A 288,358-nucleotide genomic window follows, 5' to 3' on the forward strand; every position below is an offset into this window, starting at 1 on the left:
TGTTTGGTCCCAAAAAAAGATGCAGTAGTGATGGGAAAAAAATATGTATTTAACAAAATTTGTATTTTTATAACGAAATTGTAATTAATTTTTAATAAAGTGTGTGTTTCACTTTTTTCCCTCTATTTTTTTAAATTTTTTAGGCAGTACTACTACTCTGCAGACTGTTCCATGATGGGAGTAGTAGTACCTGTACTACTCTCAGTGGTGACACCCGATGCGATTGTCCATAATATAGCAGAGATGCGGAGCGGCTCTATACAGCGATCGCATCTCTGCATTATACTTCGGGCCGACCAGTGATGTAAATAGAACATCACTCATTCATATTTTCCGCCCAGAGTGGTGATTGGCCGGATGGTTGCAGCCAATCACAGCTCTCAGAGGGAAATATGAATGAGTGATGTTCTATTCATATCACTGGCCATAGTATAGTGCAGAGATTTGAGCACTGTATAGAGCCGCTCCATCTCTGCAATAGATAGGACGATCACATCAGGTGTCAGGAGTGATTCGTTCTTAACTGCAGGTACTACTACTCCCAACATGGAGCACACTCTGCTCCATGCTGGGAGCTGTAATACCGGCATTAATTGAACTGACAACTGTTGCGATCTGTCTATTAATGCAGGTACTACAGCTCCCAGCATTGAGCAGAGTGTGCTCCATGTTGGGAGCAGTAGTACCTGCAGTTAAGGACATATCACAGCGGATAATCCTGACACCCGCTGTGATCCTCCAGTATAATGTATAGATGAAGCCGGCGGCTGTTCTATGGTCCCCTGCACTGATGTATATATACACCTATTCATATTTCCCACGGAGAGCTGTGATTGGCTGGAACCATTTTTATAGGTGTATATATACGGCAGTGCAAGAGACCATAGAAGAGCGGCCGACTGCATCTATACATTATACAGGAAGATCGCAACAGACTTGGGGCGATCTGTCAATTAGTACAGGTACTCCCATCATGGAAGAGTGTGTTCCATGCTGGGAGTAGTAGTACTACCTAAAAAAATGTATAAAAAAAAAAAAAAAGTGAAAAACACGCACACACTACATTTTTTATTATTGTCGGCTACATTTTTAGTGCCCTGCCCGCACACATAACCTGATCCCTGTTATAAAAATTAATAGAAATTTCGTTATAAAAAAAGATACATTTCGTTGTCTTTTTTTTTTTTTTTTTTTTAATGGTACCCTACAAAATTTGATTAAAAAAGGTATATCCATCTTTTTTGGATTGCTAAAGTCCAAAAAAGAATAAAAACCGCCAAAGTTAAAAACCATGTGTCGTCTTTCTTGGCGTTTTTTTTTTTTTACTCCCATAGACTTCTATGGGAGAAAAACACCAGTGAAAAACCGCCAAAAGGATTAAAAAAAAAACACCAAGAGGAAAAATTATTTTGCAATTTCTCATTGATTTACAGCTAACATCTGTCTGAAGCGTTTTTTTGGCCGAAAAAACGCCATGCGGCAGATTTGCAGTTTTTCTCTGCATTTTTCCCCCCAAAAAACAAGTGGAAACTTCGCATAAGTGTTGACTTCCAGGTGGTAAAAATGTGCCCTTGTGACGATCACACAAATGTAGGGTACGTTACAATTATCACAGATCTCTCTTGTAAGGAGCAATGCACCAGTGTGCCCATCATATGACCTGGACAATTTTTTGCCATTAAAAGTAAACACTGACCGCAAGAATAACTATGAAACCATGAAAAATTCCTACAGAATGTATAATGCAAAATTATTAAAGGGGTACTCCAGTGGAAATTATTATTATTATTTTTTTTTTAAATCAACTGGTGCAAGAAAGTTAAACAGATTTGTAAATTACTTCTATTAAAAATTCTTAATCCTTCCAGTACTTACTAGCGTCTGTATATTCTTTTCTTTTTGGATTTCTTTTCTGTCAGGAACACAGTGCTCTCTGCTGACATCTCTGTCCATTTTAGGAACTGTCAAGAGCAGGAGAAAATCCCCATAGCAAACATATGCTACTCTGGACAGTTCCCAAAATGAACAGAGGTGTCAGCAGAGAGCACTGTGTTGGTGACAAAAGAAATCCAAAAAGAAAAGAATTTCCTCCTACAGACACTAATAAGTACTGGAAAGAATAAGATTTTTTTAATAGAAGAAATTTACAAATCTGTTTAACTTTCTGGCACCAGTTGATTTAAAAAATAAATAAATAAATAAATATATAAAAAAAAGGCTTCCACCGGAATACCCCTTTCATCTTTTCATAATACAATGACTAAGCTTTATTTTCAGAAGCTGGAATAACTCTTTAATGCACTTTTAGGCCATTAATTTTATATCAGAGGGGGTCCAACTTTCTGCAACCACGGTGATCAACTGTACGAAGCCTTGTCTTTGTTTACCTTGGTTAAAACTGTGTTTTGCTGTCATTTTTAGTATTGGCTGTGTTTGGTATCATTACGGCTATTATGAAAAATATTGCATGTTTTAGTAAAAACCACAGTAAAATCTGATGTTAACAATGGCCTCCTCAAACACAAGGTCACACCCTCAACAATATAATATTGATGGCCTATCCTGAGGAAAGGGAATAACTAAACAAATCCTACATAACCCATTTAAATATATGCATCTCTGTGTTGGTATGTAGCAAGTTTGGCTTTGGTAATGTTTTTACTTTCCTGTATATCCATCTTAGAGAAAATTTTAGCTGCTTTAGTGTTTTATGCCTCTTTGTTCCTCCTTCATATGTAGACAATATAGTTATTCATAAAAGTGCAAATATATTAAAAGACATTTATCAAATATTCTGACTTGTTCCAAGTAAATATTGCATTGTTTATGAACTCACCTTTGTGCAAAGGAAAAGAAAATAATGTTTTAAGATTTCAGCTCACTTTAGTGTATTTATAAACACATATAAAAACAAATAAATAGCAAGGACCTTAAGATGACTGTATATTAATGAACACCTGTAAGTAACTTATGTCCCTAAAGCACTACCATTGCCTTTTACAGTAGTCTTCTAGCTTTTTTTTTTAAACATCTCCCTACATATAGTAGGCTTTTAGCTTTCTAAACATGTCCCTACATATAGCATGTTATTAGTTGATGCATTATCTAGAAGAATAACTGTGACCACACGCTGGATGTAATTTACCTTGTCTCAGTCATGGAGGTGAAGTCGATTGGCTGAAAAGTCACATTTCTAAACATACCCATTCTGGCTTGTTTGGTGGCCCTAAGGGAAAGAATACATCATCACATCCTCTAAGTCCCAAACGTGTGCAGTTGCATTCTAATTCTTTGCCACATGTGTTAGATTTAGAGCAGGCTTGTGATAATAATGCCTGGTCTCAGGGACATTAATCAAGCCAAAATAGCTGTTCCTAGGGAAAGCGCCATGCAGCATGATTTCCACGACTGCTATTAGCCGATTTACATACAGCACATGTGATCAAAGAATGCAACAACTAATAATATATTAGAGGCACATGCTTAGAACACTAATCAACTACAGTATAAGACAGTGGTGCTATAGGCATAAAAGCAATTGACAGGTAACCTTTAAAATAATCACAGAAACATTACACATACATGTAACACTCAAACAGATTTGGAAATGATGTGGCAACACATAGTATAATGCTGCTAACATCTCAAATTATAATATTTTGCAAATACGTGGTTTGCCTTGGATGACCTACTAAAAATGAGCCTGAGAAACGTTATTAAAAAGGCAGCTCCTTGTAAACATCTTCATTAAAGGAACAGTAGCCAGTGGGAGTGCATCCACCATCAATATAACACTTTTATCCAGTCTCTTAGAGTCACTCTGTTGTAGCTGTTCATTTTAATGAGTCCTTAGAAATCAACTAGGTTTTTTGCTCTGCTGTTGTGGCAGCTTGTAAGGGAGCTTCTGGCTTCACAATCTGGTATGTGATGAGATATTCTGGGTAAGCCTGTAGAATAAAATACAGTAGAAAGTCATGGCTATATACTTCTCAATCCACTATTTATATACTGGCTTGTATTTTCCATACACTTAATGGTAGCCTGTTATATTTCCATGTGCACATGCTTAGCATTCAACCCCCCCCCCTTTTTTTTTTATTAATATGCCACTTAATGTATAAGCAACATGTTAAGGAGTACCTGTCACCAAACTAAACTTTTAAAATATTGTTATAGTGTTCCTTATGTAATTATAAAATGCGGCCCGCCAGATTTCATTTTTTTATTTTAATAAAATAAATGCGGCTCTAGCTGCCTACTACACCCCCCCCCCCTTTTCCTACCTAGGGGGTTTAGCAGAAAAGTGTAAAGGAGCATGACCAAGGGGGTGCCAGAAAGGTGTGAAGGAGCATGACTTAATTGGGGTGTAGAGAAGAAAGGGGCTGGGGGGGCACAGAGGAGTCTGGGGGGACTTGGGGGTCTAAAGGAGGAGGGGAAAGATGGGTCTGTTCACACTGGGGACATTCTGTCGGCATAACTCCGTTTGCAGCAGAATCTCATTGTTTTCAGAAGGATTCTGCTGCTCTGTGCATAGTGCTGAATCGCCTCAGCAGAACGGATGGCTGCCGAGCTGATTTCCACCGGACTGCATTGCCATCTATGAGGTTTTAACGCCGATTACTTTGGCAGTATCTGCTGCAAGCGGTCATTCAGTCTGCAGTGAGGACAAGCCCTTAAAGGGGTACTCTGGTGCTTACACATCTTATTCCCTATCCAAAGGATAGGGGATAAGATGCCTGATCGCGGGAGTCCTGCAGCTGGGGACCCTTGGGATCTTGCATGCAGCACCCCGTTTGTAATCAGTTCCCGAAGAGTGTTCGCTCCGGGTCCGATTACCGGCGACCACACGGCCGGCGGCGTGTGACGTCACGCCTCTGCCCCCGTGTGACGTCACGCTCCGCCCCTCAATGCAAGCCTACGGGAGGGGGCGTGACAGCACAGGTCAGACTTGTAGTCAATACCCCAGTAAAACCAATGTGTTTCCTTTTTGGCCCGTTGAAAGTGGAATCGGTGTATACAATATAGGTGTATCCCAGAAATTTGTTACCTCTCTTCTCTAAGGCCCTTTACACTGCTGTTGCTCCTCGTCGACAACGGCCATCAAAGTCTTTTTTTTTTTCTTCCTGAACTTAATGGCTGTTCTCATGACAGGGAACAACAGCAAAAGCAAACCAAGGGTCTCGGTGCTCCCATTTACTATTATGGGTGCCGCTGGGTGCAGTTATGAATAGTGGGAGAAAAAGACGGCACAAGCAGTAATTTTTCTCCCGCTCGCTATTCTACCTGGCTCTTCCGGCGGCCGTCACACTGCCGTGTACTAACGGCAGTGTGAAAGAAGCCTTACAGCAATAAAATCAACTTGTCCCCACTCTGAAGGGTTAATCTAACAAATCCAGTCAGGTTTTTAAAAATCTCATCTACCATTTACCTTAGAATGCACCTACTAACATGCACCTACAGGGCACAGCCGGAACTGGTGTTTTCAAATTTTGGTCAATACACCAGAAGGCTTACTCTCTTGTATCTGCTGGGGATGAAGTGGGTACAGATCCTCTGCCCCCACAACACACTGCTGCACATTTCTAGCACAGTCTGCTATACATTTTATGACACTAGAAGACATCAAATGTTTGAAACAGGTTCCTCTACATCTTCATATTAGTAATCACTTTCAGTGCAGTTTAATGAATGTGACATGCATAGGCTAGTGTTGATAGGTACCAGCATGTTCCCATCCCAATATCTACACCTATCCATAAAATAAATGTATATATATATATATATATATATATATATATATATATATATATATACACACACACACACACACACACACACACACGCGCACACCCGCACACACAGAGAAAACAAAACGAATTGCAGCACTCAAGGCAAGGTTTCAAAGTGAAAAAAGGCTAATATTTATTCTATCCAAAGTGCAAGTTTGGATGGAATAAATGTTAGCCTTTTTTCACCTTGAAACCTTGCATCGAGTGCTGCAATTCATTTTATTTTCTGTATTTAAGTACCTACACATCTACACCATTGGTTGTGCTGCTTCTCCTGGTTCTCTCATTATATACATAAAAGTTAAATTACGCCAAGTACATGTAACTTATATTTTTATTCCTCAAGAATAAACTTAGTTGTGCTGTTCACCCAAAATAAACCTTCTACACAGGTGAACCTGAGTAAAAAAAATGTGAGACATGAAAGTAAACATGAAGGAGTGGCACATACGCCCTGCCATAAGAGCAGAGCCCTCACATGGGCTCAGGCTCTCACATCACTAGGATGTGAAAGTCAAGAAGCTCAGCAAGACTATTGCCTCCATTGGGGAGGAGGTACTTTGCATACTATTAACAGGGGCTATATCTCAAAGATGGCTGGACTATTTTATTAAGTAAAACATCTTTCTACACAGGTTCACCCACACTATAACCCAGTGTACTGGGTTTAACAGGCTGTCAGTTTCCCTTTAAAGGCTCTCATGACAGCAAGTAATTGTGTATAACTAGGATATGCCATTACTTTCTGATTCATGGATATCCGACAAAATGTAAAGCTAAATCCTCTTTTAAAGGTTTTCATTTAGTTGCACAGTGAGTAGCCAGCAGTCCTAGCAGCAGACCTAGACCAACCATAAATGCATAGCATAACAGAGATATACAATCACTTTTATTTCTTATTGTACATACCTGTTCTCCTCTGTAGATTACATATTCTGCATATGCTAGTCCATTTACACTAGGCCTGCCAATAACAGAATGATGACCTGGAGGGGCATGTGCCATCTTCATAGTGCTAAATTGCAGGAAAGATTTTCCAAGTGTCACTCTACAAAACAACATTTGTCTAAAAGACAAAAAAATAATAGATTAGATTTGAAAATGCATGTAAACTACATTTGCTCTATGTAGTTTATTTTTTGTGGAGAACTATGAGATATGTTATGGATAATACCTGGACAAGCGATTTACCATTGCTATCAATTGCTATCAATGAGCTGGCTAATGAGAAATAATCTTTGCTACTGTTAGACACTGAAACCGCATTTCATTTCCATAATGTTTTATTTGTTTGTTTTTTTACACTTAAAGGGTTTATAATTTCAAAGTGGTTAAAGTTAGCTAAAAACTAAATTATATATATATATATATATATATATATATATATATATATATATATATATATATATATATATATTGTACAAGCGCTGCTTAGTCTACCTAAACCTTGTGGGAGAGAAAAAGCAACAATGACGCTTTAGTCCTCATGTCCCCTACCCTGCTCTGCACCTACCTGCTGGACAATTTGCAGGGTGTTTAAAAACCCCAGGAAAACTTTGCAGCCCAAGAGAAATATGATCATAAGATATACCGGAAGTCCAATAGACTTGCATGGGACTTCAGACAAAACCTCCACCCTTGCATAAGGGGATGGGTTAGGGTTGATTTAAAGGGAAACTGACAAAAATGCAAATAGCATCTGTTATCAAATGCATCATTCTATTCATAAAAAAAAAAAAAGAAAAGAAAAGTCTACTAATTAATTCAGTTAATTACATCTAAAAATAAAATACCACATCAAGCGGTATACAAATACAGAACAAGGAGCGTTCCCCTGTGTGGGATCCAACGGTACCGATGGTAGTTTCTCAATAGAGATAAACACACTCACCTGGTGGTGTTGTGCAGATTAGAGGCCAGTAAAACAGACCCATGGATGGCTGCTGCAGCTCCCCATGCTGACCAGCAAGCGTGTCAGATATCAGAAATGGAGGAGAGAAGGAAAAGGCGGGAGTTTGTTTGCGCTGCCACAGATAAACAGCCATTCACAGGATTTCTCCTTCCAGGAAGGTTTATTATTTCAATAACGGCTTTGAAACACGTTGCTTGTGCTTTTATGGCTTTTTCCTCAGGAGTGATAAACCAAACACAAAATAAAGTTTCTTTTGTGTTTGGTTTATCACGCCTGATGAAAAAGCCATAAATGCTTTGAAACGCATTGCATGTGCTTTTATTTATTTAAATAATAAACCTTCCTGGAAGGAGAAATCCTGTGAATGGCTGTTTATCTTTGGCAGCGCAATCAAACTCCCGCCTTTCCTTCTCTCCTCTTCATTTCTGACATCAAGCGGTATGCAAGTTTTACCGGACTGAACTGGATGCTGGACTTTTTTTTTTTTGCATTGTTATACTCTTAGGCTGGGTTCACACCACGTTTTTCAAATACGGATACCGTATACGGTTTTCCGCTAAAAAACGTATGGCAAAAACCGTATGCAACCTTATACAACCGTATGACTCCAAATTAAAACGTATACGGTTTTTCCCCATACGGTTCTATCCGTTTGCATCAGTTTTTGCCAACGGTTTTGCTATTTTGTTGGAATTAGTTTTCCAGCAATTTAATAAAGTTACTATTGTTCTATTGAAATTCCAATCTGCGCATGTGTCAACTCCAAAAACGGATTAGAAAAAACGTGTGCAACCGTATTCTGAAATTCTGTGTACGGTTCCCATAGACAACAATGTTAAAAGAATCGCATACGGTTCACATACGGTTTTCCAAAACGTGGTCGACAGCGTTTTTGCCTACGGTTGAAAAATCGGCAAAACCGTATCCGAGGCAAAACGGATGCAACCGTACACAACATTTGGAATACGGTTTACAATGCATTCTGTATGCATACGGTTTCGGATACGGTCGTATACGTTTTTTTGCGGAAAACCGTATACGGTTACCATATTTGAAAAACGTGGTGTGGACCCAGCCTTATCTGGTCAACAAGTGTTCTGGTGCAACCATCAGATAGTATGAGGTGTTTGAGTTACTTATTATACAGTGAGTAAGTGCTATTCTACTTTTTTCTTCGATTCAATCTATTAAGTTAAATTATAGTCATTGTGTGGGATTTAAAATAAATAAACCATTACTTACTTCCAGTGCTCCTGTAATGCACCTGGCGTCCTGCTCTGGTCCCCCCCGATGCGACAGACTTCCTGAGCGGCAGCGCAACGTGTTGTCCCTGGGAAGCACCCAAGCCCAATGTGTCAATCTGCTGCTCAGCGAATTGCTGGATGCCACAATGTCCCACCAGGGTCAGTGATTCTCTGAGTGGCAGTATGACACATTGTCCCAGGCGCTTCCCAGGGAGGACACACGTTTCAGCTCAGAAAGATGATTGCATTAGGGGCAGGACACCGGATGCATCGCTGAAGCACAGAGAGTAAAGGATTATTTTTTTTGTATCCCTCACAAAGGCCATTGTTTTTATATTAAAAAAAAAAAAAACTCTCCCGCTGGATAACACCTTTAAAAACAGTCGCTAGAAACACATCCCCTTGATTGGCTGTGCACCCTTTTGAGATTAATTTGAAATATAAATAGTTTGCCAGGTATGGGGGACTTTTCAATTAGAAAACATTCAGCAAACTCACATGGAAAACAGACCTAAAGATCTGGTAACATTTGAGGCTACTGGAAGGTAACTAACACCTAAATTGGAAATACTCTAAGATTTAGTAAGTTTGGGAGCAAGTGGTTGATAATATTACTATATGATTCATCAAATAAGAGTTTAATTGGATTCCAAAATCTGCATTCTAACACTAGTGGTTAACCTAATAAACAGAGCACCATTATAAATTAAAAAAAAAATAAAGAATAAAGCAACAGGATGTATCACCACCAATCCATTCAGACTCCTCATTGCATAACCACTTAAAGGGGTACTCCCATGGAAAACTTTTTATTATTTTTTTAAAAGTTAAACAGATTTGTAAATTACTTCTATCAAAAAATCTTAATCCTGCTGTATACTACAGAGGAAATTCTTTTCTTTTTGGAACAAAGTGCTCTCTGCTGACATCATGACCACAGTGCTCTCTGCTGACATCTCTGTCCATTTTAGGAACTGTCCAGAGCAGAATATGTTTGCTATGGGGATTTTCTCCTACTCTGGACAGTTCTTGAAATGGACAGATATGTCAGCATAGAGCACTGTGGTCATGATGTCAGCAGACAGCTCTGTGTTCCAAAAAGAAAACCATTTCCTCTGTAGTATTCAGCAGTTAATAAGTACTGGAAGGATTAAGATTTTTTAATAGAAGTAATTTACAAATCTGTTTAACTTTCTGGCACTAGTTGATTTCAAACAAAAAAAGTTTTCCCTGGGAGTACCCCTTTAAAACCGAATTCTCGGCATTGGTGGGGTTCCCAATGACAATACAGTCATCAAATGTACTGTGGCCCTTTAAAGCAGCGCACAATTTTCTTTTGTCAAGAATTAAGAGCTATATAAAAGCTATTTTATAAAAGACAAATCACTGATAGATAAATAGTCTCCTGATGCCGATGACCTGATGACCACATCCCTCAGCATCAGGAGCGGTGGTCATGTGCTTAAATGGTTGCTGTATTAAGCTTAGGTGACGACTAGCAGCGGGAATAGATATGGAGGATTTTGCTAACTGAGTGTGGCTGGTTGATAACATATACCGCTGAATTTGTATCAATTGGATGGCTGTATCTTTATGTATCTACATGACTGTAGTGGCATCCCTGGAGGATATATTCTGAGTACACTCTATATATCTTTGAGAGCAGCTATAGAGAGAAACATACCTTGACTACTGTGACTGTATTGAGACAATAATGAAGGTCTGAGGATGCATCACTGCAATCTGCAGCTCCAAAACCTGAACAGACCATTTGATTATCTCAGAGTCTAATAATGTTTTTTTATGTATTTGCCTTATCTGTTGTTTATATGTTCTATATGCTGCTCACATATAAGTTTGTGCTTTAAAGCAACCACAACCATCTTTTTACCCCTGATGAACCGTATGTTACTGTAAATTACCCAGTTACGGGGAAACGCGTCGGGTTAGGATGTAATATTGGGGATTGTCCCTATAAATATTGCACCTTGTGTATTAATGTGAATTACTGTTTTTATGGGGATTTATATATACTGTATTCTGTAATATTCTATTTGTAATAAAGGAAGATATTTTTTTAGCTATTTGAGATTTTGATTTGCTATTTTATAAAAGCAAACCTTAGAAGATGTGTTTTATACAGGGTTTCCTTTTACCAAAATCTAGGCAGGCTGCATATCATACTTATTGCCATAAACTTAAGAATAACCAAGGTCACATATAAATCACAAGCAGAAAGTCCTAGCATGTCCTCCAAATGATTAGATTTGATAGCATTGTGAGGAAAATACAATAAATCTAGCCACTGGCATTTAAAACCTTGCTCTGTCAGCATGAAAAAATATATGCAGTACAAAGAATGATTGTCCAGAACACTGAACACCCTAATGTCTTGACTTCTTTTACCACAGAGGCTTTTTCCGTATTAAAAAGAATATGACATTAATATTAGCATATGCAAGAAGCGTATATCTTTAAGCAATGATTTTCATCCACATGTATTGTACAGTAAATTGTAACTCCTTTTTGGAATGAAATTTGCACCAAAAATCTGCAACAATTCTGCTATGTCTAACGTCCCCTGTATTTTATACACGCTGTAAAAGTATAGTAATGTATTCTTATAAAGTTACTGAACATTTTACGGAGATTATGCAAACTAAGGTTCAAAGTGGTCATGCAAATCAGCAGCATATGTTCTGCACAAAGGAATGCACACAAAATATCTGCCTTGTCTGAACTCACCCCTAGAAATGAGAACTCCATTCAGTATTTGCTGGTTGTCATTAGAAACAATCAGCCACCTTGTCCATTAGACCCGCCACTAACAGCTCCTCCCAGATTATCTAATGCATTGGAGCAGCTATTTTTACCTATTTTTTTTTTTTTTTTGCTACAATTAATTATATTACTGTACTGTGTGTGTAGTAAAGATATCAATTCCCAAGATACAAGCTCTATGCAGACATTAACAAATCTGCACAATTTCTATTATAAAGCCTGAGGAATTCTAAATGCAGTCCTGGACTACAGATTGTATTTTAGGATCTGTAGACGATGTGAAAGACAATATACTGACAAAATTACTCCACCTTATGTAGATTACATTTGTATAAGGCATGTAGGTATTAGTAAAGATAGCAAATCTCCAGCTCACCTCGTGATTCGCCCACCGCTCGGACCGTGCTGTGGCAAGCAACAAACTGATTAGAAGAAAAATGGAAAATGTCCAGCGTAGGTGATGGGCAAAAATCTTTATTACTTAAATGCCAGCATGCAGGATAAAAGTGACGCGTTTCAGGTGTCGGTCTGCACCCTTAGTCATACATAGTATAAAATGAGACACAATACACATATATAAGGGGAAGTGTGGGGTCAGCCCCCTCCAGGTGAACTGGATTAGGCCGGACTCCACGCTTTAACCCCTTACATGATGAAACCCATAAACCTGCTATAGCAATACAATAATATGTTTCTATCTATAGTAAGCAGGATAGTGCATCCATATACATGTTGAGTAATGGTATACAAAATCCACCATGAAATACCTAAATGTTATACTGTATGAGAATCATATGTATGTAAAATATGCAGATATATGGTACAGATGGACACAAAAAAAATATGTATGTATCATGTTAATCAATAAGCCTTAAGAGAAATATGAATTTAACTCTAAAACATGAATATCCATTGTTGAAGTGAACCATAAGCACCCTAACAAAACTTAAATATAAAAATTAATTCTTATACAAAAATACAACACAGCAACAGAAAAAAAACATTATATTCACAGCCTTCCCATAATCAATAATGCAAAATGACATCTTGGCGTCCAATTGGACCACGCGGTACTCGAGTAGCTAATTTAAGAATCCAAAACACTTCTCTATTTCTAAGTATTTGTGTGTGACCACCTCCCCGATACGGCAGATTCACTTTTTCTATAACAATCAGTTGGATGGTGGATGTGTCCCCTGTATGTCGTTTTGCGCATTGTTGGGAAACTGCTGACACATGTCTGGAAATGAAATGCTTAATGTAAGATAGGTGTTTACTGACACAGACTTTCAGGGGATTAGGCGTGCATCCCACGTACTGAACCTTGCAGGATGTACAAGAAATTAAATATATAACAAAAGAGGTATTGCAGTTAATGTATTGTTTGATACCAATGTCATGTTCTTTGTTTTCTGTTGTTGTGTTGTATTTTTGTATAAGAATTTATTTTTATTTTTGTTTAAGTTTTGTTAGGGTGCTTATGGTTCACTTCAACAATGGATATTCATGTTTTAGGCATGCTTCATAACTTCATATTTCTCTTAAGGCTTATTGATTAACATGATACATACAGATTTTTTGTGTGTCCATCTGTACCATATATCTGCATATTTTACATACATATGATTCTCATACAGTATAACATTTAGGTATTTCATGGTGGATTTTGTATACTATTACTCAACATGTATATGGATGCACTATCCTGCTTACTATAGATAGAAACATATTATTGTATTGCTATAGCAGGTTTATGGTTTTATCATGTAAGGGGATAAAGCATGGAGTCCGCCCTAATCCAGTTCACCTGGAGGGGGCTGACCCCACACTTCCCCTTATATATGTGTATTGTGTCACATTTTATGCTATGTATGACTAAGGGTGCAGACCGACACCTGAAACGCGTCACTTATCCTGCATGCTGGCATTTAAGTAATAAAGAAGAAGATTTTTGCACATCACCTACGCTGGACATTTTCCATTTTCTCCTATACAGTATGTAATGTGGTATTTTAAAGGAATTTGCAAAGCATTCCAACCCTTGAAGTGAGTAACTTACACATACTGATATGTTATTGTGACCATTTTTGTCCAATTGCGCAGCTCTGCTCCCCTCTGGGCAGGAGGACAGCTGCTCATCCAAAATGTGATTTCCTATGAAGGAGCAGGTGACATAAACATCACTCTGTGTACAAATAGCGGCAAGCTATCTCGGCACTAAAGAGGTGTCACTAGGGTAAACTGGATACAGCAGGATAAATCACTATGGTCAGATGTGGAGGTGCTCCCGTGTAGAAACCAAAACTTTACAAGCAGGTATGTAGAATAAACGTAGCACTCACCTGATAACCGATGCAAACATGGAGGTTTTATTACAAAATTGCGGTGCAGGACCTCAATACACCAGGACAGTGAGGACAAAACAAAAAGCGCTCAGAAAGAGTGTGGGGAGCGACGGCTCTGTTTTGTGAACAAGCGGTTTTGCCACGAAACGGAGCCGTCACGGGTGGTGGAATCTTTAGTACAGTAGGGTTCCCTCTTGTGCTGTAGAGGCACGTACATGGGACTATAGTACGGGGCAGAGTTGGTGTATCCTATCTTTAGCAAGAGGCTATGTGGGTGGCTCTGTTCAAAGTTGGATTGTTAAAACGGGTATTCTGGAAAAAATATATATTTTTCAAATCAACTGGTATAAGAAAATTATACAGATTTGCAAATTACCTCCTCACAAATAACAAATATGTATAGCTTTCTGGCACCTGTTGAATTGATTTTTATTCCTTAGGATATCTTTTAATACCTAGTTCTGTTATAATCTGTGTGTTGTGTGGTATTTATATGTGGATGTATTTATCCTAATATCATGCAACAGCTGGACTAAAAACCATAAGAGGGACATTTTTAAATGTTACTATTGTGAATTTAAAGGGGTACTTTGGTGGAAAACAATTTTTATTTTTAAATCCGCTGGTGCCAGAAAGTTAAATAGATTTGTAAATTACTTTTATTTAAAAATCTTAATCTTTCCAGTACTTATCAGCTGCTGTATACTACAGAGAAAGTTGTATAATTCTTTTCAGTCTACTACAGTTCCTGACACAGACAGAGGTGTCAGCAGAGAACACTGTGGTCAGACTGGATAGAACTACATAACTTCCTCTGTAGCATACAGCAGCTGATAAGTACTGGAAGAAATTCTATTTTACATAGAAGTAATTTACAAATCTGTTTAACTTTTTGGCACCAGTTGGTTTGAAAACATTTTTATTCTTTCAGCGTACCCAGGAAGTGGGTAACTGATTCAACACTGGTGTCTGGCTGTGTCACTAACCTATGTTGACTGCATGTTTCTGGTATATTACAGGAAGTATTGACCCCTGGCACCAAATATATATTTCTTAGTGTAGACAAAATAGTGTTCATCACCACAAGCTCAGTGACAAGTGATGAATGTCTAATGCATCTTCCTTCGAGAACACTATACACACATGAAAACATTAGATTCCAACAGGACACAAACCTGTGACAAATATAACAGGATCTATCCTTGTGTGTCGGGCACCCAGTTCCTCCCCCTATGCCATAGACATACTGATTGCTTTTTGAAGAATTTTCAGCAAAATAGATGCCAGCACCAAACATGCCTCCAATGTAAGCATGTCGTTCATCAAAGCCTTTGTGAATGATTGCATTGATAAAGGGAGAACCTGTAAGGAAAGTAAAAAGAAAACTTAGGTCTAATTTTATATTGTAGTTTAGGCAGAGAAAATAACATTTTTGGAACATACAGTCTTCTCTGAATTGTAAGGGGACTGAAGGGGAAGTTCCAAATTAATCCCTTAACCCCTTGGGGACCAAGCCCATTTTGACCTTAAGGACCAGGCCAATTTTCATTTTTGCACTTTTGTTTTTTCCTCCTTCCCTTCTAAAAATCATAACACTTTCAATGCACCTACAGACCCATATAAAGCCTTGTTTTCTGCATCACCAATTTTCCTTTGTAATTACATCACTTATATTATAACATAATCTGCGGCAAAAAAATAAAATAAAAATTATTTGTTGGGTGAAATAAAAAAAAACAACAACACCATTTTATAACTTTTTAGGGCTTCCGTTTCTACACAGTGCACTTTTCGGTAAGAATGACACTTTACCTTTATTCTGTATGTCCATACGGTTACAAGGATAGCCAATTTATAATTTATGTTTTTTTTTTTACTACTTAAAAAAAAATAAGATAACTACATGCACTAAAATTAGTATGTTTAAAACTGTCATCTTCTGACCACTATAACTTTATTTTTCCACATACAGGGCTATATGAGGGCTTTATGACATATGAAGTGCCCAAAATTGCACAGTTTTGGACTTTGGTATTCTTTTATGTGTACGCCATCGACCGAGCAGTTTAGCTAACCTTATTTCCTTACTCGAGAGAAATTAGATTACAAATTTTAAAATCCAAAAACTGGGTCTACAAGAACATGCGAGTGTAAAAAATGAAGATTTTGAATTTTCTCCTTCACTTTGCTGCTATTCCTGTGAAACACCTAAAGTGTTAACACACTTACTGAATGTCATTTTGAATACTTTGGGGGGTGCAGATTTTATAATGGGGTCATTTATTAGGTATTTCTAATAAGAAGGCCCTTCAAATCCACTTCAAAACTGAACTGGTCCCTGAAAAAAAATCAGATTTGGAAAATTTTGTGAAAAATTGGAAAATTGCTGCTGAACTTTGAAGCCCTCTGATGTCTTCCAAAAGTAAAAACACGTCACCTTTATTATGCCAATGATAAAGTAAACTTGGCACACCAATAGATGCAAAATTGAGTATTTTATTAGGAATCCAAAAATAAATGTAACGTTTCGATCCAATTAGGATCTTCCTCAGACCTATGAGGAATTAGAAATACAGAACATATAATAAATAAAATGTAGAGAAAGGATAATGGTATCTGGAAGTGCAGCATATAGCTGCTAGTGTTGTAACACAGCTATATGCTGCACTTCCAGATATCATTATCCTTACTAATTTTACTAACCACTGCCTCTACAGCAATCCGGTAAGCCCAGAATAGGAGTTCGGATATCCTCTCACGTATGCCTTTATTGCTTTATGTATATTTTTTTTCTCTTCTAACATACGGTAGTTTGTGATGTCATGATTTCTCTGTACCAACAGTAGTTTGATGTCCATATACCATTCATTTAGTTGTACTAACATTCTGTACTTCCTATGTCTTTTTTCATTGTTATGTTTCCCCACTGTATACATACCTTGTGTTGTATCATACATAATTTTGTTGTGGTTATTTTTTCCTTTTTTGTTTTATTACTTTCGAGTATGAATATCATATAATTCCTAACATGTGTCTCTACATTTTATTTATTATATGTTCTGTATTTGTTATTCCTCATAGGTCTGAGGAAGATCCTAATTGGATCGAAACATTACATTTATTTTTGGATTGCTAATAAAATACTCAATTTTGCATCTATTGGTGTGCCAAGTTTACTTTATCATTGATACTAAGGATTGGGATTTCTACTTAGAGCACCCAGATCATTGGAGTGTGACGTAATTGTCATCAACTTTATGATGCCAACATAAAGTAGACATATTGTATATGTGAATCAGTATATCATTTATTTTGAATATCCATTTTCCTTATAAGCAGAGAGCTTCAAAGTAAAAAAAAAAATCCAAAATTTTCAATTTTCTCAAATTTTTAAATTTTTCACCAAGAAATGATGCAAGTATCGACAAAATTTTACCACTAACATAAAGTAGAATATGTTACGAAAAACAAATCTCTGAACCAGAATGAAAAGTAAAAGCATCCCAGAGTTATTAATGCTTAAAGTGACAGTGGTCAGATGTGCAAAAAAATGGCTGGGGTCCTTAAGGTATAAATGGGCTGGGTCCTTTAGGGGTTAAGGACCAAGGCCCATTTTTCAAATGTGACCTTTCTCACTTTATGTGATATTAGGTTTTTTACTTATTGAAGTTATTCTGAAATTTTTTATTGTGACACATTGTACTTTATACTAGTGGTAAATTCTGGTCAATACCAGATAAATATTCAGTTTATTGTGTATAGTGTTCAGTATTTTGTGAAAATATAGCATTTTTCTAAATCTAAAAATGTGATATTCCTGCCATATAATTGAGTTATTAATTCATATTAGCATTATATGTCAACTGTCTCTAATTTTTTAGAACGTTAGAGTGCTTAGAAGTATAGTATTTTTGGTACCAGTTCTATTTTGATGTAGATTTAAGTGGTCTGTATGTTAAAAAGTCCAATAACCTCATTTTTTTCATTCTACTTGTCCCCCTTGGGGTATTTAAAATAACATTTAGGAAGTTCATTAACCACCTTAGGTGTTTCACAGAAATTAAAGAGGTACTTTGGAGGGCAAAAATTTTTTCAAATCATCTGGTACAAGAAAATTATACAGATTTGTAAATTAAGTTTATGTAATAAAAATCTTAAGCCTTCCATTACTTAACAGCTGCTGTATACTACAGAGAAAGTTGTGTAGTCCTTTCTTGTCTGACCACAGTGCTTGCTCTTTGCTGACACCTTTGTCCTTGTCAAAACTGTCCAGAGTAGGAGCAAATCCCCATAGCAAACCTCTCCTGCTCTGGACAGTTCCTGATATGGACAGAGGTGTCAGCAGAGAGTACTGTGGACAGACACGTATACAGCAGCTGATAAGTACTGGAAGGTTTAAGATTTTTAAATGGACTTAATTCCCAAATCTCTATAACTTTCTGGCACACATTTTAATTTATTGATTATTTCCACTTATTCTATTTCATTATATCGATTTCTTTTCCTTATTTTTACTTTCATTTTATTGTCCCACCAGGGAACTAAACTTTGGAATCTCCTGATTGCTGGTAAAATACCCTGCAGTTCGACTCAACAGGTGACACAGGCATCACTCCTAAGAGTAGGGTCACACGTGTAGTGTTTTGCTGCTGCATATTTACCTACCCACAGAAGTCAATGGGTTGCAAAATCAGCAGAGTATTTTGCAACCCATTGACTTCAGTTGGTAAGAAAATATGCAGCAGAAAATATGCATAACTTCGTTAATTACACTAAGACAAAGTTTATAAATGGCTAAAAAAAAAAAATGTTATCACCCTCCACAGGAACAGGACAAATACTAAAGGAAAAGCATCATACCGTGGAACAACATTCGTTCATTGTGGTGATTATGGTTTTCTTCAGATACTTCCTTTTGGCGGTGACAGAATCTTTCTCTGAGTTTTTTATTTACAACCTTCTGAATCTGTGATAAAACAAAATACAATGTTCACATGCCAAACTAAGATTGAAAAATGACAATTTCAATGTGTCTTCTGCTCCTGCCATCACCAGACAGCGATAACGCGAGGTGGAATGATATGGTGTAAAATGTAAAGTGTTTGTCACTTAAAAAAAAATGTTCATGTCCGAAGAACATTCAAAAGTTTTGAATGGCCAAGGTCACAGTGTTGAGACCCCTACGATCATTTGTTATAAAAGGGGGATCCGCACAGCTGAGCACTTCTCTCCCCGGCTTGCAGAGATCTTTTTTTCACTGCAGGAGAATGGCTCCATAGACTTATAAATGGAGACTGTCTCCTGCAGCAAGCTGGGGAGTGAAGTGCTTAGCTGCGCTCTTCTCATGGCTGTGTCTAAAGATTGTGGGAGCACAAATCAAAACTTTTGACGTGTCTTTAGGAAGTGACAGTGCTAACTATGTTTTATTACTTTCTTATTTTCTATATCTTCCAAAATGGTTTGGCCTGGGGGAAGCATGAAAAAAATATTTTATTACAATTTTACATGTATTCAAATAAATAATAAGGCTGGATTCACACAGTTTTGTGTTTTATTACATTTAATTTTTCTGTATACAAAAGTGTAGTTAACTATGCCATTGTATACAGCATTAAAGTATACTTTGCAATCCTTTATTTTTTAGGGCTGTCAAAATTTTTTATTCTTGTTTTGTATGAAGTTCAGCACACATAGTACTAGGTCTAAAGTTAATATAGATTTATAGGTAGTAACAACCCTGCATCCATTAATGAAGTAGATGTTTTTATCTATTTCTAGTGTATAAAACTTGTATTTTGTACGTAAAAAAACCTCCCCAAAAAAACAGCAGTGTACACCTAGTCTAACAGAAAGCAATAAAATAATAAAAATAAAACAAAAAACAACTAAAACAACTCTGACACTTTATAACATACCCTGATCACATTGTAGCGGTTGAAAACCCCACCAGCATTGCCCCCATCTCTGTGTTCACGGATAGAGTTTTGCATCTGTGAAAGGAGAAGTATTTTTATTTTATTTTTGCTGTACAATAATGACTGGATGAATAACATGCAGAAATTTCATCCGAATTGCTGTGGAAAGAACTCAATTATGAACACACAATTCCATGCATGTGCTGTAGGAACAACTTCATTTAAATGCATTCAGTTTTTAAGTTGCAGAGATTTCTGCAACAAATCTTGTAAAAAGATAACCTGAAAAAAGGAATAAAATACGACTGAAGTGGTCTTATACCAACATGTGTATGGGCAGAAAAATATAAAAAATTAAGCTGTTCCTAAATAAAGTGGGTATTCTAAGCTACACAAACACAGTTTGTCAGGCACTCCTCTTCAATGACAGCAAGTAAAGGACTTAACTAAGAAATGATATGTCAATTGCATAACTGTTTATACTGACTAATATAATAACTAAGGTCAATTGTTTGTTTCACACAAGGTATTTTTCTGGGAAAACACTGGAAAAATGCCATGGGGGGACACAACATTTTCCATTTTGATTAAAAATAAATAAAAAACGGTGGCCGGCTGTAAGATAGGAGAGAATCTAAAAGAAAATGGTGTAAACTAATTATATATATCCCTCATTGTGCATAAAAGGACTCTTCCCCTTCTGAGTGGCTTGTTTTGTTGTTGTCGTCCAGGAAAATGGTTTTATTCAATGTGCAAATTAGCTCTTTGGTGCACTGGAGGGGTCACTGTATCTTTCGGTGCAAAGGCATTCCTGCCTTGACCGCTCCCATAGCCATGTCTGACACAGAATGAGAAGCACGGGATTGGAGGGGTCTAGACGGGCATAGTGATACTCCTAAGCTCATTTGCGTAATATATACGAATGGTTTTCCTGGACAACGTTGCAGTGCATCAATATAGTAATGGTGGCATTCATTGCACAATAATGTTCATTATTCAGAAATACTATTTTGCAAAAAACTTGTAGTAGACTCAAAAAAAAAAAAAGATCAAAGAATCACATGACATGTAAGGAGCATTTACTAATACACAAAACTGCACATGAAGGACATAAAAACAACAAGCAGTCTTTTGTGGCTTTTTTTTTTTTTTTCCTGGTCAAAAAACTATGCTAAAAATAGGTGTGAAGGAAGGCTTATGAAATATAATAATATCTGAAATATTTTCCAAGCTCTTTGTGATTCACATAACGGAAAGCTAAACTCTATTCTGTATGTTCACACCATGGGAATGCTTTATATAATGCTGCCTGATGTGTCATGTTGTCTGCCTGACCCTTAGATGGTTGCTCTCCGTGCAGAAGCCAACAACAAATTACAGTTATAGTAGATAAAAAGGATCAATTTCATGCACTTCCAGACATAAAAATGAGAAAATTCATCCCAACTCTGGAGCACTGTGTGACACCTCTTTTAGGATATTACACAGTAAAACTAGTAATGGCATTAAACATGTTCTATTTTTAAGTTACTCTACAGTGTACGTGTGTTTTTGAATATTTCAAAGCAGCTGTATTGACCCTGGAGAAATGAAGACATTTGTTGATCAGTTAGCAGACAAACATGGAAATAGGTAACTATAAAGTCTTCTATTGTATGGACCGAATGTCTGCTCATTTCCTGGCAATGCTGATTCACACATTTATTTTATTATATGGCATGCACAGTAACAATGTAAAAACACAAGCTTCAAACAAAGCCAGCTATGTATCAAGACCTCCTAAAAAAAAAAAAAACATACTCCATTAACATGACTTTTTTTATGGTGCAAGCTCCCATCCATCTGCAGGACTGTTATGGGAAACCGCCAGCCTTGAGTGTTATTAAACAATGCACAATTATATACCATTTTTGTACAGGTTTGGGGCTTTCGTTTGAGAATATATGGAGAGCTTACAATCCATTGTATTTGAAAGAATTATTAGAGATGAGCGAACTTACAGTAAATTCGATTAGTCACGAACTTCTCGGCTCGGCAGTTGATAACTTATCCTGCATAAATTAGTTCAGCCTTCAGGTGCTCGGGTGGGCTGGAAAAGGTGGATACATTCCTAGGAAAGAGTCTCCTAGGACTGTATCCACCTTTTCCAGCCCACAGGAGCACCTGAAAGCTGAACTAATTTATGCAGGATAAGTCATCAACTGCCGAGCCGAGAAGTTTGTGACGAATCAAATTTACAGAAAATTCGCTCATCTCTAAGAATTATACAAACAAAAATTGACGACTATGAAAGATCCTACGCATGTGACATAAAGCAAAAATAGAACAACAAGCGTATATAGATCACAAAAATAGCTACATTTTATTAAACATAAATGCAAAAAACATGACATTTAAAATCACTAAAAGGAGTAGTTGTAACAGGTAAGACAGAGACTGCTCTAACAGGTACAGAGTCGGTGCACTGCCGTAGATTGTGATTTGTCATAGATTGTGATGGAGTGACTCAGCAGTTTTCCCTGCTAGAGCGCTCCGCCTCCATTACAATCTATAGGCTGACACTCGCACACCACCCCCCAACCATTGGTTACTGCGGGGGCTGGGGGTGTGCGAGTGTCACGTGACATATTTAATCATCAGGCATCGCAGCTCACGGCAGTCTCACTTGGGCTATCACAGGGAGAGGATCTCTCCCTGTGATAGCCCGAAGCTGCACGGAGCTCTCATGGCCTTTGTGGCCCGATTCAGAGAGCGGTAATGGGCCACAGAAGCTAATACTTTTACTGTTTTATTGTCACCCACCAGCGAGCTTGTTTGCCACCCCTATCGGGATCCCTATGCCCGATAGCAGCGTTATCAGCTTGTCACCCGCCAGCACGATCGCTCGACAGTGCTATCGGGATTCCCTATGCCCGATAGCGCTGACAACCGCTTGCCTCCCCGCTCTGCTCCCCGTCCCCTGTTAACTCTCAGGGAACGGGGAACAGAAAGTAGAGCAGCGGGTGCAGCTAAAGTAGTACTGCGCATGCGCAGCACTACGCAAATAGCGTAGGTAGGTAGCGTAGCCGTAGATTAGTGTAGGTTGTGATTTAGCATAGTTTAGTATTAAAAGTGAAAGGGGGTTAGGCACCACAACTCCCAGCATGGGAGTTGTAGTTTAGGACAACAACTCCCAGCATGCCCATACAGCTAAAGGCTGCCAGGTCATGCTGGGAGTTGTAGTTTAGCTTAGACAGCAAAGGGACCACAACTCCCAACATGCCCAGACAGTTGAAGGCTGCCCGGGCATGCCGAGAGTTGTAGTGCAGTGATGGGACCACAAATCCCAGCATGCCCAGACAGGTGAAGGCTGCCAGGGCATGCTGGGAGTTGTAGTCCTTTTGCTGTCTAATCTAAGCTAAACTACAACTCCCAGCATGCCCTGGCAGCCTTTAGCTGTATGGGCATGCTGGGAGTTGTTGTCCTAAACTACAACTCCCATGCTGGGAGTTGTGGTGCCTAACCCCCTTTCACTTTTAATACTAAACTATGCTAAATTACAACCTACACTAATCTACGGCTACGCTACCTACCTACCTACGCTATTTGCGTAGTGCTTCGCATGCGCAGTACTACTTTAGCTGCGCCCGCTGCTCTACTTTCTGTTCCCCGTTCCCTGAGAGTTAACAGGGGACGGGGAGCAGAGCAGGGGGCGTTGAGGCAAGCGTTTGTCAGCGCTATCAGGCATAGGGATCCCGATAGCGCTGTCGAGCGATCGCGCTGGCGGGTGACAAGCTGATAACGCCGTTATCGGGCATAGGGATCCCGATAGCGGTGGCGAACAAGCGCAGCTGATAATGCCGCTATTGGGCATAGTGATCCCGATAGGGGTGGCGAACGAGCGCGCTGGCGGGTGACAATAAAACAGTAAAAGTATTAGCTTCTGTGGCCCGATACCGCTCTCTGAATCGGGCCACAAAGGCCATGAGAGCTCCGTGCAGCTTCGGGCTATCACAGGGAGACATCCTCTCCCTGTGATAGCCCAAGTGAGACTGCCGTGAGCTGCGATGCCTGATGATTAAATATGTCACGTGACACTCGCACCCCCCCCCCCCCCCCCAAGCCCCCGCAGTAACCAATGGTTGGGGGGTGGTGTGCGAGTGTCAGCCAATAGATAGTAATGGAGGCGGAGCGCTCGAGCAGGGAAAACTGCTGAGTCACTCCATCACAATCTATGACAAATCACAATCTATGACAAATCACAATCTATGGCAGTGCACCGGAGGTCTAAAAACATGTATGGCATGTATAGGTTAAACAAAGCATACCAAGAAAAAACAAATGGAAAATGGACCCTAAACACTGCCAGTGACTAAATAATCAATAGTATAATAATAGCAGCAATAAAGGTAAGCACAAGTATCACCTAGTGGGAGCACAGTGAGACCTCCAGCATCACCCCACGTTTCGCTTAATCTGCTTCGCCCCGGATGAAGCAGATTAAGCGAAAAGTCTCTGTCTTACCTGTTACAACTACTCCTTTTAGTGATTTTAAATGTCATGTTTTTTGCATTTACGTTTAATAAAATTTAACTATTTTTGTGATCTATATACGCTTGTTGTTCTCTTTTTGCTGTATTTGAAAGAAGCAAGAGCAATTACCTCTTCCTCGACGGACTGATATTCTTTATCATCTGAAGCAAGATCCAAGAGAACAGTGCCTTGGCTTACACAGTGAAAAGTCAAATAAGGATTGGTTCCTAAAATGGAAAAGAATCACAGGGTAAAAAAATCATAAAGAAAATTCAAAAAGCCCTGGGCTGTTGTGATAGTAGAAAAAAAAGGAGTATTGATGAGAAATTTCTGCACAGACCAAAAGCAGAACGTGAAGCACAGCCAAGCAATTATTGTGACGGTACCTGTATGCCTCAGAGCTACCAGGTCCTTGAAAAGAAAAGTCTTGAAGATTAATTGCACAAAGTGCTCTGTGCTACGAAATAATGGAAGATCAAATCCACTGTGGTGCTCGGGAGATGTCTCTTTCCAAAAGAGTCTTTCAAGGCCAAACAGTAGTTCAGTCTTATTTAAGATTGTTGATGTATCTTAACTTGCAGGAAAGTACTTTAACCTAAAGTGATTATTGGTTTTCTTAGTTTTCCCTGGTTTGGTTTCCACTTTTCTATGACTGAAATGGTTGAGTACAGTTCCAACTGTGACACTATTTTTTGCACTTTTAACTTCACTTTACTGATCTGGAATTACTTTTATTATTATTACTGATTGTCTCTCATACACACAGTCTTCTATATTCCATTGTTGATTTTTTTCCCCATTTTATTTATTATTCTAAGTATTTGTTGCATATGCTGGAAAAGGCCTCAGATGTTAGAGAGCATTACTAAATGAACAGCAGAGTAAAGATCAAGGTGCTAACAAACAGGTCAGGGATAAAGTTGTTGAGAAGTTAAAATGGCCCAGTCAAAGCCCAGTTCAGAATCCAATTAAGAATCTACGGCGAGACCCGAAAATGGTGGTCCACAGACCATCTTCATCCAATCTGACTGAGCATAAGTTTTTTTTTTTTTTTTTTTTTAAACAAATAGGAATAAACAAACATTTCAATCTCTAGATGTACAAAGGATCTGAAGCTGTAATAGCTGCAAAAAGGTGGTTCTATCAAGTATTGACTCATTGTTTGTATCACAATAAAAAGGGGGAGCTGGGGGAATTAAATTGGTGGGGGGAGGGGTTATGGGGAATACTTATGCAAAGCACTGTATGTGCCAGGCGAGCCTATACTGGTGGTTCTGTAGCACTAATGTCATCAAAAATACTGGAATCCAGACAGACCCCTATTAATGTAAATTCCTTAATTTTCATCTATTTCCCCCGTCTATTACAAGGATAATGAGAAATAACAAAGAAGCACTTAGGTAAATGGAAAGAACTATATCATGTGAAGAATGTAATTTTTTTTATACGTTTACCTTGTTGGCCCCCCAAAAGTCTCTCAACCCCTTTGATTAACTTGTGCCGATGACCATAAGCATTAATTCCAATCTCCTTCAGCTCTTCATGTCCCATGTCTGCCAGCACATCTAATGTGATCTGAAGAGAGACAAGAACACATCACTGTAGTCTGTGGTTTCTATTGTTATACTTTATTACAATATATTCTTTGCCGCTTGGATTTGAAGAGCAGGGAAGAATAATAACAGCGAGAAGGATTGAAGCAAGACTAACTGCTAATTGCTTCTGGAAATAACTGCAATCTCCGCATTTCACATCCCTTCTGTAGTGTCATTAGCATCTCCTAAATACATTTGTGACATCAGGAAGCCGCATTTTGTTGGTATTATTAGAATTAAGTTACTCTAAAAACCAAATATTGCCTCTAATGTTTTGTGGTAAAATGGTACATCTTTACTTTTATTTGTTCATTGCAAAATTATGAAGCACAAATTTAAAAAAATAAGTAAATCAGAAAGAAAATTAAAAAAATAAGGAAATCTAAACTATGAAAATCATATTTCTGAATGCTGCAAAAGTAAAAAAAAGTGAAAGTACTTTATTAGAGGTCAGGCAAGCATACATCTAACCCTGCAGTCTCCTATCATAGAGGCTTTGTACAGCTTGTGCTGAGTTCACACTACGTTTTGTCCCATACGGGAGCGCATACGGCAGGGGGAGCTGAAAACTTGCGCTCCCGTATGCCTTCGTAAGCGGGCCCGTATGTAATTCATTTCAATGAGGTGACCGGAGTGAAACGCGGACTCCGGTCGCCTCATTTTTGCCCCGTATGCGGTTTTCCACCTGACCTAAAATCGTAGTCGACCACGATTTTAGGTGCGGTGGGAAAACTGGTTAAATGATCTTTTTCACTTTTTTTTTGCAATGTTATAGCTCCCATAGGGGGCTATAACACTATACACACTGATCTTTTACATTGATCTTTGTTATCCCATAGGATATGATTTTGCCGCTTGCCTCTCATGCCTGGATCTCAGGCATTGAGCAGTCATTCGGCAACCGGACAAAAGAAGGCAGGTAAGGGAACCCTCCTCATTTCCTACAGCTGTTCGGGACGCCGAGCCCCCTGAGCTAACCGGCAGCAGTTTAGTTTAATTTTAGATGCGGCAATCAACTTTGAACGCTGCATCTAAAGGGTTAATAGCGTGTGGCACCGCGATCAGTGTCGTGCGCTGTTAGCCACGGGTCCCAGGCCGTTGTTAGAGGCTATGATGCGTGGCCCGCGTTATAGAAAGGGAGCGGACACAGGGCGTACGGGTACGCCCTGCGTCCTTAACCCCTTGAGGACTCAGCCCATTTGGACCTTAAAGACAAATTTTATTTTTACGCTTTAGTTTTTTCCTCCTCCCCTTCAAAAAATCATAACTCTTTTATATTTTCATCCACAGACTAGTATGAGGGCTTGTTTTTTGCGCGACCAGTTGTCCGTTGTAATGCCATCACTCACTCTACCATAAAATGTATGGCGCAACCAAAAAAATACTATTTGTGTGGAGAAATTAAAAAGAAAACCGCAATTTAGCAAATTTTGGAAAGTTTTGTTTTCACGCCGTACAATTTATGGTAAAAATGACATGTGTTCTTTATTCTCTGGGTCAGTACGATTAAAATAATACCCATGATTATACACTTTTCTATTACTGTTGCGCTTAAAAAAAATGCAAACTTTTTAACCAAATTAGTACATTTAAAAACCCCTATTTTGAAGACCTATAACTTTTTCATTTTTCCGTATAAGCAATGATATGAGGGCTCATTTTTTGCGCCGTGATCTGTACTTTTTATTAATACCATATTTGCTTATACAAAAACTTTTATTACATTTTTTATAAATTTTTTTGGGAATAAAATGTTATAAAAAAAAGCAGCTATTTTTTTTTAATTAATTTTTTTACGTTCACGCCGTTCACCATACGGGATCATTTACATTTTATTTTAATAGTACGGATATTTACGCACGCGGCGATACCAAATATGTATATAAAATAATTTTTTTTACACTTTTTGGGGGTAAAATAGGGAAAATGGGACCATTTACGTTGGGAGAGGGGGTTTTTCAAATTTTTTTAACTTTTATTTTTACACTCTTATAGTCCCCATAGGGGACTATTTATAGCAACCATTCGATAGCTTATCCTGTTCAGTGCTATGTATAGGACACAGCACTGATCAGGGTTATCGGTGATCTTCTGCTCTGGTCTGGTCTGCGGGAAGGCAGATCAGAGCAGAAGACTCCCGGAAGACAGCGGAGGCAGGTGAGGGGACCTCCGTCTCCTGTGCAGGATGATCAGATCGCCGCGGCAGCGCTGCGGGTGATTGGATCATCCTGTTAAGTGACCGCGATGCTGCAGGTGCCGTGATCTGTATTGATCACGGCATCTGAGGGGTTAATGGCGGACATCCGCAGGATCGCGGGTGTCCGCCATTACCGGCGGGTCCCTGGCTGCGATCAACAGCCAGGACCTGCCGCGCATGATGCCGATGCGCATGATGCCGATGCCCGCGGTTATGCTCAGGGCGTAAATGTCCGTCCAGGTGCGTTAAGTACCACATCACCAGGACGTACATTTACGTCCTGCGTCGGTAAGGGGTTAAAGGGGTACTCCGGTGGAAAACTTTTTTTTTTTTAAATCAACTGGTGCCAGAAAGTTAAACAGATTTGTAAATTACTTCTATTAAGAAATCCTAATCCTTCCAGTATTTATTGGCTGCTGAATACTACAGAAAAAATTATTTTCTTTTTGGAACACAGTGCTCTCTGCTGACATCTCTGTCCATTTTAGGAACTGGCCAGAGCAGCATATGTTTGCTATGGGGATTTTCTCCTACTCTGCTGACATCTCTGTCTGTTTTAAGAACTGTCCAGAGAGCACTGTGCGCTCCTTATCCAGCAGAGAGCTCTGTGTTCCAAAAAGAAAATAATTTCCTCAGCAGCTAATAAGTACTGGAAGGATTAAGATTTTTTTTAATCGAAGTAAATTTACAAATCGGTTTAACTTTCTGGCAGCAGTTGATTTAAAAAATAAATAAATAAATAAAGTTTTCCACCAGAGTACCCCTTTAAGGAGTTAAAGGGGTTATCCAGGAAATTTTTTTTTTTTTCTTCTTCTATACATCAACTGGCTTCTAAAATCCACACTTATTTATCTGGTGCAGGATGCCATTGTGGTACTTGTTTTCGTTTGCAGGCATCCTCCATTGTATGCATTTTATGCTGGGGATTGCCCATAGCAACAGACCACAAGCGCAGGCTCTGCCCCCCAGAATCTATGCACATCTGCATTCAGGGGTTGAGCACCGTCTGCCATCTGATACCATATCAATGTATTTGTTCAAAGTTTATACTAATGCGCCTTTATTATCATTTTAGGTAGCATTAAAGGGGTACTCCACTGGAAAACATTTTTTTTTATCAACTGGTGCCAAAAAGTTAAACAGATTTGTAAATTACTTCTATAAAAAAAATGTAACCCTTCCAGTACTTATCAGCTGCTGTTATGATCCACGGGAAGTTATTTTCTTTTTGAATTTCCTTCCTGCTTGACCACAGTGCTCTCTGCTGACACCTTTGTCCATTTTAGGAACTGTCCAGAGCAGGTTTTCTATGGGGATTTGCTCCTACTCTGGACAGTTCCTAAAATGGACAGAGGTGTCAGCAGAGAGCACTGTGGTCAAAAAGAAAAGAACTTCCTGTGGATCATAACAGCAACTGATAAGTACTGGAAGGATTAAGATATTTTTAATAGAAGTAATTTACAAATCTGTTTAACTTTGTGGCACCAGTTGATTAAAATATATATATATATATATGTTTTCATCCAGAGTACCCCTTTAAGGTTCACCTGTGAGGCTGGCAACATATCAGCCAGCTTGGGTGGGGCTTATAGCCTGTCTCCCTCCTCCCATTGTATGTGTGCCCAGCCACACTGGAGGTAACCTGGGAGCAGGCTGTGAGTTGGACCTAATACTGCTGTAAGTTCCCACTGGCCCCTGGTTTTGCTCATCATGCACAGGTAGGTTAGTGTTAGGTCTTGTGCCACTTGAGAAACCTTGGCGTGGTGTGCGGGCTCAGGTATGTCCTTCATATAAGGATACACTGGCTAATGTCTCAATTTTAAATATCAGTTGGCCATGTCTGGCAATAGCTGTGGGTCCAGGTTGCTGATCTCCTCATTTTAGGATAAATGCATGCATAAAAGCACTAGGGAGCTCAGCAGTATTGAATAGTAAACTGAAAAACATATGTAGAGCTGAGTGTTACCTAAAATTCAATTCCAAAGGCCTTCTGCAGAAAATAATGTTGCTGAACTATACCATTTAACTGAATAAGGCAAGCAGGAAGTCATGAACTAGGTGACCATGCACGTATACTGGGAAAAATAAGATTTTGTTGCATACATTTCTAAAAAAAAACTATGGGGGACATGTATCATTATTTGTGTATGGTAGAAGCAGTTTACCCCTTTTGCCAAATTATTAATTATGTGCAGAAGCGCTAAATTTATCAGTCAAGCACAATGAGTTTCATAAATTGCGGCAAATATAGTAATCTCCTCAATCCACTCTTTGAAAAATGAAATTGATGATGATTTTTAGAGCATCTTGCTACGTGCAGTCCAAGATGGCTTATATTTGCATTCAAAATATGGTCATTGCGCAAGAATTCTGTGGGTAAATGAAATATACGCAGTTAATAAATTCATGCCTACTAAATATGTCACTCCAAGGTACACTGAAACCTACACATCTGGAGGAACTGATCCACCAGAATGTACGCAAAAAAAAAAAAAACCCGCTTCTGCAAAATTTTGTGCAAAAATGTAAACACAAAACAGGGGTAAAATCTTTGATACATGTCCCCCCTTCTAATTCTTCTCATTATTTCATATAAATGTAAACCTCAATCTAAATCCATTCCTTTCTTACATCAATCTTTTCTTGTATAGTATTTCATCATGTTCTTTTTTAAAGGGTGTCTGTCACATTTGTTTATGCAGTGTTATTTGCATGCAGAATGTTAAAGACCAGAAGGTGCTGAGCAGATACATAAGTTTGTGGTAAAAAGATTCAGTTAAAGGGGTATTCCGGGAATTTTTTTTATTTGACTATGCTACAGGGTCTGTAAAGTTGGTGTAGTTCATGATATAGGGTCTGTACCTGTGTGTGACGGTGGTCTTGCAAGTCTTATGTGATTTTATGTGTATCTTATGTTATGTTGCAGTGCGTTGAGAGATGACATCACATGTCAGTTGTGCAAAATGAGCCAGTCCTGCTTTAATGGGTGGAGCGACGGCTGGGTGGGAGAGAGATAATTTAGCAACAGTTGTAGGCACCCTGATTAGAAAACACTGATCATTTGAGCTTATTTGTGCTGTAATGGGTGGGGTGGCTGATGTGTGGAAGGGAGGAATGTAACTTTACACTTACAAACATGGAACTATGGGATGTGTAGTTTAAGAGACCGAATTCCAACAGGAAATACCCAGTTCACAAAAAGATAGCCTGGCAGGTATGTACTAAAATCATGAACCTTATGGTGGCTAACCCCTTTAAGTTATTTTATTTATTTAAATTCCTGCTCATGCTGGGATTTTACATATAGATCGCTGTCAATTATCAAGAGAGCTGCCCACTGGACTGCTAAGCATAAAAAAGCAGGGAGATAAAATATAATTTTATAATGAATCTTTCAACTTGCTCAGCTTTTTGCTCTATAACATGCTGCTTGCAGCAAAAGCAGATAAGAAAAATATATAACCTGTACTGAGCTAAAAGATAGAAACCTGAAAATCTATTTTGCCAGTGGGAAATGTTTTGGAGTTTTAAATTAAATACACTGGGTCCATGATAGATTAAATAAAACAATAAAAATCACCCTTTACTTTGCATTACTTTGCCTTTCATACATATAATTAAATAGATTTTTTTATCAACTTTAAGAGTGGCTTGAAACAATAGAAAACAACTTTAAGCATAGTGTGATTTATTTAGACTTTTCATTTATATCTACCGGTATATACATTTTTTTTAATCTATCTTCTTACAGGCCATTTGTACATACACATACTAGATCGAATATATATTGAGGTCACTGATGTTATATTTAGATTTCTTAATGCATAAATGGATCCAGTTTTTATTTATTCAGGTTTCTATTCAATGTGGATAGCTTCTATTAAATCAAATCCATTTTAAATATACATAATCTGACAGCTTTATAGCTATCAGTAAATAAAAATTTAAGTATATATTAGGGCTGGGCGGTATACCGGTTCATACCGAATACCGATTTTTTTCCCCCTCACAATATGAATTTTGCCCATACCGCAATAACGGTTGGGCCCCTCCCGCACGCGAATGAGTGAATTATCCGCCGCAGCGCGCTGTCCCCACATCGGGGAACTAATCATATTTGACCTGCGAGCGCTATTCTGCTTCCCCACCGCATATGAATTATCAGCTGCGCTGTCCCACATCTGTTCCCACGTCATGTCACCCGCGTGCGCTCCTCTGCTCATCCTCATACGATTTGCGGGCCGCTGGCGCTAGAAATCTGTACTACAAATAACGCTGCAAAAATAAACAAAAACTTTAACTTACCTTCCGATGTGGTCCCTCCTCAAGGTCCCTCCGCTGCAGTCCTGGGGATGGTAACGTCACAGAGCCGTCAGCCTATCACCGGCCGCAGCAATGTCCCGCCCCGGCCGATGATAGGCTGAGCCCACTGTCATGTAATGAGCATACATGACAGCGCGCTCAGCCTATCACCGGCCGCAGCAATGTCCCGCCCCCGCCGATGATAGGCTGGCGGCTCTGTGACTTTCCTGTCCCAAGGAAACTGCAAGAGGACCACAGCACAGGACAAAGAAGACAGTGGCAGAGCAGCGGAGGAACGTAGGCAGGTTAGTTAAAGTTTATTTTGTTTATTTTTGCAGCCTGGGAAACGTTACTTGTAGTACAGATTTCTAGCGCTGCGGCCCCCAACTCATAGGAGGATGAGCAGAGGAGCGCACGCGGGTGACATGATGTGGGGACAGCGCAGCTGATAATTAATTGTGAGGGGGGGGGGGAGAGAAGCGGCGCCCAGGTCACATGGGGGGGTCGGAGGAAATACCGTTAAATACCGTAAGGCCGCCATCACTTCAAAAAATACCGTGATACACGTTTTTGCTCATACCGCCCAACCCTAGTATATATCCCACTTAACAGGGGTACTCCGATGCTCAGCGTTTGGAACTGTTACAAATGCTGGAGTCGGCGCCGGGAGCTCATGACATCATAGCCCCGCCCATCCATGCAAATGTATGGGAGGGGTATGACAGTCATGAGGGGGCGGGGCTATGACATCACGAGCTCCTGGCGCCGGCTCCAGCATTCGGAACAGTTTGTTCCAAACGCTGAGCAGCGGAGTACCCCTTTAAGGAGTTTTTATAGTCCAAATATATTTGAGCTGTAATAGGTGCCAAATCAAGAAGGGGACAAAGCATTACTTCAGCAAATCTCTTCCCCCCCCCCCACTGATGACTGTCTCTGGCCACATTGAATGCTGGGAAAGGTAAGAGACAACAGTAAAATAAAAACTTGCACTACTGCCCTTCCCGGTGTGGGCTCTGTGCATAAAAACAGGACAAAGCGGGCGCGGAGGTAATAGAAGCATATTACAAAATAAAACACTTGGCATCATAGGCTCAGAGGCTGAATCTTTACTTGTACTTTTACTCTACTAGGCACCCCATGGTAATGACCTAGTATAAGAATCTTGAGATACATCATCTGCATTCTGCACAGCGTTAATAGATAAAGAAAGTAGGGCTGGGCGGTATACCGGTTCATATCAAATACCAAAACTTTTGTGCTGCACAATATGAATTTTCCCATACCGCAATACCAGTTGGGCCCCTCCCCCTTGAGAATGAATGAATAATCAGCCCGCTGCGCTGTCCCCACATCGGGGAACTAATCATATGTGACCGACCCGCCAGCGCTGTTCTGCTCCCCGCCTCCCCCCCAAATCATGTTACCCGCCAGCGCTTTTCTGCCCCCCCCCCCCCCAAATAAATTATCAGCCTAGCGGGGTACTACTCACATGTCACCCGCAAGCACTGTCCTCCTCCTCTTTGTTGCGGGCCGCTGGCGCTGGAACTCTATACTGTACACCAGTGTTCTCCAACCTGCGGACCTCCAGCTGTTGCAAAACTACAACTCCCAGCATGCCCGGACAGTTTTGCAACAGCTGGAGGTCCGCAGGTTGGAGACCAATGCTGTACGCTGTATCCCTATGCCCGGGCTGCAAAAGATAAAGAAAATAAACTTTAACTTACCTACGTCGGCCTTACGCTGTTCCTTGGGACTGGAACGTCGGACAGCCGTCAGCCTATCACCGGCCGCAGCGATGTCCCGCCCCGGCCATTGATAGGTTAAACGCACTGTCATGTAAGAAGCCGGCCAGAGCTCCTTACATGACAGTGGGCTCAGTCTATCACTGGCCGGGGCGGGACGGCTGTCCGACGTTCCCGTCCCTAGCGTAAGGCCGACATAGGTAAGTTTAAGTTTATTTTCTTTATCTTTTGCAGCCCGGGCATAGGGATACAGCGTACAGCATTGGTCTCCAACCTGCGGACCTCCAGCGGTTGCAAAACTGTCCGGGCATGCTGGGAGTTGTAGTTTTGCAACAGCTGGAGGTCAGCAGGTTGGAGACCACTGGCGTACAGTATAGAGTTCCAGCGCCAGCGGCCCGCAACAAAGAGGAGGAGGGCAGTGCTTGCAGGTGACATATGTGAGTAGTACCCCACTGGGCTGATAATTTATTGGGGGGAGCAGAACAGCGCTGGCGGGTAACATGATTTGGGGGGGGGAGCAGAACAGCGCTGGAGGGTAACATGATTTGGGGGGGGGGGGAGCAGAACAGCGCTGGCGGGTCACATGACGGTAAATACCGTTATATACCGTGGAACCGCCATAAGTTACAAAAATACCGTTATACACATATTTGGTCATACCGCCCAGCTCTAAAAGAAAGCAGTAGTTAAAAAAATAAAAATTTTAATTAAAAAGTGCTTTTGCCTATAATTCAAGGGGTAGGATTATTGCACTAGTATAAAGTCTAGGCCCATGAGTTGTACATTTACTGTGATTTAACATCAACTGGAAACATACAGCTGGGCTAAATCTGAGAACACTTACAGTAAAACTTGTTTGAGCTCTGAATAATTCAGCATATCAGGTCCCTCAACAATAGATATATTTTTGGATATCTGCTCCTTCAGAAACAGAACAGACATGCAACAGGATGATGATTGGTTTAAATACGATAACTCAATACTACAAACTGACAATGTAGACTTGTGTTAAAGGACAAACTAAAGAATAGAATGAGCATTTTAACATTTGAAAGAAAACAAGGAAAAAAGAAAAGAAAAAAAAAAAAAAAAGAGAAAAATATCTCCCTTTATCTCCCTTTCTTTCTAAACAAATATTTCCTCCTAAGATATTCCATAAAGTATTCACATGCATCATAACTTTTTGATTTTAAATTATCTTATTGGAACAGGCCCAGGTTTGCAGGATATATTCGCATATGCCTGCTGGGAGTATCTAGCCTCATTGTTATTCAGGAACATGTGGAGTTTAGCCTCAACTGTTCTAGAACCAAATTAATTCTATTTTTCAGCATGCAGTCAACAGATAGTAAATGAAAATAAACTGAAACTGCAGAGTTAACAGAGAGAAAACATGGAATGCAAATAATATGAAATCATAGGAGAACAGTATTCTCCAAAATAAGGCACCACTGATATGAAGCTGTAAGGGTAGGATCACACGTAAAGGATCTGCAGCGTATTTTATGCTGTAGATCTGCCGGTGACCCAACAAAATATTGTGCCCTCCTCCCCAGCCCCCTGGCCTGTTTGCAGTGGAAATCCGCCACTCCGAGCAACCATACCGGGGTCCTGAGAGTCGCCGAGTGCACTCAGACATCGCAACATAGCTGCGATGTCTGCTTATACTGTGCATGCATATGTGCATGTACTCAGACATCACGGCTACATTGCGATGTCTGAGTGCACTTGGCGAATCGCAGGCCTCCAGTGTGGCTGCTCGGAGCAGCGGATTGCCGCTGCAAGCAGGCCAGAGGGCTGGGCAAAGGGGGCCGGGTTTGTTTTCGGCAGCAGCAGGAGACACAATATAGGTCGGGTCACTGGTGGATCCGCAGGGTAAAATACGCTGCGGATCTGTTACATGTGACCCTACCCTAAAAGTGTAATGCTTACTTTCTAATGACAGTACATAGGGGGAAATTTAACAAAACCTGTCCAGAGGAAACAAAGAAAGTTGACCACTTGCCCATAGCAACCAATCAGATTGCTTCTTTCAATTCTTAAAAGGCCTGTGAAAAATGAAAGCAGCAATCTGATTGGTTGCTATGGGCAACTTTTCCTCTGGACAGGTTTCGATAAATCTCCTCCATAGTGTCTGTCAGCATGAAGACAAAAGCAATTTGGTGGTATACTGCCTGTACCTGCAAAATATTGTATCATTTTACTAGTAAATAATTGCAGTTTGTATGACAGAAGAAATACAACAAGCACTAAAGGAGTAAACATAAAAAAATGCAACATTTTAAACATTTGTGTCACCACTGCAAAACTGGTATCTTAAAGTAAGTTCCAATGCGTGGTTGAGCTGGCAGAAATAAAGCCTGTGAAGATAAATGGTTAGAATTATCACATCAGTTTCTAATGAGATCTCCACAAAAATGTCCTTGTCCAAGTAACACAATCTATAAAATAAAAAGCAAGGAAACAGTAGGTGTTGCCCAAAAGAAAAAATAACACTCCAAATAATGCCCACATGCCTCATCGTGATGCAAGCTTGTGGTGTGGCTTCTTGAATTGAGATGAAGAGTCATTACCTAAAAACATCCCATAGCCTTAGCCAGGGCAGGCGTTAGGGCGGGGCAAACCAGGCAATTGCCTAGGGCCCCCATCCCACAGGGGGCCCCCTGCCGGCTGCTCAGTAAGGGGGGGGGGGGGGGCGCAACTGTTTTGAAGTGGCCGCAGCGTTGGCTGCTTATTAAAGATTAGCAGCCCGGCCGCGGCCACTTTAAAACAGTGACCAGCTCGAAGGGGGCCGCGTCACATTCGGGACATGCCTGTGTCCCGAAAAATCTTTTCAGGACACAAGGATGCCCCGTTTACCTCATAGCGGCCCCCGCTTCAACTTTAAAAATGCAGGGGCCGCTGGGAGGAAGCGCACGCAGGGACGTCACTGACGTCCTGTGCGTGCGCCCATAGCAACAGTACAGCGGAGCAGTGAGAAGGATGCGCGGGTATGGCAAGTGACCAGCGGTCATCTTCAGTGTTCCGATCACCGCTCTAGCAGTAGATCGTGACCCCGGAGCGGTGGTCAGAACACTGAAGTGGGGCAGTAAACAGGCATACAGCCTCCAGCCATACACTGTATATGGCTGAAGGATGTCTGTGGGGGAACATACTGCACCTAATGTGGGGGACTACTGTATACTGTACCTAATGTGGGGAACTACTTTATACTGCACCTAATGTGGGGAACTACTTTATACTGCACCTAATGTGGGGGGGACTACTGTATACTGCACCTAATGTGGAAGGACTACTGTATACTGCACCTAATGTGGAAGGACTACTGTATACTGCACCTAATGTGGAAGGACTACTGTATACTGCACCTAATGTGGAAGGACTACTGTATACTGCACCTAATGTGGAAGGACTACTGTATACTGCACCTAATAGGGGGAACTACTGTATACTGCACCTAATGGGGGGGACGACGACTACTGTATACTGCACTTAATTGGGGGGGGGGGGGGACTACTGTATACTGCACCTAATGGGGGGGGGGACTACTGTATACTGCACCTAATGTGGGGGACTACTGTATACTGTACCTAATGTGGGGGACTACTGTATACCGCACCTAATGTGGGGAACTATACTGCACCTAATGTGGGGGACTACTGTATACTGCACCTAATGTGGGGAACTATACTGCACCTAATGTGGGGGACTACTGTATACTGCACCTAATGTGGGGGACTACTGCATACTGAAGCTAATAATGGGAACTATACTGCACCTAATGTGGGGGACTACTGTATACTGTACCTAATGTGGGGGACTATACTGCACCTAATGTGGGGAACTATACTGCACCTAATGTGGGGGACTACTGTATACTGTACCTAATGTGGGGGAACTATACTGCCAACCTATTGTGGGGGAGCTATCCTCTTTACCTAATGTGGGGGGTACTATACTGTCTACCTAATGTGGGGGATCATACTGCCTACCTAATGTGGGGGACTATACAAAAATATAAAATTGTACTATTCTGATCTCTATAACTCTTATCTTTCTGTATATGGGCATGTGAGGGTAATTTTTTGCCCTGTGATTTGTAGTTTTTATCGGTACCATTTTTGTTTTGATGGGAATTTTCAATTGCTTTTTAGATATTTTTCATGGTATTTGAAGTGACCAAAAATGTTCAAATCTGGTTAGTGCACTATTACGACTTTTGGGGCCCCACTTTTGATTTTGCCTAGGGCCACGCTAAGCCTAAAACCGGCCCTGGTCTTAGCTACTCATTTCTTATTTGGACTCTTACTCAATAAATCAGGTCATGAAGTCAGAAAAATGGATGCTCCTCTCTAGATCTGCTGGCATTTCAATTGAGCTCCTAAAAAAAGGTCTAGCAATACAAGTTACAGAAAATGGCAAAAAATTGCATTACTTTGCAAATAACTTAAATTTACCTTTGGCAGTGCAAAAGACAACACATACAATCTATGAGGTCCATCATGGTTTGCCTAGATTAATTTTATTTTTTAAATGTGAAAAACATTTCCAATTACACCATAACTTGGTAGAAACTTAAAACGAGAAAAGCAAAACTGTTAAAATACCTGGAAGCTATGGACAGAACTATTGGAGGCCAGCCTGTTTGTAGTATATAGGGATGTGATTCCCATCATACCATTGCAATTATCATTCCATCTCCTTCAAAGCAACACATTGCCCTCCTTTACAACACATTACCCTCCTCGGTTAATGAGACAGCCATACTGTTTCTGAAGGCAGAGATGCAGAGCATCAGCACAGATAACACATTTGGCTTGCATCCTACCTGTTCAGTTTCAAAGATATCCCGAAGGTGTTCTAGACCCAGGCTTTTCAGAAACTGATTGATGTTCATGTCAAGACCTGCGACTGCAAAAGGAAAATATATATATAAATATATTTCTTACAGAGGACTCACACAATATCTTAAGGCTTAATATCTGAAATATATCAGGAGACACACATTTATTGCAAAGCAGAAAAAAAAAAATAAGTGGAAAGAAAAAAAAAAAAAAGAATCGGCAAACACAAATGTACCAAAAAATAAGCAACACCCAAAAGTCAAAGATAAAATTAAATATGTACATCAGATAATACTCCCAATGGGCTTCTCAGCTACTGTTAAATGTATTTCTGTTTTCTTAAAGGGGTTTTCTCATCCGTAAAAAAAAAAAAAAAAATTTTATGTGACAACTGACTGTCCTGTGTCCCGCTTCAAGCTGATTTTACCAAGAGAAACCAAGGCTGGCATTCCCTTTCAATGGTCACCAAAAGGGGAAACATAGTATTTGTAAGTATGGCTTAAAAGGAGAACTCCGGTATGAGTGGGGAAAAAACAACTTATCCCCTATCCTAAGCATAGGGGATAAGTGTTAGATCGCGTGGGGTCCGACAGCTGGGGCCCCCTGCGATCTCCTGCTCAATGCAGGAGCAGAGCGTTTTCGACCACAGCCGAAGCTGCGGCCGACACGCCCCCTCCATACACTTCTATGGCAGGGCCGGAGTGCTGCCTTCGGCAATCTCCGGCCCTGCCATAGAAGTGAATGGAGGGGGCGTGTCGGCCGCAGCTTCGGCTGTGGTCGAAAACGCTCGGCTACTGCATTGAGCAGGAGCGAGCCGGGTCCCTGTACATGAGATCACAGGGGGCCCCAGCTGTCGGGGCCCCCACGATCTAACACTTATCCCCTATGCTTAGGATAGGGGATACGGGTTCCCCCCCCCCCCCCCCATACCAGAGTTCTCCTTTAAAGCGTACCTGTCAGATCACTCAAAAAAAAAAAATGTTATATGTTACTCAGTATCTCATCCTGATCATGTACATGCATGTACTTTTTTTTATGTGTCCGTGACCTACATTTCTCTCAGAATTAGCTCTATTTCTGAAATACCTTAATTTTGTCCACCAGAAGCAGGGGGGCGGGTACCCACTGTGATAACCACTCCCCCTCCCTCACTCCAGTGCTTCCCAACCAGGGTGCCTCCAGCTGGTGCAAAACTACAGCTCCCAGCATGCCCAAACATCATTTGGCTGTGCAGGCATGCCAGGAGTTTAAGTTTTGCAACAGCTGGAGGCATATGATTGCAGTCCCCCTCTATTACACACACACACAGGCTTTATATATTTTTACACATACACATTAGATAGACACACTGATATACACACATACATACATGCAGGGATACTTATTTTTAAGCAAATAAATCCTCTATTCACCGTCTGCAATGTGTTTCTACCTCTCTCCCCCTTCTCTTCACACGAGCCGATCTGCAGTGTGTCCTGCCCCTCTCCCTCCCCTTCTATTCACACGGCAGCTAGGAGCAGAGCAGTTTGCTGTCAATCATGAAGTACGACCCGAAAGTTAGGACGAAGCAGTGTACACAGCAGGGCTGAATGCATCCCAGGAGGCAGTTGTTCGACTTTTTCAATAGTTCAATTTTCTAATGAAAGCAATTGCAAAACCTATTGGTTTTGCATGCTTTACAACATATCAAAAGTTTTTATATCTGCCCATTTAAGTAGTCTAGTGCAGACTATTCCTCCTCTGTTGTGCCCGGGCTGTAAAAAAAAAAAATAGGAAACACACTTTCACTCCCCCGGAGTGCTGCTACAACTGATCGGTCCTACGGTCCAGTCTTCTGCCTTCTTCCTGTGCACGGATCGTCACACGGCGCTAAGCCTATCACCGGCTGCAGTGATGTCCCACCACGGCCGGTGTGAAGATCCGTGCACAGGAAGAAGGCAGAAGACGGGACTGAAGGATCGATCAGCTGTAGCAGCACTCCGGGGGAATGCAGGAAGGTGAGTGAAAGTTTGTTTTCTATTTTTTTTTTACAGCCTGGGCACAACGAAGGAGAAATATTCTGCACTAGAGTACTTCTTTAAGCCTGTCAGTCCAAAAAAGAAGCAGTTCATACAATGTGTCCCTCTGTTCTGGCTTATATAGTGTAGGTTCCGGGACCCTTCAACCCTTTATGTTGATGTAACCTTACAGGGAATATAAACAAGGGTTGTCTAAGGAAAATCCCTTTAATTTATTTCCCTTACTGGAAAAAAAAAAGCATTAAAATGTTTGCACTAACTACAAACATCAACAGTTTCAGATCCCAATACACAAAACAACACTTTCCTGGTCATGAAAACTGTTTTTTTGGGGGGGGGGGGGGGGGGGGGTTTCCAGTGAAAAACAATTTTCTTCACCTGTCTGTCTGTCTCAGGAGCTGTTCAGAGTAGGAACAAATCCCCATAGCAAACCTCTCCTGCTCTGGACAGTTCCTGACACAGACATGGGTGTCGGTAGAGAACACTGTTGTCAGAGAGAAAAGAACTCCTCAACTTCAGCAGCTGATAAGTACTGGTAGGATTAAGATTTTATTAATAGAAGTAATTTACAGATCTGTTTAACTTTCTGGAGGCAATTGATTTTATTGATTCTGGAGGCAATTCCTTTAAAGGAAAACGGTCACCTGATCACCCACACTAAACCCAATACACCAGGTTATAGTGTGAGCGAACAGGAGACCAATGCAGGCTCTCTGACTCCTATATACCTGCAGTTTGGTGCCCGGTCCCTCTAAAGAACGGCTTCTTTCTGCTGTGAACTGTGTGCTGGAGGCGGGCTTGTGCCTACTAAGTGCTCACGTGACCAGCGACCGACCATGAATATTCAAATCCAGCCGGCGGGCCCGCCTCCAGTGCGCAATTCACAGAAAAAAGAAGCCAGTCTTCAGGGGGACTGGGAGCCAGACTGCAGGTACAGATATGAGTCAGAGACCCCGCATCAGTCTCCTCTTCACCCGCACTATAACCAAGTGTATTGGGTTTAGTGTGTGAAAGGGTGACAGTTTTCCTTCAAATATTTTCTTTTGAGGGGTTATTAGCCAGCAACACTTTTTCCAATCCAAGACTGCAGCATAAATAGTACCAATATATTAAATAGTAAACAATCACAAAACATTGTTTTACCTTCACCTTCTTTTCTTTCTGTCCCTGCAGCTCCATCACCAGCATTTGAAGATCCTCCTGCAGCAAGATCAGCCAAGGGACCAGTTAGATTATCAATGCTGCTGGCAGCGGACAGACAGGAGGGTGTAGATGCTGGTGAAATTATTGAGGCACTGACGACTGTAGCTTGAGGTTTAAAGCAGCTGGGTAAAGCCTCAGGAGGCATTGCATCTATTAGCAGAGCTCGAATATCATCAGCCTAAAAAAGCAAAACAATGGAAAAAACTTAGGGGTTCAAAATTAGGGGTTCAAAATAACAGTTTTAGAGGGGTTCTACAGCCTTATTGTCTGGATTGGCAGTCAATATTAGATCAGTGGATCAACCACCCCCAGTCTAATACTAATAGCATAACCAGATTATACGCCATAAATTTTTACAGCCTGGATAAGCTCTTTAACCCCTTAAGGACTCAGCCCATTTTGGCCTTAAGGACTCAGACAATTTAATTTTTACGTTTTCATTTTTTCCTCCTCGCCTTCTAAAAATCATAACTTTTATATTTTCATCCACAGACTAGTATGAGGGCTTGTTTTTTGCGCGACCAGTTGTCCTTTGTAATGACATCACTCATTATATCATAAAATGTATAGCGCAACCAAAAAACACTATTTTTGTGGGGAAATTAAAACGAAAAACGCAATTTTGCTAATTTTGGAAGGTTTCGTTTTCACGCCGTACAATTTATGGTAAAAATGACATGTGTTCTTTATTCTGAGGGTCAATACGATTAAAATGATACCCATTATTATATACTTTTATATTATTGTTGCGCTTAAAAAAAATCACAAGCTTTTTAACCAAATTAGTACGTTTATAATCCCTTTATTTTGATGACCTCTAACTTTTTTATTTTTTCGTATAAGCGGCGGTATGGGGGCTCATTTTTTGCGCCATGATCTGTACTTTTTTTTGATACCACATTTGCATATAAAAAACTTTTAATACATTTTTTATAATTTTTTTTTTAATAAAATGTATTTAAAAAGTAGGAATTTTGGATTTTTTTTTTTCGTTCACGCCGTTCACCGTACGGGATCATTAACATTTTATTTTAATAGTTCGGACATTTACGCACGCGGCAATACCAAATATGTCTATAAAAATGTTTTTTACGCTTTTTGGGGGTAAAAAAGGAAAAAACGGACGTTTTACTTTTTTATTGGGGGAGGGGATTTTTCACTTTTTTTTTACTTTCACATTTTTTTTTTTACACTTGAATAGTCCCCATAGGGGACTATTCATAGCAATACCATGATTGCTAATACTGATCTGTTCTATGTATAGGACATAGAACAGATCAGTGTTATCGGTTATCTTCTGTTCTGGTCTGCTCGATCTCAGACCAGAGCAGAAGACGCCGGGAGCCGGACGGAGGCAGGAGAGGGGACCTCCGTGCGGCGCTATGAATGATCGGATCCCCGCAGCAGCGCTGCGGGCGATCCGATCATTCATTCAAATCGCGCACTGCCGCAGATGCCGGGATCTGTATTGATCCCGGCACCTGAGGGGTTGATCGCGGGCGTCGGCCATTGCCGGCGGGTCCCTGGCTGCGATCAGCAGCCGGGATCAGCCGCGCATGACACGGGCATCGCTCCGATGCCCGCGGTTATGCACAGGACGTAAATGTACGTGCTGGTGCGTTAAGTACCACCTCACAGGACGTACATTTACGTCCTGCGTCCTTAAGGGGTTAACACTGGAAATGCACATTCAGCTTTTGTGGAAATGTTTACAGTTTCTGCGGCTGTCCTTGTATGCAGATTTTAAAGCCTAAACCAGGATCTGAAACAAAAGAGCAGGTAAGACCTTCCGAACTCGCACTAGGTTCATGTGCCTTTTAGTTTATGCGTTAGGCAGTTGAATACTTCCTGAGGATAGTATCTACTTTTCTGTATTTAGTCATGACTTTCTTCCTATCCTACGAAGAGACCTACATGGATGGAGATATCTTATGTATTATGTAAGTAATGAGCACCTAGTTTTTTGTGTTCTGATGGTTCTATTCTGGTTTTTGTGAGCTGGAATCCCGAGGGAATTTTTGTGTATGAAACCAGTGGCATGGACGAAGAAGACTGACGCGACGTAAGCCTATGAAATTATATGCCATCTGCTTAAATGACTTGCTTTGTACATCCCTACAGATGTTGTTTACAACTATTGTTATTTTAAAAAAACAAAAATAGTTTTTATTAAAAAATAAATAAAGTAAAAAAAGAAAAAAAAACAGGTAAAATATGACTCTATCCTTCATACCTTATGGATACACTACTGACTTAGGCTCATGAAACTGCACCAAAAACGGTCACACAAACTTCATGTAGGATTGCTATAATATTATTTTGTCCTTTATACATCCCCATGTTATAGAGAAGAAGGAACTTACCTGACTGAGGACATCCAAATTATAACTTATTTCAGTCCCTGCTCATTTGTTAGTTTGGTGGCTGGTCTCACTCAGATACTCAAAGCCTCCATATGCCTGCTCATACAGCGACTGAGCAGAGCTATAACATGCTTCCTGCAGCGCAACAAGCTTTGTGAATCTCGTGTACACCAAAGCACTTTGTATAGAGTATAGTTGCTGTGTATGAATTATAGTTAAATGACTTAAGCCTGAAAAATAAAAAGTCTTTTGCTCTGTATCTCCACTATAAGATTTAGTGCTATACACTTATAAAGCTGATCTCTGAAGAGGGAAGAAAAAGAAGCACAGGCTATGCAATCCCAACCTGTGGAAGTAAGAAGTTTATGGTACTTTGTACCACTCACCACCCGATGATCTGCACTTCAGCTCTGAAGCCGAAGTTCAGAATTTGAAAGGCTCAAGCTTGAGGACGTGGTTGCTTATGGCAACAGTGCACAATGGAGACTATTGGCCATGTAAAGTGGCTTGTTAGTGACTGATCCAGCGGTGAATGGTATCAGGCTCCCTAGTAGTCAGCGGCTTTTGGTGAAAGTTGTCCAATTGTACAGAGAATGCGCTCTGATTGCGATATAAGTTCCCAGTAAAAGTCCAGAACTGTGCGGTATTTGTCTCAACCTGAATATAACTAGTAGGTAGTGCGTTTTTTTTAGTTTAACACGTTTCGGGTACAAATGATAATATTGACTACCCCCTTCCTCAGTAGCCATATCTTGCGTCATTTGTCTATTCTTCATATAAAACGACTATACTCCATAAAATGTGCTTCTGTGTACGAGATCTTTGACACACACACACATATATATATATATATATATATATATATATATATATATATATATATATATATATATATATATATATATGTATGAGATATGTGACGCTCAGGAAGAGCTTGTTTGTGGCGAGTAGCTCAGTGGAGACAATTGCAGGACTTTATTATTGTTCTAACATGGATACTTTTGGTTTAGTGGCTGCTAATTATATGACATCATTTATAACCAGAGGTGTAGGGCTACTACATTGTATTTTAACCTTTTATTCAACCACAAGGACCATGTGGATTTAGACAATATTATTTTGTAATTTTATATTTTGTTTAATTTTTGTGCAGAAATAAATATATAATTTTACTATATAATAGTCTTGCAGTAGGTATATATAATTCAATCCTATTTGAAAGTACCATTTCAAACAGTGCTGGTTTACTCCTTGCTCTTAAGTATTATTCTGACCAAATTATCATTATGCACCAAGTCACATGTGACCAGGTGATTTTCTGAGGACTGGCATTTTTTCCGTTTATTCTCTAGGTTTTTATATACACTTTTGGGTATAGGTGTTGTTTCAGTTAACATTGTTTATTTAATTTCGAGCTGCACTTATTTATTTTTATTTTTTTCTAGTATAAATTATTTTAACCCCTTGGGACCATCTCCTGTTGATTTACGATGGAAGGTTTTCAGGAACTGAGCTCACTCCATACACAGTGGATGTCAGCCATTTAGCACAGATAACTCTGATTCTGGGCATTTAACCACTTAGATGCCACAGTCACTATTGCAGTAAGGCAGTGAGAAAGATCCTGCAATGGATTTAGGGGGTGCCAGGGTTCTGAGTTATAGGACTCAGAACATGCTGACATAATACAGACATAAAAAAAAAATAATAATAATGATAAAACACCTTTTAGTAAAGAAAGAAAGAAAACATTTCGTTAAAGTAGTAAAACATGACAAAACCTAACTTAGTATTACTTTGTTTGCACTCCCATGCTCTGTCAAGTGCCCAAAGTGTTTTTTTTTCTTCTTTAGTCCACCCCAATTTTTCAATACATTATATTTTACAACAAATGATGCCTATTAAAAAATAATAGGCTGTCATATAGCTTGACCAAAAGTTATGGCACTTTGAAGGTGAATGAAAAGGCAAAGGGGTAAAAGTGCCATTATAATTGTAAAAGTTAAATATTAAATATAACAAATCGGACATTCAAGAAATAAATCCCCCCAAAATAAATAACAACTAGACCAAACCATAAAAAAAAAAAAAAAAAAACATAAAACTTACTGTAGCTAAATCTAGCGGCGTTTGGCTTTCCTGGTTCTTCATTGTGGGATCTGCACCATGAGCTAATAGCAGAGCACACAACTGTGTTCTTCCTTTCTGGGCTGCCTCATGTAGGGGGGTGAATGCCCATTTATCAGTGGCATTCACACAAGTGTTGTACTTTATCAATAATGCTGCAATGTCAACATGCTAGAAAGAAACACATTTATAAATTAATGAAACTAACAAGCACAGTTTTTAAAGGGCGTCAATAACTATGACAGATCCCCTTAAATTAAAAGTTACAATGCCATTGAAGAAATGATCTATCATTTTATAATCTGACTTGTGTGAAATACACACCAAAAAGACCACTTTATATTATTTAAACCATGTATAGTCCAATGCCTTTTCAAGATTCGTCCAGGCATACAAAGGATAACTTGATCAGATAATGGTTCATCAGTTAATGAGAGGCCATAGCTGGAATAACCACCACTTCATAAGTATACAGAGTTAGAAGATCCCTACCACGCCTGCTTCCGCATGGGTACTTTGAATATACCCTTGGCATTGCATTTTCTCAAACGTTTAGGGTGCTTTTGCACGCAGTTCCATGAAACAATCCTTAATTGTAGATGGGTACCTGGAGTTGCTGCTTTAAGCAATGGTAAGTCCAAGAGCAGCCCGCAAGCATCAAGGAATTGCAAGCACTACAGGTTAGCTGCAGCCACTAGTGCCTGCAACTCTTATATAACTACAGGCTGCACATGGACTTGCTTATGTTTAAAAGTAGCTTGTACAGGTGCCGCCAGTATTTAAGGATTACATGCACAGAAGTGGCCGGTAGGGCCACATGTAAGCACTCTTTAAGAAAAATTTCTACTCCGCCCTGTCACAAGTGATGGTGGTGTAGTAGCATTAAAGGCCTACTAAAATAATGTATCACCTATCCACAGTATAGGTTATTAATATACAATCATGGGCCTCCACCCGCGAAGATCCCAATCATTCTCAATAATTTATGTCCCCAAGTGCCTGTGGACAGGTGAAAAAATAATTTCAGCAGGTTAACCTCTTTATAGTTTTCAGGAAAAATAGCATTCATGCAGACGACCGGAACAACACTGCTACAGAGTAGAAATCAATTTTTAACAAAAATTCACCTATGGCAAGCCTAAACATGGCTTTATTCTTACCCCATATGATGCTGCATTGTGTAAGGGAATAAGACCTCCTTTATCCTGTGCATTTACATCGGCACCATGCTCTAGGAGATATTCAGCCACCTCAAGGTTGTTGTAACCAGCTGAGAAAAGTGAACAAAAGCACTTCAGAAATGGAGAACAAAGTTACATAGTTCATAAGGTTGAAAAAAGACAAGAATCCCCCCAAGTTCAACCTAAAACCCTACTGTGTTTATCCAGAGGAAGGCAACAAAAAACCCCATGAGGCTGATGCCAACTGCCCCATAACAGAGAAAAAAATCCCTTCCAATATGGTGATCAGAATACATCCCTGGATCAACATTCTATCCACATAAATCTAGCCAAATCTATCCATAACTTGTAATATTATATTTTTTGTAGAAAAACATCCAGTGCGCCCTTCCCCCCTTGAGTCAGCCATCATAACATCATGTGGCAGAGAGTTCCATAGTTTTATTGCTCTTCCAGTAAAGAATCCCCATCTGTGATGGTGAAACCTCCTAGAGGATACCCCCTTGTCATTGTTACCGGACTAGGTAGAAAAGAACTCTGTACTGTCCATTCATACATTGCGATCAAATTGCCCCTAAGACGCCTTTTCTCAGAACTATCCAAATAATCCAAAATTTGATAACCTGTCTTGGTACTGTAATTTATCTCTAATGACAGAAAAGATCTAAAGAGATGAACAAAACTAGGGATGCACCTAAAAGGGAAATTTTAGGCCGAAACCAAAACTGAAAATTTAGGCTGTGCTTGGCCAAAAAATGAAAATGCATTGCCCCACCCACTTTAAAAAAAAAATATATAGTTTTTATATAAAAATGTATGGTGGCTTATTTTTGGCACCATGATCTGTAGTTTTTATTAGTACCATTCTGGTTCTGATTTTTTATTTACAGCATTTTTTTTTTTTTATACTTTTAATAATTTTTTTCTGATAAAAAATCATATTTTTGGACTTGGATTTTTTTATTTATTTATTTTTAATGTTTATGCCGTTACTCTAGCACTGTTATAAGCCATATACTGTTAAGGGGGTACTTTATCACTGTTATAAGCCATATACTGTTAAGGGGGTACTTTATCACTGTTATAAGCCATATACTGTTAAGGGGGTACTTTATCACTGTTACAAGTCATATACCCCTATAACAAGTACTCCTATAACAGTACATGGCTTATAACAGTGATAAAGTACCTCCATAACAGTATATGGCTTATAGCAGTGATAAAGTACCCCCATAACAGTGAGAGTACCCCCATAAAAGTATATGGCTTATAACAGTGATAAGGTACCCCCATAACAGTATAAGCCATATACTGTATTGGGGGGGGGGGGGGGGGTTACTCTATCCAGGACAATCCTACTAGATCAGTGTTTCCCAACCAGGGTGCCCCCAGCTGTTGCAAAACTACAACTTCAAGCATGTCTCGACAGCCTTTGGCTGCACTAGATATTCCAGGGCTCCCTCGTATGAAGATGGCCGCTGGGTATGATCTGGAGCAGCTGCCGCACTTTGGCGGATAACTCACGAGTCACAGCGCGCCCCCTGCAACCTCCTCCACTCAGACCCCATGGACACCGCCTTGGCCAGCTCATCAACAATCATGGTCCCGTAGCTCAGCAGCAGACAGCTCCCTGTCGGCCCAGGTTACCACGGCTACCAGAAGGGATTCAAGCGGTGCAGCTCATGACGTCATCAGTGTGACAACATCAGCCGCCTACAATTTCTACCGTTACCCACCTGCTATGATGCGAGCACAGCTCCTGCACTCGTGTCATAGCCGCGGCGGGACTCAGGGTGTACAGGTGCATTCTGGTGCGCTAAGACCCTGGCGTCCAAGGCGTACCTGTACGCCCGGTTTCATTTAGGCCACGCCTCCCGAAATTTTTGGCATCAAAATGCATAAGCCGAAAACTCTAAAAGGGGCATTTTTGCCCGATAATATTCGGCGGCCGAAATTTCGCTGCATACCTTCATAAAACCATTTCTTCTTGATAATCAATCTATTACAAATGAAGAGGAAAATATTATTTTCATACTCCTTTGCCATAAAGCACACAGTACGGTGTAAAAGTCTGCTAAATAATACAGTTAAGGTGTATTCACACATACAGTATCCTGTACAATTTAATGTGCAGGATTTGAAGATGCAGATTTTATGCTGCAGATATAAATTTAAACTAGGTCTATTCACACTGCAGAATTTCCACTGGCGGAATTCCGCAACAATTCCGCGCAAGCCAAAAACCACCCAAGAATGTGGAATTGGTGTGGAAATTCTGCTGTGTGAATAGACCCTAAATGATCAAACACAGCGTCAAATCTGCAGCTTTAAATTCTGTGCATGAAATATGCACAGGATACTGTACCTGTGAAGAGACCCTAAGGGTGTATTCAAACATACAGTATCCTGCGCATATTTAATGTGTAGGATTTGAAGCTGCGGATTTCAATGTAAACTAATTGAATGAATACAGCATTAAATCTGCAGCTTCAAATCCTGCGCATCAGATATGCACAGAATACTGTAACAAATACTGCAGACAGCTCACATTAGCCAGCGTTCAACAAGATTGAACTCTCTGGCCTTAATTTCTAACAGAAACTGAGGGGGGTGCTGCTCTGGATCTCAGACTGGGTCGATAATTCACCTTCTAACAAGACAATGACAGTCATTACCCAACCTGAGAGCATCTGCAGAGGAGTATGGCAGAAATCCCCAAATCCAAGTGCGCAAACCTTGTGGTGTTATATCTAAGAAGACTGGAGGCTGTAATCACTGGCAATGGTGCTTCAACTAAGTATTTTTGACAATGCAATATTTGAGCTTTTCCTTTTTAATAAATTAGCAAAGATTTGGAATATTCTAATTTCACTTTGTCATTATGGGGTATTAAGTTTAGGATGATGGGGGGGAACGTCGCACACATAACAATAATAATAATGTAAGACCTTTTTGAAGACCTTCTGAATGCATTATATGTGAAACAATGGTTTCACAACACACTTCCAAAGAATTTTACAATATTCTTAGACTTATTGTGACCAAGTAACCGAAGCACTCTGAATTCCTATATTTTACCCTGAAATCTGAATGTATTTAACATTACCAATGTGAGTTATGAAAGTAATTCCATAAATTAGCAATTTCATATTTTATTTGTAAAAATAATGAATTTCTTTAGTGGAAGTAGTAGTAGTATACCCTCAGTATAAAAAGAGTAATGGATGAGTAGTTCAAGGAGTAATTCCAGATGTTTTCTCTCTCTTAAGATATGGCTCATAAGCTCTTGTTTACTGAAAAAAGGTATCATCAGGTGTGGAGAAAACCATTCAAATGTTTTTTCCAAATAAGTTAACTGGTACCTGCCATTTGTATAATTTTTTTATATGTTAACTTCTTAATGTACTTGTTCATGAAATGGTTTAACTTTATATGTTAAAATCACTCCTAAAAGTTTGTCCACCAGGGTTCCTCCTTCTGGATCTTCCAGCAATCCTGACCCCCCGATGCTGCAGAATTGTCTCCTGCATCGGCCTGGCCGAAACAAAAATCAGGAAATACAGGTGGGACCTGCTCAGCTCAGTGCTCAATCTGTCTGTCAATCAAACAGGCAAAAGCAAGCGCTATGTTCCTGTCTTTTGAGAGCGAGCATCAGCTGGCAGCATGGACTGATACATCCTCATTGGAGACACACGTTTCCTCCAGGAGGAGGAACCCTGGGGGTTTTCTATGCGTGTTCCCGACTCCACTCCGAGCGCTGCATAGAACCGGTAGTATTCTCCGACAGGGCTTTAGCTGACATAGTGCCTGCTGTCGAACACCCTTTCCTGAACTGTGGAGCTCACAGAGTGAGAAGCATAAATAGAAAACAAATACTATTTAAAAAAAAAAAAAATATATATATATATATATATATATATATATAGAGAGAGAGAGAGAGAGAGAGAGAGAGAGAGAGAGAGAGAGAGAGAGAGAGAGAGAGAGAGAGAGAGAGAGAGAGAGAGAGAGAGAGAGAGAAAAAAGGAAAATCGGAAATATTTTATTATAGCAGATAACAGGTACTAAATACAACCTGCTATGAATCAAGAACAACAAAATAATGCATTTTCACTTCACCCAGTCCATGCTACGGTCCTGCCATTTACTTCATTTGATTACGCACTGTCCTGGCTCTCCTGATGATGTTCCACACACACACACTGCAGCCTTAGTGATTGGCTGCAGTGGGTTTCGGAACATCAACGGAAGAAAAGGAACAAAAGGTCATCGGGGTAAGGAGACACAGACTGGGTCAGGGCTTTATTATGTTATTTTACATCCCTACCAGGCTGTCATGTTTTTTTGTTTTTTTTCTCCAAATTTAGAATACCCCTTTGAAAAATATCTGTCAGTAGAATATTGCTTGTATGTTTATACATTAACTGATACAAAATAATGAAATAAAAATTTGTATCAATTGTGGTCACAGGCTGTTTAAATGTACCCTAAAAAAATGTGACCTGTGCGGCTTTATGTGTGTTGAATACTTTTAGAATGTCTCTCTTGCAGAAGTACCAGAGTAGAAGGTGTGTAAAACAGTAAAATACTAATTAAAATTTCATTATTTGTAATTAAAAATATATATACACTGCTAGACCGAAAACCTATTATCATTATAAGATTATACCTAAATCCATGACTGTAGATGGCTACTAGTCTGTTTATTCTCACCTGCTAGATGCAGAGGGGTGGAGTTTCTCCCTTGAGTGTCCCTGCAGTTGATGTTTTCTTGTGTGCAAAGCTTTTGTACTCTTGCTAAACATCCTTTTTTAGCAGCGTCGAGCAGAGCAGCATCGCCTCGTAATAAATCTTGTATGTCTGTGTCCCCATCTTTTACCAAATCCAGAGGTGTGTTGCCATCTCTGTTTTTCTTGGTTGGATCTGCTCCGTGCTGAGAAAAAAACAAAAACAAACACATTGTCAATTTGGTTTCAATAGAAAAAAGCGTAAAAAATACAAAACAACTGACTGTAGTAACTCATCTTATCAAAAATTCGACTTTTAAGTCAGCTTAGTTCTAAAGAATGAATTTTGGTTTTACATAGCATAATATGGTGTGATACACATGAAATAAAAAGCAACTCTGGAATATGATTGTGTGCTTGAAATCAGTTATTTTACATACAGTTGAGGGTAGGGTCACACGTGTCGTCTTTTGCAGCGCATTTTCCTACCCACTGAAGTCAGCAACAGAAAATATGCAGCCAAACACAGCATGTTAGCATCTTACCCTAAAGATGAATACTCTCTGACTGAGCATTAACACCATGAGGATATAAAATGGTCCTGGACATGATCTTCTACTGTCTTTTTTTTTTTTTTTTTTTAAACATTGTTTTAGATATTGTACTTCTGTATCCTTTGCTAACCTTACAACAGCAATAAATTCTGGCCTTTATAAAATCCCAAAGAAATAAAAAGCCAAGCATACAGCTTCTCCTGGCATAAAAAGCAACTTCCTTTTATTTATGGTTTCAATAACCTTTTGAAATTTTGTTTTTGCCTTTGTAATGAGTTTCCAATGCCCAATAGTGCAAAGCATTATAAAAAAAAAAAAAAAAAAAAAAAGGTGCAAGGCTGTAACTAATGACTGTGAATGGAGGCAGCAATAAAATATTTTGCCATCTTACCTTTAATAACAGTTTGCAGATCTCATATTTTCCTTTAGCAGCTGCTTCATGTAGTGGAGTAAATTTCCAGAGATCTGCAACATTTACAGAGGCACCATGCCTCACTAACAACTCTGCAACTTCATAGTGTCCATAGGAGCAGGCATTGTGTAGAGGGACTAAGCCACTGCACACAAAAAGAAAAAGAAATAGGCTTTTTTTTGTTTTATATTACAATAGCTTCATTTATAATAAGGACAGTTGGTGAACCTGAATGCAATCTGCAGATATTTAATGCCATAAGAATGCCATTGCAGCTATTTATAAAAATCAGATGAACAAGTGTATATCTAAGACATAGGTACAAAGTCTAAGTTCATAGACAGGGTTAGTACTCAGGTATTGTAATGTACAATACAATTAAGTATATTTCTACATAGCCTGTATGGTATAGAATGCAGGTTATTGTACAAGCCAAAACAGAAAGACCTATGATCCAGGCCTGACTGATGAGCAGTCTCCCTTCATGGCTGCACATGGCTCACAATGTACCTAACAGCAAATCTGCCCCACACTATATAACTCAGCATTATTTGCAGGTACAAGAGGTGGGGGACTTTTCTTTGCTCTCTTACCGCTGGATGTTCTTAGGAACTTAAAGCAGGTTTTCCAGGATTTTTTTTTTTTGATCGTGCCATATAAACAAAATACACAAAAAGTACCATATAAAACAAAAAAGTCTTAAAACCTACCCCTTATCTTTGGCATGTACGTCAGCACCATGATGTAGCAAATATTCCACAACAGAAACACGGTTATAACCAGCAGCAAAGTGTAATGGAGTCGAATGACGGCCTTCAAGATCTCTGCAATTTACATTCTGGGGGCTGCACAGCTGCTGTAAAAAAATATGAAGTAAAAAAAATAAAAATAAAAAAAAATTATAGACAAATAAATGAATAATTCAATAAATAAATACATATTGGACTTTATAATGTACTAAAGATCTTTTAAAAGAAATGTAATCTTCTGATAAGCACCTAGTAACTATGTACTGTATCAGTCCTCATTATCTCTCTACATTTCTTAACCTAATTCATGAGTACGTGCTCAGCCTATTAAATTGCTTCACAAGTTAATATATTCAGCTCTGTCGAAAGTCTGTGTGTCTACATAAAAACAAATTATGAGATTTCGAGCAGAACCAGAGCTCACAAGACAGTTGAATGCAAAACACAGAGCTTCAGTTTTTGTTTTGTTTTTAGTGTAATTTTTTTGGCATGTCGATGCTACATATTGTGCATGAAAGGCTAAAGGTATGCCATTCAGGCACTGCTATACTTACCGTACAGATATTTGGCATTTACGGTACTCTTTGGGTATGTCTGTACAATGCAGCCAAAGTAACTGTCACATTACTGTCAAAGCCCAAAATATACACTACGCAGTGCTTATTAGCTCTAATGTATCAAGAGCTTGATGCTTAGACTGCCTACATTGGGTAACTAAAGCACAATCAGGGGAGATTTATCAAAACTGTCCAGAGGAAAAGTTGCTGAGTTGCCCATAACAACCAATCAGATTGCTACTTTCATTTTACAGAGGCCTTGTTAAAAATGAAAGATGATATCTGATTGGCTGCTATGGGCAATTCAGCAACTTTTCCTCTGGACAGGTTTTGATAAATATTCCCCATTGTGTTCAAGTATGACAGAATTTAAACTGCATATCTATAAAAGCCTTACAAGGATACTCCCATCTTGTAAATGATGAAATATTGTGATCTGTGGAGGTTCAACATCTGAGCGCCTCACGGACACACACACACAAAAAAAAAGACCTGCACAGCAGCAATATGGGTTACCCACCTGTGCACATGCAGAAAAAATAGGCTTGATTTTTTTATCATCAAATTATCCAGACTTACATATTGCCACATGCACATCACATGGTTAATTGTAGGTTAGAAGACATCAAGGTTAATGTACACCAAATGTTTGGTCAGCCAGACCTTTTTCATCGGTTAGTCATCAAGGCACATGGACAAGTCTGTGTGGGGGCGCTGCTGAGTCCATGTGACTCATTAGATTCTTGCCTAGAAACCGAAACCTTCCTACATAACCATTGAAGAAAAAAGTCTGAATGACCAAAACCCCCAGGGCCCAGATTTATCAAACTATGTGAGAAAAAAAAATGAGTGATTTTTCCACAGCAACCAATCGCAACTCAGCTTTCACTTTACCAGAGCTCGTTAGCCGAGCTGTGATTGGTTGCTGTGGGAAAATCACTCAATTTTTTTTCTCTCTCACAGTTTAATAAATCTGGGCCATTATTAGAGTACACTGAACTTGAGGTCTACTAACTTGACAGATCTTTCGAACAGTGGGCTGTGCAAATGAAAAATTACATTTTTCATTTTCATGGACCACTGTTCCAAAAATCTGTCAAACGCCAGTGGGGTGTAAATACTCACTGCACCCCTTGTTAAATTCTGTGAGGGGTGTAGTTTCCAAAATGAGGTCACATGTGGGGGAGAAATTGCGTTACAAATTTTGGGGGTCTTTTTTTCCTTTTACCACTTGTGAAAATAAAAAGTATGGGGCAACACCAGCATGTTAGTGTAAAAAAATAAAAAAATGTTACACTAACAGGCTGGTGTTCTTTACTGACAATATTCACTATAAAATACTATAGTGTATTATATATATATATATATATATATATATATATATATATATATACACACATACATACAAACACACATATATATATATATATATATATATATATACACACACACACACACTACCTATTAGACGCTCTGTAGAGCTTGCTTGTTCTTTGCTGTTTTACAGTGATACTAAAGATATCACGGAAGGACTCAAGTTGAACTTATTGGTGGCTATAGAAATGGTAACGCAGCATCAAGACATTTTGAGAAGAGTGCAACAGTAATGTTTATGTAGCGTAATACACTTGAACATCTTGGTGACAGGCCCCGTATGCAGCTATAATCGTGTTTCTTTTATCATTACATGAACCAAAAGGACAATTAAACTGAATAATCCAGGCAGGATAAAACTGGGCTTCATGATCACCACTATTATCACTATTAGTCTAGTAGAACTTGGTACACTTCAGGCAAAAATAAAGAGCTAACCGCTGTAAATAGGTTAGCCACTGAACAAATAATACAATTATAGAAAGTATGACCAGAGAAAAACCTATCCTATCAGATATGGAGGCTCAGTGGTTAGCAGTGACCATGGGTTCAAATTCAACCAAGGGCAACATCCACATGGTGTCTGTATGTTCTCCCTGAGCTTCAAGTTTCCTCTAAGACTCCAAAACACACTAACAGGTTTATCTGGAGTTTAGATTGTTATTCCCACTGGAAACAGTAAGCGATAACAACAAGTTGTGTACAGTACTGCAGGATATGTTGTAACTATATAGCTACTATACTATTTAGCTATTTTTATTATTGTTAAGAGGACAGCCAACTCCCTGATCTGCTCTTAGTAGCATATATGTATATATGTTGCGGGATATGTTGTCACTATATAGCTACTATACTACTTAGGTCTATACAATAGTTTGGAATCAAATAGTGCTGGCCAACTTATTCTTTGGTTGTATTACACATACGGGGGAGTGGCTACCTCTATGTTGGCTCCTGCACCCCACCCACCTCTATTAGGTGTATATAAGGTGCTTTGGATGTTTCAGACCTTGCAATGCCTGTTGAGCTGTTCACACAGAGGCATATTCATAGTGTAGGGTCCGTCCCAGAATGAGGTCACCTTACCGTGGTGGGACGGTACACGCCATTTGGCCGCCAAATTCGCAAGCTAAGTACCTCATAATTTCATAGTTTCATATTTTCATTTATTGCACTACAGCTGTATAGCTTTTCATGTTCTATCTATATCCTCATGTTTTATCTATATCTTTGTGCTAGCAGTGTGCTGCTGTATTCTCCTGTTGCTGTATATTTAGCCCAGCAGCCTGCACCTGTTAGCCAGGTCTATACAATAGTTTGGAATCAAATAGTGCTGGCCAACTTATTCTTTGGTTGTACTATACTACTTAGCTTTTATTATTATTGTTAAAAAGACAGCCATCTCCCTAATCTGCTCTTTGTAGCATTTAGGAATACTCTTTTCAGCTTTCACATAGAAGATAATAACATCTATAGGATACTGTTCTAGGCATGGTCTGTGATCTAAACAGAGGGGAGAGAAGATGAGCTGTAATCATCACCTATTGTGAATTTTTCATTGTGTTATCTACATATAAGTGTCACCTTATACTGTAATTCCTGGCTGTGATAAAGAGGAAAGAATAGGAAATTAAACACTAGGTCGTATAATAAAATATAGCCTTTATTAGATATGTATTAAAATATCGGACATACAAATAATTAAATAAAGTGTTAACACAATAGCGTGAGAAAGTCAGCTAGTCCTTAGATAAGGGCTTTAGGCATCTAGTGGCCTATCTATTTGGCCCTGCTGGTCTGTGTAGACCCCCTGCCTATTAATGTAGGAAGGTCTTCCTTGTGAGGACCACCTACATCAGGAACCTCCTACCTCTCCCTAATGAAGGATGGCGGAAGGAGCCCAAAGAGGCCACTAATGTTTAGATTGCTGATTTCTACAGCCTCCAATTTACATTTAGGTGAGTATTAGTTATAGATCCATATATATATATATATATATATATATATATATATATATATATATATATAGTTGGTATCCATAACATTCAATTTGGTTACAATCAAGCAAACCCAACGCGTTTCATTGTATCGCGTAAACACATGCGGTACAACTCATCAGGGAATATAGCCATGTGAAACCCACAAGGCTATGTCACTTAGCTCACATAAAGCCAGTACATTACAGTACATCTATATGGAGGAAATAGTAGTGGTGAGACCCAGAGTGTATGTCCACAATTAGGATAGTCCGCACAGTATATTATATCCCGCTTCTTAATAGGCCCTTGGTTTTTGTGTATATTTCTTGTTCCTCTTTTCAGTGAGGGAGAGGTGTGAAGCCTTTATGTATATATATATATACTGTATATATTATGCTGCGTTGATGTGGACCTCTAGAGATAGGATGCTTATAACCCGGTCAGGTATTGCCAGTAAAGCATATGATTTCTTGGTTGCCGTCCAAAGAAGCCAAAGGTCAAAGAACAACCTCTCCTATATACCGGTAAGTTGTTAGTCCTATGTGGATGGTACCATGGCTGAAGCGCGATAAAGAGGAGAATTAGGATTTACCCCATAAGGCTTTATTCTCGGCATTATCACAGCCAGGTTTAAAACTGTTTCAGGATTACTTTTTCTAAATGTAAAATTTAAAAGGGGTTGTCCTTGTCTGGTGTACCCAATGTTGCCTCTTGTCCTCTATGCCGTTCTTATCCTCTTCTCACCTCCCCTTCACCAAACCCCACCCCACTCACCTCTTTGTTTGATATCAGTAACCAAAAAACTGAATTAAAAGGAGCAGACAGCCGACTATTCTTTAACAACGTCGCAATTAGTAGCAGTGTAACGCTTCAAATGACTTACGTCACCGAGGGGAGCTCAACCCCCCCCCCCCCTCCCGTGCCGGCTTGCTTCCCACTCACAGCCTCGCCCCACTAGTTGTCTCCAGCCGTTTCTTTCCTTATGCAGATATACACTTCCTCTCTGTTAGATGGAAGGTTCTTTAGTGTAAAGACCTTACACTCATGACCACAGCTGTCCAGAAGACCATTTATTGCACATGGAACAATTAAATATACATAAAACTATAAAACAATAAAAGGACCAGACGCGTTGTGGAGCTTCCTCCTTCCTCAGGGGTTAATGTTACAAGCTGCACATCCACCAACTATATACCCACAATCCATCATTTCAGGAAATGACATCATTACTACCATTTTCATTAATAAAAAAAGGCTACATATACTCACAATACTTACTTCACTACTACCACTTTCATTCATAAAAAGGGTCTACATATACCCACAACACTATATATACCATGGAGTGACATTGTTACTGTCCTTTACATACAAACTCATCCACATATCAGTGCTACAATATACCGTACATTATACTCGCTCTAGGGTTTCATTAAAACCTTTTGGGGAGAACGTGTAATTAAAAAATATATCCAGCGATCCCATTTTCTTACTTATAACCGAAATTGCAAAAAAAAAATCCATTGGCACCTCCCAGAAGACCCATCATAGCAGGGATGGCAATTTAGGGGAGAATGTGGATCGGATCCTGCAACGGTTATATCCTTACTGTCCTATCTAAGAGATTTGGGACATCTTTGAATAGAACTGGAAAATTTTAATTTTATGGAAGATATGTGGTTAATTACGCTAGATGTAGCATCTCTATATTCTAATATTCCTCAAGAAAAAGGGGTGAATACTATAGCTACCATATTGGGGGAGGATGTTTTGATGCCCATAGCACAAAAAGAGTTTTTAATTGAAAGTCTAGAAATTATTTTAAACAAAAATTCTTTTACATTTGATGGAAAGTTTTTTATTCAACATCTGGGTACAGCGATGGGTGCTAAATGCACCCCGGTTTTTGCTAACATGTATATGGGAGCATTTGAGAGACTGTACATAAAAGAAAGAAATTTTAATCAGTATATTACATTTTACCAAAGGTATATAGATGACCTTATCATTTGGCAGGGAACAAAGGAAACTTTTGAGAATTTTTTTAAGTTTTCAATGATAATGAATGGGGTTTGAATTTGATTGTTAATATGAGTAAGGAAAATATAACCTGAACAGAACCTGAAGCAGAACAGCTCCCACGGGTCACATATGATTAGTTCCCCGATGTGGGGACAGCGCGCTGCGGCTGATAATTCATTAATTCTAAGGGGGGGTGGGGGGGTCAACCGGTATTACCGCATGGCAAAAATTCATATCGTGCAGGAAAAAATTTTCGGTATGAACCAGTATACCGCCCGGCACGAATAGAAGATAGTTAAAAGATAAAGAAGATGGCCGATAAACATAAAGGAGCCTATAAATTTTGGGTAAAAAAAAGTGTGGGACATGTAAATATATTCAACAAGGAACCACATGATTGGTTAGTAGAAGCACAGGAGATAAAATGTAAATAAAATCTCATTAATTGTGGTAGTGATTTAGTGATATACGAATTGGAATGCCCTTGTGGCATCCAATACGTGGGAAGGACGCCCCAAACATTAAGAAAGCGAATTAATTCGCATAGATTCAATATAAAACATTGATTACCTAAACATAGTGTTTTGAGACACTTTGATACCCACCATAATGGAGACCCTAAATTGTTGAAAGTAATCCCGCTAGAGCAAGTGGAGGACCGCTTGAAGAAAGCTTTTATATTTTTTAATTAGACACGCTCTGCCCAAAAGGTTTTAATGAAACCCTGAAGCGAGTATAATGTATATTGTAGCACTGATTAGAGATGAGCGAACTTACAGTAAATTCAATTCGTCACAAACTTCTCGGCTCGGCAGTTGATGTCTTATCCTGCGTAAATTAGTTCAGCTTTCAGGTGCTCCGGTGGGCTGGAAAAGGTGGATGCAGTCCTAGGAGACTCTTTCCTAGGAATGTATCCACCTTTCCCAGCCCACCGGAGCACCTGAAGGCTGAACTAATTTACGCAGGATAAGTCATCAACTGCCGAGCCGAGAAGTTCGTGACGAATCGAATTTACTGTAAGTTCGCTCATCTCTAGCACTGATATCATGTGGATAAGTTTGTATGTAAAGGACAGTAACAATGTCACTCCATGGTATATATAGTGTTGTGAGTATATGTAGATCTTTTTATGAATGAAAATAGTAATGAAGTCATTTCCTGAAATGATGGATTGGGGGTATATAGTTGGTGGATGTGTAGCTCATAACATTAATCCCTGAGGAAGGAGGAAGCTCCACAACGCGTCGGGTCCTTTTATTGTTTTATGTATATTTAATTGTTCCATGTGCAATAAATGGTCTTCTGGACAGCTGTGGTCATGAGTGTAAGGTCTTTACACTAAAGAACCTTCCGTCTAACAGAGAGGGCGTGAATATCTGCAAGAGGAAAGAAACAGCTGAAGACCACTAGTGGGGCGAGGCTGGGAGTGTGACTTGGGAAGAAAGTCTATTTATATATCTTTTTTTACCTCTTTCTGCATAGGGAGACTTTTTTTTTAATCATTTACATTTAAAGGAAATCTGTGATCAGAATCACCCGCACTAAACCTGTTACACAGGCTTGTAGTGCGGGTGATCCTGATTAAAACGCTCCTTACCTGGTTAAAAATGGTTCAGCGGTTCTTCAGATATCTTTATCTTTAGTTTTCTGTTATTCCCTGGCTTGGGACTCAGTGGGAGGTGTTATCATCTGGGACTCGGCCACACGTCATTCTAGCTGGGCGGAGCTGCCGCCCGACTCATGAATACTCATGAACTTATCCTCCTGGTCTAATTCTTCTTTCTCGGTCTAAGTTCATGAATATTCATGAGCCGGGCAGCAGCTCCGCCCAGCTAGAATGACGTGTGGCCGAGTCCCAGATGATAACACCTCCCACTGAGTCCCAAGCCAGGGAATAACAGAAAACTAAAGATAAAGATATCTGAAGAACCGCTGAACCATTTTTAACCAGGTAAGGAGCGTTTTAATCAGGATCACCTGTACTACAAGCCCGTGTAACAGGTTTAGTGCAGGTGATTCTGATGACAGATTTCCTTTAAGTAAATAATGGATAAGATTTAAACGGGTTGACCCTTCTCACTATTCCAATTTTCCAGCCATCTCCTGCCTGTTTGCCATCACAAGAGGTGGTCGAAAAAGCCAGAAGCAGCCAAAGCGAGGAAAGTTCCGCATTTTGTGCAACTTCCATTTAATTTAATGGGATTTGGCAAAACAGCATAGCCCAGCCATTTTATTTTGGCCAAAGGTTCTTCATTCTCTCATATACTCATATTTCTATAACAAAACAAATATCTCATAGAATGGCAACTCTACAGCCTTAGGCTCCTTTCAACACTATGACTGTTACAAATGGACGTTAATGGATTTTTTTCCTACTTTGGCTGCCACTAACATCCGTTATTGTAATGGAGCAAAACGGGAGTTATAACAGGCAAAGAGGATCCCATTCACTTGAATGGGATTTCTCTAACGTCCGTTATAACTCCCGTTATGATAGCGAGATAAAACGACCTGACATGCACAAATTTTTCTCACGGACATCACCTACTGGACTAAAACGATAGTGTGAAAGGAGCCTTAGGCTAGGTTCACACTACGTTTTGTAACTACGGTTCCCGTATGCGGCTGGGAGGAGGGGGGTGGGGCTTAATCACGGCGCCCGCACTCAGCCGTATAGGGGAACCGTATTTAATGCATGTCTATGAGCCGACCGGAGTGAACCGCAGCCTCCGATCGGCTGCGTTTTCGGCCATATGCGAAAACGTGGTCGACTGCGTTTTTGCCTACGGTCGGGAAACCGCATAGGGCCGAAAAAGCAGCTGACCGGAGGCTGCGGTTCACTCCGGTCGGCTCATAGACATGCATTAAATACGGTTCCCCTATACGGCTGAGTGCGGGCGCCGCGACTAAGCCCCGCCCCCTCCCAGCCGTATACGGGAACCGTAGTTACAAAACGTAGTGTGAACCCAGCCTTACTAATGTTAAATTATAGAAAGGATACTGTATTCTGGTAAAGCATCATAAATAGTATTTGGTGAAATGACTTACCTTTACAGTATCCAGGTCACCTGCTTTTGATGCTTCAAGCAGTCTGTAATCCACATCAGAAGTGCGGGCTGGTGTGCTTTCTGTAAATCACAAATGCAAAGATTTAAAATCTGGTTTCTCCAATATATATATATATATATATATATATATATATATATATATTTATATTTATTCCCTCATTTTCTGGAATGTCTGAGAATATACTCCAAAGATGTTAACAGAAGTGTATTTGACATTTTGATAAAGAAGAAAATACCTATATAAAATGGGCACTGTCAGATCCAAAAACTTTTTATATTTCGTTACTGATGAAAATTTTGTAACATGTATCTTTTGTAATATGGTTGTTTAAATAATTTTTTTGAAATACGGAATAATAAAGAAAACGGCTCCTGAAAATCTCACTACTAGGGGGTCCCCATACATACTGAGACACTAACCATTCCTGTCCATGAGTGGTGGACAAGAGATGACTCATAGACAATGCTGCATGAGCAGACACCACAACCACCTCCCACCACCACAAGGGAGGGACACGACCCGTTCCCCTAAGAGGATTTCAAAAACCTGGACAGGATTAGGTTCTGAGCAACAATTTTTTTTATGTTGGATCTGACAGGTACACATCTATTCATTAAAATTTGGTCATGAGGTTAATAACTGCTGAGGTTGGGATTTGTGAGATGGGAGCCATGAAAGTCATTACTGCTGGAGTTAAAGGACAAGTATCATGAAAAAAACCAGGAAGTATCTGAAGTATTGGGGATAAGTTTTAGATGGCGGGGGTCCAAGCGCTGGGGCCCCCCTCACAATCTGTTTAGAGCCCCGACTCTCCTTCACAGCGGAGCGCCACGACCCCCGCCCAAAGCAGGGGCCATGCCCCCTTCATATAGCTCTAAGGGAGAGCCGTTGGGCAATCTTCACGGTCTCCCATAGAACTATACAGAGGGGCGAGGCGGCCCCACTTCGGGCAGGGATCATGACACGCTGCTGTGAAGGAGAGTCGGGGCTCTAAACAGGAGATCGCAGGGGGCCCCAGCGCTCTGGACCCAAGCGATCTGGGGGGTTAGGGATGCATGAGATGGGCTATCACTCACCACTTAGAATTTGCTGCACAGCTTCATTTCCCATCTGTGCTGCAGTAAAGCCTTGCAGAGAGATGATTGATGCATCCGAGCCAAAGCTCAACAGAAGGCGACATGTCTGCAGGTGACCTCCCAGTGCAGCTCTATGCAGTGCAGTTTGCCCAAGTGTGTCCAGGGCATTCATCTTAAGGCATAAAACACAAATGCATTATAACAAAGTTCTAAATTAGCAAAAACCACTTCAATATATTTTAACAGATATTTGTAAAAATAAAATTTTTATAAAGTATAAGAATATGATAAACTGGACTCTCTAATAATAACCTAACTTTTTTATTTTTCCATATACAGACATGTATGAGTGCAAATTTTGATCGGACTTTATCGCTTTTTATTCATTTTTTTATGGTATAAAAAGTGACCAAAAATATGCTATTTTGGACTTTGGAATTGTTTTACGTGTACGCCATTGACTGTGCAGTATATTTTCATAGTTTAGACATTTACACACGTGAAACCACATATGTTTATATTTATTTACACAGTTTATTTTTTTTTTATGGGAAAAGGGGGGTGATTCAAACTTTTATTAGGGAAGGGGTTACATTTTTATTAACTTTTTTTTCCACTTTTTTTGCAATGTTATAGCTCCCATAGGGGACTATAATATGCATTACACTGATTGCCAGCAGAATGCTATGCCATAGCATAACATTGATCAGAGGTTTTCTCGGTCGACTGCTCCTGCCTGGATGTCAGGCAAGGAGCAGTCATTTGGCAAATTATTTTTTAACTTTAGAAGTGCTGTTCAACTTTGATCGCCGTGTCTGAAGGGTTAATACTGGGCATCACCACGATTGGTGATGTCTGGTCTTAGCAGCGGGTCCCGGCTGTTGATAGCCGCCAGGACAGACCCGATATGAAGTGGGGTCCCCGTGTTACATCACGGGAGCCGGCACAGGACGTAAAAATACGTACTGCATTGTTAAGGGGTTAAATTGATCCAGTAGGTCCTGAGATACTTGCTTCTGAATTTCCGTAGCTGCATCCAGGGAATTGTGCAATGGAGACGTGGGCCTCGTCTGCTGGCTGCGTCTGCCTCCCTCTGTCAGGTCCTAATACCACCCCCGCAATTTGAATATTCATATTCTTCAACTCCACGTCCTAGTGACGTGGAGTCACAAGTCACGTGAGCGCAGCACTGGCAGAGCACATGTGCCGGAAGATTTCAGCCTGCTCTCCTGTCCTGATGATGTGAGAGCTCTGAGTAATGCGAGTGCAGCCTCGCTACTCCCGACTTCCGGGTGTAGCGAGGAATCAGCGCATGGACAGTGACACTGCTCATAGCGCTCATGTTGCACAGAGCTCTCACTTCATCAGGAAGTGAGAGCAGACCGACAGCATTGCGCTCACATGACTTGTGACTCCACGTCACTAGGACGTGGGGTTGAAGAATATTAATATTCACCTTGCGGGGGCTGTATTAGGACCTGACAGAGGGAGGCAGAGGCGGCCAGGAATGATGGAAGAACAGCACAACAAAAATAGACATGTCAGGAGAGGTAACCAGTTCTCTTTAAGCCCCAAACTAAACATTAAAGGGTTAAAGTGGTTTCAAAATATATACTTTAGCAATGTATCTTGATGTCCCTATAAAATATAAAAACACAAGCTAGCAAGCTTTGCTAATGTGCTTCTACAATACAATTCCAAACTATGGTTGAATCTAAATAAAGTAAAACTGAGAGGCCTCAACAAACAATTCCCCTTCCTCTACTTTGTGGCTTTCTGTCCTTCTCCCGCTTCCCCTTAATTACAAGGGATGGGATTGACTTTTCATTTGAAGCTTGAAACCCTCAGAAGCAGTTTGTATTGAAATGACACAAAGAGATATCATTGCAGATAGATGGCCAAGATACTCCAATTAAATTACTCACCCTGTTGCCAGGAACAGGGATGAATCACAGTCTGAGTAGCAAAGTAATTTTCATAAAAGCTGAATGCCTTTGAGGTACTGTAGAATTTTCAGATAAATGTACTGACCTAATACTCTAATTGTATCTAACCCTGAGCCATCTATAAAGATAGAGAAAGCAGACAGCACAGCTTGGTACTGACAGCAGTTCTGTGCAAAAATTATTATTTCCACTTCAATATTCATTTTTACCTTTGCTCCATGTTTATGCAGAACTTCAACTACATCGTTGTGCGCTCTTTCAGCAGCTACATGTAAAGGTGTCATGAAACTACAGAAAAAAAAGTACAGAAAAAAATAGGAATAATAAAATAATATATATATTATATTATATATATATATATATATATATATATATATATATATATACACACACACACACACACACACACACACACACGTGGGTAAGTCAACAAATTGTGCAATTCACAATCTTAAAGGAGAACTCCAGAACATAAAAATTGACCCCCATAGTGCCGGCAGTAAAAAAAATAAAGATGTAAATACCTTCCTCCGCTCCCCCGGGGCCTCCGGTAACCGGCTCAGGTCTCCGCTGCAATCCACTTCCTGGTTGCCAGTGGTGGGATGAATCAGCCAATCACCAGCCGCAGCGCAGTCAGACACGGCCGGCGATAGGCTGAGCGGCAGTGTGACGTTTTCGGCCCCGGCCGCAAGTGCCGGTGTAGTGAAGAATTTTGTGTCCTGAAGCGTTTTCACAATGCCGTTCAGCCTATCGCCGGCCGAGTCAGAATGCGCTGCGGCTGGTGATTGGCTGATTCATCCGACCACTGGCAACCAGGAAGTGGATCGCGGTGGAGACCGGAGCCGGTTACCGGAGGCCACGGGGGAGCGGAGGAAGGTATGTACATCTTTATTTTTTTACTGACGGCAGTATGGGCCACAATTTTTATATTCCGGAGTTCTCCTTTAAAGGGTATAAGGCCTTGACTTATAGAGCACTGTGGTCGTGAAAGAAAATAAATCCAAAAAGAAAAGCATTTCCTCTGTAGTATACAGCCGCTAATAAGTACTTGAAGGATTAAGATTTTTTAGTAGAAGTAATTTACAAATCTGTTTAACTTTCTGGCATCAGTTGATTTAAAACTGTACCCCTTTAACAGTGATTAGTCAGAAAGCCCTCAATATGTTGCCCACCTACACTAGTTCTGACCTGGATTGCAAAACTGACAGTGAATAACTTTTTAAAAAGCTGCACATTTTGGCGCAAGAGTTAAAAAGTCGCAGAGGAGGCACCACACAAAGTGGAGTTCTGAAGTCAAAACATGTACCAGCACCACATTCACATTATCACATGCCATGCACCAATTAATAAATTTGGCGCATATACACGGTTTTCAGTTCACTACACAAATAACTCTTAATAAATTCCCCCCATTGATCTTTCCACGCCCAGAAAAAACCCTTGAGAATAGGTAGCATGGAGAAGTAGCCTCCTATTTCTGTTGCAGAATTTGAAGTAAAATATATGTTAATTCTGCAATATGAAGATCCAACACAAGTGAACATAAAAGTGCATTACAGTGCTGCACTGTTCCCACACAACAAAAAATGTGGCATGGTCTTGCATCTGCTTCAATGGAAAATCCCATTTACTGCATTGTGGGAGATGTGCATAAGTTACAAGCTGGGTACACTGAGTTTGCAACTTGGAAACTAGGGCAATATGTCCACTTAGGGAAATTTATCAAAACCTGTGTAAAGTTAACGTTCACCAGTTGCCCATAGCAACCAATTAGATTGCTTCTTTTATTTTTAAAAAAGAAAGAAGGGATGATTGGTTGCTAAGGGCAACTAAACAACTTTTCTTCTGCACAGGTTTTGATAAATCTCCCCAACTGAGTGTTTGAGCACTTGGCAAATTGAGTTTAATGTGGATAAATGTAAAGTTATGCACCTGGATACCTATAACTTGCATGTAACATTTGTTCTAGGGTGAGAAACTGTGAGAGTCCCTGATGGAGAAGGATTGACCAGTTGCCCATAGCAACCAGATTGCTTCTTTAATTTTTCAGAGGTCTTTATAAATATGAAAGAAGCGATCTGATTGGTTGCTATGGGCAACTTTCCTCTCCACAAGATTTGATAAATCTCCTCTATAGACTATAGGCTACAGCATTTGATGTCAGGCAGCTGCTTTTATGGCCAGCAGGATATTGTCATGTTGGCGGGACAGGGATATAATGCTACCGCTTTCTAAAGCACTGGTGTGACATCCCATGATATGCTGTTCAGTTCTGGGCACTGGTACATAAAAAGGAGGTCCTGGAGCTGGAAAAGTTACACAGAGACACAACAAAACTAAGGGACATAGAGCTTCTCAGTGACGAGAAAAGATTAAAATTATTAAATTGTCTTGGGAAGGGACGTTTAAGGGGAGATATCATCTTATATATATAAATGGACCGTGCAAAAACATGGGAGAAAAACTGCTCTATTGTAAAATCTCTGTCAAAAGACAAGGTGGCACTCCCCCTGCATGGAGAAAAAAATATGGAAAAGGCTTGTAACCTCTAAAGACTAAACCTTAAGAATTGTGAAATTATGAAACAGTCTACCTCAGGAACATGTCAGAGAAAAAAATGGCTTAGGCTGCATTCACATCTAGTTTTGAAGTTACAGGTGCCGGATCCAGCTGGGGGAGGGGCAAACCGGGCTCTCCTGTACCCCAGCCGGACCAGCGCTGAAATCCAATTACTTTAATGAGCTTACCGGGGTTAAACGGTGACTCCAGACAACTCATTTTTGACCCGTATGAGGTTTCCTGACCGGACCTAAAACCGTGGTATACTACGGTTTTAGATCAGATCACAAAACCGGATACGGGTCAAAAATAAGCCGACCGGCAACCGTAACATAAAAACGAGGTGTGAATGCAGCCTTAGACAAATTTTTAGTATGACAGAACATTAATGCGAACATAGAAATTCACCAATACCCCTTCTCTTTATTGATCTTTTTTCTTCTTCAATAAAACTTAACGGACATGTGTCTTTATCCAACCATACTATGTTATGAAGTATCCATAGGATGGGGGAACCCCCTTCCCCAGTCTGCGCACATGCTAGGCCAATACGCCATAACTCATTATGGGGCTTCTGAAGACCGCCAATAACGGTGTTTATTATTGTGACTGATACTGTAGTCATCCCAGTAGTAGGATCGCCAATGATAAGCTACTTATTACCCATCCTGTGAACTTTAAATTGTAGGATAACCCCTTTAATTCAAAAACAACCCTATTTCAAAATAATACTAATAAGCATGAACAGGATAGGCATAATGCTATCCTTTATATAAGCCAGGGACTATTGATAGAATTTAGAATATTGGGCAGACTAAATGGGCCAAAAGGCTTTTAACTGCCAACACATTCCATGTTTCTAAGTAATAACTAATATTTCTTCACAATTACTACTGCATCGGTCACAAACTTTTAAACAAAGATTGTTTTAATGTCCCAAAAATGCAATGGCAAAAACAGAATACATACTCTTTGTTCTTCTCATTGACACTGGCTCCCTTCCGGAGCAACAACTCCGTTATCTGCTTCCTTTTTGGATGGAGAGAGGCCACTGCACAGTGCTGTAAAAGGTAGTAATACACATATAAGGCAAAAGGAAAAAAAACACAAGCAAACACATACATAAAATGTCTAAAAGCACACTTCTATTGAGCAGTTTTTCAGGATATCATCTTTATCTGTTCTATATTCCTAAGGCTATCTTTCTATAACACACACAGATGGAATCCTTCAGTCATTTAGCAAATGTCTGGCTCAGATACACAACGCGCTATGAAAAAGGGTGATCAATGGTAAATTATGCTTCTCTGAAAACAATTTCGATTTTATAACTGCAGTGCCAAGGATGAGCAATGGTCATGTCATGTAGGCGAGCAGGAAGCCAAAGAATAAAAGAATAAATTGTCTACTTTGTACACCAGGCTGAAATCAAGCATTGCCTCCAGAAAGTAAACTTTTTCGTGTCAGTTAAATGCATAGGAATAAAACTGGGAAAAAAAAACACTTTTCAGTACACACATTCTTACAAGGATACAAATTTGTACATGCAGGTATGAAATAAATCCTCCCATCCACTGTATAACTGCATACCCTTAATCCATGAAAAAAAATAAGGATTTACAAGTTGCAGAAGTCAGTCATCCACTTTCACTGCATTTCTGATTCTAGCAGTATTGTATTATTTTGTTAATTACCGTACTTATTAAGTCGATACGAAACAAAGACCTCATACACATGGGTGTATTTGAGTATGTTCACACAGGTAAAACCCACAAAGGCTTTGACATGGAAACTGTGATGATTTATGTGTCAAATGGCATCACTTTAAAAAAAGATGGTTAAGCGGGCCATCACTGAACGAGATGTGAAGGTGTGACAATCAGGTCCTTTTAAGGAGATCACCAGTGGTCGGACCCAGTGATCAGACCGAAGTACCCACATAGATTTGCAGTTGGCTGAAGGATAAATATAAGAGAGTTGTTAATGGTGTGTATTCTAAACAGAGACTGGTTACACCTGGTGTGTCAAACTATTCTATTTTTTTTTTTTTTTTTTTTTAACATGACTAGTAGATTCAGGAGGCGCTCACCACAGTAGATTGTGCAAAAATCCAAAATCTTTATTGCATGGTGCAGAGATCAAAGCGGACAAGCGTGGACACAGCACACCAGGGAAAGGTAACACCTATTTCACGCCTATTACAGGCGCTTCATCAGACCATGCCTCTGCTCTTTTTGTGTTTTGACCGATTGTACATGCTCGCGGAATCTAACACTGAGTGCACTTCTAGTGCATCCAATGTAGAACTTCGAGCAGGTGCATCGGATCGCATACACTTCTAAATTTGTCCTACGAGAGATGAAATCTTTCAATTTTACGACAACGCCACCTAGGGTCAAAACTTGTCAGTTGAACTAAAAGAGCAGCATGAACAATTGCCACATCGGAAATTTCCCACTGGAGCTGCTTTATTCAACCATCCACTGCCTGAGACCGAAGATACAAACTTGCTATGTACTAATGTGTCGCTAACATTTTTGCATCTTTTAAGAGTGATTAGAGGTTTACTTTTAGTGTATTCTACTGGGTCACCTCTCAGGATAGCTCAATTGTCATCATGGATGGCTTTCTTTTACTTGAAAAGCCATCGGGCTAAACTGAAAGGAGAAACAGAAGCGTTTTTCCTGAACATCCTTGGAATGTGGTAATGTGCTCTTATTCTTAGGATGCTTCCTCCTGCAGAGTAGCTCATTATGTTTTTGTTAAAATGCTTTATGGGGCGGCATCCAGGAGGGGTCTTGGATACCCTCTTCTGGAAAGGCGCTCCCGTAAATCACTAGCCTGCAGGAGGAGATCAGAATCTGTTTTATTGATTCTTCGCAATCTCAAAAACTGCCCTTAAGGTACCGCTCTCTTTACATGTTCCAGATAGTAACTCAAAGTGAAGCAGGGCATTACAGGCAGTTGGTTTGCGGTAGCCAACGGTTACCAAGTCTCCATTCATCAGTCTCACCTTTGTATCTAGAAACTCAAGTTCTCTTGTGTCAGTTTTAAAGGTGAATTTTAAATTCATGTAATTGACGCTGTTTAGGGTAGAGACAAAGTCAGCAAAAGATAACTCAGTGTCTCCCCAAACGATGAACACATAATCTACAAAGCATCTGTAGAACGCAATGTATTTCAAAAAACGATTATTTTCAGAGAAAATATACCTTTTCTCGAAGGCGGCTATGTATAGCTTCGCCAGTGTACAAGCCACTCCGCCCACTTGTGAGTACCATGTTGTATCAAAAGATATTATTGGCAAGAATTGCATCGCAAACCAAATCAATTTAAGTAGAACTTTTGTCTGAAGTGCAATAAAATTTCCCTGATGACATCAACACTTTGAAGCTGTGGTATGCTTGTATATAAACTCTTGATGTCTATCGAGGCTAAGATGCAATTTTCAGGCCATACCAAGTCCTCAAGGGTTAATAAGAATTCATTTGTATCTTTAACCAAAGTTGGAATTTCAGATAACAATGGATGCAATAACCCTTTAGACAATACAGATTTAGTGGCATCATCTAGTACATAATCAGACAAGTTTATATAATGGTTAAAGTGACATCTGCTATTTCCTCCATGACACTGTCTTGCGTTTGTGTCCTACATTTGAGCTCTGCCATTCTTGTGTGCCCTCTCCTTGTCCTCCTTCTAAAGGGGCAACATGAGAAGTGGCACTAGCTCCTGTGACCTGGGGGGCAGAAACAGTCACTGTCTTTGTTTTATCCTCAGACCCACTGGATTCTGAATCGGTCCAGTAGTCAGATCTCTTTTTTTCTCCCCACAAGACCCTTTGTCTCCCATAATGGTAATAAGAATAAACAGCGTAGATGGAAAGGCAAAGGAAAATCTCCTGAATCTACTATTCAAGTTTGCTTCTATGAACTTTGCCTTTGCGGGATTAAGCATCCGAATCAGGATTATTGCATATGTGGTACAACTGTTGCCCCTGGCTACCACATGTTGTAAAGAGGTGTGGGAAAGCTGAGTTTGGATTAAGCTGTGCCGGCCTATTTTATCTTGTGATTTTGCACCTATTTTTTAACATACCATAAGAAAATTATGGATGTCCAGCCATGTCTTTCTTCTCAATTTGAGCTATACTTGTATTTGGTCTCATCACTCTTTTTTGTTTTGCCTTGGTTCCAGCATTCCATCCATTATGCCCAGGCATTGTTAATAAAAGGACTGCATAAGGCCCCTCCAGGAGCTCAGAGATTGTTTTCAATGGGTTTCTGCTGCACCAAACACACAGCAGACTTTAAGTGGCAAAAACATCTGCTGTGGAAATTCAAATTACAGACTCTACAGAAACAATGAACAAGTCAATTCTGTCAGCAGAATCTGCTCGGAAATCCATTGCTGTCTATGGAGCATTATTCAGCGATCCGGACAGAATTTTTCCAGGTGGATATTCAACCATGTGAATGGGGCCTTAGTTTATTTGGGTTCATTTCTGGCTTCTCCCAGTCTGCTTTCTGGGAGCACATGGCAAGGTGAACGTATTGGTCTATTCACACTGGTGTTGCGCTGTGCCATGGCCATTGTTAGTGTGGCACTGGTTTGACCCAGAGACAGAGGCTACCACAGGCTGCAGTGGGGCTGCTGGAACACTGGGTCTTTCCTTCTATGGGCACTGTGTCACGGCAGCGGCGATCAATGCCACACCATTTTAAAATGGGGACCTACCTGAACCAGGTTGCGGTGAAGTGGCAAGTGGGTGTGTACACTTTGATCAAAATGTATACTAACTACTTGATGTTCATTTTTGTAAGATAAATTTTTGCTGAGAAGCAATGTATCAATATATGGATGTGTGGGCATGTCTTTCTTCTTAATTTGTGCTCTATTCTTTTAATATCTTTGTAATTGTTCGGTAGGTAAGAATTGCCAGCTGGTCGACGACACAAAGGCGTGTAAATAGGGTTGATATTCCAGGAAGTGTACTAAAAGAGTAGTAGATGCATGGAACAAACTTCTTGCAGATGTGGTTGATAAATCTACAGTAAGTAAATGTAAGCATGCCTGGGATTAATTTATATCTATCCTAATGATAAAAATGAAGCAATAGACCGGACTAGATGGGCTATTTGTTTTTCTCTGCCCACAATGTTCCTCAAAACCCCCCAACAGGTCATGTCTTCAGGATTTCCTTAGTCTTTCACAGGTGATATAATTGTGGTGATGCCTGATTCACTGACCAGAATTATATCACCTGTGAAAGACTAAGGAAATCCAGAAAACATGACCTGTTGGGGGCGCTTGAGGACCACGCTTGAGAAACACTGCTCTAAGTCTTCTTCACAAAAGTCACACTGTGAAAGGTGGAATCCAAGTTGAGTATCAAACAAAGTTATGCTTCCCTATGTTAGTACTTTGGCATCGCTACTCAGGTTTCAGTCAACAAATGATGGTGATTACTATGCAGTAAAATTTAAATAATGCCATCATCCCTCTAAAAGAAGTAGAACCCAAGCCATCTGTTCTTACCAGTGCAGTCTCGTGTGACTGCGGCTGCTTAAAATTGATGATCTCCAAAGCAAGTGTCTTCTTCACTTTGGCCAGGTCTGCCTCCCTGGCAGCTTGCAGCAAAGAATGTCCTTTGAATTCATCTGCAATTTAAACAGGTTGGAAATGTAGGAAATAAATTACGGTATTTGAGAACACAAACAGATGTGTACCAAAGGTATTAAATGGTACAATAAACAAAATATTAAAAAGAGAAGGAGATAAAAGATATACGAGAGGGAAGCCAGTGATAAGAAAGATAAAAGAGCCTGAAGCAGAGAGAAGTAAGAGAGTGAAAGAAACCGAGAAAAAAGAAACAGTTAAGAGAATAGGTTTTATTCTTTCAAGTTTCAATTTTCTACTGTATTAACAATGCATTTGGAAAGTCTTCTGACCAGTTAAAATTTTTTCACACCTTATGTTGCGGCCTTGTACTAAAATCAATTTAATTGAAAACTGCATTTTAGAATTTTTAGTAAATTTGTTAAAAGGGGTTATCTGGCATTAGGGAAATCCAAACTATGCTCTTATGTGTGAATTCAGATAAAGAAAAAACAGGCACGGTCGCAAATCTACAACATGCAAAGTGATCTAAGGCATCTCAGCAAAATGTATTAGACTAACAGGTTGTTAAAGTACTTGATAATCATGAAGTGCAAGCCCGGTAACCACATCACAACCACCTACCACCTGCAAGTAGCCGGTCCCTAACATGCCTAGCATAAAATGGCGCTGCACCGAAGCACCGCAACATCAGTGCCCACAGCGGGAATGACCCACTGGTAGAGCAGCCCAAGTGCCGCACCTCCCCACAGACACAGCGCCGTGGCAGCAATGGGCGCCACACAAAGCAGCACCAGTGTAAATAGGTGACAAAGCTCATTTACCATGTGCTCCCAGTCAAAGACAGGGAGACTGCCAGAAAGAACAGGACTCTCTGTAATTTATATATGCTCCCACGTGTGCAATGCTCAGGAAAAGGATCACAGCTGGGACGCAATAAGGCAGGAGTGGGGTAAAGGATTTACTATTTATTTTTTTTATATCCCAATGGGCATAGTTTAACCTGTTGGGGACAAAAGGCGTACCTACACGCCCTCAGCCCGCTCCCTGTCTATCATAGCGGGTCGGGCCTGGCACCTAGCAACGCCCTGGACCCGTGGCTAATAGCGAGCGGCACTGATTGCTGTGCCGTGTGCCATTAACCCGTTGAACGCCACATCTAAAGTGAAAGTAAACCATTGCCGGATAGCTTAGGGGGCTGTTCAGGATCGCCGCGAAATCGCGGCATCCCGAACAGCTTACAGGACAGCAGGAGGGTCCCTATCTGCCTCCTCGCTGTCCGATCACCGAATGACTACTCAGTGCCTGAGATCCAGGCATGAGCATTCAAGTGGCAGAATCATTGATCAATGGTTTCCTATGAGAAACCATTGATCAATGTAAAAGATCAGTGTGTGCAGTGTTATAGCCCCATATGGGAGATATAACATTGCAAAAAAAAGTGAAAAAAAAAAGTAAATAAAGATCATTTAACCCCTTCCCTAATAAAAGTTTGAATCACACCCCATTTCCCATTAAAAAAAAAGTGTAAAAATAAACGTGTGGTATCGCCGCGTGCGGAAATGTCCGAGTTATAAAAATATATTGTTAATTAAACCATACGGTCAATGGCGTATGCGCCAAAAAATTCCAAAGTCTAAAATAGCGTATTTTTGGTCACTTTTTATATACTGAAAAAATGAATAAAAAGTGATCAAAAAGTCTGATCAATACATAAAACGGTACCACTAAAAACTTCAGATCACTGTGCAAAAAATTAGCCCTCATACCGGCCCGTATGCTGAAAAATAAAAGCGAAAAATGTACTGCGTAGAAAAGGAAGCCCCTAAATTTACAAAATGGATTTTTTCTTCAATTTTTTTGCACAATGATTTTTTTTTCCATTTCGCTGTAGATTTTTGGGTAAAATAACTGATGCCATTACAAAGTAGAATTGGTGGCGCAAAAAATAAACCAAAATATGGATTTTCAGGTGCAAAATTTAAAGGGTTATGATTTTTAAAAGATAAGAAGGAAAAAACTAAAGTGCAAAAACGAAAAACCCTCCTTCCCCAGTTTTTTATGCTTTATCGGCTAAGAGACCTTAAGTAGACCAGTAACAGTCATTCTAAAATAATGTTTTTACTTTGGGGTATTGAAAGGAGATTAATGTAGGAAGACAATTTATTTTTTATTTTTGCACAAGGCCTTAAGGACACTGCCCATTTTATTTTTGCTTTTTCTCCTCCCCATCTTCTAAAAAGAATAACTCCTTTATATTTCCATCCACAGACCCATATGAAGGCTTGTCTTTTGCATGACCAGTTGTCCTTTGTAATGACATCACTCAGTTTGCCATAAAATGTATGGCGCAACCAAAAAAATATGTACACTTTACAGTAAAAATGACATTTCTTTATAACGTGGGTCAATGCTATGGTTAAAACCCATGGATATTACTGTGGGTAATACCCACGGTTACATGCTTTTCTATTATTGTACTGCTTTAAAATCTCAAACTTTTTTTTTTTTAAACAACATTAATATGTTTAAAATCCCTATTTTGACCACCTATAAATTTTTCATATGAGGGCTCATATTTTGCGCTGTGAACTGTAGTTTTTATCGGTACTACTTTTGCGTATATGTAACTTGCGCTTTTTGTTACAAAAAAGCAGCAATTTGGGAATTTTTTTTTTTTTTTTTACGTTTATGCCATTCATCTTACGGGAGCATTAACATTATGTTTTTATATTTTCGTGGCAAGCGGCAATACCTAATAGGTTTATTAATAATTTTATTTACACTTTTTGGGGTAAAATGGACCATTTACATTTTTATTGGGGGAAAAGCTTTTTTTTTTTTTTTTTAAACACTTTTTACGTCCTCATAGGGGACTGCTAAATTAGACTGCTAATACTGTTCATTGCTGCACTGAACAGTATTATCGGCGATCTTCTCTGGTCTGCTTGATGTCAGACCAGAAAAGATGACCCTGGTATGACAGCTGGAGCAGGTAAGGGGACCTCCGGCCACCATGTTGGATAATCGGATACTCGCAGACGTGCTGCGTGAGATATGATGATCCATTTCAAGCCTGCATTGCTGCAGATGCCGTGATCTGTACTGATCACGGCACCTGAGAGGTTAATGGCGGACATCAGCGTGATTGCTGATGTCCGCCATTACCAGCGGGTCCCTGGCTGCTGATAGCAGCTGGGACCTGCCATGCATGATGGGAGCACTAGTCCGGTGCTCATGTCATGTACAGGATGTAAATGTATGTCCTGGTGTGTTAACTACCTGGTCACCAGGACATACATTTACGTCCTGTGTCCTTAAGGGGATAAAGAAGTTGTCTCATGTAGCAATTTTTATTCCATAATGCCCAGGCTGCGTGCTTAAAACCAAGAGGACTGACCTGCTACAGCTCCCCCGGTATTTCACTCTGCACCTCTGCTGCCGGTTTCTTCCTGGTCAGAATGTCACCATACCTGTCAGCAAATCGCCAGTCGCAGTGAGGTCCCGCCCCGGCCTAGGCTTAGTGGCAGTGTGATGCATAACATTGCCTCTAAGCCTATCAACGGCCAAGGTGGAACATTGCTGCAGCCAGTAATTTGCTGAACACAACTGGACCAGAAAAAGAGACGTCAGCAGAGGAGCAGAGCAAGACGCCGGGACATAGGCGGAGTGGCGACAGGTGAGTCCGCTTTTTTGTTTTATTTGCAGGAAGCCTGGGCATTTTTTTTTTTATTGCTACATGAGATATCTCCTTTAATATAACAAATTGTGAAAAAAATGAAAGGATCTGAAACTTTTCTAAATGTATTGTATTCAATTCCCAATCTCTTAAAATAGATACTCCTTTATACTTTTTTCAGTGTAGATCATTACATTACATTGATTGACACACTTATTAAGGTAAATACATTCTAGAACTCTATTACTGCAGTTTTTAATCATTTTCATGAAGAGGTAATTCCAAGTTATATTGCTGAGCCTCAAATATGGCAAACTATATATGTTGTTTAACTCAGTGCATGAGAATTGGAAAGAGGGTTGGATTGGAACTTTGTTCACGTGTGTGTTCTTTAAGTACTGCATTTATATTGGGGGACATTTATGAAGGCATTTAGAGCCTTACTACATAAACAGCCTTACGTAGGAAACTTTCAGTTTTCACTTTGCAGTGGTCACGAATTTGTGATGTGCGAAAGTTGCAAAAAAAAAGTTGCAAACCCCTTACAAAAAGTTGCAAGTTTGCTCCATGTCTTGGAATACAAAACTCCCTTACATGAGCAAATTTTAAAAGTCGCAAAAAGTTTGCCTATGTGCTCCAAATTGATCAACCCTCTGTGATAGTATGATAAATATGTAGCACATAAGCAAAAAAAATAAATAAAAATTAAGACTTCAGAACTTGCTTACCAAGACAAACTATGATAAATGTCCCCAATTGTGTTTGACTTGCACAAAATGGTACAGCTAAAGGGCAGAAAGCTGCAGAAGGCCAACATCTAAATGAGTCCCCTTTTGTGCCATTGCAATAGGAACCAATCAGCATACTTTGACATAGCTAAATGTGAACAAAGACTAAAAAGAAAAACAAGCATTTATTAAAACAATCCATGTACCACCTACAGGTTAATCTTTCTTTGAGTTCTGGCGTAGGAGCCATGTCCACTGCACTTTTCCCATGGCAATTGACTAGTGTTGGGTCTGCACCATGACTCAGCAGCAAGGAGCAAACTTCAACCCGATTCTTTGATGCAGCCTCATGTAATGGTGTAAACTGCCAGAGATCCATGGCATTGACACAAGCTCCGTGCTAAAAAAAGAGAACCCACATGTTAGATCATATTTCTTCTAAAGTCTGAATAAACATACTAATCATTAATCCGATGACTTTATTTTCTGATTTTAAATGTTATCAGACAGAATTTATTCAGCTAAAAACAAACAGAACAAATAAAAGACAGACATGATCACAGCAGAGCACAGACTATAGTGAAAACTAATCACTGCACAGAGACCCTGATAAATGTGTCATCATACTACACTGCCCTGCTTAAAGGGGTACTCCACCCCTAGACATCTTATCCCTAACCAAAGGATAGGGGATAAGAAGTCTGATCACGGGGGTCCTGCCGCTGGGGACCTCTGCAATATAGCATGCGGCACCCACCTGTTTCTGCTCCAGAAGCACTGGAGGGTCTGGGTCCCATCCAAGGAAACGGAAATTCGTGACGCCACACCCCGTCCCCTCAATGCAAGTCAATGGGAGGGGGTGTGACGGCAGTCACGCCCCCTCCCATAGACTTGCATTGAGGGGACGGGGTGTGACTTCACACGAGGCAGAGTCGTGACATCACAGACTTCCATTCCGGTGGTCGGGACCCAGACCCTCCATCGCTTCCGGAGCAGAAACAGGTGGGTGCCGCATGCTATATTGCGGGGGTCCCCAGCAGCTGGACCACCACGATCAGACATCTTATCCCCTATCCTTTGGATAGGGGATAAGATGTCTAGGGGTGGAGTACCCCTTTAAGAGGTCCACTTTACTATTAGCCTAAACAAACAGCACAAAACAATACTGTACTGACTATTCGAGTATGACAAAAAATACATTGCATTCATGAGGAGGTACTATAAAACAAAGCTGACAAGTGAGCTGCCGAAAACATCAGGCTACTCTACTGGCGTGTGTTAAAAACAGACTATTTCATGATAGTAACAAAATATTTAAAATATGAGCATTATCACTTTTCACGTGTAATGCATTGTTTAAATGTGTGTTCACAAATTCTGAGTTTTACAATGAACTTGACTAGTTTTATGATGCGGTTTTAGGCTGGGTAGCTCACACGGGTGATTAAGAAGTTGTATCAAAGCTTCACTTTCAGTTTAACTTAGGACAACGCATTTTGGCAAAGACCCTATGAGTTTGTCAAGTCACATAATTAGAATTACAGTGTGTAAATTTCACCGTTAGGCAACCTACATTGCAACAACTACCCACCTTAAGTAATAATTCTGTAACTTCAAAGTGTCCATAGGAACAAGCATTATGCAGAGGCACAAGCCCGCTATAAGGTAGTGAAAAAAAAAATATACAGTTAAGTAAACCATAGTAATAAATGTACAATAAAAGAAATGACACTGTCAGCATTGTCTGTAAATGGAGAAATCAACAAAGCCCGGCTTGTGCTAGTGAGACTGCTTATGCTTAAAGTCACTAGTCTAAACTTAAACAAGGCAGTCTTTAAATACAGTTTGATATATCTGGTGCATCTGTAGATCGTTTTCGTAAATCCCCCCTCAGTGTATGCTTCAGTGTCAAGAACATACTTCATTTAGCATTTAGTTGCATTGCATAAACTGTACTAACTACTCTCTAAGGACCTTAAATGGAATGGTTGTTCAGTAGTTTCAAAGGAATATCCAACAAATAAATATTATAAGACAGGTGTATGTCTGGCTCTTGGCCCCCCACCAAGCTGAAGGTGTAGGTACTCCGTTTTCCATGTTTTTATTTATTAATGTTTTGAAGGATGAATTAAATGATTTCTATAGATTCTATAGAGTAATTACTTTTTCTATACTGAAAGAAATAAAAATCTGCAGCATTTATGTATGGAAATCTGCAGCAGAAAATCTACATAAAAACTGGGCAGCTATGCAAATTACAATTAAAACAGACTTTCCACTGAAGGCAATGGAGAAAGGATAAAAGTCATGATGAGTTTGTCGCAAAGCCCTCATTTACTCTACAAACATAAACCAGCCCAGATCTGGCTTACGAAAACGCATTTAAAAAAAGGTCAGACATTTTATTTTTGCCACATGTTAAAGTGTTGCAAAAAAATGAATAAATAAATCACAGAAGGAAACAGAATGTGCACCACATCAGAAATCCTGTTTTTATTGCACTGTGCAGATTTAAAATTTATAGAAATCATTTTATAAACCATAAAGGCAGAATTTTCTTTGTTTGAACAAACCCTTAGACATTTTCATTAATCTCCCCTGTATAGATCCAGTGTTTTAAAGTGTCCCTGTCATTTGACAAAACTTTTGGCATGTTGCAGAGATATGTCACAAGTTTTGACAAATCAGGGGGCTCTGTTCTGAGACCTTCAGTGATTGCTAGGTGAACCTGTGATCACGCACTTCACTCTCAGAATGTAGACAAGCTATGATGTACTCTGAAATACTATGAAAGGGCTGGATCTACAGCTTGTGCTGCCTTAGGCACTGGGTTGCACACACGCCATTGGGTGACAAACGTCAACTTTTTTTTATGCAGATCTGTGACAAATACTCAAGAGGATTTTGTAGTAGATACACTGTGGATCTCACCGTTATACGCAACAAGTGGTGAAATCAATCCCAAAAGTCACAACAGTACTTCTGACTCATATTGATTAAACCAAACATTGTTTTGTTATTCTACGTGCTAGAGAAAAAAAGAAAAAGGCAAGTTATGTTGGCACTGCTAGCCCTGCTTCCTGTGACTCCCTTACTCACTTCAAACTGCGGCTTATGTCAGGAAGGTGTGCATGAATGGTGGTGCTCTTATGTAGAAATATAGCTTCATACAACAATGTCCATAGAAAGAAAAATTCACCATTTCTTCAATGCTTCCTTCTTATTCTTAGGTTCGTGCAGGTAAATCGGCTCCACGCTAGTGCTTTGATGATTACAGCTGTTTCTTTCCATTCAGGAACTTCAACAGATCATTTCTGCTCTCCTGTGCATGTGACTGTTATATGTATCACCTCTTGTGACGTTGTGAACAGGTGAGTAGAAAAAAATCTAACAAATAGTGTAATATATAACAAGACAATATTAACACTATTAAGAGTGCATAGTTGCAGGCATAGAACTATTTGTTACTATTTACTCCAAGCTAGAGAAATACTGCCATTAGAGATGAGCGAAGTTACAGTATTTCGATTCATCACGAACCTCGCGGCTCGGCAGTTGATGACTTTTCCTGCATAAATTAGTTCAGCTTTAAGGTGCTCCGGTGGGCTGGAAAATGTGGATACAGTCCTAGGAGAAATTCATGGGTTTACAAAAAGTAGAAATAAGAGACGGGCAAAATGTAATGAAAAAACTAAGAGAAATAGAAGCTAGATGGATTTTACGGACTGGGGCACAAGAAACAAAAGGGTTAAATTATCAAATTGATATGGCAGTATTTCTCTAGCTTGGAATAAATAGTAACAAATAGTTCTATGCCTGCAAATATGCGCTTTTAATAGTGTTAATATTGTCTTGTTATATATTACACTATTTGTTAGATTTTTTTCTACTCGCCTGTTCACGACGTCAAGAGGTGATACATATAACAGTCACGTGCACAGGAGAGCAGAAATGATCTGCTGAAATTCCAGAATGGAAAGTAACAGCTGTAATCATCAATGCACTAGCGTCAAGCACATCGGTGCGGCATGGAGCCGATTTACCTGCATGAACCTAAGAATAAGAAGGAAGCATTGAAGAAATGGTGAGTCGCCTGTGAATCTTTCTTACTATGGACATAATTGTTTTGTTATTGTATCCAAACCCCAGCATGGCGATGAAGGCAGCAGCTGAAAATATTTTGTGACAAATATGGGCAGGTATGGCTTTTCATGGAAACATTAGTTTTAAAACCCAGTTTTAAAACCCAGTGAGAATAAGCTAAATGGTCATTTGGGCTCAGTGAGAGAGGCATTTGTGCGGACCACCACACACACCATTCCTGGCAGGTTTAAAATAATGTCCCTGAATTGCTGTAGAATTTCAGAGAGAATCATAACTACTTATCTTAAAGGAGAAAGTTTCTGTTTCATGCTGTCTGTATGATACCACTGACGGGTTCACTTTAATAATAAATGCCGCCTTCCCTTTTAATATAGCTAAATATCTAGCAAATGACTGTTTGAACTTGTATGAATACAATAACAAAAAAATATATAAAATAAAATAAATATTGCCTATTAAAAAACTAATGACTTGACAACAAATATACTTAAAGGGGTTTTCCACCATAAGGTGATTTTAGTACATACCTGACAGACAGTAATGGACATGATTAGGAAGGATCTGCGCTTCTCTTGGGGCTAAATGGCTGTGTTGTGAGATTACCATAACACTGTGGCTAGCTGTTTGTGAACCAGTATTTCCTGTTTGACTTCTTTTTTTGACTACAAATCCCACAATTCCATATTCCTCACTCCTACACATCAGCCACCCACCCAATGAAACATAAATGTGCTGCATCCATTCAAATCAGTGTGGTTTTCAATCAGGGTGCCTACAGCTGTTGCATTAGTTGCAGATTGATCCCTCCACCCATTGAAGCCGACAGGCTCCCTGTCATCAGCTGACTAGTGAGTCAGGTTTCGGCCGCATTGCAAGCTGGGAAAAATCTGAGACAACAGTCATTTTGTATGCTGTTAAAACTAAATATTGGAGTGAAAATCACAGAAGAATTGTGAAAAACCATCACACACAGGTACAGACACTATATTATGAACTACACTAACTTTACAGCCCCTGGAGCATAGTCAAATAAAAAAAATCCTGGAGTCTTGGCAGGGCTAGATAATTGGATCCTATATCTACACACACAATTCAAAGAGGGCCTAGGTGGTGCTCTTACTGTGAGGTTCCCCTTTCCTCACATCTTGGACAAATAATGCGATGTACCACAAAATTATTGCAAACATTTTTCTTCTTATAGATAAGTTTTGCAAAACAATACCATTTTGTGCATACAAAAACTCACAGGAGGAGATTTATGAAGCTTTTTAGTCATCTTTTATTCTATGTTCATCGCATAAATTGTTGCACATGGTGTATTTGTGCAAAATTTGTGCGACTTTTTGTGAAGTATTTTTTTTTTATTTTTTTACAGTGATTGCTGAATTATGAAGGTTTTCGCAAAACCCACAATTACACCATAAACATACACCAGACCAGACCAGGCTTAAGAAGTGATTTTGATGATTGGAGATTTAGGAAAGGAGGCGTCCAATGTGTTTACATACCTAATAATATTGTTGTAGTTTGTGCTGTGTAAAAAAAATTTCAGGGTTGGAAATTAGTGTCTATAGGGTGCCCAGTGGCCCCTAGTGTAGCAAATATTTTTATGAACGTTTCTGAAAACAGCATTTTGAGCAAGTGGACACCGAGACCACATTGAGGTTTTGTGGCGTGGTTTAGGAATGGTGTGGTGCTAATGTGAAAAAGTTCATACAAACTAAAACATTTCTTGAACATTTGAATAAACATGGATGGATGGATGTAAGAATTAACACAGCCTCGTCATTGCTGTATTCTTAAAACCAATGGATTGCAACAGTTTGTTGCATAGGGACAGTTATGCTCCTCAGGTGTTCAGAGGATTTTCAGCAGCGAAGAGGAATACGATTAGAAACATCTTCCACCGAAATCCTGATTCCGGCCGCTGCCGAAAGAATTGACATGTCGGTGGAATCTACTCAAAAATGCATTGGCGTCTATGGAGACGGTGCATTTCCGAGCGGTCCTAGCACTGGCATATTCTGCCATATTTTTCGGGCAGACATTCCGCAAATTAACCACCATGTGAATATGGCCTCAGAAAGAAGTAGTGAGGAAAATAGGTTATGAAGTAAGACAAACACCTGTAAGTAAAGCTAGAGAAAGGAAAGGGAAAAACTGTAAATTGAAGGAGTCAAAAATAGCTTATTTCTTCTTACGATGGTCATGCTGCTCCAACACACTAACTGCTGCAACACACTAACTGTTGCAAAGGGAACCAAAATATGGGGTAATGTTCAAAGACCATCCTCCGATGATTTATAAACAAGCAGGAACAGCAGCTAAACAGATAGATCAAATGAACATAAAAATAGGATCAAATCCAGTATGATATATATAGATATAGATATATATATAGATATAGATATAGATATATATAGATATAGATATATATAGATATATATAGATATAGATATATATAGATATAGATATATAGAGATAGATATATAGAGATAGATATATAGAGATAGAGATATAGAGATAGAGATATAGATATAGAGATATAGATATAGAGATATAGATAGAGATATAGATATAGAGATATATATAGAGAGATATATATAGAGAGATATATATCTCTCCCCCTCTCCCCCTCTCTCTCTCTCTCTCTCTCTCTCTATAGAGAGAGAGAGAGAGAGAGAGAGATATATATATATATAGAGAGAGATATATAGAGATATATATATATATGTTACAGTGAATGTGAAAAGTTCTATGTAGGACAAACAGCCAGACAAATTTAAGTGAGTTTGAATGGATACAGATCAAACATAAGAAAAGGATAGAAAAAGACAATGAGAGAAAGTTTGGAGAGACAACAATCACTCGCTATTTTATGGAAGCGAAACAAGATGTCAGAACTACAGTGCCTAGTGTTATAAGAGGGACAAACAAAAAGAGATCCAAAAAAATAAAAATAAAGTAAAACAAAAGTTTTTTTTAGATCTAAAGGTTGGAGACAATAGAACATAAGGGTCTAAATGAAGAGTGTAACTAAGATTTTCCTGTAGTATAATATCTGCTAGAATATACTTTACTATATGTAAACACTAATAGGAGGCATGTCATGCATAGTAGGTAACAGAATCATAAACCAAACAAGTTAATTGCACTACATAACAACATATCTTTATAAAGTAACTACAGTAACCAAAGATCTTACATGTATGTACTCAGTAGATCATGGCGTTCTCACTGCAGACAGGTTAATAAAGAATAACGTCCATACAGATTTTAAGATTTATTAGGCCCCTTTCATACTATACATTCATTCGTTTTAAAGATCCATTATAATGTTCCGTTATGAAAACCCTGAAAATTGGTCGTTTAATGGGCGTTAAAAAATCCCATTATAGTCTATAATGGAAGAAGGAAGAAAAAGGACCCTTGAAGACGGCACTGCTAACTCTGGTATGAAGCGAAGCCAAGGATACTGGAAAAGTCCTCTGCAGAACATTTTATTGTACAAAAATAAAAAACGGATAGGATGACGCGTTTCGGGAGGATCCCTCCCTTCCTCAGATCAGGATGACATAACAGCATTAACAGGTTTATATGGTCCCAAAATGTGCGCCAAAAAACAAGGGGGAGGAGTCAGCAGAGTACAGGTAAAAATACAGTATAAAGTGCAAAACATAGACACAGCACAATACATATAAGAGGCATCTCTAAAAACATATATTTATGAAGTTTTAATGTAAAAAGGATGCAGGGTTAGTAAGCAGGTGTGTTTATTATAAACCACTGTTGAACCGCAGTGGGCCGGAAGTGGCCCATCGCGCCGTGTGAACGGAAGCTCTGTGCAGCCTCCTATGTTAGACTGCGGCCGGCTAGTTGCTGAGGATGCGTTGCTAAGCAGGAGAGCCATGTGATTGTCAGTCAGCCAATCAGATGGCGAGGTGGGAGCAATGCTCGTCCGTCCGTGCAAGCAGACTGTCAGCTCGCAGATCGCAATGACAGCGAGCGCTGGGCCGGGGTGGAAGGGAAATAAAGCGCGAGGGAAGGAAAGGTGTGAACGGGGAGAGATGAGATAAGAGAGATGGATGTGGGATGAAAGCTGGCAGAATGTGAATATCAATCATGGCATTAGAGTGCAGGCAGGATGTCTGACAGGTGGTCAGTATTGTGTGCAAGGGACACACAGCATGTAGAGGCATAAACGAACCATATATATGCGGAGTATATAGATTAGAGTGTATGGTGTATAAAATGCATGCTAGCATGATGTAGAAATAGGAAAAAAGACCTTAATATGGGGGCTATTTACTTAGGGAAGTCAGGGTAGATAATATAGGAGGGAGATGTCTGTGTTACATAATACTAATTCATTAACAAAAGAATAAATATTAAAAATGACTCCTCAATTTGTCAAGAAAGGAAGCAAAAATACGTAGAAGGATACTATAGTAGTAGTAGTGATAAAAATTATAATACATAGAGATAAATAATGAATAATAATAATAGTAATCCATAAAGATAATATTGATAAAAAAGGTAAATAGAAAATTGTGTAATAGTTATAATATGGACCATAATACAAGGACCCACATAATATTAAAACCATACAGCAGTGGTATACAGGGGTATAATAAAAAAGTATCAAATAATAATGAATAATAAAAATACTAAAAAGAGTGTTAGATAGAGCATAGTACAGGGGCCCACGGGGACATATGGGCCAGTGTGTATTTAAAGGGAACATTCAATCATTTCGTTAAGGCCAGAGGGGGTCAGGGTTTGTAGTTTATATATCCAGTAATTATCTCTCCTACGGAGGGTGTCAAATCTATGTGGGTTGTCTGTAGATATTTGTTCTATGGGGTGATGGAAATAACATTGAAATTGCGGTTATGGAGTTCAGAAATGTGTTTGGAGACGCTGTGAAGGAGGAAACCATTGGTGGCGTTGTTTCTATGTTTAGTACCGTATTTTTCGCCGTATAAGACGCACTTTTTCTTCCCCAAAACTGGGGGGGGGGGGGTGGGTGATGGGGGGGGGGGGGGGGATAGTCTGTGCGTCTTATACGGCGAATACACCCCTATCGCGGCAGTTCCTGCGGCCATCAACGGCCGGGACCCATGGCTAATACAGGACATCACCGATCGCGGTGATGCCCTGTATTAACCCTTCAGACGCGGCGATCAAAGCTGACCGCCGCGCGTCTGAAGGGAAAGTGACACTAACCCGGCTGTTCAGTCGGGCTGTTCGGGACCACCGCGATTTTACCACGGCGGTCCCGAACAGCCCGACTGAATAGCCGGGTTAGAGCGTACAGGACACCGGGAGGGATCTTACCTGCCTCCTCTGTGTCTTCTCCGTTCAGGGATCCCCTGTATGGCCCACGCTCTCCTTCTTCGTCATCACGTCGTCGCGTACGTGCGTCGGCGTGCATATCGACGTGATGGCGGCGACGGAGAGCGAGGATACCCGGCCGGCAGCAGAGACGTTCCAGAGTGACAGGGACACGGCGACAGCGATGGAACAACATCCAAGGCAGTGGTGACGGGTCCGGAGCGATGGGGACACGTGAGTATTACCTCCTATGCAGTGGTCTTCAGTCTGCGGACCTCCAGATGTTGCAAAACTACAACTCCCAGCATGCTGGGAGTTATAGTTTTGCAACATCTGGATGTCCGCAGGTTGAAGGCCACTACTGGGTTCAAAATCTTAAATTTTTTAGATTTTGCACCTAAAAATAGGGTGCGTCTTATACGCCGGTGAGTCCTATAGGGCGAAAAATACGGTAATTCTTTCTCGTAGACACCTGATGGTCCTCCCTACATATTGAACACCACATTGGCATTCGAGCAGATAGACAACATATTGGGAGGAACAGTTTAAAAGGGTTTTAATGGAGAAGGTTTCACTCGTGGTTATAGATGTGAATGTCTTGGCTCGGTGATTAAGATTAGCACAGCATTTACAGCGAGCGTGCCCACATCCATAAGCACCAGTAGTGGAGAGGAAACTCATGGGTTGTGGGTTGCGGGCTTTTAATCTACTTGGAGCTACAATATTACGCAGGGTCTTACCTCGCCTGTGTGTAATACCGGGTTTTTTGAAAGTATCTATGTTTTGCACTTTATACTGTATTTTTATCTGTACTCTGCTGACTCCTCCCCCTTGTTCTTGGCGCCCATTTTGGGACCATATAAACCTGTCAATGCTGTTATCAAGTCATCCTGATCTGAGGAAGAGAGGGGTCTTCCCGAAATGCGTCATCCTATCAGTTTTTTATTTTTGTACAATAAAATGTCCTGCTGAGGACTTTTCCAATATCCCTGGCTTCGCTTCATCCTTCATACCAGAGCTAGCAGCGCCGTCTTCAAGGGTCCTTTTTCTGCCTTCTTCCATTATCCACTCCAGGACGACTCAGTCTTCTCCTGCAACCCTTTGGCTCAGCAGCAGCTCGGACCTTTAACACCACATTGTGGGTTACATGCGCAATCACTACTACCATCAGGTGAGCAGCCACCTATAAGCTCCGCGGGGTTGCCCCCCACTCACCACTCTCTGTACCCCTGGGTAATACCACGAGGCGCTGTCCGTCGGTCTTTTTCTTTTCTCCACAGAATCATTATAGTCTATGGGATTTTTACATTATCCGTTTTAACCCTTCATAGCCAGTTATTAATAACAGACGTTATCTTGTATCGGGAGAATGAGTGCATGCACTATTTCTTCCGTTCTTTCTCCCGTCACAAAATAATGTCCATTTTTTAATAACTGGTTATGATGGGTTAAAACAGATAATGTAAAAATCCCATAGACTATAATGGGATTTTGTAACGGCCATTAAACGTCCAATTTTCAGGGTTTTCATTACGGAATATTATAATGGATCTTTAAAACTGATGAATGTATAGTGTGAAAGGGGCCTAATCTTTCATATGTTTATGTAAACGATCTTCATGGTATTTTCATATATGCATGTATTCAGGCAAGTAAATGCCAGTATTCACTGTGCAAGATGTAAAACAGCATACCTCGGTCAGGTGGAGAGACAGGAGTACAAACCTGCCGCGCTACGTTTCAGGGGCACGCCCCCTTAGTCATGCGCACAGGTTTGATTTGGAAGTGGGTTTAAGAATGGTAGCGGCTGGACATAGGTGAGTGGTTAACTCTTTCAGACAAGCGCATATCACAATTCTTCAAAGACCATCCAGGACGTGCTAAAAGTTACAGTTTTCATTCAGCCCTTTCAGTTCCGAAGATTCTAATTCTACAATCCAAAATGTTTCCCTCTTCAGTAAATTCTTTTTATTCACATCCACATTATTGTTCACCTTTACTTCCTCTATAACTTGCCATCTTAGATCGGACGCAGCATGTAAGTGTTCTTTAAAATGCCTGGCCTCAGTTGTCTCTCCGTATTGCGGTACCGCACATTCCACAGATTCTTCATGTGTATAACACCTTATTGCAGACTTATGTTCATCGACTCTAGTTTTAATCATCCGTGCGGTCTGTCCAACAGACGAAACCGCACGGACATTTCAAAAGATAAATCACATTGGTACTGTTGCGTGCGTGATAACCTCTAATAGGGATTTTATGGCCCTTCGTGGGAAGTAAAATGTCACCGCCTTTTATAATGCCATTGCATTGTGTGCAAGAGAGACACAGAAAAGTAAAGATTTTTTCTCGCTGCCATAAATTATTGTTTGTCCTTACGTTTTTTCATAATGTCACTCCTAACCACTCATCTTTCACTTTTTTCATATGTAAACATAGGGGGATCTCTGAACAATGATCCATACTTCTTATAAAGTAGATAGCAATTTCCAATACTTTCTAGTAGTATGTTGGATGATAGATGAACAACATACATAACACATTTACTTTTTTTTCTTTTTAGTGACACAACTGCTTTTAGTTTGTCTTAAAGCATCTCTACTAGTTTCTCCGACTTACGTCCATATCTTTTCTACCATTTTTTTTATTGTACCCTTTTGATACAAATTTTAGTTTTGTGTTTTATGTACTCACTATCATTACTTAAAATTTGCCTAGCCCTCACAAATTGGCTTTTGGGGAGCCCATTGAAAACTGTAGGGGCGTCTATGTAGAATACTGTTTTGCAATTAATGTTGTCTCGAAGCCTGTTTCTGTTTTATCTTACCTCCACATCTAGGGAACAGATACTGGGGGAGATTTATCAAAAACCTGTCCAGAGGAAATTTGCTTAGTTGCCCACAGAAACCAATCAGATTGCTTCTTTCATTTTTGAAGAGGCCTCTGAAAAATGAAAGCAGCAATCTGATTGGTTGCTATGGGCAACTCAGCAACTTTTCCTCTGGACAGGTTTTGATAAATCTCCCCCACTAGGCGGATTGTGAGTCAATGTGTGCTTGATCGTATTATGGCAAGAATTTAAAAGAAAACTGTCACATGTTCACTCCCGCACTAATCACAGGTACTGACTGTGCATGTCAGGAAGCGGCACATTTGCAGTGACGACCAGTTAGGAGCAGCGGGGAGAGGGAGAGCCAGAGGGAGGGAGGATGAATATTCATAAGCGGGTGGCACTCTGCGCTGACATCACAGTGCAACTAGGCTCCTGAAAACCCTGCCCGTGCCAGTTATAGCCACATTTGCATATATAGAAAAACTAAGACTGCGGGCAAACGGCCGGACGAATCCGGGCAAGGTAGGGATTATATGAATCAGCATCCCCCGCACTTTCCGTCAGTACCTGTGGTTAGTTCGGGAGTGAACATGTGATTGTTTACCTTTAATTGCTCGATAAATGACATTAGCGAGTCTTCCGAACCCCTCCATAGAATGAAGATGTCATCCACGTAGCGAAGCCACAGGATCCAAAGAAATTTGTATTTTCAAAGTTAGCCATAAAGGCATTAGTCAATCCTGGGGCCACTGAGGACCCCATTGAAACACCATAAATCTGCAGAAAAAATTCTTGATCAAAACGAAAATTATTTGTGAGAGCATATTCCAATAAAGTCATGAGGAAGATAAGTTTTCTATTATCCAACTTAACATCTTGAGACAATAATTCTCTAATACATTGCATCCCTTCAGACTGGGGTATATTAGTGTACAAACTTTGTACATCAAGGGTACATAAAAAAGTAACTCCCTCACTGTTACCTGCTCATCTATCAAGAAAATAATTTGTGTCAATAAGACACCTCTCCAACTTTTTGATCCATGGTTGGATGTAACTATCCACAAGGATCAAGAGAGGCTGGAACAGGGAGCCTGATCCTGACGCAACCCGGTGGCCTCTCTCGATTCTTGTGGATCTTTGGCAGTTGAAGAGATGTCCCCCGGAATGAAGGGATGCTATGTATTAGGAAATTATTGTCTCAAGATGTTAAGTTGGATAACAGAAAAAGGAACTTCCTCATGAAGGTTATTGGAATTTGCCCTCACAAAGATTTTTTTTTTGTTTTGATCAAGATTTTCTGCAGACGTATGGCGTTTTAATGGGGTCCCAGGATTGGCTAATGTCAACTATTATAATAAATTATTATTAGGATTGGCTAATGCCTTTATGGCTAACTTTGACAATACATATGTCTTCGGATCCCTCGGCCTGGAGGCATTAACCACGTGGCTTCGCTACGTGGACGACGTCTTCATGCTATTGAGGGGTTCCTTCACTTTAAGCATTAATAACTCTGAATAAAATGCAGAAGTAAAAGCATCCCAGAGACAGTTTTTTTGTGACATTCTACTTTAACAAAGTGGTAATTTTGCGTCAATACGTGCATAATTTCTTGGTGAAAAATTCCAAAATTTCATGAAAAATTTGAAAATTTTGCATTTTTCTAACTTTGAATCTCTCTGCTTGTAAGGAAAATAGACATACCAAATAAATTATATATTGATTCACATATACAATTTGTCTACTTTATGTTTTGCATCATAAAGTTAACATGTTTTTACTTTTGGAAGCCATCAGAGGGCTTCAATGTTCAGCTACAATTTTCAAATTTTTCACAAAATTTTTAAAATCGTAATTTTTCAGGGACCAGTACAGTTTTGAAGTGGATTTGAAGGGCCTTCTTATTAGAAATGACCAAAAAATGACCCCATTATAGAAACTGCACCCCTCAAAGTATTCAAACAGACATTCAGAAAGTTTGTTAACCCCTTTAGGTGTTTCACAGAAATAGCAGCAAAGTGAAGGAGAAAATTCAAAATCTTCATTTTTTTTTTACGCACAGTATAACATTTTTTTTTCAAGGGATAATAGGAGAAAAAGCCCCCCAAAATGTAACCCAATTTCTCTCGAGTAAGAAAATATTTCCTATGCGGATGTAAAGTTGTTTGTGGGTGCACTAGAGCTCTCAGAAGGGAAGGAGCGACAATGGGATTTTGTAGAGTTAATTTTGCTGAAATGGTTTTTGGGGGGCATGCCGCATTTAGGAAGCCCCTATGGTTCCAGAACAGCAAAAAAAATTATAAACATGGCATACTATTTTGAAAACTACACCCCTCAAGGCACGTAACAAGGGGTTCAGTGAGCCTTAACAACCCACAGTTGTTTGATGACTTTTAGGAATTTAATAAGGGGTGCAGTGAGCATTTACACCCCACTGGTGTTTGACAGATCTTTGGAACAGTGTTCTGGCACTATGTAAACACATGTGACCTTCAATTCTGGACATATTTTCTCTCCAAAAGGCCAATGGCGCTCTTTCTCTTCTGAGCATTGTACTTCGCCCGCAGAGCACTTTACATCCACATATGGGGTATGTTCTTACTCTGAAGAAATGGGGTTACAAATTTTGGGGGAATTTTTTTTCCTATTTTCCCTTGTGAAAATGAAAAATTGAGGGTAACGCCAGCATTTTTCTTCATTTTACCATCCAACTTTAACAAAAATTCGTCAATCACTTGTGGGGTGTTAAGGCTCACTATACCCCTTGTTACGTTCCATGAGGGGTGAAGTTTCCAAAATGGGGTCACACGTGGGTATTCCTTTTTTTGTGTTTGTCAGAACCGCTCTAAAATCAGACACCCCTGTGCAAATCACCAATTTAGGCCTCAAATGTACATAGTGCGCTCTCACTCCTGAGCCTTGTTGTGTGTCCGCAGAGCATTTTATGCCCACATATGGGGTATTTTCGTACTCAGAAGAAATTGCGTTACAAATTTTGGGGCTCTTCTGAAAATAAAAAAGTATGAGGCAACACCAGCATGTTAGTGTAAATTTTTTTTAATTTTTTTACACTAACAGGCTGGTGAAGACCCCAACATTTCCTTTTCAAGGAGAAAAAGTCCTCAAAATTTGTAAACAAAAATACCCCATATGTGGCCTCAAACTGTTTCCTTGAAATACGACAGGGCTCAGAAGTGAGAGTGTGCCACGTGCATTTGAGGACTAAAATAGGGATTGCATAGGAGTGGACATAGGGGTATTCTATGCCAGTGATTCCCAAACAGGGTGCCTCCAGCTGTTGCTAAACTGCCGTATGTTTTTCATTTATATTGGGAGGGGGGGGGGGGGGGAAACAATTTAAGGGGGTGTGTATGTAGTGTTTTACCCTAAATTATGTGTTAGTGTAGTGTAGTGTTTTTAGGGTAAATTCGCACAGGCATGGGTTTACGGCGAGTTTCCTGCTAGGAGTTTGCGCTGCAGTGGAAGATTTGCTGCAGCTCAAACTTGAAGCAGGAAACTCACTGTAAACCTGACGTGTGATTGTACCATGCCAGGAGTTGTACTTTTGCAACAGCTGGAGGCACACTGGTTGGAAAATACTGAGTAAGGTAACAAAACCTATTTTCCAACCAGTGTGCCTCCAGCTGTTGCAAAACTACAACTCCCAGCATGTACTGATCGCCGAAGGGCATGCTGGGAGATGTAGTTATGCAACAGCTGGAGGTACGCAACTACAAATCCCAGAATGCCGAGACCGCAGTTTGCTGTTTGTGCATGCTGGGAGTTGTAGTTTTGCAAAATCTAGAGGGCCACAATTTAGAGACCACTGCACAGTGATCTCCAAACTGTGGCCCTCCAGATGTTGCAAAACTACAAATCCCAGCATGCCCAGACAGCAAACTACTGTCTGGGCATGCTGGGAGTTGTAGTTTTGCAAGATCTGGATGGCTACAGTTTAGAGACCACTGTATAGTGGTCTCCAAACTGTAGCCGTCCAGATGTTGCTAAGCAACAACTCACCGGCTTCCGTAGGATCGTCACACCAGGGAGCCACACCTGATCGCCATCCTCTGCTGCCCGCCACCGGTAAGTGACCTCCAGCGCCGGTAACATCACGGTTCCCCTGCTCTGCCTGGACTACAGTGGGTGGGCAGAGCGGGGAACCGAACTTTAACCACCCCGTCCCCGATCTGCTATTGGTGGTCGCTTCTGCCCACCAATAGCAGGGATAGAAGGGGTGGCACCCCTGCCACCTTCCTCCTATCCCTTCAGAGGGATCGGGGGTGTCTTGGACAGCCCCGATCCCCCTTGTCTTCTGGGTCACCGGAGACCCGTATGACCCGGAATCGCCACAGATCGCCGGTCTCAGGACCCCCCAGGGGTTTGCACGGGGTGCCTACTGAATGATGCATCCAAGTCCGGTCCCCACCCAATGAGCGGCGGGGACTGGAATTCCCACGGGCATACAGGTATGCCCTTGGTCCGTAAGTACAAGGGCGTCAGGGCATACCTGTACGCCCTTGGTCCCTAAGTGGTTAAGTTCATATTGACTTACAATCCGCATAATAGGGCTGGGCGGTATACCAGTTCATACTGAATACCAACATTTTTGTGCTGCACGATATGAATTTTAACCCATACCGCAATACCGGTTGGGCCCCTCCCCCTTGGGAATGAATGAATGAAAGAGCCCAGCGCTGCGCTGTCCCCACATCGGGGAACTAATCACAAGTCACCCCCGCGAGTGCTGTTCTGGTGCCCAATTAATTATCAGCCCAGCGCTGTCCCCATCGGGGTAAATACTGATATGTCACCCGCATGCGCTGCCCTCCTCATGTTTGTTGCGGCCACCGGTGCGGACACTCTATACCAGTGGTCTTCAACCTGCCGACCTCCAGATGTTGCAAAACTACAACTCTCAGCATGCTCGGACAGCCGTTGGCAGTCCGGGCATGCTGGGAGTTGTAGTTTTGCAACATCTGGAGGTCTGCAGGTTGAAGACCACTGCTCTATATTGTGTGGTATCCCTATGCCCGGGCTGCAAAAAATAAAGTTTATTTTGTTTAACTCCCCTCCCGTTGGTCCGGTACCGGCCTCATTTGCTTCCTAGTGAATGGAACGTCGGACAGCCATCAGCCTATCACCGGCCGCAGCGATGTTCCGCCTCGGACGCTGATAGGCTGAGCCCATTGTCATGTAAGAAGGCTGATAGGCTGACGGCTGTCCGACGTTCCAGTCCCTAGCGTAAGGCCGACATCGGAACATGCGTGAGTTTATTTTGTTTATTTTGTGTCTGCGCCGCCAGCAGCAACAAACAGCACAAGGAGGGCAGCGGGTGGACTTGTGAGTATTTATCCCGATGGGGGCAGCGCTGGGCTGATAATTTTTGTTGGGGGGGGGCAGAATAGCGCAGCGCTGATAATTTTTGTTGGGGGGGGCAGAATAGCGCAGCGCTGGGCTGATCATTTTTGTTGGGGGGCAGAATAGTGCAGCGCTGGGCTGATAATTAATTTGGGGGAGGGGGGGGGAGGGAGGAAATACCGTTATATACAGTGGAACCGCCGAAAGTTACAAAAATACTGTGATACGCAGATTTGGTCATACCGCCCAGCCCTGCCGCATTGTATCTGTTTCCTAGATGTGGAGGTAAGAAAAACAGAAACAGGCTTCGAGACCATATTTACGAAACCTACGAATGGAAAAACAGTATGCTACATAGACGCAGTTATCATGCCCCTACAGTTTTCAAGGGACTCCCCAAAAGCCACTTTGTGAGGGCTAGGCGAATTTCAAGTAATTATAGTGAGTACATAAAAAAATAAAACTAAAATTGTGGAGAAATTTGTATCGAAAGGGTAAAATAAAAAAAAATGGTAGAAAAGATAGGGACGGAAGTCGGAGAAACTACTAGAGATGCTTTAAGACAGACTAGAAGCAGTTGTGTCACTAAAAAGAAAAAAGTGAACATGTTATGTATGTTGGTAGATATGATAAACGTTTGTCTATCATCCAACATACTATTAGAAAGTATTGGAAATCTATTTATAGTATTGCTATCTACTGATAAGAAGTATGGATTGTCGTTCAGAGATCCCCCTATGTGTACATACATAAAAGGGAAAACGATAGGAGAAACTGGTTAGGAGTGAAATTATGAAAAAAACTTAAGGACACGCAAACATTTACGGCAGCGAGAAAAATTTTTACTTTTTTGTGGCTCTCTTGCACACAATGCAATGGCATTATAAAAGGTGGGGACATTTTACATCCCAGGAAGGGACATAAAATCCCTATTAGAGGTTATCACACATGCAACAGTACCACATGCAGTTTAGTCTATGTTGGACAGACCGCACAGATGATTAAAACTAGAGTCGGTGAACATAAGTCTGCAATAAGGCGTTATACACATGAAGAATCTGTGGAATGTGCGGTACCGCAATATGGAGACAACTGTGGCCAGGCATTTTAAAGAACACGGACATGCAGCGTACGATCTAAGATGGCAAGTTATAGAGGAAGTAAAAGGTGAACAATAATGTGGATGTGAATAAAAAGAATTTACTTAAGAGGGAAACATTTTGGATTGTAGAATTACAATCTCTGGAACTGGAGGAAATTCTTTTCTTTTTGGAATGCTCTCTGATGACATCACGACCACAGTTCTCTCTGCTGACGTTATAATAAGGCTTTATTTATTATTGTCCTTAGTGGGATTTGAACCCAAGTCCCCATCACTGCAAGGCAGCAGTGCTAACCACTGAGCCACCATGCTGCCCTTAGCATACATCTGCTATGCATGGTTGCTAAAATGGACAGAGATGTCAGCAGAGAGCACTGTGTTCGTGATGTCATCAGTGTTCCAAAAAGAAAGGAATTTCCTCTGTAGCATTCAGCAGCTAATAAGTACTGGAAGGATTAAGATTTTTTAATAGAAGTAATTTACAGACATGTTTAACTTTCTGCCTCCAGTTGATTGAAAAGAAAAAAAGGTTTTCACCGGCGTACCCCTTTAAGGTCTATTTGTAATAGTGGATTTGAGCATGCTAGCACGTCCTGGATGGTCTTTGAAGAATTGTGATATGCGCTTGTCTGAAAGAGTTAACCACTCACCTGTGTCCAGTCGCTACCATTCTTAAACCCACTTCCGAATCAAATGTGTGCGCATGACTAAGGGGGCGTGCCCCTGAAACGTAGCGCAGCAGGTTTGTACTCCTGTCTCTCCACCTGACCGAGGTATGCTGTTTTACATCTTGCACAGTGAATACTGGCATTTACTTGCCTGAATACACGCATATATGAAAATACCATGAAGATCGTTTACATAAACATATGAAAGATAATACATCGTAACATTACACCACGGTGCGGTGGGGGCGGTGCACGGGGCATTATCGGCAAGGTAATTGCCGATACCGATAATGCCCAAAATCGTGATTATCGGCCGATAGCCTCAAGCTGTTGTGAAACTACAACTCCCAGCACGGCAAAGGGTGTCCGGGCATGCTGGTAGTTGTAGTTTCACAACAACTGGAGGCACCCTGGTTTTTAGTATACAGTATTAGTTTTTACCTGCTCTGGCTGGCCCCCGCCTGCAGCCACACACGGGAGCCGGCCCGGGCAGATAATCATAGGTATTCCTATGCCGGACATCCCTGTGTCCCGAAAAATCTTTTCGGGACATAAGGATGTCCGCCGGTCACTTAACATTCCCCGGCATCCTCCTGCGATCCTCCTTCGGTCCGGTCCTCCATCTCTATGGTTGTATGCACAGGGACGTCAGTGACTTCCTGTGCGTACAACCATAGAGGCAGAGGAGCGCAGGACCAGGAGGACGCGCGCCGACTGAAGCCTGGTGAGTGACCGGCCCTGCTATCTTAAGTGATCCGGTCACCGCTCCCCAGTCCCAGCACATAGGCCATAGCAGTAGATGGTGACCCGGGCCGGTGATCGAACACTGTGGGGGCAGTACAGACATACAGCCTCCAGCCATACACTGTATATGGCTGGAAGCTGTATGTCTGTTTGGGGGAGCCGGCAACCTAATGTGGGGGAGCCGGCAACCTAATGTGGGGGAGCCGGCAACCTAATGTGGGGGAGCCGGCAACCTAATGTGGGGGAGCCGGCAACCTAATGTGGGGGAGCCGGCAACCTAATGTGGGGGAGCCGGCAACCTAATGTGGGGGAGCCGGCAACCTAATGTGGGGGAGCCGGCAACCTAATGTGGGGGAACATGATGCCTACCTAATGTGGGGGGGAACTACAAGGTACCGTACATAGCGGTAGGAGGGGTAGTCTTATATGGCGAGTATATCCCAAACTCTATATTTTAACTGTAAAAGTTGTGGGTCGTCTTATACGCCCATTCGCCTTATACGCCGGCATATACGGTACTTGCGTGCGGCCGGAGGGAACTTTATAACTCAATATCTTCACCATCCCCCAGGGATGGGGAGGATCATTTTAGCATATAGAACGCACTGCCAAGCGTTATATATGCTAAAATATGCTGATTGGTTCCCTTTAAAGGAGTACTGTCACCAAAACTAACTTATTCCCTATCCACAGGATCGGAGAGAAGTAGCTGATCGTGGGGGTCCGATGAGAACTTGCCTTCCAGAGCTAGACAACATATGCTGCTGACTAAGCGAAACAAAGTCGCGTTTAGGAGATAGTCAGGGGCCCCAGCGGTAGGATCCCCCGCCATCAGCTACTTATCCCCTATCATGCGGATAGGGGATAAGTTAAAAGGGGTTATCCAGGAAAAAACTTTTATATATATCAACTGGCTCCAGAAAGTTAAACAGATTTGTAAATTACTTTTATTAAAAAAATCTTAATCCTTTCAGTTCCCCATAGCAAACCTCTTCTAAACTGGGCGGTTCCCGAGACATGTGTCATCAGAGAGCACTTAGACAGAAAAGAACAACCTTAACTTCAGAAGCTCATAAGTACTAAAAGTATTAAGATTTTTTAATAGAAGTAATTTACAAATCTGTTTAACTTTCTGGAGCCAGTTGATATATATAAAAAAATGTTTTTCCTGGATAACTCCTTTAATTTTGATCACAGTACTCCTTTAATGTAAGTGAATTATAGAAAGCCAGAGGAAGACTCATTTGCACTTATGGACTGTGAGTTTATATATGTACAAAGTGGTGTTTTATAAACTTATCTATAAAGAAGAAAAGTAAAGAAAACTTGTTTGAAATTATTTAATTGCATCGTGTTATGTGCCCAAGATGTCTGGATTTTCTATCTGCCTGCTATAAGTTATGGTACTAGGCAGATCGTGCTTCGACAGGCATACTATACATAAACTGTATAACGATTGATGGGTAACCAACCCAGAATTAAAAAGTAAATCGGAAAAAAGCTTCATTGGTTATAAAGATCTAACCTGATGGGCAATAGGAACAAGACATTTAATTTGCTTGATAAAGGGAAAAGCAGGTTAAACAGGTTTTTACCATGATCCAATTTCCCCAGCCATAATGCAGAGCTGACCTTATTTCCTTGTCTCTGCCTTCTTTATGCCACTCCCCTTTTTCTATGAAAATCATTGGTTATCTTATCCCTACTCACATAGCATACAGTATTATTATAGTGGGTAATATACTTTTTCTTTTTCCTCCTGCAAAGTGAATGTTACAGACTGTAATATAGACAGCTAAAGCCATACACAATGTACAGTGTCTTGCAAATGTATTCACCCCCCCCCCTTGACTTTTTATGTATTTTGGCACATTACAGCCTTAAGTTTAATGTTTTGTTAATCTGAATTTTATGTGATGGATCAGAACACAATAGTCTAAGTTGGTGAAGTGAAATTAGAAAAATATATAAAACAATTGTTTAGAAATAGAAAAGAGAAAATTAGCATGTGCGTATATATTCACCCCCTTTGTTAGGAAGCCCATAAAAAGCTCTGGTGCAACCAATTACCTTCAGAAGTCACAATTAGTGAAATGATGTCCACCCGTGTGCAATCTAGGGCTGCACGATATGGGGAAAATGTGCCGTTGCGATTTTGGGCCAAAATATTGCGATTTCGATATGCGATGCGATATAATAAAAAAAAAAAGTGAAATCCCCCATTTCATGTCCAATCGCCTCCATTTCACACCTACCTACCGATTTTATGCCCACCGCCTATTTCACATTGTCCCCTCCGTCACATCCCCCCCCCTTGTCACATTATCCTCCCCCTTGTCACATCCGTCACATTCTCCTCTCCCTTGTCACACCCCCGTCACATTCTCCTCCCCCTTGTCACATTTCCCCACATTCCCTCCCCCCTTCTCTCACATTCCCTCCACCCAACTCTCCCATTACCCCCCCCCCCCTTGTCACATTCCCCCCCCCCCCCTTCCCACATTCCCTCCCCCCCTCCTGTCACATTCTTGTATTCTTGTACTGCAGCAATACACTGGGTTTCCCGGGTGGATTTCAAATCTTCTGAGGGACCCGGGAAACCTAGTGTATTGCTGCAGTACAAGACCTTTCCCCATCAGCCAATCACTGGCTTGACACTTGACACCACTGCGGCCAGTGATTGGCTGAAAAGGGAAAGGTCCTACTGCCTGCACTAAGAAGAGAGGAAACTCCAGAGCGCACGGAGACGAATCTGCAGGGACTGGGACTAGGTGAGCAGAAGGTTTTTTTTTATTTTTCTCCCTGCGCCCTTAGCTCAGTATTTTTCTAGCAGGGTGCCTCCAGCTGTTGTGAAACTACTACTCCCAGCATGCCTGGACAGCCTTTGCCGGTCCGGGCATGCTAAGAGTTGTAGTTTTGCAACAACTGGAGGCCCCCTGGTTGGGAAACACTGACTTTTAGTATTTAAATTAGTTTTTACCTGCTCTGGCCACGGGAGCCAGCCCGAGCAGATAATCGCATGTTTTCCCGGGGGGCGTATGGCTATATCGCAAAAATCGCGATTCGATTGCTTTTTGCGATATATCGTGCAGCCCTAGTGCAATCTAAGTGTCACATGATCTGTCATTACATACACACACCTTTTTTGAAAGGCCTCAGAGGCTGCAACATCCAAGCAAGAGGCATCCGTAAGCAAACACTGCCATGAAGACCAAGGAACTCTCAAAACAAGTAAGGGACAATGTTGTTGAGAAGTACAAGTGAGGGTTAGGTTATAAAAAAAATATCCAAATCTTTCACGATTCCCAGGAGCACCACAAATCTATCATAACCAAATGGAAAGAACATAGCACAACAGCAAACCTGCCAAGAGACAGCCGCCCACCAAAACTCATGGACTGGCCAAAGAGGGCATTAATCAGAGTGGCCAGAAGAAAGCCATTACTTTTAGCTAAAAACAAAAAGATGGATGGTGCTAAATACAGGGATATTCTTGAGCAAAGCCTGTACCACTCTGTGCATGATTTAAGGCTAGGACGGAGGTTCACCTTCCAGCAGGACAATGACCCCAAACACACTGGTGAAGCAATACTTGAGTGGTTTAAGGGGAAACATCCAATCGAAAATCTGTGGTCAGATTTAAAGATTGCTGTACACAAGCGCAAACCATCCAACTTGAAGGAGCTGGAGCAGTTTTGCAAGGAGTATTGGGCAAAAATCCCAGTGGTAAGATGTGGCAAACTTTGAGACTTGGAGCTGTGATTGCCGCAAAAGGTGGCTCTACAAACTATTGACTTTAGGGGGATGACTAATTATGCACACTAACTTTTTCTGTTATTTTGTCCTATTTATTGTTTGCTTCACAATAAAAAAAATCTTCAAAGCTGTGGGTATGTTCTGTAAATTAAATGATCAAACTCTTCAAATAATCCATGTTAATTCCAGGTTGTGAGGCACCAAAATACGAAAAAGTCAATACTTTTGCAAGGCACTGTATATTTACCTCATCTTGGCCAGTGAATATTCAGCCAGGTAAACAGACTACCTAACACATAAGTGAACTTCATGCAGTGTGGCAGCTGTATGCTGCAGTCTTTGTGGCTGTATATTTACTGTGTTTGAGGAGAACTAAGCAACTTGGCATGCATGTCCATAAGAGAACACTGCCTACAGGACATATTCCATGGCAACAAGTACGGATGTCCCGATACTTTTTCTTAAGTACTCCCCAATACCAATTACCAATACTTTAACGTTTTTTCCTTAACCTGTTAAGGGCCAAGGACGTACAGGTACGTCCTGAGGCCTTTCCCTTTCTATAACGCGGGGCCACGACGTGCTAATAGCGCGCAGCAATGATCGCGGTGCCGCGCTGTTAACCCTTTAGATGCGGCGTCTAAAGTGAAAGTAAAACATTCCTATGAGAAACCAGTGATCAATGTAAAAGATCAGTGTGTGCAGTGTTATAGGTCCCTATGGGATCTATAACATTGGGAAAAAAAGTGAAAAAAAAGTGAAGAAAGATCATTTAACACCTCCCCTAATAAAAGTTTGAATCACCCCCCTTTTCCCATAAAAAAAAACAAAAAACTGTGTAAATAAAAATTAACATATGTGGTATCGCCGTGTGCGGAAATGTCTGAATTATAAAAATATATAATTAATTAAACCCCATGGTCAATGGCATACGCGCAAAAAAGTCCAAAATAGTGCATTTTTGGTCACTTTGTATATAATGAAAAAATGAATAAAAAGCGATCAACAAGTCCGATCAATACAAAAAGGGTACCGCTAAAAACTTCAGATCACGGCGCAAAAAATGAGCCCTCATACTGCCCCATCCGCGGTAAAATAAAAAAGTTATAGGGGTCAGAAGATGACAATTTTAAACGTATACATTTTCCTGCATGTGGTTATGATTTTTTTCAGAAGTACGACAAAATCAAACCTATATCAGTAGGATATCATTTTAATCGTATGGACCTACAGAATAAAGATAAGGTGTCATTTTTACCGAAAAATATACTGCGTAGAAACAGAAGCCCCCAAAAGTTACAAAATGGCGTTTTTTTTTATTTTTTATTTTGTCTCACAATGATTTTTTTTCCCCGTTTCACCGTAGATTTTTGGGTAAAATGACTGATTTCATTACAAAGTAGAATTGGTGGCGCAAACAATAAGCAATCATATGGATTTTTAAGGTGCAAAATTGAAAAGATTATGATTTTTTTAAAGGTAAGGAGGGAAAAACGAAATTGCAAAAATGGAAAAACCCGTCGTTAAGGGTTTATTCACACAGGCGGATGCACAGCTCATTTTACGCTAAAGGACCGCTACTTGGTGCCTTTCGATGTGACTGCTCAGAGTGGCAATACGCCACTACGAGCAGGCACAACGTGATGTGCAAGTAGCAGCGCAAATGCATGGTGTACTCGCACATCGCGGCCACTCTTGGCCTAGCTCATGGAGCAGGGGGCGCAGCAGATGTGTGCGAGTACACCGCACATATGTGGCAACTCGCACATCGCTTCAGTGTGTCTGCTCGTAGCGGCATATTGCCGCTCCTAGCAGGCACATTTAAAGGCAGCATGTATAGGCCCTTCAGCGGTAAATCCACAGTGTAAAATACACTGTGGATCTGCCCATGTGAACGTACTTTTAATGGGAAAATGGGGTGTTTTTTTTTGTTTTTGTTTTTTTTAATAAGAGAAAGGGCTTTTTTATAGTTTAAAATTTTTATTTTATTTAATTTAAACTTTTTCAAAAAGGGGGTGATTCAAATTTTTTTTTATTGGGAAGGTGATAATTCACATTCATTATTTTTTACAATTTTTTTGTCACTATTTAAGTCCCCATAGGGGACTTTCACATGCAATCTGTAGATTGCATACATTGATCAATGCTATGCCATAGAATAGCAGTGATGAGTGTTATTGGCGCTCCTTTTTTGCTAATGCCTGCCACAGCTGGCAGCAGTAAAGGAGCTACAATCGGATGCACGGAGCAGGGTAAGGGACCTCCGGCCATCCTCCCTGCTGATCGGGACACCACGATTACACCGCGGGGATCCTGATCAGCATCCCTGAGCTAACTGGCAGTACATCTCAGGATTTTTAGACACCGCAATCAAAGTTGATCTAAAGGGTTCTAAAGGGCATCTAAAGGGTTTATGTGGGTCCCGGCTATGTGCGCACTCAGCTGCTGAGCACGCTGCATAGCTCGGGAGCGGAGAGTGCAGGAAGCTTACCTCCCTTCCATGATACCTGCCGGCGGGACTCCCACTGGCAGGTATCGAATTAGGTATCGGGGTAATTTGCACGAGTACAAGAACTTGTGCAAATATCCAGTATCTGTACCGATACGGTATCGGGATATCCTCGCAAGAAGCAAAAAAGAAGAGAGCATCCAGCATTATATTGGTAGGGCTGCCTTTTTAAAAACCAGTAGGTTTCTGATAATTACTTGTATTTGAAATATGAGGCATAATAATAAATCATCAGTTTAGACCTATTTATCTTCATTGTAAGACTCATTTAAAGGCATTCTGCTACAGAAATGCAAGGATCATAGAAGACAATGCTAAAACAATCTTAAACTTATCTGCGTATTTCATACATGAATTGAACATGGTGTAGGCAAACATGGACTGACTTGGGGGGAGTTTTAAAACTACTTATGCCCATAGCATTCAGTAAGGTTGTGGCCATTACTTTACATTGAGTCTCTGAAATATGAGAGGAATCTGATCTGACAACCAACTCTTTCAATATTGTAGTTTAGATTATTCCTATTAAAATTGCATTTTATGTTTAATAAAACGTGCTGCCACCGCTGGGAATTACATTATGTTATATGGATTAGCATTTTCTTTCTAGAGCTAACAATTCTTTCTAGTGATCACACTGGACACTGTGCATTGATCAGACTACAGCCAGTTAGATACTAGTGCAATATCCTAGCAATATGCCACTAAAGTCCTTGATGAGATAGCCACTTTAAAGTACAGAGGAAGATTTGTCAAAAACCTGTGCAGAGGAACAGGTGACCAGTTGCCCAAATCAACCAGATTGTTTCTTTTATTTTTTAGGAGCCATTTTAAAAATTAAGGAAGCGATCTGTTTGGTTACTATGGGCAGCTGGTCAACTTTTCCTTTTCCTTTACAGGTTTTGATAAATCTCACCATATGCCTGGTTCGTTTGTTTTTTCAGACTGAACCCCACATTAGCACTTTTTCTGGCTTTATGTATAGGATAAAAAATACTAAGCAACTGTTGCATTTGAACTCTAAGTAACTGAACAGATGTAAAACCTTATAAAATAAATAAGTACAAAAAAATACAAGTACATAAGTAGCCTGCTTATTTTAATGTTCTAACTGAGCCGATAGAAATTTTCTTTCGAAGGGTCAGTAACGCCTTCACTTGTAAGGTCAATGTGACTGCAGTGAGAGGAAAGACATTTTATTTCATTTCAAGAAACAAATGTTTTAGAAACATACCTTAATTATTGTAAGCCACACTGCACATTTTAAAGGGGTTCTCCGGTGCTTACACTTCTTATCCCCTATCCAAAGGATAGGGGATAAGATGCCTGATCGCGGGAGTCCCGCTGCTGGGGACCCCCGGGATCATGCACGCGGCACCCCATTTGTAATCAGTCCCCGGAGCGTGTTCGCTCCGGGACTGATTACAGGCGACCAACGGGCCGGCGGCATGTGACGTCACGCCTCCGCCCCCGTGTGACATCATGCTCCGCCCCTCAATGCAAGCCTACGGGAGGGGGCGTGATAGCTGTCATGCCCCCTCCCGTAGGCTTGCATTGAGGGGCGGAGCGTGACGTCACACGGGGGCGGAGGCGTCACGTCACACGTCGCCGGCCCGGTGGTCGTCTGTAATCAGTCCCGGAGCGAACACGCCAACATGGTAAACGTGCCATAAGTCACAAATTCTTGCGAAAAACAGGTTGATAAATCCTCCCCTACAGTGAGACATGTCAACACAACTTACAGACAACAATTAACTTGGTTACATACAATCCACAAACAATAATAATGATAACATACATACTGAACAATCATTTTTGATGTCATGAATGTACATAATTGATCAGCATCCATAACAAAAATACAAATATTAAACTTAAACAGTATGAAAGAGGTTTGTAATATCCTGGATTGAAGTTGAAAACTATTAGACATACCCTGGCATCTTTGTTTAAAAAAAGGAAAGTCATATTTTGTATTATCAAATGGAACAGAATAACTGTCATTGTACATACCCTTTATCCTTTGCATGCACATCAGCGCCATGTTGTAGGAGCAGTTGGACAATTTGGACTCTATTGTATCCTGCTGCCAAGTGTAATGGTGTAGACTAGAAGAAAAAGTTACATAAAGAAAATATTAATCATATGAAAGTTTTGTATATTTATAAGTCTTATTATATGTAATCAACGATAACAGATCTAAGCATAGTATAGTTCAATCTAAAAAATAATTCATTCAAGGTCTAATAGTTATTTTCCTGAAAGCCAGATATTATATATTTACAGAAATTTCCATTTGTGAGAATGAAACATTTTCTGAATGGGGCCTCTTGGTAAGTGACTTAAACGCATTGGAGCAAAGGAGACCCAAAGGCATTTTAATTCTCATCTATAAAAAAAAATGTAATCTTTAGTCTGTATTCACACTGAAAGATTTTTTTTTTATTTTTTTTTTGCTATCTATGGAAAATGACAGCTTTATTAAATAAGTGGTCAAAGCAATAGAAACTGTAGTTTAAAATTTTCAAATGTAAAATAATGCATGATGGGAGAAAAAATCCTATTATCCAAAGATCTAATTTGGTAGTTCTATAAAATTGATGACTTTAGAAGAGAAGGATTTAGGGGTGGTGATTTTTGACAGCCAAAAAAATGAAAAGTCAAAGTGTAGAGAGGAGCTAGGGAAAGCTCATCAAATGCTTGGCTGCACAGCTAGAGATACAGCCAGTAGGAAGGGGGAGATTGTGATCCAATTGGAAAGAGCTCTACTGTGTCCAGTTTTTACCTGCAAAAAGATATTGATAAAATAGATAAAAGATGGGGTACAAAAATGGTGAAAGGTCTTAAGTTTAAGACATTTCAGGAAAGATTCTAAATCTGTAAAGTCTGGAGGAAAGAAACAAAAAAGAGGGGACATGATTGAAACCTTTACATACCTTAAATGGTTAAATAAGGTACAGGAAGGAAGTGTTTTTTGCTAAACTATTTATAAGAACAAGAGGGCCACAATCTGAGTTTAGTTGGCGGAAAACATCAAGAGCAACATGAGAATATATTTTGTTATATTATTTTTAGAAGTAACAATTTTTTTAATTACACTTTTAGTTTAGCTCACTATTTTGAATTCCTCTCAAAGGGAGGGGGTGTGGCCTCACTGTGCAGGTCTCCGCCCCCCTCCCTCAGTATGCTGTCTGCTCACATCTCCCCTAGCAGTGGCTAAACTACAACTCCCAGCTTGTCCTCACTGACAGTAGCGGGACACAAGCTGACAGTGGGAGGATTTTTCCTCTAGTTGTGAGCCTTGCGCTCACAGCTGTCAATCAAGGAAGTGTGTCCATGACATAGGTGATGACGCATGGACACAGCAGGACTAGTATGTGTCCAAGCAGGCGGGGAGGGCAGTTGTTTGACTGGCTTTTTCAGTATGAAATACAGAAAATTTTCTAATGAAAGCAATTGCAAAACCTATTGGTTTTACATGCTTTACAACGTATCAAAAGTTTTTTTTATCTGACAGTGCCCATTTAAATATAAGGAAAAAGGGTCTGTATAGCATGGTACTTAATTCCTGCAGAACCCTGGGATGGATGCCATTTGGGCCCAGTGATTTGTTTGTTTAAATATTACTGAGGCAGCACCGCACTTCGAGTTGGGTTAGGCTGGGTCCACACTACGTTTTGTCCCATACGGGAGCGCATACGGCAGGAGGGAGCTAAAACCTCGCGCTCCCGTATGTGACCGTATGCGCTCCCGTATGCCATTCATTTCAATGAGCCGACCGGAGTGAAACGTTCGGTCCGGTCGGCTCATTTTTGCGCCGTATGCGCTTTTACAACCGGACCTAAAACCGTGGTTGACCACGGTTTTAGGTCCGGTTGTAAAAGCGCATACGGCGCAAAAATGAGCCGACCGGACCGAACGTTTCACTCCGGTCGGCTCATTGAAATGAATGACATACGGGAGCGCATACGGTTACATACGGGAGCGCGAGCTTTTAGCTCCCCCCTGCCGTATGCGCTCCCGTATGGGACAAAACGTAGTGTGGACCCAGCCTTAAACAGGCAAGATTTGCTGAGATTTAACATTGGCTTTTCCTGTGAATACAGTAGAGAAGAAGAAGAAGGCAGTAGATTTAGTAGATCTGCCTTTATATCATCCTCTTCCACCATTACATCCAGATTATTGCTCAAAGGGGTACACCGGTGGAAAACTTTTTTTTTTTATGTAAATCAATTGGTGCCAAAAAGTAAAACAGATTTGTAAATTTGTAAAATCTAAGTTTATTGAGGCTGCTGATAAATAGAATATGGGAAGAAAAATAAAAAATAAAAAATAAAGACTATACTCCCCTTCCCTGCTGATGCTGTTGTTACAATGTGAAGGACTTACCTACACTGTGCAGCACTTCCGTATGCTGGCACAGGAACCTAGACACTCAGTGGTTAAGGTGAGACACCACTGCAGTCACTGACTGAGCAGGAACATCCTTGTGCCAACTTGTTGAAGTGCTTGCACAGCGGGGGCAGACACTGGAAGAACAGCAAAAGCAGTGAAGCAGGGAAGGTAAGTGTAAGTATAAATGTATTTGTGGGAGGGCCATGGGGTATATATAACGCCCCACGCATACAGGTTAGGGCATGTCGGGCATTCGGTGACATCAGCTGGTTTGGCAGCCGTGAGTTGGGCAGGCGATTGAAGTTCCCGGCAGTAGCAAGCTCCGGGGCCCGCTCTCTCTTGGAGCCTCGCGGTCCGGAGTATCATACATAAAGTACGGTCAGTTATTTGGGGCAGCCCCGATGGCTACCTCAGGGCGGAAGCTCGGCCTCACGCCGAGTCGGGGGGTGTGACACTCGCTGACTGCTGGCGCCATTGCGGCCAGTAGTCAGTGGGTGACAGCGGTGCTAGCAGAGGAAGGGACTTTCATGGTAGGGGGTAAGGGAGACAGGAGTTGCAGACTGGCTGCCCGCAGCAATACAGTCTGGTTCGGTCACATGTTCCTGCTAGCTTCCAGGGGTTCAGGGTTGCTTCCAGGGGTCAGTGCTTGGGCGTCCTGCAAATAGGTGAAGGGAGCACGGGTCAGACTGCGGCGATGGCTGCTGTGGGTGTCCGCTGTGCTGGTGATCGGGCCGTGTGCGCTCTGGGACGCGGGACCATCAAATCAAGGGGCTCACAATTATGTGTCACAAATAATAATTCCTTTTTCAAGAATCACTGAATGCTAAAAATGAACAGGGACACACAGCCAGTGTTGTCAATTGCCATCCATATTGCACCCATTGATCAGTACTGTTGTGTTAAAAAAAAAAAAGCTTGCCTACCCTTTGTACTATAGCCCTACTTCTGGTAGCATGTATGCGCCCAGAGCATTTTACGCACACACACTCATTTCATTTATACTAAACATACGCCCATATCTTTAACACTGCTCGTACATTCACCAAATTATACTGCTTGTTTATCCGGTCATGCATGTCATGCTCACAGCATTTATACTGCACTCACACGCATAGCAATTATACTGCACACACGGTCGTGCATTTATACTGCACAAACAATCAAAGCATTATACTGCACTCACGCATATAGCATTTCTACTACACATACGGTCATGCATTTATACTGCATACATGGTCAGGCATTTATACTGCACATACAGTCATGTATCTACACTGCACTCATGCTCATAGCATTTATACTGCTAAAGCTCATAGCATTTATACCGCATATTCGGTCATGCATTTATGCTGCTCTCACGGTCACAGCATGTATACTGCACATTCGGTCATGCATTTATACTGCTCTCAAGCTCATAGCATTATACCGCACATATGGTCATGCATTTATACTGCATTTATACCGCTAACGATCATAGCATTTATACTGCACATACGGTCATGCATTTATACTGCACATACGGTCTTGTATTTACACTGCACTTACGACCATAGTTTATACTGCACATACAGTCATGCAGTTTATGCTGTACCACACTTATTGTATTTACTGCACATACGGTCATGCATTTATACCACACTCATAGCACTTATACTGCACACACGCTCGTAGCATTTATACGGCACATATGGTCCTGTATCCATTCTGTACTCGCACTCATAGCTTTTATACTGCATGTAAGCTCGTAGCCTTTTTCGTTGCATTACATCAGTGATACTGTACCTAAGTTCATTTATATTGCACTTAGGCTCATAGCAGTTATACTGCAGGTACGCTAGTGTTTTACACTTACTCGCTTAGCTTATATGGCACGTACACCCATAGTATTCACACTGCACTCTCGCTCATAGCTCTTATACTGCAAGTACACCCATAGCATTCTTACTGCATACATGCTGTTAACATTCATTCCGCATGCACGCTCAGCAGTTAAATCTGCATGCATGCTCATAGCATGTATACTGCACACACGATCATAGCATTTGCATAGCATACACGCTCATAGCATAATACAGCACACACACGCATAGCATTTTACTGCTGGCACGCTCATGGTATTATATTGCTTGCGCGATCATGGCGGTTATACTGCACGCAGGCTCATGGCATTAATACGGCATGATTGCTCATAGCTGTAATATTGCACTCACGCTCATACCATTAATACCACACTCACGCTCATAGTATTTATACCACACATGCATTCATACTTTTTTTTTTTTTTTTACACGGGTTTATAGACTCAGAACATTGGTGCTGTACGTAGTGCATAGTATTTAGGTCGGGTGTCCATTCAGAGCTTTCTTACGGTACATATGCTCACAGTAGTTATTCTATTCATATCTTCATAACATGTCATGGGTCATACGCTAGTAGTATAGGGTACACACGGTCGTACACGGCACACACGCTTGCAAGGTTCATACACTCATAGCATTCATTCCGTACATACGCTCGTAGCATTCACACTATACATACGTTTTGGTAGCATTTATACTGCACATGACTTCTTAGCATTCATATATATAAAATATATATATATATAAAATATATATATATATATATATATATATATATATATATATATATATATATATATACATATATATATATATATATTTTATATAACTTAGTAAATACTCAGAGGTTTGTCATAGATGACAGCATACACGTCAGGCCTGCCACTCCTGCAGGGGGAGGTACGGCGTAATTATTGTTTCTGTCATCAGAGCAATAATACCATGACTCAGACGCTAGTATACCCGTTTTGGCTGCAAGGTCTGCAGGGAGATGCACTGTTTAATTATTATGGACACTTTCAGAGCAACACTACGAACCATAGGTGGTAGTATACCTGTACATCTGCCACGTCTGCAGGGGGATGCACTGCGTAATTATTGTTATTTGACATGCATAGCAAAACATAAAACGGTAGGCGGTAGTATACCCATTATGCCTGCCACGCCTGCAAGGGGATGCACTGCAATTGTTGTTACTGACACCTCTTCAGAGCAATAATATAAAGACTCATGCGGTATTATACCTGTACATCTGCCACGTCTGCAGGGGTATGCACTGCGTAATTATTATCCGACATTCATAGCATAACATTAAAAACCATAGGCGGTAGTATACCCATTATGCCTGCCACGCCTGCAGGGGGATGCACCGGAATTGTTGTTACAGACACCTTTTCAGAGCAATAATATCACGGCTTACATGCAGTGGTATACCAGTTACATTTGCCACGTCTGCAGGGGGTTGCACTGCGCAATTATGGTCACTTACACGTTTTCAGAGCAATAATATCATATCCTATATACGGTAGAATACTGGTTATGCCTGCCATGTCTGTAGGGAGATGCACTGCATTGCTACTAACACGTTACCAGAGCGATAAAAAGACTCTTAGGAGGCAGTAGTCCTGATGTGCCTGCCACGTCTGCAAGGGGATACACTGCGTAATTATTGTTGCTGGCTCATTTCAGAGCAATAATATCACGATTCATAGGCGGTAGTATACCTGGTAGGCTGCCACGTCTGCAGGGTAAAGCACTGCGCAATTTCTTACTGACACGTTTTCAGAACAATAATATCAATGGCAGATGGTGGAAGGGAATCAAAAGATATTGTTTGGGTTTTTTGGCCATTTATCGTCGGGGCCCTGCAAGAGGTTATGACTCTAACTAACCTGTTAATAGCAGCATTCATACAGGTGCAGATTCACCATTTACGGCCGAGTGATCGGATGAGAAACAAGCATTAGTACGCCCCGGCACCTCAAAGCAGAGGGGGGGTTGTCTTTATATGGTTCCTAGTATTTGATAATCATTTCTTTTTACTATGGCTGGTGTTCGGAGGAGGTATGTGAGTTTCTGGATTAATGCCAGTTTTTTTGGCCCTCTATAGGCTGAGCCCATGGTCGCGGTTTTGGGCACACTTCTGACTGCTATAGGTATGTTACTCTTATTGTTCTTTAGTGTTGTTATATTTGATAGTCATTGGTAGTTATATAGTTGTCAGTACTATTATTATAGTGGTTGTGATAGTTATAACTAGGATCATTATTACAGAGTTCGTTATCAATATTGTCATTTCTATTATTTTATTACTATTATCGTCATTAGCATTATTATGTATTGTTGATTATTAGTCAGGCAGCCTGTCCACGTTTGGAGCCCCGACAACAAGTATAGTTGTTCTTCTATTTATTTGTAGTCTGAACACTTCTACCCTGCTTTATTAACCTGCTAGCGACCAATTATATACACGTCATTATGCTGTTAAAAACGTATGGCACAGGCTCCTGAATCGAGCGCATGCCATACCAGGCGGCGGTCAGTGGATTCCCGTAGCTGAGGGCCGCTGCTAATAGCAGACATGCGGCGATCATCGCAGCCGGCTATTAACCCTTTAGATCGCTGCTGTCAGCTTTGAAAAGTCTAATGGGACTTTTAAATGGACCCTGCTGGTCTAGTGGGGTGGATCGCCGCTATTTATGGCTAAACAAAGGAAAAACAAAAAGACCAACAATGAAAATTGGCCTGGTCCTTAAGGGGTAAAATGTGTAAGAGAAAATTTAAAAAGATTTTGCCCTTAACAATCGCTCAGCTTTCCTATCTTAATGGTAAAGTGAAAGCTGAGCTGTTCACACGTAAGGATCTGCTGCATATTTTCTGCAGCTGATTTTGCTACCCATTGGAGCCAATGGGTAGCAAAAGCAGCAGCAGAAAATATGCAAAAGATCCTGCAAAACGCACCCTTAGTTTATTTAATTTTTTTGTTTCTTTTGCTGCTGCTATTATATTTTCAAAAATGTAATAATTTAAATTAAATTCCTATTGTCTGTGGAAGATAATCTTATTTCAAAGGCACACCGTGCCACAGAAAGAATAAACAACAAATTATACAGCCTTATGCAAATCTTTATAATTATTTTTGGAAAACATTTTGAATGAAAAGAAAACCTTTTAACACCCAAGTATAGCATATTTATAAAAAAATAAAATAACATAAAAAACACAAACTCCACTCCTATAGAAGAAAAAAAAAAACTACAATTCTGAACTAGAACTGTAGGATTACTGCTGTATGCAAGAAGCTTTTCAGAACTCTACAGTGTTATATCAGCTAACATATGTTTAAGTCCATAAATTTTGTGATCCACATTTAGGAAGACTGAAATTATGTACAACAGACTTAGTGGTGGAGAAAGATGGAAAAGGGCATAGGCAACTTATTATATATGGCACAATAACTGAGAAAAATGTTAAACTTAATTTTAATGGTTTAAGCTAATGTAAGTATTACTTAGCTGAGCAGTGTTCAGCACCTGTTGAAAAGTGGATATGTAAGAACTCTAGTCCATTCATCATCTAGACTTGTAGCCTTCATAGGATGGGCGCTGCAGGATGCCTACTAGTGAGCTGCAGTTAGCAGTCCGGAATAAATTTACAATGGAGCTTCAACATGACATGGACTTTATTTAATAAAAGTCTGCAACATGTTCACGGCTGTCACCCCCCTCCAGACATGAATGGAAGGGGCGTGGCGTGATGTTACAAGGGTGTATGGCATCATTAGCTCCGCTGCTGGAACCCAGAGTTCTAAACATAGTGGGGGAGATTTATCAAAACCTGTCCAGAGGAAAAGTTGCAGAGTTGCCCATAGCAACCAATCAGATCGCTTCCTTCATTTTTCAGAGGCCTTTTCAAAAGTGAAAGAAGCGAGCTGATTGGTTGTTATGGGCAACTCAGCAACTTTTCCTCTGGACGGGTTTTGATTAATCTCCCCCACTGTTTAGAATGCCGGGTGCTGCACAGAGATCATGGGGGTTCCCAGCAGTAGGACCCCTGCGATCAGACATCTTATCTGCTTTTCTTTGGAGGGGAGGAGTACCCCTTTAGGATCTATTCACACGTACAGTATTCTGCGCAGATTTGATGCGCACGATTTCAAGCTGTGTTCAGTCATTCAGTTTACATTGAAATCTGCAGCAGAAAATCCTGCGCATGAAATCTGTGAAGAATACTGTACGTGTTAATACACCATTAAGGAATAAACTACTCAAAGAATTCATCAATTTACGACCATAAGGGCACTATTACATGGTCAAATTGCGCACTGTAAACTACTGCTAATCTCATTGATCGGTGCTTGTTTACGCACACAGAGTTTCACAATTTATAAAACAACAAAGCAAAGTCTCAATCCTGGTAAATACAATGACAAATAGAAACTAAATAAACCTAATGGTGAATGGATTTCTCAACTGTCCATAGTTCAGTTAACAAATAAAAACTACAATTTCTGATAAAAATAGTTATCAGTAGTTTCCAGACATGAACAAGTGACCACTCAAAAACAGGCTGTGTACTGAAAATGGAGAGAGAGAAGGCCAGCGTGAACATGGTGCTACGCCTCACATGCCACAAGGACATGTAGGCCATTTAAAATTCCATGCCTGGTCAGGTAAGGGGACACTAGCCCAGAGTGGTCTAACAACATAGCTTCTATTTTCTCAAACTTTCTTAGGGCGCCACACTTCAGATATGTTATCCTTCATCGCTATGACCCATATCACCCTTTCAATTAGTTATCTCATGGAACGAGTTCATTTATCATGGCAGGGACACGTTATGACCTTTCTGGCAAAAAATTAAAAAAAGCAACTTAGAATAGGTTCACATCACAACTTCCTTCAAGGCAGAGATAAATAGGCAACTGTCAAAATGACATGCCAACTTATTAATGCTCTGACAGACACGGACCTCTTTCATTGCAATAGTCCTAGTGAAGTCAGCTAGTGACTATGTTTGGGTCATTTTCTGAACATATCCCGTGCCAAAACTTGCGCTCCAAAAATGACCTGAACAGTCACTAGCTGACAACACTTGGGCCATTGCAATGAATGGTGTTTGTTTGAGCACGGATTCGTTGGCAAGTCATTTTGAAAGTTTCCCAATGTATCTGTGCACCAGAGGCACAGATACATTGATGTAAACCAAGCCCAAGATTACATAGTTTTGGAAAGGTCATTCACATTCCCAGGAATACAAATAAGTAAATGTCAGGTTACAATACATAAATTATACATTGAATTTATCAGATTTGCAACCCCTCTCCAATACCATACTAAATTAAGACAGGACCACATCACGTGGATAAGATCTACTGCATGCATTTTACAGCTATTGCAGGACATTTACTTTAACTATATCTTATGGGGGGGGGGGGGGGGGGAGAATGAAAATAAATAAAAAGTGTGTGCGTTAGATTACCCTCCCTTTTTTCTTACATAGTCGACACACCCCCTCCATTTAGCTCTATGGGAGCACTGCATCTCCGGCTCTCCCATAAAGATATCTGGAGGGGACACGCTCCGCTCCTGGGGGAGCTGGGATGCTGTGCAGGAGATCAAGGAGGGTCCCAGAGGTAACCCCCCGCAATCAGACACTTAACCCCATCAGTTGTAGAGCACCACAGTACTCGTTTTTTTTACTAAGCAAATGATGCTTGTTTACAGAGCCTTTACACATCTCTAGACCACTAGGGAAGCTTGTATTCAACCTAACTCCTTAATTTTCTGCTAGGTACTATACTGAGCATAGATATGTAAAATGCTTTTAAAGTGCTCATTGTAGTTGCGGGAATAATGCCTGCCAGAATGCCATGTTTAGCTCTCCAATTCAACAGATGGTAGGCAATACTAGTCTCGAAAGTGTTTTTCCACCTCTTACATTACGTGTTTTATAAGGAATCCTAAGTACTAAAACCTGACAAGCGATGGACTAGACTATGAAAAATACGTGGGAGTATCTTCACTGAAGTTTGTAATTGGAAACTATGTATGTGACAGCCTCACACACCTACTCACTATTTCTCATTTTTCTTTAGGAGCATTTCGCTCTTATATAATTCACATATGATTTTTTTTTTTTCTTTCTTTGTTCAAATTTTGTCATACACAAAATATACTATAAAAAATATTGAGAGGGCGAATACAACTACATCTGACAGTGGTCCATATTTTGGGGCATCTGTAAAATGTTCTGCAGGGAGAGTCTGGAAAAACACCAGCAGCTTCAAAACTGGCCCCTGATTTGGAGAACAGAGGAGGGGTTTCTCTGCACCTCACGGAGATTAGGTCGTAAGTGTCCCCTGGATCTTCTTAGGTAGAATTTGTTAGCTGCTATTCATGTTCTCAATCATTCACACTGTTTGTTAGCTGTAATGGCAAGGAAACACAAGATGCCCTTTATGTTTGTGCTTCCATAACTTAACTGCCTCTGTAGTATACAGCTGCTGAAAAGTACTGGAAGGATTACGATTTTTAAATAGAAGTAATTTACAAATCTGTTTAACTTTCACTGTTAGAACAATTAAACCATGCGGTTTAATTAACATTATGTTTTGATAGTTTGGACATTTAAGCACGCGGCGATACCACATAAGTTTATATTTATTTTTGCTTAAATTTTTTTATGGGAAAAGGGGGGGGATTCCAACTTATTAGGGAAAGAGTTAAATCACATTTCTTAAACTTTTTTTTGTTTGTTTACACACATTTATAGCTCCAATAGGGTACTATAACATGCATTCTTCTTATTGCATACACTGATCAATGTTATACCATAGCATAGCATAGACCAGCGTTATCGGCGCTCCATTGCTCCAGTCTAAATCTCAGGCATGGAACAATCGAGCGACGATCGAGGAGGAAGGTAGGGACCCTCCTCGTGTGGCATCAGCTAATCGGGACACCGCGGTGATCCTGATCAGCCCTACTGAGCTGCTGGAAAGCATTTTTTAAAAATGTATTTTAGATGCGGTGGTCAATTTTGATTGCCGTGTCTAAGGGGTTAATACCAGAAGGAAATCACAGCGATGTCCGGTATTAGTCAAGGGATCCCGCCGTTGCTAGGTGCCGTCACCGACCCACTATGATGCGGGGTCAGCGTGTGACCCTGCGTTATAGCATGAGAGCAGGAGCAGGGCATACAGGTATGCCCTGCGTCCCCAAGAGGTTAAAGGCGTACTCCACTGGAAAACATTTTTTTTTAATCAACTGGTGACCGCAAGTTAAAAACAGATTTGTAAATTACTTCTATTTAAAAATCTTAATCCTTCCAGTACTTATCAGATGCTGTATGATCCAGATGATTTATTTTCTTTTTTAATTTCTTTTCTGTCTGACACCTCTGTCTATTTTAGGAACTGTCCAGAGCAGGAGCAAAGTCACCATAGCAAACCTATCTTGCTCTGGACAGTTCCTGACATGGACAGAGGTGTCAGCAGAGAGCACTGTGGTCAGACAGAAAATAACGCATCATAGCGGGTCGGGCCCAGCCTCTAACAACGGCCGGGACGCGTGGCTAATAGCGCGCGGCACTGATCGCGGTGCCGCGCAGTATGAACCCTTTAGACACGGTGTTCAAAAGTTGAATGCCGTGTCTAAAGTGAAACTAAAGCACTGCCAGTTATCTCAGGGAGCTGTTCGTGATCGCCGCGGCAAAATCGCGGCATCCCAAACAGCTTACAGGACAGCCGGAGGGTCCCTACCTGCCTCCTTGCTGTCCGATCGCCGAATGACTGCTCAGTGCCTGAGATCCAGGCATTAGCAGTCAAGCGGCAGAATCATTGATCAGTGGTTTCCTATGAGAAAGCACTGAACAATGTAAAAGATCAGTGTGTGCAGTGTTATAGCCCCCTATGGGAGCTATAACATTGCAAAAAAAAGTGGAAAAAAAAGTGAATAAAGATCATTTAACCTATTTCCCTAATAAAAGTTTGAATCACCCCCCTTTTCCCAATTAAAAAAAACCCCAAAAAAACCCAGTGTAAATAAAAATTAAAACAAACACATGCGGTATTGCCGTGTGCGGAAATGTTCGAACTATAAAAATATATAGTTAATTAACCCCTTAAGGACCAAGGACGTACCGGTACGTCCTTGGTCCTGCTCTCCTGATATAACGCGGGGTTACACAGTAACCCCGCATCATATCACGGCGGGCCCGGCGTCATAGAGAAGCCGTGACCCGCCTCTAATAGCGTGCAGCGCCGATCGCGGCGCCGCGCGCTATTAACCCTTTAAAAGCTAAAAGTGAAAGTTGCCGGCTAGCTCAGTCGGGCTGTTCGGGATAGCCGCGGCTAATCGCGGCATCCCGAACAGCTGACAGGACAGCGGGAGGGCCCCTACCTGCCTCCTCGCTGTCCGATCGCCGAATGACTGCTCAGTGCCTGAGATCCAGGCATGAGCAGTCATGCGGCAGAATTGTTGATCACTGGTTTCTTATGAGAAACCAGCGATCAATGATGAAGATCAGTGTGTGCAGTGTTATAGGTCCCTATGGGACCTATAACCCTGCAAAAAAAAAAGTGAAAAAAAAGTGAATAAAGATCATTTAACTCCTCCCCTATTAAAAGTTTGAATCCCCCCCTTTTCCAATAAAAAAAAAAAAAAAAAAAACAGTGTAAATAAAAATAAACATATATGGTATCACCGCGTGCGGAAATGTCCGAGTTATAAAAATATATCATTAATTAAACCGCTCGGTCAATGGCGTGCGCGCAAAAAAATTCCAAAGTCCAAAATAGTGCATTTTTGGTCACTTTTTATATCATTTAAAAATGAATAAAAAGCGATCAGTAAGTCCTATCAATGCAAAAATGGTACCGTTAAAAACTTCAGATCACGGCGCAAAAAAGGAGCCCTCATACCGCCCCATACACGGAAAAATAAAAAAGTTACAGGGGTCAGAAGATGACAATTTTAAACGTATTAATTTTCCTGTATGTAGTTATGATTTTTTCCAGAAGTCCGACAAAATCAAACCTATATAAGTAGGGTATCATTTTAATCGTATGGACCTACAGAATAAAGAGAAGGTGTCATTTTTACCGAAAAATGTACTGTGTAGAAACGGAAGCCCCCAAAAGTTACAAAACGGCGTTTTTTTTTTCCAATTTTGTCACACAATGATTTTTTTTTCCGTTTCACCGTAGATTTTTGGGCAAAATGACTGACGTCATTACAAAGTAGAAAAAAAAGGCGCAAAAAATAAGCCATCATATGCATTTTTAGGTGCAAAATTGAAAGAGTTATGATTTTTTAAAGGCAAGGAGCAAAAAACGAAAATGCAAAAACAGAAAAAACCCCGGTCCTTAAGGGGTTAAAACTTCAGATCACGGCACAATAAAATGAGCCCTCATGCCGCCCCATAAGCGGAAAAATAAAAAAAAGTTATAGGGGTCATATGGCATTTTTTTTTCAATTTTGTCGCACAATAATTTTTCCGTTTCGCCGTAGATTTTTAGGTATAATGACTGAGGTCATTACAAAGTAGAATTGGTGGTGCAAAAAATAAGCCCTCATATGAATTTTAAGCTGCAAAATTGAAAGGGTTATGATTTTTAAAAGGAGGAAAAAACGAAAGTGCAAAATTTGGAAAACCTTTCGTCCCCAAGGGGTTAAGCCCTGATGCCTTCATTCATGGTGAAAGCCCCATTAAAGAGATTTTATTTAATTAAATAGGTTTGTAAATTAGTAAAAAAATCTTATCAGTTTGACTACAGTGCTCTCTGCTGACACCTCTGTCCATGTCAGGAACTGTCCAGAGCAGGATGGGTTTGCTATGGGGATTTGCTTCTACTCTGGACAGTTCCTGACATGGACAGAGGTGTCAGCAGAGAGCACTGTGGTCAGACTGGAAAGAAATAAAAAGAAAAGAACTCCCTCTGGAGCATACAGCAGCTGATAAGTACTGGAAGGATTTTTTTTTAAAGCAGTCATTTACTTTCTGTTTAACTTTCTGCAACTAGTTCATTTAACAAACAAAAAAAAAAAATGGAGCTACAAACGGAAATGGAGCTACAAACCTGCTATCTTTAATATGCAGAACACACCATTATTAGCATGTTTGCAGTTACATTATATTAATCTTTGTGGAACAAACACCTTCCAGATTATAAAGTACATTACATAATTACTACACCACTATACTGTGTACAATTGCTTTATGCCTCTAAATTTGTAATCTTACTTATCAACAAGATTCATTACAATGCAAGTATAAAGGTGACTCTCAAGGATAGAGAGACACCAAAACGTCACTGCATGCATTTCCATTCTACAGGAAGAAAACAGCATAAGGATACTGACTCACTGACATTATCTGTCACATTTTGAGCCATTCCCCTAGCTGACAGCTTAGATCTTCTTCATAAGTATGTAAAATTTCAAAAGAATGACATTTTCTAGATAAGAGAATTTATTTGGCATATCTATTCTGCTTAAGAGCTTCGAAAAAATCATGAAAGTGTTCATATGACCCCTAACCAACAGAAGAGATATTTCAACGTGCTGTAAAATGAGAGGTTTCCACGCTGTTTGTGAAAATCCTATCGCGTTGTGATGATGGTCTTTATGTAATGTTGTTGTACTGAACAATGCTACAAGTACACTGCTCAAAAAAATAAAAGGGAACACGAAGAGAACACATGCTAGATTTAAAATGAATGAACTAATTGTATGAAATACTTTTGTCTTTACATAGTTGAATGTGCTGACAACAAAATCACACAAAAATTATCAATGGAAATCAAATTTGTCAACCCATGGAGGTCTGAATATGGAGTCACACTCAAAATCAAAGTGGAAAACCACATTACAGGCTGATCCAACTTTGATGTAATGTCCTTAACCCCTTTTTTCCTCATCCCCTTCTAAAAATCATAACGCTTTCAGTTTTGCATCTACAGATCCATATGAGGGCTTATTTTTTTGCGCCACAAATTTTACTTTGTAATGACATCAATCATTTCACCACAAAATTTACGACGAACCGTGAAAAAAAAAAATACTTTGTGGGGCAAAATTGGGGGAAAAAAGTCATTTTGTAAGTTCTGGGGTCTTCCGATTCTACGCAGAGCACTTTTCAGTAAAAATTACACCATGGGGGAGATTTATCAAAACCTGTGCAGAGGAAAACTTGCCCAGTTGCCCATAGCAACCAATCAGGTCGCTTCTTCATTTTCCACAGACCTTCATAAAAATGAAAGCAGCAAGCTGATTGGTTGCTATGGGCAACTGGGCAAGTTTTCCTCTGCACAGGTTTTGATAAATCTCCCCCCATATGTTTATTCTGTAGGTCCACATGGTTACAATGATACCCAATTTATACAGGTTTATCCAATTTATCTTTATTTCACTACTTTAATAACATTATAAACTTCATGCACCAAAATGAGTGTTTACAATTGTCCTCAGACCCCTACAAACTTTTATTTTTCCATATACGGGATGGTATATAAGCCATTGACCATGCGGTTTAATTAACATTTTTATAGTTTGGACATTTACGCAGGCGGCGATACCAAACGTTTATTTTTATTATGTTTTTATATTTTTTATATGGAATTTGGGAAAAGCGGGGTGATTTGAACTTTTATTAACGATGGGGTATATGTGTGGTTTTATTTTTTTTTTTACACTCTATTAGTCCTCTTAGGGGACTTTTAGGAGGAATCATTAGATTCCTCATACAGATCAATGTGGTTCATGGAACCACAATGATCTGCGCTCCATTGATAAAGCCTGGTTTTGCCAGACTTTATCAATGGGAGAGCCAGGACAGCCGCAGCAGCAGAGATAAGCTCTCCGGCTATCTCCACAGTGGACCGCCACCCTGCAATCGCGCTGCTGGGGGCGATCCACCCCACTGGACCACCAGGGAGTGTTCACAGCTTCCTTTAGATGTCGTTGTCAACTTTGACAGTGGCAATCTAAAGGGTTAATAGCCGGCTGCGGCGATAGCCATATGTTGGCTATTAACGCCGGCCCCAAGCTACAGGAATCAGCTGGGGACCGGCCGGTATGATGCAGGCTCAAGTCGGGAGCCCGCGTCATACAACGGTTAACGGCACATGGACGAGTATACACATTTATAGTAGTTAACCAGTTAAAATAAGTCAAAATGAGGCTCAGTAGTGTGTGTAGCCTCCACGTGTCCGTATGACCTCCCTACAATGCCTGGGCATGCTCCTGATGAGGTCTGTGGTGCAAAGTGGCGTTGATGGATGGAGCGAGGCATGATGTCCAAGATGTGCTCAATCGGACTCAGGTCTGGGGAATGGGTGGGCCAGTCCATAGCATCAATGCCTTCCTCTTGCAGGAACTGCTGAAACACTCCGGCCACATGAGGTCTAGCATTGTCTTGCATTAGGAGGAACCCAGGGCCAACTGCACCAGCATATGGTCTCACAAGGGGTCTGAGGATCACATCTCTGTACCTAATGGCAGACAGGCTATGTCTGGCAAGCACATGGAGGGCTGTGCGTTCGCCCAAAGAAATGCCACCCAACACCATTACTGACCCACCGCAAAAGCGGTCATGCTGGAGGATGTTACAAGCAGCAGAACGTTCTCCCCAGCGTCTCCAGACTGTAACATGTGCTCAGTGAGAACCTGCTTTCATCTGTGAAGAGCACAGGGCGCCAGTGGTGAATTTGCCAATCTTGGTGTTGTCTAGCAAATGCCAAAACTTCCTGCACGGTGTGGGCTTTAAGCACAACCCCCACCTGTGGACGTCAGGCCCTCATACCACCCTCATGGAGTCTGTTTCTGACAGTTTGAGTGGCCACATGCACATTTGTGGCCTGCTGGAGGTCATTTTGCAGGGCTCAGGCAGTGCTCCTCCTGCTCCTTGCACAAAGGCGGAGGTAGTCCTGCTGCTGGGTTGTTGCCCTCCTACGGCCTCCTCCACGTCTCCTGATGTACTGGCCTGTCTCCTGGTAGCGCCTCCATGCTCTGGACACTACGCTGACAGACACAGCAAACCTTCTTTCCACAGTTCACATTGATGTGCCATCCTGGATGAGCTGCACTACCTGAGCCACTTGTGTGGGTTGTAGACTCCATCTCATGCTACCACTAGAGGGAAAGCATCGCCAGCATTCAAAAGTGACCAAAACATCAGCCAGGAAGCATAGGAACTGAGAAGTCGTCTGTGGTCACCACCTATAGAACTACTCCTTTATTGGGGTGTCTTGCTAATTGCCTATAATTTCCACCTGTTGTCTGTTCCATTTGCACAACAGCATGCAAAATTGATTGTCAATCAGAGTTGCTTCCTGAGTGCACAGTGTGATTTCAAGTGTGATTGACTTGGAGTTACAATGTGTTGTTTAAATGGGCACTGTCTCCAACCTTTTTTTTTGGATATGTTGTGGTACTTATGTACTACAACATATCTCTAATATACTTTAATAATTTTTTTTTAATAGTTTATTTTATATTTGAAAACCGGCCACTAGGGGTCTTCCTCCTAGTGGCCGGCTGCAGCCTGCCGTGACTGAATTAGGACCGATGCCGGGCAATCGGTCGTAATTCAGTCAGCCAATCAGCCTGCCCTCGCTCCCTGCCTGTCAGACAGACAGGCAGGGAGTGAGATGAGAGCACAGAGGATGCGTGCCCATTGGCTCCCTGGCGCGGAATGCAGGCCCTGCCTCCCAGCAGATGCTGCTGCTGCCTCATGACCCTGCACCCCTGCATTTTGGTAATTGATTTTTGGGGTGGGTTGGGGTGGGTAAAGTGGCTTGAGCGGTGGCGACAGGGGTGCTTTGTGGGTAGAGCAGGTTGAGAGGTGGATAGTGGCCGTAACAAAAGATATTGGTTTCAACACGGTGCCTCCAGTTGTTTCACCACTACAACTCCCAGCATGCCCTGACAGCCAATAGATGTCAGGGGAAGCTGGGAGTTGTAGTGGTGAAACAGCTGGAGGCACCCTGTATAGATTAACTAAGGGCGGAAGTGTCGGCCCCAGCAGGCATCAGTGACGTCGCGCCCGCTGGGGAAGTCTGCCTGTAGTGAGCACACCACCAGGCAGACAAAAATACTTTTTTTTTTTTTTTTTTTTTTTTTTTACTATATTAAAAAAGTTAAAGGACAAGTCTCAAAGTAAACAATTGTTCAGCTTTTAGTGCAGAAGGTAAAGTTATACAGGTTTGTAAATCACTTCCATTACCAATGCTGCTTAGAAACAAGCTTTATCTGCATTCTTCTGTCTGACAGGAAAATCAGCTGTTCCAGGTTTTCATGACTTTCGACCCCCTATTCAGGCTGTTATCAGCAGCATCCAGGGGCCGTGACGTGACAATTACCCAGAAAACCCCTGTGCTGCAGAGAGTTGCCTGAGCTCGGCCTTAGCCCCTCCCATCTGATGAATATTCACACTGTCCTCCCTCTGTTCTGCAGTGATTGGCTGATTCAGATCATAGCAGAGTCAGCAAACAGGCTGATTCTCTCCCCTCTCCTTGCTAATGTTTTTACACTAAGAACGGAGGAGAGGGGGGAGGGGAGGGAGCTGTCACACTGAGCACTGGGGAGAGAGGAGTGCAGGGCAGAGAAGGGGGGAGGTGATTGTGCCAGTGTAAAGCTATTTCACTGAGAGGAGGAGGGAGTGATTTTACAGTGTAAAACTGCAGCTTCCACTCCAGGGTCCCTCTCTCTGAGCACTGAGATTAGTTTGTTTCCTCGTGGCCACCCTGCTGTATAGGGCTATGATTGGAGCTCAGTGTTATGTGGGAGTGGCTAACATAAGTTAGGGGTGGTAACAAGCTCTCTGCTCAGGCAGCTGAGAGCAGGAAATGTGAGCAGTGCATGCAGGGAAATGTAGTCTTTGAGATCACAGGCATAGCCACCATAACCAGGAAGTAACTGGAATTTATGAGCTGAATAGCCAGTGAATGGGGGCCGGAAAAAAAAATCACAAACATGTCAGAGAGGTGGTAGGTGAATATACTATGGAATGGCTAGGTATTTTTTTTTTCTTTGCTGCATGGGATATCTTCTTTAAGGCAGGGAGGGTGTTCGGGATAGATGGGCAATAGTAAAAAGATAGATGGGCAATAGTAAAAAGGGATGGTGGGAGCTACTCTTTAAAGGGGTTCTCCGATGCTTACACATCTTTTCCCCGATCCAAAGGATAGGGGATAAGATGCCTGATCGCGGGAGTCCTGCCACTGGGGACCCCCGGGATCATGCACGTGGCACCCTGTTTGTAATCAGTCCCCGGAGCGTGTTTGCTCCGGGACTGATTACAGGCGACAATCGGGCCGGCGGCGTGTGACGTCACGCCTCCGCCCCCGTTTGACGTCATGCTCTGCCCCTCAATGCAAGCCTACGGGAGGGGGCGTGGCAGCTTGCATTGGGGGGCGGAGCGTGAAGTCACACAGCTGCGGGACTCCCGCAATCAGGCATCTTATCCCCTATCCTTTGGATAGGGGAAAAGATGAGTAAGCACCGGAGAGCCCCTTTAAATGTTGCCTTTATTTTGTGCAGTGTATATCAACTTTCCCACCAATTGCAACCTATCCACTTCTAGAGCCAATGGAACTTCAGAAATCAAATCTTTGAGAACTCTTAAAGAGGACAGGTTGGTCACAATAAACTGAACATGCTGTACATCAATTGTACAGATACTCAACTGTACAAACCTTGTTCTAGGGGGTCTGACATTAAAGCACATCAACACATAAGTCCAATGTCACTAAAATGATGGACTTGTCACCTTACACACAGCAAGCTAAATGTAGGCCATTTGCTTCTGAAATGAAATACATATTTGCATATAAGCAGATTCTAGCTTGCACACGAGTCAGATATTGCTAGAGGCTTGTATGTGTTGAGCTGAAGACAACAGATTCCCATTTTCCTCAGCTGTGGATAGAACCATACTGACACCATCTGCCATAGATTCTGTAAATTGACAGCCTTTTCATTTCAGATGTTACACACAAATGTTTTTATGACGCTGCTGCAACAACCTTTCATAAACCTGCTTTGGTTCTGAGGCTCAAGAGGAAATTATCTTATTTTGTTTAATGGAAATTCCTGAGTAAAATTTTTTTTTTTGATCATACTAATACCTGAGCTTGAATCACTGCTTAATATCAGAGGAGATTGCTGGTGGTAGCCAATGCTGAATCTCCTTTAAACCGTCTATTGTGTACAACTGGTACCTCAATCATTTGAAACAGTGATGGTTAACAAACCTAAGAATAAAGCTGGCCATAGACATAATACAGCCAAAGCATTATCAGTAAGGCCTTGTTCACATTGCCGTCGGACTCCTCTATTCGGAGTTTCGACAGCAATCTGGCCAGAAGGACAGGAGTTTAAATTCCTGTAAAATTACCGGATCACCGAGGGACCCCATTCACTTTCACTTGGGACCCGATAGTAGCCGTTTGTATCCGACCTGTTTTAGGGTCCGATCAGCTAAAAAAAAAAAAAAAAAGAGCCGATTGGACCCAATGAATAATCAAAGGCTTATCACATCACTTGTGTAGTCTCACTGGGAAAAATGAAAAAAAATGCTACCAACAGTGAGGAAAGTGAACAGCCACATGAACAAGCTAGCAATCATTTATGTTTCCTTTCAATGATTGGGCAGTATAAATGTTGCTGTTATAAGCGTCAATTGGTGCAGGTATAAGGTATAAGGCAGAAAAGATAGCTTTGCAAAACATCTCTAAAATACAGGAGTATTTTAGAAGCATTTCTAAATGTAATTTTCTGCTTCTATTTTACAATGTGTGAATCTAGCCTAAGGATGCTTTCACACAAACTTACCGTATATACTCGAGTATAAGCCGAGTTTTTCGTGCTGAAAACACCCCCCTCGGCTTATACTCGAGTGAACTCTCCACCCGCAGTGGTCTTCAACCTGCGGACCTCCAGAGGTTTCAAAACTACAACTCCCAGCAAGCCCGGGCAGCCATCGGCTGTCCGGGCTTGCTGGGAGTTGTAGTTTTGAAACCTCCGGAGGTCCGCAGGTTGAAGACCACTGCGGCCTTCGACATCATCCAGCCCCCTCTCGCCCCCCTTTAGTTCTGTACAGTACTCACCTCCGCTCGGCGCTGGTCCGGTGCTGCAGGACTGTCCGGTGAGGAGGTCGTCCGGTGGGATAGTGGTTCCGGGCTGCTATCTTCACCGGGGAGATCTCTTCTAAGCGCTTCGGGCCCGGCCCCAGAATAGTCACGTTGCCTTGACAACGACGCAGAGGTACGTTCATTGCCAACGTACTTCTGCGTCATTTTCAAGGCAACGCCTCTATTCCGGGCCGGAAGCGCGGAGAAGAGGCGCCCCCAAGTGAAGATAGCAGCCCGGAACCACTATCCCACCGGACCACCTCCTCACCGGACAGTCCTGCAGGACCGGACCAGCGCCGAGCGGAGGTGAGTACTGTACAGAACTAAAGGGGGGCGAGAGGGGGCTGGATGATGTCGAAGGCCGCAGTGGTCTTCAACCTGCGGACCTCCGGAGGTTTCAAAACTACAACTCCCAGCAAGCCCGGACAGCCGATGGCTGCCCGGGCTTGCTGGGAGTTGTAGTTTTGAAACCTCTGGAGGTCAGCAGGTTGAAGACCACTGCGGGCGGATGATGACAAGAGGATGATGAAAGGGGGGGGTGTATGGGATGATGAAGGGGGGGGGGGTGTGTGATGATTACAAGGGGATGATGAAGGGGGTGGGGATGATGACAAGGGGATGATGATGAAGGGGGGTGGGGATGATTATGAAGGGGATGATGAAGGGGGGGGTGGGATGATGACAGGTGATGATGATGAGGGTCTGGATGATGACAGGCGGTGATGATGATGATGAGGATGTTAATGACAGGGGGGATGATGTATTTCCCACCCTAGGCTTATACTCGAGTCAATAACTTTTCCTGGGATTTTGGGTTAAAATTAGGGGTCTCGGCTTATACTCGAGTATATACGGTACCTTGAATCCATTTTTTTAATGACTAGAGCTCGTGTTAATCTATGCGGCCATTCACATGGGCAGATAAAATATGCACATTTTAAAAAAATACAGCATGATTTACGTTAATCTGTTTAAACATCCATTGAAGCATAAGGGGATTGAAGTAGGTATGCATCCATACATTATTTGTATTTATATCCTAATGCATCAGGATGTCATGCAGAGTTTCCTTATTTCAAAGTGTAGTTTAGTTCCCTGCTTAGAAGGCATCCCAATACTTTAGAAATACAGATGACATACTGGTGCATTACGGATCTCCAGTTGATCTGGTCCATTATTAGCAGGTGAACCCCCTGCAGGACATGATGATGTCAATGTTATACAGAAGAGGATGCTCTTGCTCCAGTGAGTTGTGGGAATAGGCTGCAAAAATACATAGCAAAAATTCCAAGGCTAAACTGACCATATATTTTGCTGTAGTCATGGCTATGGACTAGCCTCATATAGAAGTGCTAACCAGAATTCTGGATTAAAAAAAATAAAATTAGATTAAAAATATGATAAATAATATTACACTAAAATAAGTGCAAGAAATGTATTGTGAACCAACGTGAAATGCAGATTTTTCATGTGGATTTGGACAAGAAATATCTTGAGTGGTATACAAAGTACAAAAACGTAGATAACATTTTACCAAATCTCAACCACATACTGCAGATATGTTCCAGGAATACTATGGTGCAGTATGGATTTTGAAATCCAATGCTGGAAAAAAATGTACATTATATAAAAAATATATATATAAAATCCCACGAAAAGCACTTGAAACACATACTCTTTTCATGCAACTTAAAACGCTAAAATAAATCTAAATACATTTATATAGCAGGGCAGGAGATTAGAATGCCGTGGCTGAAATAATAATTCAAATATTACTTAAAATCAGTATAAACTTTTATTTTTGGATCTATTCCTTTTATTTTCTGGAGCAGTGGGGATCCAAGAAGTGCACTTTAACCCCTTTGACACTGCTCAGTATCCACTAAAACCCAATACATTACATTATGTAGTATTGAACAAAACAATTGCAATGAAAATACATAAATCTTCCACTACCCATTATGGACAGAGGTGTCAAAGATTTTTTTTTCTACAGTGGGCCACTTCATCACAAATGTATGTGTGAGTGGACCGAATTTCTTTTTTTCACTGAAAAAAAAATACGGTCGTTTAGCTATATAATGCATGTCAATTGTCCACAGCAGAGATCCACAGTAATACAAGGCATATTAAAAATGTTTATAAATATTTGTTGGAAGAGGAAAATAAATTCGTATATTTCCGCTGACTGCGCAGGGCAGTGACATGCAAGTGACATCACATCATATGTAGCCCTCCTTGACCTGTGACCGTGGTCATGTTATGCAGATGGGCCATCATGCCAGCGATGCTGAGATGCTCTGTGGCGTTAATGCAGAGCATCTCTTAATAGGTCTTGTTAGGGGCGTGCATACCGCTGGAGATCACCTCCATGTTCAGCAGGCTGCTTGATGGACGCAAATATTGCAAACACTTTAGTACGTGAACCACATTTTACAGTTTAATCTGCATTTCCCTTTTAAGAATGTTTTAAAGATCCTTAGAAGAAATTAAGCCTATTAAGAACGTCTGCCAGACACATTCATGAAAGCAAACATTTGCATAGAACATACACAAATTAACTTCTAATTCTGTTGGCAATATCGGAATGTTGTAATCGCCAAATGCTGCACACCACAACAGCAGGGCTTATCCCTCTCCATTTAGAGGAGGAAGAACACTAAAACAGGAGCTAAACGTAAAATACCATGCTTACAGCAGAGTAGGCTTTAATGGCATTATATATGTAACAGCTTCTCTTACCTGTAAATGCACACAATAACACAATCATTTCTTAACATCCTCTCTGCAGACCCTTACTTAGCCAAGCTCCCCCACAGCTCCATCTGGTCCTCCAGTCTTCTCTCCTCTTCCTGCATTAGATATGGTGGCATACTGCAGGACCAGCTGGTTCAGCCAATCACTGGTCCCATCTAAACCAGTGATTGGTAGAGCTGGTAGGTCCTGCAGCAAGCCGCTCGTCTCGGAAGCAGAAAAAAAGGGGAGACCCAAATGGAAGCTGCATGGGTGCGTAGGTAGGCAAGTATACATATATTTTTTTCTATTTTCAATGTTTGCAGCATTTACACTAGAGTGGTTGATCTACTATGAACTGCAGCTCCCATAAGATCACGTTGACCTGGTGTACAGAAAGTTTATTCTAGGTTTTTTTAAATTTACATCTTAAGGCTAAACATAAATTAAATAATAATTTGGGCACATACGGATAGAGATTTTCATATTTCGGTTAGTTCACACGTGCATATTTTCTGCTGCAGATCTGCTGCAGATTTTGCTGTCCGTTGACTTCAAAATTTTTTTTTTTTTTTTAACACCTTAAGCGAGCAGGGTGTAAATGTATGCCCTGCACTCGCAGACCGGACCCGTGGCTAAAGCCGGACATCAACCTTCACGGTGATATTCGGTATTAACTCATTAAATGCCATGATTAAAGGAGTACTCCGCCCCTAGACATCTTATCCCCTATCCAAAGGATAAAGGGTAAGATGTCAGATCACCGCGGTCCCGCTGCTGGGGAGCCCCGGGATCCCTGCTGCGGCACTGCGCTATCATTACAGCACAGAGCGAGTTCGCTCTGCATGTAATGACGGGCAATACAGGGGCCGAAGCATCGCTACATCACAGCTCCGCCCCTCGTGACGTCACGACCCGCCCCTTTCAATACAAGTCTATGGGAGGGGGCGTGGCAGTCGTCACGCCCCCTGCCATAGACTTGCATTAAGGGGACAGGCCGTGATGTCACGAGGGGCGGAGCCGTGACGTCACGCTGCTCCGTCCCCTGTATCGCCCGTCATTACGCACAGAGCGAACTCGCTCTGTGCTGTAATGATAGCGCAGTGCCGCAGCGGGGATCCCGGGGCTCCCCCGCAGCGGGACCGCGGCAATCTGACATCTTCTCCCCTATCCTTTGGATAGGGGATAAGATGTCTAGGGGCGGAGTACCCCTTTAAAGTTGATCAGTGAGGCTGATCGGGACACCTGTAGTGAAATTGCAGGGTCCAAATCAGCTGAGATAATGGCGGGAGGGCCCTTACCTGTCTCCTTGCCGTCCAATTGGCGTTCCAATAAGTCATGACAGCCTGGATCAATGGAACGCTGATAACACTGATCAGTGCTGTGCTATGGCATAGCATTGAACAGTGAATGCAATCTGAAGATTGCATGTAATAGTGAAATAGTGAGGGGGGAAGAAAAAAAAATATAACACAAAATTAACCCTTTCCCTTATAAAAGTTTGAAACACCCACTATTTGTTTACATAATTTTATTTAAAAAAATTTGAAAACAAAACAATGTGGTACTATTGTGTGCTTAAATGTCCCAATTATTCAAATATAATGTCAATTAAACTGCACAATCAATGGTGTATATGTAAAAACAAAAATACAGAATTGCTTCTTTTTTTGTCACTGTCTATACCATAAATTAATTTTTTTATAAAGTCATTAAAAAGGCCCATCATAGCAAATATGGTACTAATAAAAACCTACCAATCACAGCGCAAAAAAAAATTAACCCTCATTCATTGCCGTCTATATTGTATTTTAAGCTTCCGAATTTTTGTTATTTTATTTTAGTAAAGCAAAATAAAACCTACATAATTTGGGTATTATTTTAATCATATGGACCTACAAAATAAAAATAGCCCCCAAAATTTAGAAAATTGTGTGTATTTTTTTTTTTTTCAATTTCGCCCCACACATATATATTTGTTTTTCCGCAGATTTTTTTCTTGGTGAAATGATTGATGTCAATACAAAAGTGCAATTGGTGGCACAAAAAACAAGCTCTCAGAGTAGGTGAAAAATTTAAAGCGTTACGAATGTTAGAAGGTGAGGAGGAAAAGAAACAAAAGTGCAAAAATGAAAAATTTGTCTTAAAGGGGTTAAAGGTGTCACCTGATCCCCACCACTGCTATTCTGACAGTGTCCGGGTTCCAGCTGCTTATTGCTTTCTGGTGACATGCAGGAAATGCCCACCTAGTCAATGACTGATTGAAGCAAGACATCACTATGGCCACTATTTGGATGAGCAGACACTGGTCATGATTGGGGAGGTTAATATGCATCATTTTTAATTTTTAAAGTCATCATGACCCCTTTAAAAAAATTCTCTCTCCAAAGAAAACCTCTTCAAAGCAATGCAACCTCAAAGATACTGCTTTTCAACAAACTGGTGTGACGGTTCCAATAATAAACAAAGGAAACCCCTCTCCACCACTGCCCTGTAAAGGCTGCCAATGGAGATGCAAAGAGACTATCATGCCACGCAGTCAGGATGAAGTAATTGTCACAGTTTGATTTCAGAGCCATTTCACAAGCAAACAAAGGTGTAAAAAAAATAATTAAAAAAAAGAGGCTCAATTGTCTGATTTCCCACCAAAACCAGCATTAAAACCTTCCCCACATAATGTTTTATTGACTCATTCTATTGTTAGCAATAAATGCTACAGATGGGAAAAAAAACGTCAAAAGTTTATGCATAACTTGAAATAATGTGATATGGCTGTTTAAGGGGTTATCACATACGGTATGTAAAGTGAACTCGTTCAATCCTACCTAGCTAAAGTCTTGGAAGAGTTCATGAAGAGGAGGTATACAGCAAGACAGAGCTCAGGCTGACGGACAGAAGAAGCAGAGGTTTAAAAGACTGGTTCCATACAGAAACTGGAGAAAAAAATGCAGCTCTGAAATTCAGCTACATTCTACACAGCAGATTTTCTGCTGTAGAATTTTTTACTGAGGAAATTTTGCATTCCAGATTCTGCAAAAACATTGAAACTGTCAATAGTTTTTGCAGAATTCCTCAGCAGAAGCAATTGGTGCCAAGTTAATGAAACTCTGAATTCCATCCGGAATCTGTGCGTTTAGCACAAGAAATTCTGCATAATTTCCACAAAAATTTTAAGCACATTCCACACAGAAACTACAAGTTAGTTTCAAAACAGCTGGAGGCACCATGCTTGAAAAACAATGAGCAAAGTGTGCAGGGAGAAAAATAAAACATTAACATTTTGCTCACCTAGTCCCGGTCCCTGCAGATTCGTCTCCGTATGTTCTGGAGTTTCCGCTCTTCTTTGTACAATAGGGCCTTTCCCTTTTCAACCAATCACTGGCCGCAGTGGTGTCACGTGTCAAGCCAGTGATTGGCTGATGGGGAGAGGTCTTGTTCTGCAGTAATACACTAGGTTTCCCAGGTACCACGCAAGATTTGAAATCCGCTCGGGAATTAAACCCAGTGTATTACTACAGTACAAGAATGTGACAGGAGGGGGAGAGGAATGTGACAGGAGGGGAATGTGACAAGGGGGGAATGTGACAGGACGGAGGGGGGAGAGGGGAATGTGACAGGACGGAGGGGGGAGAGGGGAATGTGACAGGACGGAGGGGGGAGAGGGGAATGTGACAGGAGGAGGGGGGAGAGGGGAATGTGACAGGAGGAGGGGGGAGAGGGGAATGTGACAGGAGGAGGGGGGGAGAGGGGAATGTGACAGGAGGAGGGGGGGGAGAGGGGAATGTGACAGGAGGAGGGGGGGAGAGGGGAATGTGACAGGAGGAGGGGGGGGGGAGAGGGGAATGTGACAGGAGGAGGGGGGGAGAGGGGAATGTGACAGGAGGAGGGGGGGAGAGGGGAATTTGACAGGAGGAGGGGGGGGGAGAGGGGAATGTGACAGGAGGAGGGGGGAGAGGGGAATGTGACAGGAGGAGGGGGGGAGAGGGGAATGTGACAGGAGGAGGGGGAGAGGGGAATGTGACAGGAGGAGGGGGGGAGAGGGGAATGTGACAGGAGGAGGGGGAGAGGGGAATGTGACAGGAGGAGGGGGGGAGAGGGGAATGTGACAGGAGGAGGGGGGGGAGAGGGGAATGTGACAGGAGGAGGGGGGGGAGAGGGGAATGTGACAGGAGGAGGGGGGGGAGAGGGGAATGTGACAGGAGGAGGGGGGAGAGGGGAATGTGACAGGAGGAGGGGGGAGAGGGGAATGTGACAGGAGGAGGGGGGAGAGGGGAATGTGACAGGAGGAGGGGGGAGAGGGGAATGTGACAGGAGGAGGGGGGAGAGGGGAATGTGACAGGAGGAGGGGGGAGAGAGGGGAATGTGACAAGCGGGGAATGTGACAGGAGGAGGGGGGAGAGAGGGGAATGTGACAATGGGGGGGAGAGGGGAATGTGACAAGGGGGAATGTGACAGGAGGAGGGGGGAGAGGGGAATGTGAAAAGGGGGGAATGTGACAGGAGGAGGGGGAGAGGGGAATGTGACAGGAGGAGGGGGGAGAGGGGAATGTGACAGGAGGAGGGGGGAGAGGGGAATGTGACAAGGGGGGCAGAGGGGAATGTGACAGGAGGAGGGGGAGAGGGGAATGTGACAAGGGGGGAATGTGACAGGAGGAGGGGGGAGAGGGGAATGTGACAAGGGGGGAATGTGACAGGATGGAGGGGGTTAGGGAATATGCTTTCTGTTTGCTGCAGCCATAATCTCCAGCAAACAGAAAGCAGTTCTTTTCTCACACTCCAGCGCTTCTGAGTGGAATGAATTCTGACAGGAATCTTGTCAGAATCAGAGAGGGATTCTGCTGCGACACTATAACTCATATGCGACATTGAGCGGCACTCACATGCGACACATTGGTAAATATGTGTGAAAAGCCCTAGCTATCAGTGGGGAAAAAAGAAAAAATACAACACGGAAAACTTCGTAAATGAGGGCCATTATCTTTTGCTAACTTAATTCACTAAATTATCAAAATGTATTCAATAATGCAAAGTATTGCAGATATGACAGATAGAAAGAAGGTGTGTAGTAAATATGAACCTTAGCCTTATAAATGAGATTTTCTTGTATTGTGAATCTCTCCTCTAACAGAACATACACAGTGAACATTTTTCCACTAATATACATTTCTCTGTAATTTCATCGGAGACCACTATAATAATCCCCTTAATGTCCATTTAAGAAACAATTCTACAAAGAACTGCTCTTTAACTGCACAATGTGCCCCACAGGTAGCATATTGTGCAATAAAACACTCACCCACTCAGCAGTTTCTTGACTACAGCACAACCCCATGGGTGCCACAATATGGTACCAATAGGAGATGAAGAATTGCCAACATACGTTTACGCCATACATGTTTACACAGAAGTTGAGCTACTAATCAAAAATGAATGGCAAATCGGTCTAGTCATGCAGTAATACACAATGTAGGTGGTATACAATTTCCTTTGTAGGCTAAAAGTAATGGTATCCATATTTGTTGTTAACCTGTGTACATAAAAATGTCACTTGGAAAAATGGTTGGCATTGGTGACTGTCCTTGCACCACACTGTAACATCTGATAGAAGAGGGCATCATGTGTTACACAATACTGAAAAAGGGAAAGACTAACATCAAGCACGTAGGGTAGATTTTAGCATTTTAAATGCCAGTCTTAAGGTGCTAGTCCACGGCATGCCTTAATAAATTTGGAGCATCCATGCACCACACTTTAACCCCTTAAGGAGTGAGCCCTTTTTCACCTTAAGGACTCGGCCATTTTTTGCAATTCTGACCACTGTCACTTTAAACATTAATAACTCTGGAATGCTTTTAGTTATCATTCTGATTCCGAGATTCTTTTTTCGTGACATAATCTACTTTAACATAGTGGTAAAATTTTATGGTAACTTGCATCCTTTCTTGGTGAAAAATCCTAAAATTTGATGAAAAATTGGAAAATTTAGCATTTTTCTAGCTTTGAAGCTCTCTGGAAAATGGATATTCCAAAAAAAAAAAAAATTTTTTTTATTCACATTTCCAATATGTCTACTTTATGTTTGCATCATAAAATTGACGTGTTTTTACTTTTGGAAGACACCAGAGGGCTTCAAAGTTCAGCAGCAATTTTCTCATTTTTCACAAAATTTTGAAACTCTTTTTTTCAGGGACCAGTTCAGGTTTGAAGTGGATTTGAAGGGTCTTTATATTAGAAATACCCCACAATTTACCCCATTATAAAAACTGCACCCCCCAAAATATTCAAAATGACATTCAGTAAGCGTTTTAACCCTTTAGGTGTTTCACAGGAATAGCAGCAAAGTGAAGGAGAAAATTCACAATCTTCATTTTTTACACTTACATGTTCTTGTAGACCCAATTTTTGAATTTTTGCAAGGGGTAAAAAGGAGAAAATTTTTAGTTGTATTTGAAACCCAATTTCTCTCGAGTAAGCACATACCTCATATGTCTATGTTAATTGTTCGGCGGGCGCAGTAGAGGGCTCAGAAGGGAAGGAGCGACAAATGGTTTTAGGGGGGCATGTCACCTTTAGGAAGCCCCTATGGTGCCAGAACAGCAAAAAAAAAAAACACATGGCATACAATTTTGGAAACTAGACCCCTCGGGGAACGTAACAAGGGGTTAAGTGAACCTTAATACCCCACAGGTGTTTCACGACTTTTGCATATGTAAAAAAAAAAAAAATTTTTTTTAACCTAAAATGCTTCTTTTCCCAAAAAATTAACATTTTTAAAAAGGGTAAAAGCCCCCAAATACCCCCCAAAATTTGTAACCCAATTTCTCCCGGGTACGGCTATACCCCATATGTGACCCTAAACTGTTGCCTTGAAATACGACAGGGCTCCAAAGTGAGAGTACCATGCGCATTTGAGGCCTAAATTATGGATTGCATAGGGGTGGACATAGGGGTATTCTACGCCAGTGATTCCCAAACAGGGTGCCTCCAGCTGTTGTAAAACTCCCAGCATGCCTGGACAGTCAGTGGTTGTCTGGTAATACTGGGAGCAGTTGTTTTGCAACAGCTGGAGGCTCTGTTTTGGAAACCGTGGCGTACCAGATGTTTTTCATTTTTATTGGGGAGGGGGGCTGTGTAGGGGTATGTGTATATGTAGTGTTTTTTTACTTTTTATTTTGTGTTAGTGTAGTGTTTTTAGGGTACAGTCACACGGGCAGGGGTCCACAGTAGTTTCTCGCTGGCAGTTTGAGCTGCGGCAGAAAATTTGCCGCAGCTCAAACTTGCAGCCGGATACTTACTGTAAACCTCCGCCCATGTGAGTGTACCCTGTACATTCACATTGGGGGGGGGGGGGGGAGAAACATCCCGCGGTTGCAAAACTACAACTCCCAGCATTTACGGTCTATTAGTGCATGCTGGGAGTTGTAGTTTTGCAACAGCTGGAGGCACACTGGTTGTGAAACACCGGGTTTTGTAACAAACTCAGTGTTTTTCAACCAGTGTGCCTTCAGCTGTTGCAAAAGCTACAACCCCCAGCATGTACGGACAGCGGAAGGGAATGCTGGGTCTTGTAGTTATGCAACAGCTGGAGGCATACTACTTTGGCTGGGGATGCTGGGGATTGCAGTTATGCAACAGCTGGAGATACACTGGTTTGCTACTTAACTCAGTGTTTCACAACCAGTGTGCCTTCAGCTGTTGCAAAACTACAACTCTCAGCAGTCACCGACAGCCAACAGGCATGCTGGGAGTTGTAGTTATGCAACCAGCAGATTCACCACTACAACTCCCAGCATGCACTTTAGCTGATTGTGCAAGCTGGGAGTTGTAGTTATACAACAGCTGAAGGTACACTTTTCCATAGAAAAAAATGTGCCTCCAGCTGTTGCACAACTATAAGTCCCAGCATGCCCATAAGGGAATGCTGGGATTTGTGGTGGTCTGCCTACTGCTGTTGCATAACTACAGCTCCCAGCATGCCCTTTTTGCATGCTGGGAGCTGTTGCTAAGCAACAGCAGGAGGCTGTCACTCACCTCCTGCTGCTGCTCCGGCCACAGGCCAGACCCGCCGCCGCCGCTCCTGGGGCCCCAATCCCAACATTGACGTCGGGGATTGGGGTCCCCAGCTCCCGGGGTGCACGTCCCGCACCCGCTCACGTGCTCCGGAAGAGGGGCGGAGCGGGTTGCGGGAGTCACTCCCGCAGCAGGTGCCCTGATTGGTCAGCCGGTAAACCGGCTGACAAATCAGGGCGATCGTGAGGTGGCACCATAGCCACCTCACCCCTGCTGGCTATGGCTGTTCGGGGCCGTCAGAGACAGCCTGTAATTCGGGGTCAACGGGTCACTGGAGACCCGATTGACCCGGAATCTGCCGCAGATCGCTGGACTGAATTGTCCAGCGATCTGTGGCCATCGCCGTCATGGGGGGTCATCATGACCCCCCTGGGCAATATGTCGCGAAGCCTGCTGAATGATTTCAGCAGGCATCGGGCACCGTCTCCGCTCCGGCTAGCGGCGGGGGGCCGGGATTTGACAGGACGTACTCAAACGTCCCGAGTCCTTAAGGACTCGGAAAAGGGGCCGTTTGAGTACGTCCTGCGTCCTTAAGGGGTTAAAATCTGATCTGAATTGCAGAAAAAGATGCAATTTCTTTACATGCCAGATACCAGGCATACACACTTTGGTAGATTTACTATAGACTGCTTCAAAAGCAAATTCACATAAACAGAAAACCTAAAAGGACTTAAGGCTGTATGTAGTTTAAAGGGATGCCACAAGGTAAACAGTTAAATCAATATTAAAAAGTGTATTCTTATAGGGGGATTTCCCACCATATTAAAGGGGTACTCCGGTGGAAATTAAACAGATTTGTAATTTACTTACACAACACATTGCTCTCTGCTGACATCTCTGTCCATTTTAGAAACTGTCCAGAGTAGCATATGTTTGCTATGGGGATTTTCGCCTACTCTGGACAGTTCTTGAAATGGACTGAGATGTCAGCAGAGAGCACTGTGCTCGTGATGTCAGCAAAGAGCTCTGTGTTCCAAAAAGAAAAGAATTTCCTCTGTAGTATTCAGCAGCTAATAAGTACTGGAAGGATTAAGGCTTTTTATAGAAGTAATTTACAAAATCAGTGTCACTTTCTGGCACCAGTTGAAAAAAAAAAAAAAACGTTTTCCACCAAAGTACCCCTTTAAGTAATGAAGCATATTCTGACTTGCACTAACTTATTAATCCTTTGAATGAAGTAGCCATCTTACTAGCTAAGAAACTTCTGTTCCTTCGCATAGTTTCCCTGTGCAGTAACGCTCCTGCTCCCCTGCTATGTAGGGAACTGCAGTACAGCCCCATTCAGTTGAGCCCTATAGTGTACAGACTATAAGAAAGAAAAGGAAGAGGACAGGTTGATATCTAAGCAGAAAGTACAGAGTAAAGGTAGTTTATTTTATATTAAATATTTCATTTCCATGCCTAAGCCCTAGTAAAACATCTAAATATGTGGGATGCCAGTTATGAGGACTTTTCTGTTTAAGTAGCAATTTTCTTTCACTGCTTTGCAAACAGCAATAGTGCAGTTTTCCAGCATCAGTGTAGTTGTCACGTTTCACTGTACTGCCAACACTACTTAGCTCCATTATCAGTAATTGGCTGTTCGAGTTAACAGAAGCAATAATTAAGTGAATGGAGCAAGAGGTAGAAGATGCGGGCAGACTGCTGCTAAAAGACATGGGCCTGCACACCAAGGAATCCCACCCATTACAAAGAAGAAACAAGTTATATGTCCGAGTCCAAATAGTGTACAGCATGATTTAAAATGTACTGTATAACCTTCATACATTGTCAGTGACCTTAAAGGGGTATTCCAGTGATTCAATCCTATGTAAAAATCCAATTAGGTGTGGAAAAGGAGGGGTGGGAAGAAAAACAAGAAAACTAAAACCACAAACCTTTCTTCCCTTCCTCGCTCCCATGCTGTCTTTGGAATGACAGAACTTTGTTTCTGATGCTTCTGGGTTTGCTGACATGGAGTCACATGGCCGGTCATCTAATCAGCAGCTGAAGCAGGAAATCACAGCGGCAGTGTGACATCATGACGCCAAACCCGGAGTTTCATGATTGAGACAGTAGCGAGGGCGAGAAAGGAAAGAGGGTTTTTTGTTTTATTAAAGATTTTTACATAGGACTGAATCATGGAGTACCTTTTAACTGCACCACCTACAGCCATATTGTAAACAAAAGTAAGCACTTTGTCAAAAACTACACTGAAAGAGTATTCAGTACAGACAAAAAGTTCAAGTGAATCAGTCTTCTTACACACAGCATACAGCCATCAAACAATATTCCTCTAGCATGGCTTATTTCTTATGAGAACAAAAGAATTGGACACAAATTTAACATGCCTATCCCTTCTTAACAACTCTCATCGGGGAGAGGGGGTGGAGGGCAGGTCATCTTCATATACATCAAATGATTGCCAAGTTTACATATTAAAATATGGCATGTGTGCTGGAAAGGCCTCCAACAATGCATTTGGCAAATCTTCCGACCCCTTCACTCCCAATCCCAAACATACGATTCATGGTTTGTTAGATAACAGACATGTTTCGAGGGGAAAGGAATAGAACCTCCATGAAACGCGATGTCTGCTATCTAATAAGCCAAGATAATAAACCTCTTTCAGGGCAGAGAAACCTTCTACAGTTGTGCTCAAAGGCTTTCATACCATGCGAGAAATTGTGAAATTCTGGCATTGATTTAGAAAACATGACTGATCATGCCAAACAGAGATGAGCCAATAAAAAAACAAAAAAAACAACCAAAAAGATTTGATCCGAATAAATTCTCGGTGAATTTTTATTAGTAATGTATTTTAATAATGTGTTTAATAAAGTGTGTGTGTTTCAATTTTTATTTTATTTTTAAGGTAGTACTACTACTCCCAGCATGGAAGAGACTGTGCCATGATGGGAGTAGTAGTACCCGTGCTAATAGACAGATCACCCTGGGTGTCACTCGTGACACCCACTGCGATCCTCCTGTATAATAGATGCGGGCATCTAGATAAGACGATTGCATCGAGTGTCAGGAGTGACACCCGCTGTGATCTGTCCTCAACTGCAGATACTACTGCTCCCAACATGGAGCACACTCTGCTCCATGCTGGGAGCTGTAGTACCTGCATTAATAGACAGATCACAGCGGGTGTCACTTCTGACACCCAATGCGATCGACCTGTATAATGTATAGATGCGGGCGTCTGGCCGCTCTTCTCTGGTCCCACTGTAGTATGAGTATATGCCATATATATACCTACCTATTATTCATATTTCCCGCAGAGAGCTGTGATTGCTGGAACCATGTGGCCAATCACAGCTCTATGCAGGAAATATGAATAAGTGATGTGTATTCTATTCACATCACTGGCCTGCCAGAGTATAGTGCAGAGTGTACGCTCCATCTCTGCAATAGAAAGGACAATCGCATCGAGTGTCAGGAGTGACACCCGGGGCGATCTGTCTATTAGTACAGGTAGTACAGCTCCCATGATGGAACAGTGTGTTCCATGCTGGGAGTACTAGTACTACCTAAAAAAAGAAAAGAAAAAAAAAGAAAAAGTGAAACACATACACACTATTAATACACAATATTTAATGGCCCCTTTCTACATTTTTATTATTGACGGCTACATTTTTAGGTTCCTGCCCACCCACATAAATTGATCCCTGATAAAAAATTATCAATATCTTTGTTTTGTTTTTTGTTTTTGTTTTTTGTCTTTAAATTTTCGGGAGTGGGCAGGGACCAGAAAATTCAGCGCTCCATATTAAAAATGAATGAGGAGTGAATTTAAACAAAAAAATTCTAGTTTTTTACCCAAATATCCATGGTAAAATGAGGGTGCGTGTGTGCGCGTGTATACCCCGATATACCCCCAGGAAAGGCAGGGGGAGAGAGGCCGTCGCTGCCCGCTTCTCTCCCCCTGCCTTTCCTGGGGTCTAGAGCCCTGCTGCCGGCCCTTCTCTCCCCCTGGCTATCGGCGCCGCTGCCTGTTTTCTCCCCCTGACTATCGGTACCGGCGCCGATAGCCAGGGGGAGAGAAGCGGCGCCGACAGCCAGGGGGAGAGAGGGGGCAGCGGCACCCACTGCCCCGTTGCCTCCCCCCATCCCCGGTGGCATAATTACCTGTTGCCGGGGTCGGGTCCGCGCTGCTTCAGGCCTCCGGCGCGCGTCCCCTTCGTCGTTGCTATGCGCGGCGCATGACGTCAGTGCGCCGCACCGTGCAGTGCATAGCAACGACGCAGGGGACGCACGCCGGAGGCCTGAAGCAGCGCGGACCCGACCCCGGCAACAGGTAATTATGCCACCGGGGATGGGGGGAGGCAACGGGGCAGCGGCGCCGGCAATGGGTGCCGCTGCCCCTTCTCTCCCCCTGGCTGTCAGCGCCGCTTCTCTCCCCCTGGCTATCGGCGCCGGCAATGGGGCACCGGTACTGATAGTCAGGGGGACAGAACGGGCAGCGGCGCCGATAGCCAGGGGGAGAGAAGGGCCAGCAGCAGGGCTCTAGACCCCAGGAAAGGCAGGGGGAGACAAGCGGGCAGCGACGGCCTCTCTCCCCTGCCTTTTCAGGGGGTGTATCTGCGTATAACACGCACATAGACTTTAGGCTAAAAATTTTAGCCTAAAAAGTGCGTGTTATACGCTGATAAATACGGTACATACATACATTATTGTCCCAGCCATCTGCCTTCCGAAGTTACAATTTGAAGTAAATTTATGGATTTTTTGTAAATTAGGGAAACTCAGCCTTTTTTGCCTACTGTATCATACATATTACTGATGTCCCTGTCCTTGTCTCGTCTCTGACCCCCGCAGTTATTCATGGCAGCACATCTAAATAACCGAAAAATAAGAACCGAAGAACAAAAACTAGAAAAAAAAAATTATGAAATTCACTCCTCATTAATTTTTAATATTGAGTGCTGAATTTTCTGGTCCCTGTCCGCTCGCGAAAATTGAAAGAAACATTTTTTTATTTTTTAACAGGGATCAATTTATGTGGGCGGGCAGGGAACTAAAAATGTAGCAGACAATAATTAAAATGTAGAAAGGGGCCATTTAAAATGTAAAAATAATATATTTTTTTATAATAATTTTTTTTTTTATTAGTAATGTATTTTAATATTGTGTTTAATAAAGTGTGTGTGTGTTTCACTTTTTTCTCTCTATTTTTTAGGTAGTACTACTACTCCCAGCATGGAACAGACTGTTCCATGATGGGAGCTGTAGTACCTGTACTAATAGACAGATTGCCCCGGGTGTCACGCCAGACACCCGATGCGATTGTTATTTCTATTGCAGAGATGGAGCGACTTTCTCCTGCACTCGCATCTCTGCACTTTACTCCGGCTTGGCAGTGATGTGAATAGAATTTACATCACTTATTCATATTTCCCGCAGAGAGCTGTGATTGGCCAGATAGTTACAGCCAATCGCACCTCTCTGCAGGAAATATGAATAATAGGTATACACACACACACACTATATATATATATATATATATATATATATATATTTTATATATATATATATATTTTATATATATATATATATATATATATATATATATATATATATATATATATATATATATATATACACACACACATACATATTGGTATAAATCCGCAGCACACAGGTCCAAGTAAGTGCAAAAATACTTGTTTTATTCCATACCCAGGTGAAAGTTACAGCGACGTTTCAACCAACTATCCTGGTCTTTCTCAAGCTTGAGACAGACCAGGAGAGCTGGTTGAAACGTCGCTGTAACTTTCACCTGGGTATGGAATAAAACAAGTATTTTTGCACTTACTTGGACCTGCGTGCTGCAGATTTATACCAATTTTTATCTACATATGGACCACTGACCAGAGTCTTGTTTTTTTTGGGTGCTGCTTCCCTTTTGCATTGTGTATATTATATATATATATATATATATATATATATATATACACACACACACACACACACACACACACACACACACACACACAGCATATACTCATACTACAGTGGGACCAGAGAAGAGCAGCCGGCCGCCCGCATCTATATATTATACAGGACGATCGCATCGGGTGTCAGAAGTGACACCCGCTGTGATCTTTCCTTACCTTCAGGTACTACTGCTCCCAACATGGAACATACTCTGCTCCATTCTGGGAGCTGTAGGGCCTGCATTAATAGACAATTAGCAACAGGTGTCAGAAGTAGCACCCACAGCGATCTCCATGTTTGGAGCAGTTGTACCTGCAGTTGAGTACAGATCACAGCAGGTGTCACTCCTGATCTATTGCACAGATGCGCAGGAGAAAGCTGCTCGCATCTATACATTACACAGGATGATCGCAGGGGTGTTGCAAATGAAGAAATTTGTTATTTCATAAAATTCGGAACAAATTCAACTTCGATTTGATTAGCTCTAATTCCAAACAATGCCTTTAATATAAGCATAGTGATCATATAAAGTCATTTGGTTCCTTCCATATTGGTTCCTTTTTAAATCATAATAACAGATCAAAAGTTTAAATATCCTTGAGTGTTTAGGCAGGTTAAAGACACACAAAAGGTTATTTTCCACACCTGTGGCCTTTTAAATTACAATTAGTGTCTTTGTATAATTAGACAATGCATTTGTTAGCTCTGAAGTGGCTGCAGAGTAGGTTGGATACTAAGCCATTGGGGGCAAAAAAAGATCTGTCAAAAAAGACTGTTCGGTTAGGTTCACATGGGCGAATTTTTTTGCGGGTTTTCCACTACGTATTTGAAAGTGGGCGGGCTCTTCTCGGCTGTCCGCAGCAGATTTTCCGCAGCGGAATTTACATTGCGAAAAATCCGCCGCAGGTCCTACTGACTTCAATGGGACTTGCAGCGGATTTTCCGCAGCGTAAATTCTGCCGCAGAAAATCTGCTGCAGACAACCCAGAAGAGCCCTCCCACTTTCAAATACGCAGCGGAAAACCCGTAAAAAAAAATCCACCCGTGTGAACGTAGGTTTGTCCTAGTTTTTTCACCCCCATTTCAGTTCCGTTCTAGCAGGCTGTAAACGGATTTAAAACGTTTTTTTTTTAAATCCCATTCATGTCAATGGGATTTTTTTTTGCAATCTGTTTACATCCGTTTGTACCCATCTGCATGCACTCCGTTCAGTTTTTTTGACGACAGAAAAAACGACACATGCAGTATTTTTTCTTCTGTCAAAAAAAGGGGGGGGGAAAACGGATACAGTAAATTTAACATTGAAGTCTATGGAAAACGGATGAGCCTTTAATGTCATCCATTTGCATTTGTTTTTTCAATCCATTTTTTGATCTGTTTTTACATCAGAGCATGCTGAGAACAAAAACAAATTATTATTTTTTTTTTATTAACTGAACAATAACGGATCCTTACATCAGTTTGCATCCGTTCTTGTCAGATTTTTTTTTTTTTTTTTTAAAGCCCTTTTTATTTTTGACAGGAGAAGAATGGGATGGGTCTAGACGGCAGTGTGAACACAGCCTAACAATGTAATGCAACTTTATAAAGTTGGAAAAGAATACAAAAAAAAATAAAAAATTAAGATTTGATAGAAATACAGGCTGCTCCAGAAAAAAAAGACAGCATGGCTGTTTCAATAATACTTGAAAGAACATGAGCTGGCATCAAGTTGTTGGCCCGGCTACAGTATAAAAGAGGGGTCGACAAGGCCTATAGCGAAAATATTATCCTTACTGTGAAGTATGGTGGTGGTACAATGACGTTCTTGGGGGGGGGATCTAAAGGTATTGTGAAAATTAAAGGGGTATTCCAGGCCAAAACTTTTTTTTTTTTATATATCAACTGGCTCCGGAAAGCTAAACAGATTTGTAAATTACTTCTAAAAAAAATCTTAATCCTTCCAATAGTTATTAGCTTCTGAATTTGAGTTGTTGTTTTCTGTCTAACTGCTTTCTGATGACTCACGTCCCGGGAGCTGTGCAGTTCCTATGGGGATATTCTCCCATCATGCACAGCTCCCGGGAAGTGACATCATCATTGAGCAGTTAGACAGAAAACTTCAGAAGCTAATAACTATTGGAAGGATTAAGATTTTTTTTAATAGAAGTAATTTACAAATCTGTTTAACTTTCCGGAGCCAGTTGATATATATAAAAAAGGTTTTGCGTGGAATACCCCTCTAATGTCAAGATGAATGCAGCAAGGTATCAGAAATTACTGGCAGACAATTAGCCTTTTTCTGCAAGAAAGCTGCACATGGGACACTCTTGGATTTTCCAGCATGACAATGACCCTAAGCACAAGGTCAAGTTGACCCTCCAGTGGTAACAGCAGAAAAAAAGATGAAGGTTCTGGAGCATTTTATGTGCTTTAACTTATGTATGGTAAATGATTTTGAGATTTTTTTTTATGACACATTGTATTTTATGTTAGTGGTGAATTTAGGTCAATATCTTTAGCTATTATTTGTAAGAAATTCCCAAAAATTTTGAAAAATTTGTAGTTAAGATTTCACATTCAACATTTAGTCAAAATAGTCATGCCACTAGCTACTAATTGACATGTACAATAAGGTTACGTTATTGTTGGCATCAATCGGTACACATATTTTTAAATTTTTCGAATGATAGAGAGCTAAAAAGTTTAGATTTTTTTTTTTAAGGAACCTATTAATTCCTGACATGGATTTAAATGGCTACTCAGCCCCTAGACATCTTATCCCCTATCCAAAGGATTAGGGATAAGATGTCTGATCGCGGGGGTCCGACCTCTAGGGTCCCTCGCGATCTCTCTTGCAGCACCCCCGTTTCTCAGCTGCACAGTGTGAGGATCACTCTGTGGTGGATGACGGGCGAAGGAGTATCGCCACCCAGCGGTCAGACATCTTATCCTCTATTCATTGGAAAGGGGATAAGATGTCTAGGGGCGGAGTACCCCTTTAAGAGGCCTAGATGGCCGCAGCGGCCAGAGCTCCATACATGACAGTGAGCTCAGCCTATCACCGGCCGAAGCGGGATATCGCTGCGGTTGGTGATACGCTGACTGCTTTGTGACGTTCCTGTACCCAGGAAGCAGCAAGAGGATAGCAGCAGAGGACCGTGAGGCTGATACCGGAGCAACCGAGGAATGTAGGAAGGTAAGTTAAAGTTTAGTTTGTTTAATTTTTGCAGCCCGGGCACAGGAATATGTAAAATTCATGCAGTACAGATGTCCTTTAAGGGCCACTGGTTTTTCATTGTTGCACATTTTTTTCCGTTTTTTTCCTCCTCACCTTCTAAAAATCATTACCAATTTTACTTCGTAATGACATCAATAATTTCACCACAAAATCTATGGTTAAACCAGAAAAAAATATTTGTGGGGCAAAATTTAAAAACAACATTTTGTAACTTTTGGGGGCTTCAGATTTTACGCAGAGCACTTTTCTATTAAAATGATACCCAACTTATATAGGTTTGATTTTGTTTTACTTCTGTTAAAAAATTATAATTCTTTGCACGAAAATTAGAATGTTTAAAAATGTCCTCTTCTGTAATTTTTATCAGTACCATTTTTGTTTTGATGGGACTTTTTGATCGCTTTTTATAAAAAAAAATTTGGATATACAAAGTGACTTTGGTATTTTTTTAATGTATACGTCATTGACTGTGTGGTTTAATTAATGTTATATTTTTATAGTTCGGACATTTTGGCAATACCACGTTTATTTATATTATGTTTTCATATTTTTTATATGAAATTTTGGAAAAGGGGAATGATTTAAACTTTTAATATGAAAGGGGTTAATTTTTAAATATATATATATTTTTTAACACTTTATTAGTCCCCTTGAGGATTTTGGGACTTTTAGGAGGAATCATTAGATTTCTCATACAGATAAGTGTAGATCAATAGAACTACATTGATCTGTGTGCTCCACGCTCGATTGATAAATCCTGGTCCAGCCAGGCTCTATCAATCACAGAGCCACAGACCGGACTACAGAAGAGGAAAGCCCTCCAGCTAACTCCACAGTGGAGTGGTTGATGTCTGAGGAAAATTATGACATAGTGGGTATAACAGGGAATTGACGATAGCTGTGACTGGGCAGTCAACATACAGGGTTAAAGTCTATTCAGAAAGGATCGGACAAAATGGAAAGGGGGAGGAGTTTGTCTTTATGTGAAATCTAATCTGAAGGCCGCACTGCATGAGGATATAATGGGAGGGAGGGAAACGATAATGTGGAGGCATTATGGGTAGAAATATATGGAGATAAAACTTAAAATAATTCTGATAGGGGTTTGTAATAAGCCACCAAACATAATGGAAGAGTCAAAAGATCAATTACTGAGGCAAATAAACAAGGCAGCAAATCAGAATGAGATGATAATAATGGGGGACTTTATCCTGATATAAACTGGGAGACTGAGAAACCTGTTTCCTTCATGAGATTCACAGGTCTGACTATAGCTGAAGACAATTATCTGTCCCAAATGAGGCAGGGCCCGACCAGAGGGGGCCCCCCCTCCAGGACTGAATATTAACCAACAGACCTGACAGAGTAACTAATGTGCAGCTAGAAGGAAACCTAGGAAATAGTGATCATAATATAATACATTATAACTTATTCTTCAATAAGGGAATCTCTTGAGGGGCCACAAAAACATTGAACTTTGGGAATGCAAAGTTTTATCAACTCAGAGAAGCCCTTAACAATATAAAATGGGATTATGTCCTCAAAAACAATACTACTGATACTAAATAGGAGACTTAGAAATATCTTAAATTCTCACTATAAGATGTATATACCTTATGGGAATAAAAGGGTCAGAAATAGAAGAAAACCAATATGGATGAATAAAAATGTTAAGGAGGCAATAAATGACAAAAATAAAGCATTTAAATTACTAAAACAGGACGACAGTGAAGAAGCATTAAAAAGCTATAGAGAAAAATGTAAAATATGTAAAAAAAAAAAAAAAGAAAGATAAATGCAGCAAAAATAGAGACAGAAAGACTCATTGCTAAAGACAGTAAAACTAACCCCAAAATGTTCTTCAAATATATACATAGCAAAAAGGTTAAAAATTAAAGTAGACTAAGATATGGAGGTACTCAATCTTATCACAAAATCCGTCCGAGAATTTAGCCGAAGAGTGATATCCTCTCCACACTCAGGGGTGATAATCAGATAAGGTATAGTTCTGTTATTGTAGTGAGTGTAAATGCAACTATGTATATGGAAGTGTGGTATAATGTAAGTCTGTTAGTGTGGTGGATACAAGGGTGCAACTTTGTATAATAAATCTATGACTGTGTCCAAGGTACAACGTTACTTTATTAGATACAATGTTAAAATAAGAATAACAATTATAGAAATGGTAACTGATAGGAGTTCAGGATCCTTGCACTCCCTAGAAGTTTTAAATATCTCTAAAATTAAGATATAATATCGCATAGCAGCATTTCAACAGTTCAGTTAAATACCATTATAATAACACATAGCAGCAATTCAACAATACAGTTAAATGATAGTTTGTTGCAGAGCAATTAGAGGTACTGGGGGCGCCTGCAGTGCACTTGCAAGCGCTGGAGACCCCAAAATGTGAGCCCACTGTTAAGGTAAACTTGCACTACTGACAAAGATGGTATAATAGTCCTCCAATAGGTGATCTCATGGGTACAGCAAACAGTCAATAGTCTATTGTCTGGTGGTGTCAAGAGTCTGGTGGTGTCAAACAAGACCGCCGCACTATCCTGCCACCTAGTCATTTGGCTTATCCACGGTCTTGTTTGAGACCACCAGACAATAGACTATTGACTGTTTGCTGTACCCATGTGATCACCTATTGGAAGACTATTATACCATCTTTGTCAGTAGTGCAAGTTTACCTTAACAGTTTTTACCTTCACAGTGGGCTCGCATTTTGGGGTCTCCAGTGCTTGCAAGTTCACTGCAGGCGCCCCCAGTACCTCCAATTGCTCTGCAACAAACTATCATCTAGTTCACTAAAGAGATTTAACTGTATTGTTGAATTGCTGCTATGTGTTATTATAATGGTATTTAACTGAACTGTTGAAATGCTGCTATGTGATATTATATCTTAATTTTAGAGATATTTAAAACTTCTAGGGAGTGCAAGGATCCTGCACTCTTATCAGTTACCATTTCTATAATTGTTATTCTTATTTTAACATTGTATCTAAAAAAGTAACGTTGTACCTTGGACACAGTCAGATTTATTATACAAAGTTGCACCCTTGTATCCACCACACTAACAGACTTACATTATACCACACTTCCATATACAGTACATAGTTGCATTTACACTCACTACAATAACAGAACTATACCTTATCTCATCTTACTGGAAACCTGATCTTCATATTTATCCATTTTCATTTATTCTTTACTAGTTCTAACATATCACAACCACATTTAGTCTATATATATAGTCCTTGAGAATAAGCCAAAACTTTCATTTTTGCCACTAAAAATTAAAGTGTTGGCCCTTCAAAAAATGCCAAAGAAGAAATTATAAATGGGGTTCAGGAAAAAGCAAATATATTAGACAAATTCTTCTCCACTGTATTCACTGAGGAAAATGAAATGCCAGGTGAAACAGAGCAAGATAAGGTAGACTCCCCAGTAGAGGTCCCCTGTCTAACCCAGGAAGAAGTACAGTGCCACATACAAAAAATAAAAATAGACAAATCACCAAGTCCAGATGGCATTCACCCCCATGTTCTAAAGGAATGAAGTAATGTAATAGACAGACCCCTATTTTTAATATTTAGGCACTCTGTAGTAACAGAGACTGTTCCCCAGGACTGGCACACGGCAAATGTGGTGCCAATATTTAAAAAATGGTCAACAGTTGACCCCGGGAATTACAGGCCTGTTAGGATTTTCTAAGAGATGCTATTTTGGAATATCTTGATAAAAATAAATGTATGACTCCATATCAGCATGGCTTTATGAGGGATCGGTCCTGTAAAACTAACCTGATCAGCTTTTATGAGGAGGCGAGTTCCAGACTGGACCAGGGGCAACCGCTGGATGTCGTATATCTGCATGTTTCCAAAGCATTTGATACGGTGCCACATAAAAGGTTGGTGCATCAAATGAGAAGGATTGGGGGAAAATGTGTGCAAGTGGGTATGTAACTGGCTCTGTGATAGGAAACAGAGGGTGGTTATAAATGGTTTTTATTCTGATAGGGTGACTGTTACTAGTGGGTACCACAGGGGTCCATCTTGGGTCCTGTTCTATTTAATATATTCATTAATGACCTTGTAGAAGGGTTGAATAGTAAATTAGCAATCTTTGCAGATGATACTAAACTCTGTAAAGTGGTAAACACTATAGAGGACAGAGAATTCTTACAAATGAATCTGGATAGGTTTGGGCTGAGAAGTGACACGAGGTTCAACACTGATAAATGTAAGGTAATGCATATGGGAAGAAAAATCTGGGCTGGGACAACTGACGTGGAAAAAGACTTGGGACTCTTAGTTAACAGTAAATTTAGCTGTAGTGACCAGTGTCAGGCAGCTGCTGCCAAGGCAAATAAAATCATGGGGTGCATCAATAGGGGCATAGATTCCCACGACAAGGAAATAATTCTACCGCTGTACAAATCACTAGTCAGACCACACATACAGTCATGGCCGTAAATGTTGGCACCCCTGAAATTTTTCTAGAAAATGAAGTATTTCTCACAGAAAAGGATTGCAGTAACACTTTTTTTGTTATACACATGTTTATTTCCTTTGTGTGTATTGGAACAAAACCAAAAAAATGGAGGAAAAAAAGCAAATTGAACATAATCTCGCACCAAACTCTAAAAATTGAGAAATCGGGAGAAAAATTACTGAAATCAGTCGCTTCAGGTCTCTCTTATTGGAAGGGCGCCTTTTCCCAACAGCAATTTTAAGATCTCTCCACAGGTGTTCAATGGGATTTAGATCTGGACTCATTGCTGGCCACTTCAGAACTCTCCAGCGTTTTGTTGCCATCCATTTCTGGGAGCTTTTTGATGCATGTTTGGGGTCATTGTCCTGCTGGAAGACCCAAGATCTCGGATGCAAACCCAGCTTTCTGACACTGGGCTGTACAGTGCAACCCAAAATCTGTTGGTAATACTCAGATTTCATGATGCCTTGCACACATTCAAGGAATTGGGAGAAAAATTGGGATGAGATACGGCGCCTCCTCCGATGTAGTGAGTTGATGATTCGGAAATGAAGATATAACAAAACTGCCGGCTGGAAGCTTCAGATGTGGGCAGAAACCCTAAAGAAAAGGGTTCATGACAGCACTCTGTGAGACGACCTCCTCTTCAGGACAGGAATCTCTCGGATAGCTTTAAAAGTGCAGCGGTTGTGTTGTTCGACCCACATGCTGTGGCCCACATGTGCAGTCGATGGGGTAGATGATATACATGGACTCACAGCATTTGCATCTTTTCTGCCCACATCTGAAGCTTCCAGCCGGCAGTTTTGTTATATCTTCATTTCCGAATCATCAACTCACTACATCGGAGGAGGTGCCGTATCTCATCCCAATTTTTCTCCCAATTCCTACACATTCGAACCGGACTTGCCAGTCACGGTTAGGGATGCAGAGGCAGCCACCTACCTAACGCCGCCGTACGCTAGGATCTCGGACCCGGGATACCAACGGCTTCTTGCGATTCTGAAGGCATACAAAGGTGTTGTGCCCGCAGCACAACCCACTACGGTAAGGTGCATTAACTTGCACGTACCCGCTTTACTTCAACGGTATCACACTAGGAGCGCGCCTCTTTTTTCCTTTTATTTTCAGTTGGCACACATTCAAGGCACCCAGTTCCAGAGGCAGCAAAACAACCCCAAAACATCATTGAACCTCCACTATATCTCACTGTAGGTACTGTCTTCTTTTCTTTGTAGGCCTCATTCCATTTTCGGTAAACAGTAGAATGATGTGCTTTACCAAAAAGCTCTATCTTGGTCTCATCTGTGCACAAGACTTTTTCCCAGAAGGATTTTGGCTTACTCAAGTTCATTTTGGCAAAATGTAGTCTTGCTTTTTTATGTCTCTGTGTCAGCAGTAGGGTCCTCCTGGGTCTCCTGCCATAGCGTTTAATTTCATTTAAATGTCGACGGATAGTTCGCACTGACGCGGATGCTTCCTGAGCCTGCAGGACAGCTTGGATATCTTTGGAACTTGTTTGGGGATCCTTATCCACCATCCGGACTATCCTACGTTGACACCTTTCATCAATTATTCTCTTCCATCTATGCAAGGGGTCTCAAACTGGTGGCCCTCCATATGTTGCAAAACTTCAACTCCCAGCATTCCTGGACTACCCAGACAGCCATTTGCTGCAGCTAATGGCTGTGGGGAATGCTGGGAGTTGAAGTTTTGCAACATCTGGGGGGCCACCAGTTTGAGACCCCTGGTCTACGTCCAGGGAGATTAGCTACAGTGCCATGGGTTGCAAACTTCTTGATAATGTTGCGCATTGTGGACAAAGGCAAATCTAGATCTCTGGAGATTGACTTGTAACCTTGAGATTGTTGATATTTTTCCACAATTTTGGTTCTCAAGTCCTCAGACAGTTCTCCTCTCCTCTTTCTATTGTCCATGCTTAGTGTGGCGCACACACTGACACACAACGCAAAGACTAAGTGAACTTCTCTCCTTTTTATTTGCTTTCAGGTGTGATTTTTATATTGCCCACACCTGATACTTGCCCCAGGTGAGTTTAAAGGAGCATCACATGCTTGAAACAATCTTATTTTTACACAATTTTGAAAGGGTGGCAATAGTTTTGTCCAGACCATTTTTGGAGTTTGGTGTGACATTATGTCCAATTTGCTTTTTTTCCTCCTTTTTTGGTTTAGTTCCAATACAAACAAAGGGGATAAACATGTGTATAGCAAAACATGTGTATAGCAAAACATGTGTTACTGCAATCCTTTTCTGTGAGAAATACTTCATTTGCTAGAAAAATTTCAGGGGTGTCAACATTTACGGCCATGACTGTAGAATATTGTGTACACTGGCACCAGTGTATCAACGTAAGGACTTTAATCCAAAGAACAGATCATGACAGTCCACGGCGGTACAGGTGGAACAGCGCAGTTCCCTCCCCCGTCATGGACTGTGTCATGATCTGTTCTCTGGATTAAAGTCCACGCGTTGATCAGCAGTGATTTGACGAGTCTTTTTTTGTCTTACCTTGTACCTATTGTGGTTCTGCTATACTCAGAGCACCGCCTAACTGTTTAGTGGAGAACCTGATTGCATGCCTCTCCGTTTCACCTGGTTATACAGATCTAGTGGGGATAGTAGAGCCGGATTTGAATTATTCTTTTACATTGTTTTTCTGACTTATGATGTGATTAAAAACACTTTTGGTGTTTGTATTTTTTTTTTACCCCTTTTAAGTAGAGATGAGCGAACTGTAATTCGATTTGTCATGAACTTCTCCGCTCGGCGTTTGCTGACTTTAGCCTGCATAAATTAGTTCAGCTTTCAAGTGCTCCGGTGGGCTGGAGACTCTCTCCTAGGACTGTATCCACCTTTTCCAGCCCACTGGAGCACCTTAATGCAGGCTAATGCATTTATGCAGGCTAAAGTCAGGAACTTCCGAGCCGAGAAGTTTGTGACTATTCGCTCATCTCTAGTTTAAAGTGGTTTAATGTGCGGAGTCATAAACTTTACATTTTATTAATTAGGACAATTCCACATGTGGCGATACCAAATATGTTTATTATATTTATAAAAATTTTTGTAAAATGGGAAAAGGGTGATTTTATTTTTTATTAGGGGAGGGGCATTCAGATAATTTTCAAAAAACACTCCCATAGGAGAGTTTTATATGCAATCATGATGCTATGCCTATTGCTTATTACACAGTGGGATTGGTGCTCCAGCGATATAGCCTGGCTCAGGCTGGCTGCATCACTAGAATGTATAACCAGCAGCTGGAGGAAGGTAAAGGACCTTCCGCTGCTATCTTAGTACATCAGACCCCCGCCATTGCTTTTGGGGGGTCCAATGAGCATCAGTGACCTACAGGCATATTTCAGTTAATCCTTTAGGTGCCGTGATCAGAACTGATCACTGTGTCTAAAAGGCTAATGACAGGCAGCAGTATCATCGCTCTCCATCATTAACGGCGAGTGTCCGGCTACTGATTGTAGTCTTCACTCAACACCTATGAAGCGAGAGCAGTTATTGTTTCATAGTCGCTTTAAGCTCCATGGCGCGCATTTACGCCCTGGTGCATTAAGTCCCAGGCATTAGCATTAGTCTAAGGGCTAAATAACTACAGTTTTGTCTCACCTGTCAACTGGACATTCCTCCAGAAGCTTTTTGTGACAGAACTGGAGCTTTTTTGACTAGTAAATCAGCTCTATTTTGCAGTTGTAAAAATTAAGCCCACAAAGAAAAGAATACAGTACCTACTGTGAAGCATGAAGGAGGCTCAGGTATATTTTGGGGCTGGTTGGCTGCATCTGGCATAGGGTGTCTTGAATCTGTACACGGTACAATTAAATCTCAAGACTATTAAGGCATTCCGGAGGGAAATGTGCAGCCCAGGTCATGGGTTCTTAAACAGGATAATGACCCAAAACACACAGCCAAGACACCCAAGAATGGCTAAGAGCAAAACACTGGACTAATCTTGGACTAATCTGAAGTGGCCTTCTATGAGCCCTTATCTGAATCCTATTGAACATCCGTGGAAGGAGCTGAAAGATGCAATCTGGAGAAGAAAGTTTGCTTACGAGGAGTGGGTCATGATACCTGTAGTCTCATTGAGAGTTACAGAAATCGCTTGGTTGCAATGTCTCAAAAAGTTGTGCAACAAATTATTAATTTCCGGGTACCATTATTTTTGTCCAGGCCAGTTTCATTATTTTAAATTTCAAAAGGATTCTGTTGTACCACAAATCAAAATGAATGCATCCAGGCTTTCATCTGGTGTGAGCAGTTGCCAAGAAGAAAAGGATTGGAAATGTTTGATTTAAAAGAGGTACTGCAGCCAAAATTAACTTATCCCCTATCCAGTAGTTGGACCTCCCCCCCCAAGTTCTATGGAAAGGGACCGGCTTGTGTGAGTGAGGAGCATGTGCAGTAGACTGAACACGCTCCATTGTTTTCTATAGGAGCTCCGAAGAGACACGAGTCCAGCATTCGGGCATCTTCGGCGCTCCTATAGGAATGAATGGAGCGTGTGCAGTGTAGCACTAGGACACGCTCCTCACTGAGCGAGACAGGGTTTTGTTCTGGAGATTGCGGGTGGTCCCAGATATTCCCATGACCTAGAAAGGCACATAAATAGCTGTTGTGTAAGGCTAGGTTCACACTTCCATATTTCAAAGTGGAATTCCACTCAGAAATTGAGGTGCAGCAGAATCCCATTGTTGGCAATAGGATCCCACTGCACAAGGCGGATTTCCCGCGGCGGATATTCTTCTGCCGAAATTCCACCGCCAAACAAATGAGCTTGGTGCACCAAAGACATTGCTGTCTGTAGGTACAGCAATGTCCACGTGGTCCAAGCGCCAGCTGATTCAGCTCAGCTCCTGAACGTTTGTCATTGGACGGGAGCGGGCACAGGGCATACCATTACGCCCTGGGTCCTTAAGGTGATAAATGCTGATAACACTATATGTATATTTGTAATATACATTGCTTAAATAAGTTGTATATTTTGTGTGAAAAAAATGCTGTCCCTGCAGCTACTGCCTGTGTGTCTCTATGCGGAGACAAAATACAGCAAGAGTGGGCAGGACCAGCAGGGCTCTGTGCAGGTTCCTAGCTTGTCAATCATCCTGCTGTGTGAGCCAGGAGTGTGTCTCAGCGCCTTCGTGCACGGAGTCCTGCTTGTCCTCCGTGCACAGAGTCCTGCTTGTCCTCCGTGCACAGAAACCTGCTTGCCCATCAAGACTTCTTTTATTTTTTTCTCACACAGGCAATAGTTGCAGGGACAAGCAGGGATTTTTCATCCAAAAATATACAAATTTTTTTGAACAATTTATATTACAAACATACATATTTACATTATATAAAAACTTTCTGCGAATGACACTAAGCCGCACATACAAATTTCAGAGAGTGAACATAGTTAGATCAGTGGGGGGTCCAGACTATAAGCACCCATGCCATCCAGCTCTTTGAAAGGGCCCCATCCACTTTATTGTTTTCCAATGACAAGTCTGTGCTTGTAGTAAGGGCTGTGAGTGGTATTACAACTTACTACAGCTTCATCCCACTAAAGTGAATGGGACTGAAATGTAATTACCACACAAAGCTCTGAGCCTGTGGCTGTGCCTGGTTAACAATGAAGGGGACTGTGGCACTAGCCAATACATCTAGACTCATCCGAAGGGCCTGGGAAAAAAACCTTTAATGAATATTGGCAAAATGATTTCACAGAGCAGAAAGAGTGAATGGGTTATGATCTTTCAACATACTGTTTAAGTATAGGTATGAAAAAAAAATGTAATTTATATGTTATGCTGGACTTTGCTTGAGATCTTCGATACTAAAAAAAAACTATGAATGGGCTGAATATGGTTTACATCTACCTACTCTTGTGAAGCCACATACATAATGGCCCTCATGTATCAAAATATTTGAGAGAAAAACTAAAGTGCCCACAACAATCAATCACAGTTCAGCTTTCCAATCTCAGCGAGCCCTGGTAAAGTGAAATCTGAGCTTGATCGGTTGCTGTGGGACAATCTCTGCTGTTTTTAACTTGCATATTTTGATAAATCAGGCCCAATATATCATATAAACAAACAACTGGTCCTTGAGTTCTAGCTAAGGCCCTGTTCACTGAATTCTGCGAGTGGAGATTCCGCCTGGCGGACGCCAGAGAAGCTTCGGCGCTAGGGCCGCGGGGCACTGAGCCGTCACCATTGACGGCTATGCAGTGCTCGCGGAATCCGAGCAAAGAATGAACATGTTCTTTCTTTGCGCGGAACAATTTCAGCTGCGGAATTGTCCGCCGCGTAAATTCTGCAGTGTGAACGCGTCTCGCGGAGACCTATTCACACTAATGTTAAGTTCACACCGCGGAATTCCACGAGAATTCTGTAGTGTGAACATAGCCTAATAGTTAAAGGTTACATTTTTTTGAGAACCAATATGTACAAAACAAATAATTCTGTCATTTCTCTATATGACTGGGTACACTGTAAAAACATAACACAGCGCTACAGTGCTCACCTTGCGTCCATCACTGGCATGGCAATTCACATTTAAAGGGGTGAGCAGAGCCATGAGTTTTTCCTCATTCCCACTCCTATAAAAAGAAAGTCAGAAAGATTGATTACATTACTGGCATTTGAAACCCTCTCATACTAATCTAACATATTTGTAAACACATTTACTAGATTTCTGACTGCTGTGCCAATTCTTAGAAAGTAGGCACAAAACTGGCAAAAAGCATCTCAAAACTTCCGGTTTGAATTCATTACTAAATACAGGTGCCAAGATGAGCTCTTTAAACTCCCATGTGTGCCACTAGATCTTTAAATGTAACTAGCAATATAATGCACTGACAGATACTGCAGTATAAAATGGAATTAAAAAGCAAGTAAAAACATGCACAAAATCTGGTGTGAATGTTAAAGGGGTACTCCGGTGAAAACCTTTTTTTTTTCTTTTTTTTTTTAAACCAATTGGTTCCAGAAAGTTAAACAGATTTGTAAATTAATTCTATTAAAAAATCTTAATCCTTCCTGTACTTATTAGCTGCTGAATACTACAGCGGAAATTCTTTTCTTTTTGAAACACAGAGCTCTCTGCTGACATCAAGAGCACAGTGCTCTCTGCTGACATCTCTGTCCATTTTATGAACTGTCCAGAACAGCATATGTTTGCTATGGGGATTTCCTTTTACCCTGGACAGTTCCTAAAATGGACAGAGATGTCAGCAGAGAGCACTCTGAAACACAGAGCTGTCTGCTGACATCATGAGCAAACGGAAAATCATTTCCACTGTAGTATTGAGCAGCTAACAAGTACAGGAAGGATTAAGATTTTTTTAATAGAAGTAATTTACAAATCTGTTTAACTTTCTGGCACCAGTTGATTTAAAAAAAAAAATAAAAAGTTTTTCACCAGAGTACCCCTTTAAGTTCAAAGCTCCATGTGCAGCGAGATCATTACTAGAGATGGTGACAGAATGACACTGGTTGAGTATCACCATTGCAGTAGGTTCTAGCACTCCCCAGCAACAAGACTTCACAATGGGGGAACTAATAAAGATGCCTTGGCTTGTGCTCATTTGCACACACTGTCAGGTAGCTTAGATTTACGGGTAGTTAGCGGGCAAGAACAAAAGAAATGAAGCATTTCAGCCCTAGTGTTAAAGCCATTATGTGGCAGCCCACCAAGAAGTAAAGGCAGTAGATGCTGTAAATAATACCAGCACCGTGTCCTCTAACTAAGCAATTGGTCAATGGCAATGACTTCTTGTTCTCCCTGTCCTTCATATCTATGCAGCTTTCCAGCATTCCATTCCTGCTGTACAATGTCATACACACCTAGCTGAATTTTTTTTTTATTCAATTGATTTTTTTAATGTAACAAAACATTCACTCCAAAAGTGATTTCTTTATATTACTTTGACATCAAATAAGTGACATTCCTAAAAAAGCTTGTATAACCTTAATAGTTATGCACACTGATATTACTTAAACAACTAAACTAATTTTTACGTAAAAAATAAATAAATAAAAAAACAAAAACAAACAACAAAAAAGGGAACATTTTGTTTCAGTCATCCTAAAGAAACAAAAAGAACTCCACAAGTGATAACATATCTAGCCAAATACTAACTTTAGAGAAGGGCAAAGTCAGTGCTTAGATAATATATTGCAGATATGAAATCATTAAACATGACATATTATTTAACTCAATATAGTTTTTCAATAAATACATACACAAACATATATTTATATATAAAACACAAAATGTGATTTTATGTGTTTATGTGATGTGTGTGTGTGTGTGTGTGTAATAAATACACACCCACATATACACATACATGCATATACAGACAAAAATATGTAACATGTATGTGTATATATATATATATATATATATACATATACACACACACACACACGTGTAATATATATGCATACACAAAAATGTGTGATACACAAATTATATATATGAATAATACTATAATATATCTATCACATATTTTTGTGTATGCATATATATTTCACACGTGTAATACACACACATATATATATATATATATATATATATATATGCACACACACACTATTTATATATTTTATATATATATATATACACACACACACACACACACACACACACACACACTCACACACAATATTATATATATATATATATATTTTAGGCACACAGCTGAATATTTGTAATACAAGGGTAGGCAATAAGATCATTATGGCAGGCATACACTGAGGCTGCCTAAAGAGGAAGACTGGGTATAATACATTTCACATAGCATTATGGTAAAAGACACAATATTTGGCATGTCATCTCTATGAATCCCCTGTTTTGCTTCCCCCAGGCAGCCAAGTGTGCAAAGATCCATACTAATGAACTTGGCCAGCTGTGTAGTGTACGAGTGAGCACCAACAAAACAATAACACCGCAATGCTATTGTAAGCCGGCTGTATCCTTTTACCCCTCAACCCACTCCTCTTCCCTTCCTCACTCCCCTGAAAGACATTGGAAATTTAAAGAGCACTCACCTGGCAGCTTCCAGGAGTTCGTCCTTTTTGTATTCACCTAAATGATTGCAAAATATCATGCTGTTAGCATTGAGTAGGAGGCAGCAAGAGAAATGTACAAGCTATCTAAGAACAAAATAAAAGAGAAAAACGAAGGAGAGAGAAAAAAAAAAGGAGAGAGAAGGGGGAGAGCAACAAGCCCACACCCAGGCTGGGTGATGGAGCAGTGACGTTAGCCAGATTGTGAAGGCAGCATCATCAGTGCCTTGGAGACGGGCAGCAAATTGACGCAGCTCCTTGTCCAATCCTCCCATGAAATGGCTTTCTTTAGACAGCCAATGAATGTGAAATTATGTGTCCAGATACACATTCTGCTCCGACAACTGCATGCCATCCACAGACGTTGTCTCTGTGCTCCTTTCATTACACCCTCTACTGCTATCACGAGTGGGCATTCACACTACACATGGCAAGTGTAAGGCATTCAGACAAAAGGAAGCCACCGAGCCCATCTCCGTACAGTACAAATTAGTAGTCACATCTGTGCCCCACCCCTAACCTATGCAAACAAGCTTCTCTGGGGGATGTCACACATCAATACATGTACCTACTCCTTTTCCTTTGTGCATTGCCATTTATTTTTAGATTGCCTTAAGAGCAACATGAACAGAGGAGAATTACTGCATCCAGTTGGAAGACATGCTATGCTTGAGAAAGACCACAAGAACAAGGGTAAATAGATTCTATATATCAGTGCTGGAAACAAGTAGCTGAAAGCGGATAAAGAAGCCATCAAATAGATTACCCAATGATGTAAAATAAAACTACAAGGGGGAGGGATGTGGAAAAACGTCAAAATTAAATGTCAAGGATGCCCTGAATTAACCTTCTCCTAGCCATGGTAGATGTATTACATTCCTCACCATGGCATCAGCATACATTATAATACATTTGGAGCACATAAAATACTGTACCAAAGTCATCCACAACTAAGAGTCCCCGACACAAACCTAGAATCCATCATTTCTGGGTTTGACATCTACAATACTATTTACTTAGGTTTTTCCTGATAAAACAACAACTTCTATTCGGTAACTAAAGTGCTGCATACTCTAGTACAATTTACTATTTGTATGTTTCATTAATAAGTCATATAGCACCATCACATTCCTAAACACTTTATAGAGAATGGTTACCTGCATCACTTTTCTGAAAAGTTGGATTCTGCACAAAATGTCAGCTTTTGAAGTCTTTTCAAGTGTTAAATAGCATAATCGAAGGAATAAGCAACCAGTGTCAGGTTGGCACTGGCCCATCCACAGTAACCCCCACTGTTTATTTGAATAAAGTAGCAGTTCCACTAGTAAAGTCCCAGGCAACTTTTCTCAGACCTACTTTTCCATGCAACTGCACGGTTTTCTATTGGGTCAACCATGTCACATCCAAAGAAAGCCGAGACGTTTATAATAGATAACACGGTTGCCAATCTACAACCAGCTACATATTAAGGCTATGTTTACAATGGGTTTTTGCATTAAAAAAAAACCTCAACTAACTAAGGAGGTGCTTAGCAATAAACCTCATGAACTCAAATGTGTGCCTTTCAATGGAATAATCCCATCACACCCTCCGCTTAATACAAGTACTGAAACAATGTTATAGGGGACTCCATTTACAGGCATAATTTTTAGAAAAACTGAGGCAGGGGGCACCCTGGGTGCTGGTGGATGATGTGAGACAATGTGACGAAGTGTAGACAATTGAAGAGGTTCTATGGGCCTAATGCACATCAGTTTTTGTGGCAAGTTAAACAATCCAAATGTAGCTTCCAGAAGAATGATGGGAATGGAGCTTTACATGAGTGTGGCCCTAATACATACAAGTAAATCCACAAAGGAGACAATATACATATTAAATTCATTCTTTTGACAACAAGGGCTGGAAGCAATGACATGAGCATGTTAAAATCAAATAAACCCAAATAAATGTCTTTGGTGTGCTAGTGTGGGAGACCTCTTATACACAGTAGATATTTGTGCCAATCCTGGACATGCAAACAATTTAACTGTTCAGCCACCTAAATCAAGCCCTCAAATAAATGACTGGAGAGCTCACTGACTGCTGTATCATGAGACAAAGCCACCTTTTCACATAAATGACTATTTGTGGAGAAGAGTAAAAGAGGAGGTGAAACACACATACATCCAACACATATGTACACACAGACCGTGGTGTTAATATAGATGGCGGACAGGGCCCTAAATCTCAGAGGCGTGGGAGCTTGATGACTTATTACGATAAGAGTTAGCCCCCTTTACTTGGGTGGCAGGAAACATGTAAACTTCCCTGCAATCACCTAATTACAACTCCAAGACTCACATGATCAGATTGATTCCGGAAGACCAATGCTGGAGGACCCATTGAATTGCATGGGACCTCTGGCATTGGATTTCCAGGATTCTATCAGTTTACACAAGTCTACAAGCAATTCTCAGGCTACGAGATTGCCCGGGATGTTTAAACATATTCTGCTGCCGAAGCAAAGGGGGACCAACGGCTTGAACAGACTTTTACTATTTGATCAACACAGCATGCAAAGTACGCTAAAAGTACGCCCCCTCCTATAGATTTGCATTGTGGGGACGGGGCGTGACGTCCCATGGAGGTGGAGTCGTGACGTCAAGTAACTCCGGCCCCATAGTCGTGATCCTGCAGACTGGAAGGCTGCAGCGCTGCGTGCAGCTCCCACAGGTGGGTACTGCATGTGAGATCATGGGGATCCCCAGCAGCGGGACCCCCCAATCAGACATCTTATCAGTGGTCGGAGTAAGATGTCTTAGGGCCGGATTACCCCTTTACGTTTTCAGTACACACACCAAACGTTTGGTCTCATCTGACCACAGCACCTTCTTCCACGTTTGTTGTCCGGCATGGCATGGCATTTGGCAAACGCCAAAATAGGATTTCTTCTTGCCACTGCTCATGCAAAGCCCGACTTGTAGGCCTATATGCTTTGATTTTTGTGATTGGAAATCAGATACTGTATTATTGTAAATCTATAGGTTATATTGTGTTTACTCCTCTGTGATGTCTTCCCCCTGTCTTAGAAGTCCTGTGTGTATACATTAACATGTTGGCCCCTTCTTAAAGTAACCTTCGACTAATAGTAATAATGTTAGCAGGATAAACTAGACACTGGGGAGGGGAAGGGGGAGAATTTATCATTGTACGTGGACTATATTTTTGTTCTAAAATGGTCTCTAAATTTGCCAGTTACCTTTTTGTGACTTTTAGATGATTCCTCATAATTGTGGAAGTATGTCAAATTCACGTTTTCTTGCAGTGGTCATGAGTTCATCATGATTTATCAAGTATGACTTTTTTCTGCAGACATTCGCCCATGTGAACATAGCCATAGTGGGACTCGGGTAACAAAATTTTCAACCATGGCTGCTACTGTCTACACCTCCGTCTCGTATTCGCTATATACCCGAGTTCGATCATTAACTATATTTGAGTTTTTTAGTTTGTTCCAGAACTTTCAGATGTGTATCTAAACATTTATTCACACTCCTTGAATGATTTTCTTATGTCTACCCTTTTTATTTTTCTCGTTGAGTACTAATATTTACTAAGCTCATGCAGAGACTCCAATGGTACACCTAGGCATGGCCTGTGTTTATCTTTTTATCTTTGCTGTACCTGTGGTCCCTGCTTTTTAAAATGTTTTAAATTTGTTGTTCTTGGGAGTGCATTGTATTGGTGCTTTTTTTTTTTATTCGTTTTCAGACTGGTCAAATTTGACCTTTATCCTCCCTAGAAATATGATGAGCTGGGTGAAATGACTGTGCCAGGTGCAGTGTTACCCATTTTCTGACCTCATTAATTATTTATACTGTTCTGATCCAACCCCTAGTGTTCATAACAGCTTATCCTCCAAGTCTATCCCCAACTCAGGTAGTAGAAAGTGGATAGACACTTAAAAAAAAAAAAAGAGTAATGGGCAAGGGTAGGGGGTCTTTATCGGTTGTCTTCTGCAACTTGCAACCAGCCCAATGCCATTTACTGAGAGGTCAATATGCCAGGGTACAATATTTCCTGATTTTGTGTACTTGCATTTTGTCTCTATCATTATAATTATTATATATTATATATATATATATATATATATATCATTTTTTTTTCCCCAAGGAGGACTATTGTATGTTGAAACCATTGTATGTTGAGTACATATTTCTATGGAAAACTGGTAATTGGTTCTGGGATAACCATTGAGTGTTCAGTGTATGGGAAGTGTTTAACAAACCAGTGTGCCTCCAGCTGTTGCATAACTACAATTCCCAGCATATTGGTTGGGTGACGTATGGTGTGTATTGTGTGTACTGTATGTAATGTGTGACAGAATGTCCTCCATTGCGATCCTGTACACTTCAGCTACCCTGGAAGGGGAGGGCAGCAGCCCATTGGATGCCTGCAGCAAGATGTTGCAAGCTATTGGCTATGGCTGTACTCAGGGGCGGGGCCTACACAGAGCTCACAGTGGAAGCCTATGTGAGCAACAGGACGACATGTGAGTACCAGGAGGCAGAACGGGGCACATAAAATGGCAATCCAGTGGCTGCTGAAGCAGTCAGCGCTGCCGGGTAGCCTTTTTTGCGATGGCCCTGACACACAGAAGCATCGTATATTGATGCTGCCTTCAACATGCGATGGGCTCTGAGAGGCCATCGTATGTTGAAATGATCTTATGTCGGGGCCATTGTTTGTTAGGGGAACATTGTATAGACTGTTACTGCATAAGCGATCCATTCAGACTGAAAAGACCTGTAAGACATGTACACATGGGTGGATTTTATTTTCAACTAGCTGCACATTTCAAGCCACAAATTTGAATGGGGGCAGGCTCTCTACGGCAGATTTTGAGCAGCAGAATTTCTGGTGTGGAAAATTAGCCGCAGACCCTTTTGACTTCAATGGGGTCTGTGGGAGATTTTTTTGCAGTGGAAATTTTGCTCCCACTGCAAGTTCACAATGAAGTCTTCCCAAGTGAATGAGCCCTAAGAATAATTTCCCACGTTTTCTGCAGCTGATTTACCTGTGCATTCACTAATGGGTAGGAAAATCAGCAGCACCCTAAAGGCCAAGCGAATAAAAACAAATGAAGCAATCGTTATATGTATACAGCTCCAAAGCAGACCCATTTCCCTTGTTATTTAGACTTACTGATACACTACATCAGCAGCGAATACTTTTATAAGTGCACTTAAATGTACAAGAATAAAATAAATAGGAGACATTTCATGTTATCAGAGACCATCTTAAAAAGTTATTATGAATTGTGGCATAGGTTACTCCATTGTGGGGGACAAAATGTGTCAAAGACGAGTGGAGGAAGTTTTCTCCTTTTGAAACCAGTTTTATTCTTGCAGCATGTAATTATAATTCGTGACACTAAAATGCAAGACTGCTTTGTGCTGCTGCCTACGCAAGCTGATGAGCCGAAGCCACTTCTCGTGAAAGTGAAACGAACATTGTCTTAAACTGCTGACTGAAAAAAATGGAATAGTTGTTATACTGGGATAATTTCCATAACTTATGTGTATACATAGATTGCAAGAAGTATCTGGATTAGAAAAGGAAACTTTTTTACTGAACTACAGAAAAACTGCAAAAGTTCTACCCAGACTTAAAAATGTGGAAAAAAGTTTTTCATGCAAAAAAAAAAAAAAAAGTTCCTGTTCCCGCATTCCAATTGTTTTAATTGAAATAAGAAGGAAATAAACGCTAATTACAGGAGCACACCAAAAAATATAAAAGTAAATATTGTAAAGTTTATTGTAACACAATCTGAAGAATCACATATCGGACTAAACTTAAACAAAACTTAATTTCAAAAACTTAACAAAAATTAACAACTTAACAAGCTCTACCATAACCTGAGAGGGGTCCACAACAGACCCAAGGGGAAAAAAATAATAATATCTATATATATATCTATATCTATATCTATATCTATATATATATATATATATATCTCTATATATATATATTTATTTATTTAGTTTGAAATCTATTAAAATATAGTTAAAGGGGTACTCCAGTGGAAAACAAATGTTTTCAAATCAACTGGTGCAAGACAGATTTGCAAATTACTTCTATTTAAAAATCTTAACCCTTTCAGTACTTAGCTGCTGTCTTGTCTGCTCCAAAGAAACTTAAAGGGGTATTCCAGGCATATATAAAATATATATATATATATAAAATATAAAATATATATAAAATATATATAAATATAAAATATATATAAATATAAAATATATATAAATATAAAATATATATAAATATAAAATATATATAAATATAAAATATATATAAATATAAAATATATATAAATATAAAATATATATATATATAAAATATATATATATATATAAAATATATATATATATATAAAATATATATATATATATAAAATATATATATATATCTATATATATATATCTATATCTATATATCTATATATCTATATATCTATCTATATATCTATCTATATATATATATATATATCTATATATCTATCTCAACTGGCTCCGGAAAGTTAAACAGATTTGTAAATTACTTCTATTAAAAAAATCTTAATCCTTCCAATAGTTATTAGCTTCTGAAGTTTTCTGTCTAACTGCTCATTGATGATGTCACATCACGGGAGCTGTGCATGATGGGAGAATATCCCCATAGGAATTGCACAGCTCCCGGGACATCAGAAAGCAGTTAGACAGAAAACAACAACTCAACTTCAGAAGTTAATAACTATTGGAAGGATTAAGATTTTTTAATAGAAGTAATTTACAAATCTGTTTAACTTTCCGGAGCCAGTTGATACATAAAAAAAAGTTTTGGCCTGGAATACCCCTTTAAGGAGTTTTTTTTTCGTCTGACCACAGTGCTCTCTGCTGACACCTCTGTCAGTGTCAGGAACTGCCCAGAGTAGGAGCAAATCCCCATAGCAAACCTGTTCTGCTCTGGACAGTTCCTGAAAGGGACAAAGTCAGTGTCAGCAGAAAGCACTGTCTTCAGACTGGAAAGAACTACACACCTTTCTCTGTAATATACAGTAGCTGATAAGTACTGGAAGGATTAAGATTTTTAAATAGAAGTAATTTACAAATCTGATTAACTTTCTGGCACCTGTTGATTTTAAAACATTTTTATTCCACTGGACTACCCCTTTAACCTAAAAACCATAATTTAAACAATAAGTCCTATTTTGATGACACATTCCCTTCAGTTATTTTACCAAAACTGCTTAAATGGAAAATTAATTCAGGTTTTCCTGCACTAAATCCAATAACAGGGTTGTAGGGTAGGTGAACCTGGTTAATAAGAGGTATATATATTTGTGATCCTGTTCCAGAGTTATAGCTCGGTTGCTAATATGTTAACTGCCCCCTGTGTGCAGTGGAGGCAGGAGCTGACTTTCCAAGCTTCCCTGCCTCTGTTGGCAAATTCCTTCCACTGTGTGAATATGTATAGACTCTACTTTCACGTCATGTTGTTAAAGTCTATTCCCACATGAGTGCTGCACTCTGCTATTTGTCCAGGAAACTAAAGCAGGTGCTTAAATGGGGTTCTCCATCCGTAGACATGTTATCGCCTATCCAAAGGATAGGGGATAACATGTCTGATCGCAGGGGGTCTGGCGATGTGGCGTTCATGAACACAGAAGCCAGGGACTTCAATGTTCGTGATGTCATGCCACATCCCCTCCACTCATGTTTATAGAAGGGGGCCCCATAGCTTTGTAGCCCCTGGCTTCAGTGTTCACGAACGCCGCATCGATGGCCCAGAGATCGTGGGGGTGCAGCCATTGACCCCCCCCCCCCCCCCCACGATCAGACATGTTATCCTCTATCTTTTGGATAGGGAATTACATGTCTAGGGGCGGAGTATCTACTTGGGACACCTGCAGTAACACCATAATCACCATACAGTCACTACAGTTACTGTGGTCGTCCAGTAACCCTGAATTATTGTTAAACTATACATAAATAGAAATATAGAAATAGATGTCACACAGAGACTGCTGTCAAAAACACTTAAAGGTAACATTTTGGAACATACCGTATTTCCCGGCGTATAAGATGACTTTTAAACCAGGTAAAATGTTCTCAAAAGTCAGGGGGTAGTCTTATACGCCCAGTGCTGCAGTTGGCCAGGTATGGATTATCCAGACCCCGGGCGTCCCGGCCGAGATTAATTTCCCCCTTAACATTCGGGACATCCTTGTGTCCCGAAAGATCTTTTCGAGACACAAGGATGTCCCAGTTACCTTTCTGCGGCCCCGCGTTAACTTTAAAAAAGCAGGGGCCACCAGGAGGTAGCGCACGCAGGGAAGTCACTGATGTCACGTGAGTGTGCCCATAGAAAGAGTGGAGCGGAGCAGCGAGTACGCGTGCGCATGATAAGTTACCAGCGGCACGTCATCTTCGGTGCTCCGACCACCGCTCATCCGGTCCCTACTGCTATTGCCTATAGGCCATAGCAGTAGATAGTGACCCCGGTCTGGAGGAGCGGTGGTCAGTGCACTGAGGTGAGGCAGTACACAGGCATACAGCCTCCAGCCATACACTGTGTATGGCTGAAGGCTGTATGTCTGTGGGGGGACACTGCCTACCTAATGTGGGGGGGGGGGGAACTATGCTGACAACCTAATTTGGGAGGGAACTATGTTGACAACCTAATGTAGGGGGAACTATGCTGCCTGTCTAGTGTGAGGGAACAATGGTAAGGTACCGTACATTGCGGTAGAGGGGTAGTCTATCCAAAACTCTATAATTTAACTGTAAAAGTTGGGGCTTGTCTTATACGCTGTAAAATACGGTATATAAGACTTGGATTTTTTGATTGTTGATTGATTTCTTTTTCAGTACTGGGAGGCAGATTAACAAAATAAAGCAATCATGGTGTTCTTTTTTTATGTTTTTACAGCATTCAACTTTAGAGATGAGCAAAGTTACAGCAATTCGATTTGTCACGAACCTCACGGCTCGGCAGTTGCTGACTTTAGCCTGCATAAATGAGTTCAGCTTTCAGGTGCTCCGTGGGCTGAAAAAGGTGGATACAGTCCTAGGAGACGCTCTAAGTCAGCAACCACCGAGCCGCGAGGTTCGTGACAAATCGAATTGCTGTAACTTCGCTCATCTCTATTCAACTTGTAGGTTAACCTTAAAGGGGTTATCCAGGAAAAAACTTGAGATATATTATATATATATATATATTATATATATATATATATATATATATATCTCAACTGGACAGATTTGTAAATTACTTCTATTAAAAAATCTTAATCCTTACAGTACTTATGAGCTTCTGAAATTAAGGTTGTTCATTTCTGTCTAAGTGCTCTCTGATGACACGTGTCTCGGGAACCGCCCAGTTTAGAAGGTTTGCTATGGGGATTTGCTTCTAAATTGGGCGGTTCCCGAGACACGTGTCATCAGAGAGCATTTAGGATTTAGACAGAAAAGAACAACCTTAATTTCAGAAGCTCATAAGTACTGAAAGGATTAAGATTTTTTAATAGAAGTAATTTACAAATCTGATTAACTTTATGGAGCCAGTTGATATATATAAAAGAGTTTTTTCCCTGGAATACCCCTTTAATGACTGTTCATATGCCTTTTTTTACGATGGACATAAAAGCGTACCTGTCATGACAGAAAAAAAAATAATGCCTATATATATATATATATATATATATATATATATATATATATATATTACTCACTAGGTCATGCAGATGCTTTACATGTCATTTTTATGTGTTTCTAGCTTCTGTATATAGTGTACAAATCCCTCCTTTCTGCTGCTCAGTCATTTTGACATCCACTGCTCGGGAAGGGTTGTGTACAAAGCAAGAAATGAGCCTACCCTCAGTCACCATGCATTCACTTGCTCCCCGAGTCTGTTGTGTTGTGTGGGGTCTTATAGAGAGCAACAGATGCAGGTTACTCTGTAAACCCCTCCTCTCTGTTTTCATGCTGCAGTCTGATAGACCGGAGAGGAGCGAGCACAGAGGAGTGCTAGTCCCGTCCTTACTCCCATGCTTCAGGTGAGACTGCTGCATGTGAAGAGTGCTGCCTACATCCAGGATTAACCCTGCACCTGCAATCTCTGACTAAGCATTCCAAAACTGTACCAATGAAAAATACAAGTTTTCCCATAAAAAATAAGCCCTAACATAGGCTCATTGGTGTGGTGACACTATTATTTTTCATGTTTCTATAATAGCAATGAAAAAAAAAAAAAAAGTATCTCTATAATCGTATTGACCCACAGAATAAAGCTATAATGAATGATAAAATTCCAGGTTCCGAACATGGCGATATCAAATATGATGGGTTTTCTTTTTTGTTTTATGTACAAGAAGGCACTTTAAAAATATTTTTTCTTTGCATTAAAAAGGAGCTGTCTGTTTTGCTATATTTGTATCACTATGGCACAGACAACAATTTAGAGTTTTACATCCATCTTTCTTTTTTAGCTTCCTGAAAATTATCCAGGTACAGAATTTTTTTTTTAAGTAAAGGATTAAGAGTATAGAAAAGTTTCGGATTAAAAAAACAGTCCTGCTAGGTTAAGGATATGAAAATTAAAATGGAAGAAAAGAAAGAAAAGACAAGGGGAAATATGTCTAAGATTAAATTACAATGTACCGTATTTAAAATATACTAAGATGTCTTCTGCAGGGCCCTTGATTCAGACATAAAAGTTAAAAATAAAAAAGGTGTTCTTAAAATAAGAATGATAATATGCAGACTTGTGAAAATTGCTTGCAGAAATTAATTCCCCATTTGGCATACAGTCTTACTGGGAGGGCTTAGAGACCCTCCACTTGATATTAGTGTATTGTACCGATACAGTAATAGAATGATTATTTTCTCTGCACTATGATGTTATACAGTGATACAGTGTTAATCCAATGTGATGGCTTGGGTGGCGCCATGCCATGTTAGGAGCCGAAGGTAAAGTTAGTGGGTGCCGGCATGTGCACTCAGCAGCGCTGCAGTACCCCTATTTCCGTCCCACTCTACCCCAAAGCACAGGGCTATGTGCAGTTGTGTCTTTGAGTGGGATAGGGATTAGGTAAACATGCCAGGCAGATGTGCTATGCAGCGCTGTAGTCCCCCTGATGCTCTCCCACTTTAACCTAGCAGCACAGGGATAATGTGATATAGGTTCCAAGTGGGGTAGGGGTTGGCACCAGGTGCCTCTTATCGGTATTGGGCAAGTCTCCTCGGGATGCGCTTCAGTGTTGGCTGGTCAGCGGAATAGATGAAGTCTGTGGAGCACGAGCTCTGCTTCTCTATTTTGCGGTGGAGATTAGAGTGATGTGAATCCTCCTGTTTTGCCAAAGATGGGGTGCAAGTGCATATGTGAATTGGCTAGAGGAGTTTTCTGGTAGCCAAGTCCCGTTTTTCAATAGCTAGTAATGGTACCATTACTAGCTATTTCAAAATGGGACGTGGCTCCCCGAAACACGTCTAGCCAATTCACATTTGCACCCCATCTTTGGCAAAACCAGAAGATTTTAAGTCTCCATATTATTTTTAGCACTTTTTTTTTATTACTTTATTTTTAACTTATATCTGATGCAAGGGCCCTGCAGAAGACATCTTAGTATATTTTAAATAAATTGTAATCTAATATATTGAACATATTTCCCCTCTTTTCTTTCATTTTCATATCCTTAACCTAGCAGGACTGTTTTTTAATCCCAATTTTTTCTCTTTTGCCTGGGCACATAGGGTAATGTGTATAACAGAATCCTCAGTTTAGGATTCCGTTTTATGTAGAGCTCCCATTAAATTTTTTCTTTGTCCAAGGATTAAGAGTAGTTGGTTCTAGTATAACACAAAAATTGTAACCAAGACTGATTATTGTATATCGAACATTATGAATGTGATAAAGAGGAAACATCAGGTCTCCTGCATGTCTGGTAAAGCAAATACTAGTATTCCTCAATAATTTGTGTGTTGTCATTACTCTTATTTTTCCAGAAAAGTCTTACTTGACTGTCAATTACTATTTCCCCGAATCAAAGGGTGTGTACATACACAATGACCCTTTCCAATCAGTACTGGGAGAAAAGTGTTAGGGTATTGCGTAAATTTTTCCGCCGCAAAGATCCATGGGACTCTGCGGCACTGTTCACATGACAGAATTTCCGTGCAATTGTAGCGCCCACTGGTTAGTAAAATGTGCAGAATGTCCACACCTGTTTCTAGCACTGACATTCCGCACATTTTTTACCCCGATGAACCCAGCCTTAAAGTATGAAGGTGCATATCCTATTAAGGTGAAAAATAATGGCTTGTTGTCAATTCAGTAAGAGCCGGTTCTCACTATGTTTGTAGTGTACGGGAACAAAATACGGCTGGGGGAAGCGAAAACTGGGTGCTCCAGTATCCCAGCCGGACCCGGCTCAAATGTAATGCATATCAATGAGCCGACCAGAATCAAACGCCGACTCCGGTCGGCTCATTTTTGCCCCGTATACAGTTCTCTAACCAGACCTAATAACCATGGTATCCCACAGTTTTAGGTCCAGTCAGAAAACCTTAGTCTGTGTTTGACTCTGGTCGGCTCATTGAAATGAATGGGGTTTGGGTCGAATCCAGTCGGAATATGGGAGCGCACGGTTTTCGCTCTCCCAGCCGTATCCAGTTCCCGTACACTACAAACGTAGTGTCAACCCAGTCTAACACATTTAGCAGTGTTTGCATGCTTTTTTTTAAAGATTTCAGTCATTCATGGCAAAATATACGGCAGTACTGCGTTGCAGTAACACAACCTGTGAGAACAGTCTTACAGGAGGAATGAGAACAAAGAAGATGTTCCAAAATAACTAAATTGAAAACAGGTCTTCTTTGATACCTTAGCATATGACACCTATGTAAAAATAGGTGAAGTGTCGCATAGTATGTTCAATGCCACAGTGTGGGCTTGGAATGAAGTGTATTTTTTTTTTATTTTTTTTTTAAACAATTACAAGAATTTATTTTTACATGAGTTGGCTTTTTATGAATGATTTGTGCGCTATATGCAGCCTAATTTAAAGGTCATTCATAACTATGATCTAAAAGTAACAGCTCATACAGGGATATGCATGGAACCAAAGATTGCCTGCCTCTTCTTTGCATGCCTCTGAATCCAGCCATCTCTACCTTATAATAACGTAAAAGAGCGGCATGCAGGCATATGTAATGGCTAAGAGTAGCACGTAATCAAGCAACAGTAGACCTTTACATGGTATGCATATTCACAGCAAGTCCAAACTGTATTCAAAAGGTGTAACAAAGGGTTGGGCAAGAAGGAAAAAAATAAATTGGGCAGCTTTCCTTAGATTCCCCACAAAACTTTCCCCAAAATAAAATATAGTTTTACCTGTCCCTCTACATGACTAAAAATAGATCACTTGTAGTAAAGCCTGGCAATTCAAGCATGAAAAGATAACAGGTACTAGAGACATTAATACTTGGTGACAGGTTTCCTACACAAGCAGTCCCTTTTTACCAGAGGTGCAAAGAAACACACAGTAAACTAAGGGTGACCAAGGAAAGCAGGTACCAGTCAGTCAAGGGTGTCTAAATCACTCAGAAGCTTTGAAAATAGGTAACATATGCAAGAAAATTGCCAAGCAATAATTAAAGGGGTTCTCTAATTTAATAAAAAATACAGTAAATAAGATATATAACATATTTACTTACTCCACCTGCTCCAACCCCAAAACCCCATTCTGCCTAGGTCCCTCTGTTTACTTATCCTGATGATGCGCTGTTCGAGCTCTCCTGACAGCATTCCCAACACACTGCAGCCTGTTATGGAGGTCAGTCACTGAGGCTGTGTTATGAACATCAGGGTAAGTAAACAGATGGATTGGGGTGAATAACAGTATAGGTGCTGGAGCTATTTTTTTTTTTTTTTTTTATAATTTAAACAGGACAACCCCCTTAAATGGGCACTGTCAGATAGAACTTTTTTATATGTTGTACATCTTGAAAAAACTTTAACCTTTCTAATATACTTCATAAGAAAATGTTATTTCCTTTTAATAGAAAGCATGGCTTATAAAATCATGGCTTTGTCCAAGCTGAAGCACAGGCATGGACAAAGTCCAGTAAGTGAGGGTGGGCTAGCAATCCTCTGTGATAGGACAGGAAAGCGCCCAGAGGAGTGCCATCAGACAGGAGAGCGCCCAGAGGAATGCCATCAGACAGGAGAGCGCCCAGAGGAGTGCTCTCAGACAGGAGAGCACCCAGAGGAGTGCTCTCAGACAGGGGAGCGCCCAGAGGAATGCCATCAGACAGGAGAGAGCACAGAGGAGTACTATCAGACAGGAGAGAGCACAGAGGAGTGCTATCAGACAAGAGAGCACAGAGGAGTGCTATCAGACAAGAGAGCACAGAGGAGTGCTATCGGACAGGAGAGAGCACAGAGCAGTGCTATCAGACAGGAGAGAGCACAGAGGAGTGCTCTGAGACAGGAGAGAGCACAGAGGAGTCCTATCAGACAGGAGAGAGCACAGAGGAGTGCTTTCAGACAGGAGAGAGCACAGGAGTACTAGCTCACACTTATTGGACTTTGTCCATGCCTGGGCTTCAGATTGGACTAAGCCATGATTTTATAAGCCATGAATTATATATAAAAATAAAAAAAAATGAAATAAAATTATCTTATGAAGTACATTATAAAGATTAATGTTTTGCCAAGATGTACAACCTATAAAAGTTTTTGTATCCGATAGTGCCCATATAAGCAATTGTGTTTTACCAAAAGAAAATGAAAAAAAAAAAAAAAAAGTACAAATAGCTGAAGGTTCAAAATATGAGATGAATGAAAGTTAGTGCAGTCTTATTTAAATAATAGGACATCTGGAACCTGACCTAAAACACCAGTCTGCATATAGCCTGTAGCTGTCATTAAATAAAGATTTGTCACCATAATTTTGCTTGAGGCAAGGTTATGTTACCTTGCGTCAAGAAAAGATAATTTCACGGTATGCTGATTTCAGACCTATTTCAGTGTAAAACTGTAATGAGTATTTGTCTCCATTAAGAAATGGGTTAATAGAGATGTGCAATGGTAAAAAAATTTGTACAAAGTTGATATCTGTGGCTTTACCTGTGAATAGATTTGTGAAGATTTTGCACATCCATATCAGACAGGAATTTTTTTTCTATAACACTAAGATTTGGGAAACTCGAATTAGACATGTTTACCCCAGAGACAAATTTGTAGGGATAACACATGGGGAAAAAAGTTGAAAACTGTGGATCAATTTGTAAACTGTCAATATAATATCAAGAAAAGAAGTTAAAAAAAAATATGAAAGAATAAAATTCTGACTATTCAAAGTAGGAAAATTATAAAAAGAAACAAAGCAGCTAAAAATAATAACCTACCGAAGAATATTAAATCCATGTAGTCGTGAAAGGACATTTCACACAAAAGGAGTCTGTCTTGGCCATTTCTGGAAATGTCAAGGGGGAGGGGAGAGAATTTACGTCCAAGTCCCCTCTGCTCTAATATGCCCACCTACCTCACACTTGGGTGAAGGGTCTGTGAATATTTATGGGGTGGGCGGGCATATTGGAGCAGAGGGGATTGAGGCAAGGATGCTGGGTCCCATCTCCATTGCACAAAAGAAATCCATTAACATATTAGCAACAAAGTCAAATACACCCTGTATCTCTGAAATGGTGGCACCGATCCAGGTAAGTAATTTTATCCATTTCACCTGTACTATAACCTCGTTATTGAGTTTAGTTCCAGTGAACCGGCTATCAGGAGACAGGTCTGGGGGTGATCGCCTAGACCCATCTCCTGTAGCCCTGTCTGATCCCTGAGCCGCCTCTCAGTAGTGACTTGGAGCTGAGGCCAATTCAAGATCTCACAAATGCAATGTGTCTCAGTGGGACTATGACTATCACATAGAGGTGCTGCTGAGACGTGGCTTGGGAGTCCCGTAGGGCTACAGGAAGATATGGGAGTGGTCCAGGCGACCTTCCCTCGTGCACCAAGGAACTGTTAGCACATTAATATAGCCAAAGATTTCCCTAGATGTTTTAGCAGTGGAGGTGCAGTGAAAATGTGGTGTCATTTTTCCTTTAAACAAAGGGAAAATGTAAAAAAATTTCCGCAGATCAATTTCCACTGAAATTCTGCACTGTCAATAGCTTAAAAGAAAGACCCATTTCACACCAATGCTTAGGTTCGTGCAGCCAAATCTCAGTGATTTTCCGCATACAGATATTCCGTAGTTTGAACATACCATAAGAGGAATATAAATCTTAACATCTTTATTTGTTCAAATACCATTAAACTGACATTTTTAACTATATTTACACATATTTCTGACAATACATAACATAAAAGAGTACTCTACTTACATGTTTCTAAATATATATCTTTTTGTGTGATATCGCTGAAGAACTGACACTTTGTTTCAGTGTATAGTAGCAAGTCCACAGCCTGTATAACAGTGTTTAATGTTGTTGTGCCCATATTCATTTTCTGCTTGACTTCAGCAAGCTGTTTATGGGCTTTATTGTGCTTCATCTTTAGAAGATTCTTCCAATTTGATGCAGCGTGCAGATTGTCTGATATGTCAGTTGCAATTCGGACAATGTTGTTTAGGTCGAGTGTGTAGAGTGCAGTAAAAAAACAAAAAAAAATGTCAGGTGTATCGCCAGCAAGTTGACGGTCCGTGCACTTGAGCACCTTAGTGACATAAGTTTGTCTTTCAGAAACCGGTCTGGAGAGTCACTGAATTTTCAGAATGAATAGGATTTTGCTGCACATGTTTGTTTGTTTTTGAGTTTATGCTACTGAACGATTTCCCCTGCCCACAAGGAGGCGATGTACACAGAAGACTATTGGACAGAGAAGTGTATTGGCAATCAACACTAGGTACACGATCCCCAATGTTATTGAATGTGTGGCAGAAGATCTTGTTCCATTACAGGTAGTGCGCCAACGCGAAGAATGTGCACTTTATTTGGTAGGGACCATAGGTTTTGATGGATATGCAATTACCAATTAGCTTTAGTTTGGGACCAAGTCTTTGTTGAGCCATTTAAATAAGCCCATCAGGTGCAAATGCTATCTATCACTGATGCACCTTAAATACATTTGATTTACCTGAAGGTAAATTTAGACACAGTGGCCCTGATTTACTAAGAGTGTAGTTTTCTTCCCCGACAGGTATTTTTCCACATTTTGCAGTTTTCCTACATATTGCTCTTTTTACACATGCTCTGAGCGGTCTCGTTTTCCAGAGCTCAAATCCACCACATTCTCTGTGGAAACATTAATATGTTTGAATTTTTAGAAAATGTTAGGAACATGCCCTCTTTCTGGCAGCCACGGAGCCTTTTTAACTGGAGATCATGCCCCTGTGTTTCTTATAAGCAGAGAGGTGCCTCCAGGATACACATGCAGATAACAGGCTTCCATTTAGCAGCTAGCTGGGTATAGAGTGTAGACTGGTAAAACACTCATTTTGCCTTCCTTTCAGAAGGAGTAAAAAGAATTCCCTACTTTGTTGGATAGCCATGCTTTTTGACAGTCATTTGTTTGTCGCTATCTAAACACTTGTCAGCACATAAGCAGGCCAGAATGCCTGAGGACCCAGTTGGTTTGTTCCTCCCACCCATATGGTGATGTCCAGCATGATCATCATCATCTTGTCACAATCATGAGTGTCAAAATAAGCGCCAGCCTTGTCCTCGTGTGGTTGTGAAAACTTTATGTCTCCTTCCACTTCCAACTCCTCTTATTCTAAGTCCTAACTGCTACTCTCCTTCCTACTACTCCTCTACTTATTCCTACATTTGACATCTTCCATTCCCAGAAAGGCAATCAAGATGTGGAAGCTGTTCTTCCTGCATTCCTTGCTGCATCAGTGATAGGATTTGCTCTAACAAAGATCAGTGGTATGATATTGCTGACACAGCTGTTTTCCCTACTAACAAACCTTTAAAGGGAACCACTCCTGAGATTTTACTATATATAATGTGTGGCAACATGCTATATATGGTAAAATCTTCTCTCTCACCATCCCCGGTAGACACTCATGCCTCAGGGATGGTGAGGATATTAAGTTAGAAGGTGTCCCCCACTGACCCAGTAGGTAGTCCCCTAGGCAGAGAGCTATACTCGCCTAGTTATGTCTTCTGTGGCTGTAATCATGCCCCCTTTGTGGGATTGACAGTCTAGGCACAGCCTGTGTGGTTGCTCTGCGCCTGCTTAGGGAGCTGAGCAGTTGAACCGGCTGTCAATCATGCTGAGGGGGAGTGATTACAGCCAGAAAAGATGGAACTAGGGGAATACATACGGGGTCGGGAGGTGACACTTTCTAACTTCATTTCCTTCCTACCCCTGCAGGTAGGAACATCTCCCAGGGATGGTGTGGCAGAAGATATATATGGTAATAACGTGTTGCCACAAGTTATACATGGTAAAATCTTATGACAGGTCCCCTTTTAAAAGGTCTGAATAGACAACAAGCGACCCTGATGAGCTTTCCCTCCCTGAGCTGAAAGAAACATTTTCTCTGCTGTGATGGTCTGTTGCATGATGTAATTGTTGACCAATTTAGGCTGCTCCTACAAACAGTCCAGCATAAAAGTTCACAGATCAAGTGCGACAAGAGGGCGTTCTAAGTTGCGTAAGAATAGTTGAAATGCTAACACATTCTACTGGACAAGGCCAAATTTATGATGTATTCAATGCAGGGAGCATGTGTCATATTCTTCCAATACAGAGCAGCCCTGATGTACCGGTTATTACTGCTGATGACAATGTCCATCAGTTGTTAGTAGGAAGTCATCCAGTGTGATGCTCAATGCAGAACTGGAACTGACCCACTGCATGGCTTCTCTTCCCAGGCTCTTCAGCATGGCAGTGCTTCAGCTTCCAAATATGAAAGGCAGGAGAGGGAGTATTCATTGAGTAACATGTAGAAAAGTGTCTGGTGTAGGAACTAGACCAGCACAGCCATGAGTTATCTACTAGGCCTTGGCCACCTCGATGTCACGGGGATAGCATGTCTGCTCCATATGTCTACGGTGATGTGCGCTCCTGCCACTAACAAATATTCCAGACAATGACCCATGCTCTCAACCAGCAGAGTGTAGAAGGCATACACCGCTTACTTTGATAAATAACGGTGGCCAGGTATTCTCTGTTGAGTGGTATAGCAGCATCGGCACCATTAGACAGTTGGCCAGGTGGTAGTTCAGTTGGCACATAACATGACTTGACAACAAATAAAATGCGAAAAGTAATCGTGTGCAAAGACAGAAAATGATATGAATTATATTATCAGCGTATCTTGCAAAAAAAGTAGAGTTATAGGCAGGTTAGTCTAAAAATGGTGGAATAAAAAACAACTTCTTTTGCAAGATACGCTGGAGTTAAGCAGTGTCCTTGTCTTTCTTAACCCCTTAAGGACTCAGGGTTTTTCCACTTTCGTTTTTTCCTCCTTACCTTTTAAAAATCATAACCCTTTCAATTTTCCACCTAAAAATCCATATTATGGCTTATTTTTTGCGTCGCCAATTCTACTTTGCAGTGACATTAGTCATTTTACCCAAAAATGCACGGCGAAACGGGAAAAAAAATCATTGTGCGACAAAATCGGAAAAAAAAACGCCATTTTGTAACTTTTGGGGGCTTCTGTTTCTACGCAGTGCATATTTCGGTAAAAATTACACCTTATTATTCTGTAGGTCCATACGGTTAAAATGATACCCTACTTATATAGGTTTGATTTTGTCGCACTTCTGGAAAAAATCATAACTACATGCAGGAAAATTTATACGTTTAAAAATGTCATCTTCTGACCCCTATAACTTTTTTATTTTTCCACGTACAGGGCGGTATGAGGACTCATTTTTTGCGCCATGATCTGAAGTTTTTATCGGTATGATTTTTGTTTTGATCGGACTTTTTATTCATTTTTTAATGGTATAAAAAGTGACCAAAATACGCTTTTTTGGTATTTCTTTGGAATTTTTTTGCGCATACGCCATTGACCGTACGGCTTAATTAATTATATATTTTTATAGTTCGGACATTTATGCACGCGGCGATACCACATATGTTTATTTTTTATTTTTTTTACACTTATTTTTTTTATGGGAAAAGGGGGGTGATTCAAACTTTTATTAGGGAAGGGGTTAAATGACCTTTATAAACACTTTTTTTTACATTTTTTTTGCAGTGTTATAGGTCCCATAGGGACCTATAACACTGCACACACTGATCTCCTATGCTGATCACTGGCGTGTATTAACACGCCTGTGATCAGCATTATCGGCGCTTGACTGCTCCTGCCTGGATCTCAGGCACGGAGCAGTCATTCGCCGATCGGACACCGGGGAGGCAGGTAAGGGCCCTCCCGGTGTCCGATCAGCTGTTCGGGACGCCGCGATTTCACCGCGGCGGTCCCGAACAGCCCGACTGAGCAGCCGGGTCACTTTCAGTTTCACTTTAGAAGCGGCGGTCAGCTTTGACCGCTGCTTCTAAAGGGTTAATACCGCACCGTCGCGATATGATGCGGGATCGCTTCATATCGCGGGAGCCGGAACAGGACGTAAATATACGTCCTGCGCCGTTAAAGGGGTACTCCGGTGAAAACCTTTTTTCTTTTAAATCAACTGGGGGCAGAAAGTTAAACATATTTGTAAATTACTTCTATTAAAAAATCTTAATCTTTCCAGTACTTATTAGCTGCTAAATGCTACAGAGGAAATTCCTGTCTTTTTGGAACACTGATGACATCACGAGCATAGTGCTCTCTGCTGACATCTCTGTCCATTTTAGCAACCGTGCATAGCAGATGTATGCTAAGGGCAGCATGGTGGCTCAGTGGTTAGCACTGCTGCCTTGCAGTGCTGTGGACTTGGGTTCAAATCCCACTGAGGACAACAATAAATAAAGCGTTATTATTATTATAATAACGTCAGCAGAGAGCACTGTGATCGTGATGTCATCAGAGAGCATTCCAAAAAGAAAAGAATTTCCTCTGTAGTATTCAGCAGCTAATAAGCACAGGAAGAATTAAGATTTTTTAATAGAAGTAATTTACAAATATGTTTAACTTTCTGCCACCAGTTGATTTAAAAGAAAAAAAGGTTTTCACCGGAGTACCCCTTCAACTGTGAATCTGTGACCAGGATTCCTACACCTGCTTGCACCATTTCATGCCTCTACTTTGTCTAGATTTGGATGTGCTGTTCTCCTGGGATTAAAAAAATAAATAAATAAAAATCTGTGCAATCTTGTATCTGCAAGAGGTTATTGGCTGTTTCTTCTATGCTTCACAAGGTTCAGTTCATCATTTCCTCTCTGTCAATTTCCAGCAATTTAGCACTTTCTGGCTGATTTATGAGAACTGCCCAACAATTTCTTCATTTTTTTCAATAGTCAGTCATTCTGCATTCTGGTAACTTGTCAATTACATGTTTTATAACACTGTCATACACGGATTCTTATGTTTAGGGTACATTCACACATAGAAGATCTTCTGCTGATTTGATGCTGCAGACTTTCTGCAGGAGATTTCCTGTTAAATCAATACAAAATAAAAGTTTATGGGCTCATTTACACAGGCGCATTTGATTATGAACCTGCTGCATATTTCCCGTTGAGAGTTTGAAGGAAGCACAGAGTTCGCAATCAAATGCACATATGTGAACGAGCCATAACACCGCTTCAAATCTGCAGCAGATCCTGTACGTGTGAACATACCCAAGAACAAAGAAAGAAACAGTGGCAAAATCACAATGACAAGATTAAACATATATACTAAAAGGACAAAAAAATTATGCTTCACGCCTCATTAGGAAAATATCTTTCTGTACCAAGATGTGTATTGGTGTGTTTGGACGTTTATGTGCGGACCTAAGAGGGCTGTGCTATTGTTTAGGCCTAACACAAGGCCAGACAAATCAGAAGGACAGCAAACATCTAAGAAAGACCATAGTGTAAAGGACTTTGTGTCAGTAATGAGTCAAAAATGCTGTGGTTCCTAAATGGTTTAACTTTTCAGTAACAATACTCACAGTTGATCATGGAATATTTAGGAGGGAAAAAACATCCTATTACAGGACCACACTGGAATTCAGTTAGCTATTTAGAATACCCCATTCATTTTACAATTGTTTGTAAGAGGCAGACTGCATTGGTGTATACTGGATCTAAACACCTGAATGTGAACCTGAATAAAACACATCTGAGGTGTGTGTCCCAATATTTCTATCGATAGGGTATATTGACACAAACCGGATGCGCTGCAGATTTGAAGCTGCAGAACTGCTGTGTTGTGGGTTTTACAAGGTACTCATAAATAGATAAGAATAGTCTTGTAAAATTCAGTTTCCTATCCGCAATTGCGGATTTTTCAACCTCAAATCCACAGCGGATTTTTATTAGTTTGTTCTCCTATATACTCTAGCATTTTCAGTTTTCCTAAGCCAGTGGCTACAGACTTGCTGCTATAATATCTCTCAAACACAGAAGGGTGGATCCTGCTCCTCTGTATGTCTATAGTACATCCTCCAAAACAGCAGCAGCATGACATACTAAAGCAGTACTTAACAGCACAAGTTCTGAATCATGCACTAAAAAGGACTCTCTCCATACACGTCTAAGGGCAACATGTAACCTGATGCCTTAAGTTCATAGTCTGTCTCCTACATATTTTTGGCAACTGTACAGTACAGGGACTATATAAGGATGAAGTCTGAAAAAAAAAATTGAAAAAAGATTTTTCTCTAATAAGATATATAAACAACGCTTTCTAGATTCATATACTCTTGACTTGAGAGGTTACTTGATTATTTTTAATGTTTAATTTTTAGTTTTTTTTTTTATATTCAGCCTCAATGTATGTATGTATGTATAGAGGAACAATGGAGTAGTTGTCTATAGCTACTAGGGCTGCACGATATAGGGAAAATGTGCAATTGCGATTTTGGGCCTAAAAATTGCGATTTCGATATGCGATGCGATAAAAAAAAAAAGTGAAATCCCAATTATCTCCATTTCACACCTACCTACCCATTTTATGCCCCCCCCGTCACATTCTCCTCCCCCTTGTCACATTCTTCCCTCCTGTCATATTCTCCTTCTCCTTGTCACATTCTTGTACTGCAGCAATAAACTAGGTTTCCCGGGTGGAAGAGGGGCGAAAGAGACCCTTTCCCCCCCCTCCCCCCATCAGCCAATCACTGGCTTGACACGTGACACCACTGCGGCCAGTGATTGGCTCATAAGGGAAAGGTCCTACTAGTTGAATGGTGAAGAGAGGACACCCCGGACCGCACGGAGGGGATTGGCATCTGCAGGGACCGGGAGTAGGTGAGCAGAAGTTTTTTTTTATTTTTCTCCCTGCGCCCTTTTACTTAGCTCAGTGTTTTTCTATCAGGGTGCCTCCAGCTGTTGTGAAACTACTACTCCCAGCATGCCCGGACAGCCTTTTTGCAAACTACAGAATTGTAGTTTTGCAACAACTGGAGGCCTCCTGGCTGGGAAACACTGACTTTTAGTACTGTATTTATCGGTGTATGACACACACACCCATTTTAACAGGGAAATTTAAGTAAAAAATAAAATGTAGTATAAATTACATGGACTAAATGCCACATCATCCCCCCAACTTTGATTTCTTCTGCACCTCAGTTTGGTCCCGTCCCCTCCAGTGTCACATCATTCCTTCCCTTTTATCAGTCCCTACGCCACATTTACCCCTCTCATCGCCCCCCCCCCCCCCCCATCGTTTCCCCGTGTCACTGGAGGCATCATGTTCCTCCTATGCCATTCTTCCCATGCCTCATCATTCCCACCCCATGCTTCATTATTGCCCTTTTCCCCCTGCTTTTTATATATTTTTATTTTATTTTCCCTACCTCCCCCCCTCCCCCCCCCCCCCCCGCTTTATATATATATATATATATATTTTTTATTTTCCTTACTTGGCTGCGCTTCGGCAGGCCAGGTCAGGTGGCGGGTCTTGCGGGCTGTGTGGTGAGTGAAACAGTTGAGTGACGTCCTCTGCCGGCTTCTCTGCGCGGCATCAGTGACGTCACTTTTCATTTCCTGCAGTCGCCGCACTCCGAACTCCGACTCGCGGCGGCTGCAAGAAATGAAAAGTGATGTCACTGATGCCACGCAGGGGAGCCAGGAGAGGACGTCATTCATCTGCTTCATGACCACATAGCCCGCAAGATCCGCCGTCTGACCTGGCCTGCCGAAGCGCAGCCAGGTAAGGAAGAAAAAAGATAAAAATAAATTATATAAATAAAAGGCAGGGGGGAAAGGGGGAATGATGAGGGAGGTAGGGAAAAGTAAAAGCACAGCGGGGAGGAGCCGCCGCTGGTCACTGATTTAAAGTGGCCGCGGCCGGGCTGCTAATACTTCACAAGCAGCCGCTACTGCGGCCGTTTTAAATCAGTGACCAGAAGATTCATCGGCATATAACACGCAGGCAGGGGTGCATGTCATACGCTGATAAATACGGGTATTGACATTTGTTTTTATCTGCTCTGGCTGGCCCCGCCACGGGAGCCGGCCCGAGCAGATAATCACATGTTTTCCCCGGGGGGGTGAACAGGGGGGGGGGGGGGGGGGACAGGGGGCGCGTATCGCTTTATCGCAAAAAGCAAAAATCGCGATTCAATTGCTTTTGCGATATATCGTGCAGCCCTAATAGCTACCAAATTGAATCTTTCTTTTTGGAAAAAGGCCTCTGAAATATGAAAGCTTAAGTCTGGTTTGTTGCTACTGACATTTGTTCCAATGTTCTTTTACACTGGATTTGTTGGTAGAGTGCTACAGTTAAAGAGAACGTATCACTTTTTTAACTGATTAAAGTCAGATACTGAAACAATTTTGTTTGTTTTTATTATGCAATCTTTTTCCATTTTCTGATTTTTACAAACGCTTTACAAACCCTATGAACACAGGCACAATAGACTGGAGGGGACCACACTAACTTGTATGTGAGACTTTACTAGGCGTGATCTCTGACATGCGCAGAAGGGGATTTTGTAGAGAGGGTAGAAGGCTGAGCTCTGATCACTTATTGTGATTGGCCAGGATCCATCTTATCTATCTACTGGTGTCACGTTTCACTGTAATTTAGTCATAAGGAGAACACTGCTGAAAAAGATAAGTCAAAGTAGCCAGAACAAAAACTTTAAATCTTTTTAAAGATTTAAATGGGTTGCCCAGGCACAATTTTTCTTTTTAATACATGGCCTAAGCTGCAGTGAAAATAACAGACCTATACTGGGCAATCATTTTTACAATAAATTTTTTTTTTTTTTTTTTTTTTTAAGTATAGAAATAAACACCAAACACCAAAAAACACCAAACAAAAATCTTAGAAATATTTGTTATTAGAAAATTAACTATTGTTTAGTCTGTTAAAATTTTAAATAACCAATCTGCACTAGCAAAAAAAGCCTCTGTGAGGTCTAAGAAATCTTACAGTAGGTTTTTAAAAACAATGGTGGTCTGCAGGTGTGTTTACAGTTACATTGGGCAAGTTTATCAAAACCTGTCTAGAAGAAAAGTTGCAGATTGCTTCTTTCATTATTCAGAGGCCTTGTTAAAAATGAAAGAAGCAATCCGATTGGTTGCTATAGGCAACTCAGCAACTTTCCCTCTGGACAGGTTTTGATAAATCTTGAAAAAACCTTGAAAAAACCAGCCTAAGCCAAAAGTGTATCCATAAGGAATAGGACATATGAAGGAAGGACTAAGGCTGGGATCACATCACGTTTTCTCCCATATGGGAGCGCATACGGCAGGGGAGAGCTAAAACCTTGCGCTCGCGTATGCCTTTCTATGCGCTCCCGTATGTAATTCATTTCAACGAGCCGGCCGGAGTGAAACGTTCGGTCAGCTCATTTTTGCGCCGTATGCACTTTTACAACCGGACCTAAAACCGTGGTTAACCACAGTTTTAGGTCCGGGGAAAAAGCGCATACAGCGCAAAAATGAGCCGACCGAACGTTTCACTCCGGCCGGCTCGTTGAAATGAATTACATACGGGAGCGCATAGAAAGGCATACGCGAGCGCAAGGTTTTATCTCTCCCCTGCCGTATGTGCTCCCGTACACGATAAAACATGATGTGAACCAGCCCTTACACTTCTCCTCCCTTAGGCTAAGTCTCCACTTGGTTTTTTGCACTGCGTTTTTAGGGATTAAAAAAACGCCTGAAAAATCGCCAGTGCAAGTGACATCATCATGCGTTTTTTCTTGCGGTTTTTCTGGCGTTTTATTCATTTGTGTGGAAATTGCACCTTGGCGGGTTTTTTTTTGGTACCCAAAATTTCTTGGGTACCAAAAAAAAAAAAGGATGCAGCAGTGATGGAATTTTTTTTTATTAAACGCAATGTATATATGTTATAACCCAATTTTTATTATTTTTTAATAAAGTGTGTGTTTCACTTTTTTTTAAATAAATTTTTAACATTTTTTATGTAGTACTACTACTCCCAGGGAGTGATAGTACCTGTACTATAGACATATCGCCCCGGGTGTCAGTCCTGACACCCAATGCGATCATCCATAATATAGCAGAGAAGCGAGCGGGTCTATACCCGCCTATACTCGCCTCTCTGCACTACTCCGGCCACTGATGTCAACAGAAATTCATATTCCCCACCCAAAGCTGTGATTGGCTGAAACCATCCAGCCAATCACAGTTCTGAGGAAAAGATGAATGAATGCGTGGCCGGCCCGGAGTATAGTGTAGAGCAGGGATGTGAGCGATGTATACAGTCGCTCCATCTCTGCTATACACAGGACGATCACAGAGGGTGTCAGTAGTGACATCCACTGTGATGTGTCCTTAAGCAGGCACTACTACTGCCAACATGGAGCACACTCTGCTCCATGCTAGGAGCTGTAGTACCTGTATTAATAGACAGATCGCAGCAAGTGTAACTTCTGAGACCCGCTTCGATCTGTCTATTAATTCAGTTACTACAGCTCCCAGCATGAGGCAGAGTGTGCTCCATGTTGGGAGTAGTATTACCTGCAGTTATGGAAAGTTCACAGCGGGTATCACTTCTGACAGCCGCTGTGATCCTCATGTATAATGTATAGATGCCTATGGTCCCCTGCACCGCCGTATATATACACACACATGTTCCTATTTCTCACAGAGAGCTGTGATTGGCTGGAACCATCTGGCCAATCACAGCTCTGTGGGAAAAATGAATAAGTGTATATACGTCAGGGCAGGGGACCACAATAGAGCAGCCGCCGCATCTATATATTATACAGAAAGATCGCAGCGGGCGATCTGTCTATTAGTACAGGTAGTACTACTCCCATCATGGAACAGTGTGTTCCATGCTGGGAGTAGTGGTACTAACTAAAAAAAATAAAGCAAAAAAGTTAAAAACACACACACACACAATACATTTTTATAATTGTCGGCTACATTTTTATTTCCCCGCACACATAAATTGATCCCTGTTTAAAAAGTAATAGTTTTTTTTTTTTTTCAATAATATACATTTCATTAGATACAATTTTTTCCTTCACTACTGTATATTTTTTGGGGGAAAAAAATTTAATGGTACCCTACGAAATTTTATTAAAAACAGCTATCTACATCACTTTTTTGGATCGCTAAAGTCCAAAAAAAAGATTTAAAACCGCCTGCAAAAACGCCAAAGTTAAAATCCACATATCGTTTTTTTTGGCGTTTTCTCACTCCCCTAGACTTCTATTGGAGCAAAACGTCACGATTTTGACAAAAAAAAACACTGGTTTGAGGGAACTACAGCATTTTTTTCAAAACGCCAAAGAGCGGAAAAAAACACAGAAAAAGTGAAAAACGCCAAAAGGATTAAAAAAACGCCAAAGTGAAAAAACGCAAAGTGGAATATGAAATTTGCGATTTCTCATTGATTTACAGCTAACATCTGGCCGCAGCGTTTTTTGACCAAAAAAACACCATGCGGCAGAATTGGCGTTTTTCTTTGCATTTTGCAAAAAAAAAAAAAAACAAGTGGAGACTTAGCCTTATGGACCCACTTCTGACTTTGGCTCAAAAACTGCAATGGCAGTTTTCAAAAAACTGCCAGAAAAAAAAAAAACAAGCGGAAACTCAGCCTTAGGGTACGTTTACACGAGCGGATCCACAGCGTACTTTACGCTGCGGATCCGCCACTGAATTCTGTATTCTGCCTTCACATGTGCCAGCTCGGAGCGGCAATACGGCTCAATGAGCCAGGCCGAGAGCTGCCGCAATGTGCGAGTATACTGCGAATGCACGCAGCGACTCGCACAACACACTGTCTGCTCGTAGCGGCGTATTGCCGCTACAAGCAGGCACATGTGAAGGCAGAATACAGAGGGTCCTTCAGTGGCGGATCCGCAGCGAAATACGCTGCGAAAATCTGCTCGTGTGAACGTACCCTTAGGCATCAGAAAGGACTAATGAGTGTAAGCAGTTACATGCTGGATAAAAAAAAAAAAAAAAAAAAAAAATGGTAATGCATTGAAGGGTTATTCTCAATTGCCTTTTTACCTTGTCTGTCCTGTGGCAGGCTCAGTGCGGCTTCCTGGTCAGATATTAACAGAGCTAAGACAGCTGTTACTAGTAATGTAACCACGCAGATAAGGTGGCAGCCAGGGCTCCTGCAACACCCCTGCCCCACTGACCTGACTACTGTCTGTAAAATAGTCAACAAGCTTTCAACAAAGAAAGGTGACAAAAATAACTATCTGCAAAAATGTGTATTTTGACAGACAAGGTTAAGTAGGACTTTTGAAATGGGAATATCCCTTTAAGAAGATCTCCCTATACACAGGGAAGCTTTTTTCACATGTAATCATTTACTAGTCTGTTTATGTAGTCAGTAGAGATATACAAACCATTTTAAAAATATGGGTTAAAAATTCATTACATTTGTTAATTCGGAGCTCCCATTTCTTAGATTAACAGTTTTGTTTAACTTTACACTGTCAAAGACTATAGCAGGATTATTTTTACCGCAACGATCCACAAGATCCTGTAGTTGGCACCTATCAAACATGGCCGCCAGTTACCCATTATCTAAAGCAGATAATCATTGCACGCAATGAAGGTGAGTGCCAATCTTTTGTGCAGCGTTACAGACTACCCACAGTTAATTGCTTACTTGTCAACAATGCAGCTTTTCAAACCAACTCCATCAATCGTATGGGCGCTTGGGAGCCGAAATCAATTGCTTTCCTGACAGTAATTGAAAGCAAGCTACTTAAAATCGAGTTATGTTACAAGAAAGATACCCGTGCCATACATTAAAGAGAGGGAAAAAAAACCTGAAAACCTGTTCTCAAAGTGAGCAGAGAAAGCCGAGGATTGTTATTTACACCAGCATAAATGGAACATCAGATCCACAATGGCATTTAGATCATTAGAATCAACATCTGCATGTAATGCATGACGCCAACATTTTCAAGGAGGGATTGATCAATCCATTATTACGTTAATATTTTATTTACTGTTAATGTGTATCTAAATAATTAATGTATAATATGTGCAGTTTGACATCACAAATTACTACATAGGGCAAAGACAAGGAAAGATGCGAAAGGGTAGCTATCCTGTGTTTGGCAAGTTAGGGTTTTGGTAGGAAAAGTATTGGGCATACTTTCTGGCATATAACGCTGCTTCTTTTTTTTAGGGTTTAATATTTTATCATTGATATAATAGCATGTTAAATTTACAATCTTTGAATAAAAAATAAATAAAATTATATATATATATATATATATATATATATATATATATATATATATATACATATATACACACACACACACACACACATACAGCAACAGAAGAATGCAGCAGCACACTGCCAGCACATGGATATAGGTGAAACATGAACATGCAGTTAAAACATGGAGAGCTATACAGCTATGGTGTAATAGATGCAACTGTGAAACTATGAGATAGTGAGGCACTTAGCTCGCAAATTTGTCTCCGCCGGCGGTCAAATAGCTTGGGACCGTCACACCATAGCTGTATAGCTCTCCATGTTTTAACTGCATGTTCATGTTTCACCTATATCCTTGTGCTGGCAGTGTGCTGCTGCATTCTTCTGTTGCTGTATATTTAGCCTAGTAGCGTGCACCTGTAGGCCAGGTCCATATAATAGTTTGGTATCAACTAAAGTGCTGGCTGACTTATTCTTTGTCTGTGTGTGTGTGTGTGTGTATGTACATATGTGTGTATGTGTGTATAGATAGAGAGATACAGATATAGAGATAGAGATATATATATATAATATATATATATAATATATATATATATTATATATATATATCTCTATCTCTATATCTATATCTCTCTATCTATACACTCATACACACATATGTACATACACACACACACACACTATCTATATATAGCCAGAAAAACATTATTGGCAGTCATTCTTATGGTTTGTTTAGGCATCACCATTAATCTGGTAAGAAGCATGAATCACAACCAAACTGTAAAACGACAAGTGTATTTTCCTCAGGCCTGCTTAGGACTAGTCGTGCAGTCACCACTCAGTTTTCCTGTGTAGCCATAAAATATAACTTGACTATAGCCTGATAAAGAGAAGTGCTTCTAGCCTGCCACAATAAGCACTGTAGGTGGCAGCACAATTGCTGCTATTTATCACAGCCTATAGCACCAAGAAGCATATGAACCACCAAATTCTAGTATCCTAAACAATCAAATGCAGTGTGTTACTAGACAGTGTACTTGCAAAAATACATTTGTCTTCTCCTCCAGGCCATGCAGTGTTTCATGAATGCTTTGCTCACTTTCTAATATGCTTTTGATATCCTTGGTGATAAATTGCTTAGGACAGGAAAACGGTTCTGCTCATTGCATTCCCCAGTAGAACTGATGCTGGATAGCACAGGCCAGAAATACACTAACAAGACCAACACAAAAGCACAGATAAAGAGAAGCCAACACATTCTATTACACACCTGGGAAGTAGAAATAAAGAGGCAGAATACAGTCATAAGAAGAAGAAAAAAAATAAAATAAAATAAAAAAGAAACAAAGTATTAATCCCATAGGTGGTGATTATAAGGGAAGGAATGGCAATGCAATGTGTCTGTCAATAAGATACAGCTCAATATAAGTGGATTTACCTTCAATATGGGAAATAAAAATAATTGCAGCTGATGTTTTCCCACTTTGTCACTTAACCTCAAGGTAATTTATGTATTTTATTAGTAAATGTATTAAGTGATAAAATCAACGACTTAACAAGGGGTTAAGAACTGATGCTGGATTTGAGACTTGTCACACAAAATCATGCTCAGAAAAGAAGTGCAGTATAAGAGAATAAAACAGCTTGGAGTATTAAGAATACAGGATAGAAATTGAATATATTGTTTGGAAAGAAAGAACACACAAGACAAAAGATACTACACATTGGTTTAGGATGGTGTTTCTTACCAGTAAGGACAGCTTTTGCTGAAGGATCAGCCAGGTCCAGGGCTGATTTGCCATCGGTGTTCCGAATGCTGGGATCAGCGCCGTGCTGCAGCAATACTATACAAGGGAAACAGAAACAACGTCTGATCTCTGGGAAACACAGGTTACTCACAGCAGAGACTTTCCCCGGCATACTGTTACAATAAATATTCATTGCCCTCCCTTTGTCTATTTATTAGCGGACCACGGCAGCAACAGAGACTCAAATGAGAAGATACAAAAAAACAACAAGTTGACTAGTCAAGGTATGCAAGCCCCACGTGATTCTGCATCACAACCAGAAATCGGAGTTTTTCTCATCCCTCCCCCTCTGTTTCCTTTAAGCAAGTGTAACCGAGAAGCAGCAAGCACACTGGCTCATGCTGACATGCAAGCTGCATCTGATTCTGCTGCCTCCGACACGACTCATTGCTGGCACTCATACACCCTGGCAAATTAATCCCTCAAACAATGTGGCACATTCTTATAAATAAAGCTTGTCTTCCAATAGAGGCATAAGAAAGGTACGTGTCCTCTTCTATGAAATGGTCTAACTGGACTGGAGGCAGTAACAGAAGCTATTGTACTATAAAAGTAGCTTGAGGGAATTGTGGGGGAGGGGGTTATATAAGCTTCAAATTTCTGCACAAGCACCATTTTGCGCCACTCACCACTTTCACAAAAAAAAATTCCAGTGGAGTACCCCTTTAAGGGGTTAGTATGCATAATACACATTAAGGCTACAATTTACAAAGTTTTCTGAGATAAATGATGTTATATCAGAAAACTGTGTAAATTGTAGCCATAATGTGTATTATACATACTAACCCCTTAAAAGGGGTACTCCACTGGAATTTTTTTTTCTTAAAATCAACTGGTGCCAGAAAGTTAAACAGATTTGTAAATTACTTGTATTAAAAAAAATCTTAATCCTTCCAGTAATTATCAGCTGCTGTATCATCCACATGAAGTTTTTTTTCTTTTTGAATTCCCTTTCTGTCTGACCAGTGCTCTCTGTCCATGTCAGGAACTGTCCAGAGCAGGAGAGGTTTTCTATGGGGATTTGCTCCTACTCTGGACAGTTCCTAAAATGGACAGAGGTGTCAGAGAGCCCTGTTATCAAACAGAAAGGAAATTCAAAAAGAACTGAACTTCCTGTGCATACAGCAACTGATAAGTACTGGAAGGATTAAGAATTTTTAATAGTAGTAATTTACAATTGTTTTTAACTTTCTGACACCAGTTTATTTAAAAAAAATAAAATAAAAAAATATAAATATTTTCCAGTGGAGTGCCCCTTAAATGGGCACTGTCACCAACTTTAATTTTTGATATGTTTTAGTACTTTTGTACTACAACATATATCTCTAATATAGTTTAATATATATATTTTTTTTCTTATTAACAGTGTGGTTTTTACATTTGAAAACCGGCCACTGGGGGTCACCCTCCTAGTGGCCGGCTGCAAGCTGGCGTGACGTCACACCTGAATTCAGACTGATGCCGGCTGGGCCGGGTTGTGCCGCGGCCATGTATTGTTTTTAACACAGGGTGCCTCCAGTTTTTTCCCCGCTACAACTCCCAGCATGCCATGACAGCCAATAGATGTCAGGGCAAGCTGGGAGTTGTAGTGGTGAAACAGCTGGAGGCACCCTGTGTAGATGAACTAAGGGCGGAAGTGTCGGCCCCAGCAGGCATCAGTGACGTGGTGCCTGCTGAGGAAGTCTGCCTGGTAGTGAGCACAATACCAGGCAGACAAACTGCATTTTTTTATATAGTAAAAAAAAAAAAATAATAATTAAAGGCAGGGAGGGGGTTAGGGATAGATGGGAAATAGGCAGAAACAGAGCGGGGGAAAAAAAGGGATGGTGGAAGCTACCCTTTAAGGATCAAGCCCATTTTAACCTTAAGGACCATTAATTTTATTTTAGCGTTTTTGTTTTTTCCTCCTCGCCTTCTAAAATCCATAACTCTTATATATCCATCTACAGACCCGTATAAGGGCTTGTTTTTTGCGCGACCAATTGTACTTTGTAATGAAACCTCATTTTACCATAAAATGTACGGGGAACCCAAAAAAAATTTTTTTAGGGAGGAAATTTTAATGAAAACAACAATTTTGCACATTTTGTAGGATTAAGTTTTCCCACTGTATAATTTACGGTAAAAATTACACCTGTTCTTTATTCTTTTTGGAACAAAATGTGACAATAAAAAGCAGCATTTTTGCACTTTTATTTTTATACTTTTACGCCGTTCACCGTATGGGATCATTAACATTATATTTTGATAGTTCATACATTTACGCGCGGCAATACCAAATATGTTTATGAAAAAAAATATATATGCTTTTTGGGGGGTAAAATGGGAAAAAAGGACAATTTTCCTTTTTATTTTATTCCTTTTTTTTCACTTTTTATTTTTTTTTCAATATTTTATTTTATTTTTATTTTTTACACTTTGGGGACTATCTATAGCAATCATTTGATTGCTAATACTGTTAATGCTATGCATAGGACAGAGCTGATAATACTGATCAGTGCTTTCTCCTGCTCTGGTCTGCTCGATCTCAGACCAGAGCAGGAGACGCCGGGAGATGGACTGAGGCAGGTGAGGGGACCTCCGTCCGCCATTACAGATGATCGGATCCCCGCGGCAGCGCTGCGGACGATCCGATCATCCATTTTAACATGCACATTGCCGCAGATGCCGTGATCTGTACTGATCACGGCATCTGAGGAGTTAATGGCGGACATCCGCACGATCGCGGATGTCAGCCATTACCGGCGGGTCCTCGGCTGCTGATTGCAGCCGGAACCTGCCGTGTATGACACGAGCACCGCTCCGATGCTCGCAGTCATACACAGGACGTAAATGTATGTCCTGGTGCGCGAAGTACCGCCAAACCAGGACGTACATTTACGTCAGGGATCGTTAAGGGGTTAATGTAAAATATTCACACCTCTTAAAGAGGCACTGTCTTTATGAAAAACTTCTATTTTGTAGAACTACTGATAAGAGGACTTAAAACATACTTACATTTTTAACAAAAAAAATAAAAAAATTAAAATAGCCGCCACTAGGGTCATCTGTTTTTATGCAGACTGGCTACTCTGTATTTTGCAGCATACTGGAAACAGTCCGTAAAGTGTGTTGGTATCCAGTAGGGCTGCATGATATATTGCAAAAAGCAATCGAATCACGTTTTTTGCGATAGAGATACGGCCCCCCGGGAAAACATGTGATTATCTGCTCGGGCTGGCTCCCGTGGCGGGGGCCGGCCAGAGCAGGTAAAAACTAATTTAAATACTAAAAGTCAGTGTTTCCTAACCAGGGGGCCTCCAGTTGTTGCAAAACTACAACTCTTAGCATGCCCGGACCGGCAAAGGCATGCTGGGAGTAGTAGTTTCAAAACAGCTGGAGGCACCCTGCTAGAAAAACACTAAGCTAAGGGCGCAGGGAGAAAAATAAAAAAAAACATTCTGCTCACCTAGTCCCAGTCCCTGCAGAATAGTCTCCGTGCGCTACGGAGTTTCCTTTCTTCTTAGTACAGGCAGTAGGACCTTTACCTTTTCAGCCAATCACTGGCCGCAGTGGTATCACGTGTCAAGCCAGTGATTGGTTGATGGGGAAAGGTCTTGTACTGCAGCAATACACTAGGTTTCCCGGGACCCGCGGAAAATGTGAAATCCGCCCGGGAAATCCAGTGTATTGCTGCAGTACAAGAATGTGACAGGAGGGGTGGGGAAATGTGACAAGGAGGGGTGGGGGGGGGGGGGGGGGTCAGGAAGGAGAATGTGACAAGAGGGGGGGGGGGGGAAGAATGTGACAAGAGGGGGGGGGGGGAAGAATGTGACAAGAGGGGGGGGGGGAAGAATGTGACAAGAGGGGGGGGAGAATGTGACAAGAGGGGGGGGGGAGAATGTGACAAGAGGGGGGGGAAGAATGTGACAAGAGGGGGGGGGAATGTGACAAGAGGGGGGGGAGAATGTGACAAGAGGGGGGGGAGAATGTGACAAGAGGGGGGGGGAGAATGTGACAAGAGGGGGGGGGAGAATGTGACAAGAGGGGGGAGAGAATGTGACAAGAGGGGGGAGAGAATGTGACAAGAGGGGGGAGAGAATGTGACAAGGGGGAGGAGAGAATGTGACAAGGGGGAGATGTGAAATAGGCGGTGGGTATAAAATGGGTAGAGAGATGTGAAATGGAGGCGATTGGACATGAAATGGATTTCACAATTTTTTTTTTTATTATATCGCATCGCATATCGAAATCGCAATATTTAGGCCCAAAATCGCAATCGCACATTTTCCCCATATCGTGCAGCCCTAGTATCCAGTATAAATCACTACTGCACCACTGCAGCCTTCAGCTGATTATAAACTATAACTCCCATGATGGGAGTTGTAGTTTTGCAACAGCTGGGGGTACAATCTTTGTAAAACTCTGTTTTACAGCTGTGAATTCTCCAGCACTTACAAAACTACAAAAGGATGTGTGGGCATGCTGGGGGTTGTAGTTTTGTAATAGCTAAAGACAACACTACTCTTAGGGTGCATTCACACCACGTTTTTTTTTTTATTTTTTTTTTTTATGTGAAAACCGTATGCATTGACTCTCCATTGAAAGCCGTATGCCAAAAGATGCATCAGGTTGTGTCCGTTTTGCATCCTGTACGGTTTTGTCAGTTTTTTTCCCGTACCCAAAACCGTAGTGTACCACGGTTTTTAGTCTGGGTGAAAAACTGTATTGAACCGTATACAATAATTTTTTTTTTTTTTACATGGGAGTCAATGGGAACCGTACAGAACCGTATATGTGAATGGTTCCATCCGGTTTTCACCATACGTTTTTGGACTTTGCACAGTTTTTTTTTCTTGGAATTTCAATGAAACAAGTGAAACTTTATTCAAAATGGAGTAAAAAGTTAAAAACTTATACTTTTTTTTCTTAAAAGACGGATGCAACTTATATAATTTTTTCAACCGTATACAGGTTTTTAACTGTATACAGGTTGAAATTTGTACACGTTTTGATACAGTTTAATCATGTTTTGAGGAATCCGTTTTTCACCAAAAACCTGATACGGGAACTGTATTGCAAAAACGTGGTGTGAATTCACCCTAACAGTGCTTTATAAACACTACAGCTCCAGCTGTTGCAATGCAAAACTAAAACTCGCAGCATGCTTGAAAAGCCAAAGCTTTCTTTGACTCCTGAATGACAAAGAAGCTGATCTGAATTTCAGGCGTCTGTGAAAGCTGAATGACACATAGTGACAGCTATGTTGATTAGCATCCAGCTTTACTAGGAACAGATAGAAAATGTATGCATAAAAACTACTGTGCAGAGATTTGCAGACTGCCAGGCTGCTCCCAGATAGGCAGGGGTCCCAAACTGGTGGCCCTTCAGATGTTGCAAAACTTCAACTCCCAGCATTCCCGGCAGCTGTTAGCTGAAGCAAATGGCTGTCTGGGCATGCTGGGAGTTGAGGTTTTGCAACATTTGGAGGGCCACCAGTTTGAGACCCCTGCAGATGGGAGACAGACATGCCACCTCCAGAAGGCAAGACAACAAAGCAAGTAAGCAACATATAAATACTATTTGTTAGGGATATATAGGCCCTAGACACATAAAAATGATATGTTAATGATCAGGATTAAGTATTGAGTAACGCATCACTTTTTTGCACTATGACAGGTACGCTTTAACTGTATAATCCCACTTATCACATAATATTCACTCCCATTATAAAAATTAAATTCAAGCCTATGTTTCTAACTCCCTAATATTTGAGACAAACTATGAACCGTCATATCTCAGAAGGGGAGGTCGTGTCAAGAAAGAATGCCAAGATATTTATGGACAGTAAAAATGTTAATATTTTGAGGGTTGGAACAGGACCCCTTTAAAAAGGGAAACTGACAGCTGGTTCACTCACACTAAACCCACCACATGGTTATAGTGCAAATGAACCAGATTAAAATGAGATAAAACTTGCACCTATCAGTGATACAGGGTGTATTACACTCCAATGTAATACGTAAATGTCATCCTTTGTACCATGGAAACAAGAGTTGGCATATGCAGCACCCTTGCCTCAGTTTACCCGCAGCACAACCGTGTGTATTGGGTTTAGTGCAGGTGTACCAGCCGACAGTTTCCTTTAAGAAGCCTGTGCCTCTTAATAAATTTGTAGCAATCTACTCTAATGGGCTATAGCTAAATACCAACATGTATAAAAGCTGGTCCTTAGTAAATATGCCCCTTATTCTTTTGAAGTAATTTTTTATTTACAGGGGGGAAAAAAAGACAAATGAATAGATCAATACGTAGGTAGACATATCTGTACCTATTGTAAGAGTGACCAGAATGGTAATTAGGAAAAGCTATATTTCCCCAGGGTACCTGTCGTATGTGGATATCAGGTTTCAGGAAGCCTTTATCTCATCCAGGGAAAGTTGGGTGCGATATGGGAAATCTAGGAAATGGGTAAATCCTTGGCAAGACTTAGATTTCAGCTATTATCCTGGCTTTCCATGCAGTTCTGCACCTTGTGTTCAATACTTTTTCCCTGTGTCGTTTCACACATTTCTGAACTTATTTGTTAGCGCCTTTTTAGAAATATAATTGGTGAGAAAAATGGTAACCAGTTCAACACTTATTTTACCTGATGTATATAGAGTCGAGTTTCCAAAACTATCCACTAAACCCATAATTTGAGAAAACTCTGTTAGGCACCTTTGCAGGATGCCATCGGGTGCTTCATTCTCATTTTCTGGATTTTGTTGAATCACATGGAAGTGGAGGGGTTGTCTGTTTCCAGATTGATGCCTGAGGAAGTAGTCTGTCTGTGAAACGGGTTGCATCATAGGTGAATAAAACAATCCTAATCCTGGTTGTGTGTCCAGCGCCCTTACACTCCTGTCACTGTTTTGGAGGAATGTTCACATCGCATGTTGTTTCCAGAGGGGTCAGTCTGGGTTCACACTACGGAATATCCATCGACAGCAATGCACATCAAAGCAGTCTTAGCGCTGAATGAATCAGTCGGTGCTGCTGTGAACAGAATGTCCGGCAGGAATTTTTCCTGGCAGACATTTCATTGTGTGTACACAGCCTAAGAGGAAAGGGGAATCTCGCACAATTGTAACAGAAAAATAGGCAGGTGATCTAGAAAGAGATTAATTTGTCAACTTGTGGTTTAGATGCCAAATCTTGGTTGCCATCATTACTTCACTCAGTTTGCAAATTAATTGCCAAGTATCCCCCTGGGTGTTCCTCTACAGGCAAAGTGTTCAGTCTTCTCCACTCTAAAACCCTCCCAACTCACTACAAAATGATTGACGAGTCCTCTCCAAATCCAAGCAGTAAAGACCTGGCGCCTGTGCAGTGATTTTCCCTACTATGGGATAGGTCTTAAAAAGGTTTTATTCAGGATTAGAAAAACTATAGCCTATTACGGTACTTCCAGAAACAGCACCACACTTGTCATCAGGTTGTGTGTGGTATTCCAAAGAGCCATTTGAGGGTCACGAAGAGAGCATAGTTATACCACATAGGGCTGGGCGGTATACCAGGTCATACCGAATACCGAAATTTTTTCCCTGCACGATATGAATTTTTCCCATACCGCAATACCGGTTGGGCCCCTCCCCACCTCAAATGAATGAGATGTCAGCTGCAGATGAGTTGTGTGCCGTGCTTTAAATGAATGCCTTGCGGGCCGTGCTTTAAATGAATAAAATGTGGCCGCGGCAAGCTATCACCTCCCTCTGCAAACGCTAAAAGCCTGGCTTTTAGCGCTTGCATGGGGAGCTGACAGCTTTCCACTCGCAACTTAAAAGGAAAACTGTCAGATATTTCTTAAAAACGAGCCCTACCTTACCCGGATCCGCCCGGCTGTTCACCCGCAATTTTAGTTTTATTCTATGTGTACATCTTGCTGTAACTAGCACAGGTGGGGCTTCTGCAGGTTAACTGGCACTGACGTCAGCACCGCTTATGAATAGTCATCCCCCCTCCCTCTCTTCACCGCTCCTAACTGGAGGGAGGGGGGGATGAATATTCATTAGCGACACTGACGTCAGTGCCAGTTAACCTGCAGAAGCCCTGCCCGTGCCAGTTACAGCAAGATATACACATAGAATAAAACCCCAATTGCGGGTGAATGGCCGGGCGAATCCGGGTAAGGTAGGGCTCGTTTTAATCAGCGACTCCCGCACGATCCACCAGGATCGTGTGGGAGAAAATATCTGACAGTTTTCTTTTAATAGTTTCCAGCGCCACCGCCCGCAAGTCATTCATTTAAAGCGCGGCCCGCAAGTCATTCATTTTAAAGTGCCGCAGCCTGGAGGAGGGGGGAGGTGTTAGAGAAATATAGCAGCACCGGGGGATCATATATTATTAGTTCCTCAGGGGTGGGGGGGTGGCGCACGAAATACTGTTAAATACCGTGGAACCGGCATAACTTGAAAAAATACTGTGATATGCATTTTTGGTCATACCACCCAGCTCTAAAAATATAAAAGATGAAAATAGTCAGCAACTCACCGGTGCTTCTCACTCTTCTTTATTGAAGATAATACTCACATTGCACAAACAGCAGGGAGGGACACAGTGGGGGGGGGGGGGGTATGTAGAAGGTGACAGAAGCCATTGTTTTGCACGAATTACGTGCTTCGTCTGGCCTTACGAAGCACGTAATTCGTGCGAAACAATGGTTGCTTTCACCTTCCACATACACCACCCCCCCCCCCAATTGTGTCCCTCCCCACTGTTTGTGCAATGTGAGTATTATCTTCAATAAAGAAGAGTGAGAAGCACCGGTGAGTTGCCGACTATTTTCAGCTTTCATATTTTTGCTCATCTACACAGTGTCCAGCCAGAGCACCACCGTTACGCTACATGCAACTTACAGCCAGTCATCTGCACACTTAGATCCCCATATACAGCGAGAGGCAATGCCGGTCATACTTTTCTTCCTTTTTTGTTTTATTTTGGACCGCCCAGCTCTAATACCACACGACCAAAGCACAGGTTTTTAGAACAACGCAATCGTTTCTCCTATCCAGGGAAAACTCCTGTAGGCTAGGTCGACTTTCAAAAGGAATGGGAAATATAAAAGGAAGGACTTATAGGTCTCCTTCCTGCTGGATGCACTTCTGGCTCAAAAACCGCTGTGGCAGTAGAAACAGAACATAAGTTATTACAACTTTTGTTTAGGTTAAAACAGTATGAAACTAGATGAAAGAGGCAAAAGTCACAGTGGTACACACAATAAACTGATTCATTTAGACTTCAGCCATTTTCTTTTCTAGACAGTCTAGTAAGATGCAGAGAATGTGTCTAAAACACTAAAATTTGGAACAAGTTATATACACTGCTTTTTGGCACCACTTGGGGCACAAATCTTCCCCACAGAGTTGCTTGCTGCAGGGATTTTTCTAGCAGATACCTTATACATAGAAAAATGTACACCAACCACCTAAAATTTTAAAGCCGACAGGTGCTGCATACATGATCTTGTGGCATCACTTAAGGTGTGGGATATATTAGGCAGCAACTTTATTAAGTTGAGATGTTGGAAGCAGGATATATAGGCAAGCCTGAGTATCTAATTAAGTAACAAAGGGGCACCAAACCTCCATAAGAGCCAAATGCCGCCGTGACCTTCAGGCTCTCTACAGGCGACTATCTAAACAAGAAAAAAAAAAATTATACTTCTTTCTTGCCTGCACTGTTCTGGTCTCCGGGCAGCAACCTGGCATTATGAACATTTTTGTTCAGAACGTTGGGTTCGGGCAGCAGTGACGTCACGCCACCCTCATTCATGTCTATGGGAGGGAGTGTAATGGCTGTGGTCACTCGTCATGCCCCTTCATTCATGATTAGAACCCAGCCTACTGAACAAAAATGTTCACAATGCCGGGATGCCGCCAGGAGATTGCGGGGGCTTCAATCGGTCGGACCCCCCGGGATCAGACATCATACCCCTTATCCATTGGATAGATAAGATGTCCAGGGGCAGAGTACTCCTTCCAGGGGTGGAGTACTATTTTCCTGTGTCATTTCACATTACAATGGCTTAAGGTTGCATTATTTTCAACATCAATGGTCTTTTCTGGACCATTGTAACCTGAAACCTTTGGATAGAGGATAAGATGTCAAGGGGTGGAGTACCCCTTTAAAAACACACTTAATGATATGTAATACTTTGTTATAAAGCCTTTGCTGGTAATGACAGCTTGAAGGCGCCTTCTGTATGGAGAAAACTAGTCTGATTCATTGCTCTGGTGTCCTATTCTTCCACACAGTCTTCAAATCTTAAAGATTATGTGGGCCACATCTACGAATCATGATCTTCAGTTCTTAGATTTTCAATGGAATTAAAAGGTGTACTTCTCCCCTAGACATCTTATCCCCTATGCAAAGTATAGGGGATAAGATGTCTGATAGCGGGGGGCCGGCCTCTGGGAGCCCCTGCAATCTCCTTGCAGCACCCAAAATTCTAAACATTATGTTTACGCTTGGTGTAGGGCGGCCGTGGGAGGTGGTGTGGGAGAGTGTTCAGAATGCTGGGTGCTGCACGGAGATTGTGGGGGGTCTCAGAGGCCGGACCCCAGGGACAGACATCTTATCCCCTATCCTTTGGATAGGGGATAAGATGTCTAGGGGAGGAGGACCTCCAAGTCAAGTGATTGGCCATTCTAGCATCTTTATTTTCTTTCTTTGAAACCATTTGAGAGTTTCCTTGGCTGTGTGTTTGGGATTGTCACATTTTTAGGTTAGGTTTCCACACAGGTTATTTTCTGGCTTTTTTTTTTAACCCCTTAAAGACTCCGCGTTTTTCCATTTTCGTTTTTACCTCATCACCTTCTAAAAATCACAACGCTTTCAATTTTGCACATAAAATTCCATATGATGGCTTATTTTTTGCGCCACCAATTCTACTTTGCAGTGACATTAGTAGTCATTTTACCAAAAATCCACGATGAAACAGAAAAAAAATTCATTGTGCGACAAAATTTAAGAAAAAATTTCATTTTGTAACTTTTGGGGGCTTCCGTTTCTATGCAGTGCATTTTTTGGTAAAAAGGATACCTTACCCCTATAACTTTTTAATTTTTCCACGTATGGGCCGGTATGAGGGCTCATTTTTTGCGCCGTGTTCTGAAGTTTTTATCGGTACCATTTTTGCATTGACCAGACTTTTTGATCGCTTTTTATTCATTTTTTTAATGATATAAAAAGTGACCAAAAATACGCAATTTTGGACTTTTTTTTTTGCATACACCATTGACCGTGCGGTTTAATTAAAGGACATCTGCAGCGTGATGTCGCGGGGTGTTTGATCGCGGGGGGTCCAACCGCTGGGACACCCTGTTATCTCCTGTGCGGGGCCGCGGCTGTCCCGTGCAGGGGGCGTGCCAGCCGCAGCATGACGTTGCATCCGGCACGCCTCCTCCATACATCTCTATAGGAGAGGCGGGGAGACAGCGTTCGTGCCTCCCCGTCTCCCCCATAGAACTGTATAGGGACGGGGAGGAGACGGGGCGTCACAGTCTACCTCTAGGTCGACGCTACGCGCCTTGACGCTCACCATGAGCACTAATGGCAGCGCCCCGTTAGGGAGATCGCGTGGGGTCCCAGCTGTCGGACCCCAGCAATCAAACACTTATCCCCTATCCTGTGGATAGGGGATAAGTGTCATACAGCTGCAGTTGTCCTTTAATGATATATTTTTATAGTTCGGACATTTATGGACGCGGCGATACCGCGATATGTTTTTATTTACATTTTTATTTTATTTTTTAATGGGAAAAGGGGGATGATTCAAACTTATGACTTTTTATTAACTTTTTTTTTGCAGTGTTCTAGCTCCCATAGGGGGCTATAACACTGCACACGCTGATCTTTTATCCTGATCCCTGCAAAGCCATAGCTTTGCATGGATCAGCATAATAGGGTCTTGATTGCTCAAGCCTGTAGCTCAGGCTTGGAGCAATCAAATGCCGATCGGACGCGACGGAGCAAGGTAAGGGGGCCTCCACTCGCGTCCTAGCTGATCGGGACATCGCGATTTTATGATGCTTGGCCTGGAGAGATGCTGCACATGCTGGGTGGTCCAGTTGCTAAGGCAACCGTACAATGACCAGAGAGTTTGTGCATGGAACCTGCTGAGCGTTGGTACGGTTACCTCCGTAATTGTAGCACCAAGTTTATGCAGTGTCCCCTCATGCCAAACTTTGCAGAACAAGCAGGAGAGCAATGCTGGACTTGTGCTTTAAAGTAGCCTCTCCCTGCATAATAATATGGTTACTTAGATTATGTGGGCAAAGCTTTTTGTTTGACACGTTGTTATGGACAATGATATTTGACCGCACATGACAGATTTAGACACACAGCTGTGCCCACATAATCATAGTGGTAGTGCCCACAGTGCTCTCAACTTGGCTCCATCACTAACAGCTATTTCATACCCACTGATAGGAAGCAGAGCTCCCCACAGTGGCCATAACAGCATGGACAGATGCCCTCTTTTTGCATCCGGCACAGATACTGTTTCTCATGCTGCTTCAGGCGGCCATGCACCAAGGTCCTATTATAATCACTAGACAAAGGAACTTCCTTCATGGCACAATGAATGCAGGCTGCAGTCAAAGGCCGGACAGCATGTTGTGCAGACCTGATGTAAAAGCATAACCATATGTTAAAACTCTGTTTAAGAATAACGCAGAGAAAACCAGATTGGTGAACAGTATCAAGTTGGCGTTCCATCTCCTATCCATTTCAATTGTGATAACCCATTACTATAACTAAATCCATATACCCGACATACAATAAAGTGTGAAGTAATATATTTTTGTAGTGATTCATTGAATCCCTTCAGAGACAAAAAGTAACGTCTGTACATCCAATAAATGTTTCTTGCATAAAGTTCTATTTTTAGCATTTTCAATAGGGGTAAGCCAAAAAAAAGAAATCACTGTTCTACACCATCTTGAAAAAGGTCTAGAAACACTAGGGCTCATATGTCAAGCCAGTGCTATTTTTTTGTTTATGTAGAAACTTTTTGGTTTAGTTTCACTTTGCCTGGTGGATTTATCAAGTGTTTGTTTTTTTTTTTTTGTTTTGTGCCTAGCTGCGCCTATACATTCTGTCAGCTGAAGTGGCCCTGGTCAGTTTCTACCAAATTGTATACTTAAAAGGGGAACTACGGCTTCAAACATCTTATCTCCTATCCAAACGATAGGGAATAAGACGTCTGATCGCAGGGGTCCTGCCACTGGGACCCCCACGATCTCGATAGACATGAATGGAGGGAGCATGGCATGATTTCACAAAGGTGAATGACTGACATGTCTCGGAATGCAGTGCCCGGCACAGAATGCCAAGGGCTGCACGATCAGCGGCAGGACCCCTGCGATCAGACATCTTATCTCCTATCCTTTGGATAGGAGATAAGATGTATAAGGCCGTAATACCCCTTTAAAAGTTAGTTTTTTAGCTGCCGAGAAGATGTGCCCATATACCTACTACACACTTACAGTCAATCACAATCTTCAATATGTTTTTAGTTTTTGGTTATATACAGCTGAAAAGGCTGCAGAAGTCACATAGGTGGGATTGAGCAATATGTTTTGTTACTTAAAGGGGTACTCCCCTGGAAAATAAAGCGGTGGTATGAGGGCACATTTTTTGTGCCGTGATCTTTTATAAAAAATTTGGGGAATAAAATGTTATAAAAAAAAAAGCATCTATTTTGGACTTTATTGTTACATTCACGACGTTCCCCGTAGGGTATCATTAACATTTTATTTTAATAGTTCAGATATTTACGCGGCGCTACCAAATATGTATAAGATATTTTTTTAATACTTTTTGGGGGTGAAATAGGAAAAATGGGGCAATTTGCGTTTTTATTGGGAGGGGATTTTTCCTTTTTTATTTTTATTTATTTTTTACACTTTAATATTCCCCATAGGGGACTATTTATAGCAATCACTCGATTGCTAATACTGTTCAGTGCTATGTATAGGACATAGCACTCATCAGCATTATCGGTCATCTTCTGCTCTGGTCTGCGGGAAGGCAGATCAGAGCAGAAGACGCCGGGAAGGCAGCGGAGCCAGGTGAGGGGACCTCCGTCTGCCGTGCTGGATGACCGGATAGCAGCGGCAGTGCTGCGGGCGATCCGATCATCCATTTTAGTGACCGTGATGCTGCAGATGCCGTGATCTGTATTGATCACGGCATCTGAGGGGTTAATGGCGGACAATCGCGGGATCGCGGATGTCCGCCATTACGGGCAGGTCCCTGGCTGCGATCAGCAGCCGGGACCTGCCGCGCATGATCCGGGCATCACTCCGATGCCCGCGGTTATGCTTAGGACGTAAATGTACGTCCTGGTGAGTTAAGTACCACCTCACCGGGACGTACATTTACGGCGCTCATCGTTAAGGATCAAGGGTGTACCTGTACTGGCGCGTGGCGGGGACCGGACTGGGGTGACTGCAGCGATAGATCAAATGCCCAGGGGGGCCCCCTATGTCGACAATCGACACAAATCGCGGGTGAATTCACACCGGCGATTTGCGCCGATTCCGGGTAATACGGGTCTATAGTGACCCGGAAAATAAGGGGGATCTGGGTTGTCCAAGACACCCACGATCCCCCTGAAGGGATAGGAGTGAAGTGGCAGGGGTCCCAGCCCTCCTATCCGGGCTATTGGTAGTCTGGAAGCGCCGACCAATAGCACATCGGGGGCGAGGAGGTTAACTTTCGGTTTCCCCATTCTGCCCACCCACAATAGGCTGGGCAGAACAAGGAAACCGAAGTCCAATTACCCATCAGCGGCGGCAATCGGCAGCGGGGATCGGCGGCAGAAGAGGACGGTGATGCGGCTCCCTGGATCTTACGAAGGCCGTTGAGTTGCCTAGCAACATCTGGAGGGCTACAGTCTGAGACCACTGTTCTCTAAACTGTAGCCCTCCAGATGTTGCAAAACTGAAAATCCCAGCATGACCAAACAGCAAACATCTGTCTCGGCATGCTGGGAGTTGTAGTTGCGTACCTCCAGCTGTTTCATAACTACATCTCCCAGCATGCCCTTAGGCGACCAGTACATGCTGGGAGTTGAAGTTTTGCAACAGCTGGAGGCACACTGGTTGGTAAAATACTGAGTTAGGTAACAGAACCTAACTGAAGGTTTTCCAACCAGTGTGCCTCCTGCTGTTGCAAAAGTACAACTCCCTGCATGCACGGTCTGTACATGCTGGGAGTTGAAGTTTTGTAACAGCTGGAGGTTTGTCGCCTTTGTTGGGCATTTTTTGAAAATCTGACCACTGTCACTTTAAACATTAATAACTCTGGGATGCTTTTAGTTGTAACATTCTGATTCCAAGATTGTTTTTTCGTGACATATTCTACTTTATGTTATTGGTAAAATTTCACTGATATTTGCATCCTTTCTTGGTAAAAAATCTAAAAATTTCATGAAAATTTTGCATTTTTCTAACTTTGAAAGTCTCTGCTTGAAAGGAAAATGGATATTCCAAATAAATTACATATTGATTCACATATACAATATGTCTACTTTATGTTTGCATCAAAAAATTGACAAGTTGTTACTTTTGGAGGACACCAGAGGGCTTCAAAGTTACGCAGCAATTTTCCAATTTTTCTCAAGATTTTCAAAATCGTACTTTTTCAGGGCCCAGTTCAGGTTGGAAGTGGATTTTAAGCGTCTTCATATTATAAATACCCCATAAATGACCCCATTATAAAAACTGCACCCCCCAAAGTATTCAAAATGACATTCAGTAAGTGTTTTAACCCTTTAAGTGTTTCACAGGAATAGCAGCAAAGTGAAGGAGAAAATTCTAAATCTTCATTTTTTTTTACACTCGCATGTTCTTGTAGACCCAATTTTTGAATTTTTACAAGGGGTAAAAGGAGAGAAATCACCCTAAAATTTGTAACCCAATTTCTCTTGAGTAAGGAAATACCTCATATGCGTATGTCAAGTGTTCGGCGGGCGCAGTAGAGGGCTCAGAAGGGAAGGAGCGACAATGGGATTTTGGAGAGTGAGTTTTTCTGAAAGGGTTTTTGGGGGGCATGTCCCATTTAGGAAGCCCCTAAGGTGCCAGAACAGTGGACCCCCCCCCCCACATGTGACCCCATTTTGGAAACTACACCCCTCATGGAATTTAATAAGGGGTGCAGTGAGCATTTACACCCCACTGGAGTTTGACAGATATTTGAAACCGTGGACTGTGCAAATGAAAAATTTTATTTTTCATTTTCACAGACCACTGTTCCAAAAATATGTCATACGCCAGTGGGGTGTAAATTCTCACTGCACCCCTTATTACATTCCGTGAGGGGTGTAGTTTCCAAAATGGGGTCACATATGGATATTTATTGTTTTGCGTTTGTCAGAACTGCTGTAACAATCAGCCACCCCTGTGCAAATCACCTCAAATGTACATGGTGCACTCTCCCTTCTGGGCCTTTTTGTGCGCCCCCAGAGAACTTTGCGCCCACATATGGGGTATCTCCGTACTCGGGAGAAATTGCATTACAAATTTAGAGGGTCTTTTTTCCCTTTTACCTCTTGTGAAAATGAAAAGTATAGGGCAACACCAGCATGTCAGTGTAAAAAATTTATATTTTTTACATTAACATGCTGGTGTAGACCCCAACTTCACCTTTTCATAAGGGGTTAAAGAAGAAAAAGCCCCCCAAAATTTGTAAGGCAATTTCTCCCGAGTACGGCGATACCCCATATGTGTCCCAAAACTGTTGCCTTGAAATATGACAGGGCTCCAAAGTGAGAGAGCGCCATGCGCATTTGAGGCCTGAATTAGGGATTTGCATAGGGGTGGACATAGGGGTATTCTATGCCAATGATTCCCAAACAGGGTGCCTCCAGCTGTTGCAAAACTCCCAGCATGCCTGGACAGTCAATGGCTGTCCGGCAATACTGGGAGTTATTATTTTGCAACAGCTGGAGGCTCCGTTTTGGAAACAGTAGCGTACCAGACGTTTTTCATTTTTTGGGGGGAGGGGGGCTGTGTAGGAGTATGTGTATATGTAGTGTTTTTTATTTTAGGTTAGTGTTAGTGTAGTGTAGTGTTTTTAGGGTACAGTCACATGGGCAGAGGTTCACAGAAAGTTTGCCGCTGGAAGTTTGAGCTGCAGCGCAAAATTTGCGCCATCTCAAACTTGCAGCACTCACTGTAAACCTCCGCCCATGTGAGTGTACCCTGTACATTTACATTGGGGGGAGGGGGCAAACATCCAGCTGTTGCAAACTCCGAGCATGCCCTTTGGCTGTCCGTGCATGCTGGGAGTTGTAGTTTTGCAACAGCTGGAGGCACACTGGTTTGGAAACACTAAGTTAAGTAATAAACTCAAGTGTTTTGCAACCAAACTTAGTTTTTACAAACCAGTGTGCCTCCAGCTGTTGCAAAACTACAACTCCCAGCATGCATGGTCTGTCAGTGCATGTTTGGAGTTATAGTTTTGCAACAATTGCAACAGCTGGAGGCACTGAGGTAGGAAACGGACAATGTTTCCCAACTAGTGTGCCTCCAGTTGTTGCAAAACTACAACTCCCAGCATGCCCAGACATGCTGGAAGTTGTAGTTCGGCAATATCTGAAGGGTCAGATGTTGCCGAACTACAACTTCCAGCATGCTTGGGCAGTCTGGGCATGCTGGGAGTTGTAGTTTTGCAACATCTGGAGGTCCACAGTTTGGAGACCACTGTATAATGGTCTCCAATCTGTGCTCTTCCAGATGTTAGAGAACTACAACTCCCAGCATGCCTGGACAGATTGAGCATGCTGAGATTTGTAGTTTTGCAACATCTGGAAGAGCACAGATTGGAGACCATTATACAGTGGTCTCCAAACTGTGGACCTCTAGATGTTACAAAACTGCAACTCCCAGCATGCCCAGAAAGCCAAAGGCTGTCTTGGCATGCTGGGAGTTGCAGTTTTTAAACTCCCAGAGGCAGCAGTGAGATCGCTTTACGGCGATCTCACTGCTGCCAATGAAGATGCCGCACTGCTGCCGGAAACTCACCGCCGGGACGCAGCGCCGCCGGGACCGCCTGGAGGACGTCGCTCACGCCGGAACCACTCGGGACACCGCATGGCCGGGTAATTGACGCCAGGGGACGGGTCAGGGACACTTAGTAGAGCGGTGTGTGTCCCGATCCCCATGATCGGGACTCACACACCGCGCTGCTAAGTATTCCGATAGCGAAACGCTGCTATCAGCTAGTCAGATTTGACCAGCTGATAGCAGCGATCGCTGGGGGTGGGGTGGGAGATGAAACCCCCCCGTGGTCGCATGGTAAGATGGCTGGCTATCAGTGATAGCCACCATCTTACCGGGCGCTGCGGGATGCCGCGAGTAGCGGCAAAAATGTTCATGACGTACCTGTATGTCATGGGTCGGGAACACCTTGCCACTCATGACGTACAGGTATGTCATAGGTCGGGAAGGGGTTAATGTCGGACATCAGTGAAATCGCTGATGTCCACCATTACCGGTGAGTCCCGACTAGGACCTGGACCTGCAGTGCATGACGTGAGCACTGTTCACAATTATGTACAGGATGTAAATGTCCGTCCTGGTGCGCAAAGCACCTCCGCACCAGGACGTACATTTACTTCCATGGTCGTTAACTGTCCTGAGGTCGTGTGTGGTATTGCATCTCAGTTCCATTGAAGTGAATATAGCGGAGCTGCAATACAACACATAACCTGGACAGGTGTGGTGCTGTTTTTTTTGAAAAAAAAAAAAAAAATGCTGTTTTTCTAATCCTAGATAACCCCTTTAACCCCTTAAGGATGCAGCCCTTTTTTGCAAATCTGACCACTGTCACTTTATATATTAATAACTCTGGAATGCTTTTAACCTTTCATTCCGATTCTGAGAATGTTTTTTCGTGACATATTCTACTTTAACATAGTGGTAAATTTTCATTGTTACTTGCATCCATTCTTGGTGAAAAATCCCCAAATTTCATGAAAAGTTAGCATTTTTCGAGCTTTGAAACTCTGCTTGTAAGGAAAAGACATTCCAAATAAATTATATATAGATTCACAAATACAATATGTCTACTATATGTTGGCATCATAAAGTTAACATTTTTTTACTTTTTGCAGACCTTAGAGGGCTTCAAAGTATAGCAACAATTTTCAAAATTTTCACATAAAATTCAAAATCTGAATTTTTCAGGGACCAGTTAAGTTTGAAGTGGATTTGAGGGGCCTTCCTGTAAGAAATGCCCCACAAGTGACCCCATTATAGAAAATGCACCCCTTAAAGTATTCAAAATGACATTCAGAAAGTTTGTTAAATTAACACTTTAGGTGTTTCACAGGAACAGCAATGAAAAATTTGATTTTTAACACTAAAATGATGGTGACCCAAAATTGGAAATGGACCCCAAAATTTGAAGCCCAATGTCTCCTTGGTTGGAACAGAAGTCGGGAGCCATGTGTATTTACAAAGCCCCCCTGGTGCCAGAACAGTGGACCCCCCCCACGTGACCCTATTTTGGAAACTACACCCATCACAGAATGTAACAAGGGGTACAGTGAGTATTTACACTCCACTGGCATTTGACAGATCTTTGGAACAGTGGGCTGTGCAAATGAAAATTTACAGTTTTTATTTTCATGGACCAGTGTTCCAAAAATCTGATAGACACCTGTGGAGTGTAAATGCTCACTTGTCAAATTCTGTGAGGGGTGTAGTTTCCAAAATAGGGCCACATGTGGGGGGGGGGGGGGGGGGGAAGACCACTGTTCTGGCACCATGGGGCTTTGTAAACGCACATTGGCTTCAATTCCAGCAAAATTCTCTCTAAAAGCCCAACGGAGCTCCTTCTCTTCTGAGTCCTGTAGTGCGCCCGCAGAGCACTTTACATCCACATATGGAGTATTTCCTTACTTTTTTCTCCTATTACCCCTTGTGAACATAAAACATTTGGGGTAACACCAGCATTTTAGTAGAAAAAAATAAAATGTTTTATTTTAATTTCAAACTTTAATGAAAATTTGTCAAACACCTGTGGGGTGTTAAAGGGGTACTCCGGCGCCAAGACATCTTATCCCTTATCCAAAGGATAGGGGATAAGATGCCTTATCGCGGGGGGTCCCGCCTCTGGGGACTCCCGTGATCTTTCACGCAGTTACCATCAGCCCCCGGAGCACGTTCGCTCCGGGTCTGATGACTGCCGATCACGAGGCCGGAGTATTGTGACGTCACGGCTCTGCCCCTGTGTGATGTCACACTCCGCCCCTCAATGCAAGACTATGGGAGGGGTCTATGACAGCTGACGTCACTTCACTGTCCCAGCATGTTTACATGCTGTGACAGTTTAGCTTTAGGACGAGACGGCTTGCCCTAACGCGGCAAGTAATCACTGATTAGGATGAGCCGGCTCGTCCTTAGTCGGCAACCAGTTAAGCAGAATGTATTAGATTTACTGATTAGAAACACAAACGGAAACATGTTTTTTTCTGATCTCTTCCTATTTTCTGATTGTAATATTTTTTATTTCATTTTTATTTTATTTTTTACATTACGAGAGCAGCCATCTTGTTATTTCAAGATATGCTTTACAGCAAAAGCCCCATGGGCATATGCAACAGTAGACTAAAGCTGTCTGTCTGCTTAACCTGAATGGGAAAAGTGCCTGGGTGTTCTACAGGAAGGGGGAGGCTGATCTGTGAGCAACTGCTATTGTGAGCACCTCTGCTTGCAGCTTCCGCGTACATGATCATGCCACGCCCCTTCCATTCATGTCTATGGGAGGGGCGTGACAGCTAGTATATAGCCAGTACATAGTCACACCTCCTCCCATAGACTTGAATGGAGTGGGCGTGGCTGCTTGCATGGCTAGTCATAGGGCACGTAGCGGAGTTCACTCCGTGCACCGAATGACGGCTCTCCTCACCGGAGATCGCGGGTACCACCAGCGGCGAGGCCCCCGCAATCTAACATCTTATCCCTTATCTTTTGGATAGGGGATAAGATGTTTCCAGCGGAGTACCCCTTTAAAGCATACCTGTCAGATTCCACAAAAAAATATATATATTATTTATATAATATGTGTGTATGTTACTCAATAACTAATCCTGACCATGCATGTACATCTATTTTTTATGCCCCTATCACCTATATTATAGAAAATACATCTTTTCATTAGCTCAGTGTTAGAAATCCTCTCAGGGGAAGGGGGCATGTCTCTATTTAGGTGGTGAGTGGTGATTAGAGTGTCTGCTCATGCAGCCTTGTCCATGAGTCATCTCTTGCCCATGACTCATGGACAAGCTTGACGCTGCTGTAGGACTGGTTAGTGTCCCAGTAGGTATGGAGACTCCTAGTGGTGGGATTTTCAGAAGCCATTTTTCAAGCTCTATTCTGAATCTCCTGGTGAGTGAGTAGGGCCAGCTGGCAAGAAATGTCCCTCCCGCAAGCCCCATCTCTTCTATTTTTAGCCCTTTTTTGTTTCGGTTCAGGGTCGAAAAACTATTTTTGCCCAACATTCCAAATCACAGGTTCTTCAACCACAATCTCTCCATCACCGCTCAGCCCCACATCTCCAGGTAAATGTGTTGGTCCGGCTTGCAAGCCACACCCAGCAAAACCACGTCCCCTTCTATTTTCGAAAATCTCTCCATCACCGCTCAGCTGCACTGGAGGTTGGGAAAGGAGCTCGGGATATGACGACAAGAGCATCATTGTTGCTTTCTCTTCTCCAACAAGGTTCAGGTAGGAAGACCAGGGTACCCTACTAATGTACAATAAAATACAGACTGACAATTTATCCCCTAATTAAATAGCTTGCTAGAACTCTTGTGATTAACATAATTTATGTTTATCAGTATTATTGTTATTTATGTTTTTACAAAAAGTTACTAGTTTGATTGTTATAGTTATATAAACTGAGTTTTAATATACAAGCTTTTCTTTACTTGGATGAATCTGTATATTTTATAAATTATAACATCTGTATATTTTATAAATTATAACAAGCTACCCATACATCGGGTAACTTATCAATCTGAATAAGAGGCACAAGAGTAAAAACATTAACATGGGTTATCTCAGAATTAAAACCTGTGTGCATATGCCCTAATATGGCATATTAACATAAAAGGGCAGTCTCAATGAGTCAAAATGAAGAAAAGTGCTCTGTAAAATCAGTTATTTGTTCTGGCAGCCTTGGCCCATTCATGTATAACATAGCTATCCATTTGAGTGATGACAAATATATCTATACTACATTGCCCTTGCAATTGCTGTAGCGGGGAAACTGTATTAAAATATGCAGTTTCCCTGACAATACCAGCAGGTCCCTGATGGCTAGAGAAGCTGGATCTTATTGCCTGATCACTGGATCAACACCTCTGACTTTTAAAATAAATAAAATAAATTTACTAAGCATTCCTGTAAAAAGGATTTAAGTCTATGCTAGAAAATTTAGAGCTAAATTGATGTTTGGTGTCACAGACCATATAGTAGGTTTAATATCATTACCGTACTTTTCCTAAAAAAAGAATAAAGCATATGCAGAATATGATGCAAAACATGAAGCAAATTGCAGGCATATCCGCAGGATCCACTAAATGAAGTGTGTCAGCACAAGGCTGGATTGTAGATGGCAACTGTCAGAAGCAATGTAGGAGACTAAGTGATGAAGAAAATGATAAAAAGTGAAGCAGAATTGGAGCAGCGTGAAGAGATGAAGCCAATTACACTGGTCAGCAGTTATATCATTGGAAACTGCAGAGTATTTACACAAATATAAACAAAATCTTTACATAAAGTAAAAAGACTGAATTACATACAATTATAGCGGCAGCAGAAAGAAAGATGGTAACAAGGATTCCAAACACATGACAGCTGAGTGGCAGTGCCAATGTTTGTGTAATGCAAGGAGATGAAAATGCCACAAGCTGATGACATAGCCATCTTTATAATAACAATGCCAACTCACATAACACTAAATAAGCATTATATGTAGCTAAATCATTTATTATCCTTTATTTATATGAAACCAACATATTCTACATCTCCATAGAGACACTCATATACATGGCAGACATGATGATTATGTGTATAATGAGGACCTGAGCTAGGAATGTCCCGTTCCATCTTTTTAAGACAAGTAACAATGCTTTTTTTTTACTCACCAATACATTTCTTAAACGTCATGTGACAGGATATGGAAAAAAGGGGGGGGTTTTCAGTTTTTATTAGAGGAAGGGCTTCTTTATATATAAAAAAAAAAAAAAAAAAAAATGATTGAAACATTTTAAAAGGGGGGTGATTCAAACTTATTAGGAAAGCGGTTAATTCACATTTAATATATATATATATATATATATATATATATATATATATATATATATATACACATATATATACATACATACACACAGTTATTTTTCGCGCTGGGCAGGTATCGGATTAGGTATTAGAGATATTTGCACGAGTATAAGTACAACATATCCCAAATTAAAGCAATAAAAAAAGTGACCAAAATGTCACATATACACAAATGTGGTACCAATACTACAAATCATGGTCCAAAAATAAAAATGAGCCCCGTACACGGAAAAATAAGAATGTTAGAGAGACCAGAGTAGGGCAATTTTAAATATACGTAACCCCTTAAGGACCCATGACGTATGCGTACGTCTCCGCACCCTGGGCTTTAAGGACCCATGACGCATGAGTACGTCATGGCGTTTACCGGTCTCTGCCGCTCACCGGGCGGAGATCGGAACGGCATGCCTGCTGGAATCCTTCAGCAGGCATGCCGTGCAAATGTCCCCCCCCCCCCCCCCCATTACCAAGTACAATTGGTCGAACAAAAAAAAAATCCTCATATTGGCCTGTAGATGGCAAAAAAAAAAAAATATTAAGTTATGCCTTCTTAAGGTGGAAGAAACAAAATGCAAGAATTGTCTGTGTCCTCAAGGCCGAAATGGTCTGTGCCCTTGAGGGGTTAAAGCTGCTACATGTTAATAAAATACTCTTAAATTCAATAAATAAATGAAACCTGAAAACAAAAAGCAAAAACATTAACTCCTATAGGGTTGCCTAAAGGGTAAGCATTCCACCTAAGGCAAGAGCTGTGCAGGATTGTTACATGATTAAGCAATGTATTAAAGACATATAGTGTATAGCCCACTGAATGAGAACTCTATATATGTGTTTATATATTACATGCCAGTCAATGCACAAATAAATAAACCAAAACTCTAAAAAAATTAAAAATAAATTTTAAAATGGTGGTTTACAAACATTCTATATTTTGTTGCTATTCCTTTCTAAAATATTACAAATAGTCTTACCTGAAAAAACATTGTTTCCGGCAAGTAAAATTCTATTAACACAGGTTTTGTTGTATTTCTTTATCAAAATTAATTTCATGTCACAGTCAATTCAACTGCTTCAGCTTGCCAGTACGGAATTCTGTACTTCTATCCATCAGCATCTATGTGATTATCTCTCTAAATTGTTGCAAAGATCAAGTATTCTCACAACCCCCTCCTGAAAACTGTCTCATGCATCCAAATGCTTTAGGTGGATTAGGTGCAGCTTAATTTTAGGGGATTTCATTTTAATACAGTGCAGTTCTGATCCTGGTTATCAAATGAATGCATAAAAATAAGTCAGAAAGACAATTCACTTACAAAGGTAGATTGATATGCATATTATTAATCCGTGGCCATTTGGATGGTTTCTGTAACTACCACTTGAGAGTAACCAGATACGTACACAACCATAAGAAACAAAAGCAGACCAGTGTTGGGGGATTTTGCAGATTTTGGTGCCTTTATAGATTTGGTTTTTACAAGCTCCTGTTCAATTCAATGTGAGTCTCCATTCAGAAAAGTTCTGAAAAGTGACATTTCACTTAGTTTTTTTTAAAAAAAAGGCAATTTTTAATACCAAAACCCCATTCCCTACTACACACCGTGTAGTTTTTGTCTGTGTGACTGAATGAACTTCACAAGTACAGGATCTGCTGCTGAGCAGGCATAACCTATATATCAGGACTGGGAGCAAGCAGCACTAAGTACAGGCGACTAACACCAGAGTGAGATCAGTGGTATCCCCCCGCCTTCCCTTCCCCCACACCATGAGCACATTTAAAAGGAAAACTGTCACATGTTTGCTCCCGCACTAACCACAGGTACTGATGGATAGTGTGGGAGATGCTGATTCCCACGATCCCTACCTTGGCCGGATCCGCCCGGCCGTTCGCCCGTAATCTTAGTTTTATTATACTTGGAAATCTGTCTGTAACCGGCACGGGCGGGGTTTCTGTACCTTAACTGGCACTGACGTCAGTGCCGCCCGTCCGCTTATGAATATTCATGCCCCCTCCCTCCAGTTAGGAGCAGCGAAGAGAGGGGGAGCTGGTGGGAGGGGGGATGAATATTCATAAGCGGGCGGCGCTGCGGAGGTCAGTACCAGTTAAGGTTAAACACAACAATAATTATCTGGACTCAGGAAGTACCTGTACACTCTGCTGCCTGGCACAACAGGACTATAAAACGATCGCAGGTGCTGCGCTGGCTTCATAGACCACGGGTCCTGCATGCTGCTAGCCATTACCCCTTCCAATGCTGAGATCACTACATGGCATCTGAAGCTTAAGGGGGTACTTTTATTCAACTGGTGCCAGAAAGTTAAAAACAGATTTGTAAATTACTTCTATTAAAAAATCTTTACCCTTCCAGTACTTTTAAGCAGCTGTATGTTACAGAGGAAATTTTTTTGTCTTGTCCAAAGAGCTCTCTGCTGACACCTGATGCCCATATTGGGAACTGTCCAGAGCAGGAGAAAATCCCCATAGCAAACCTATGCTGCCCTGGACAGTTCCTGACACAGGCATCAGGTGTCAGCAGAGAGCACTGTGGACAAGACAAAAAAGAAATCCAAAAAGAAGAATTTCCTCTGTAGCATACAGCTGCTAAAAAGTACTGGAAGGGTAAATATTTTTTAATAGAAGTCATTTACAAATCTGTTTAACTTTCTGGCACCAGTTGATTTAAAAAAAATTAATAAATTATCATTTCCACTGGAGTAGTACCCCTTTAAAGGGTAGCTTTGAGAGACTAATTGGACCACTCACAGCACAATCACAGGTCCGATGAGTCAAGATGGAGGCCAAAGCTCCACTCACCAGCTCCTCAGCCTCTCTGGTGATCTTTCAGTAAACAGCCGATTACACTGATCGCGCGGACTGCAATTTCAATCCCGATGATTTTCTTTTACCAACCCCGCCCGCTCCCGTAGGGTGTTTACTCCACTCCCGCTAATATGGTGTCTGTAGTTTTTATTGTTACCATTTTTGTTTTAATGGGACTTTTTGATTGCTTAAAATTTTTTTATGCCATATGAAATGACCAAAAATGTGCAATTTTGGTCTTTAGTATATTTTTTTACGTGTACGCCATAGGACCGTGCAATTTAACATTATTTGAATTTTTTAAGTTCAGACATTTACGCATGTGGCGATACCACACACTTTTTTTTATTTATTTATTTACACTATTTTAATATGAAAACTGAATTAATCCTCCAATGAGGCTATGATGAAATATTGATAATAATCAGAAGTTCACCCACAAAGACAAATGTATAATTAAATATAACTTTTACTGATATCCATATAAAAATGATTACAATTGAACAACTAATATTGCACCAAAATAGCCTAGAAGTTAGTGGAAAACATGCGAGTGGCCCACAAAAATAAGAGGATAGGGGATAGGGTAACAGGTGAGTGACCTAGCACTAGATAGCCTTCCTAGCGAATACTAATCTATAACTAAAACAGTGTGTACAGGGAGGGGTGTGGAGACCACCTAGATAATACTTTTACACATGGTAGGGCTGGGCGGTATACTGATAACCGACATTTTTGTGCTGCACGATATGAATTATAACCCATGCCGCAATACCGGTTTGGCCCCTACCCATCGGGAATGAATTATCAGCCCAGCGCTGCGCTGTCCCCACATCGGGGAACTAATCATATGTGACCCGTGAGCGCTGTTTTGCCCCCCCCCCCCCCCAATTATCAGCCCAGTGCTGCGCTGTCCCCATCAGGGTACTGCTCACATATCACCCGGTAATGACACTTTATACCAGTGGTCTTCAACCTCCAGATGTTGCAAAACTACAACTCCCAGCATGCACGGACAGCAGTTGGCTGCCCGGGCATGCTGGGAGTTGTACTTTTGCAACATCTGGAGGTCCGCAGGTTGAAGACCACTGCTCTATACTGTATCCCTATGCCCGGGCTGCAAAAGGAAAACAAAATAAACTTTAACTCACCTTCCCCGTCGGTCCGGACTTGCTTCCTAGGGAATGGAACGTCGGAAAGCCGTCAGCCTATCACTGCCACAGCGATGTTCCGCCTCGGCCGGTGATAGGTTGAGCGCACTGTCATGTAAGAAGACGACTTCTTAAATGACAGTGCGCTCAGCCTATCACCGGCGGAAGCGGAACATCGCTGCGGCCAGTGATAGGCTGACGGCTGCCGTCGTTCACGTCCCCAGGAAGAGCGTAAGGCCAACGTAGGAACATGCATTAAAGTTTATTTTCGTTTACCTTTTGCAGCCCGGGCATAGGGATACAGCTATAGAGTGTCAGCGGAGGACGAGGAGGGCAGCACTGGGTGACGCGAGTAGTACTCTGATGGGGACAGCACAGCGCTGGGCAAATTTTTTTTTGGGGGGGGGGGCGGGAGGTTATACTGTTATATACCATGAAACCACCATAAGTTACAAAAATACCGCAATACACATATTTGGCCATACCGCCCAGCCCTAATACATGGTAATCAATCGTACAATAACTACTCATACTCCTTATTCCAATGCATTTCACCCAAATGTTGGTTTAGGGTTCATCAGAGGTAGAGGAGATTTAAGTACAACAAATTCACACAAACAATAAACAAAAAACGGGCCTTGACAGTTAGTACGGTTAAGAACATGTAGATAAATATAGACCAGATAGATAATGAAGATACTGCTCGTCAAGTATTATATTAATGGATGTTTGTTAGAATTAAATGTTTGTGTGACTTTGTGTCCAGTCATGGACGATCAATATCGTCCAAATAGTCAATAGTGGACTAATGTAGGTCAGACGGATAAGTGTTGTATAGGGTCAGCAGCAAACAAATACAGACAGATATGATTGGTTAGTGATGCTTGTTCATATGTGGACCATCACAGGGTTACAAAATAAATAATGCATACAAATATTGAGGTTCATATTCTTTGTCCAACAGTTAATTTTGTTTTATAGAGGCGCACGATGATCAGGGCACTTTGCGTCACCCATCCACCTTGTTGGTATAGCATACGATGCATGTAATATACTACAGGGTTTGTACAGCGCATCTTAGACTTCTGTAACTAGGAGAACAATCAATCAATCATGCTCCACCCCTCAATGCAAGCCTACGGGAGGGGGCGTGATGGCTATCACGCCCCCTCCCGTAGGCTTGCATTGAGGGGCGGAGCGTGACATCACACAGGGGCGGGACGTCACATGCCGCCGGCCCTGCGGTCGACCGTAATCAGTCCCGGAGCGAACACGCTCCGGGGACTGATTGCAAACGAGGTGCCGCGTGCATGATCACGGGCGTCCCCAGCTGCGGGACTCCCGCGATCAGGCATCTTTTCGCCTATACTTTGGATAGGGGATAAGATGTGTAAGCACCGGAGTATCCCTTTAAGTGATAGCATTGGATAAACTGGAGGGAGTCCCAGGTAGCGCAACGGATAGCTGGCAGCTTGGATCCAGTAGACTGGCTTTATTAGCTTTTTTCTTTTTTTAAATACACTTTTTACTTTTTGTTATAGCTCCCTAGGGTATGTGCAGACTGCAGAGCATTGCACCCTAGGGTCTGTAGAAGTCACTAGGATGCAATGCTCTGTCTGCAGTCTAATCTGCACATAACACCCCCCCCCCCTTGTATAGCAGTGCTACAGTGCAGAGCAGACTGCAGACACAGAGGCCCTGTGACGATCACAGACCCGGCCGGGGCCGCAGCACAACGTACAGTGAGTGTGTACTTTAACATGATTGGACATTCTGACGAGCTGTATGAGGCCCAGACGACGACGGCAGAAGATGGGCAGTCACTGATCCTCCAGGGCAGCCTGAGCGGGGGGGGGGAATCCAAAAAAAATGGCTGTGCCATGGCGGCGGGGAAGGAGACAAGTTGGGAGACTTAGTCACTGAGGCTGCTACAGGACTTTGTGGGATTTGCGGGACACGCAGGCATATCGCCTGCCCGCCTGCGCCCGCCCCCAGCAGCCTCCTGACCGCCCGGGTGTTGGGTTGGGTCCCGCAGTATTAGCAATCAAAGTAAGGCTGGGTTCACACTACGTTTTGTCCCATACGGGAGCGCATACGGCAGGAGGGAGCTAAAAGCTCGCGCTCCCGTATGTGACCGTATGCGCTCCCGTATGCCATTCACTTCAATGAGCCGACCGGAGTGAAACGTTCGGTCCGGTCGGCTCATTTTTGCGCCGTATGCGCTTTTACAACCGGACCTAAAACCGTGGTCAACCACGGTTTTAGGTCCGGTTGTAAAAGCGCATACGGCGCAAAAATGAGCCGACCGGACCGAACGTTTCACTCCGGTCGGCTCATTGAAGTGAATGGCATACGGGAGCGCATACGGTTACATACGGGAGCGCGAGCTTTTAGCTCCCTCCTGCCGTATGCGCTCCCGTATGGGACAAAACGTAGTGTGAACCCACCCTTAGTTGGGGGATTATAAAAATGTATCCCCATCCTAAAATTGTTGGGGGGGGGGGGGGGGTCAAAGGTCTCTTACCAGCCTCCAATATACAAGATGGCTGACCTTCTTGTGCAGACAGCAAAGGCATGCTGTACAAGAAGTTTGTCGATAGTAGTGAACAGTACATAGCAATCTGATTATTGCATATAATCACTATATTGCATATAATTACTGGAGATTCAACCCCTTAAGGACCAAGCATTTTTCTGTTTTTGCACTTTAGTTTTTTCATCCTCACCATTTAAAAATCATAATCCTTTCAATTTTGCGCCTAAAAATCCATTTGAGGGCTTATTTTTTTGCACCACCAATTCTACTTTGTAATGACAGTAATTTTACCCAAAAATACACGGTGAGGGTGCGTTCCCACAGGGCGTATACGCAGCGTATTTGACGTTGCGCAAAATGTATGGCAGCAGCGGGAAATACGCTGCGTATCCCTTGCTCACTATACACACAGGGCTTTCCGGCGGCAGCCCTATGTGTGTAGTGAGTTTTGGAGGCGGAGCTGCGCGTCACAGATACGCCGGCACACGGCCCCGCCTCCAAAACTCACTACACACATAGGGCTGCCGCCGGAAAGCCCTGTGTGTATAGTGAGCAAGGGATACGCAGCGTATTTCCCGCTGCTGCCATACATTTTGCGCAGCGTCAAATATGCTGCGTATACGCCCTGTGGGAACGCACCCTGAAACGGGAAAACAAAAAAATCATTGTGCAGTAAATTTTTCGGTAAAAATTACACCTCTTTATTCCATACGATTAAAATGATGCCCTACTTATATAGGTTTGATTTTGTCTTACTTCTGGAAAAAAAAAATCATAACTACATGCACGAAAATTAAAACATTTAAAATTGTCCTCTTCTGACCCCTATAACTTTTAAATTTTTCTGCGTACAGGTTAGTATGAGGGCTCATTTTTTGCGCCGTGATCTGAAGTTTTAATCGGTACTATTTTTGTGTTGATCTGACTTTTATCGCTTTTTATTCCTTTTTTTATGGTATAAAAAGTGACCAAAAATACTCTACTTTGGAATTTTTTAGCGCGTACGCCATTGACCGTGCTGTTTAATTAATATATTTTTATAGTTTGGACATTTGGGAAAAGGGGGGTGATTTAAACTTTTAATAAGGAAGGGATTAATGTGTGTTTTAAAAAAAAAAAATTTTTTTTTTTTTTTTTTTTTTTTTTTTTTTTTTTACACTTTTTAATAATTTGATTCCTCATACAAATCAAAGTGATCAATTTTATAAAACCACATTGATCTGTGTGCTCTGCGCTCGATTGCTAAAGCCTTTATTCTGAGCGCCGGAGCCACCGCAGCAGGAGAGGCAAACCCTCAGGCTACCTCAGCAGTGGATCGCTGGAGGCTGGCCGGTATGATGCAGGCTTGAGTCGGGAGCCCGCGTCATACCACCTTAACGGCACATGGACGAGGATACACGTCTATGGTCGTTAAGGAGATTTTTTTTTTTAAAAGTGAACAAAAAAAATGGGATTATCCGGGATAAGAAAAACATTACTGTCTTCCAGAAACAGTGGCACCTTGTCATTAGTTTGTGTGTGCTATTATAGCAAAGTCTCATAAACATGAATGGAGACAAGTTGTTAAACAGCACCACAGGTGGACAGGTGTGAAGCTTTTTCTATAACAAAAGGAGCAAGGTTGTTTTTTTGTTAGTTTTTTGTTTTTAAATTCTAGATAACCCTTTGGATATGCGTGGACATAAGGGATCGGTAAGCTTATTGAGTTTTGGCTGTTTTTGTACTGTAAATGAGTCGTCTTTGCGCAATTTATTAGATCAAATAAATGGCCAGAAAACAGTTTGCAAGACTATTAGCTAGACTATGACATAGTAGACCAAACAAATGCTGGGTGGGAGAGTGCTGAAACACGTGGCACATAATCTTTTGTTGCATCACGCACTACTGAGTCCCAATCTGCCTCTGGAAGGGACATCAACTCAAACACTGTACATTGGCCATGGAAATCCAATTCACCAAACTCCTAATGCCCAAGCAGCTGCACACAAGCCTATGGTCACCATGTGCACTGACAAGAGTCGGTAAGAAGCAAGCTGTCAATAAAGTGGAAATCTTCTCTCTGAAGTGAGGACCCATAATTGATAAGTAATCCCAGAATAAAAATAAAAAAATACAATCAAGGTTTCTGTATGTATGTCTTCAGGGTGATGTAGTATAGGGATCGACCGATTATCGGTTTGGCCAATATTATCGGCTGATAATCACGATTTTGGACATTATCGGTAAGTACCTTGCCGATAATGCCTCGCCCACGGCCAGAGATTACCGTCGCCGCTGCCCCATTGCCTCTCCATCCTCTGGCCACATACCACCGCCACCCCATTGCCTCCCCCCATCCTCTGCTCACATACCGCCCCCCCCCCCCCCCCCAACTGTGGTGGTTAGACTCAGGACAGGGAGAGAAGCAGGTGGCGACGGCAGTCTCTGGCTAGGCAAAAGCCGCTGCAGTTCATTGATTTAAAGCGCCCGCTTTAAATCATTCATCTGCAACGGATTCTGCCCTGCCGATAAATTATACCGGAATATCAGTATAAGTTATCGGCTATCGGCCTGAAAGTTGACAGATTATCGGTATAGGTATCGGCCCTGAAAAAAAAAAAAAACATATTGGTCGATCCCTAATGTAGTCTTCTTTTGCTATGCTATACAAGTTTAATCCTAGTCTAATCATAGAAATCCCCACAGACAAAACTACATCATTTTAACTAATAATTGAATTCTGAAGATAGAAAAAAAAATTTGACAAATTATATATATATATTTATTTATTAATGTGTAGGTAAATAGAATAAAAAAAAGAATAAATGCTGGCAGGTAATCTTATAGGATGTTTCAGCACTTGTTTCTGAGAGAGGAAAAGGCTTAATAGTTAAGCAGTTCCTGTTCCTATTGTTAAACTACAAAAGAGGAAATTTATTGCTAATTTCCTACTTCGAGAATATATGAATTGTTGAGTGACGCAGGGGAAGAATGGGAAAACCACACCAAAATTTAAAAAAGAATTGACCCTTTTGGCTGTGACTATTGAACTCTCAGGGATGAATATGATCACACACACACACACACACACACACACACACACACACACACACACACACACGCCACCAATTCTGCTTGGCAGTGACAGTGATTTTACCCAAAAAACAAAAATCTTTGTTGACGAAATTGAAGAAAAAAAAACACCATTTTGTGTTTTGTTTGGGCTTCGGTCCAAAGCCCCCTTTGGATAGGGGATAAGATGTCTAAGCACCGGAGTACCCCTTTAACTCTATCCATAATGACTCCACATTATCGTTTCCCTCCCATATATCCTCCCGCAGTGCGGCCTTCAGACTGGACTTTACATAAAGATAAACTCCTCCCCCTTTCCGTTTTGTTCTCTCCTTCCTGAATAGACTATAACTTTGTATGTTGACCACCCAGTCACAGCTATCATCCAACCAATTCTCTGTTATACCCACTATGTCATGTAATTTTCCTCAGACATTGGCTGTGCATGCTGGGAGTTGTTGCTAAGCAACAGCAGGAGGCAAACAGTGCTTACCTCCTGCTGTATGCTTCTGCCGCCACCAGGCACCATTGTCGATGCTGCTGCCTCCAGGTCCCAAGATTGCGCGATCGTGAGGTGCTGGGCAAGGGTGACTGGTGATGTCTAGGATAGTACCAGTCACCCTTTTTGTTTTTCCAGGTCACCGGAGACCCGATTGACCCAGAATCGCCACAAATCCCCAGTCCGAATTGACCAGCAATTTGTGGCAATCGCCAACAGAGATGGGGGGGTCTGCAGAATGGAAACGCAGAGAGCATACAGGTACGCCCTTGGTCCTGGAGAGGTTAATCCTACTCAAGAGTTTTTTTTATTTATTTTTTTAAACAGGTTGTCCAGTTTACTTTTGTTTATTGATATTACATAAACTCATATGCATATAAAATTTGGCTCATACACCTTTCTTAAATCAGGACTGTAACCATCTCTGCTCAGTTAACATGAATTACAACTAAACATGGAAGATGTCATGTGAATCCCACAACAGCTCTAATAGCATGGGACAGTTAACAGCAGGCTTTATAGCACCCATGGGTTTTCTGAACACAAATATTGGTTGACAAGAGAAAATTCAAAAAGCTGTCTGCACAATCGTTCTGGGGGAGAATCATCAATATGTGTCTGTGTGCAGCCACTTCAGCCTTTTTATTTGCTGTATTTTTTGGCTTTTGTGCGCCAAATTTATCAAAACGGCACAAGACTAAAATTTTGCACAAATGAAAAATCAACTCAGAACTAGCTGTAGTATGTCACTTTCTAAGGCAAGGAAGGGGTGGTATGAATTTGCAGGGTTCAATTTTTTTTCTCTTTAACAACCTTTAGCGGTCCCCCCCCCCCCCACCCCGAAGGGGTACGCCCTAAACTAGAAATCCACCCTAAATTACTTTATTACATTCATAAGTTAAAATCCAGTGGTTTAAAATTTACAGACTGAGTTCCTTGTTATATGTAACACATCCTTAGGTTACACTTTATTTGTGTTAACCGGTTAGTTCAGTTGCTCTGGATGTGTTTAGTACTGGTATTATTATATGGACATAGGTCTGACATTAAAATAGTCTCAGAGAGCATTAGCCTCATTCCCTGGAGAAAGTCAGCATCGCTGACGAAACGTTGGGGGGGGGGGGGGGGCTAACAGACTATTTTAATGTCAGACCTATGTCCATATAATAATATCAGTACTAAAACACATTCAGAGCAACTGAACTAACCGGTTAACACAAAACAAGTGTAACCTAAGGATGTGTTACATATAACAAGGAACTCAGTCTGTAAATTTTAAACCACTCACTACATGTTTAATAAGATATCCACTGGATTTTAACTTATGAATGTAATAAAGTAATTTGGGGGGGGGGGGGGGGGGGGGCGCGACCCCTAAAGGTTGTTCATTGGATTTTTGCCCTGGAACCCTTGGGAAATTTTTGGTTGTATTTTTTTCTCCTAACACTTGCACAATATTTTTTCGCCTTTTCTAAAAAGACGGATTAAAGGGGTATTCCAGGATGTTGTTTTTTTTTTTTTATTTGACTATGCTACAGGGGCTGTAAAGTTAGTGTAGTTCATAATATAGTGTCTGTACCTGTGTGTGACGGTTTTCTTACAATACTTCTGTGATTTTTCGCCCCAATATTTAATTTTTAACAGCATAAAAAAATTATTCATGTCTCAGGATTTTGCAGGTTGCAGTGCGTCGAGATCTGACTTCACTAGTCAGGTGATCAGAGGGAATCTGTCCTGCTTCAATGGGTGGAGCGACCACTGGGTGGGAGAGTTCATTTTGCAACAGCTGTAGGCCCCCTGGTTAGAAAACACTGGACTTCGAATGGATGAAGCTCATTCGTGCTACAATTGGTGGGGTGGCTGATGTGTGGGAGGGAGGAAGTGACTTCACACTTACAAGCATGGAACTACGGGATGAGCATTTTAGAGAACGAAATCCAACAGGAAATACTCAGTTCTGGCAGGTACGTACTACTAAAATCACCTTATGGTGGATAACCCTTTTAATAAATCTCGTGCACTGCATCTCAGTGTCACTTTTGCCAAAGTCTATTTTGAAATTGTGCAAAAAACAGCGCAAAAATGTCAGGAAACTGCTCCAAACTTAACATTTCATCTGTCATGTGAACTGGCACTACAGCCTTTTCACTGAAGATTACAAGTCTCTTTATTTACACCATCGCTGATCAGAAAAAACAACAATACAGTAGAAACATGCTGCCATGATGAAACAGGACCACTCCTTAATGTACCATAAATGAACTGTACATAAGATATACAATGACTTGATAGTTACTGTGCTATTTCTAGAACATTGCTTTGTAATACACAGTTAAAATGCATCCTGCAGCATGGAAAAAGTTGATTCAAATATGATATTGTTCTTGTAATCATACCTATTTATACATAGTGTACCTCGTTGCCCATAAATAAAGAGATCAAATATCAAAAAATTTCCCACCATTATGTACTATTCTTTGCACAGCTAATGGGGATGGCTAAAACAGTTGCTCAACTATCCATAAGCAAAGCTGTAAATCCATTGTAAACACTCCAGTCAACAGGCAAGTAGCTAATCTATATACAGTATATAAAACTCAGTGTGTGTGTGTTTGTTCCAGCATCACTTTCAAATGGCTAAAGATATTAACATGAAACTTGGCAAACGTTACTTATTGTCAACAACTAACATAGGATAGGTAAATTAACCCTTACGTTCCCCACATTTGCGAGGGTCGGGGTTTTTGTTTAAAGTCCCATACAAGTCTATGAGAAATATAGGTTCCTGCATAACTTCCAAATGGCTGGAGATATTTCGATAATACTTTGTCACGAGTTACTTATATATGTCAAATAAAAATATAGGATAGTTAAATTAACCCTAACCTACCCTCTTATGTGAAGGATGTGGTTTTTGTTTTAAGTCCCATGCAAGTATATGGGACATCCGCTACCTTACAGCAGAAGCTCTGCTCTGCATCTCCTGGTGAATGTGTCAGTCCGCCTGACAAGCCACGCCCCATCGTGCAAAGACACGCTCACCTTTTAAACGGGCACTGTCAGATACAAAAACTTTTGATATGTTGTAAAGCATGTAAAACCAATAGGTTTTGCAATTGCTTTCATTAGAAAATTTTCTGTATTTTATACTGAAAAAGCCAGTCAAACAACTGCCCCCCACCTGCCTGCTTGTACACATACTAGTCCTGCTGTGTCCATGCGTCATCACCTATGTCATGGACACACTTCCTTGATTGACAGCTGTGAGCGCAGGGCTCACAGCTGGAGGAAAAATCCTCTCACTATCAGCTTGTGTCCCCCTACTGTCAGTAAGGACAAGCTGGGAGTCGTAGTTTTGCTAATGCTAGGGGAGATGTGAGCAGTCAGCATACTGAGGGAGGGGGCGAAGACCTGCACAGTGAGGCCACACCCCCTCCCTTTGAGAGGAATTCAGACTAGTGAGCTAAATTTTAAAAAAGTAATAAAAAAATAAATAAAGGTGCTAGACACAAAAATGGTCAGATTAGGAACTGAGTGACATATTTAAAAAATAAATAAATAAAAACAAAAAAAAAAAGTGGTTGGATCAGACTGGTATGCTTTAAGCTTCACCCATTTAATTTTCTACCTTTTTTTGTGCAGTCGGGCTTGCAAATCACGCCCACTCCCACAAAGCCATGCCCCTTCTCTTTCGCCTTCCAATATCTTCATTATAACTCAGCCCCACCTGAGGTCGGGATATGAGGTCAAAAGCTTCCTCCTTTGTTGCTTTTCCTCCCCCAACAACGATTAGGAAGGTTAAAACCGGGCAACGCTGGGTACGCAGCTAGTTTAATATAAACTGTGAACGAGCAAAACAGGAGAAAAAAAAAAAAAACAACAAAACAGTTTTATTCCTTTATCTCAGCCTCCTGTGTGGCAAAATGAAGTGTTGCCAACAGCACTGAGGGTTTTCAGACCCATGCTGCTTTTTTCTCACTTAGTGTTTCTCCACACTACAGAAATTCCCCCTGGAATTTCCACAAAAGTGTCCTGGGCAGAGTCCGAGTGCAGCAGCCATGTAAAAGCCCACAAATCTTACAGTATGTACTTACCTATACAAACATCTATCTTTCCTTTAATTGCTGCTTCATGTAGAGGAGTGTAGTTCCAATTGTCTCTGGCATTGGGGTCTGCACCCTGGCATAGCAGAAGGGTCACAACTTCAGCATGACCAAAGGAACAAGCATTGTGCAGGGGAATAAGACCGCCATCGTCTCTAGCATGAACATTCGCTCCCGTCTGCAGCAGGTGCTCCACAACATCTTTTCTTCCAAACCCTGAGGAAAAAATAAAGGGGGGAGAAAGGAAATTTTATTTACCAGCCTCCAGTAAAGTAGACAGATACACAGAAGGCGAGGCGGCACCACTGGGACAACTTAAAGGGGTATTCCAGGAGAAAAAAAAAACATATATATATATATATATATATGCCCAGTTTAGAAGAGGTTTGCTATGGGAATTTGCTTCTAAACTGGGCGTTTCCCGAGACAGGTGTCATCAGAGAGGATTTAGACAGAAAAGAACAACCTTAACTTCAGAAGCTCATAAGTACTGAAAGGATTAAGATTTTTTAATAGAAGTAATTTACAAATCTGTTTAACTTTTTGGAAACAGTTGATATATATAAAAAAGTTTTTCCTGGAATACCCCTTTAATGATCATGGTCTGCTAGGGCAACTGACAACTGACCCGGTCCCGACTATTGGGGTGCGTAATGGAAGTAAAACTGAAGACTGTATGCAAAGAGAGTAAAGATTCGCACTCACCAATCCAGGGACATCAAGTAGCGGCTTTAGGCTAGGATTCCACTGAGAATTTTGCCCTGCTATTTTTTTGGCTTGAAAAAAAAAACACCAGAAAAACTGCCACAGTTTTTCCCTGCATCTTGGCGTTTTTACCTCTGTGTGGAATTTGCCTTTTTTAGCCCTTTGTGTTAAAAAAACAAAAAAAAAAAAGAAAACAAAAAAAAAAAAGGGATGCAGTAGGGATGTAAAAAAAAATGTATTCAACTAAATGTTTATTTTTTATAACAAAATTTTAACACATTTTTTTATAAAGTGTTTTTAACTTTTTTTTTATAATTTTTTATATTTTTTTTTACATTTTTTATGTTGTACTACTACTCCCTGCATGGAACACACTGTAGACCCATTGCCCCGGGTGTCAGTCTGAAACTCGATGCGATCGTCCATAATATAGCAGAGATGCGGCTCTATACAGCGCTCGCATCTCTGCTCTGTACTCCGGCCAGTGATGTGAATAGAACATCACTCATATTTTTCGCCCAGAGCTGTGATTGACCGGATGGTTGCAGCCAATCACAGTTCTGAGGAAAATATGAATGAGTGAGTGGCCGGAGTACAGAGCAGAGATGTGAGCACTGTATACAGCCCAATCTCTGCTATAGACAGGACGATCGCAGCGGGTGTCAGTAGTGATACCCGCTGTGATCTGTTCTTACCTGCAAGTACTACTACTCCCAACATGGAGCACACTCTGCTCCATGCTGGGAGCTGTAGGACCTGCATTAATAGACAGATCGCAGCGAGTGTAATTTCTGACACATGATGCGATCTGTCTATTAATGCAGGTACTACAGATCCCAGCATGAGGCAGAGTGTGCTCCATGTTAGGAGTAGTAGTGATTGTAGTTAAGGAAAGATCACAGCGGATGTCACTACTGACATCCGCTGTGATCCTCCTGTATAATGTATAGATGCGGGCGGCTGCTCTTCTATGGTCCCCTGCACTGACGTATATATTCACATATTCATATTTCCCACAGAGTTGTGATTGGCTGGAACCATCTGGCTAATCACAGCTCTCTGCGGGAAATATGAATAGGTGTATATATAAGTCAGTGCAGGGGACCATAGAAGAGCGTCCAGCCGCATCTATAAATTATACAGAAGGATCGCAACAAGCGATCTGTCTATTAGTACAGGTACTACTACTCCCATCATGGAACAGTGTGTTCCATGCTGGGAGTAGTAGTACTACCTAAAAAATGTTTTAAAAAAAGTGAACATACACATACTACATTTTTATTATTGTCGGCTACATTTTTAGTGCTTTACCCGCTCAAATCAATTGAGCCGTTTAAAAATTAATAAACATTTCTTAATAAAAAAAAAGATACATTTCGTAAGATACAGTTTTTTTCCATCACTACTGTATCTTTTTGATGGTACCCTACGAAATTTTTATTAAAAAAAAGTGTATCTCCATCAAACCGCCTGCAAAAATGCAAAATTTAAAACCAACATGGCGTTTTTTGCTCTCCCATAGACTTCTATGGGAGGAAAACGCCACGATTTCAGGGCAAAAAACGCCAAACTAGGTTTTGTCGGGCGTTTTGAAAATCCAGCCTCTGAGCCCGAAATTGCTGAAAAATGCCAAAAGGATAAAAAAAATGCCAAACTGAAAAACTCCAAGTGAATCTGGCATTTTGCAGTTTACTATTGACTTGCAGCTAACATCTGGACGCGGACGCCGTGTGGGAAAATTGGCGTTTTTGCAAAAATAAAATATTAAAAAAAAAAAAAAACCTTAGTGTAATTCCAGCCTTATTGAAGGAATTCAGGACAGCAGCAAACGAAGAGCATGCAGCGTTCCAAAGCGGCAAGAAGTCAGGCGAGCAGAACACAGGTGACAGGCGTGGGCAGTAGGGCAACGAATAGTTTCACATCATGAATGACGCTTCATCCGGCCTCAGCCAGAAGAGGATACCCTGGATTTATATACATGTGCAGTAACCGTTAGCAACAGTAATAAACCAAATTGTGTATAATACAAAAAAGAAGCCTGAGACTTCAATGTGTAGTTAAAAACCATACAACAAACACAGGGAAATAAACCTAAATCAAGACATGCAACAACTAAGGATGAAGACCAAGATCCACTTGGCCTCGTGTTGAAACAGGCGAGCATCGCGATCTGTTCCAATTCTAGAAAAAACTCTTTCAAGTCCCATAAATTTCAAGTCGGCAGGACTACTGCCATGACATTCTTTCATATGGGAGATGAAACGAGAGGCTCCTTTCTCTGATTTGCAGGAGTGAAAATGCTCCCGAATGCGATGGAACAAAGGTCTTTTAGTTTTGCCCAGATAAAATTTACCCCATGGGCAAACCATGCAGTAAACAATGTGGGCGCTTCCACAGGTGATTAGCTGGTTTACTTGGACCTCATATCCCCCAACAGCCCCTCATTTTGTCAGCATAATTTAGGAAAACGAAATTTCCGAGTAGGGGGATATGAGGTCCAAGTAAACCAGCTAATCACCTGTGGAAGCACCCACATTGTTTACTGCATGGTTTGCCCATGGGGTAAATTTTATCTGGGCAAAACTAAAAGACCTTTGTTCCATCGCATTCGGGAGCATTTTCACTCCTGCAAATCAGAGAAAAGAGCCACTTGTTTCATCTCCCATATGAAAGAATGTCATGGCAGTAGTCCTGCCGACTTGAAATTTATGGGACTTGAAAGTTTTTTCTAGGACTGCAACAGATTGCGATGCTCGCCTGTTACAACAGGAGGCCAAGTGGATAATCCGGTTGGATGAATGAAGTGATCTGATTGGTTGCTATGGGCAACTGCACACAGGAGCTCTTTGATTGAACGAGCGCAACAATTTCTCCCAAGTCTCAGGCTTCTTTTTGTATTATACACAATCTGGTTTATTACTGTTGCTAACGGTTACTGCACATGTATATAAATCCAGGGTATCCTCTTCTGGCTGAGGCCGGATGAAGAGTCATTCATGACGTGAACCGATTTGTTGCCCTACTGCCCACGCCCCTCGCCCGCTCACCTGACTTCCTGCCGCTTTGGAACGCTGCATGCTCTTTGTTTGCTGATGTCCTGAATTCCTTCAATAAAGCCGCTACTTGATGTCCCTGGATTGGTGAGTGCAAATCTTAACTCTCTTTGCATACAGGCTCCAGTAAAGTATTTTACTCCTGTTTATTTAGTAATAAGTAAAATGCAATTACCGTAAATGAAAGGCTAATGTCCAAACTTCCACTTTAATAAACACACTCCGAATGTTGTAAAAAGGTCCTGGAAATGCAGATCTGTGAAGCTGTCAATTAAGACAACTATACACATTAGGGGGGGGGGGGGGGGGGAGATTTATCAAAATCTGTGTAGAGGAAGAGTGGTACAGTTGCCCATAGCAACCAACCAGATCACTTCATTCATTTCTCAGAGGCCTTTACAAAAATGAAAGAAGCTATCTTATTGGTTGATATGGGTAACTGGTTAACTTCTGCTTTACACAAAAGTTAACCATCCTTTATGTAGTAGGGCTTTCCCAATGGTCCCTCAAAGACAGGTGGAAAGAGGGTTTAGGTTGGATTTGAACATACCCAATGCTTTTGTTAGTATGGAGCATAAGCCAGCTTCAGATGGCTAGGGAGTTGAACTGTTTAAGCTTATAACTAGCGATCACAGCAGGTCTTAGGAGTGACAACAAGTGTGGACAACATGTCAAAAGTAAAAAAAAAAAAAAAAAAAGTGTGTCATTTTCGAAACCTTTGACATACCATAGAAAAATGTCAAAAGTTTTAAACCCCTTAGCTGAACACTTCTCATATCTTCCACGCTGTAGGATAGAAAAATCTATGGAGCCCATCAGCTTCAGCAAAGGCTGCTCTCACACTATAAAATTCATCCGTTTTAAAGATCCGTTTGATGTTCCGTTATGAAATCCCTGAAAATCGGCCATTAACCCCTTAACGACTTAGCCCTTTTTCACCTTAAGGACTCGGCCATTTTTTGCTATTCTGACCACTGTCATTTTAAACATTAATAACTCTGGAATACTTTTAGTTATCATTCTGATTCCGAGACTGTTTTTTCATGACATATTCTACTTTAACATAGTGGTAACTTGCATCCTTTCTTGGTAAAAAATCCCCAAATTTGATGAAAAAAATTGAAAATTTTGCATTTTTCTAACTTTGAAGCTTTCTGCTTGTAAGGAAAATGGATATTCCAAATCATTTTTTTTGATTCACATATACAATATGTCTACTTTATGTTTGCATCATAAAATTTATGAGTTTTTACTTTTGGAAGACACCAGAGGGCTTCAAAATTCAGCAGCAATTTTCCAATTTTTCACTAAATTTTCAAACTCACTATTTTTCAGGGACCAGTTCAGGTTTGAAGTGGATTTGAAGGGTCTTCATATTAGAAATACCCCATTATAAAAACTACACCCCCCAAAGTATTCAATATGACATTCAGTCAGTGTTTTAACCCTTTAGGTGTTTCACAGGAATAGCAGCAAAGTGAAGGAGAAAATTCCCAATCTTCATTTTTTACACTCGCATGTTCTTGTAGACCCAATTTTTGAATTTTTGCAAGGGGTAAAAAGGAGAGAAATCTTTACTTGTATTTGAAACCCAATTTTTCTCAAGTAAGCACATACCTCATATGTCTATGTAAAGTGTTCGGCGGGCGCAGTAGAGGGCTCAGAAGGGAAGGAGCGACAAATGGTTTTTGGGGGCATGCCGCATTTAGGAAGCCCTTATGGTGCCAGGACAGCAAAAAAAAAAAAAACACATGGCATACCATTTTGGAAACTAGACCCCTCGGGGAACATAACAAGAGGTAAAGTGAACCTTAATACCCCACAGGTGATTCACGACTTTTGCATATGTAAAAAAATATATATATTATTTTTTTTTCCTAAAATGCTTGGTTTCCCAAAAATTTGACATTTTTAAAAAGGGTAATAGCAGAAAATACCCCCCAAATTTGAAGCCCAATTTCTCCCGATTCAGAATTCCCCATATGGGGGTGAAAAGTGCTCTGCTGGCGCACTACAGGTCTCAGAAGAGAAGGAGTCACATTTGGCTTTTTGAAAGCAAATTTTGCTCTGGGGGCATGCCGCATTTAGGAAGCCCCTATGGTGCCAGAAGAGCAAAAAATAAATAAATAAATTAAAAAAAACATGGCATACTATTTTGGAAACAAGACCCCTCGGGGAACGTAACAAGGGGTTAAGTGAACCTTTATACCCCACAGGTGTTTCACGACTTTTGCATACTGTATGTAAAAAAAAAAAATGCCTAAAATGCTTGTTTTCCCAAAAATGTTACATTTTTAAAAAGGGTTAAAGCAGAAAATACCCCCCAAAATTTGTAACACAATTTCTCCCGAGTACGGCGATACCCCATATGTGGCCCTAAACTGTTGCCTTGAAATACGACAGGGCTCCAAAGTGAGAGCGCCATGCGCATTTGAGGCCTGAATTAGGGATTGCATAGGGGTGGACATAGGGGTATTCTACACCAGTGATTCCCAAACAGGGTGCCTCCAGCTGTTGCAAAACTCCCAGCATGCCTGGACAGTCAGTGGCTATCTGGCAATACTGGGAGTTTTGCAACAGCTGGAGGCTCTGTTTTGGGAACAGTGGCGTACCAGACGTTTTTCATTTTTATTGGGGGGGGGGGGGGGGGCTGTGTAGGTGTATGTGTATATGTAGTGTTTTTTACATTTTATTTTGTGGTAGTGTAGTGTTTTTAGGGTACAGTCGCACGGGTGGGGGTTCACAGTAATTTCTCGCTGGCAGTTTGAGCTGCCGCAGCTCAAACTTGCAGCCGGATACTTACTGTAAACCTCCGCCCATGTGAGTGTACCCTGTACATTCACATTGGGGGGGACGACAGCTGGACGACATCCAGCTGTTGCTAAACTACAACTCCCAGCATGCGCTGACAGACTGTACATGTTGAGAGTTTTAGTTTTGCAACAGCTGTAGGCACACTGGTTATGTATCACTGAGTTTGTGACCTAACTCAGTGTTTCACAACCAGTGTGCCTCCTAATGTACGGTGCATGCTGGGAGTTGTAGTTTGCAACAGCTGGAGGCACACCGGTCGTGAAACACTGTTAGGTAAAAAAAAAAACTCTTGAGTTTCACAACCAGTGTGCCTTCAGCTGTTGCAAAACTACAACTCTCAGCAGTCACCGACAGCCAATGGGCATGCTGGGAGTTGTGGTTATGCAACCAGCAGATGCACCACTACAACTCCCAGCATGCACTTTAGCTGTTTGTGCAAGCTGGGAGTTGTAGTTATACAACAGCTGAAGGTACACTTTTCCATAGAAAAAATGTGCCTCCAGTTGTTGCAAAACTATAAGTCCCAGCATGCCCATAAGGGAATGCTGGGAGTTGTGGTGGTCTGTCTCCTGCTGTTGCATAACTACAGCTCCCAGCATGCCCTTTTTGCATGCTGGGAGCTCTTGCTAAGCAACAGCAGGAGGCTGTCACTCAGCTCCAACTGCTGATTCACGCCGCCGCACACAGGTCAGTCCCTCGCCGCCGCCGCTCTTGGGGCCCCGATCCCAACAGGGACGCGGGGGATCGGGGTCCCCAGCTGCCGGGGTCGTCTTCCCGCACCCGATCACGTCGTCCGGAAGAGGGGCAGATCGGGTTGCGGGAGTGACACCCACAGCAGGTGCCCTGATTGGTCGGCCGGTAAACCGGCTGACGAATCAGGGCGATCGTGAGGTGGCACCAGTGCCACCTCACCCCTGCTGGCTATGGCTGTTCGGGGGCCGTCGGAGACGGCCCCGAACAGCCTGTAATTCCGGGTAACCGGGTCACTAAAGACCCGATTGATCCGGAATCCGCCGCAGATCGCTGAGCTGAATTGTCCAGCGATCTGCGGCCATCGCCGACATGGGGGGGTCATCATGACCCCCCTGGGCGATATGCCGCGATGCCTGCTGAACGATTTCAGCAGGCATCGGGCACCGGCTCCCCTCCGGCTAGCGGCGGGGGGCCGGGATTTGACAGAACGTACTCAAACGTCCTGAGTCCTTAAGGGGTTAAACGTCCGTTAGAAAACCCATTATAGTCTATGGGATTTTTACATTATCCGTTTTAATTTGTTATTAATAACGGATGTTATTTTGTGACGGAAGATAGTAACTGGAGAAATAGTACATGCACTATTTATTCCGTTCATTCTCCCGTCACAAAATAACGTCCGTTATTAATAACAAATTAAAACGGATAATGTAAAAATCCCATAAACTATAATGGGTTTTCTAACGGACGTTTAATGGCCGATTTTCAGGGTTTTCATAACGGAACATCAAACGGATCTTTAAAATGGATGAATTTTATAGTGTGAAAGCAGCCAAATAAAGAGATAGTGAGACAAGCGCCATGTGAGCAGGTCTTAGCACTTGCAGAAGTGGTCTGCAAACTGCAAAACTACAACACCCAGCATGCCTTGACAGTCAATGGAGGGTCACTGCCTTATAGGATTGCCCTAATAGGTTTACATCCTAGAGCAGTGATCTTCAACCTGCGGACCTCCAGATGTTGCAAAACTACAACTCCCAGCATGCCCGGACAGCTTTGCAACATCTGGAGGTCCACAGGTTGGAGACCACTGCCCTAAAGGTCCTCCTTCCTATATCTAGTGCGCATCTAGCTGATGCAAAACTACAACTCCCAGCATGCCCGGACAGCTTTGCAACATCTGGAGGTCCACAGGTTGGAGACCACTGCCCTAAAGGTCCTCCTTCCTATATCTAGTGTGCATCTAGCTGATGCAAAACTACAACTCCCAACTAACGATAGGACACTCGGTGGCACTGTCCTGTCAGGCGCATGTAAGTCATGGAGGAGGCACACGTCTAACTGGGGGCCACATGACTGCCCACACACTGACCTGCTGCGAAGTGGAGGGGGGTAGACTTCCTTCCTGCCATGTCCTTGGCATTGACATTCCCGGGCTCCAGCAGTTTCCGCACCCGGGACACGTCTCCGTTCCTGCACGCCTCGAACAGTTCTCGGAAGGCTCCGCTCACCGCACTCAGTGGCCCCCCGGGGCCCGCACCTCCTCCCACGGCGCCGTTGTCGGGGCTCTCGGGCGGACTGCCCCCGGAGGACAGGCTGTTGCTGGATGAAGACGAGCTGCTGCTGCTCCCGGAGCTGGGTGCCGGGGCCGCAGGAAGAGACGACGAGCTCGGGGACAACATGGCAGCGACTTCCCCCGGAGGAGGAGAGAGAGGCCTAGGCAGGAACCCCGGCAGAGGAGCCGCTTCTCCCTCAGGCTGAGAATCCGGGCCCTGGCGCAGAGAAGCTGGAGGCATCTCCGGGCTATGAGGAGGGGACTCTAGGGAGAGCGGCGGCGGTGAGGCTGCGGGAGGAGGAGAGGAGGACGGTGTAGGCTGCTGCCCTGCTGTTCCGGACACTTGTTGTTGCTGCTGCTGCTGGGAGCGCCTGGAAGGCACCGCCGCCATTTCCCAGCCGGACCTCACGGCCTCCGCTTCCCGGTTCGGTCACACACGGGACGGCGGACGCCTTGCTCCCCTCTTAGGTCCACTTCGTGAGGCCTGCAACAATAACCGGGCTCAAGCAGTGACGTCGCCGACAGGGCGGGGCCAGCGTGGCATAAACATAAAAATTAGCCCAACGTAGTTGCAGTGGGAATCTGGAAGGGGCGGGGTTACTCAGAAAGGAGGGACTGCTCGTGACCCAATAAGGTAGCCGCAAGTTTCCATTGGATAAAATGTGTCTGGGTGGAGCGAATCGTATAGAATAACACTAGTTTTTTTTTTTCGCAATACAACATCTTTATTGACAACGTATTGATTTTGACAGTTTATGCACTGTTTAACCCCTTGAGGACCGAGCCCATTTTTGACCTTAAGGACCAGAGCATTTTTTGCAACTCTGACCACTGTCACTTTAAGCATTAATAACTCTGGGATGCTTGTTCTTATGAATTTGATTCCAAGATTGTTCTTTCGTGACATATTCTACGTTATGTTAGTGGTAACATTTTGTCGATACTTGCATCATTTCTTCGTGACAAATTCCAAAATTTGATGAAAAATTTGAATATTTAGCATTTTTCTAACTTTGAAACTCTCTGCTTATAAGGAAAATAGACATAACAGATACATTATATTTTGATTCACATATACAATATGTCTACTTTATGTTTCCATCATAAAGTTGACATGTTTTTACTTTTGGAAGACACCAGAGAAAAAAAATATAGGAAGGTGGGAGCTACTATTTAAATGGGCACTCTCATTAAAACTATTTTTTTGCTATTTCACTCCTTATGGTAAATAAAATATATTTCTAATATACTTTGTTTAAAAAAATGAAGTTTTCTATGTTCTATTTGTACTTAAAAAAGCTAAAGAGCACATTTTCCCCATCTCATACACAGACTTTGGACAGAAGCCCAAACACAGAAAGTGCAGCCTGGAGTGCTGAGGGGTGTGTGTCCAGCCTCATCCAATCATAGCTCCTCTCACACTTAAACAGATGCTGTTGGTTGGACACACCCCCTCAGCACTCCAGGCTGCACTTCCTGTGTTTGGGCTTCGGTCCAAGTCTGTGTATGAGATGGATGGGGGGGGAAATGTGCTCTTGAGCTTTTTTAAGCACAAATAAAGCATAGAAAACTTCTTTTTTTTTAAACAAAGTATATAAGAAATATTTTTTATTTACATAAGGAGTTCGACAGCAAAAATTAGTTTTAACCCCTTAACGACGCAGGACGTATATTTACGTCCTGCGCCGGCTCCCGCGATATGAAGCAGGATCGCGCCGCGATCCTGCATCATATCGCGTCGGTCCCGGCGCTCGTCAACGGCCGGGACCCGCGGCTAATACCACACCGCCGATTGCGACGATGTACGGTATTAACCCTTTAGAAGCGGCGGTCAAAGCTGACCGCCGCTTCTAAAGTGAAACTGAAAGAGACCCGGCTGCTCAGTCGGGCTGTTCGGGACCGCCGCGGTGAAATCGCGGCGTCCCGAACAGCTGACCGGACACCGGGAGGGCCTTTACCTGCCTCCTCTGTGTCCGATCGACGAATGACTGCTCCATGCCTGAGACCCAGGCAGGAGCAGTCAAGCGCCGATAATGCTGATCACAGGCGTGTTAATACACGCCTGTGATCAGGATGAGAGATCAGTGTGTGCAGTGTTATAGGTCCCTATGGGACCTATAACACTGCAAAAAAAAATGTAAAAAAAAAGTGTTAATAAAGGTAATTTAACCCCTTCCCTAATAAAAGTTTGAATCACCCCCCTTTTCCCATAAAAAAAATAAAACAGTGTAAAAAAAATAAAAATAAACATATGTGGTATCACCGCGTGCGTAAATGTCATTATATATGTAGAAAGTAAATATATCATTAATTAAACCGCATGGTCAATGGCGTATGCGCAAAAAAATTCCAAAGTCCAAAAAAGCGTATTTTGGTCACTTTTTATACCATTAAAAAAATGAATAAAAAGTGATCAAAAAGTCCGATCAAAACAAAAATCATACCGATAAAAACTTTACATCACGGCGCAAAAAATTAGTCCTCATACCACCCTGTCCGTGGAAAAATAAAAAAGTTATAGGGGTCAGAAGATGACATTTTTAAACGTATAAATTTTCATGCATGTAGTTATGATTTTTTCCAGAAGTGCGACAAAATCACACCTATATAAGTAGGGTATCATTTTAACCGTATGGACCTACAGAATAATGATAAGGTGTAATTTTTACCGAAATATGCACTGCGTAGAAACGGAAGACCCCAAAAGTTACAAAATGGCGGGTTTTTTTCGATTTTTTTCGCACAATGATTTTTTTTTCCGTTTTGCCGTGCATTTTTGGGTAAAATGACTAATGTCACTGCAAAGTAGAATTGGCAATGCAAAAAATAAGCCATAATATGGATTTTTAGGTGGAAAATTGAAAGGGTTATGATTTTTAAAAGGTAAGGAGGAAAAAACGAAAGTGCAAAAACGGAAAAACCCTGGGTCCTTAAGGGGTTAATGACGCACGGTATTTTCCGTTTTTGCATTTTAATTTTTTCCTCATCACCTTCTAAAAATTATAACGCTTTCAATTTTGCACCTAAAAATCCATATTATGGCTTATTTTTTTGCGCCACCAATTCTACTTTGCTGTGATATTAGTCATTTTACCCAAAAATCCATGGCAAAACGGGGAAAAAAATCTTTGTGCGACAAAACTGAAGAAAAAATGCCATTTTGTAAATTTTGGGGGCTTCCGTTTCTACGCAGTGCATTTTTCAGTAAAAATTACACCTTCTCTTTATTCTGTAGGTCCTTACAGTTAAAATGATACCCTAATTATATAGGTTTGATTTTGTCGTACGTCTGGAAAAAATCATAACTACATGCAGGAAAATGTATACGTTTAAAAATGTTCTCTTCTGACCCCTATAACTTTTAAATTTTTATGCATATGGGGATGTATGAGGGCTCATTTTTTGCGCCGTGATCTGATGTTTTTATCGGTATCATTTTTGTTTTGATGGGACTTCTTGATCGCTTTTTATTCCCTTTTTTATGGTATAAAATTGCCCAAAAATACACAATTTTGGACTTTGGAATTTTTTTACGTGTACGCCATAGATCGTGCGGTTTAATTAACATTATATTTTTATAGTTCAGAAATTTACACACACGGCGATACCACATATGTTTATTTTTATCTTTATTTACACAGTTTTTTTTTATTGGGAAAAGGGGGGTGATTCTGACTTTTATTATGGAAGGGGTTAAATGATCTTTATTAACACTTTATTTTCATAAATATGTTATAGCTCCTATAGGGGACTATAACACTGCACACACTGATCTTCTACACAGATCACTGCCAGGCAATAGCCAGGCATTGATCAGTGTTATCGCCACTCGACTGCTCCTGCCTGTATCTCAGCCACGGAGCAGTCATTCGGCGATCAGACAGCTAGAAGGCAGGTAGGACCCTCCAGCTGTCCAGAAAGCTGTTCGGGACACCGTGATTTCATCGTGGCGGTCCCGAACAGCTCCACTGAGTTAACCGGCAACTTTTACTTTCACATTAGACGTGGCAATCAACTTTGATCAACGCGTCTGAAGGGCTAATACCGGGCATCACCACGATCGGTGATGTCCTGTATTAGCTGCGGGTCCCGGCCATTGATGGCGCATGACCCCGCATTCTATCGCAGGAGCCCGCTCATGACGTAATCATACGTCATGTAGCGGGAAGGGGTTAATGAGAGTTACCATTTAACACCCCCACAGGTGTTTGACGACTTTGCTTGGAAGTTGGACGTGAAAATGAAAAATGTAATTTTTTTAAAGTAAAATGTTGATGTCACCCCAAATTTTTCATTTTTACAAGGGGTAATAGGTGAAAAGGTGCCCCAAAATTTGTAACCCCATTTCTCTCGAGTAAGGAAATATCTCATATGTGTTTGTAAAGTGCTCTGTGGGTACACTACAATGCTCAGAAGGGAAGGAGCGACAATGGAATTTTGGAGAGTATTTGGTTGGAATAGAAGTCTGGGGCCATGTGCGTTTACAAAGCCCTCATGGTGCCAAAACAGTGGACCCCCCCCCACACACATGTGACCCCGTTTCGGAAACTACACCCCACATGGTACGTAACAATGGGTGCAGTGACCAGTTACACCCCACTGGCGTTTGACAGATCTTTGTATAACAGTGGGCTGTGCAAATGAAAAATTAAATTTTTCATTTTCACGGACCACTGTTCCAAAAATCTGTCAGACACCTGTGGGGTGTTAAGACTCACTATACCCCTTGTTACATTCTGTGAGGGGTGTAGTTTCTGAATTGGGATCACATGTGGGTATTTATTTTTTTGCGTTTTATGTCAGAACCACTGTAAAATCAGACAATCCTGTGCAAATCACCAGTTTAGGCCTCAAATGTACATGGTGCTCTCACTCCAGAGATTTGTTGTGCGCCCGCAGAGCATTTTTCATCCACATATGGGGTATTTCCGTACTCAGGAGAAATTGTGTTACAAATCTTGAGGATCTTTTTTTCCTTTTATCTCTTATGAAAATGAAAAGTATGGGGCAACACCAGCATGTTAGTGTAAAAATGTAATTTTTTTACACTATCATGCTGGTGTAGACCCCAACTTTACCTTTTCATAAGGGGTAAAAGGAGAAAAAGCCCCCCAAAATTTGTAGCGCAATTTCTCCAGAGTACGGAGATACCTAAACTGTTGCCTTGAAACAGGGCTCCGAAGTGAGAGAGCACCATGTACATTTGAAGCCTAAATTAGGGGTTTTCATAGCGGTGTACCCGGATGCAAGCGTTTCACTTACCTCCTCCACCAAAAATACTGTACGTCAGTTTTCCCCAAACAGGGTGCCTCCAGCTGTTGAAAAACTCCCAACATGCCTGGACAGTCAATGGCTGTCCAGCAATACTGGGAATTGTTATTTTGCGTCAGCTGGAGGCTCTGTTTTGGAAAAACTGACGTACAAGACGTTTTTAATTTTTATTGGGGGGGGCGACAGTGTAAGGGTGAAGTGTATATGTAGTGTTTTACTCTTTATTTAAGGTTAGTGTAGTGTAGTGTTTTATTCTTTATTTAGGGTTAGTGTAGTGTAGTGTTTTTAGGGTACATTCACACGGGCAGGGGTGTACAGTGAGTTTCCTGCTGCTGCGGAAAATTTGCCACATCTCAAACTTGAAGCGGGAAACTTGCTGTAAACCCCCTTGCTGTATCCTGTACATTCACATGGGGGGGTCAAAACTGCAACTCCCAGAATGCACTGACAGACCGTGCATGCTGGGAGTTGTAGTTATGCAACAGCTAGAGGCACACTGGTTGGGATTGGGAATCACTGAGTTAGGTAACAGACTACCGCACCACTGTCTGTTTCCTAACTCAGTGTTTCCCAACCCATGTGCCTCCAGCTGTTGCAAAACTACAACTCCCAGCATGCATGGTCTGTCAGTGCATGCTGGGAGTTGCAGTTTTGACCCCAAGGCCTGAAGAAGTGCGCCCAGTGCATGAAATAGCTATAGCTCTCTTGGCGTCCCTCTCCCCGATGCTGTAACCTGCCGATGCTTGAATAAATGACACAGCTTTCCACAGTGGTGAGTGCCATCGTGTTTCTTTTACTTTCATCAAATGTATACGTTTAATTGTCATCTTCTGACCCCTATAACTTTTTTATTTTTCTGCGTACGGGCCGGTATGAGGGCTCATTTTTTGAGCCATGTTCTGAAGTTTTTTATCGGTCCCATTTTTGCATTAATCGGACTTTTTGATTGCTTTTTATTCATTTTTTTAATGATATAAAAAGTGACCAAAAATACGCTATTTTGGACTTTGGCATTTTTTTGCGCATAAGCCATTGACCGTGCGGTTTAATTAACAATATATTTTTATATTTCGGACATTTACGCACGTGGCGATACCACATATGTCTATTTTTATTTTTATTTACACAGTTTTTTTTTTCATGGGAAAAGGGGGGCGATTCAAACTTTTATTAGGGAAGGGGTTAAATGACCTTTATTAAAGGAGATCTCCAGAATATAAAAATTGTCCTCCATACTGCCGGCAGAAAAAAAATAAAGATGTACATACCTTCCTTCGCTCCCCCTGGGGCCTGTGGTAACCATCTCCGGTCTCCGCCGCGATCCTCTTCCTGGTTGCCGGTGGCCGGCGAGTCATACTGCGCTCAATCACCGGCTTCAGTGAAGTCCCTACTCGGCCGGCGATAGCCTGAGCGGCAGTGTGAGAACGCTTCAAGACACAAAATTCTTCACTACACTTGCACCTGTTGCCGGGGCCAAAAACATCACACTGCCGCTCAGCCTATCGCCGGCCGAGCCAGGACTTCGCTGCAGCCGGTGATTGGCTGAGCGCAGTATGACTCGCCGACCACCAGCAACCAGGAAGAGGATCGCGGCGGAGACCGGAGACGGTTACCGGAGGCCCCGGGGGATTGAAGGAAGGTATGCTCATCTTTATTTTTTTACTGCCGGCAGTATGGGGGACAATTTTTATATTCTGGAGTTCTCCTTTAACCTTTTTTTTCACTTTTTTCTTGCAGTGTTATAGCTCCCATAGGGGGCTTTTACACTGCACACACTGATCTTTTACCCTTATCCCTGCAAAGCCATAGCTTTGCTTGCATCAGCGTAATAGGGGGTTGATTGCTCAAGCCTGTAGCTCAGACTTGGAGCAATCAAACGCCGATCGGACACGACAGAGCAAGGAAGTAGGCCTCCGCCCGTGTCCTAGCTGATCGGGACATCGTGATTTTATCGCAATAGTCCCATCAGCCCGACTTTGATCGCCGCGTCTGAAGGGTTAATAGCATGCGGCACAATGATCTGTGGTGGATGCTATTAGCTCAGGGTCCCTGCTATCAATAGCAGCCGGGACCGACCCGGTGTGATGCAGGGTCACGGTGTGACCCCGTTTTAAACACCGGGCGCAGGGCGTACAGGTACACCCTGCGTCCTTAAGAGGTTAAAAAAGTGAAAAAGTAACTTTACCATGACATTAAGTGACCTGTTTAGTAAATAGGGCAATTTATGCAAAAGTTAAGTTTAACAATGTAGAGCCACAACATGCCCTAACACAGTGTTATCATCCAAGTACATAAGCAATACGAGCATGTTCACATTGATTAAATAGATGTATACAAATTTCTGGAGAATTGTAAAAATCCTGGTCAAAAATTTTAGATTTTCCTTACTATTGTGATGGCAAATATAGATTTTATTAAGACAAGAGACAAGTATTATGCATTTCTTATTTTACAAATTTTTCCAGCAGTAAAATAGTTAACAAATTACAAAGAAAAATTTTGCCCAGCAACAAATTAGATATGCAGAGGACAGTCAGCCAGTCAGCCAATCAGAGAGAGCGACCAATGTTATAAAAGTCCACACTGGTAATGAATCTTCCTCTTTCTTTGCTGTCCTCTGGAATAAACGTGTATAGATACTCTTGTAACATGGGAACTATGCAGAAAAACGAACTGTAGAATAGAAGATCAAGGCGAGCTGGTTAAGCTATGGAAAAAAAGAATAAGTAATTAGTAGATAATCAGGGTAGGGATAAGGGGTGGGATAATACTCATCTCTTGTCTTAATGAAATCTCTAATTTCTGTCACAATAGCTAGGAAAAGCTCCAATTTTATTGCAGACAAGAGACTCCTTTTAGGCTAGGTTTCCACTTGGTTTTTTTCTGGCAGTTTTTGGAATACTGCCACTGCAGTTTTTGAGCCAAAGTCAGAAGTGGATCCATAAGGGAGGAGATGTATAAGTCCTTGCTTTAAATGTCCTATTCCTTTTGAATACACTTCTGGCTTTGGCTCAAAAACTGCAGTGGCAGTTTTCCAAAAACTGCCAGAAAAAAAAACAAGTGGAAACCTAGCCTTATGCATGTTTAACCCCTTAAGGACCAAGGGCGTACAGGTACGCCTTTGCTCCCTAGTACTTAAGGACCAAGGGCGTACCTGTACTTACAGCCTGTGGGAATTTCGGTCCCCACCGCGCGCCGGGCGGGGACCGGACCAGGGTGACTGCTGATATCTATCAGCAGGCACCCCGGGCAAATGCCCAGGGGGGGTCATCAGACCCCCCCATGTCAGCGATCGGCGCAAATCGCAAGTGAATTCACACTTGCGATTTGCACGATTCCGGGTCATTACGGGTCTATGGTGACCCGGTGACCCGGAATATAAGGGGGATCGCGGGTGTCTAAGACACCCACAATCCCCCTGAAGAGATAGGAGTGAGGTGGCAGGGGTGCCACCCAGGGGCGGATCGAGAGTCGAGTCTCGGGAGGGGCACTATTAGAGTATTTTGTGTTGGCGGACAGAAAATAAGATGTTGCTTACGGAACTTATAATATTATTAAATGTATCATACAGTCCTTACCTTGTTTAAGACTTTTTGGCCATGCTCACATGTCAGAATAATAATCAAATATACCAATTACCACAGAATGGGAAAGTGCTAAAGAAGTTTTTACCATTTAAAACTACAGCTTCCAGTATGACCTAAGTAGTGGTAAGGGGATGCTAGGAGTTGTTGTTTCACCCATCATTACTGCAGAACTTACAAGTGACTCCAGCTCTGATGGGACACACACAGGAGGATACAGAATGATATTAGTGACTACAGGTGACGTCTTCTCTATAGTCTTTCCTTATCTAATTCAGATGTACATACCACCGGGACTTGTTCCAGCTAAAACTTCTCTCTGCAGAACTTGACGCCCAGATAGCTCCTCACTATGTCAGCGGATTCTGATCCTCTATATGAAAACAATAATTATTATAAACCTGCCAGACACTGTATTCTTCGAATATAATACTGGCACATACCTTCTGAATATAATTCTGACACACTGTATCCCCTGAATAAACAACACACTGTACCCTCTGAATATAATACCGCGACACACTGTACCCTCTGAATATAATACTATCATACACTGCACCCTTCTGAATATAATACTACCACACACTGTGCCCTCTGAATATAATACTACCACACTGTGCCCTCTAAATTTAATACTACCGAACACTGCACTCTCTGAATATAATACTACCACACACTGTGCCCTCTGAATATAATACTACCAAACACTGCACTCTCTGAATATAATACTTCCACACACTGTACCCTCTGAATATAATACTACCACACACTGCACTCTCTGAATATAATACTACCACACACTGCACTCTCTGAATATAATACTACCACACACTGTGCCCTCTAAATTTAATACTACCACACACTGCACTCTCTGAATATAACTTGCTGTGCAGTGCACCCTCTGAATAAAATACCCAAATGTATTGTTGCCCATAAAAATGTACCACCCCAGAAATTCCTCATAATCTACAATATACTTCTGAAATGCAGAACACTCTGTGCCTTCACATATAGTAATAATGCCCCATCTTCTGCCCCTACATATAATAATTATGACACGTCCTGTTCCCCCCACATAATAATGCCCTGTGCCCCTAACATATATTGCCCCCTGTGCTGTGCCCTTCACATATAATTCCCCCGTTCTTTGCCCCTCACATATAATGCCCCCATCATGCGTCCCTCACATATAATGCCCCCTGTGCTGTGCCCCTCACATATAATGCCCCCCGTGCTGTGCCCCTCACATATAATGTCCCCTGTGCGGTTCCCCTCACATATAATGCCCCCCGTGCTGTGCCCCTCACATATAATACTCCTGTTATATGCCCCACACATATAATGCCCCCTGTGTTGTGCCCTTCACATATAATGCCACCACAGTTTATAGACCACTGCCCAGTGATTTGCAAACTGTGACCCTTCAGATGTTGCAAAACTACAAATCCCAGCATGTCCAGACAGCAAAGAGCTGTTTGAGCATGCTAGGAGTTGTAGTTTTGCAAGATCTTGAGGGATACAGTTTAGAGACCACTATATAGTGGTCTCAAACTGCAGCCCTCCAGCTGTTGCAAAACTACATATTACAGCATGCCCAAACAGCAAACAGCTGTCTGGGCATGCTGGGAGTTGTAGTTTTGCAACATCTGGAGGGCTACAGTCTCAGACTGTAGCCCTCCAGATGTTGCTAGGCAACTTACCGGCTTCCGGAGGATCCAGGGAGCTGTCCTCTTCTGCCGCACGCCGCAAGCCGCCCGCGCCGATCTCCGTCGCCACAGCCGATCACCGTCGCCCGCAGCCTCCGGAGGGGTAAGTGGACCTTCGGCGTTCGGTCTCCGTCGCTTTCCCCATCCTGCCCCGCCTATTGTGGGTGGGCAGGAAGGGGAAAACGAAAGTAAACCCCTCCTCCCCTGATCAGCTATTGGTGTCTTAGACAACCGCGATCCCCCTTCCATTCCGGGTCACCATAGACCCGTAATGACCCGGAATCGGCGCAAATCGCAAGTGTGAATTCACTTGCGATTTGCGCTGATCGCCGACATGGGGGGGTCTAATGACCCCCCTGGGCATTTGCACGGGGTGCCTGCTGATAGATATCAGCAGTCACCCCGGCCCGGTCCCCGCCCTGCGCGCGGCGGGGACCGAAATTCCCACGGGCGTATAGATACGCCCTTCGTCCTTAAGTACCAGGACGCAAGGGCGTATTCATACGCCCTTCGTCCCCAACAGGTTAAAACTACAGCTCCCAGTATGACCTTAAAGGGGTTCTCCGGTGCTTAAACATCTTATCCCCTATCCAAAGGATAGGGGATAAGATGCCTGATCGCGGGAGTCCCGCCGCTGGGGACCCCCGGGATCATGCACGCAGCACCCCGTTCGTAATCAGTCCCCGGGCGACTACAGGGCGGGCGGCGTGTGACGTCACGCCTGCGCCGACGTGTGACGTCACGCTCCGCCCTGCAATGCAAGCCTACGGGAGGGGGCATGATAGCTATCACGCCCCCTCCCGTAGGCTTGCATTGAGGGGCGGAGCGTGACGTCACACGTCGGTGCAGGCGTGACGTCACACGCCGCCCGCCCTGTAGTCGCCGGTAATCAGTCGTGTTCACTCCGGGGACTGATTACAAACGGGATGCCAGCGGCGGAACCCCCTCGATCAGCCATTTTATCCCCTATCCTTTGGATAGGGGATAAGATGTTTAAGCACCGGAGAACCCCTTTAAAGGGGTATTCCAGGCAAAACTTTTTTTTATATATATATCAACTGGCTCCGGAAAGTTAAACAGATTTGTAAATGACTTTGTTACGCCGAGCGCTCCGGGTCCCCGTTCCTCCCCGGAGCGCTCGCCTCATCTTCGTTGTTGCAGCGCCCCGGTCAGATCCACTGACCGGGTGCGCTGCGGTCCCGCCTTCAGCCGGGATGCGATTCGCGATGCGGATAGCGCCCGCTCGCGATGCGCACCCCGGTCCCCGTACCTGACTCTCTCTCCCTCGGTCCTGTCCCGGCGCGCGCGGCCCCGCTCCCTAGGGCGCGCGCGCGCCGGGTCTCTGCGATTTAAAGGGCCAGTGCACCAATGATGGTGCCTGGCCCAATCTTCCCAATTAGCTTAATTGGCTCCCACCTGTGCACTTCCCTATATCTAGTCTCCTCCCTTGCACTCCCTTGCCGGATCTTGTTGCCTTAGTGCCTAGTGAAAGCGTTCCCTTGTCTGTTCCTAGTCCGTGTTCCTGACCTCCTGCCGTTGCCCCTGACTACGATCCTTGCCGCCTGCCCCCGACCTTCTGCTACGTCCGACCTTGCTTCTGCCTACTCCCTTGTACCACGCCTATCTTCAGCATCTTCAGCAGCCAGAGAGGTGAGCCGTTGCTAGTGGATACGACCTGGTCACTACCGCCGCAGCAAGACCATCCCGCTTTGCGGCGGGCTCTGGTGAAAACCTGTAGTGGCTTAGAACCGGTCCACTAGCGCGGTCCCCGCCACCCCTCTCTGGCACAGAGGATCCACTACCTGCCAGCCGGCATCGTGACAGTAGATCCGGCCATGGATCCCGCTGAAGTTCCTCTGTCAGTTGTCGCTGACCTAACCACGGTGGCCGCCCAGCAAGCCCGACAGATCGCCCTTCTAACCCGTCAGCTGTCGGAAATGTCCACCATTTCGCACCAACTTCAGTCGCAACTTCTCCAGCAATCTTCTCCTCCGCCAGCTCCTGCACCTCCTCCGCAGCGAGTGGCCACTCCTAGCCTCTGCCTGTCCTTGCCGGACAAATTTGATGGGGACTCTAAGTATTGCCGTGGCTTTCTTTCGCAATGTTCCCAGCACTTGGAGATGATGTCGGACCAGTTTCCTACTGAAAGGTCTAAGGTGGCTTTTGTGTTCTGCCTTCTGTCTGGAAAAGCCCTGTCATGGGCCGCACCGCTCTGGGACCGCAATGACCCCGTCACTGCCTCTGTACACTCCTTCTTCTCGGAAATTCGAAGTGTCTTTGAGGAACCTGCCCGAGCTTCTTCAGCCGAGATTGCCCTGTTGAACCTGGCCCAGGGTGTTTCTTCCGTTGGCGAGTACGCCATTCAGTTCCGTGCTCTTGCTTACGAGTTGTCCTGGAATAGTGAGGTTCTCTGCGCGACCTTTAAAAAAGGTCTATCCAGCAACATTAAAGATGTTCTGGCCGCACGAGAGACTCCTGCTGACCTACATGAACTCATTCATCTTGCCACTCGCATTGACATGCGTTCTTCCGGATGGCGTCTGGAGCTTCGCCTGGATATGGACTTTGTTCGCACGAAGCGTTTTTTCTCCCCGGCTCCTCTCTCCTCTGGTCCTCTGCAATCTGTTCCTGTGCTTCCCGCCGCGGAGGCTATGCAAGTTGACCGGTCTCGCTTGACACCTCAAGAGAGGACACGACGCCGCATGGAGAATCTTTGCCTGTACTATGCCGGTACCGAACACTTCCTGAAGGATTGTCCTATCCGTCCTCCCCGCCTGGAAAGACGTACGCTGACTCCGCACAAAGGTGACACAGTTCTTGATGTCAACTCTGCTTCTCCACGCCTTACTGTGCCTGTGCGGATATCAGCCTCTACCTTCTCCTTCTCTACTATGCTCTTCTTGGATTCCGGATCTGCAGGAAAATTTTTTTTGGCCTCTCTCATCAACAGGTTCTACGTTCCTGTGACCAGTCTCGCCAGACCCCTCTACATCTATTGTTTTTACAATAAAAGATTGGACTGTCTCGTACGTTTCCACACAGAACCCCTCCTAATGTGCATCGGACCTCATCACGGAAAAATTGAGTTTTTTTTCCTCAGGTTCTTTGGCCCCAAGAAGAGGGGGAGACCCAAGGGGGGGGGTACTGTTACGCCGAGCGCTCCGGGTCCCCGTTCCTCCCCGGAGCGCTCGCCTCATCTTCGTTGTTGCAGCGCCCCGGTCAGATCCACTGACCGGGTGCGCTGCGGTCCCGCCTTCAGCCGGGATGCGATTCGCGATGCGGATAGCGCCCGCTCGCGATGCGCACCCCGGTCCCCGTACCTGACTCTCTCTCCCTCGGTCCTGTCCCGGCGCGCGCGGCCCCGCTCCCTAGGGCGCGCGCGCGCCGGGTCTCTGCGATTTAAAGGGCCAGTGCACCAATGATGGTGCCTGGCCCAATCTTCCCAATTAGCTTAATTGGCTCCCACCTGTGCACTTCCCTATATCTAGTCTCCTCCCTTGCACTCCCTTGCCGGATCTTGTTGCCTTAGTGCCTAGTGAAAGCGTTCCCTTGTCTGTTCCTAGTCCGTGTTCCTGACCTCCTGCCGTTGCCCCTGACTACGATCCTTGCCGCCTGCCCCCGACCTTCTGCTACGTCCGACCTTGCTTCTGCCTACTCCCTTGTACCACGCCTATCTTCAGCATCTTCAGCAGCCAGAGAGGTGAGCCGTTGCTAGTGGATACGACCTGGTCACTACCGCCGCAGCAAGACCATCCCGCTTTGCGGCGGGCTCTGGTGAAAACCTGTAGTGGCTTAGAACCGGTCCACTAGCGCGGTCCCCGCCACCCCTCTCTGGCACAGAGGATCCACTACCTGCCAGCCGGCATCGTGACAGACTTCTATTAAAAAATCTTAATCCTTCCAATAGTTATTAACTTCTGAAGTTTTCTGTCTAACTGCTCAATGATGATGTCACGTCCCGGGAGCTATGCATGATCGGAGAATATCCCCATAGGAACTGCATAGCTCCCGGGACGTGAGTCATCAGAGAGCAGTTAGACAGAAAACAACAACTCAACTTCAGAAGCTAATAACTATTGGAAGGATTAAGATTTTTTTTATAGAAATAATTTACAAATCTGTTTAACTTTCCAGAGCCAGTTGATAAATAAAAAAAAGTTTTGGCCTGGAATACCCCTTTAAGTATGTGTCCAGGAGTTTGTCTGGCGCAGAGAGGAACCATCAGGAAGCCAAGTAAAATCAATGGATTTATTAAATGCAACGCGTTTCGCTGCGCATGCGCAGCTTCATCAGGCATAACAAGAGAAGGCTGGTGACAGGTATATATACCTCCAGGGATTAACCATTAGAATACTTTTTGAAAGAGTTGTTGCATAAAATTACATATCCACATATGAATGTGACAATATATAAAAAATATATATATAGAAAAATATAAATAAATATAAATAGACAGACGATAATCACAAAAATAAAACAATAATGTAGAAGCACAATGAAATCACATAAACATATAATTATCGCATGTGGTGTTGAAATTAATCATTTTAGAAACTATCCCCATTCATTTACCTAACAGAATACAAAGATTAAATAATCGTGAATCCTTCTGGATTCACAAATTACATACTTTACACCCCCAAGGTTTTAATGAATGTATCGATACAGTTAAATAATCTGATAAATTAGGGTCTATAATATTACATTTCTCCTAATAGATTAATCTCCAAAATATTACATCTATACCCGCTTTTTTCGTTGTTCCTTCTGTGCTGTTCATCCTGGAGCGTCCTATCCGGGATATTGTTTCCTTCCCTCCTACTTGTTTATTGAAATTGGTTTATAGGTACGTCTTTTGTTATATTTTATTATTATTTTCATTTTTATTTTATTTTATATTTATTTTTATTATTTTCATTATCTGGTCGTTTTTTACTGTTTATCTATCATTATTCATGCTTTATTATCTAGGTTCTTTTCTTTCTTTTCTCCTTCTCCTTTTTCCTCTTTATATACAGAAACCTCTGTATATTTATTATTCATTTATTTATGATTTTTGTTGTTTGTAAATTTTGATTTTACAAATATGTTGTTATCCTTCTATGGGCATTCACACCTTGCGTCTTGGCCAAGTGCTGTATTCCATACCGCACTAGTTATTCTAGTCCATTTCCCCCACTTCTCTTTTAAGTAGTGTTCACATGTCACCCTCGGGTCAGTTGCGATTTATAATACCGCACTGTTCATTTTACCTTATTTGTACTGTCATTACCCATTTAGATAGTGCAGTGATATATAATTCAATTTTTTGCTCTCTGAACTAACACATATAGTATCCTATAGGTCCATATTTTTCTATACTATATATTTTGAAATAATATTCTACTTGCGTTGTTGAATGCCGCACCGGTGACTAAGCGGTGTGATTACCTAAGTCGCTTGTAGGGTATATTCACACCACACGCGATAATTATATGTTTATGGGATTTTATTGTGCTTCTACATTATTGTTTTATTTTTGTGATTATCGTCTGTCTATTTATATTTATTTATATTTTTCTTTATATATTTTTTTATATATTGTCACATTCATATGTGGATATGTAATTTTATGCAACAACTCTTTCAAAAAGTATTCTAATGGTTAATCCCTGGAGGTATATATACCTGTCACCAGCCTTCTCTTGTTATGCCTGATGAAGCTGCGCACGCGTTGCCTTTAATAAATCCATTGATTTTACTTGGCTTTCTGATGGTTCCTCACTGCGCCAGACAAACTCCTGAATCCATGGTCATTCAGTTTTGATTTTACTTCTACCCAGGAGGGCTGCAGTGGACCTTCTTGTACATCTCTTCTGCACTTTACCTTGTTGTGTGTGGGCGTACAACCAACTTTGGTAAGCGGTTTGGGAATTACCGTCCCCCACCCCCACTAACAAGATCTGCTGATCCCGCACATGAGGCGCCTTCCTCCTTCTCTCTAGATTTCACTTACATCGGTTGACCGCGGTGTGGATTCCACAAGAATCATCCCTAGAAGTGCTGCTCTCACGGGACACTCCTTCCACCATTGTGGTTACATTTCCCTCGTTGGGATCATCAATCGCTTTGGACTCTTCGATTAGTAGAACTCATTATTTTCTGCATTGTGTTTTTTACTTTATTTTTATAATTTATTTTGTCATATATAATTTCTCAATTTTATTTCATTATTATTTTTTATTTTATTATTTTTTATTTTTATCCATTTTTTATACTTTATTTTTATTTTTTATTTTCCATTGTTATTTTTTATTGCTCTCCTTGCTCTGGCATGGAGTATTTTCCTGATCGTGACCATGTTAGGAACTCCTTGATCAGCCAACTCTTAGGTGCAGTAAAAATTAACCCTGCACCTCCTGGTGGCTTTGTTCCAGGAGTCCTCACATAGGACGATCTTATACAATTAACGGCTCTTTTTAATGACTATGAAAGTTGTTGTAAGTCTGAATTGCAGCACAATCTAGATGTTTTATTCTTACAAAGATATCTTAATGATAATTTCACTCCGAGGGGTTTGAGATTACCATTTAAATCCTCCTTTCCCGAGGATCATCTTTTTACTAAAGAGTGGGATGAGTTTACGGAAAATTGTTCAAGGGGACTTGTTACTCGTCTCCTGGACAAAAGGAATACATTAGTCCTCTATTATCGGGACAAAGCTAGGTCTATTAAAAATACTCTTGCAACCTTTTCGGGTTGTTCTGAATATCACAAACTTGAGGGACTTTTATCTAATAGATTACAAAAACTGGAGATCGAAACCATAAATAAAAAAGTACATAAGTTTAATCATGACAAACAAGATTATATGTGTGGCCAAATACACAAATGGCCAAAATATAATCCCCAGAAACAAATGTCTAATAATACATTATCCTCTAAAAAACAGGAAAACCCAACCAATTCCACCTTGAAAACATCTTCTATCACTCCCTTGGGGACTGATAGAAGATTTGAACATAGCAGAACTATAGTAAATTCAGCTTGTGGTAACTCTCAACATTCTAACTCAAAAAACTCTAATAATAAGAAAAATCCAATTACTTCTGAAATTAAATCATTGGCTAATAAACCTTCTATGTCTACTACTAATGTCAATACAAGTTGTAGCCATAAAGTCACTACCATTGCACAGATCACTTCTGCTAATCCTAACAGTAATGTTCTTAACAACACTATCACTAATACCCTTTTATCACTAGACAGACCAGCACCCAATATGGTCTGTCCCTTGCTTCCTCCACTTACTTTTTCGGATACTTGTCATGAGCTGGACCTGGGTCCCGGGGCAGTGGGAGGTCTCTTTGTTGGGCAGCCCTGTAAGCCTCTCGACTGCTCCATCGATTCCTCCCTCCTCACGGTACACGAGGTTTCATTGTCTGACATGAGTTCCACACTTATTGATAGTTCACAATATGACACTTTTGACACTCCAGGGATTTCTACTTCTGCTTCTACTTCTTCATCTTCTTTTTACAATTGCCCTCCCACTACAGATGCCACTCTAGCGTGCAATGCCAATTTGGATGTACACTTACGCACGATCACTCAGTATTATCCCCCCATAAAGACATTAAATCAAACTCAATCCATAAAATGAAAGGAAAACCCAGAGGCTGCAGAGGAGGTCAAAGAAAACGCCACCCTACCTCTACAACTATCTCAAAGACAGAAAAATTAATAACAAAAAAAGAAAAAAGAAATTTTTTTAATTTATCTAGCTATATACTCTCGGAAAATGAAACCAATTTACTTGCAAAGGGGCTTTCTTTTTGTCCTGCTGTACGTCCGAATGACTTTCAGTTATTCTTAGATTTAAATGACTTCATTCGTAGATTAACATTGAGCCGTCATTTTTTTATCCAGAACAAATCTGATCATCAGATCATTAATACCCCCCAAATTTTGAATTTGGGAGTTTGTAATTCTAGTATTGGTAACATTTCAACGACCGTTACCACACCAGTTGACATGACTCCAGCTCGTCATGTACTAGTAAAACCCAAATCTTCTTTTTACCCTTTACACAATCGTGGCAGCCATCTTGAGACTTTTTACCATATGGTCATGCAGGATTTTTCAAACCTATGTGATAAATCTGTTATTTTTAAGGAGAATGATAATTTAACTTCTGCTGAGAGAACTGCAATTAAAACCATACAGAACAATAAATCTATTATTGTTCGCCCTGCAGACAAAGGTGGGGGGGGGTCGCTGTTCTGAATAGGGCTGATTATAAAAATGAAGCCCTCAGAATTCTATCCGATCTTGAATATTATACCCCACTTCCCAATGACCCTTCTCCTCTTATTTTTTCACAAATTGTTTGCTCATAGGTGGAGCTGTAGAAAATCAATTGTTGGATAAAAGGGAGCACACATTTCTCAACAGTAAAAATTATAATTTACCTATTTTTTATTATTTACCCAAATTACATAAATGTTTAATTAACCCCCCTGGTAGACCTATTATTTCTGGTATTGGTTCGATTACTGCAAACCTTTCCCATTTTATAGATTTATTTCTCCAACCTTACGTTCTACAATTACCATCCTATTTGTGAGATTCAGCTCAGCTCATTTCTGAACTACATGCCTTATCCCTACCCCCTTATTATAGTTTTCTTACCCTGGATGTGTGCTCCCTTTATTCTAACATCTCCACTGATTTAGGTGTTCCCGCAATTAGACATTTCCTACAAGAGGACTCCTCACTAAACCCTAGTCAGTCAGAATTCTTACTGGAATCTATTAGATTTATTCTTCTTAATAATGTCTTTGAATTTAATCATACCATTTATCGGCAGAACAGGGGCTGTGCCATGGGGACTCGATTCGCCCCAGTTACGCTAATTTGTTCATGGGGCGATTCGAGTCCCTAATTATGGCACAGTCCCTGTATTTTAAGTTTGTTTTTTTCTTTCGTCGTTACATAGACGACCTCTTTTTGATCTGGGTAGGTACCAAACATGAAGCTGACCTTTTTGTAAATGAGCTGAACACTAATACATGGGGCATAAAATTTACTATGCATTATGCAGAGAGCTCCATTCAATTTTTAGACCTTGATATCCATAAAACAGATGATGGCACTATTTCCACTAAGAATTTTTTTTAAATCTGTTGATATTAACAGTTTCTTGCAGTTCGACAGCGCACACTATCCAAGCTGGCTAAGAGGGGTGCCATTCGGCCAGTATTTACGAATTCGCAGAAACTGTACTTCTGATTCAGATTTTATTTCTCAAGCTGATGTTTTAAAAAAACGCTTCATACAGAAGGGCTATCCTAGATCGCTCTTAACCAAGGCATATATGAAGGTGAAGGATAAAAAACAATCTGATTTGGTTACATCTATTCCCAAAAAATCTAGCTCCAATCAGCCTCATAACCCCTTTAGATATAATTTTGTTACAAATTTCAATATTGAGGCATCTAATATTAGAAAAATACTAACTAAGAATTGGCCCATCATTCAAAATGATAAAATTTTAAATCAAATAATTCCCCCAGTTCCTAATGTCACTTACAGACGTTCTAAAAATCTTAGTAATTTGTTAGCCCCCAGTAGATTTTCCGAACATCCGACACCACAGAATAGCCGTCCCTTTAAACCATACTGTTTCCCCTGTAAAAAAAAAGTCGCTGCCTTTGCTGCGAATGGATCATTCAAACTGATACTTTTTCTTCTTATTTCACACAACAAACATTTAAAATAAAAGATTCATTAAATTGTGACACTACTTGTGCTATTTATCTATTAACCTGTGGTTGCGACCGCCAATATGTCGGCCGCACCACACAAACTGTACGCTCCAGGATGAACAAGCACAGATGGAACATAAAACATGTTTTTTTGTTGCACAGTTTGTCCCGACATTTCACTCTTCACCATCAAAAAAATACTGAAACATTGAAATTAATCATTTTAGAAACTATCCCCATTCATTTACCTAACAGAATACAAAGATTAAATAATCGTGAATCCTTCTGCATTCACAAATTACATACTTTACACCCCCAAGGTTTTAATGAATGTATCGATACAGTTAAATAATCTGATAAATTGGGGTCTATAATATTACATTTCTCCTAATAGATTAATCTCCAAAATATTACATCTATACTCGCTTTTTTCGTTGTTCCTTCTGTGCTGTTCATCCTGGAGCGTCCTATCCGGGATATTGTTTCCTTCCCTCCTACTTGTTTATTGAAATTGGTTTATAGGTACGTCTTTTGTTATATTTTATTATTATTTTCATTTTTATTTTATATTTATTTTTATTATTTTCATTATCTGGTCGTTTTTTACTGTTTATCTATCATTATTCATGCTATATTATCTAGGTTCTTTTCTTTCTTTTCTCCATCTCCTTTTTCCTCTTTATATACAGAAACCTCTGTATATTTATTATTCATTTATTTATGATTTTTTGTTGTTTGTAAATTTTGATTTTACAAATATGTTGTTATCCTTCTATGGGCATTCACACCTTGCGTCTTGGCCGGGTGCTGTATTCCATACCGCACTAGTTATTCTAGTCCATTTCCCCCACTTCTCTTTTAAGTAGTGTTCACATGTCACCCTCGGGTCAGTTGCGATTTATAATACCGCACTATTCATTTTACCTTATTTGTACTGTCATTACCCATTTAGATAGTGCAGTGATATATAATTCAATTTTTTGCTCTCTGAACTAACACATATAGTATCCTATAGGTCCATATTTTTCTATACTATATATTTTGAAATAATATTCTGCTTGCGTTGTTGAATGCCGCACCGATGACTAAGCGGTGTGATTACCTAAGTCGCTTGTGGGGTATATTCACACCACATGCGATAATTATATGTTTATGTGATTTTATTGTGCTTCTACATTATTGTTTTATTTTTGTGATTATCGTCTGTCTATTTATATTTATTTATATTTTTCTATATATATTTTTTTATATATTGTCACATTCATATGTGGATATGTAATTTTATGCAACAACTCTTTCAAAAAGTATTCTAATGGTTAATCCCTGGAGGTATATATACCTGTCACCAGCCTTCTCTTGTTATGCCTGATGAAGCTGCGCATGCGCAGCGAAACGCGTTGCATTTAATAAATCCATTGATTTTACTTGGTTTCCTGATGGTTCCTCTCTGCGCCAGACAAACTCCTGAATCCATGGTAATTCAGTGTTGATTTTACTTCTACCCAGGAGGGCTGCAGTGGACCTTCTTGTACATCTCTTCTGCACTTTACCTTGTTGTGTGTGGGCGCACAACCAACTTTGGTAAGCGGTTTGGGAATTACCGTCCCCCACCCCCACTAACAAGATCTGCTGATCCCGCACATGAGGCGCCTTCCCCCTTCCCTTTAAGTATGTGGTAAGGTTATGCTGGGAGTTGTTGTTTCACCCATCATTTTTTTCAGTTTTCACCCAGAACTTACAAGTGACTCCAGCTCTGATATGACATAATGAGGAGAACACAGAATGATATCAGTGACAACAGGTGACGTCTTCTCTATAGTCAGGAGAATACACAATGATATCAGTGACTACAGATGACGTCTTCTCTATAGTGAGAAGAATACACAATGCTATCAGTGATTACAGGTGACGTCTTCTCTATAGTGAGGCGAATACACAATGATATCAGTGATTACAGGTGACGTCTTCTCTATAGTGAGGAGAATACACAATGATATCAGTGATTACAGGTGACGTCTTCTCTATAGTGAGGAGAATACACAATGATATCAGTGACCACAGGTCACGTCTTCTCTATAGTGAGGAGAATATACAATGATATCAGTGATTACAGGTAACGTCTTCTCTATAGTGAGGAGAATATCGAATGATATCAGTGACTACAGGTGACGTCTTCTCTATAGTGAGGAGAATACACAATGATATCAATGATTACAGGTGACGTCTTCTCTATAGTGAGGATAATAAAGAATTATATCAGTGACTACAGGTGACGTCTTCTCTATAGTGAGGACAATACACAATGACATCAGTGACTACAGATGACGTCTTCTCTATAGTGAGGACAATACACAATGATATCAGCGATTACAGGTGACGTCTTCTCTATAGTGAGGAGAATACAGAATGATATCAGTGACTACAGGTGACGTCTTCTCTATAGTGAGGACAATACACAATGATATCAGTGACAACAGGTGACGTCTTCTTTATAGTGAGGACAATACATAATGATATCAGTGATTACAGGTGACATCTTGTCTATAGTGAGGACAATACACAATGATATCAGTGATTACAGGTGACGTCTTCTTTATAGTGAGGATAATACACAATGATATCAGTGACTACAGGTGACGTCTTTTCTATAGTGAGGAGAATACACAATGCTATCAGTGATTACAGGTGACGTCTTCTCTATAGTGAGGAGAATACACAATGATATCAGTGATTACAGGTGACGTCTTCTCTATAGTGAGGAGAATACACAATGATATCAGTGACCACAAGTGACATCTTCTCTATAGTGAGGAGAATATACAATGATATCAGTGATTACAGGTGAAGTCTTCTGTATAGCGAGGAGAATACATAATTATATCAGTAACTACAGGTGACGTCTTCTCTATAGTGAGGACAATACACAATGATATCAGTGACTACAGGTGACGTCTTCTCTATAGTGAGGAGAATACACAATGATATCAGTGATTACAGGTGACGTCTTCTCTATAGTGAGGAGAATACAGAATGATATCAGTGACTACAGGTGACGTATTCTCTATAGTGAGGACAATACACAATGATATCAGTGACTACAGGTGACGTCTTCTCTATAGTGAGGACAATACGCAATGATATCAGTGATTACAGGTGACGTCTTCTCTATAGTGAGGACAATACACAATGATATCAGTGATTAAAGGTGACGTCTTCTCTATAGTTAGGACAATACTTAATGATATAATTGACTACAGGTGACGTCTTCTCTATAGTGAGGAGAATACAGAATGATATCAGTGACTACAGGTGACGTCTTCTCTATAGTCTTCCCTTATCTAATTCAGATGGAACATACCACCGGGTCCAGCTAAATGTTCACTCAGCAGAACTTGATACCCAGATGGTTCCTTTGTCAGCAGATTCTGATCCTCTATATGAAAACAATAATTATTATAATACCGCCGAACACTGTATCCTTTGAATATAATACCGCCACACACCGTACCCTCTGTATATAAAACCGCTACACACCGTAACCTCTGAATATATTACTACAACACACTGTACCCTCTGAATATAATACTACCACACACTGTGCTCTCTGAATATAACCTTGCCATGCACCCTCTGAATACAATACTGTAATATATTGTGGCCCATAAAAACCATACAACCCCAAAAATTCCTTATAATATACACTATGGCTGACATGTATAATTGTCTTTAGACAGTTTTTTTTGTGTCTAAATGGTGCAAAAAAGGCGCAAGCAGGGTTTATTTGCGACTTTTTTGCGCTTGAGTTGCAATCCACTGATTTTGGCAATACACATGATATGGACAGGTTTTATGAACTGCACCTTTTTGTGAAAAGGCTCAAAAAAAGGCAAAAAAACCACTGAAAAGTCTCTAAAACTACACCAGCCCAGAATTAGCTTTTTGGTGTATGAGAAGAGAGAAATTTTTGAAAATGTGACCTGCACAAAATTATCAAATGCTCTGCTACCTTTTTTTTTTTATAAATGTGGTGCTCCTACACATTACCAGCACACAAAGAAAAAGGTATAGGAAAATGTTTTACTTACACCTACAATAATAAATACCAGCCTATACCTCACATATAATGCCCCTGTCATGTTCCCCTCACATATAATGCCCCCTGTCCTGCCACCTCAGGGGGCATTATATGTGAGGGGCACAGGACATTGGGCATTATATGTGAGGGCACAGGACAGCCCCCCCTGTCATGTGCCCATATAATGCACATATAATGCCCCCCTGACATATGTCCCTGACTTATAATGCCCCCTGTCCTGTGCCTCTCACATATAATGCCCCCTGAGGGGGCAGGATAGGGGCCATTATATGTGAGTGGCACAGGACATGGGGCATTATATATGAGGGATACATAACAGGGGGGCATTATATGTGAGGGGCACATGTCAGGGGGCATTATATGTGGGGACACATGACAGGGGGGCATCATATGTGGGGGCACATGATGGGGGCATTATATGTGGGGGCACATGACGAGGGTATTATATATGAGGGGCACAGGACAGGGGGTATTATAAGTAATGGGCACATGATGGAGGGTATTATAAGTAAGCAGCAAATGTCAGGGGGGGGTTATAAGGGCACATGACAGGGGGGTCCCTGTCATGTGCCCCCACATATAATGCCCCTCACATATAATGCCCCCCTGTCATGTGCCCCCAACATATCATGCCCCCTGACATGTGTCCCTGACTTATAATGCCCCCTGTCCTGTGCCCCTCAAATATAATGCCCCATGTCCTTTGCCCCTCACATATAATGCCATTATTTGTGAGGGGCACAGGACATGGGTTATTATATATGAGGGGCACATGACAGGGGGGCATTATATGGGCACATGACAGGGGGGCCTGTCATTTGCCCCCACATATAATGCCCATGTGCCCCTCACTCATCATTTTCCCCTCTCACTTATAATTTGCTTTCCCCCCTTTCTCACACCCGTCACCTTTGTCACACGCTGCGGCTGCTCCATTCTTGCAGCCAGGTCGAGCCGTGGGGACGTGATATCCGGGCGCCGGCGCGATGATGTGATGTCATCGCGCCGACGTAATGCCGTGGATGGCGTCCCCGCGGCTCTCACTGACTGCAGGAATGGAACAACCGTAGCGTGTGAGAAAGCTGAGGGATTGGTGGAGCGGGACAGCTGACAGCTCCCGTTCCACCATGCTATAGTACATGAGGGGTGGCAACAATCTCGCGGGGGGGGGGGGGTTAGGCAATTGCCCCGTTGCCTCCCCCCCTGGATCTGCCCCTGCCGCACTAAAAATCCGCTCTGATGGCACACTACTGGCTGGGAAGGACAGCTTTTCCAGGGCAAACTCTGCTAGTTGAAGCCAAAAATCAAGTTTGACTGTCCAGAAGTCCAGCAGATCTTCAAGGTGTGTTGGCATTGTCATGTCAAGGTATGCCACCACCTGCTGGTTCAGGTCCTGCTCCAGGTCTACCTGCTGCTGATGAGTTGCTTCACTATACGGGTGAAGAAAGCTACTCATCAGCGACTGTAGACTCAGGCTGCTGCTGATGGACCTGGTACTGCTCTTGCCACCCCACCCCTACCCAGCAGCCATGGTAGTGGAAGGTGAGGGCAGGGGATTCCCCGATTCAGACCTGCGAGAGGATGGACAATGGCGCCGATAGGCATCGGCCAACTGACTATATAGGATACCTCTGTAGTAGGTCACTTTGTCTTCCCTCTCAGTGGGTGTAAAAAAGGCCCATATTTTGTGGCTGTAGCGAGGGTCCAATATGTTGGAGATCCAGAAGTCATCCTGCTGCTGAATGGTGACAATTCGGCTGTCACTATGCAAGCAAGCGAGCATGCATCGTGCCATTTGTGCAAGTGACTCGGAGGGACTCCCTGCCTCCATCTCCACTGCATACTGCCACTGTGTGTCTGGGTCCTCTGTCTCACCTTCCTCATAACCCTCTAGCCCCTCTGGCTGCTCCTGCTCCTCCTCTCCTGTCAGATTACTAGAAAAACTGCCCATTTGGCAAAACCTAATGTCAGGATCTTGACGTGTATTCGGGGACGACACAGGTAGTGAATCCTCTGTGTCAGTGAGGTGATGGCGTGGGCCGTACCAGGGGAACGGAATCTAAGGGGTTACTGGTTTTCACCAGAGCCCGCCGCAAGGCGGGATGGACTTGCTGGGGCAGGTAACCCCCAGGTCGTTCAACCCAATAGCGACTCAACCTCAGTGACTGCTGAGTCAGGCGCGGTACACAAGGACAAGGCAAGAAGGAAGATCAGACGTAGCAGAAGGTCAGGGCAGGCGGCAACGGTTCGTAGTCAATGGCAACGGTAACGGTCAGGAAACACAGGCAATGGACACACGGGAACACTTTCTCTGGAACAAGGCAACAAGATCCGGCAGGGACAGGAAGGGGAAGTGGGTTTTTATAGTGTAGGGAGTGCTTGGAACTAATTGGGACAGGCACCAATTAATGGTGCACTGCCCCTTTAAATCTGAGAGACCCGGCGCGCGCGCGCGCCCTAGAGAGTGGGGCTGCGCGTGGCGGGACTGAGCAGGGTGACGGGGCAGGTGAGAGACACGGGATGGGACACGCGGGCAGGCACGTCCTGCTGCGGGGATCACATCCCCGCCAAGAAACACAGAGCAGCGCTCCCAGTCAGCGTGTCTGACCGGGGCGCTGCAAGGAGGAGAACAACGCCGCGAGGGCTCCGGGGGAGGAGCGGGACCCAGAGTGCTCGGCGTTACACCTAAACTGTGCTCCACTGTGCCACTCCACCTCCTCCTCCAGTTCAGCCTTCACAGGGCTCATGTGGCCGTGAGATGTAGGTGCCATGTCTCCTTTGCCCTGACTAGCCATCATTTCCAACAAGTTTTGTGAGAAATTAAGCAGTGGAACAATGTGGTTCATCCCGTAATCCTGGCGACATGCTAACAATGTGGATTTCTCAAAGGGCCTGAGCAAACGTCAGGTGTCACGTATGAGCTTCCACTGGTTCACATTGAAGTTACACAGGGGAGTACCCCTATCCGCTTGGATCATCAAGAAATCGGTGATGGCTTTTCTCTGTTCGTACAATTGGTCCAACATATGGAGGGTGGAATTCCAACGTGTGGCAACGTCACAAATCAGACTATGTTGGAGGATACTGTTCTGACGCTGCAGCTCAAGGAGGGTGTGCTTTGTGATGTACAAATGGCTGAAGTTCATGCAAAGTTTCTTTCCCATTATTAGGATGTCTTGCAAATGGGGGAGGGGGGGGGAACACTTCAGGAACTGCTTCACAACCAGACTAAACACGTGTGCCATGCAGGGTGCATGGCTCATCCTTCCCAGTCTCAGCGCATGTAAGATGTTCTTCCCTTGTGTCAGTAACCATGGTTCCCATTTCCAGTTTTCATGCAGTAAGCCATGCTCCGATTTCATTACGAATGACTTTTAGCAGTTCCTCCCCTGTGTGACTCTTTTCGCCAAGGCAAACCATGTGAAGGACGGCTTGACACCGCTGTGCCCTACACACATGGTATGCTGAAGGGGCACTGAGACTTGTCTGGGCAGTGGAGGATGAGGACACAGTGGAGGATGAGGAGGCAGAATCGCACACTGTCACAGGACCAATGGCATGAGAGCATGGTGGAGAAAGTGGCGTGACCTGTCCAAGTTGGTGTTGTATACTATAAAAGCAAGAGAGAGCGCTCCATAGCGTAATACTACCCGGGTGGATATACCAAGAGAAGTGATTATACGAGTCTCTTACCCCAGGTGGTTGTGCAAACTCACACAAAACAATGGTAAGCGTGGATGAGCGGAAAAGTCCGGTCTGCAGCCTCCCAACCAGGTGAGCAATAACTGGGGAAAGACTTCCAAGGGGTGGCGGGTAATCACGGCGCTGATCAGGAACAGACATGTCAGGTGAGTGGAAGGTATTTTTATTTGAATAATGCAACGCGTTGCGTTATTCAAATAAAACTACCTTCCACTCACCAGACGTGTCTGTTTCTGGTCAGCGCCGTGGTTACCCGCCACCCCTTGGAGGTCTTTCCCCAGTTTTTGCCCAAGTTGTTGTTGTGGCTGTGCAGGAACCACATTCACCCAGTTAGCCGTAAAGGACATGTATTGTCCCTGACCATAGTTACAGCTCTAGACATCTGCACTGCTGTGCACTTTGGTACACACAGACAGGCTCAAGGACTGGCCCACCTTCTCTTCCACAAAATTGTGCAGGGCTGGTACTGACTTCTTCGCAAAGAAATGACAGCCACTTGAAAAGGGATGGACTGCAGCACCAGCAACTTGGACAGGAGCACATTCAGCTTCAGTGCCATTGGATGAGTGGGCGTAGACTGTTGTCTCTTAAACATGGGTTTGCCACTGGATTGTTGACAGAATAGTTTACTAAAAATAGGAGGAGCAGGAGCATCTGGAGCAACAGAAGGAGGGTATGACACACAGCTCCCTTTGGCTGAGGTGGTGGAGCCTTTTCTGGCTGAAAGAGGGAGCGGCATGCCATTGGGTGATGCAGCAAGCTGGACCACTACATAGAAGCCACGGTTCTCCCAGGCCACTATATGGTGGTGAAGCATATGTTGACACAAGGCTGTTGTGCCAACATTGGGACCCTGGCCACGCTTCACCTTCTGCCAACATATCTTGATTGTGGCAATGTGAACCTCCTCCGGATGCTTGATGAAAAACTGCCACACCATCGAGTATCTGATTTTCCCACCAACAGTCCGCACTAATTGGCTGCTACTGCCGCCGTCTCCAGGAACCCCTGTTCTACTACCTCCCAGAAAGGTAGGCTGCCGCGAAGCAGGTGGTCTCCCCCGGGCATGTTTGGCTTCAGAATTTCCACTTCGGCCACCATGCTGACTGCCAACCATGCTACCACCTTGCTGGCTCAGCTGCTGCCTCACGGGCAACCTTCAACTCTCTTCTGCTGATGATGAACCCCTTTCTGCACCCAATTGCGTTCGGCTTCATCATCATCAACAAATGTCTGCACCTCATTGATGTCCTCCTCCAGTTCCTCAACAGTGTCTGCTTCAGGACCCTGAACCCTGGCAACACCACCTCTCACGTCACTCTCCTCATCACTACTTGCCCGCCTAGCGGAGGAAGCGGCGGATGACTCCTCCACTTCCTGGCTGGGCAGTAGCTGCTGACTCTCCTCTATTAGATCATCCTCAGTGAATAGTGGAGCTGAACCCACAGCATAAGATACTTCTGTAGGGGAGGGAACAGCATAGGACAGAGGCAATGGGAGGACAGGGACTGCTCCCGGGCCATGCCAACTGAGGGTTGTGTCTGAGGAACCCACCAACTGTTGACTGGGGGTATCAGATGTCACTTGTGATGAATTGGATGACCGTGTTACCCAATCGATGAGGGCAGATGGGTTGCTGGTCGAGACACGACCGCTAGCTGATGCCGGGATCTCAGGCCTCTCCTGCTGCCACTCGCCCCTACTCTGCTGCGACCTCTGCCTGATTAATTTAGGCCTCTGCCACTCATCTGTGCACATTCTATCACTTCTCTGCTTGACATACTTAGTGCGTATATGAGGGGAGTATAATACGCTTCACTACACTTAAAACAGTATTTGTCTAGAATAGCAGCAGGTGTGTACTTGTGCCTGGACTTTCATAGTATCTAGGCCCGTGATAGGTTACCAGGTACAAAATAGTACACTACTTAGATGTAGGTATGTGGTATGTACTTATGAGGGCAGAAAAATGTGTTACAGTACACTTAAAAAAGTATCTGAGCACAACACCAGCCAGTGAGTACATTTGCCTGGACTTTCACAGTGTCTAGGCCTTTGACAGACCAACAGGTTTAACCCGATAACGACCAAGGACGAGTATAGACGTCCAGGTTGGCGGCCATTCCCGCACCTGGACGTCTATACTCGTCCATTCTTCTCGTGGGTGCTGCCCAGTGCACCCACGAGATCGCGGCAGGGACTCGGCTGTATCACACAGCCGGGACCCTGCTGCACTGCCAGGACCGAAGTAAACTTCGGTCCCGGCAGTTTTAACCCTTACAGCCGCGGTCGGAAGTGACCGCGGGCTGTAAGTGTTATGACAGAGGGAGGGAGCTCCCTCTGTCACTCCTGCAGCACCCCGCATCGCGATCGCAGGGTGCTGTGTGTGTCCGCGGTTGGCCGGGACCTGCCGCACTGCCGGGAGTGAAGTTCACTTCACTCCCGGCAGTTTAACCCTTACAGCCGCGGTCAGAAGTGACCGCGGCTGTAAGGAGTTCTGACAGAGGGAGGGGGCTCCCTCTGTCTCCTGCGCGATCACGGGGTGCTGTGTGTGGCCGCACTGCCGGGAGTGAAGTTCACTTCACTCCCGACAGTTTAACCCCTACAGCCGCGGTCAGAAGTGACAGGGGCTCCCTCTGTCTCTCCTGCAGCACCCCGCATCGCGATCGCGGGGTGCTGCTGCATACCTGGGCTGCCGGGGGTCCTACAAAGACCCCCAGGTCTGCCCTGGGTATTGCCTGCCAGTGAAATATGCTGCCTGCTAGTGAAAACTGGCAGGCAGCATATAACTACAATGCTTTGGAATACTAAGTATTCCAAAGCATTAAAAAGTGTAAAAATAAATAAATAAATAAAATAAAAGTGTAAAAATAAATAAAAATGTAATAAAAGTGTAAAAAAAATATATATATATTAAATATACATTTCTTAAATGAATCTAATAAAAAAAAAAAAAGAATAATGTGTAGGATCGCATTGGCGGACATCCGCAGCATGTAATATGCTGCGGATGTCCGCCACGTGATCCTACACATTATGCAGCAGTCACGGTAATGAGCTCGCTGCTGCGGCTGGGTAGCTTTGTGCGTCCACTCATAGCGGCGGATTTTCCGCCACTAGTCATGAGCGGACACACTGAGCTACCCAGCCGCAGCAACTGTTCTGCCCTGAAAGCCAAATGGCGCTCCTCTCCTTCTGAGTTCTACCACGCGGCCAAGGAACCATATATGGCCAAAGCGGGGGTATTTCCGAACATGGGACAAGCAGCTAAATAAAATATAGGGTGCATTTCTTTCAATATCAGAAGTGATGTACAAAAAATATGCCCCCCAAATGATGCATTTGTGAAAAATTGCAAATTTCGAATTTTTAACACTGACTTTGTAATAATTCCTGCCAAAAAACTATGATGTTAAAATACTCACTGTACCCCCTAAATTGTTAGGGTTCTAACTAATTTAAAATGTTAATTAAAAACTAAAAAATGACGTCAAAATAAAGTAGACATCTGAAAGTATAAGTTTCGTGAACTATTTGGTCAGTAAGTATAAATATATGCAACCAATTAGTGTTAAAATAGCAAAAAATCGTAATTTTTTGTAAAAATTTCATGATTTTTTGCATTGTAAAAAAAACTACAAATGATATCGGCTTACTTTTACTATGTACATGAAGGACAACTTGTGACAAAAAAACAATGTCAGAATTATCGTGATTGGCAAAACGTTACCAGAGTTATTCTCTAATAAAGACAGACATCCCCGATTTGAAAAAACAGGCCTGGTCTTTCAGGGGCGTACAGGTTTATTTGCATTGGTCCTTAAGGGGTTAAAATAGTACACTACTTAGATTTAGGTATGTGGTATGCACATATGCACTTATGAGGGCAGAAAAATGCGCTACAGTACGCTTAATAAATGTATTGGAGTAAAACACCAGCTGGTGATTACTTTTGGCTGTCCTTTCACAGTATCTAGGCCCTTGATAGATTAACAGGTACAAAATAGTACACTACTTAGATGTATGTATGTGGTATGCACTTATGTGGCCAGACAAATGCGCTACAGTAAGTTTAATAAACGTATTGCAGTAAAACACAAGCCGGTGATTACTTTTGGCTGTCCTTTCACCATATCTAGGCCCTTGACAGATTAACAGGTACAAAATAGTACACTTCTTAGATGTACGTATGTAGTATGCACTTATGAGGGCAGAAAAATGGGGTACAGTATGCTTAAAAAAACGTATTTTAGTAAAAACTAGCTGGTGATTACTGTTGCCTGCACTTTCACAGTATCTAGGCCCTTGACAGATTAACAGGTAGAAAATAGTACACTACTTAGATGTATGTATGTGCTATGCACTTATGAGGGCAGAAAAATGTGGTACAGTACGCTTACAAAAACGTATTTTAGTAAAACACCAGCCGTTGATTACTTTTGCCTGGACTTTCACAGTTTTTAGGCCCTTGACAGATTAACAGGTACAAAATAGTACACTACATAGATGTACGTATGTGGTACGCAGTTATGCACTTATGAGAGCAGAAAAATGCGGTACAGTATGCTTAATTACTGTTGCCTGGACTTTCACAGTATCTAGGCCCTTGACAGATTAACAGGTACAAAATACAAAATTGTACACTACTTAGATTTAGGTATGTGGTATGCACTTATGAGGGCAGAAAAATGAGCTACTATACGCTTAATAAACGGATTGGAGTAAAACACCAGCCGGTGATTACTTTTGGCTGTCCTTTCACAGTATGTAGGCCCTTGACAGATTAACAGGCACAAAATAGTACACCACTTAGATGTATGTATGTGGTATGCACTTATGAAGGAAGAAAAATGCGGTACAGTACACTTAAAAAACATATTTTAGTAAAACACCAGCTGGTGATTACTTTTGCCTAGACTTTCACAGTATCTAGGCCCTTGACAGATTAACAGGTACAAAATAGTACACAACTTAGATGTGTGTATGTGATATGCACTTATGAGGGCAAAAAAATTCTGAACAGTACGCTTAAAAAACAATTTATTTTTGCACAACACCAGCAGTACGCAACAGTGCTGCAGCACAAAAAAGCTGTGTACTAAACACAAAATTTCACTCTGTCAAAGACTATTAGGAATGGACTGCTGGGTATTATACTGTCTACAAACTAGTATAACCAGCAGATGATTTGTTGTGGAGCAAAGACACAGAATTGCACTGAAAAATGATTCCTGCCTCCTCTGCCAAGGTTTATAAAGTTGAGGCAGCTTGTTAAAATGTATGAGGCAACACACAGCTATCTGCCCCTCTCTGTAATACAATGCTGAAGAAAGTGACTGGGAGGTTAGTGGCTGCAGTAAAAATCCTTTTCAGTGAAAAAAAACACTGCTCTCCGTCAACCAGAATGCTGATGTGACTAGGATGTGGAATGCTGTTGGAATAAGCTTTTCTGTGTAACACACAGTGATGTCCGTCCTATCTGTATGCAGTGTAATGAATGATATGACGAGCCGCTAAATGGCTGCCGAATATATAGGGCTGTGACATCACAGGGGTGGCTGGCTGCTGATAGGCTGCATCCTGCATATGATTCAGGGTCACCCCGCCTACTTCCCTTCCCGCCTTGCCTTCTTGCCTTCCCAGCGTTCCTTGCCCCATGTACTGACATGTGGATCTGCCATTTTAGATGCCCTGGAGCCTGGAACGCAGTAAATGGAGTTTAATGAAGCGATTTGCCAGATAGAATCGCAACGATATTTGCATTAGTTGTGAATCGAATATTTCATGAAATTCATAATGAATTCAGGTTTGTGAGCTTTGATTCGCTCATCTCTACTTATGAGGGCAGAAAAATGCGCTACAGTACACTTAAGAAAGTATCTGAGTAAAACCACCTGGCAGTGAGTATTTTTTCCTGGACTTTCACAGTATCTAGGCCCTTGACAGATTAACAGGTACAAAATAGTACACTACTTAGATGTAGGTATGTGGTATGCACTTATGAGGGCAGAAAAAATGCACTACAGAACGCTTAAAAAAACTTATTTTAGTAAAACTCCAGCCGGTGATTACTTTTGCCTGGACTTTCACAGTATCTAGTCCCTTGACAGATTAACAGGTACAAAATAGTACATTACTTAGATGTAAGTATGTGGTATACACTTATGAGGGCATAAAAATGCACTACAGTATGCTTAAAAATACATATTTTAGTAAAACGCGAGCCAGTGATTACTTTTCCCTGGCCTTTCACAGTATCTAGGCGTTTGACAGATTAACAGGTACAAAATAGTACACTACTTAGATGTAGGTATGTGGTATGCACTTACGAGGGCAGAAAAATGCACTACAGTATGCTTAAAAAAACATTTAAAAAAATATGATGGCAGAAAAATGCGCTACAGCACACTTAAAAAGCCGGTGAGTACTTTTGCCTGGACTTTTACAGTATCTAGGCCCAGATTAACAGGTACAAAATAGTACACTACTTAGATGTACGTATGTGGTATGCACTTATGAGAGCAGAAAAATGCGCTACAACACACTTAAAAAACGTATTTTAGTAAAACACCAGCCAGTGATTACTTTTTCCTGGACTTTCACAGCATCTTGGCCCTTGACAGATTAACAGGTACAAAATAGTACACCACTAGTGTTGCTCGCGAATATTCGCAATTCGAATTCGCGAATTTCGCGAATATAGCGCTATATATTCGTAATTACGAATATTCGTTTTTTTTTTTTTTTTTTTTTTCTTCACAGTACACATCACAGTGATCACCCCTCTCTGCTTCCAGCTTGTGTGGTGTAAAGAAGGCTCTAATACTACCGTGTGAGACTGGCGTGCGAAAATTCGCATATGCGAAAATTAGCATACGCTAATTTTCGCATATGCGAATATTCGCATATGCGAAAATAAAACGAGGATATGACGAATATGCAAATATTCGCGAATATATGACGAATATTCGTCCATATATTCGCGAATATTCGCGAATTCGAATATGGCCTATGCCGCTCAACACTATACACCACTTAGATGTAGGTATGTGGTATGCACTTTAGTATGCTTAAAAATATGTTTTTTTTTTTGCACAACACCAGAAGTACACAGTTGCTTTGTACTAAACCCAAAATTGCACTCTCTCACAAACTGTTAGGAACAGACTGCTGGGTATGTATTATACCGTCTACAGACTAGTATAACCACTAGATGATTTGTTGTGGAACAAAGAGAGCAGAAAAATGCGCTACAGTACGCTTTAAAAAGCAGCCGGTGTTTACTTTTGCCTGGACTTTCACAGTATCTGGGACTGTGATTAGCAGGAACAAAATAGTACACTATTAGATGTAGGTATGTGGTATGAACTTATGAGGGCAGAAAAATGCTCTACAGTACGCTTAAAAAAAATTAGCACTCAAAAGCACTCAAAAGCTGTTTACTAAATTCAAAGTTGCACTCTGTCAAAGACTATTAGGAATGGACTGTTGGGTATTATACCGTCTACAGACTAGCATTACCAGCAGATGATTTGTTGTGAAACAAAGATACAGAATTGCGCTGAAAAACTATTCCTGCCTCCTCTGCTAAAGTTTATGAAGTTGAGGCAGCTTGTTGAAATGTATGAGGCAACACACAGCTCTCTGCCCCTCTCTGTAATACAATGCTGTAGAAAGTGACTGGGAGGTTAATGGCTACAGGAAAAATCCTTTTCAGTGAAGAAAAACACTGCTCTCTGTCCACTTGAACGCTGATGTGACTAATAGGTGAACGCTGCTGGAAAAAGCTTCTCTGTGTAACACACACATCGGCAGTCCATTCTATCTCTCTGCAGTATAATTGTCACAGCGAGCGCTCCGGTCCCCGCCTCCGGACCGGAGCGCCTGCGTTCTCTCCTCCTCTCCCCGGGATCCCGACGTCTCCCGCTCGGACATACCGACCGGGAGCACGGGATTCCTTGTGCGCTGGCTAATTGTTCCCTGCTCCTTCCCTATAAAAGTTACCTGCCCCTTCCTGCCCTTGCCGGATCTTTGTTCCCTAGTGCCTCTGAGAAAGCGTTCCATATTGTGTGTATTGCATTGCCTGTTGCCGAACCCGTTGCTACCTCCTACTCACCTTTGAACCTTTGCCGCCTGCCCTGACCTCTGCTACTTCCGACTACGCTCCTGCCTGCTCCCTGTGTATCACGCCATATCAGCTGCCAGAGAGGTCGAGTTGCTACTGGAGGATACGACCTTGTGGTTACCGCCGCAGCAAGTCCATCCCGCCTTGCGGCGGGCTCTGGTGAAAACCAGTAACCACTTAGAACCGGTCCTCTGGTACAACCCGCGCCATCGCCTCTCTGGTCAAGAGGATCCACTACCAGTCCTGCCGGTACGTGACAGTAAGATCCGGCCATGGATCCCGCTGATGTTCCTTTGCCAAGCCTAGTGGACCTCACCTCCATTGTGGCCCAGCAAGGTCAGCAGCTAGCCCAGCTAACTGCCATGCTGCAGCAGCTCCTGCCGTCTCAGCAACAGCCAGCTCCTCCGCTTGCATGTGCTGTATCTCCTCCGCCTGCAGCTGCCACCGGTTCCAGAGTCCGCCTATCCCTGCCGGACAGGTATGACGGAGATCCCAAGCAGTGCCGAGGGTTCCCGTCACAGTGCTCTCTCCACCTCGAGCTACTGTCTCACTGGTTTCCTTCCGAGCGAGCCTTTATCCTCAGTCTGCTCTCCGGGAAGGCCCTGGCCTGGGCTACACCGCTATGGGACCGCGCCGATCCTGCCACCTCCTCAGTCCAGAGCTTCTGTTAAGAGTTCCGGAATGCTTTCGAGGAACCTGCCCGGGTTACCTCCGCAGAGACTGCCTTACTAAATTTGTCCCAGGGAGGCTCTACCGTGGGTGACTACGCCATTCAGTTTCGCACCCTAGCATCAGAACTGAACTGGAACAATGATGCCCTTTGTGCCACATTTAAGGAGGGACTTAACAGTGAAGTAAAGCACGTGAACTACCTTCCACCCTTTGTGACCTCATCTTGTCGGCCACTAGAATCGACAAGCGTTTTGCCGAGAGACGAGAGGAACTCCTTGAAAAAGGAAACGCTCAACCTAGACGCTACCCTCGTCTGGCTCCCGTTTTTCAGCGTCCACCTCAACCTCTCTCCGGGCCTCCCGCCATGGAAGCCATGCAGGTGGATCGGTCACGCCTGACTCTGCAAGAACGAAGCCGTCGCAGAGATGACAACTTGTGTCTGTACTGCGCCAGTACTGAGTACTTCCTGCGAGACTGTCCTCTCCGTCCACCACGTTCAGGAAATGCTCGCACCTAGTAAACGTGGGAGAGGCGTTGCTAGGTGTGGATTCCTCCGGCAACTTCATTCACGCCTCCTTGGTCGACAGGTACCGCATTCCGGTTGTCCGCCTAACTAAGCCTCTTTTTTATTTCTACGGTTAACGGTGAGAGACTCTCTGCCACAGTGCAGTTCCGTACCCTGCCACTGCAGATGGATATTGGAATTTTTCATACAGAGACTCTAGAGTTCCTAGTCCTTCCCTTCTGCTCCTCCGAACTCCTCCTGGGTCTGCCATGGCTACAACGTCACAGTCCTGTTCTGAACTGGTCCTCCGGGGAAATCCTGCATTGGGGCCCCTGCTGTTCGGACCGGTGTCTCAAGCCTGCTCCTGTCAAGCGACCTTTGCAAGTTTCTGTGCCTCCGGGACTCCCTAAACTATATCATTGCTTTGCATGCAAAAAACAAGCCAAGGTCCTTCCTCCTCACAGACCCTATGATTGTCCTATCGACCTTATGCCTGGTTCAACGCCACCCCGGGGTAGAATTTATCCTCTCTCACCTCCAGAGACGCTTGCCATGTCCGAATATATTCGTGAAAACCTACAGGGAGGATTCATAAGGAAGTTTTCTTCTCCTGCTGGGGCTGGCTTCTTCTTTGTGACCAAGAAGGACGGTTCCCTCTGCCCTTGCATAGACTACAGAGGACTCAATAAAATCACCATTAAGAACCGTTACCCTCTGCCCCTAATCTCAGAGTTATTTGATCGCCTACGTGGGGCCAAGATTTTCACCAAATTGGATCTTCGAGGGGCCTATAATTTGGTCCGTATCCGGAAGGGCGATGAGTGGAAGCCATGCAGGTGGATCGGTCACGCCTGACTCTGCAAGAACGAAGCCGTCGCAGAGATGACAACTTGTGTCTGTACTGCGCCAGTACTGAGTACTTCCTGCGAGACTGTCCTCTCCGTCCACCACGTTCAGGAAATGCTCGCACCTAGTAAACGTGGGAGAGGCGTTGCTAGGTGTGGATTCCTCCGGCAACTTCATTCACGCCTCCTTGGTCGACAGGTACCGCATTCCGGTTGTCCGCCTAACTAAGCCTCTTTTTTATTTCTACGGTTAACGGTGAGAGACTCTCTGCCACAGTGCAGTTCCGTACCCTGCCACTGCAGATGGATATTGGAATTTTTCATACAGAGACTCTAGAGTTCCTAGTCCTTCCCTTCTGCTCCTCCGAACTCCTCCTGGGTCTGCCATGGCTACAACGTCACAGTCCTGTTCTGAACTGGTCCTCCGGGGAAATCCTGCATTGGGGCCCCTGCTGTTCGGACCGGTGTCTCAAGCCTGCTCCTGTCAAGCGACCTTTGCAAGTTTCTGTGCCTCCGGGACTCCCTAAACTATATCATTGCTTTGCATGCAAAAAACAAGCCAAGGTCCTTCCTCCTCACAGACCCTATGATTGTCCTATCGACCTTATGCCTGGTTCAACGCCACCCCGGGGTAGAATTTATCCTCTCTCACCTCCAGAGACGCTTGCCATGTCCGAATATATTCGTGAAAACCTACAGAGAGGATTCATAAGGAAGTTTTCTTCTCCTGCTGGGGCTGGCTTCTTCTTTGTGACCAAGAAGGACGGTTCCCTCTGCCCTTGCATAGACTACAGAGGACTCAATAAAATCACCATTAAGAACCGTTACCCTCTGCCCCTAATCTCAGAGTTATTTGATCGCCTACGTGGGGCCAAGATTTTCACCAAATTGGATCTTCGAGGGGCCTATAATTTGGTCCGTATCCGGAAGGGCGATGAGTGGAAGACCACCTTTAACACAAGAGACGGTCACTTTGAGTACCTGGTGATGCCCTTCGGCCTCTGTAATGCACCAGACGTCTTCCAGGAATTTGTCAACGATATCTTCAGGGACTTACTCTACTCCTGTGTGGTCGTATACTTGGATGACATCCTTGTCTTCTCCTCCGATCTGGACCAACACCAGCTCCATGTGCGACAAGTGCTTACCCGCCTGAGGAGAAATCGACTATACGCCAAGATCGAAAAATGTCTTTTTGAGCAGTCCTCCTTGCTTTTCTTGGGTTACATTATTTCTGCTCAAGGACTTCAAATGGACCCCGCCAAGCTCTCGGCGGTTTTGGATTGACCACGCCCCACTGGACTCCGAGCCATACAAAGGTTTTTGGGCTTCGCCAATTATTACAGACAATTCATCCCTCACTATTCCACTCTTGTGTCCCCAATTGTGGCCTTGACTAAAAAGGGCGCTAACCCTAAATCCTGGCCTTCCCAAGCCGAAGAAGCCTTCCAGTCCCTGAAGGTCGCCTTTGCCTCAGCACCGGTTCTCTCTAGACCTGATTCCACCAAGCCCTTCTCTCTCGTAGTGGATGCCTCCTCGGTGGGAGCCGGAGCTGTGCTCACACAGAAATCTTCCAAGGGCAAGACCTTAACTTGTGGCTTCTTTTCAAAAACATTCTCTCCCGCGGAGAGAAATTATTCTATAGGGGACAGAGAACTGCTGGCTATTAAATTAGCTCTGGAGGAATGGAGACATCTTCTTGAGGGAGCCACCCATCCTGTGAATATCTTTACGGACCACAAGAACCTGGCCTATCTCCAGTCTGCTCAGAGACTAAATCCTCATCAGGCTCGCTGGTCTCTGTTCTTCGCCCGTTTTAATTTTGAGATCCATTTCTGTCCAGCTTCTAAGAACATTAGGGCAGACGCCCTGTCTTGCTCTTCTGATGTGGCGGGCGACGAGTTAACACCTCAACACATTATCCCACCAGAACGCCTGATTGCAGTCGCTCCTGCGGATCTGAGCCATCTTCCTCCTGGCAAATCCTACGTACCTCCACGTTACCGGGTGCAAATTCTCAAGTGGGGCCAGCTTCTCATTTCGCTGGTCATCCTGGGGTACAAAAATCTCTCCAATCAATCTCCCAAAGGTATTTGTGGCCTTCTCTTGAGAGGGATGTCTCAGACTTTGTCCAAGCCTGTATAATTTGCGCACGAGATAAGTAGCCTCGAATGAGACGTGCAGGCCTCCTCTTACCTCTTCCTGTTCCAGAGATACCCTGGTCTCATATTGTTATGGACTTTGTTACTGATCTTCCCACCTCCCATGGCAACTCCGTTATTTGGGTCGTGGTAGACCGCTTCTCCAAGATGGCTCACTTTGTGCCCCTGCCCGGTCTTCCCTCTGACAGGACCAGGCTTTATCAATCGAGCGCAGAGCACACAGATGAATGGGATTGTATGTAATCCCATTCATCTGTATGAGGAATCATATGATTCCTCCTAAACGTCCCCTAAGGGGACTAAAAGTGTAAAAGAAAAAAAGGTAAAAAAAAGTTTAACACACACACATTAACCCCTTCCTTATTAAAGGAGTACTCTGATTTAAAAATGTATACCCCCCAAATGTTCCCCTTGGCTGTACCTCTCTGCGCATGTACTTATTTCTGAAATTGGTCCAGCCATTCTCCCGCTGCGGGGCAACGTATTTTCTGCCACTTCCTGGTTATGGTGGTGTGGAGGATGACGTTAAAATCGTCATCCCCCATGCTGCCTTGCTACAATTTCCTGTCCCTCCGTGCCTCCCTCCTCCTCAACCCCTCCCCTCTCTCTTACCTAATAATTTTAATAAAAACGCCCCCCGCTGCCGCCCATACCCCTAAACACACCCCTTTCATCTTTGTCTCCCTCCCCCTCCACTCCCCTGCACCAATGAAAGGGAGCTCCACCGCTGCACTCGGCTCCCAGCTTAGATGTAGCTATATGCTAAAAAAAAAAGTTACTAAGTCGTTTGTAGAATATCCCTGTTAGTTACGCCAGCGTAACTATCAGGGATATCATTGGCCTACAATTATCACGTCCGGTCCCGGCGAGATTGTATGTGCGCACGCGCGGCTGGATCTCGCTGATAGGCGTGGGTATCCTACAGCTATCCCATGTCCGGTCCCAAGGAGATGGTATGTGCGCACGCGTGGCCGGATCACGCTGATTGGCGGAGGACATTCTGATGCGTTTGCACAGCCCAGCCAATGACGGCTGTGCAAACGAAGACTATATGAATATGCAAAGGATGGGAGTGACTGGATCGCGGTGAGGGGGGCAGGCTTAGAGAGGAGAAGACTGAGAGCGGTGACGTTTCGTTACAAAGATGGCCGTGGTCGGGGAACGAAATTCATAATTCTGGCAGACAGGCTGTACTTCCAGATATCGTAAAAGTCAAGGATGCGTGCAAGCGAGACTACTGAGGTAATTGACTTTATTATATAACTTCGTGCTAGCTGTGCAATGCCATAAAATAACTTTGCTCCAGAGTACTCCTTTAAAAGTTTAAATCACCCCCCTTTTCCCAAAGTCCATATAAATAATATATAAACATAATAAAAATAAACATATGTGGTATCGCCGCGTGCATAAATGTCCAAACTATAATAATATATCATTAATTAAACCGCATGGTCAATGGCGTACGCGGAAAAAAATTCCAAAGTCCAAAATAGCGTATTTTTGGTCACTTTTTATATCATGAAAAAGTTAATAAAAAGCGATCAAAATGTCCGATCAATACAAAAATGGTACCGATAAAAACTTCAGATCACGTCACAAAAAATGATCCCCATACCGCCCCATATGCAGAAAAATAAAAAAAGTTATAGGGGTCAGAAAATGACAATTTTAAACGTATACATTTTTCTGCATGTAGTTATGATTTTTTCTAGAAGTACGACAAAATCAAACCTATATAAGTAGGGTATCATTTTAACTGTATGAATCTACAGAATAAAGAGAAGGTGTCATTTTTATCGAAAAATATACTGCGTAGAAACGGAAGCCCCCAAAAGTTACAAAATGGCATTTTTTTCTTCAATTTTGTCACACAATGATTTTTTTTCCGTTTTGCCATAGATTTTTGGGTAAAATGACTGATCTCACTGCAAAGTAGAATTGGTGGTGCAAAAAATAAGCCCTCATATGGATTTTTAGGTGCAAAATTGAAAGGGTTATGATTTTTAAAAGGTGAGGAGGAAAAAATGAAAGTGCAAAAACGGAAAAACCCGTGGTACTTAAGGGGTTTAAAACTTCACCAAACTGCCCTGATTGTGGCTAAAGATTGATTTGGAAAATAAATGATGATTAAGATTGTCCTGCATTCATGCAACAAATAGTTTAAAAAATAAATGCAAAAGATCTTGGATTTATGGCAGTGAACACATAAACTTTATCTAACATTTTATTTCATACTTGATATAGTAACAAGTTGGGTGGAAATGAAAATAATCTTAATTGGAAATCAGCGGTCAAGTAATTGCTATTCTTTTGTTAGTAAAAGGATGTGACTGTAAATACGGAGACACAATAACCTACATTTTCTAGTCCACAAGAGTGTTTATTGCCATAGCCTGTGGTGAACTTGCACCATGGAGAAATCAAATGAACTGTTATTCTAAAGGATTACTCTTTGAAAAAAGCAAACAGTCAAGAAAAGCCAGTAGGGAAACACAGCAATATGTAATTTTACAGAAACACAAGCAGAGAAAATGAATGTTTGCTGGGAAGATACTTGAAGCGATGAATAGCGCATTAGTAACAACATACCAGCAATATAAAGGGAGCAAGGTTTTTAATATTTAAGGAAAATATACTCATCTCCAACACATTTCATTCCTCCTCCACTTTATTTGAGATGGTTTTATGTCACTTGAGGGTGGATTATAATTATGTATACAAATAGACTACCTGTCCGGTGCTGGTTGTAAACAGGTGTTGCCCTATGAGCTTCACTACCACCCCCCCTTTCATCCCCGACAATCGTACACCTACAACCCCTGCATCAGCCTTGGGGTTTTCAGGCATCCTCTAGGCCCAGGACTGTTTGTTTGCAGAATGGGGGTTTGGAACAGAGGCAAATGCCGCAGTCACATGCTAGAGGAAGACAATTTGGCAGGTGGCTCTACCTCTCAGCCTAAGCAAGATGACTCTGATACCGAGGAAGCCAGCCATTAGTTGGATCATAAATCCCTAGCGGTGGCAGTGGTCAGACTTCTATTGCTGAATATCCAGGAAACCCTCCAGCAGCTGCAGATGGAGGCTGGACTATACAATCTATGCCTTGACTGTTTAGAGCAGTGTTTGCCAACCGATGTGACTCTGGCTGTTGCATAATTACAACCCCCAGAATACCTGGTGAGCCAAAAACGTCTATGCTACTATTAGCCTATTTTGGTCAATATTGTTATAAACTGTATGCAGTTTGGTACTCCTGTGAGTGGCATAGGAAACCAAAATGTTTGTGCTTGTGGGGTCAAGAATATTAGAAAAACATTTTTCATTCTTTTACCTGGTGGATGGTACATTTTAAAGGGGTACTCCGGTAGTTAATTTTTTTTGACTATATGGCATCTTCTTTGTAAGTTTAGTTTTTTTGCAATATACATGTGTTATATGTTTTGGCAGCATGTATGTGTTTTTCTTACCTGTTTGTTGGGCAGGAAGTTCTGTAGTTCAGAGGATTTTCTTTTACTGTTGTCCACAGTTCTGAGTCTGTTGTGGACAAGATGTCACAGCTTTTTTTTTTTTTTCTGTCTGCAGGAGGATAAATAAGCCACGCCCCCTCATCTCATCCAGCTGAGTACACAGCTCCTCACCTCCCCTCCCCCTGCTCTGTATTCTAAGGACACAGGTCTGCACAGGAGAAAGAACACAGAGAATATAAGTGTTATCTGAAGGGGAGGATGAGAAGGTGCAGGGGCTGGGGATGTATGGACTGCAGGGGAAGAAATCTCATACTGGGTATGATCTCTATGGGGGAGATTTATCAAAACCTGTGCAGAGGAAAACTTGCCCAGTTGCTCATAGCAACCAATCAGATTGCTTCTTTCATTTTTCACAGGCCTTCATAAAAATGAAAGCAGCAAGGAAAGTTTTCCTCTGCACAGGTTTTGCTAAATCTCCCCCTATATGTGAAGGGGGAGGGGGGGACTCCTGAATGACACATGCTGGGAGTTGTAGTCCCTGTTGTGTGTGTGTGTATGCTAGTGTTTACAAACCAGTGTGCCTCCAGCTGTTGCAAAACTACAACTCCAAGCATGCCCTGACAGACTTTGGGCATGCTGGGAGTTGTAGATTTGCAACAGCTGGAGAAACACTGGTTGGGAAACACTGTTCTAGCCAATTCAGCATACAAATCATGTTACACCAGTGTTTCCCAACCAGTGTGCCTCCAGCTGTTGCAAAACTACAACTCCTAGCATGCCCAAAGGCTGTCAGGGCATGCTGGGAGTTGTAGTTTTGCAACACCTGGAGGCCCCCTGGTTGGGAAACACTGGTGTATGCCCTACAGAGGTGTGGTGAGCTACAACCCCCAGGAGAATACAGAGGCAGCATGCTGGTGTTATACCACAGACTGAAGACTCCTGAATGACACATGCTGGGAGTTGTAGTCCCTTGTGTGTGTATGCCAGTGTATCCCAACCAAGGCTGATTTATATTAGTGTGCTGTGTATAAGGGGGCTGACCCGGGAAAATAGTAGAATGGGTAAAGGGGGCGGAACAAACAAACAGAAAAAAAGGAGCTGCCCCAAACCAGCAAGGCATGTGGCATGCTGGGATTTGTAGTTTTCAGCACAGCAAGAAACAGGAAATAGAAGCAAAGATAGGAAAACAAAGTGGGGGATAAAAAGACAACAAAGAACGGAAATAGAGTAAGCTAAACACCAAGAATAGAAATGAAACAATACAAATAAGGTAAGTCAAAAACGGAAAAATACGTTGACCACCGGAGTACCCCTTTAAGTGGGTTAGTGCACATGAGTGCAATAAGGCACTATGCAGAATCCATATATTTAGAGCCAAGGACAGGGTCCAATGTCATCCAGTAAAAAGCCCTTGGCACAAAGCCTAAAGCTAAATTTCTAAATGGCAAGATTTACCACTCTGCAGACTCACATGTTTCATTCAATTCAATCTGCAGCAAAGACAAAATGTTATTGTTGTATGTAACTGTCTTTATAAACTTGAGATCTGTAAACGTATGTGTTGTTTTCAGTAGAAAATCTAAAATCTACAACTGATAGTCGGCAGTTTTATTATTAGTGGACATATACAAAATTGTTGTTTTTTCCTATTTCAAAAACTTTATTGAAAATAAAATAAAAGTAGATTGAATGATGCAAATTATAGCTTTTTCCATTTCATTTACATTCAATAACCAGAGATCATCTTGTTATTACAGCGCAGAGATTAAAGCTTCTGACTTCAGCAATAACCCCTTGGATTTAAAACATGATTGGTTCAGCTCCTTTCATAGAAAGCTATTATTTTTCTAGTAGCCTAAATAAACATAGACACAATTCTGCTGATGCTTTCTAATGGAATCATCCGTTGGCTGCTCACCTGGAGACAATCAATACTATGTAATTAAATGTGTAAGTAAGAATGCGGATACTTTTACATGTTTTCTTTAACAATGTGCATTCTTCTTCTTTGCCTTTTGACTCTAAAAGAGAAAAGAATGACTCACATACTTTTTTTCTCAATAAATCTAAATGAAGTGTATGTAAAGTGGATATTTGTTGAACTCAGTAAACCACTAACAAAGTTTAATTAAATGTTCTTAAGGTTGTGCATTTTATCCAATTCTAACTTTGTGTAAGTTTTCTTTATAAAAAAAAAAAAAAGAATGCAACCATTGTACAAATGTTCTCAATCTATTTTCCCCTCCCCTAACTAGAAGTATGGTCCCTGATAGTCCCACTACTCTTATTCTCCTCTAGAATAGGGGGCTTTGGAATACTGAGAATAGGTAATAAGGGGGAGATTTATCAAAACCTATGTACAGGAAAAGTTTCCCAGTTGCCAATAGCAACCAATCAGATTGCTTCTTTCATTTTGCAGAGGCCTTGTTAAAAATGAAAGAAGCGAGCTGATTGGTTGCTATGGGCAACTGGGCAACTTTTCCTCTACACAGGTTTTGATAAATCTCCTTTTAAATGTTTTTTTTTTATGTGATAATCACTGTAGTAATTGAATAAATGGATAAGTTGGTGGTGTCTTGGCCAATATATACTGAAGCTTTGCCCCAGGTAAATACAGCTCTGTACCTTGTACAGTTTAATGTGGGCTCTGTTATGGCTGTGCACAACCCAAAGTTTTACAAGGCCATAATACAGCTTGGTGCATAATTCCGTTTCACTGAGCTACTCTTCCAGGAATGCCATGTTTTGACGTGTCTCTTACTTTACAGTCAAATATACTGAGCATGGTTTGGTTCAACAACTAAGCCAGATGGTTTAGCTACTGAACTGAGCCACTCAGCCAGCCCCCTACCAGCAAAACATAGAGAGCAGGGAGGAAGAGCTCTGATGTGTCAAGACCAATTCATAGAGAGAATGCAGCTTTCATGCTTCTAGTATATTCGTAAATCTCATTAAATCACCTTTTAAAACAATGCATAGACCTTTTTTCTCTTCCAACAACCCTGATTGGCTGTGATTGGCTGAGCAGGCCATTTCTGCTGAGGCAGCTCATTTCGGAAGCAGGAAAAGGTGTTGACCTGGGAGCTTGTGGGCATCAGGGGAGGGAGTATGACTTATTTTTTTTTACACAATCTTCAGCCCTATAAGTCCCCAGTCAACCTCATTACAGCTGTGGTTTTGTTTTCTTAGTTTCATTAAGTTTTTTTTGTGGGATGTTGTCACATCTACTGCTCTATGTCTGTCACCAATGAACCTCCGCCTTCTGTTCTTTTCTACTATTTAGCTTGACTTATCTGGATGCACATTAGCTCTCCTCTGTGGTCCCCGTTCTGTGTTGCTGGCACAGTTTCTGCAAGCAACTCTTGTCATACACCTCCCGGCTCCCATTGCAATTGTTAGCAGCAGACCTGTGCTACAATCCAAGCAATTAACCCTGTAGGAGCCATGGTCTGTAATGTCTACTGCATCTAAAGAGTTAATGGGGAGGGAGCTTATCGGCAACTCCATAATGCAATTACGGGGCTGTGATGATTGTTACAGCAGCCGGAAGCCAAATCATGGCTGCCAGTTAGGAAAGCCTGTAAGACCCAGCCACAGGCTATGTCTCACAGTCTGTCAGTTTAATACTCTATAGTACACAGCAGTACAGATGTACTAATGTGTACTATACAAGGGATCGGCCGATCGCAGCTTCAAGTCTCCTAAGAGGAATAAGTAAAAATATGTCTAAAACAAAGTAAATAAATAATAAAAATACCCTTTATTTAAAAAAATGCTAAAATAACAAACCAAAAAAATACAAAAAGGTTATTACTGCATCATAATTGTAACTCTCACATTTCAGTAGACTGGATCACTGATTATAGGAGATCCGCTGGACCTGTGTGGTAGATGACCCGGACCGTACCAGGGAGCGGAGTCTAAGGTGTTGCTGGTTTTCACCAGAGCCCGCCGCAAAGTGGGACGGACTTGTGTGGCAGGCTGCACCCAAGTGGCTACCCCTTGCATGGCTCGACCACACAGGCGGCTGAAGAGATTCGAGGCACAGGTGGGATAAGGCAACTCGTAGTCAGGATAGCAGAAGGTCAGGGCTGGCGGCA

General features: G+C 41.9%; 1 protein-coding gene and 1 long non-coding RNA gene across 3 annotated transcripts in view; one reads left to right on the top strand and one right to left on the bottom strand.

Annotated features, from left to right (window-relative positions):
- Positions 1–2,179: 2,179 nt before the first annotated feature.
- On the bottom strand, positions 2,180–241,570 carry TNKS (tankyrase). Of its 2 annotated transcripts, none has more exons than XM_056569535.1 (27): positions 240,195–241,570; positions 231,549–231,773; positions 193,962–194,057; positions 162,435–162,471; positions 159,907–159,982; positions 107,548–107,642; positions 80,709–80,775; positions 79,331–79,517; positions 74,630–74,751; positions 70,061–70,152; positions 66,742–66,820; positions 64,587–64,758; positions 63,490–63,569; positions 54,471–54,613; positions 53,740–53,905; positions 52,781–53,000; positions 48,050–48,159; positions 46,872–47,060; positions 42,340–42,577; positions 39,163–39,245; positions 25,953–26,073; positions 24,628–24,725; positions 19,987–20,061; positions 18,932–19,037; positions 15,247–15,433; positions 6,699–6,855; positions 2,180–3,947 (listed from the first exon to the last, which is right to left on the bottom strand). In XM_056569535.1, the coding sequence occupies exons 1-27, from the start codon at positions 240,766–240,768 to the stop codon at positions 3,861–3,863; spliced, it is 3,882 nt and encodes a 1,293-aa protein (XP_056425510.1). In that variant the 5' UTR covers positions 240,769–241,570; the 3' UTR covers positions 2,180–3,860. The 2 variants fall into 2 exon arrangements, with proteins under 2 accessions (XP_056425510.1, XP_056425502.1); XM_056569527.1 differs by having other exon boundaries at positions 54,471–54,616.
- A 44,508-nt stretch (positions 241,571–286,078) lies between these two features.
- The window catches only part of LOC130367139 (uncharacterized), an 11,360-nt gene continuing 9,080 nt past the window's right edge, over positions 286,079–288,358 (top strand). Inside the window, exon 1 of the long non-coding RNA XR_008892091.1 lies at positions 286,079–286,208. This is a non-coding gene — a long non-coding RNA (uncharacterized LOC130367139). The remainder of the gene's footprint in view (positions 286,209–288,358) is intronic.

Source organism: Hyla sarda, chromosome 1 (assembly GCF_029499605.1).
Source record: "Hyla sarda isolate aHylSar1 chromosome 1, aHylSar1.hap1, whole genome shotgun sequence".
NCBI classification, from domain to species: Eukaryota; Metazoa; Chordata; class Amphibia; order Anura; family Hylidae; genus Hyla; species Hyla sarda.

What these genes read in the sequence shown, in the direction of transcription:
- TNKS (XM_056569527.1), bottom strand. Translation starts at nt 240,768, where the DNA reads ATGGCGGCGGTGCCTTCCAGGCGCTCCCAGCAGCAGCAGCAACAACAA. An exon ending in ATATCTTTGAAACTGAACAG is followed by an intron (nt 26,074 to 39,162) that starts GTAGGATGCAAG and finishes GTCTCTCTTCAG; the next exon opens with ATCACATTAGATGTGCTGGC. An exon ending in TCCTGTTATATTTGTCACAG is followed by an intron (nt 6,856 to 15,246) that starts GTTTGTGTCCTG and finishes TTTGTCTTTTAG; the next exon opens with ACAAATGTTGTTTTGTAGAG.